General features: G+C 42.6%; 2 protein-coding genes and 1 long non-coding RNA gene across 3 annotated transcripts; 2 read left to right on the top strand and 1 right to left on the bottom strand.

Annotated features, from left to right (window-relative positions):
* Positions 1-47,429: 47,429 nt before the first annotated feature.
* Positions 47,430-166,781, bottom strand: RGS14 (regulator of G protein signaling 14). Its single transcript, XM_075859375.1, has 16 exons — positions 166,662-166,781; positions 163,023-163,151; positions 126,565-126,586; positions 121,895-122,055; positions 117,630-117,722; positions 104,427-104,570; positions 100,386-100,550; positions 92,837-92,966; positions 88,869-88,978; positions 82,725-82,928; positions 74,709-74,785; positions 71,102-71,228; positions 60,382-60,463; positions 56,382-56,434; positions 55,115-55,283; positions 47,430-48,680 (listed from the first exon to the last, which is right to left on the bottom strand). Exons 1-16 carry the CDS (start codon positions 166,779-166,781, stop codon positions 48,268-48,270), a joined length of 2,199 nt encoding a protein of 732 aa, XP_075715490.1. The 3' UTR covers positions 47,430-48,267.
* Positions 166,782-219,880: 53,099 nt separating this feature from the next.
* Positions 219,881-262,911, top strand: LOC142751042 (uncharacterized). Its single transcript, XR_012882690.1, has 3 exons — positions 219,881-220,022; positions 238,420-238,510; positions 262,825-262,911. It is a non-coding gene; the product is annotated as an uncharacterized LOC142751042 (long non-coding RNA).
* A 2,219-nt stretch (positions 262,912-265,130) lies between these two features.
* On the top strand, positions 265,131-286,907 carry LOC142751041 (uncharacterized). The gene is made up of 10 exons (XM_075860010.1): positions 265,131-265,215; positions 274,525-274,725; positions 275,794-275,935; positions 276,833-276,899; positions 278,771-278,865; positions 282,006-282,160; positions 283,347-283,530; positions 284,287-284,399; positions 285,235-285,328; positions 285,815-286,907. The coding sequence occupies exons 2-10, from the start codon at positions 274,541-274,543 to the stop codon at positions 285,893-285,895; spliced, it is 1,116 nt and encodes a 371-aa protein (XP_075716125.1). The 5' UTR covers positions 265,131-265,215; positions 274,525-274,540; the 3' UTR covers positions 285,896-286,907.
* The last annotated feature ends 1,451 nt before the right edge of the window (positions 286,908-288,358 follow it).

Here is a 288,358-nt window from a genome sequence, read left to right as displayed (position 1 = left end):
TCCCTGAGTGCACTGCAGCGAGGCTGATTGAAATTCTCATTCATTGCCATTTGCCAAGCCAGTGTCCGTGTGTGAATACGCTTTTAGAAGGGGCTCATCCCCATTGCATCCAACTTGCAATACAGGCAGCCTTTGTAGTAGTGGTAGTAGTACTACAAGGCCCAGCATTCCCTGAGTGCACTGCAGCGAGGCTGATTGAAATTCTCATTCATTGCCATTTGCCAAGCCAGTGTCCGTGTGTGAATACGCTTTTAGAAGGGGCTCATCCCCATTGCATCCAACTTGCAATACAGGCAGCCTTTGTAGTAGTGGTAGTAGTACTACAAGGCCCAGCATTCCCTGAGTGCACTGCAGCGAGGCTGATTGAAATTCTCATTCATTGCCATTTTCCAAGCCAGTGTCCGTGTGTGAATACGCTTTTAAAAGGGGCTCATCCCTGGAATAACAATCCAACTTGCCATACAGGCAGCCTAGTAGTACTACAAGGCCCAGCATTCCCTGAGTGCACTGCAGCGAGGCTGATTGAAATTCTCATTCATTGCCATTTGCCAAGCCAGTGTCCGTGTGTGAATACGCTTTTAAAAGGGGCTCATCCCTGGAATAACAATCCAACTTGCCATACAGGCAGCCTAGTAGTACTACAAGGCCCAGCATTCCCTGAGTGCACTGCAGCGAGGCTGATTGAAATTCTCATTCATTGCCATTTGCCAAGCCAGTGTCCGTGTGTGAATACGCTTTTAAAAGGGGCTCTGAAATGTCTGGGAAAAAAAAGGTTGTGAAAGGACGGGGTAGAGGAAGAAACACCCATGCCGTCTCCTCTTCCAGTCCAAATGTTGGATCTGTTGGTGCCAGACCCAGTAGCAGCATTTGTGGCACAAGACATGTGCCCAGTTCCACTAGTAGCAGCTGCCATGTGCCTGCTAGTAGTAGTATCAGCAAGCCAGACTTGTCCATCTCCTCCGGTGGGCGGGTTACTTTAGACAATACGGCCATTGTGGACTGGTTGGCTGGCTCGCGGTCATCTCAGCAGGAAGACTCTGACGATCTGGCTTCAAGCCAGGTTTCGTTGGATTCCAGATCCTCTACAGTTCCTTGGCACGGTGACAGTAGTAATATAGGTATTTCTAGCGTTTCCATTCCATCATCTATGTCTTCGCTCCCCCTTCCTAGCGGGAAGCCATCTTTCCTGAGAGTCCTAAGAGACATCTCCTCGGGTGCGAAGGAAGATACTGAACAACATAGTGATGATGATGATTTGTTTTCCGCGAGTCAGCCAACGGAGTGTGTTGCGGCGGTGGTGGAGGTGGAAGCGGTGACCGAGACGCATAGCTGCGGTAGTGGGGGTGTTGGTGGTGGTAGCCGTGGTGGCAGACGCAGTAATGAGGGGGGGCATGGAGCCCGCCATGATGTCACATCACATTCACAACACAGTGACAGAAGTGGCGGGGATGATGAGGAAGGCTATGATGATGATGTTGTTTTAGACAGGACGTGGGAACCAGGTGACGAGGTGATGACGGCGTCAGAGGAGGAGGGTAGTAGTGGCGGCACTGGATGTGATAAACAGCCAAGCCGAGGTAGGGGCAGAAGTCAATCTGCAAAACGTTGCAGCGGTAGGGTCAGCTCAGGAGCCGGTGACGGCGACACAGATGCTGGTGTAGGTTCCCGAAAAAAGCCTGCCAGACAAGGGGCAAGCTCGGGTGGTTGTGGTGGTGGTGGTGGTGGTGGACGTGGTACTACCTCTTTACGGTACTCTGCCGTGTGGCAATTTTTCTGTACCTTCCCAGAGGAGGAAAACATGGCACAGTGCCGTATCTGCAAGCAGAAAGTAAGGCGTGGGCAGGGCAGCAATGTAGGAACTACTGCTCTACGTAAACACATGGAACGGCATCACAAGGCCATGTGGGACAATCAACATGCCCCACCATCATGTACATCTAATGAAGACCCCTCTTCCGCTGCTGCTGCTGCTCCGAGTCCCTGTCATCTAAGTAGTAGCCAGGCCTTATCCACCATGTCGTTGTCATCATCATCATCACTGTCATCTAGTGCTCCTCCTATGTCCCGTCAGTTATCCATTACGGAATCGTTGTCCAATAAGCAACAATATATACCCAGTCATCCACTTGTCGCGCGGCTTAATTCACACCTGGCAAAGTTGTTGGTGGTGCAGTCGCTGCCGTACCACCTGGTCGACTCCGCCGGCTTCAAGCAATTGATGGCGTGCGCTCAGCCTAGGTGGCGAATACCTAGCCGACATTACTTCTCCAAAACAGCTGTCCCTGCCTTGCACAAGCATGTGGAGGAAAAGGTGTCCAAGTCCTTGCAATTATCCGTGTGCAGCAGGGTACATGCCACCGTCGACACGTGGAGCAGCAACTATGGGCAGGGACAGTACATGTCTTTCACGGCCCACTGGGTCAATATTTTGCAGTCCGATGCACCACCGCAGCAATGCCAGGCATTACCACCTCCACGCTTGTATGTTTCTAGTTCAACTCCGGACACCAGGCGCCTACCATCCTTCTCCTCCTACTCCTCCTCCTCCTCCTTGCCTTCCTCCTTGGAGGTCTTCCCGTCCCCGACAGGACACAGCGTATCTTCCACTCCTCCTCCCTCCTCTTTTCATAGGTGCAAGGTGAAGCGCCACAACGCTGTCTTACACCTGCTGAGCCTGGGCGAGAAAAGCCACACAGGGCAGGAGCTGCTGCTGTGCATCAAGGAGGAAATCGCACGCTGGCTGTCTCCTCTGAAACTCACACTGGGCAATGTTGTCTCTGATAACGGCAAGAACGTTGTGGCTGCACTGCGTCTAGGTCACCTGACACACGCTCCTTGCATGGCACATGTGATCAATCTGGTCATAACACGCTTCTTAAAGTCATATGTTGGTTTGAAGGGTGTGCTGGCCATGTCCAGGAGGGTTTGCGTTCGCTTTAGACGTTCGTATGCATTTAAGCACGCCCTCCTGGACTTGCAGCGTCAAAACAATCTCCCAGAACACAGCCTGATTTGCGACGTTCCAACACGATGGAATTCCACCCTGCACATGTTGGACCGTCTGTACGAACAGCGGAAAGCCGTGAATGATTTCCTGATGCAGCAGACGGGCAGCGTTTGGAGCCAGTGTAATTTCGAGCTCAGGCACTGGCAGCTGGTTAGAGACGCATGTCGCGTTTTGAGGCCCTTTGAAGAGGCCACACGATTTGTGAGCCGTGACGCTAGCGGAATGAACGATGTTATGCCGCTGATATTCATTATGGAGCAAACGCTCACAGCGATGATTCAGCAAAGGATGGAGGAAGGATCACATCTGGCTATGGATGTTGAGGAGGAGGAGGAGGATGAGGAAACAGGACCTGAAGAGGAGCTGGATTTGGAGATGGAATCACAGGAAGGGATAGGGGACGAGGCAGCCGCACAACATGACAGTGATGGTGGTGATGACGAGTCTGACGACGACCTTGATGATGGACAACCATGGCAGTATGGGGCGGAGATGGAACCAACCGGGCCCTCTGAAACGCTGGCCAGGATGGCGAGCTGTATGCTTCGTTACTTGCGCGCTGACTGTCGTATTGTTAGCATGAAGCAAAGAGATGACTACTGGATAGCCACACTTTTAGACCCTCGGTATAAAGCCAGAATGGGGGAGTTTTTTGCGCCTTCCGAGAGGGAGGCAAAATTGGCTTATTATAGAGAGAAGCTATGCAGCCAGCTTGTCATGGCTTTCAAACGGCAGACACCCGCTGCAAGCATGTCTGACCGGGGGGCCACTCTCCGCTCCCCACTGTCTCATCGTTCCACCGCCTCTGGCAGAGCTACCTCTGCAATAGGCGGCAGCCATGGCAGCAGCGGCAGCAGCAGCAGCAGCCAATTCAGTTTGGAAAATATGATGACAACATTTTTACATCCAATACCCCGACCTGACACACATCGTAGCACTAGTCACCAAAGGGATGTTCACCATCTCCAGGTGCAGCACCTAAACAACCAGGTTCACTCGTACTTGGACTGTGCCCTTTCTCCGTCAGAAATGCTGATCCCAGACCCCATGGACTTCTGGGTCAGCAGATTGGATCATTGGCAAGAACTGGCCCAGTTTGCCATGGGTGTACTGTCTTGTCCACCCTCCAGTGTAGCGTCAGAGAGGGTATTCAGCGCAGCAGGGGGCTTCGTCACCCCTAAGCGAACAAGATTGTCCGCCAACAGCTTGGAAAATCTCACGTTTCTGAAAATGAATCAAGCGTGGATCGGTGAGGATTTTAAAACCCCTGTGCCTGATGCCACTGATTAGATCTTACATTGCTGCTGCTGCTGCCGCCTGCTACTGCCGCCTGCTACTATGGGATTCTGTCCTGTCCACTCTTTTTTTAATGTGCCGCTGTTGGTGCTGCAGCTGCTACTACTTCTACCACCAATCCACCCCAGTGCCGTCTGCTACAAGCAGGCCTGCCCCACCAGAGGGCTTTGTCCTGTGACTCTCCAGTCTCTTTTTTTAATGTGCTGCTACTACTGCTACTACTGCTTGCACCCTTGCTGTCTGTGTTGGCTAGTACCTCTACTACCACCAATACACCTACACTGCCATCTGCTACAAGCAGGCCTGAGGCCTGCCCCACTACAGGGCTTTGTCCTCCTGTGACTGTCCAGTCTCTTTTTTTAATGTGCTGCTACTACTGCTACTACTGCTTGCACCCTTGCTGTCTGTGTTGGCTACCTCGACTACTACCACCAATACACCTCCACTGCCGCCCGTCTGCTACAAGCAGGCCTGAGGCCTGCCCCACCACAGGGCTTTGTCCTCCTCTGACTGTCCAGTCTCTTTTTTTAATGTGCTGCTACTACTGCTACTACTGCTTGCACCCTTGCTGTCTGTGTTGGCTACCTCGACTACTACCACCAATACACCTCCACTGCCGCCCGTCTGCTACAAGCAGGCCTGAGGCCTGCCCCACCACAGGGCTTTGCCCTCCTCTGACTGTCCAGTCTCTTTTTTTAATGTGCTGCTACTACTGCTACTACTGCTTGCACCCTTGCTGTCTGTGTTGGCTACCTCGACTACTACCACCAATACACCTACACTGCCGCCCGTCTGCTACAAGCAGGCCTGAGGCCTGCCCCACCACAGGGCTTTGCCCTCCTCTGACTGTCCAGTCTCTTTTTTTAATGTGCTGCTACTACTGCTACTACTGCTTGCACCCTTGCTGTCTGTGTTGGCTACCTCGACTACTACCACCAATACACCTCCACTGCCGCCCGTCTGCTACAAGCAGGCCTGAGGCCTGCCCCACCACAGGGCTTTGCCCTCCTCTGACTGTCCAGTCTCTTTTTTTAATGTGCTGCTACTACTGCTACTACTGCTTGCACCCTTGCTGTCTGTGTTGGCTACCTCGACTACTACCACCAATACACCTCCACTGCCGCCCGTCTGCTACAAGCAGGCCTGAGGCCTGCCCCACCACAGGGCTTTGTCCTCCTGTGACTGTCCAGTCTCTTTTTTTTAATGTGCTGCTACTACTGCTACTACTGCTTGCACCCTTGCTGTCTGTGTTGGCTACCTCTAATACCACCAATACACCTACACTGCCGCCCGTCTGCTACAAGCAGGCCTACCCCACCACAGGGCTATGTCCTGTGACTGTCGTCCAGTCTCTTTTTTTAATGTGCTGCTGCTACTACCAGTCCTACCACCCTTGCTGTCTGTGTTGGCTAGTCTACCTCTACTACCACCAATACACCTCCACTGCCGTCTGCTACAAGCAGGCCTGAGGCCTGCCCCACCACAGGGCTTTGCCCTCCTCTGACTGTCCAGTCTCTTTTTTTAATGTGCTGCTACTACTGCTACTACTGCTTGCACCCTTGCTGTCTGTGTTGGCTACCTCGACTACTACCACCAATAAACCTCCACTGCCGCCCGTCTGCTACAAGCAGGCCTGCCCCACCACAGGGCTATGTCCTGTGACTGTCGTCCAGTCTCTTTTTTTAATGTGCTGCTGCTACTACCAGTCTACCACCCTTGCTGTCTGTGTTGGCTAGTCTACCTCTACTACCACCAATACACCTCCACTGCCGTCTGCTACAAGCAGGCCTGAGGCCTGCCCCACCACAGGGCTATGTCCTCCTGTGACTGTCCAGTCTCTTTTTTTAATGTGCTGCTACTACTGCTACTACTGCTTGCACCCTTGCTGTCTGTGTTGGCTACCTCGACTACTACCACCAATACACCTCCACTGCCGCCCGTCTGCTACAAGCAGGCCTGAGGCCTGCCCCACCACAGGGCTTTGCCCTCCTCTGACTGTCCAGTCTCTTTTTTTAATGTGCTGCTACTACTGCTACTACTGCTTGCACCCTTGCTGTCTGTGTTGGCTACCTCGACTACTACCACCAATACACCTCCACTGCCGCCCGTCTGCTACAAGCAGGCCTGAGGCCTGCCCCACCACAGGGCTTTGTCCTCCTCTGACTGTCCAGTCTCTTTTTTTAATGTGCTGCTACTACTGCTACTACTGCTTGCACCCTTGCTGTCTGTGTTGGCTACCTCGACTACTACCACCAATAAACCTCCACTGCCGCCCGTCTGCTACAAGCAGGCCTGCCCCACCACAGGGCTATGTCCTGTGACTGTCGTCCAGTCTCTTTTTTTAATGTGCTGCTGCTACTACCAGTCTACCACCCTTGCTGTCTGTGTTGGCTAGTCTACCTCTACTACCACCAATACACCTCCACTGCCGTCTGCTACAAGCAGGCCTGAGGCCTGCCCCACCACAGGGCTATGTCCTCCTGTGACTGTCCAGTCTCTTTTTTTAATGTGCTGCTACTACTGCTACTACTGCTTGCACCCTTGCTGTCTGTGTTGGCTACCTCGACTACTACCACCAATACACCTCCACTGCCGCCCGTCTGCTACAAGCAGGCCTGAGGCCTGCCCCACCACAGGGCTTTGCCCTCCTCTGACTGTCCAGTCTCTTTTTTTAATGTGCTGCTACTACTGCTACTACTGCTTGCACCCTTGCTGTCTGTGTTGGCTACCTCGACTACTACCACCAATACACCTCCACTGCCGCCCGTCTGCTACAAGCAGGCCTGAGGCCTGCCCCACCACAGGGCTTTGTCCTCCTCTGACTGTCCAGTCTCTTTTTTTAATGTGCTGCTACTACTGCTACTACTGCTTGCACCCTTGCTGTCTGTGTTGGCTACCTCGACTACTACCACCAATACACCTCCACTGCCGCCCGTCTGCTACAAGCAGGCCTGAGGCCTGCCCCACCACAGGGCTTTGTCCTCCTGTGACTGTCCAGTCTCTTTTTTTTAATGTGCTGCTACTACTGCTACTACTGCTTGCACCCTTGCTGTCTGTGTTGGCTACCTCTAATACCACCAATACACCTACACTGCCGCCCGTCTGCTACAAGCAGGCCTACCCCACCACAGGGCTATGTCCTGTGACTGTCGTCCAGTCTCTTTTTTTAATGTGCTGCTGCTACTACCAGTCCTACCACCCTTGCTGTCTGTGTTGGCTAGTCTACCTCTACTACCACCAATACACCTCCACTGCCGTCTGCTACAAGCAGGCCTGAGGCCTGCCCCACCACAGGGCTTTGCCCTCCTCTGACTGTCCAGTCTCTTTTTTTAATGTGCTGCTACTACTGCTACTACTGCTTGCACCCTTGCTGTCTGTGTTGGCTACCTCGACTACTACCACCAATAAACCTCCACTGCCGCCCGTCTGCTACAAGCAGGCCTGCCCCACCACAGGGCTATGTCCTGTGACTGTCGTCCAGTCTCTTTTTTTAATGTGCTGCTGCTACTACCAGTCTACCACCCTTGCTGTCTGTGTTGGCTAGTCTACCTCTACTACCACCAATACACCTCCACTGCCGTCTGCTACAAGCAGGCCTGAGGCCTGCCCCACCACAGGGCTATGTCCTCCTGTGACTGTCCAGTCTCTTTTTTTAATGTGCTGTTACTACTGCTACTACTGCTTGCACCCTTGCTGTCTGTGTTGGCTACCTCGACTACTACCACCAATAAACCTCCACTGCCGCCCGTCTGCTACAAGCAGGCCTGCCCCACCACAGGGCTTTGTCCTGTGACTGTCGTCCAGTGTCTTTTAATGTGCTGCTACTACTCACCCTTGCCAATAAAAAGGGTCAATTTTTGGAGGGCTTGTGAAAAGCCATTGCTTGTTGCTTTTACATCCATGTATGGAAGAACCCCGGCAGGCATCTGCCAATAAAAAGGGTCAATTTTTGGAGGGCTTGTGAAAAGCCATTGCTTGTTGCTTTAATGCTTTTACATCCATGTATGGAAGAACCCCGGCAGGCATCTGCCAATAAAAAGGGTCAATTTTTGGAGGGCTTGTGAAAAGCCATTGCTTGTTGCTTTAATGCTTTTACATCCATGTATGGAAGAACCCCGGCAGGCATCTGCCAATAAAAAGGGTCAATTTTTGGAGGGCTTGTCAAAAGCCATTGCTTGTTGCTTTAATGCTTTTACATCCATGTATGGAAGAACCCCGGCAGGCATCTGCCAATAAAAAGGGTCAATTTTTGGAGGGCTTGTGAAAAGCCATTGCTTGTTGCTTTAATGCTTTTACATCAATGTATGGAAGAACCCCGGCAGGCATCTGCCAATAAAAAGGGTCAATTTTTGGAGGGCTTGTGAAAAGCCATTGCTTGTTGCTTTAATGCTTTTACATCCATGTATGGAAGAACCCCGGCAGGCATCTGCCAATAAAAAGGGTCAATTTTTGGAGAGCTTGTGAAAAGCCATTGCTTGTTGCTTTAATGCTTTTACATCCATGTATGGAAGAACCCCGGCAGGCATCTGCCAATAAAAAGGGTCAATTTTTGGAGGGCTTGTGAAAAGCCATTGCTTGTTGCTTTAATGCTTTTACATCAATGTATGGAAGAACCCCGGCAGGCATCTGCCAATAAAAAGGGTCAATTTTTGGAGGGCTTGTCAAAAGCCATTGCTTGTTGCTTTAATGCTATTACATCCATGTATGGACGAACCCCGGCAGGCATCTGCCAATAAAAAGGGTCAATTTTTGGAGGGCTTGTGAAAAGCCATTGCTTGTTGCTTTAATGCTTTTACATCCATGTATGGAAGAACCCCGGCAGGCATCTGCCAATAAAAAGGGTCAATTTTTGGAGGGCTTGTGAAAAGCCATTGCTTGTTGCTTTAATGCTTTTACATCCATGTATGGAAGAACCCCGGCAGGCATCTGCCAATAAAAAGGGTCAATTTTTGGAGGGCTTGTGAAAAGCCATTGCTTGTTGCTTTAATGCTTTTACATCAATGTATGGAAGAACCCCGGCAGGCATCTGCCAATAAAAAGGGTCAATTTTTGGAGGGCTTGTCAAAAGCCATTGCTTGTTGCTTTAATGCTATTACATCCATGTATGGACGAACCCCGGCAGGCATCTGCCAATAAAAAGGGTCAATTTTTGGAGGGCTTGTGAAAAGCCATTGCTTGTTGCTTTAATGCTTTTACATCCATGTATGGAAGAACCCCGGCAGGCATCTGCCAATAAAAAGGGTCAATTTTTGGAGGGCTTGTGAAAAGCCATTGCTTGTTGCTTTAATGCTTTTACATCCATGTATGGAAGAACCCCGGCAGGCATCTGCCAATAAAAAGGGTCAATTTTTGGAGGGCTTGTGAAAAGCCATTGATTGTTGCTTTTACATCAATGTATGGAAGAACCCCGGCAGGCATCTGCCAATAAAAAGGGTCAATTTTTGGAGGGCTTGTGAAAAGCCATTGCTTGTTGCTTTTACATCCATGTATGGAAGAACCTCGGCAGGCATCTGCCAATAAAAAGGGTCAATTTTTGGAGGGCTTGTGAAAAGCCATTGCTTGTTGCTTTTACATCCATGTATGGATGAACCCCGGCAGGCATCTGCCAATAAAAAGGGTCAATTTTTGGAGGGCTTGTCAAAAGCCATTGCTTCTTCTTTTACCACCTTATATGTATGAACCCTGGCAGGCATCAGCCGCCTAAAATGGTAAATTTTTGTACCTTTTTTAACAATGCATTAAGCATACAACATGCACAAGTGCAGTGGTTTCTGTTAGTTATCTCCGTGTCCCATCCGTTTTCCTAGAGCCATACATGTTGGCGTAACTTTGACACCAACTTTGCATTAAAGACAGCTCAAAAGTACTTGGATACACTCATGGGTGACCTAAGAGTGTTATACAGGGCTTCTAGGGCTTTAAAACAGTGTTATACACGATTTTTAGGGGCTTTCTTGTATTACAGGTTCGGTCAGAACTAGTTCGGTCCGAATCGAACTTTTGCACGAAATTCGGCGAACTTGCCGAACCGAACTTTTCATAAGTTCGCTCATCTCTACTCATGGACTAAGTATATTTCATCAGATCCGTCCTCTAACGCTGGGCTATAAACTGAGTTATAATAGTAATGTGTAATATTAATGTTTAGTTGCATACGTCCAGGGCCGGCCCTAGGATAGATGGTGCCCTGTGTGAAATGATCATTCGGCGCCCCACCCCATCACTAAAAAAAAAATGCCCCATAATGAAATTATAATGCCCCTTTAGTGCCCCCATACAGTATAATAATAATATTTAATAATATATTACAACCCCTTCAAGGACACAGTATTTTGTCCTCTAATTGTGCCCACAGTATTATGCCACCTGTAGTACCCCTACACAGTATAATGTCCGCTTAGTGGCCCCCACACAGTATAGTGCCCCCCTGTAGATTTTGCCATATAGCCTCCCTGTAGACAGTGGGATACTCCCCTACCTCCTTTTTGTAGATCGTGCCATAGAGCCCCCCCCTCCCCCTTGTAGACAGTGCCCCCAAACAAAAACAAAAATTGCACTCACCTAGGCCCCGTTCCCATGACGAAATGAGCTGCTCCACAGCGTGATCCTGTAGCCTAGTACAGAGTTTCCCAACCTTTTCGGACTCGTGGCAGCACTGGAAAAATAAAGTTTCCTCAGGGCACCCCTACCAAAATTATTTCGAGAAAGACAGAAAACGGCTAAGAACAAGCACTACACTGGTAGGGTATGTTCACACACGTTTAAAAAATCTGCCTCAAAATTTCTTCAGGAACTGACAGCGTTGTGTGACCATTTTTTTGTGTTTTTTCTTAAAGGGAAGGTGTCATGAATTTTTTTTTTATCATATTGCTTTTAATATGATATTAACATAAATTTTATTTATTTGTGTTCTCATGTTCTACTGTTTACTTTGTTCTTACTTTTACTTCTCTATGGGGGCTGCCATTTTTTTTTCATCTCTGTATGTGTCGATTAACGACACATACAGAGATGGAATACGGCACATACAACCCCATAGAGAATGCGAACGGGAGCCATTCCATTCTCTGAAGCATATGCTGGCTGTGTGGGAACGGCGCATGCGCCACTCCCACACAGACCAAAACGAAGCTCGTTCTTAGAGCGAAATCCGGCGCCATTTTCATGTGGACCGGAAGCCGCTGCCGGACAGTAAGATGACAACTTCCGGCCGCGTCTTCCGGCCATATGTTCAAGGAAGCGAAGGCGCAAGGAATAGGAGCGGAGGCGGTGGCGGCAGGAGCAGGTAATTTATGTTCGTGTATGTGATGTGTGTATTATGTTCGTGTATGTTCGCGTTATACTGTCGTCTGAGCACTGTATCTAATCCTCCTACACTGTGCAATCGCTCAGAAAATGGCGGCACACAGTGTAGGAGGTTTGAAGATTCAAACCCCTCCTTCTCCTCGCACTAACCAGAATAAGGGAGGGGGGATTGTGTGAGGACACTAGAGAGAGTGTGTCTACCCCAAATTTGCAGCATAAAGCAATGAGGTTGCTTTACCACATTGACCATGCTGCAATTTTAGGAACTGCTCCCTCTAGTGCTCAGCACATGGAAATGTTATAAATTAGAATCTAATTTATAATATTTCCTGACTTGGGAAAAAATTAAAAAAATTCAAACAACGTGTAATCACTTAAATAATAATTGTTTAACTAAAAAAATGTTTCTAGCGACACATTCACTTTAAGCCGTTGAAGCGAAGGCAAAAGACGCAGGAAAAAAGCTCCAAACGGGAGCTACAGGTATTTTCTGCCTCCTGTTAATTTCAATTGGAGGTCAGAGGCGGAAACCACTTGAAGACCATCAGCCCCCCACTCACAGTAAAATGACCAAATGACCATCATCCCACCACTCACAGTAAAATGACCATCAGCCCACCACTCACAGATTCCCCCTGTAGGTAGCGCCACACAGCCCCTTGTGGGTAGCGCCACACAGCCCCCTTGTAGGTAGCACCACACAGCCCCTTGTATGTAGCGCCAGACAGCCCCCTTGTAGGTAGCGCCAGACAGCCCCCTTGTAAGTAGCGCCACACAGCCCCCTTGTAGATAGCACCACACAGCCCCCTGTAAAGAGCGCCACACTGCCCCCTGTAGAGTGCGCCACACAGCCCCATGTAGGGAGTGCCGAACAGCCCCCTGCTATGGAGTGTCGCGCAGCCCCCTGGTAGGGAGTGCTGCACAGACCCCTGGTAGGGAGTGCTGCACAGTCCCCTGGTGGGGAGTGCCGCACAGCCCCCAGGTAGGGAGTGCCACACAGCCTACAGCCCCCTGATTAATCCTTTTAGCTAGATGAAATAAAAGTTATATCTTAGTTTATTTCCACACATTTATTTGATAGCAGGGAAAGCTGGGTATTTTGTGTGCTTCTGCACAGTTGTCCTTTTTTGTAGGTAGTGCCACACAGCCCACAGCCCCCTTGTAGATAGCAACCCCCCTCCAGTATAGATAGCACCACTGTAGCTCCCTGAAGGAGCGCTCCTTGATGTCTCTGCCCTTATATGAACAGTGACATCAGGGGAAACTCCTGAAGCGGAATCCCCGTCCACATCGTTGCCGACGCTGTGACCATCGATTCCACACCAGGAGAAGCTCCTTTCGTCTGTGTCCATGATGTCATTGGCTTCTCCTGGAGTGGAATCCCTGGTCACAGCCCTGGGTGCAGTTAGCGAGTGGCACCTGACCCGCTGGTAGTTGCAATGGCGCGGGGATACACACACCCGCTGGCGCCCCTCTTGCAGTGTGGCGGCTGGCGCCCTGTGTGACCGCACTTGTCGAATGTATCTAAGGCCGGCCAGGCATGCGCCATAAGTCTGGAGCATATAATGAACCGCACTATTGGATCTCCGTGACAAGGAGGAAAAAAGTAACTTCCTATATATATATTGCAACAGAGTTTTTTGCAGGAGGAAAATTCTGCCTCAAAATTCAGTTTGGGATTTTGAGGCAGATTTTGTCCTTCCTGGACGTCGTTTGCCGCGATTTTAGCCGCATTTTTCGCCTGCAGGCATTGAGTGCTACGGGCAAAAAACTATGCGAAATGAGCTCTCTCTGCCTCCCATTGATGGCATAAATGCGCGAAGATAGGGCATGTCCCTTCTTTCTCCCGCAAAAACCGCCCCCGTCTCCCATTGAAATCAATGGGAGGCATTTTCGGCCGGTTTTTGATGAGTTTTGCGGTGCGGTTTCCGCTCCAAAAAGCTCGTCAAAATACTCTGTGTGAACAGGCCGTCAGGGTCTGTTCACATGGCCTATTTTCGGCAGTTTTTGGGGCCGTAAACGCCCGAAAAATGGCTGAGAAATCGGAAGCAGAACGCCTCCAAACATTTGCCCATTGATTTCAATGGAAAAACGGCGTTCTGTTCCGACGGAGCGTTTTTCGCGGCGTTTTTTTTACACTTCTTGGGTCGTTTTTTGAGCCATTTTCCATAGACACTAGTGAAAAAAGCTCCAAAAACGTCCGTAAAAAACGCTGCGAGAAAACGCCACGAAAATCGCAAGTGGCACAAAAAACTTCTGAAAATCAGGAGCTGTTTTCTCTCTAAAACAGCTCCGTATTTTGAGACGTTTTTGACTCTGCGTGTGAACATACCTTTAGGCCTAGTTCACACAGTGCTTTTTGCAGGCAGAAAAAATCCTGAAGGAATTTTGAGGCAGATTTTGACCTGCCTGCGTATTTTTGACACGGTTGTCGCTGCAGGTTTGACTCGGAAATTAGCGCTGCAGGTTTTTTCTGCCTCCCATTGATTTTAATAGGAGGTCAGAATGGGAACAGCCGCAACAAAGGACATGCCGCTCTTTTTTGCCCCGAGCAGCTAAAAGTCGCCCGTGCCAAAAAAAGCATCTGCCTCCCATTGAAATCAATGGTGGGCGTTTTTGGACGTTTTTTGGCACTGATTCCGAAAAAACTGTGTGAACTGGGCCTTAAGAAGTAATAACAGTTAGGGTATGTTCACACGCTGAGTCAAAAACGTTCAAAAATACGGAGCTGTTTTCAAGCCACGTTTTTTAAGCCACTCGCGATTTTCGCATAGTTTTTTACGGTCATTTTTGGAGCTGTTTTCAATAGAGTCTATGAAAAACAGCTCCAAAAACGTCCCAAGAAGTGACCTGCATTTCTTTATCTCGGCCGTTTTTTTACGCGGCCGTTTTTCCATTTTCCTGCCATTTTTCGGGCATTTACGGCCCGAAAAACGGCCGAAAGTAAGCCGTGTGAACATACCCCCAAAGTTGTGTTTCTTCTAATTCAAGTGGAGGATTCTTTTGAATCATAATCCTGGTGAAAGGTTTGAAATTTCACAATTTTTTTCCTGATCTGTACTGTAGTCTGTACAAATAGGTACGCTGAAAAAAAAATATTTACATTCAGTAGGACTGGAGATAAATCATACTATTTTCCCAGTGCTATGCATCCTCAGAGAAAACAATTTCCATAGCCCACCGCATATGGCTGGTTTATGCCATCACAACCCACTATCCTAGGACAGCAGAATAGCCTCCCTCCCGTTGTTTGTATTAGAAAAGGTTTTCACTACCTTTTGTTTTTTCCCCTTAATTTTTGTAATAACTTTGTGTTTGCTTATAGGTGAATACCTGTGCAGGTTCAAACAGCCAATAGAATAGTGGAATAGGGCTAGCCAGTTAGCCCAACATAATGTAGGCGCAGAAGTAATGGAGAGAGCGCATGACAAGGTGGTTTGGGTATAGCTATAGTTAGAGGCTAAGTTGGAAGGGGGTTAAAGGGTTAAAGGGAAAGTGTCACAGAATTATTATTTTTTTATATGTTATTGCTTTTAGTATGTCATTAAAATAAGTTTTTGTGTTGTACTTTTTTCTTTTTTCTTTCTTTTACTTCTTTATGGGGGCTGCCATTTTTTTTTCATCTCTGTATGTGTCGATTAACGACACATACAGAGATGGAATACGGCACATACATCCCCATAGAGAATGCGAACGGGAGCCGTTCCATTCACTATAGCGTACGCCGTCTGTGTGGGAACGGCGCATGCGCCGCTCCCACACAGACCAAAAGGAAGGTCTTTGGCAGAGCGACATCCGGCACCATTTTCATGTGGACCGGAAGCCGCGGCCAGACAGTAAGGTGACTACTTCCGGTCGCGGCTTCCGTCCATATGTTCAGAAGCAAGGATTAGGAGCGGAGGGAGCGGAGGCAGCATCGGCATCGACAGCGGCGGTGGCAGGAGCAGGTAAGTTATGTTTGTGAATGTGATGTGTGTGTGTATGTTCGTATTATACTGTCTGATTACCACTGTATCTAATCCTCCTACATTGTGCATTCGCTCAAAAAATGCCGGCACACAGTGTAGGAGGTTTGAACATTCAACCCCCTCCTTTCTCCTGGCACTAGCCAGGAGAAAGGAGGGGGGATTGTTTGAGGACACTAGAGCGAGTGTGTCTTCTCCAATTTTGCAGCATAAAGCAATGAGGTTGCTTTACCACACGCCAATGCTGCAATTTTGGGAATTGCTCCCTCTAGTGACCAGCACATGGAAATGTTATAAATTAGAATCTAATTTATATTTCCTGACTTGTGAAAAAATTAAAAAAATTAGAACAATGTGTAATCATTTATATACTAACAGTTTAACTGAAAAAAAAAATAATAACTTTGTAGCGCCACATTTAAGCAGAAGGGGGTTGGCATAAGGGTGGATCTTTAAGTTGAGGGAGGAGTATGGTGTATATAAGCCCTGGTGGGATAGAGGCAGCCCTCTTTCCTGCTGGGCAACAGAAGAAGGAATTTTCAGTGTAGTTTAGTGTAGTGCAGTGTAGTGTGCTTAACTTACCTTCAGCTTGAATACTTGATTGAGTCCATGATGGCCAGGATTCGAGGTGCGGCACTGCTGCATGGGCCTGGCTGGCAGGAGCACCACTTTGCTGGGGCGTTCTAGGCTTCCGGAGCGGCTTTCCCCTGAGGTAACTCCTCAGTCCCGTCGGTGCCGTGGGAGCCCCACCAGGGACCCTCCTTCTTCGTCTCCTAAGCGGGCGCCAGGCTTGTTGTTTAGGATCTCAGGGAGGAATCCCGCCAGACAGGCGGGATTGGAGGTGGCAGGAGGAGTGGGGCCGCGGCCATCTTTCCACCTTTTATCTAAAACGGACAGACCAGAAGTGGCGGAGGGGCACCGGAAGTGATGGCACTCTCCAGCGCTGATGTTCCGGGCTCTGGAGGTGCTCAGCAGACGGAGTTAGGGGCTGCACGAGTGGCCTGCTGGGAGCTGCGGGCGGGCTCTTTGGAGAGGATGTCGTCGCCTCCTGCTGGAGCATGGAGGCGTGCTGCAGGGACCGGTAGTGCCCGGTCCGGGAGTTGTCTCAATGTATCGGCCCTTGCGGTGAGGGGGGGTCGACGGCCATCTTGCCCACCTGGCGTGACTCAGGACTTGTTGTCGAGAGCTGCAGAGGATTCGGATGATAACCTTGCGGATACAGATGGTCCTGGGAGAGTGGACTGTTTGTCTCCTTATGCCATGCCAGAAGCGGGTGGCGGCGCCTTAGATGGGCAAGTGTCGACTGGGCCTCGTGCTACTTCAGCCAGGACATCTGCCAGCTGCGGGTCGAGGGTGGTGCTGGATCATCACCCCCCTGGAACGCCGCGATTGGAGGAGAGACCGTCTGGATCCATGGAGAAGGCCGCTGGGAGGTCACCTCAGGGACGGCCGGGTGAGTCTACCACTACTTCTGTTCTGTGAATGGGTGGGGATGGTGTGGGGGGAATGTTTTCTGTGTGTAATATACTGTTGTTTTTTAAGGGTATGCAGGAATCTTTTAGTAAAGGTATGGGGGACATAGGTCAGTCCCCGGCGAGGGTGTGGTGTGCTGCTAGTGAGGTGTGTGGCGGTGCATCTGCGTCAGGGATTGCAGTTGCTAGTGTGGTAGAGCCTGGTGCGGGGGCTGTGGTAGATGTGGATAAGTCTGTGGATGGGGGGCTGGTACGTCCAAGAAGGTGGTGGATTGCGTGCGTTTGACTGACGCGACGAGAGGTGAGGTGTATGTGTGCTTTGAAGGCCCGCTTGCGGTGCATTTGAAATTAGAGATTAGAGAGAAGATATGGAAGGATGAATATGAGGAAATTTTTGCTTTGTTGCCATTGGAAAAGTTTAATCTGGACCGGTGGAAACCGGATGAGAGTAAAAAGGAGGAAGAGGAGCGGTGTCGTTATCGGTTGATTCCTCGTACATTTGCGTATTGGCTTCAGGCCTTCGCTTTTTAGATAGCGTGGTGGGCGAACAGGCGCTGCAAAATTGCTCAGCGCTGTTTTGTTACATGGATTCGGTTGTGTGGCGTACATGCTGTATGGGGTTAACGCATGGTTGAGGTACGACAAACAATTTTGTCAGCGGAAGGCAGTGTAGCCTTCCTTGAGATGGGATCACAAGTATATTAGTCTTTGGATGTGGTTAATGTCGGCTCCGAAGCAGGGGCATCAGCCCTTTCGTGACACAGCCGCCGGCGGTCAGGGGTCAGCAACGGGGCATCCGGCTTCATCCGGGAAATTATGTTGCTGGCAGTTCAACGAGGACCATTGTAAATTTGGCTCAGATTGCAGGTACAAGCACGAGTGCTCCGTTTGCGGAGGCGCCCATGGTTTGTCCAGATGCTTCAGGAAGCATAAGGGCAAACTGGGAGATGCTGAGCAGAAGAGGGACGACGCCGGTGATGGTGGAAAGGATGCTGCCGTTTTTAAAAGCGTACCCAAATAAGAAGGTGGCGGATTTATTTTTTGAGGGTTTTGCAGAGGGTTTTCGGATACCTTGTAATTCTACAGTCCGGGAGGGGGTGTCACGCAATTTGCCGTCTGCTTTGGCGCGGCCCGAGATAGTTACAGAAAAATATATGAAAGAGGTGGCTATGGGTGGCATGGCTGGCCCGTTTTCCTCCCCCCCCCCCTGTTCCTGGTTTCGGGTTTCCCCTCTGGGTCTGGTTCCAAAGAAGGAGGTTAACAAATTCCGCCTTATACATCACCTGTCTTATCCTGAAGGGGAGTCAGTAAACGATTGCATTGACCCTAATCTTTGCCCAGTTAGTTATACTTCTTTTGATGCTGCGGTCGTTTGGGATCACAAGTACGGGAAGGGCTCTCTTTTGGCAAAAAACGACATTGAAGCCGCATTTCGTTTGTTGCTAGTGCACCCAGAGAGTTTTTGTTTGTTGGGTTGTTGTTGAGATGTTTAGCAAGTTTTTGGAATGGGTGGTTCGGCGGGAGACTTTTTGTACATCGGTCCTCCAGCTACATATGTGTGTGCGGGGTTGCTTCATGCTATGGAACGGGTGGCGAGCAGGGGCGTAACTAGGAAAGACTGGGCCCCATAGCAAACTTTTGACTGGGGCCCCCCCCCTCCCCTGGGTGTCACACAACCCCCCCCCTTGTAGATAGTGCCTTTTTTACAAACCCCCCCTTTTGATAACGCCATACAGCCCCCCTGTAGATAACGCCATACAGCCCCCTTTGTGGATATCTACAGAGGTGGCTGTATGGCGCTATCTACAGAGGGGGCTGTATGGCGCTATCTACAGAGGGGGCTGTATGGCGTTATCTACAGAGGGGGCCGTATGGCGTTATCTACAGAGGGGGCCGTATGGCGTTATCTAGAGGGGGTACTGTATGGCGTTATCTACGGGGGGCTGTATGGCGTTCCCTACAGAGGGGGCTGTCTGGCGTTATCTACAGGGGGGGGGTCTGTAGGGAACGCCATACAGCCCCCCCTGTAGGGAATGCCATACAGCCCCCCCTGTAGGGAATGCCATACAGCCCCCCCCTGTAGGGAACGCCATACAGCGTCGCCCCTGTAGGGAACGCCATACAGCGTCACCCCCCCTGTAGGGAACGCCATACAGCGTCGCCCCCCCTGTAGGGAACGCCATACAGCGTCGCCCCCCCTGTAGGGAACGCCATACAGCGTCGCCCCCCCTGTAGGGAACGCCATACAGCGTCGCCCCCCCTGTAGGGAACGCCATACAGCGTCGCCCCCCCTGTAGGGAACGCCATACAGCGTCGCCCCCCCTGTAGGGAACGCCATACAGCGTCGCCCCCCCTGTAGGGAACGCCATACAGCGTCGCCCCCCCTGTAGGGAACGCCATACAGCGTCGTCGTCCCCGTAGGGAACGCCATAGAGCGTCCCCCCCTGTAGAGAACGCCATACAGCGTTGCGTCCCCCCCTGTAGAGAACGCCATACAGCGTTGCGTCCCCCCCCTGTAGGGAACGCCATACAGCGTCCCCCCCCTTGTAGGGAACGCCATACAGCGTCCCCCCTCCCAAAAAAATGCGACCTACAGTGTGTCCTAATAAAAGACATGTATCCCCTATCCACAGGATAGGGGATACATGTGTGATAGCTTGCAGCGATAGGGAGAACGGGGGACTGAAAGTCCCCCAAGTTCTCCATGACTAACCTCTGACTTCCGGCGTCTGTGTCGGCAGCTCACTAAAAATGAAAGGAGCGCTGGTCACGCATGTGCACAAGCGGGACCGGCGCTCCATTCATTTCTCCGGAGCTGCCGACACAGACCCCGGAAGTCCGAGGTTTGTGATGGAGAACTGCAGGAGACTTTCAGTCCCCCGTTCTCCCTATCGCTGCAGGCGATCACACATGTATCCCCTGTCCTGTGAATAGGGGATACATGTCTTTTGTTTGATGGCAGAGCGGGGAGATACCTCCCTGCTCTGCCGTACTGTTCAGTAGCGTCCCGCTGTATCAGCCATAGCGGCTGCTAGCGGAGCCTGCGGCCATGGTGGGGGCCCGTGCCGGCGGGCGACACGGGCCCCCTCATGCCGCGGGCCCCGTAGCAGCTGCTACTGCTGCTACGGCGGTAGTTACGCCACTGGTGGCGAGTGACTTTGGTGTGCCGCTGGTGCCCGAGAAAACTGAGGGACATACGATGGTCATCAAGTTTCTGGGGATAATTATTATGGAATGTCGTTTGCCTGAGGATAAATTGCTGGAATTGAGAGATTTGGGGGCGCGTGCGTTATGTATGAAGAAGATTCAGTGACGGGACTTGCAGTCCTTGTTGGAACGTTTGAATTATGCATGATGGATTATGCCAATGGGGCTGTTTTTTTTTAGGCGGTTGGCTAGGTTCATTCTCCCCATCACTTCGTTAGGTTTCCCTGTGAGTTGAAAGCGGATTTGTTGGTGTGGGGGGAATTTTTGCAAAGCTACAACGGTCTGTCCGTTCTTATGGATAGGCCAGTGTCTAGTGTGGATTTGGAACTCTTTATGGATGTGTCAGGTGCTTGTGGTTTTGGGGCATATTTCCAGGGGCAGTGGTGCGCGGGTGTCTGGCCTAGTGCATGGCAAGAATGTGGGTTTGTCCGTAATTTGGCTTTTCTAGAACTGTTCCCAATAGTGGTGGCTGCAGAAATCTGGGGTGATTGTCTGAGAGATAGGAGAGTGCGTTTTGTGTGTGATAATTTGGGAGTGGTTCAGGCCATCAATGCGCAAACAGCAAATTCCCCTCCAGTTGTGCGATTATTGCGCCATTTAGATTTGAGGGGGCTAGTGTTAAATTCAGATTTTGTAGCAGTTCATGTTCCAGGGGTGCTCAATTCTGTGGCTGATTCACTTTCTCGTCAACAGTGGGACAGGTTTCGTCTGCTGGCACCTGGGGCGGAAACTCACGGCATTGCTTGCCCGGAGCATCTTTAGACGGTCAGTTAGTGGGGCTACGTGGAAGGGGTACAGTGTGGTTTGGCAGGTTTGGGGAGTGCGCAGGTGAGTATTGATGCCGGGGATCGCTTGGCATGCTTGTTGTACTTTATAGGTAATACTTATAGCGAGGGGGTGTCTGCTTCGGAGGTGTCTAGGCGACTGTCGACACTAGCTTTTTGGTTTAGACTCCGAGGGGAGGAGGACGTGACTAAGTATTTTTTGTTAGGCAGGCGATGAAGGGTTTTCGGACGGGTTCCATGTCTAGGGATTATAGGAAACCGGTATCTTTTGATCTCTTGGAATCTTTTTGTGGGCATTTGCAGGCTGTTTGTGTGTTGGGGTTTGAAGTTCGATTGTTTACGCTGGCTTTTTCGTTAGCTTTCTTTGGGGTGTTTCAGATATCGGAGTTGGTGGCGGCAAGTAAGCGGGTGTCTGGGGGTTTATTGTTCATAGATGTTGAATTGAAAGGGTCCTCCATGTCATGCTTGCTCCGCAGATCAAAGACAGACCAAGCGGGGAAAGGTTTTTTGGTGCACCTACAGGCGTTACCAGGGTCTAGGGTGTGCCTGATTCGCTGTTTTCAAGATTCTGTGGCAGTTAGGCCTGAGGGGCCAGTATCTTTGTTGGGTTCACGTGGATAGTCTGTCGCTGTCTAAATATCCTGTTGTCTGGGGGGGTTGGATCGAAATATAGCTCTCATTTGTTTCTAATTGTCGCAGCTACTGAAGCGGCTAGGTGGGGTTTATCCCTGGCTATGGTCAAAAATATAGGTAGGTGGGAGTCAGACAGATATAGGATTTATGTCCGTCTCATTTGCTTTAGGGCGGTTGGGGAAAGTTATGTTGCAGGTGTGGTTTGATTTGCATTACCTTACCCTTGTTATGTATTTCATTTTCGGTGCTTGGTGTGGATAATGGGGCACTCATAAGTGCACTGGGGAGGTGTTCGGGCTCATGTTCGCCCGGCTGGATGCCAGTTGGGCTTTGCCCAGTCTGACATTTAGGTGAGATGGTTGGGTTTGAGGGGCATGCTTTGGTGCAGGCTGTTGCCAGATCTTCAGTTTTATTCAGGTTTGGATAGGACACCTGATATTTTGGTAATTCGCCTTGGCGGGAATTATTTGGGGAAAAGGTCATCCAGGGATTTGATGTAAGGATGTTAAGCTGAACCTTTTGCTTTTGTGGACCTCATTTCCTGGTCTGATTATTGGATGGTCCGACATTGTTGCTAGCAGGGTGTCGAGACAAGCGCGTTCGGTGCAGAGTCTGATCCGAGCAAGGGCAAAGGTGAACAAAGTTGTGTAAAAATTTGTCACTCGCAATGGTCGTGTGGTGGTGCACCATAGGGAGTTGGAGTGGGCCGAGTTCAGCTTTCTTCGGTCTGACGGGGTGCATTTAAATGATGTGGGGATGGAAATGTGGACTCTGGGCATTCGGGACGGTTTGGAAAAAGTCCTGCAGTTGTCGAGGGATTTTCATGTGTAAGGTGTCACACATGAATGTCGTGGCAGTAGGAGGAGGGGTCTTTGAAGGCACACAATGGGAAGAAGGAGAACAACATATAAGATTGTTGTAAAATAACTCGGGGCATTTAACCCTGGGTAGTATTGTAACGGCTGTGAGTGGTTACCCAACTTGTATTATACATTCCCGATGGGCAGGGTCCCCAGGAAGGGTAGGTCTTGGAGAAGGTTGGTGCCCTCGGGTCAGGTGTAGTGCGGCTGTAGGGCAATAAGTTCCCGACCTGACAAGGAAAGGATGTTGTTAGAATATAATGCTTGAAGTGCCTTCAAGGATTCTTTAACAGGATGTTAATTTATAAAATGTTTGTTATATTATGGTTATGCTATTTGATTGCATTTGAATATTTTGTGTATTTAATAAATGGCTGCTGTGGCCTTTACATCAATTTCAAGTTGTGGTCCCTTATTGGGTTACTGGTGGTGGGAGGTCATAGATAGCAAAACATCAAACATACCTTAAGTCATGTACAGGGCCCACTCTTCTCATGGACCCACAGCAGCAGTTGAATATGCTTCCTCTATAATATGTATGACCTGGTTTGATGCTTAAAGGGGGTTACCCCACTTAATTTCCCATATGTACAATGTGATCATTATTGTAAAAGGGGTAAAAGTGGGTAAAGAGATGTGATCAGAAGATTCTCTGGTCTCTATTGTTAGAGCAGGAGTGTGGCTTCTGTATCTACTCAATTGCAGCATTATAATAGTACCTTAATGTGCAGAACAGGATTGCAGCTGGCTACGTACTACTATGTTGCAGGATAACAACAAGTTAAAGGCTATGTACACCTCTGAAATAATGTATTTTTTTTAAATAAAATTTTGCAAGGGATATTGTAAAAGGACTGGTGCAATAGTGGTGTTCCCTGGGCTAGTGTCACCCACTATTGCTACCTCCTTTATCTTGGGATCACTAGGGTTATGCCTAGCTCCCCTACCTTTTTCCTTGTATTAACGCTAACTATCTGCATTTGCCCTTAAGTTTGTGTGTACGCAGTATTTCACGACACAATATTATAATAAAAGCAATATTTATTATACAAATCACACTTTGATAATAATACACAAAATACACAGAACACAGTAAATATTCACAGTATAGTATCAGTATACCCCAATATACATAACAAGTTAATAAGTATTGAGTATACTCACACTATACGTGGCACAGTATAGGAAATCAACAGTACTATACTACAGCCCCACCTACTTACACATAAATATATATTCACTATACACCGCATTCTAAATTATTATACAAATGTTATTTTTCGCTGATTTTCCTAAATAGTCGATGCAAATGACAGTCAGTATAATCTTCAAGCCATCAACCGTTGGAGTATAATGCAAATTTTATTGAACAAATCTCCTAATGATAACAGATTTTTTTTTAGAAGTAAAAAACTCAAAATACACTGTTTCAAATTATTATGCACAACAGAGATCAAAACATTTTAAAGGTTGTAAACAGTACTAAAATGGTCATTTGTTGAATTTGCAGCATCAGGAGGTCATATTTACACAAATCAAAAGCTCTTTCAATCAACAAAAACTTAACAGGCCAAGTTACATGTTAACATAGGACCCCTTCTTTGATATCACCTTCACAATTCTTGCATCCATTAAATTTGTGAGTATTTGGACAGTTTCTGCTTGAATATCTTTGTAGGATGTCAGAATAGCCTCCCAAATCTTCTGTTTTGATGTGAACTGCCTTCCACCCTCATAGATATTTTGCTTGAGGATGCTCCAAAGGTTCTCAATAGGGTTGAGGTCAGGGCAACATGGGGGCCACACCATGAGTTTCTCTCCTTTTATGCCCATAGCAGCCAATGACACAGAGGTATTCTTTGCAGCATGAGATGGTGCATTGTCATGCATGAAGATAATTTTGCTACGGAAGGCACGGTTCTTCTTTTTGCACCACGGAAGAAAGTGGTCAGTCATAAACTCTACGTACTTTGCAGAGGTCATTTTCACACTGTCAGGGACCCTAAAGGGGCCTACCAGCTCTCTTCCCATGATTCCAGCCCAAAACATGACTCCGCCACCTCCTTGCTGACGTCGCAGCCTTGTTGGGACATGGTGACCATTCACCAACCATCCACTACTCCATCCATCTGGACCATCCAGGGTTGCACGTCACTCACCAGTAAACAACACGGTTTGAAAATTAGTCTTCATGTATTTCTGATCCCACTGCAACCGTATCTGCTTATGAGAATTGTTTAGGGGTGGCTGAATAATAGCTTTATGCACACTTGCAAACCTCTGGAGGATCCTACACCTTGACGTTCGCGGGACTCCAGAGGCACCAGCGGCTTTAAATACCTGTTTGCTGCTTTGCAATAGCAGCTGCTCTCCTAATCCTATTAATTTGTCTGGCAGAAACCTTCCTCATTATGACTTTATCTGAACTAACCCGTCTGTGCTCTGAATCAGCCACAAATCTTTTTACAGTACGATGATCACGCTTAAGTTTTCTTGAAATATCCAATGTTTTCATACCTTGTCCATGGTATTGCACCATTTCACGCTTTTCGGCAGCAGAGAGATCCTTTTTCTTTCCCATATTGCTTGAAACCTGTGGCCTGCTTAATAATGTGGAACGTCCTAAGTTATTTTCCTTTGATTGGGCACACCTGGAAAACTAATTATCACAGGTGTCTGAGATTGATTACAATGATCCAAAGAGCCCTAAGACACAACACCATCCATGAGTTTAATTGTAAAACTAATAATTAAATGTTTATGACACTTAAATCCAATGTGCATAATAATTTGGAACACGGTGTATAGCATCAGCACACCTTATTACATATTGTAGCATCCATGGCCGCGAACTGTCGGGTTTACTCACCCCCAGGTGGCCGCAGCCATAGATCTGTGATCTGTGATCTTCCCAGGAGATGCCAGCGCTCACTTCTGCTCAGGTCCGCTGTGTCCCATAGGGTGCATGCGCACGCTCGTGCCCGGCCTTAAAGGGCCAGGGCGCGCACATGGGAATCATCATCATCAATTATCCCATAATTCCTCTGGACTGTAAGAAGGGCCCTGCCCCTCTGCTGATTGCCTGAGCATTGTTAGTACTCCCATGTCAGTCTTGCAAATGGTCCCTTCGTGTTATCCTGTTCCCGTTCATTCCTGTGCCCTGCTACCTGTATCCTGTCCTGTGTCCTTTTTCCTGAGCCTGTCAGTGTTGGAGTCGTGTACTACTGCGCCTGCTGTCATCTGCCATGTCCAGTGTTATCTGCCACGTCCAGTGTCATCTACCACATCGAGTGTCATCCTCCACGTGTGGCGCAACCTGCTGCACCCACCTTCCTCCATGCTAAAGCCTCGGTCACCATCTGGACTATTCAGGTCCCCCAGTGCGGGACTTTGTATTGCTTGGGTGCTCTATTGTTTGGCCAGCTGCCTCCCCGCTGCGGCGGTGCAGCCTAGTGGGTCCACATACTCACAGACCGTGACACATAATAACTTAATATGTACTAAGTACACTAATACTACACGTGCCACAGTACCAGTGCAATATATTACAATACTATACTAAAACCCACCCACTTAACGAATATACATACAAGTTACAGTGCACTCATGCTTCTGTGACCCTCTCTTCTACCTGGCTCTAACTGTCCCTGTTACTAGTGGGTTAAATACCAGGGGAAATCTGTAGACTAGGGAAGGAAAATGGTTACCAGGGGAAGTAGGGGTTATGGGGAGAAGGGTATGAGAGGAGAGAGAGAGAGAGGGGGATACTTAGCGGTGCATGGGTCCTTGGTATGGGTGCAGGGAGACAGGTGGTCTGTTGGTCTGTGGTAGTACAGGAACAAGAAAGCGAAGTGTCGGACGTTTTTTCTTTTTAAACCCTCCTGTGCACTTCTGTATGACATCACATACTAATGCACGTGTAGGGGGGGCAGGCCTTGGGAAACTTCCTGTGTCGTGAGATACAATACAGGATTTGTTCACTGTTTATGCCCCCCCCCCCAGAGTGTAAGAGGCAAGGGAAACAAAAGAAATCTGTAGCCAACTGTCTCAAGATCCATATCTACATCCATATACACGTATATAGATATAGATACATTAAACACTTCCCTTTACAATCCCCCTGTTGTCGGTAACACGACAATGACATTTGTGGAAGTGTTTGTCAGTCCGTATTTGCACTCTCAACCTCACTTGTTACTGGTAATGGTCTTAGATGGAATGAAGTGTAATTTTGGATTCAGGTACTCCGGACATCACTTATCCCCTCAAGGACACCTTCCTGCCAGTCCTCAAACTTAATAGTCCATATAATCAAACTCACAGTCCATAGAACTGCAAAGCCCATAGAACGAACCTCAAAGTCCATAAAACTAAGCTGATAGTCCATAGAAACTCAAAGTCTATAACAAAACTCAAAGTCCTGGATCTTCGTCTTTCTTGGATATTGATCTTTCTTTATGAATCTATTCCTCTTTAGTGGCATCAGCAGGTCTTTCTAGCAGCCGAACCTATTTAGTGTGCCGACCCGTGTAATGCTACTTATTCCCTCACACGGTCAGCCTTGGAATGGCTTAGTCCTGCCTTTCGACAACCTTCCTTCAACACAGTTCGTTAGTCGACCCCCAAGTTCATGCTTTTACACCTGACCTAATTAACTTGGTCGTCAAGTCCTTTCACCCATCAGTACTATCACAGGGTGGATGAGCAGGTTGAAGAACAAAGTTGGTTTGGGGCGTAGCCAAACAGGCTCTCCCACCAGGACTCCTCTGAGTCTCTTTACAGGGCATGCACAATCCCGGTAGTCTTGTCATGCTTTACTGGGAAGGAGGCTCGATTCTCAGACTCCTTAAGCTTTTCCACGATATCCTCTTTTTCACTGAAGTCTAGCAGGTTCAGTTTGGTGCCAAACTCAAGAGGGACCATCTGTAGTCTTACAGGAGCATCTGGGCGGATATCGAGCCTCTACTCAGGGGTGACTGGAGTTCTTCCGTTCTGCTACATCAATACTTGGGACAATACAAAAAAGTTACAATGCCCCTTGGAGGAGTATTCCTATTCCGGTACAATTAGTCGCACAGATGGTGTAGTAGACATATTGCACTCGGTAGCAACACCAATACCCTTGACACATGTCTTAAGGAGGGCATTGGGTTAAACTTCATATCACAGGACCCCTCGGTATCTCAACACTGGTGTCTAAGCACCCGGTCCTAACTACCTTGGCAGAGGATCGCATCCTCCTTCTTTCTTTCAACATCCATCTGTACAGACAAAATACAATGTTAAATACTTTTGTGTCAAAGAAGACAAAATTTTAGTAGGTATGATACCTTTATTGGCTAACTATAAAAATTATATATGCAAGCTTTCAGAGCACACAGGCTCCTTCGTCAGGCAAGTTTACAAATGAATGACTTAGAAAAAAAGCACAACATTTAAGATGTTACACAAAGATGAATCAAAATAAAAACCTTAGAAAAACAATAATAAATAACTAGGCTCGCTGTTCTCAATTCTATCCTGTATCAAGCCTTAAATATAAATGTGTTATTTGTCCAAACTTCAAGTTCTAGGCGCACAGTATAACACAACACCTCAACACTTCACCGTGTACGTATGTTACCTGACCACGCCACTCCGCCTATCTTAGTTCACGTTTTAACACGATTTTATTGCACAAAACAGAATTAAATTGAAAACAATTTAGTCCTTGGCTCGCCATGTGTAAAAGGACTGGTGCAATAGTGGGGTTCAATGGGCTAGTGTCACCCACTATTACTACCTCCTTTATCTTAGGGTCACTAGGGTTATGCTTAGCTCCCCTACCTTTTTCCTTGCATTAACGCTAACTATCTGCTTTGCACCTAAGTGTGTGTGTACGCAGTATTTCACGAAACAATATTATAATAAAAGCAATATTTATTATACAAATCGCACTTAGATAATAAACACAATATACACAGAACACAGTAAATATTCACAGTATAATATCTGTATACCCCAATACACATAATAAGTTAATATGTATTGAGTATACTCACACTATATGTGGCACAGTATAAAAAATTAACAGTACTATACTACACCCCCACCCACCTATCTAAACATAAATATATATTCACTATATAGCATCAGCACACCCCAATACATATAATAAGTTAATATGTACTAAGTACACTAATACTACACGTGCCACAGTACCAGTACAATACATTACAATACTATACTAAAACCCACCCACTTAACTAGCATACATACAAGTTACAGTGCACTCATGCCTCTGTGACCCACCTCCACCTGACTCTAACTGTCCCTGTTACTAGTGGGTTAAATACCAGGGCAAATCTGTAGACCAGGGAAAGAAAAGGTTTACCAGGGGAAGTAGGGGTTATGGGTAGAAGGGTAGGAGAGGGGAGAGAGAGGGGGGACACATCACATACTCATGCACGTATAGGGGGAAGGGGAGGGGGCAGGTTTTGGGAAACTTCCTGTGTCGTGGGATACAATACAGGATTTATTGACTGTTTATGGCTTCGCCGGGTAATTATAGATCAGTAAGCTTAACATCAATTGTGGGGAAAATGTTTGAGGGGCTATTGAGGGACTATATACAGAATTATGTGACAATAAATAGTATTATAAGTGACAGCCAGCACGGTTTTACAATGGGGACAGAAGCTGTCAAACCAACCTGATTTGTTTTTATGAAGAGGTAAGCAGAAGCCTAGACAGAGGGGCCGCTGTGGATATAGTGTTTTTGGACTTTGCAAAGGCATTTGACACTGTCCCCCATAGACGTCTAATGGGTAAATTAAGGACTATAGGTTTAGAAAGTATAGTTTGTAATTGGATTGAGAATTGGCTCAAGGACCGTATCCAGAGAGTTGTGGTCAATGATTCCTACTCTGAATGGTCCCCAGTTATAAGTGGTGTACCCCAGGGTTCAGTGCTGGGACCACTATTATTCAACTTATTTATTAATGATATAGAGGATGGGATTAATAGCACTATTTCTATTTTTGCAGATGACACCAAGCTATGCAATATAGTTCAGACTATGGAAGATGTTTGTGAATTGCAGGCAGATTTAAACAAACTAAGTGTTTGGGCGTCCACTTGGCAAATGAAGTTTAATGTAGATAAATGTAAAGTTATGCACCTGGGTACGAACAACCTGCATGGATCATATGTCCTAGGGGGAGCTACACTGGGGGAGTCACTTGATGAGAAGGATCTGGGTGTAATTGTAAATCATAAACTAAATAACAGCATGCAGTGTCAATCAGCTGCTTCAAAGGCCAGCAAAATATTGTTGTGTATCAAAAGAGGCATGGACTCGCGGGACAGGGATGTAATATTACCACTTTACAAAGCATTAGTGAGGCCTCATCTAGAATATGCAGTCCAGTTCTGGGCTCCAGTTCATAGAAAGGATGCCCTTGAGTTGGAAAAAATACAAAGAAGAGCAACGAAGCTAATAAGCGGCATGGAGAATCTCAGTTATGAGGAAAGATTAAAAGAACTAAACCTATTTAGCCTTGAGAAAAGACGACTAAGGGGGGACATGATTAACTTATATAAATATATGAATGGCACATACAAAAAATATGGTGAAATCCTGTTCCATGTAAAACCCCCTCAAAAAACAAGGGGGCACTCCCTCCGTCTGGAAAAAGAAAGGTTCAACCTGCAGAGGCGACTAGCCTTCTTTACTGTGAGAACGGTGAATTTATGGAATAGCCTACTGCAGGCGCTGGTCACAGCAGGGACAGTAGATGGCTTTAAAAAAGGCTTAGATAATTTCCTAGAACAAAAAAATATTAGCTCCTATGTGTAGAAATTTTTTACTTCCCCTTTCCCATCCCACTTCCCCTTTCCCATCCCTTGGTTGAACTTGATGGACATGTGTCTTTTTTCAACCGTACCAACTATGTAACTATGTAACCATGTACAAATTATCATGCTTCACCTTTCTCAGATTTCATTTCTTTTCACCTGTAATAGTCACTTATTGCAGTCAATAAAAAAGACTTTGTAATGATGTTTCCATTATTCCTGGAATCTCAGATTGTTCAAGAGACCAGAGATAATAACTAAAATGTTCAGCTGAGTATAGCGTTGGGGGCCGATGTTCGCCACTATCCGGCTTCTCCTAGAGGCAGCCAGCATGTTACCTGTGCTCCTCCCCCTCTTCTTCGAGGATGCCGGCATGTACTGCTCCTGTCCACTGCTCGCTTTCGTAGGGTGTGCGCACCCTGGTGTCCTTTTAACGAGCCAGCACGCGCACCATTAGAATCTTCCCCAGCCTATCACTGTGCACCCTGTCCTATATAAGTCTGTCCTGCCCTTCTTCCTGTGCCTGAGCGTTGTTGTTGTCTTCCAATTGTTGTTAGTTTAAGCAAATGGTCCCTTAGTTGTATCCTGTTCCCAGTGTTCCCATATCCGGTAACTGTGTCTGTTCCTGAGCTGAAGTTTAGTGTTGAAGTTGTGTTTGTTCCATCTGCCACGTCCAGTGTCATCTACCACGTCCAATGTCATCTGCCACGCCAAGCGTCATCTGCAACGCCAAGCGTCATTTGTGCCACAAATCATCTGTGCCAAAGCATATGCTACATCTCGTGTCTGTCAGAACTCTCATACAGGTACTATTGTGCTAAGATTTTCCATTGACTGTTGTTTGGCCAGCTGCTACTCTGCTAGTGCAGAGTGGCCTAGTGGGTCCACATACCCAAGAATCGTGACACTGAGTACAATGCAACATCGGCTGTGATCTACTTTTCTCAGAGTGGTTAACAGCTGAATGGATACAGCGCTAGTCTGAACACTTCAACCCCTTTGTTTCAGCGATCGGTGGGGGTCTCGGGACCTGAATCCAATATCGAATAATAAGCATGTCAGTCAATGGATCAAATCGATTGAGCATGGGTAGAGTATCTTTTAGATGCTTTTTGAAATAAAACAACAGAATAATTTTTAATGCAGATGTCAGTTGGCATGTGTGCTCAGTCATGTGACATTTACCCAAAGTGGTGGTAAAAATGTTAAAATTACAGATGGAGGGCCTCCTTTATCACAACCGTCTGAAAGAAAAATTGACTTATTTACCCATAGCAACCAATCACTGTGCATTTTTCTATTTTTCAAAAGCAGTGTAAGATATGAAACGTGAGCTCTGATTGGTTGTTATGGGCAACAAGGGCAATTTTCCTGTTGGACAATTTTGATAAATGAGGGTAATTAATGTAATGGGGATTAAATAAAAAATGTTTTATATATATATATATATATATATATATATATATATATATATAAACGAGGAAATAGACGCAGCACTCCAAAATTAGTTCCAAAGATAGTGGTTTATTCACCCATTTACAGAAATAGCTACGTTTCAGTCCTCTCAGCAGGACCTTTGTCAAGCAATGGTGATATGTGTCAATCAGGGTTTTATACCCTCCAATTGTGAATACATCATTAGTGATCATTACATCAGAGTTGTAAAAAGCATACAAAAAAATGCATTTAAAGTACATTCAAATTGTGCATATGTTACATACATATATCATACATATATCAAATAAAGTGCACAGTGAAAATACATCATATAAAACTTAAAAAATCGTCAATTGTCAGAAAAGCTCATGAATATTCATAAGGAGGAGGAAACAGGAGCCACTCACCAATCGCGTAATCCTGGACACATATTGGGAATAATATCCCTATTCACAGACTAATTGAAAGGCATCTATCAGAGGCAGCAGCGCTAACCAATGGAATCAAAGCATCAACTGTTGTCATGGCATCCATGTTACTCAGCCAATGCTCGCTTAGCATGAGCCGGTGCCTAGGCAACGCTGTCAAAACACTATGTGTTATATACGCAAGGTGCGCAAACCTCCAATAGAGACAAAAACCACAATTTATTTGTTTTTTTCATTTATTCAAGTCCAGCGATAATTAAGACCGGGTCATTGCCATCTTGTCCACTTATATCGTGGTACATCAAGCAAGCTCCATGAGAGCTACAGGTATATATATTCCCCTCCTCCGTGCAGAAGCCACCTTGAGCAAACATAACGGTCTATTATATATCATATAAAGGAAATTTTTTCATATATTTACAACCAAGTGGGATGTCAAGTATGGGAGTCACAACTACTCGACACTATCGTTCTATTCAGGAACAAGGCTACTGCTGTCAACGGTAGATACCCGACAATTTCATTATAAAAAACAAAAAACAAATGTTATTATATATATATACTGGATTGTCCAATTATCTTGAATGGTGGATGGCTCATCCTGTATTTATTCATATTTCAATTCTGTATCAAGAGATGACAAAATGACGAAATATTAAAATTGATTATCAATCATATCACATCCTATGTGAGAAAAAGAAATGGCAGAATTAAGGGGGAATACAAGGCAAGCTAACCCCATTATAATGTATAAATCCTTACATATATCATTAAAGCATATGTCTGGATATTTGGAACTCTACATTGAGTCCCTTAGGTCTCAATGTGTCCAAATTAAAAATCCATTGCAATTCACGTTTTTTTAGCATCATGAGTCTATCACCACCTTGTTTTGGCAATGGAACATGGTCCAGGATCATGAATCGTAGATCACGTTCATTATGACCTTTTTCCACAAAATGTTTTGAAACAGGCAGATCCAGTTTTCCCTTTCGAATTGTATACCTGTGATTATTCAGGCGTGTCTTCATATCACATATTGTTTCACCAACATATAATAAATTGCATGGACACCAAAGGACATGAACTACCCAATCGGTATTACAAGTTAAGAAATATCGAATTTTATATTTATATTTAGTATGGGGATGTATAAATTCCTCTCCTTTCTTCATTAGAGAGCAATTGATACATCCCAAACATGGAAAACTACCCATCTTTGGAGGTTTTAAAAATGTCTGTCGAGTTTTTACAGTAGTAGATTTAATGTCAGTTTTTACTAATCTATCTTTAAGATTAGTTGGACGTCTGTATGACATAAGAGGACTTACATCAAATTCTCCAATACCTCTATGTCCATCTCTGACTATCGACCAATATTTTCTAATAATGTTACCTATCTGAGGGCTTAAATCATTGTATGTTGACACAAATGGAATTCTTTCAAGATTCTTTTTTGTACGATTACCAAACAGGGCATCATGCCTTGTGTATTTTGGAATCCTGAACTTTTGTTTATTAACCACACTCTGTGGATAGCCCCTTGATAAAAAATTGCTGATCATGATGTCAAGAGCAGGGTCTAACTTTTCATCCTGATCAACAATTCGTCTTACTCGTAACATTTGACTAAATGGCAAAGAGTCAATAATTCTCCTAGGATGGCAACTATCGTATCGTAACAATGTATTACGATCAGTAGATTTTATGAATAGTTCTGTATGTAATCCATTATCTTGAACAATGACCCTAGTATCCAAGAATTGTATGGTTTCCCTCGAAAAAACCAACGTAAATTTGATCCCTGGAACTATACCGTCAAGGAAATGGTGAAAGTCTAATAATTGGGTTTCTGTACCCAGCCAAATGAGGAAAATATTGTCGATGTATCTCCACCACCTTAGCACTTTGCTGAAGTGGTGCAATACATAGACTGACACCTCCTCCATATTGGTGACAAAAATGTTGGCATAGGTGGGTGCAACGTTGGATCCCATTGCAGTTCCAACCTTTTGCATATAAAATGCATCCAAAAACCAAAAATAGTTGTTAGTCAATATCAATGTAAGCAATTTTATAATGAAATCTCTACTGTCAATAGATAAATTAGATTCAGATAGCATCTGTTTAACAGCTCCTATCGCCCTATCATGGTCTATTGAGGTGTATAAACTGATTATATCAAAAGCAGCAAGTATAGCGCCAGATGGTATATGTAATCCCTGAATTTTTTTCACAAAATCAGATGTATCCTGAATATAAGATCTTGCCCCTATAGCAAACTGTCTAAGTACCTTGTCCAGAAATATGGAGCTATTACTACAAATCTAATCTCTACCCGACACAATCGGTCGGCCAGGGGGGTCAGTCAGTGATTTGTGAATTTTAGGCAACAAATATAGTATTGGAGTAACTGGAGATTGTATAATCAAAACATTTTTTCATTTTGTATCTATTAACCCTTTGCTAAACCTATCTTCCAAGAGTGTAGCTATTTTGTTTCCTATATCCCACTTGGGATCATGTATCAATAATGTGTACGTTGCCCCATCATTTAGTTGCCTAAGAGCTTCCTTAATGTATTTTGGGGTATCCATAATCACGACCGCACCACCCTTATCAGCCGACTTGATGGTGAGGTCCTGATTCTGGATTAACCCCCTCAACGCTGACATCTCTGCATTGGTCATGTTTGGATGTCCAAGTTTTTCCGATTGCTGTTTAAACCTGAGTATCTCTATATCTTTCTTTATCAATTCTGTGAAGGCATCAATAGTGTGTGAAACTACAGGTGGATTGAAATCACTACCACTAGACAAGTTATATGCTTTTAAACATAATTCAGGAGTTGCATGTGGAGTAATAACCGGTGTATCTTGATGCATATCAAACAATACTTTGAGTTTTAATCTCCTAATAAATTGCATATTATCCATTTCTAGTTGAAACCAATCTATTTTCTGGCTGGGGCAAAAACCAAGTCCCTTACTTAACACCTGTAACTCAGTGGTATTCAAATTGTATGAAGATATATTTACCACTATTTCGTGTCCTTTTTCCTGGATATTGTGGGCTTCTGGCTCGATCCTTTGTTGAGCTTGGACAAAGCAAAAACGAACACCGCGCCACATGTGCGGATCAATATGCAATAAATGAGCAAAAATGCACATAAATGCTCACCTCAGAGGTTGCAAATTACTGGCTTGTAATTGCAAGTAGAAGCTGCTGCCAATCCTAAAGCAAAACTCCCATGGAGATGCCAATAAATAGTATGAAAATTGTAAAAAATGGGATAGCGGCGCTGCTTTGTGAATTGAATAATAATTTAATGAACAATAATACAAAGGATGCTACGCGTTTCGACGCCGGACTGGCGTCTTCATCAGGCATGTCACAAAGACGATAAATAAGCACATATATATATACACACACACACACACACACACACACACACACACACACACACAGAGTTGATGACAGCTTGATTGGGCCAATTCAGACCAGCCTCCTGGTCAAAAAACCGCCAAAACGGCAGGTCAGGGTTCAACAGCAGCACATTGATAAATAGTTTAAAACAACTTAATAAATAGAATAAATAGTCTCAAATAGGTGGCTAACATGATCTAAAAGGATGGACAGTTAATAAATAGAGAAATTGGGACAGTCAGAACCATAACGAGAGACAAGACTTTCATATCGTTCATACAATAAAAAAATAAATGTGTGCACAAAGGATTAATACATGATAACACTATATAATAACAGGGGTAAATGAGATATTGTGACAGAAACATACACCTAAACGGTGACATAGTACATGTAGAGGGAAACAACGGGCGTTGTCAAGGAGATCATAAATACTACGATAGCAGACAGGGTAAAAATACCAGTGGAACGCATGATGGACCGCAAAACGCGAATAAAATGCTCGAACAGCCGGAGAAATGGGGAGGTTTAGCCAAAGCAACAATACCTTATATTTGTATTTATACTTAAAATTTAAAAGACCGTTAATATATAGTTTTAAACACATAACGACCGCTAATAGCTACGGTGGCCGGGACGGTTCAAATAAAAAATGGAACGCACTATCTCCCAGCGCTGAACGAATGATACAAGGATGAGACATATAGGTGAGTGGAAACATACCATAATTAGTCAAATAATTGTACAGATAAGGGTGTCATAAGTAGATTAAGGTCTGCATGGTAACAGAATACACCGTATGGACTATGATAAAAATAAAATAGAATAATTTACCTGAAGGTGAGGCAACTGTTACATCAATAGATTAAAAAATGGATATAATGTCCCCAATTTATATATCCAAAAGTTTAAACTTTTGGATATATAAATTGGGGACATTATATCCCAATGGTCTCAATGACATTACAGAGTCTGCATTGGACTAATGGCACTATTTATTTGTTTATATATTTATTTGTTTATTTATCCATCTATTTATTAACCCCTTAATGACCGCCGATACGTCTTTTTACGGCGGTCATTAGTGGGCTTTATTCTAGAGAATAAAGTAAACAGAGCAGGGAGCCGTGAAATCTCCCTGCTCTCAGCTGCCAGAGGCAGCTGAGGGCTGGGGGCGTCCCTGCTCTGCCGGGTGAGATCGATATTAGTATCGATCTCACCCGTTTAACCCTTCAGATGCGGGGCACAATAGCGAGCACCGCATCTGAATGGTTTTGGAGAGAGGGAGGGAGCTCCCTCTCATCTCACTGACACCCGGCGATAAAATCGCCGAGTGTCTGTGTCTTCTATGGCAGCCGGGGGTCTAATAAAGACCCCCAGGTCTGCCTGGAGCGAATGCCTGCTAGATCATGCCGCAGGCATGACCTAGCAGATGCCTGTCCGTTTTAAACGGACAGGCAGTAATACACTGCAATACAAAAGTATTGCAGTGTATTATAATAGCGATCGGAGGATAGGGAAGTCCCCTAGTGGGACTAGTAAAAAAGTTTAATAAAGTTAATAAAAAAAAAAAAGTGAAACAAAAAAAATGAAAAACCCACTTTTTCCCCTTACAAAATGCTTTACTATTAAAAAAACTACAATAAAGCAAAAAAGTTACACATATTTGGTATCGCCGCGTCCGTAACGACCCCGACTATAAAGCTGTTACATTATTTAACCTGCACTGTGAACGCCGTAAAAAAGAAAATAAAAAACAATGGAAAAATTGCTGTTTTCTGTTAATCCTGACTTTAAAAAAATGTGATAAAAAGTGATCAAAAAGTCGCATCTACTCTCAAATGGTACCAATAAAAACTGCAAGTCGTCCCGCAAAAAACAAGACCTTATACAGCTATGCCGACGCAAAAATAAAAAAGTTACAGCTCTTCGAATGTGACAATGGAAAAATTTAAAAAATGGCTTGGACATTAGGGCCCAGAATGCAAGCAGGGGGAAGGGGTTAATTCTGTTCTATGTATTATGAGTGTTGTGAATATTATTATCACTAACAACATTATTTTCCCCCTTTCTTCCATATGTTTCATTTTGAAATGTCAATAATATATATATCTATTTTTGAATCTATTGATGTAACAGTTGCCTCACCTTCAGGTAAATTATTCTATTTTATTTTTATCATAGTCCATACGGTGTATTCTGTTACCATGCAGACCTTAATCTACTTATGACACCCTTATCTGTACAATTATTTGACTAATTATGGTATGTTTCCACTCACCTATATGTCTCATCCTTGTATCATTCGTTCAGCGCTGGGAGATAGTGCGTTCCATTTTTTATTTGAACTGTCCCGGCCACCGTAGCTATTAGCGGTCGTTATGACTATTCTTCCGATCTTCCTGACCTATTATCTATGTGTTTAAAACTATATATTAACGGTCTTTTAAATTTTAAGTATAAATACAAATATAAGTTATTGTTGCTTTGGCTAAACCTCCCCGTTTCTCCGGCTGTTCGAGCATTTTATTCGCGTTTTGCGGTCCATCATGCGTTCCACTGGTATTTTTACCCTGTCTGCTATCGTAGTATTTATGATCTCCTTGACAACGCCCATTGTTTCCCTCTACATGTACTATGTCACTGTTTATGTGTATGTTTCTGTCACAATATCTCATTTACCCCTGTTATTATATAGTGTTATCATGTATTAATCCTTTGTGCACACATTCATTTTTTATTGTATCAACGATATGAAAGTCTTGTCTCTCGTTATGGTTCTGACTGTCCCAATTTCTCTATTTATTAACTGTCCATCCTTTTAGATCATGTTAGCCACCTATTTGAGACTATTTATTCTATTTATTAAGTTGTTTTAAACTATTTATCAATGTGCTGCTGTTGAACCCTGACCTGCCGTTTTGGCGGTTTTTTGACCAGGAGGCTGGTCTGAATTGGCCCAATCAAGCTGTCATCAACCCTGTGTGTGTGTGTGTGTGTGTGTGTGTGTGTGTGTGTGTGTGTGTATATGTGCTTATTTATCGTCTTTGGGACATGCCTGATGAAGACGCCAGTCCGGCGTCGAAACGCGTAGCATCCTTTGTATTATTGTTCATTAAATTATTATTCAATTCACAAAGCAGCGCCGTTATCCCGTTTTTTACAATTTTCATACTACTTTGTTGAGCTTGGAGAACCTTGTTCTTCCTTCCTCTGTTACGCTTGCAGCCCCCTCTCCTAGTTGGTGCATTTCTGTATCCATGTTCCCTTCTGATTCTAAAAAATCAGCTTCCTTTTGTTGCTTGATATAGGTATCTTTGGATCTTTTTTGTTGTTGTTTGGAAGTAGAACTATAACCATCCTGAGTTGTCATCCAGGTATACACTTTTCCCATAGCATAAATTTCCAAATCTCTATGCCATTTGTTTCTCTTCATTTCCTCCGCTACTGCTTTAAATTTTGACAAATAAATTCGTTGTTTCTCAACAAATTTATCAAATTCCTCCTCAGATAAAGTGGCCTTTAGTGTGTTTTCCACATCCATTAATTTTGTATTATTGAGTAAATCCTTTTGTAAAAATTCCAGAGTGAGTAGAATAATATCCAGAGAAAATTTGTTTGAGATTTGTTCATATCTCAACCGAAAGTCGCTATCCTGTGAAAACATATTGGGTCTGGTTTGCGTCCGCATGCCTCTGGGTATATGTTGATTCCTATAATACTGTCCCAAGGTGGCCAGATGTAACTTCCAAACAACAACAAAAAAGATACAAAGATACCTATATCAAGCAACAAAAGGAAGCTGATTTTTTAGAATCAGAAGGGAACATGGATACAGAAATGCACCAACTAGGAGAGGGGGCTGCCAGCGTAACAGAGGAAGGAAGAACAAGGTTCTCCAAGCTCAACAAAGGATCGAGCCAGAAGCCTACAATATCCAGTAAAAAGGACACGAAATAGTGGTAAATATATCTTCATACAATTTGAATACCACTGAGTTACAGGTGTTGAGCAAGGGACTTGGTTTTTGTCCCAGCCAGAAAATGGATTGGTTTCAACTAGAAATGGATATTATGCAATTTATTAGGAGATTAAAACTCAAAGTATGGTTTGATATGCATCAAGATACACCGGTTATTACTCCACATGCAACTCCTGAATTATGTTTAAAAGCATATAACTTGTCTAATGGTAGTGATTTCAATCCACCTGTAGTTTCACACACTATTGATGCCTTCACAGAATTGATAAAGAAAGATATAGAGATACTCAGGTTTAAACAGCAATCGGAAAAACTTGGACATCCAAACATGACCAATGCAGAGATGTCAGCGTTGAGGGGGTTAATCCAGAATCAGGACCTCACCATCAAGTCAGCTGATAAGGGTGGTGCGCTCGTGATTATGGATACCCCAAAATACATTAAGGAAGCTCTTAGGCAACTAAATGATGGGGCAACGTACACATTATTGACACATGATCCCAAGTGGGATATAGCAAACAAAATAGCTACACTCTTGGAAGATAGGTTTAGCAAAGGGTTAATAGATACAAAATTTAAAAAAAATTTGATTATACAATCTCCAGAAACTCCAATACTATATTTGTTGCCTAAAATTCACAAATCACTGACTGACCCCCCTGGCCGACCGATTGTGTCGGGTAGAGATTAGATTTGTAGTAATATCTCCATATTTCTGGACAAGGTACTTAGACAGTTTGCTATAGGGCAAGATCTTATATTCAGGATACATCTGATTTTTTAAAAAAAATTCAGGGATTACATGTACCATCTGGCGCTATACTTGCTTCTTTTGATATAATCAGGTTATACACCTCAATAGACCATGATAGGGGGATAGGAGCTGTTAAACAGATGCTATCTGAATCTAATTTATCTATTGACAGTAGAGATTTCATTATAGAATTGCTTACATTGATATTGACTAACAACTATTTTTGGTTTTTGGATGCATTTTATATGCAAAAGGTTGGAACTGCAATGGGATCCAACGTTGCACCCACCTATGCCAACATTTTTGTCTCCAATATGGAGGAGGTGTCAGTCTATGTATCCCACCACTTCAGCAAAGTGCTGAGGTGGTGGAGATACATCGACGATATCTTTCTCATTTGGCTGGGTACAGAAACCCAATTATTAGACTTTCACCATTTCCTTGACGGTATAGTTCCAGGGATCAAATTTACATTGGTTTTTTTGAGGGAAACCATACAATTCTTGGATACTAGGGTCATTGTTCAAGATAATGGATTACATACAGAACTATATATAAAATCTACTGATCGTAATACATTGTTACGATACGATAGTTGCCATCCTAGGATAATTATTGACTCTTTGCCATTTAGTCAAATGTTACGAGTAAGACGAATTGTTGATCAGGATGAAAAGTTTGACCCTGCTCTTGACATCATGATCAGCAATTTTTTATCAAGGGGCTATCCACAGAGTGTGGTTAATAAACAAAAGTCCAGGTTTCAAAAATACACAAGGCATGATGCCCTGTTTGGTAATCGTACAAAAAAGAATCTTGAAAGAATTCCATTTGTGTCGACATACAATGATGATTTAAGCCCTCAGATAGGGAACATTATTAGAAAATATTGGTCGATAGTCAGAGATGGACATAGAGGTATTGGAGAATTTGATGTAAGTCCTCTTATGTCATACAGACGTCCAACTAATCTTAAAGATAGATTAGTAAAAACTGACATTAAATCTACTACTGTAAAAACTCGACAGACATTTTTAAAACCTCCAAAGATGGGTAGTTTTCCATGTTTGGGATGTATCAATTGCTCTCTAATGAAGAAAGGAGAGGAATTTATACATCCCCATACTAAATATAAATATAAAATTCGATATTTCTTAACTTGTAATACCGATTGGGTAGTTTATGTCCTTTGGTGTCCATGCAATTTATCATATGTGATATGAAGACACGCCTGAATAATCACAGGTATACAATTCGAAAGGGAAAACTGGATCTGCCTGTTTCAAAACATTTTGTGGAAAAAGGTCATAATGAACGTGATCTACGATTCATGATCCTGGACCATGTTCCATTGCCAAAACGAGGTGGTGATAGACTCATGATGCTAAAAAAACGTGAATTGCAATGGATTTTTAATTTGGACACAATGTAGATTTCCAAATATCCAGACATATGCTTTAATGATATATGTAAGGATTTATACATTATAATGGGGTTAGCTTGCCTTGTATTCCCCTTTAATTCTGCCATTTCTTTTTCTCACATAGGATGTGATATGATTGATAATAAATTTTAATATTTCGTCATTTTGTCATTTCTTGATACAGAATTGAAATATTAATAAATACAGGATGAGCCATCCACCATTCAAGATAATTGGACAATCCAGTATATATATATATATATATATATAATAACATTTGTTTTTTGTTTTTTATAATGAAATTGTCGGGTATCTACCGTTGACAGCAGTAGCCTTGTTCCTGAATAGAACGATAGTGTCGAGTAGTTGTGACTCCCATACTGACATCCCACTTGGTTATAAATATATGAAAAAATGTCCTTTATATGATATATAATAGACCGTTATGTTTGCTCAAGGTGGCTTCTGCACGGAGGAGGGGAATATATATACCTGTAGCTCTCATGGAGCTTGCTTGATGTACCACGATATACGTGGACAAGATGGCAATGACCCGGTCTTAATTATCGCTGGACTTGAATAAATGAAAAAAACAAATAAATTGTGGTTTTTGTCTCTATTGGAGGTTTGCGCACTTTGCGTATATAACACATAGTGTTTTGACAGAGTTGCCTAGGCACCGGCTCATGCTAAGCGAGCATTGGCTGAGTAACATGGATGCCATGACAACAGTTGATGCTTTGATTCCATTGGTTAGCGCTGCTGCCTCTGATAGATGCCTTTCAATTAGTCTGTGAATAGGGATATTATTCCCAATATGTGTCCAGGATTACGCGATTGGTGAGTGGCTCCTGTTTCCTCCTCCTTATGAATATTCATGAGCTTTTCTGACAGTTGACGATTTTTTAAGTTTTATATGATGTATTTTCACTGTGTACTTTATTTGATATATGTATGATATATGTATGTAACATATGCACAATTTGAATGTACTTTCAATGCCTTTTTTGTATGCTTTTTACAACTCTAATGTAATGATCACTAATGATGTATTCACAAGTGGAGGGTATAAAACCCTGATTGACACATATCACCATTGCTTGACAAAGGTCCTGCTGAGAGGACTGAAACGTAGCTATTTCTGTACATGGGTGAATAAACCACTATCTTTGGAACTACTTTTGGAGTGCTGCGTCTATTTCCTCGTTTGTGTATCCAATTCAGGACCGTGTGGATGACGGTCAAGGACGCATAGCACCGTGATACTTGAATTCTCTGAAGTGCTGCTTTTTCTACCATATATATATATATATATATATATATATATATATATAATTACCGTTCTCAAGCTTGAGAAAGGTTCCGGTTGAACCAAAACGTTGCTGTCTTGAGGTGAATAAATCCACCCTGTTTTCATCTACCTTGAAGTCCTGGTGCTGTTACTGCGTTCTATGGTTTCTCTCTATCTAAAGTGGGGAATTGAATCATCCTCTGGTGACGAGCACATGGCCTGATTTTCTGGATTTGTTGGAGTGCTGTGTTCATCTGTATCTGGACTATATATATATATATATATATATATATATATATATATATATATATATATATATACACCTTAAGCTCTATTCACATTTGTGTTATGATCTTTATTGCAGTAATTTTTTATGCGAGAATAGCACAGCCTGTATCGATATTCTGGTAATCAGAAATACTTGAACCCGGACAGAAACCTGACGACCCTATTATAATGCAATGGGTTCCATTACAATTTGTTGTTTTCCGGAATAGCTGTCATGGCTCCATTATCAACGGAAGCCATGATACTGGTATAAGTCTTAACTTTTCAATGCTGTTTTATCCATTCTTGTACAGTAGCTGATTTTATAATTCTGAAGGTTGACCAGTAAACCTGCAGAATTACTCCTCTCAAACATGTGACTGCTTGAGGATTATTTATTAACCTCTCCCACTGGACAGACTCACAACTGTGCAGGAGAACTGTCAGAAGACAGCCAGAAGTAAGCAATGATGCGGAAGGTGCTACTGTTGCCTTGAAGCACTGGGGTCCTGTCTTCTAATCCAATTAATGAGAACATCTGTATGTGGGTTTTTCTCTGGATTCTCCACACACAAAAACCATACTTATAGATGAACGGGCTACCTATGATATTGGCACAAGTGTGTTTATCATAGAAAAATTAGATTGATGTGAGTGACAACAATCTCTGAGCAGCGCTGCCGAATATGTTGACACTATATAAGCAACGGTAAATAATTTAATAAAATAGTGACCAATTGGGACAATGAGGTCCAACGTTGGATAATCCTGATATAGACGCTTTGTAGATATATCAAAATGAACCTTCACGATAAAGGAATTGTAAAGGAACAGGAAAAACATGGCTGCATTCTTCCAAAAATAGTGCCACACATGGGTTGTATCAGCTATTGCAGCTCAGCTCCATTAAAGTGAATGGGGCTGAGCTGCAATACCACATACAACCTATAGACAGGTATGCCGCTGTTTTTGGAAGAGAGCAGCCTTGTTTTTCTAATGCTGTATAATCCCTTTAAGGCTTAAATTTTTGCATGCAATTGTCCTCACATATACTTATAAGTAAAGGCACGTTAACATTTGCATTTGTCATAGAAAATTGTTTTCAGGATGTGTCTGTATAGCAATTTGATGTCTTTCTTTATGCAGATTTCACACTGATGTCCTTTGAGTGTATCAGAAACCAAAATTGGATCCTGCTGCGGTTAAATATAAATCCAAACCATATCTATCCCCAAAACAGGAAAGAATCTCTTTGACTTTCATATGTTTTATTTTAGTCTTGCTGTTCAGTTCAGTTTTCACATGTTCAAACCGCAGGATTTCCAAGTTAAAATGCTGTTGTGGGAGTTAGTCACAGATGCTTTTTTTGTTCATTTTTATTACTATTTATTATGCTATCATTATTTATTTTATTATTAAACACTTGTCTGATCTGAACTAGCCAAAATACTTTGTTGTTATCAGCTTCTATGGGAACAAAAATTAATAGTAGGTAATCCTTCCATATTTAAAAATATAAAAGGTTTACATTATATTATAATTTTTTTTATTTGCTTTATTTTCTGATTGTATTTTTTTATTCTTCTTTATTTTTTTTTAAGTGTGTGTATGGGCAGGAGGGGTGGAGTGGAGCAGCGATCTTGCCTTTGTCACTCTGAGCTGTGAACAGAGGCTTCAAAGATTTAATTTACAAGAAATCGTACTCAGAAATCACCCTAGTGAGTTATACAGAAAATTGTTGTGGGCATGCTCTGTGACATCTACAGAGGTGTCAGTCTTTACGGTGAGGTTCCAGAGCTATTCCCATCACACGTTGTCAATGGTGTGATATATGTGTGCTTTAATCCTGCTCTCTGAAGATAATGCTGATTCTGCCCCCAATGCACACAGCACTAGGGAACAAGAGTTTTCTACAAAATAAGAAGCGTTAGCTTATTGGGGATGCTTAGTGGCCAGTGTGAAAGCGGAAATATTTTTAAATAGAAATGTCAACTTCTAAAAAAACTCACCAGAAATGCTTAAAAATATGTTTAACATAAAAACTTGATTTAATCAATAAATAATTGTTTGATGATTCCCTTTAAGCTTGATATTATTCAATCAGGAAGTGTGCACAAAAATAAAGGTGACAAGTCTTCTTTAGGGTATGTTCAGATACAGCAGATGTTTTCCTGCAGTGAAATCCACATGTTACATGCCTATTTTGCCATACATTTGCAGTGGATTGTGCTGTGGATTTCACCTACTATGTTTTATTAATATTTTTTTTCTGTTACTTATATACCGCCAACATATTCCACAGCGCTGTACATAGACCGGTCCTCTTTTACTGTCCCCATCAGGGCTCACAATATAAATTCCCTACCAGTATGTTTTAGGGGTGTGGGAGGAAACCAGAGTGCCCGGAGGAAACCCACGCAAACACGGGGAGAACATACAAACTCCATGCAGATGTTGTCCTTGGCTGGATTTAAACCCAGGACCCCAGCACTGCAAGGCAAGGGCGCTAACCACTGAGCCACCATGCTGCCCCTGAGCCACGATGCTGCCCTTTGTACATTGTGAAAATCTGTGACAAAACCGCAAATTATTAGATATAAAACTTTGAATTTGAGGGCATGTTGCAAAGAGGATAAATCTGCTACATGTGAATGGTGATATTCCAATATTAACATAATATCTGAAAATTATAGTAACAAATCAGAAAATAATTTTTACAATAATGGGGTTATGTGAGGACCAAAAATTATTAGTAGTGTCCTCACTGCAGTATGTGAGTACACTCGCTAATATACATTCCGGTCCCCCATCGCGCTGATTCTGAGATTTGTATAGATTTTTATAGCGCTGCCGGGGAACCGGAAGTCTAGTTGCACAGACTTCTTTGATGACAATATGACTCTTTGTTATGTGACCGTCCCCGTTGAACTCTATGTACTCGCTGTACTACTGCTACTGCTTGTGCATAGAGTACAGCGGGGCCGGTCACATGACGAAAAGTCGTGTCGTAATCAAAGAAGGCTGCGTAACTAGACTTCCGGTCCATCACTGTAAAAATCTATGAAAATCTCATCACCAGTGTACTCACATACTGCAGTCAGTACACTGCTAATAATTTTAGATCCCCACATAACCACTTTAAAGGACGGGTGTCGCGAAAAAAATATTTTTTATATCAATTTGCTTTTAGTGTTTTATTAAAAAATGTTTTATTTATTTGTGTGTTTGTGTTTTACTTTTTTTTATTTTTGCACTTTTTCTTGTCTATGGGGGCTGCCATTTTTTTTTCAACTCTGTATGTGTCGATTAACGACACATACAGACATGGAATACGGCACATACAGCCCCATAGAGAATGCGAACGGGACCCCTTTCCATTCACTATGCTGTACGCCGTCTGTGTGGGAACAGCGCATGCGCCGCTCCCGCACAGTCCAAATGGAAGGTCTTCGGCTGAGCGACGTCCGGCGCCATTTTATTGTGGACCGGAAGCCGCGGCCGGACAGTAAGATTACTACTTCCGTTCGCGGGTTCCGGACTTGTGTTCTAATGCAAGCACTTGGAGCGGAGGGAGCAGACGGAGCAGACGGACCGGAGGGAGCGGTGGCGGCAGGAGCAGGTAAGTTATTTCTGTGTATGTACGTGTTTTACTGTGTGTTTACTACTGTATGTAAACCTACTACACTGTGTGTTAGCTCAAAAAATGGCGACACACAGTGTAGGAGGTTTGACCGTTCAATCCCCTCCTTTCTCCCGGCACTAGCCAGGATAAAGGAGGGGGGATTCTGTGAGCTCACTAGAGCGAGTGTGTATTCTCAAATTTTGCAGCATAAAGCAATGTGGTTGCTTTACCACATGCCAATGCTGCAATTTTGGCAATTGCTCCATCTAGTGACCAGCACTGGGAAATGTTATAAATTAGAATCTAATTTATAATATTTCCTGACTCGTGAAAAAATTAAAAAAATTAGAACAATGTTTAATCATTTATACACTAACTGTTTAACTAAAAAAAAAATACAAAAAATTAAAAAAAATTCTAGCGACACATTCCCTTTAAATCAGGAAATTTCTGTCTATTTTATTGAGGTTTCTCCAAAGATAGGGATTTCTTTACAACTGACTGGAGTGGACCTATCCTTGTGAAATAAGCATTTGTTAACTTTTTAAGCCTGAAAAGTAATGGAGGAATGAAAAAACAAGTGTCTTAGTTGCAGTTATTTTTCCAGTAAATGGAAATAAAGTGACAAAGTGGTCACAAGGCCAGAAATACATTAATACCATCATACCAATGACACCATTGGCTCTTCAAGGTTCTTCATAATGATGATTTGACATTAGCCACGAGGAATTAAGCAATGCCAAGAGTAGCTGCCTTTATAGAAAATAACACAGCACAAGGTATTTGCATATATGGAATGGATGGCAATGCAGACCTGCTGTTTATTTGTTGTTTTAGTCTTGTTAATAGAAAAAAATTATTGGTGGTGTGCTAAGACAAGCCCAGAGGTGTAACTTGTGAATCCTGGGATACAATGCGAAAAAAAACCTGTAGCAGGGCCTACCTACAGTACCATGTGCCATTTAATAATGGTGTCTGTCTTGCACCTAACAGCCACATCAGGAACGAGGGCCCAGGTGCGACTGTTTCCTCGGCACCCCTTATAGCTGCACCCCTGGACAAGCTACACACAGTCAGCATCTAGAAAGGCCGGACCCGGACTGAAAGCCACAGGGGTAGACCACGATGACCAGGGTTGTAGGAAGAGGAGGAATTTAGTTTAAGGGGTGGAGCAATGGGGGGGCTTATCCTCCTGGTGGGCAGTTGGCACCAGTACCAGCGCAGTCTTTTGAGAGTGGATTAATATAATAAATAGAAGAAATGCTTTCTAGTTAAAGCACAGTGTTCTTCTCCTCTGTACATGTTTCCTCATTGCTGACCGTTTGTAGAGAGTTTACATTGTCAGCCATTTCGGTCATAGCTGTGTCACGGCTGTCATTGGAAATGCAAGTAGAGGCATATGTATTCTCTATGTGAATAGATGGGCAGCACGCTGCTCCTTGCGATGGCAAAGTGCTTCCAGTGGAAATGTTTTGTTCACTGCAGTCATCAGTAGAAATATTTAGACACGGTACAGCAGTCTCCATCACTGTGGCATTGTCCTGGCAGGTTGTCTGGCAGTGATCACATTTCTCATTTGTTGGCAGTTTCAGAAACTCGGGTAGAACAAGGTCCTCTTTACAGAGCAGCCCACGTTGGTCATCTGCCCGGGTACTCTGGACTCTGTTCAGCATTTCTACCAATCCTATGAATGGGACATAATGCAATAGTTTTTTGTTCAAGTAACAGATAAACTTTTTTCAAGTAACGTGAATACAGAAAATCGAAACAATAAAACAGGTGATCATTTCTTATGGAAAAATGGCAAAATTCAGTTCAGTTAACATCATGTTTTTTGCCATCCGTCAGCGGTATACATTAGGCGGACTCCAAACGTATACCTCCGATGGAAGGCTGTAAGGGCACGGCCAGACGTGGCGGAATTCCTCCGCAACTGTCCGCATCAATGCCGCACAGAATCTGCGTTGCAGATTCTGCAGCGGATCTGCACAAAATTGATGCGGACTGGCCGCTGCGGACTGCAGGAAAAGTGCTTCTCTTCTCCCTATTCAGTGCAGGATAGAGAGAAGGGACAGCACTTTCCCTAGTGAAAGTCAAAGAAATTCATACTTACCGCCCGTTGTCTTGGTGACGCGTCCCTCTTTCGGCATCCGGCCCGACCTCCCTGGATGACGCTCCAGTCCATGTGACCGCTGCAGCCTGTGCTTGGCCTGTGATTGGCTGCAGCCGTCACTTACACTGAAACGTCATCCTGGGAGGCCGGACTGGAGACAGACGCAGGGAGTTCTCGGTAAGTATGAACTTATATTTTTTTTTACAGATACATGTATATTGAGATCGGTAGTCACTGTCCCGGGTGCAGAAACAGTTACTGCCGATCGCGTAACTCTTTCAGCACCCTGGACAGTGACTATTTACAGACGTCTCCTAGCAACGCTCCCATCATTACGGGAGCCCCATTGACTTCCTCAGTCTGGCTGTAGACCTAGAAATACATAGGTCCAGCCAGAATGAAGAAATGTCATGGTAGTAAAAACAATACGCTCCGCAGCACACATAAGATCTGCGGACTTCATTGCGGAATTTTGACTCTCCATTGAAGTCAATGGAGAAATTCCGCCATGGGGCGCAACCAGTCCGCCACTGCTCCGCAACAGACAGAGCATGCTGCGGACACCAAATTCCGCTCCGCAGCCTATGCTCCGCAGCGGAATTTTACGCCTAGTCTAAACGAACACTGCTAAATTAAAGTGTAAGTCAATGGACAAACGGCACCGCTGCGGATTAACGCTGCGGAGTGTCCGCAGCGGAATTTCAGTGAAATTCCGCCACGTGTGAACCCGCCCTAAGTTATCCCACTGTATAGGCATACAGTAGGATACGTTACGTAAACCCCGTGGCATAGCGCAACCTGAGGCATAGCGCTTCATATATGAACAGTGATCTCAACAGATTTACAATGCCGGCGTTCCCGGCCAGAGCATCGGAAGCGCTCTGGCCGAGGACTCCGGCCTTGGGGAAGCCCCTGATATCAATGTTCATGTATGTTCATTTATGCTCTGGCCGGGGATTTTGGCAGTGGAGAAGCTACTGATGTCACTACCTATATATGGACAGTGAAGTCAGGAGATTTTTAATACCGGAGTCCCTGACCTTTGCGCCAGAAGCACTCTGCCTATGGACTTTGGTCCTGGGAAAGCCCTTGACGTCACTGTCCATATATATTGGAGGCTTCCAGATGTATGTCTTACATATACCTGTGACAAATGCCATATATTGGTTTAATGTTTTAAAGCAAAAAAAGAACCATAGATTGGCGCTGCTGTTAGGTAATAATTCCAAGTCCAGGGAATTGGTATAATAATAAAGGTTAATTAGATAAAGGCTACGCGTTTCAACGCTGAACTAGTGTCTTCATCAGACACTAGTTCAGCGTTGAAACGCGTAGCCTTTATTTAATAAACCTTTCTTATTATAATACCAATTCCCTGGACTTGGAATTATTACCTAACAGCAGCGCCAATCTATGGTTTTTTTCTGCTTTTAAACATTGAACCACTGTACCTGGCAGAAACAGTCCCTGTTTGCCAGTTTGGACCTTTGCTGCTGCTGACCATTTGGAATCTTATACCTTGCTGACATCAGCGTTGTGCCTGAATAAGCACAACCACTATTGGTGAGTTCATTACGTGTCTCACTTTTAAAAATATCCCTCCCTGGGTGATTTGCAGCATGTGGCTCCATGCATCTTCTTTTTTCTCTTTTAAATGCCATACATTGGCATACGTCACCCATAGGTTGAAAAACATATACCGTATACGCTTCTTTGCGGGATCCCTTAGGATGGAACTAGTGTAGTCCACAACGCTATTCCATCCTTCAAATAAAGGCAGACTTTAGGTCTCCGTCAGGCTAATGGAGACCTATGAACATATTTATTGTGTGCGTCGGGAGCTTTCCTGATGTACACGATAAACGTAGGGTGACAACGTGGTGTGAAGGGGACTTCCTAGTCCAGTAAAATTCCTTCAATCTGACATCATTGAAACATTGATGGATTTATTAACAGATGTTTATCGAAAGTATATGAAACTCACTTGAAAGGGCAGATAACCTACAGAATGAAAACCTCCATAAACAGGTTAAACACAAAATGATGATTTATACTGTATCATTGCTTTTTAATCAGAGAAATTTCCCAATTGGTTCTCTGCTTCTATTTTTGTGAAACTCCACATTATAGTGCAGATTTGTCCTGGGAACAAATGCCGGATTATAAGACTTTCGAGATTACTGGATGCAGAATTCATGGAATTTCACTCAACCCAACAATTCCTGCAGTTAAACTAATCCTTTTACAGTATGTCCAGATTTGATATTCCAGACATCAGATTACAATTACTTTTTTTTTCACCGGTAACTGCATATCTAGTTATGGTAACTCCAAATCAATTGGACTGTTTATGTGTGATAACTCTTTAGAGACGGTAACTTGTTCACAAGTGATGGAAGGCACAGTAGGTAACACCTACTGTGCTTCAATGAATTTTATGGCCCCATGATGATTGGATTTATATTATATAACTGGGTATAAGAATTTAAGAGATCTTTAGGCTGTAAACTGTATGGGTAGAGCTCTTTGCTATATCCTGTTATATTTGAAACTACTTATGCATTGATAACTGTATGTGTATTATGCTTTTACCGTGGCATTATTTGCAAAGCTGTAACAGAAATCCAGTTTATTTTAATTTACCACTACTATATGTTCCATAACTTAGGCCTCATGCACACGAACGTATTTTGTCCTCCCGTAAATGCTGGCGTAAATACGGGTCCTTGGTCATACGTATTCGACCCGTATTGCACCAGTATTTACGGACCCTTGCCCGTAAATACGGGTCCGGTGTCACCCGTATTCCACCCGTATTTACGGGCAGGTTTTCGCTGCAAAATTACACTGCAGTAATCGGCAGCCCTTCTCTCTATCAGTGCAGGATAGAGAGAAGGGACAGCCCTTTCCGCAGAAAAAGTAAAAGAAATTCATACTTACCCGGCCGTTGTCTTGGTGAAACGTCCCTCTCTTGACATCCAGTCCGACCTCCCTGGATGACGCGGCAGTCCATGTGACTGCTGCAGCCTGTGATTGGCCTGTGATTGGCTGCAGCGGTCACAAGGGCTGAAACGTCATCCCAGGAGGCCGGACTGCAGGAAGAAGCAGGGAGTTCTGGGTAAGTATGAATGTCTTTTTTTTCTTTACATGTTGATCTATATTGTGATCGGAAGTCACTGTCCAGGGTGCTGAAACAGTTACTGCCGATCGTTTAACTCTTTCAGCACCCTGGACAGTGACTATTTACTGACGTCGCCTAGCAACGCTACCGTAATTACGGGGGCACACACGTAGTCACCCGTAATTACGGGAGCCCCATAGACTTCTATGGGCCTGCCCGTGCCGTAATTACGGCCTAAAATAGGACATGTTCTATATTTTTCAACGGCACGGGCACCTTCCGGTAAGCATACGGGGAGGTACCCGTGGCCAATAGAAGTCCATGGGCCCGTAAAAACGTGCTGTAATTACGGCCCATAATTCCGGGCGATTTTACGTTCGTGTGCATGGGGCCTTAGATGGTTAAAAACCTTCATCGACACATTGAAACAGTATAGATTCACCAAAAAATATGATTATTCTCATAGTAAAGAAGTTAACGAGAATCTGTCTACTCTGACATGTCGTTTTAGTAAATACTTGCATTTCGGATAAATTGACAGTTCTGGGGCATCTGTTTTAGAACTCTGCATTGTGCCATTCTGTTATTACTCCTGGCAGTATATGAATAAATTGACAACTGGGTGTTACCATTCCCTTTGTCAAACAGGGGTGTTCCTAGACAGTCTGACATTGTCCAATCAGGGCTGACAATGTTAGGCCTCATTTACACGAGCGTAATATACGCGCGTGCGACGCGCGTGCTTTTCACGCGTGTCGTACGCACCTATATTACTCTATGGGGCAGTTTAGACGATGCGTGAATTTTGCGCAGCGTGAGTGCGTTGCGTAAAACTCACGACATGTTCTATAATCGTGCGTTTTTCACGCAACACGCACCCATTGAAGTCAATGGGTGCGTGAAAACAACGCATGCCACACGGACGCTACTGCGTTGCATGCGCGAAAATCACGCAAGAGCTGTCAAAAGGATGAATGTAAACAGAAAAGCACCACGTGCTTTTCTGTTTACAAACATTCAAACGGAGTGTCAAATTAGAGATGAGCGCACCGAACTTCACCGGGTTCGGCCGAACTCGTTTTGACCGAACCCGGCAAAAAATGTTCGGGTACGCGACGTCAGGAGACAGTCACTGCCCACGGTGCTGAAAGACTTAAACTGTTTCAGCACCATGGACAGTGACTTTCGATCACAATATACATATACGTGTTAAAAAAAACAGAAGTTCGGACTTACCGATAAGTCCCGGCTCCTTCCTCCAGTCCGACCTCCCGGGATGACAATTCAGGCCAAGTGACAGCTGCAGCCAATCACAGGCCAAGCACAGGCTGCAGCCAATCACAGGCTGCAGCGGTCTCATGGACTGCCGCGTCATCCTGGGAGGTGGGGCCGGATGACAAGAGAGGGACGCGTCACCAAGGCAACGGCCGGGAGACCGGACTGGAGGAAGCAGGCAGTTCATGGTAAGTTTGAACGTCTTTTTTTATTCACAGGTTGCTGTATATTGTGATCGGCATTCACTGTCGAGGGTGCTGAAAGAGTTACTGCCGATCAGTTAGCTCTTTCAGCACCTTGGACAGTGACGGGCGTCGACTAGCCTCATCTCTATGATGGCGGCTGCGCGAAAATCACGCAGCCGCGCATCATACACGGATGACACACGGAGCTGTCAAATGCCTTTTGCGCGCGCAAAACGCAGCGTTTTTTGCGCACGCAAAACGCACACGCTCGTGTAAATCAGGCCTTAGACTGTAAGGACAAAATGTGCCCCAGCATTGTTATTTAATTGGGATTACAATTACTGTATTTACTTAAAACAGACATATCAGGGGAGCTAACAGCATAGTGGTTGAAAAAGGCACATGCATAGGGGTTTAATCTGGTCTGGAGTCTAAAGAATGTTTGGTCCTGGTCTGAATAAATTTAGGGGTCTGGGATCTGAATTAATTTTGGGGTCTGGTCTGGGGATTTGATGCCTTCTAAACCCTCATCTTGCATTTTCTACTTATGTAACTGATGGTGTGTTATACCCATAGGTTAAAGGGCCCACTCAGATACAAGAACATTGTTCCATTTTGTGGGGAATAACAACTTGGTGGCCTTCTGCACTTTAGCACTACTATGCACTACTATGTGGGTTCTCTGATAACGGTACAGTATGGATAACATACTGCCATATAAGTGTTACTACTTATGCTACTGTTTCACTTTCCTGTCACCAGGTGGTGGGGGCCCATCTCATTTTGTTTTGGGGACATATGAATTCTAGTTATGCCCCACGTCGTACCAATGTCCCAGCATGCTCTGATCATTTACTTGGTCATGCTGTGAGTTGTAGCTTCACAAGAGTTGTGATACCTATTCTGTGAAACTACAACTCCTATTGAAGTCTGATGATAATAATGCTTGGAGTTGTACTTACACAGAAATTGTGCTTTTTGCTGCCACTGGGCTAGCAAATGTGCCCTCATCCTAACTTTCACTGGGATTTGGTAAATGTTTGGGGGAATTTTAAAAAAGTTTGCTATGGGGCCTGACATGTCCTCTATAAGTAAGTGCATATCTTGAATATGTGAGCAATAAACAATTGACAGGTGAAATAAATCATTCTGGTCTATACTATTGCTCTCCACAAACCTTCTACCTAGTGAAACGGCATCAGGGACTCCTATCCTGTTCACATGTGGAACGAATACACTCGCGTGACCCTACTGACAGGACAGTAGCAAATGCACCTTCTGCAGCCGCCTGTTGCTATGACACATTAAGCGCGTTCAATACCTTATGTTTACGTTAAAGCTGCATTTGTGCATGCATATTAGTTTGCCTTGTACTACAAAACAATATACTATTGCAAACCAGCGAACAGTAACTTTGTGCATACCTTCAATATCCTGGTTATGCCGAAAAATCTTCTTTGTGTCTGGTATTATTCCACTACGTCTGTGCGCTAGTGACGTATGATGATCATTATTTGCCTCTTTCTGTGTCCAGTGATGAAGGTCTAACCTTGGCACACGCGTTTCAGCAGGTTTTTCTTTTACAGGTACTTTCTGTATGACGTATTATGATGGTTACTAATGTTCCTGCAGTACAGCAGCTACTAATGCGCAAAATATTGAAATACAAACCATTATCCCATGCCCTCCATAAACCATCTTTACATGGACTCAAAGTGAAAAGCTACCACTATTTTTGGCTTGGAATAAAACCATGCTACAGTACATTAAATATTTTTTTTTACATATATGTCCAAGTACCATATACCATACTATATTCTGGGTACTGTATCTCTGTTGTGGTCTAAGGGTGCATTGACCTTTATGTTGTCATACTAATTCTATGACGATATCTGATACTTCAGATTAAAGAGGACTTCCAACCAAAATGTAAATTTGGCCAAATATAAGTTAACCAATTAAGGACCACCATATATATATGGCGCTGGCTTAGGTTTTCTTCCCGAGCGTTTTGCCATGGACCCTGAAGAGAAGACGTAAGTGGTTTTCACTGCTGTTGTTTTGTCTATGCTCACGTACACGGCGCTCAGCTATTGGTCCTAGTAATAATGTGACTGGTCACATGATTGCCCGGATGTCGGTAGAAGACAGCTCCCGCTGAGTCTAACTAGACCCAGAAGACCCTGTACAGTGACAATAGTCACTATTTCAGGGTTGATGCCCTCTGTAACTGGGGCTCAGCCCCAGAAACAACGGAAATTATAGTTTAAATATAATAAAATAATAAAGTCCTCCAAAGGTCTTGTCTGACCTTTGAGGGACAGGCCATAATAATCAAAAAATTAAAGTAAAAAAAAAAATTTAAAAAAAAGTGTAAAAAAGCATATTTTCGTAAAAAAAATGTCAAACTATAAGCCTAAAAATGATTAAAAAAAAGCGCAAAAATTATGTGTATAAAAATATAACAAAAGAAACCTGTATTTGTCAAGAAGAAAAAAAATCGCTAAAATCACGTCGCTAGCCCAACACATAGAAAATATATAGCCGTTAAACTAGCGCATGTTAAAAATGTCTAAACGGTGCCTGGTCCTTGACTGGTTGGTTAGCCTGAAGTTAGAGCAGTAGTGAAAGGTTGATACTTATGTTTCTTCTGGTATAGCTAAGTTCTAGGACTTTTTATATAACACTCACCTTAGTCTGCGGCTCTGCTGTATTACCTCTAGTGTTTGTGACATCTTTCATATCTGCATGTACAAAAACAAAATATTCTAATTGCTTTTTTTCCAACAACGTTGCAGTCCTATACTATAGAAACAGTTACTTCAAAATATTTTTTCCTGTAGATTTCTTAAAATAGTCTAGAAAACGAATTGTAATTGCGGCTTAAAACCATCCATTTTTTAGAACGCAATGCATGTTTTTTTAATACATAGCATGCTGTCTCCTGGCTTTTCTGTGGTATTCCTTATTGACTTCTCTGGGGAAAACTGTGTGTAAAAACTGTAATTGCATTACCACAATTGTGGTTTCCCATAGATAAAGTTCTAGGAATATTTTCATGAACTGTTTCAGTACTACAGCGGTAAAACATATCATTAGTACATAGATTTCTGATGTGGTTACAGTTCTGTACAGGTATGTGTGAATGTATGGTAAGAAGAGAAACCTTTATGAGAACACAACGTTTTATCATTTGGGCATAGAGGTGCTTTAAATATATTAGAAGTCACCTTGGAGTTTGGTGACTTGTCTAAAAGTAAGACTGCAATTTCTCATTGATGGCTTCTATAATGCTTATAGTAGTCAGTTCTGATGTCATCAGTATTCAATAAGAAACCTAATGGCCAAACAATATTAAGAGCATAGCAATAATAATAATAATGATGATGATGAATACCTTTATGAATACCAGAAGCCTTTCAACACTGTGCAGGTATATTTAATTCCACTAGTTCCTAAGGGTGAGGCCACATGTAGCGGATGATGTGCGTCCATTTTATGGTTAAAACCGCAACTGCCAGGGTTGGACTGGACTACGAGAATGCAAGGATCCTTCGGTGGACCCAGGCTCTGACATAATAGGCAGAATTTATTAAGACAGAACGGCCGGAGCTGAGCCCCGGTCGTAAGAGGAGGCCACATGACCGGGGGAAACAAGAAGAGGAGGAGCTTGTGACACGAGGCCGGACAGGCGGCGCTCTGGTTTGAGCGCCAGTCTGTCCGGAAACACAGTGACGAGCAGTTGTCCCACCCTCCCTCCCTCTTTGTTGTGTTGTGGGTTATGTTTTTAGGTGTTCATGTTGTTTGGTCAGTCGTCATGGCAGCGTATGGCGGGTTTTGGTGATGGTCCCTCCCAGATTATACATGGTGGGGGATCTGGCTTATATGGGCTCCTGCTGGGTGGGGTCCCTGGGAGCAAAATGAAAATGCTTCAGCCATCTGCGGTTTGCATGGTGCCCCTGAGCCTGTAGGAGGACGGCTGGGGGTAAAAAATACATATATGGGCAAAATGGTGCCAGATCCTTCTTATTAGCTCCAAGGACCTTCCCAATTTTCCGTATGAGGGTGTATGGTTTTTCACGTGAATGATGTTTGTATGGGGGGTTTGCGTGGAATGGCTTTGAAGTTATGGTTATTTTTTTGGTATTTGTTACTGGTATATATTATTGTGTTGTTTTTCTATTTCCTGGTAATAAAATGGCTGCTGTGGCCAATTCATTCCAGCTCTAAGTCTCAGTGTCATTATTTGGTGAAAGAAAGGTAAAGTGTATCTTAGGGGAGTTGGGAATGTCACACGCAGTTAATGTTTTAAATATTACAGAACCGTACTCTGCTTATCCCACGGTCATAGTGTTTCATACGCCAGCCTTAATATAAAGTACACCAGAGTAAAATGTGCCTAATTTATTAAGAGACGCACATCTCCTAATAAATGATGCGCATCTCTGACTGTCCGTGCACCAGAAAGGGAAAGCTTGTAGTTGGTGTAGATTTCCGCTATCGTTTCTCACAGTTTAGGGTGTAAATTATAGTAAATGTGTCGGGGCAAGGATGGCCCATCCGATTCCGTGAAGCACCGCACAATTTTTAAATGAAAGGATGCAAAAATTTTGGGCCAAAACAACCAAAACATTTTTGGGCAAGGTGTAACATATCTAATAAATTCCCCTCAATAAGTTTAACCTTTAGTGTGGGTAAAATATTTAAAGGTTTAAAGTGATGCCACCATGGAGCATCTCATATCAGCATAGGTTTATCAGGGATCAGTTCTGTCAAACTAATCTTGTCAGCTCCAATGTGGAGGTAAGTTCTAGACTGGACCAAGCTGAATCATTAAAGAGGCTCTGTCACCAGATTCTCAAATCCCTATCTCCTATTGCATGTGATCGGCGCTGCAATGTAGATAACAGTAACGTTTTTTGTTTTTTTTTAAACGTTCATTTTTGGCCAAGTTATGAGCTATTTTATATATATGCAAATGAGGTTTGAAATGGACAACTGGGCGTTTTTTTTTCGTTATGTCCAACTGGGCGTGTATTGTGTTTTTAACTGGGCGTGTTTACAAGTATGACGCTGACCAATCAGTGACCAGTCAGCATCATACACTCCTCTACATTCATTTACACAGCAGCGATGTGCAGCCACATACACAGAGATTAACGTTAATCAAGTGTCCTGATAATGAATACACATGATCATCCAGCCTGGACGTCATGTGTATTCAGAATCCTGACACTTCTGACTCTTTTCTGTGAAATTTCCAGCAAGGGAAACGAAATCTCGTAATCTCGTAACGCCCAAAAAAAACGTTACTGTTATCTATATTGCAGCGCCGATCACATGCAATAGGAGATAGGGATTTGAGAATCTGGTGACAAAGCCTCTTTAAATGTCATATATCTTGATTTTTCCAAACATTTGATACTGTGCAGCATAAAAGGTTGGTATATAAAATGAGAATGTGTGGACTTGGGGAAAATGTGTGTAAGTGGGTAAATAAAGGTGCTTTTACATAGCCTGAAACTGGCCATCAATGATACAGCACGTCGATCAGCGCTCGTTTGCTCCATTCACAATGAGCAACGATTGTTAATGTATGGGAGCGAACGGTCATTACTACAGGGAAATGTGCTGCTGACTAGTGACCAAAAAGCCGCATAAAAGAACTGATAAGGTGTTGATCAAGCGTTTGCTTCTTCATCGGCTGATCGTTGCCCTGTTTATACAATGCTATGATCGGAAACGAGTGTTCGTATATAGAGGGGTTGCGCAGTAAAAGTATATTTTTGCAGATGGTACTAAATTGTATAAAGAAATTTAAAAAAAAGAAGGGGAGTATTCTGTCACAAATGGATGTGAAGAAGTTGGAGGCTTGGTTAGAGAAGTGGAAACTGAGGTTTAAATGTAAGGTTATGCACTTGGGAAGGGTAAATACATGTCACCATTACATGCTATATGGGAAAACACTGGGTAAAATTGTCATGGAAAAGGATTTAGGAATTTAAGTTGACAGTAAACTTAACTGTAGCAACCAGTGTCAGGCAGCTGCTGCCGAGGCAAATAAGATCATAGATAGTATTAAAAGGGACAGAGATTAACATGACAAACATAGTTCTACCACTTTATAAAGCACTAGTTAGAACCCAGATGGAATATTGTGTACAGTTTTGGGCACCAGTGCACAAGAAAGACATAATAGAGTTTGAGCGGGTTCAAAGGCAGGCAACCAAAGTACTGAATGGAATGGTTGGACTACAGTACCCACAAATATTATCACAATTCGGGTTATTTATATCTATAAGAAGGACTTTTCTACACAAATATAGCACTAGACAACCCCATTTATGCTGACTTTGGAGCCAATCGACTTGCCACTATGGTCTATTATTGAGTTGATTCACAAATAACCTACACGACCTTATTGACATTTCCTGTGTATGCAAAGATAGCAACAGATATGACAATTACATTTAAAGTGGACATGCATATGTTCTATCGAGATGAATGGGGGGGTCTTCAGAATCCTTTCCTATGGTGGGTCAAAGGAACCCCAGTCCGACTGCAAAATACTGTGGTTTTGCGGTGGGATTTCGTAATAGGTTTTCAACATATTTTAACATGGCAAACCCTACATTGCAGACCGGCCGTTATGTGTGGCCTCAAATGACAACAGTAAGGTAAATGCTCTTACCTGTATTAACTTGCAAAATAAGAGTCTGTCCTGCCACCTGACTGACAGACGCAGCTTGGTCTATAGATTGTGAATCCCCCATCTGTTTTAAAAAAAAAAAAAAATGTTACAAGCATTTATTTACACATTCGGATTAGATTGATAAAAAGAAGAAAATATAAAATAATCCTGATTTTTTTTGTCTTTGTGTTTTGTACTTGATAACTGAAATTATAATGTGAAGAAAGTATGCCCAGAAAGATAAACTCCAGCAGGGAGATACAATGGTTATTTATATAGCCCCAATTTATAGGGCACTCATTCTTATTTCTCAATCTCATACACATTAGGGCCAATTTAAGAGTAAGTCAGTTTAGGCTATGTTTACACTTGTGATGTGGCTTCTGTTTATAATGGAAGACACAAAACTCTCTTGGAACCGTCTTATGGCGTATACCACCAGCACCCGACTGCATGCAGCGTTATTCTTCCCGTCAAAATTGCCAGGGCTGCCGAAGGGGGCTCCAAAGGGAACCTCTGACGGCAGTGTGAATATAGCCTAAGCTATGTTTTAAAGTGCAGAAACTATGATATGATGCAACCAGTAACCACGTCACACCACAAAAAAGCAAAATGGAGCTAGAAGTCCAAAGACAAAGTCCCAGGAAGAAGCTGTTCAGGCGAAACCCAGGGTCGGGTCCATGTGAGGCATGCTGCTTGCATTGTTATGAAAAAGCACTGTTTTTATTATGTTTGTGAGCATAATTTAAACCCTTGTTTTAACTGTTCATCTGAATTTGCGAAGTTACACTATGTTTGGGCCATTTTAAGCTTTGTTGCAGTGAGAGGCTACAGTGTGGAGCGGAATCTTTCGGGAGACTGAGTTGTTTTTTAATCTGAACGCTTCAAACACTGAAAGGAGGTTTGGCCTGAAAAATATATTTTTCTTCACTGCTAGAGTAAGATGACTCACACCTTTACTACAAGCTGGAGTTGAAGGGAGGACAACCCCTAAGGTGGATCGTTTTGCGGTGTATTAGTGGAGTGTGAGCGGAGGACCTCTTTTGCTTATGTTTCGAAGTAGAAGTTAGAACTAGATGTTTAGAGCGCTTCCACTATAACTGTGCAGGAAAAAAAAACTATGACACTCAAGCTGATCATAAACATTAGGTTCATGGTGGCAGATCTCACCAAATCGAATTTGTATGGGGCTTCCGACTTTCTCACAATGTTAGTTGTTGGGAGAAGGAATTGTTCAAGTCAGGGCCAGCATCCGCAACTGGCAAGGTTGGGCAGATGCCAGACCCCACAGGAGGCCCCACTGTTGTTCTTTGCCCTAAATTACAGGACAGTATGGGAAACTACCCAGGATACTTCAGTATTCTGACATACTGTGTAGTTTCTCCTACACAGGACATTGGTGAAAGGGCCCACCAAGTATATTGGTGAAGTGGCCCGCCCTGCACACTATCAGGGCTTTTATTCAGCCTCTTCTTTTACCAGGTCTCTGCTGGGTTTCAAACTCAGGACCTGCTGTATGGGACGCAGAAACACCAACAGTAAACCACAGGCTGCACTGTTATATTTGAGAGGAATTTGTTTGCCAAAAAAACTCATAATTCTTCTTCACAAGCATAATGTACTAGTATATTACTATAAATGTCTATATATTAGTACATTATAGGTAGAAAATAACGTGAAAAATATAATACAGTTTTTTTCAGAAGTTACTAAAAAATAACGGTGCAAAAACAATTACCATATTTTAATCACAAAATAGTAAATAACATGGACAAATCTGGTATCCTTTAATTCAGTGAACACAGTTTATTTTGCTGCATTTAACCTATAATAAAAGTTAATACAAAATGAAATATTTACTGATGTGTATGGCAAAATGGTGCCTAAAAATAATACAGCTCGTCTTGCGAAAAACAAGACCTCATACAGCTATTTTGACATAAAAATAAAAGTAATGGCTCCTATGGCTATGAATATGGGAAGGCAAATACAAAAAAAACAAAAACTTTTGGCTCTCTGAACAAGTATAGCACTTATATTTTCCGTAAGTTTAAAGTTTAAATTACAAACATTGTACAGCTGCCTTTTATTCTTAGGCTATGTTCAAAAGTGGCATTTTTTTTGTGTGCTCTTAATAGGAAAATATATATGTGTTATTTTTTACCAAAAAACAGATCCAAAAAAAACAGAAAAACCATACCACATTATTGTAGTATAATATACTAGGTTGATTAAAGAAGTTGAGACATAAGGTAGCCCCTGTGACTCTACGTAAACATGGAGCCGGTCCTGGCTTGAGTTCCTGGCAGCGGCTTGACTCCCTTTCCTCAGTAAAATGAATACTAATACTCAGCCGAACCAAACATGCATATTTATGAGGAGATCGGGGAGATAACTATTAAGCAGACAGCTATCTTATGTGACTTATATAACTAGCTTCAATATGGACAGTCATTACCATACTGAGAGAAGCCAGGGAGATAACGGTTAGGGAGATTTTTGTGCAAAGTTAATTGGTAAATAAATATATGCAAATACTGTAGCTTCATAGTTTTTTTTAACATCTGTTTCCAGCAAACATTGCCTGAAAGTCTTACAATCTGGATGAAATATTCTTGTGAGATTTGAAATAACATGTCTACTAATTTACCATGTATAGAAAACCTGAAAAGATGAATCCATTATACTAGGTCAGTATATACTAGTGATTGTAACCACCTTATCTTATTCATCTCCCCAAAAGACTATACAGTAGGTTACTTTACATAAATGTAATCCAGTCCTACATCTGCAATCAATTTAATTTATTTTCTTCTAGTTTTAGAATTACACAATAGAATACCACAAGAAAGCCATGTATGGTCTAAGAAATCTACACAATAAACCACAATGAAGCCATGAAGTCTACTGATCCTCAGAATCGGCTGTGAGCCCATGTTTCAGTTATCAATATAGCATGCATGATTAATCCAGTATGGTCACTGGTATTATATACAGTATACAGTGTGATACAACATATCCATTTTAAGTACAGTTATGGGCATAAAAGACCAGTTCCTTTAGAATTATTTAATATGAAATAAACATCTTAAAGGACTTATCTACTTTGGAAAACGCATTCCCATGATGTGAATCCCCATTAGATAGCATTTTTCTTGAAATGAAATTAAATTAATGCCCCTCATGCCCACTGTTTTCAACCAACTCCCTGCCTGTGTAAGAGCAGCACTGAACCCGTCCCTCGGCCTTAGCTAATGCAGCCTTAGCTAGTACACCAGTTGTTTGTGTTCATGAAAACATGTTATGATAAAATTAGACTTGCTCATATATATGATAAAAGGCCTGCATAAAAACTTCCTTACTAAAAATGTAAATCAGAAAAATTAATACAGACAGCACCTTTTTAGTTTGAGGGTACTCCAAAGTCAAGCTGATCAAAGGAGGGATAATAGGTTGTATCTCTGGGAAATCTGATATTTTTGTTAGCCATACACAGGGAGGTTTCAAGTAACCATGGAACCATATAGCAAAGCTTGGAAGGTGGCCCGATCAGTAATGACCATCAATCAGCAGGAATTAAGTTCAAGAATGAAAAAGGTTGTGATAATCATGATCATTGTCCTATTCATTGTGTTTTTTCCTAGTTTTCTTGGTCTTTCATGACTCTATTCTCCGCTATCCACTGCTTCCACTCCATTTCCTTATTTGAACATAAAAACATAAGAAAAACTTTTTAGTGGAAGAATTTTTTGTCTGACAGCTATTTTACCCAACTCCCCATTTCACAGCGACGTACACGCCATAGTGGCAGACTATGTACATGCTTTGGGGCTCCAATAAAAAAGAGGGCATAGTTTGGCTGCATCCCCTCTCCACAGGCCATACAATTTAAGAAAACAAGTGTGGGGGGGGGGGGGGGATTCACCAAATCATCAGGTAAAGTAGATGTGGGCAAACAAGCAGCAAGTCCTCCTTTCTCAGGTGGTTAGAGGTGTGGTGGTGTTCACCAGTACCAGAAAGGGTCCCATGTCTACAAAGATCCTTTCAGCTCAGCCACAAGGTCATGTTATTTTTTTTTAAGGGACGGAAACTTTATGGGTTAGTCCGGCTGGTCCCCTCGACAGTGGGGTGTCAGCAGATTTTAACAGCATCTAACAACAAAAATCTAACATCTATGGCTATTTTTTATAACTGAGGAAACTTGTAACAGGGTCTTCCAGAAGAACAGTCGGCACACTAGAAGTAGTTAACTTGAACTTTACTGATATGTCATGTACAGTTTTATCCAACAGATAACAGCTTACATTGCCGAGCTGTCTAGGACCAGACTTGAATACGTAACGTGGCAAAATAGTTGGGAACCAGTGAGCACTTCACCACCTCAGTACCTGTCATGGCATCAGCGTTGTCGCCCCTCTAGGACACTACGATGCAATAACCAGTTTTTGGGGCAATATCCAGTTTTTGGAGCAATAACACAGTCCATGGATGTTAATACGCAATTGTCTAATTCAACTTATACATGGAGGCAGTGTAACGTAGAAATGCAGTACAGTCACTCCTTACAATGTCTCTTGGCACTTATCTCTCTCTCTCTCTCCAGACACGTGACTTATTGCTCTTGGTGGAGAACAGTGGTAGAACTGCAGCTGGTTTTCTATTGTGTTCTAAGAACATTTTTACAGAACTGTGTATTTTCTAAAACTGCGTTTTGAGAGGGGGATATTTAGTAAGTGCAACTGCAGTCACGTGATTTGTGTTACAGATACCCTAATATGAAGAGTCCTTTTCTGGACTTTCCCTTTAACGTCAAATATATATACACTGTGGCACAAAATAAATATGTTTTAAATTTATTAAAACCGCCACATTACTTCAGTCACAGCAGATTTAGCGAGGAGGATTCATTTATCAGGATATTAGCACAGAGTAATGCTAAGACACTGAATGACCTTCTTCATCAAGACATAACTGATCTGACAAGATAATGAAACACTGACTCATTTCCGATTCATGCAATTTGTGTGACATGTGCTGGCTACATTTCCTTTTGTGTAATATGCCTGTGTGCCATAATGACTTTTCTTAACTATCTGACAAAGAAAGGGGAAATTATAATAGCTATGATAATAATAATAAAAAAAAAAAAAGGTATAGGTAGTTTCTTCATACTGTTAATATTGACTAAAAAAACACATTGGAAATAATACTTTAATGTTAAGAAATCAATTTCACACGTGTAATAATTAGAATTTTTTAAGTATGAGATCCAGTTACAATTCATGGTTTCTTACGGTTTCATCAACTGGATTCGACAACTTAATACTTGGAAAGGTACATAAGCAGATACAACTGTATGCTACCATTTACCATCCATCCCACAAAGTGACCATGGGTGGTTTACACGGTAGATTTAATGGACATTAACGAGCCCGTCAATGATAATAACACGTCCATCAGCACTCATTTTCTCCATTTACATGGGGCAACGATCGTAAGTATGGGGACGAACAATCGTGCAATGATCAGAAATGAGTGTTCCCACGAGCGCTCGTTCAGCCGATCATCTGTCCGTGTAAAAGGGCCTTATATAAGAAGATACAGTCTGAAGTACAAAAGTATTTGCACTTCAAACATTTACAGCATGCCCAGAAATGTCTGATAGATGGGGATCTTATCTCTGGGACCCAAATCCATTTAGAAAATAATGGTTCCTTGACTCCCATTTGGCAACCTATTGCTTGGCTGTTTCCGTAGCTCCCGTAGCCATGCAGCTATCTCTCCATTTTGTTTCCTCCTGTAAGCAGCCGGCACCAGTTGTTTTGGTTTGTCAAATGGCAGTCAGAGGATCCCCACCTATCTCATATTTATGCTGATATGTTTTTATCTTTGTGTTTACCAATATGTTTCCTTTAACCCCTTAACGGCGAGCGTCGGATATATCCTTTACAAGCGGGTGCTAGCTCCCACATCGTGACAAATACAACTGTCACTTGGATCTCATAGGAACTGCTACTGTACCCTTGAGATCATGGGAAGGAGCATGGCTGTTATGCACAGTCAGGCTCCTGCCGCAACTGCCAGGATCAGCGATTCATTTTGATCCTGCCAGTTTAACCCCTTACATGCTGCTGCACAACTGGAACACAGGGACTCAATTGCAGGGCACCAATGGGTTACCACCGCAAGCATAGCAACCCATTGAATAAAGATAGTTTATTATCTATACTGCATGGCGAATGGCGTTTTTTATAAACAGTCAATGAATTATATGCCCCCCAAAAGCTTACCAATACAAACTACAACTTATCCCGCAAAAAGCAAGTCATCATATAGAAAAATAAAAAAGTTATGGACATCAGAATGTGCCGAAACATGCATTCCTTTCCGATATTTTTTTAATAAAATCTAATCAATAAATTATATGTACACTGAAATAGTGTTAATGAAAAAGACAACTCGTGCCACAAATAAACAAGTCCTCATACACCAACATAGATGAAAATTAAAAGGTTATGCTTAAGGTGAGGATTAAAAAAAAAATACTTTGGTCGTTAAGGGGTTAAAAAAAAGCACGGTTTCCTGAAACTATACCCAGAATTCTCAGCTTTACTCTGGGAACAAAACTGATCCAATTAAGTAAACTATAGGTTTACCGATAGTGGATAAATAACAATATAAATGTATTCTTATCAAAATCCATTTACAAGTGGTAGTGTTCTTTCTGACAATGTCTGCTCATAAGCAACCCTCTGTATTCTGCAATGACACATTTACTTGAGTTAGCTCTTTATTCCGACAAGTTTCTGTTGCTTTTTGAAGATCAGAATAGTGAAGCATGCTGCACTATTCTATCCAGCAACCCCTTAACGCCATGTGACCTACTATTACGTCACCGGCGTTGGCCTGTTAACGCAAACTGACATACTATTACGTCATCGCATTAACAGGCTACTGTGTCCGCAGACACATCTGCAGACACGGTTTTAAAGCAGTGATAGCTTAACGCTATCACTGCTGCAAGGCCAGGACCGGTGCTAGCCTCCGATCTGGCCGATTAAACCTTTAGATGCAGCGCTCAAAAGCGAGCACTGCATCTATGTGGTTACTAGCATATCGGAACCTTGCGATACAAACGTGGGGTTCCGATGGCCACTTTGGCAACTGGAGGCTGAATGTCCTCCTGTCTGCCAAGTATGAAGGCCTGTTAGGCCCCTCCCAGAGATGGGGCCTGAAAGGCCTACGATCGCAAAAAGAATATGGCGCAGGCTCAAAAGCTGAGGATGTCAGCTGTATGGTAGAGATGACACCCTGCTGTAACTAGCTAGTTCCGCTCCCTGCCATTAACCACTTAGATGCCGCGATCAAAAGCGATCATGGCATCTTAGTGATTGTAAACCATCAGCATCGTCGCGATGCTGATGGTTGCTATGGCAACCGGAGGCCTAACAATGGCCTCCTGGTATGCCACCTACGGAAGCCAATTAGGCCCCACCCAGAGGAGGAGCCTAATAGGCTAGCTGTCAGTGAATGACTGACAGCTCTAATGCAATGCACTATGTGGGTAGTGCAATGCATTAGAATAAAGATCAGAAGTGCAGGCCTTCAAGTCCCCTAGTGGGACAAAATAAAAAGTTTAAAAAGTTAATACAAATGTTGTACAAATGTATAAAAATAAACGTTATAAGTTTAAAAAACAAAAACTGCCTTTTCTCCTATAATAAGTGTGTTATTATAGGAAAATAATTAAAACGTTTAAAAAAAAGTACACATATTTGGTATCACCGCGTCCGTAACGACCCAAACTGTAAAACTGTATAGTGTTATTTTTCCTGCATGGTTAACATCGCAAAAACAATTAAAAAAAAAACAATGCCAGAATCACTATTTTTTGGTCACTACCCCTTCCAAAACATAGAATAATAAGTGATCAAAAAGTTGCATGTACCAATAAAAACTACAACCCGTCTCGCAAAAAATAAGCCCTTACACAGCATTTTTGCCTGAAAAATATGAGTGACACAAAAAATAAATAAAAATTAAAAAAGTGATTTTATTGTGCGAACGCTGCAAAACATAAAGAAAAATCTATATACAGATGGTATCACCGTAATCATATTAACTCGCAGAATACAGTAAAATTTTAATTTGTAGCCCTTGGTGAACACTGTAAAAAAAAAAAGAATAGGAAATATTGTCAGAGTTGCTGGTTCTTGGTCACCTTGTTTGTCAAAAAATGGAATAAAAAGTGATAAAAAAAAATTGCATGTACCCCAATTTAGTACCAATGAAAACTACAGATTGCCCCCCAACAAATAAGCCCTCACACAGCTCGGCTAAAATATTAAAAAGTTCTGGCTCTCAGAATATGATGACGCAAAATGTCAAAAGTATGTTCCAAAAGCAGATAAGATCGGGCACCATTTATCAGTGCGACACTGGCCACACATCTGAGAAATATTATTTATTTACCCCATTATTGTACCCTCTTATTATGCCCTGATGTACTCCGCAGAGCTTACATATGCCCCCACATCATAAACTGAAATACCACCAATACCACAAAGCCAAATGGCTCTCCCTCCCTTCTGAGCCCTACAGTGTACCCAAACAGCAGTTTACATCCACATATATGTCATCGCCATACCCGGGAGAACGCGCTTTGCAGTTTACGGGGTGTGTGTTTTCGGCGGCACAAACTGGGTACATCATATTGTGCACTAAAATGGATTATCAGCGGAAAATTGCAATTTTCACTTTGCACCATCTGCTGCATATTAATTACTAATGAAAGAGCACCGGTGGGGGAAAAATGCTCACTGCACCCCTTAAAATGCCTTAAGGGCTGTTGTTTCCAAAATAAGGGTCATATCTAAGGGGATTGTTTTACTATTTGACCCCAGAGCCCTGCAATTGTGGGTCAATGCTGTGAAAATCACCAAAATAGACCTCAAATGCGCATGGTGCGCTTCACTTCTGAGCCCTGTCATATGTCCAGGCAAATGATAAATGTCTTGAGGGGTGTAGCTTCTAAAATGGGGTCACTTCTTGGGGGCTTCCACTATACTCTGGTACCTTAGGGTTTCGCAAATGCGACATGGCGCCCAAAAACCAATGCAGCAAAATCTGCATGCCAAATAGCGGTGTAGTTTACCAAATGGCGTCTTTTTGGGGGTGTTTCTACTGTTTTGGCCCCACAAGACCTCTTCAAACCGGACATGGTGCCTAAATATATTCTAATAAAAAGAAGGCCCCAAAATCCACTAGGTGTTCCTTTGCTTCTGAGGCCTGTGTTTCAGTCCATTACCACACTAGGGCCACACGTGGGATATTTCTAAAAACTGCAGAATCTGGGAAATAAAAATAGTTGTGTTTCTCTGGTAAAACCTTCTGTGTTGCAGAAAAAAAAAGGTTTAAAAAGGAATTTCTGGAAAAAAAATGGAATTTGTAAATTTCACCTCTACATTGCTTTAATTCTTGTGAAATGCCTAAACGGTTAAGAAACACTTATAAATGCTGTTTTCAATACTTTGAGGGGTGCAGTTTTAAAATGGGGAGATTTATGTATTGTAAGGGCCTCTCAAAGCCACTACACAACTGAACTGGTCCCTGTATACATAGCCTTTTAAAATTTTCTTGAAAATGTGAGAAATTTCTGCTAAAGTTCTAAGCCTTGTAAAGAAAAATAGAAGGATGTTCAAAAAGCGATGCCAATCTAAAGTAGACATATGGGAAATGTTAATTAGAAATTATTTTGTGTGGTATAACTATCTGTCTTAGGCCGGATTTACACGAGCATGTGCGTTTTGCGTGCGAAAAAAACGCTGCGTTTTGCACGCAAAAGTTCACTTGACAGCTCCGGGTGTCATCATCATATGGTGCGCGGCTGCGTGATTTTCGCGCAGCCGCCATCATTATGACACTCTGTTTGTAGGTTTGTAAACAGAAAAGCATGTGGTGCTTTTCTGTTTTCATTCAAAGTTTTCCTGCTATTACGCGAATCACGCGCGTCACACGGAAGTGCTTCCGTGTGCTGCGCGTGATTTTCACGCACCCATTGACTTCAATGGGTGCGTGATGCGCGAACAACGCACAAATATAGGACATGTCGTGCGTTTCACCCACTGCGTGAAAATCACTGACAGTCTGCACGGCCCCATAGACTAACATAGGTCCGTGCGAGGCGCGTGAAAATCACGCGCGTTGCACGGACGTATTACACGTTTGTCTAAATAAGCCCTTACAAGCAGATACATTTACATTTAGAAAAATGCAATAATGAATGTATCAACCAAATTTTACCAGTAACATAAAGTCCAATGTGTCAGGAGAAAACAATCTCATAATCGCTTGGATAGGTAAAAGCATTTCAAAGTTATTACCACATAAAGTGACACATGTCAAATTTGAAAAATCGGGCTGCGTCCAGAACGTGCCAAGTAGTCCACATCCTTAAGGGGTTAAAAAATCAAATTGTTGGTGGAAACCTGACGGCCAAAAATGAATCATAATTCATCATAGCTGATTATGACTAATCCGTCAAATGAGTCATAATGGATCCGTCATAGATCGAACAATTGAAACCATGATGCCAGTGTGAACAGAGTCTATTGAGTAATAGCAGAGAATATGAATTCCACAGAGCTAGAAGGTTCCAGCTTTCAAAAGGAGCATTTAATGTGATAAAAATAAAATTAGGCAATATAAATCCATCACTTACTTTATACAGAACAGCATCTTGGTTACCCAATCCATACTTCTTCAAAGCTGACTGTAAAGCTTCATATATGGTCTTTGTGGGTTTTGATAAAATACGCAAACTTTTATTCATTGATTCAATCTGTAAACTGAGAATGTGCCAAAAAACAATTGTCTATTTAAAGCACAAATAATTTTAACCATAAAAAATATGAAAATAACTAATAACTTGGATCTGACAGGAAATATATGAAGACACAATGGTTCATATAAATTTCAGTTTTTACAAAACTTTATCTCCACCTTTGATTTACCTAAATAACCAGAAAATGGACTTTTGATGTAAGATGTTGTTACATATTGCTACTTGGAAACTGTCAGCAAGCTGCTGCCAGTGGATCTATAGTTTTGTTTAATACTTAGAGCACATAATTGTGCATTGGTGGGAATGGGTTGTGTGTCAGATTGGCTTATTAACATCTTAGTACCCCTGCATACCTTCTTTCAGGTCGAGCATCAGGGTCCTTTACACCGACCAATTTGGCCGTAACAACGAACACCGATCAACCAGACAGCTCGTTGATCGGCGCTCGTTTGCTCCTTTCACGAGGATCTTTGATCAGTAATGTATGGGGACAAGCGATTGTTACTATGATTGCTCGTCTACATGAATTACCATCCATCATGTCGGCAGGACATCTCCCAGTCATATTATATTTTCTGCTGCATAAACAGTACGATCAGCCGATGAACGAGCGCTCCCTCGTTCATTGGCTGATCGCTGCCCTGTTAACACAGGGCAATGAACAGGAATGATCGTTCATATGAACGCTCATTTGCCCTATCATTAGCCCTTGTAGAAGTGCCTTCAGTGTGCATTAGGTATCCATGTTTAATCAGCCAATTGGGAAGATCCTGTTGTCGGGTGACTTTTTTACTCATAAAGATTCAAGTGCAACTTCTTCACAGATATCTGAGGGCAACTTGCAAACTTCCGGCAGTGCTTGGTTTTCAGCATTTATGAATATCCCTAGCTCCTTTCCTATGATCTGTTTGTTCATTTGTTAAGATAGGATGTTTCTGGCTACCTGTGTGCCTGCCGACTTTGTCTCCAGTGTATGAAATGGCCTGTTGACCTCTCTTCAGCTCTGTGATTTTGTCCCTGATGTGTTACTGACCTCCGCTTATACAACCCGCTTCTGTTTTTTTTCTATTCTTTGCTGCAACCTCCAGTACGCTACATCTGTCTGCACCATCACAGCTGCTGCCTGCTTGTCTGCTATAATTCTGCTATTTGCTGGCTTTTAGCTACAGCGATTCTTTTAAATGTATTACCAAACATCAGTCATTGTCAAGTTATTTAGATGAACTGCTGTAGGTACTCACGCAAGCCATAATTAGATCCATCAACAGCAGAAAATTTGCATGTTGACTGTTTTCACGTAGCAAATAGGTTTTTAAAGGAACAATAAAGTAATACAGGTTTCACACTTGATGACTAACTATTTAATGTTCGGTGGAACCCACTTTAAGAACATAAATTTACTTGCAACACATTCAAATATGCCACATAATAAAAAAACCAAGGGGATTTAAAAAAATTACTGGGTATCAAACAAAAAGAATTTGGAGATATGATGAGAGGTATGCAGGGGGGTCCATCGATTGCATTTATTAGAAAGAAAATCCCGGTTAAGGAGGATAGGAAAGGTATAAAAAATATAATTAAAAAAATGGAAAAGAGATCTGGATACACATATCTCGGAGGAAGAAGTAGAAGAACGTCTGGTAAAAGGATGGGCCCGGGTTAGGAGGGCAAAGTCATTAGAAAATGTAAGAGAGATGTAGTGGAAGGTAGGGGCTAGACTTTATCATGCATTTAACGTGCCTTACGAAAACGATATACCTAATTATACACGACAATGCCCAAAATGCGGGGAGATTGATCCATTGTTTCTGGATATGGCCGGCAATCAGAAGGTTGTGGGTTTGGGCAGTAAAATATATTAGCTATGTACTAAATAAAGAGGTAAAACTAGATGAATGGATGTGTTTGGTACAGTTTAACCCGGGTGAAAAAGATAACTATATTTCTGATCTAATTTACTTAATGACACTTTCAGTGAAAAAAAGTTATTCCATCTGAGTGGGTATCAATGCACATTCCGTCATTTCTGCAGGTTAAGAGATTATGGAAGAAAATATTATATTGGCAGTGGATCGACACAGATAAATTAAAAAGAGAGAAAAATCCAGCTGGATGGGAAACAAAATGGGAGGCAATTGTTAATAGAATATTATCTAGAGCAGAGTTTAAAGAGATGTACATAAATTATAATAAAAAGGAAGTAAAGAGGATGAGCACGGATCATGGATAGGTTGGGGAGGGGGGTAAAGTATATTTGAAATATCCTTTTTGTCAATATACTGTAAATGTATGTTTATACAAAATTCCACCTGCGAGTGGATAATGTTTTTTTTATATAGATGAAAAAAGAAATAAAGCATTTAAAAAAAAAAAAAAGAACATAAATTTACTTCACTGGATTCAAAAAATAATAATAATTAGCATTTAAATTATAGAAGCTTCAATGAGTCTCCATATTTCCACTTACATCAAAAGATCATATACAATAAACCACTCAGGACTACTTGAATTTAGAGTTCTGTGTTCTTCTATATTCTACATTAACCCCCTCTTCTCTTCAGGTGATGATTAACTAGATTAGGCTGAAATTATGCACAATGATCTCTATTTACGTTCATAAATAAAGGAAATAATACTTTCTGACCATCGTAGATCTTTTCTATTAGACAGAAAATTAAAATGACCTGCTTAAAGGCTATGTAAACCTTCAAAAGGTTTTGGGTTTTTTTTTGAATAAAAATTACACTCAGTGTGTTTTGGGCAACTTTCAAATTAGTTTTTATTGAAAATTTGAATAAATTTTTTTTTTTCGTTTTTGAGATGCAGCTGTGTTGTATCCTGTATACAGAGCAGCGATATTGTTCACTAAGACCTAAATCCATCAGGTCCGCGGGACGGACAGGTTCAGTGTCCGCGGAATCCACCTGTAAACTATCACATCTAAGATATGAACTTAGATGTGATCGATAGCAGCTCGTCAGTCCCGCGAACCTGGCGAATTCATGTCTTAGCAAACGATGCAGCTGCCCTGATACAGAATACAAAGAAGCTGTATCTCAAAGAGTAAAAATAACTTTGAATAAAAACTAATTTAAATGTTGCACAAAGCACAATTTTCCAAAATCACTTTTAAAGGTTTGAATAGCCTTTAAACCTTTTGTCTATCAATTATTGTTACTACCATTACTTGCTATGTAAATATAATAGACAGAGTGGATCCCCAAGCAAGTTTGTTTTTGCTAAAATTAAAATAATAAAAAATGTTTCAATTGTATTAAAATTATACCACATTAGTCCGATCAGGGAAGACGTGTTTTTTGTGTAAACCCAAGCAAATCTGTCTGTGTCTATTAGGAAAACGCAAGTAGTGTATCATTGTCATCGGTTCTGTGATAGAAATTACTGTTGCTCTTGTAAAGACGGTAAGTAAAAGGTTTTTTTATTATCCAAAACATGGTACAAGAAAGGAAAACCAACTCACTCGAAACTGATCCTATTTTCCAGCTTCACTTCCTGGTCAATAAGGACGGTGCACTCCTGATCAAGGGCCAGCGCCTTCTACAAGAACAAACCAGATATTGCCCAGTAAAAAGAATGCTGCAATGCTATATATCATCATCTCTACAAGAAGCAGCAAGTACATTATAATGAAACATTTTCAAAAGCCCACCTCTTCTGGAAGACCACCCCTAAATCCAGTTTTCTCGTGAGAGATTTCCCTGTCAGGTTACCACCATTCTACAGGAATATTGGCCCATCCTCCATGCTTATCCACTTAAGTGGAGCTATTTCAGACACCCCAAGCATCACGTATTGTAGAGGGAACAACCTTCACAAATTTTGGTCCACAGTCTCTATTCTAGACAATCTATTCCACTAAGTACTTAGCTCCAATCCAAGATGCTCTTACTGTCCCCTTATGCCTACCATCAAGAATTTTTGTAATCCCTTCAATAGAAAAATCTTACGAAATTGGGCAATTTATCAATTGTCAGAGTAGTGGAGTGATCTATTTGGCAAGGTGCCGATGCCCTTTTTTGTAATTATTACTATAGGATTTTTAGCCTTAGTTTTTTTCTGCCATTCACCTTTAGATGATATTTAAATCCAATTCATTAAAATTATATTTAATACAATTATATTGAAAAACAAAATAAAATTATTCATTCCTTGTCCACCTGGACTTAGCATCGAACCACTGTTCTGTGACGGAAAATCCTCCTTCCTTCCCTTTTAACTTTCCCTCTATAATCAGCTCTATCCCCTCCTAAGCTTGGCTATCTAAATGTACCTCGGTCTCTCTTGGTGTCGTAGGCATACCTAACATTGCTTCAAGGTATCTTTAATTGCTGTCCAACTATTGGCAATGGCAGAAATACATGAGTTTTAGTGGTTGACTTAGAACACTCATTTAATCAGTCTATATGTTGCAGTAATATCGCTAAAAATAGCTTCTAGAGACTAAGTCCCTGGGTATGCGCAGTATATCTGCTTTCTGAACATCTAATTGCCTTAACATGCACACTTAGTCAAATCTGACACTTAGATATTGAACAGACCTTTACAAAAGATGTACACATTGATTTGTGGGTTCCTAAGCACTAAGTCCCTGGGCATGCGCTATGCACTTATCTCCAAATATCTAAGTGTCCTGAAGTGTATTTGGATCTATTCTGCACTTGGACGCTGAACATGTCTTTAGCACTCATGAGCACGCGCAGGCGACGGTTCTCTGATTGGACTGTGGAGACTTTCATTTGGATGGCTCATATGTCCATCATACTGATCCTCTAGATGAATTTCTATTGGCTAACCATGAAGGACATGCGTACCCACACGTTATTTGAAGGTTATAAATAGGGGAAGTTTGGAGCACGCGGTCATTAGCCCGGTCATTAGCCCCAAAAAGTATCCGAAGACGCTACATAGCGAAACATGCCGGGGGGTTGACGTTTTTTTAATGCAATGCTCTGCAGATAGATAGATAGATAGATAGATAGATAGATAGATAGATAGATAGATAGATAGATAGATAGATAGATAGATAGATAGATAGATAGATAGACTAAAGACAAGACTACTAGACAGTGTAGGCACAGCGTACTGCACCAGCTGGCTTAGGCACACATAGATACAAACTTGCTATCAACACAGTATAATCAGGCATCGCGCCTTATAGGTTACTCACCGTCCGTTTTGCATTGACCATTTTAATAATTTGTGATTCGTTAATGTTGCTTTAACTCCTTAATGACCAGCCTATTTTAAACCTTAATGACCAAGCCATTTTTTACGTTTTTCCATCGTCGCATTCCAAGAGCTATAACTTTTTTATTTTTGCGTCGACATAGCTGTATAAGGTCTTGTTTTTTGCGGGACAAGTTGTATATTTTAATAGCACCATTTTGAGGTACATATTATTTATTGATTAACTTTTATTAACTTTTTTTGGGGGGAAATAGAAAAAAAACTGACATTTTGCCACTCTTTTTCACGTCTTAAATCTACGCCATTTACCGTGTGGTATAAATAACACAATAACTTTATTCAGCGGGTTGTTATGATTGCAACGATACCAAATTTGTATAGTTTTTGTATGTTTTACTACTTTTACACAGTAAAAACTCATTTTTTTTCAAAATTATTTGTTTTTGTGTCTCCATATTTGAAGAGCCATAACTTTTTTATTGTTCTGCCGATGCAGTTGTAAGAGGGCTTTTTTTTTTGCGGAAAGACTTGTTGTTTTTATTGGTACCATTTTGGAGTCAATGCGACTTTTTGATCACATTTTATCACATTTTTTTTAAGTCAGGGTTCACAGAAAACAGCAATTTTTAGCATAGTTTTTTATTTCATTTTTTCACCGTGCGGGTTAAATAATGTAATAAATTTATAGACGGGGTCGTTACGGAAGCGGCGATACCAAATATGCGTAACTTTTTTTTACTTTATTTTGGTTTTTTAATAGTAAAGCATTTTGTAAGGGGAAAAAGTGGGTTTTTTAATTATTTTTCAAAAAAATTTTTTATTAACTTTATTCAACTATTTTTTTACTTTTTTTACTAGTCCCACTAGGGGACTTTAATATGTCACTCTCCGATCGCTATTATAATACACTGCAATACTTTTGTATTGCAGTGTATTACTGCCTGTCCGTTTAAAACGGACAGGCATCTGCTAGGTCATGCGTCCGGCACGACCTAGCAGGCATTCGCTAAAGGCCGACCTGGGGGCCTTTATTATTTATTATTTATTTATTATTTAATATTATTTATTATTCCCATTATACCTGCGTGACAATTTATTGGATAGCTTTGCAAGTTACCGTTTCCTTTTATAACCATATTATACCTCAACAAATGCCATACACTGAATGGGCACTTTACTAGAGACACCAGCCCTTTCATGAATGCAGCTTCACTGTATGGAAATTAGCCATGTGACCCGGAGTGCAGAATAAAATCAAGTGAGCAAGTTGTCCATGGATCAGTTTCAGTGTGAATCCACATTAGAATGTGAAAATCGAGCAATTTCAAACCAGGCATGGTCATCGGTGCTAGACTAGCCAGGGCAAGTATTTCAAAAACAGGCAAGTTTGTGAGGTTTCCTCTTGCAATAGTGTCAAGAGTATACTGAGAATGGTTTAACCGAGACAAAAAATCCAGCGAAATGGATCCTGTGGATGTAAACAACTCGTCGACAAAAGAAGTCCGAGGAGGATGTCAAGAATCATTCTGACGAACAGACGATGCAGAATCAAGAAAATTGCAGCCAAACACAATTCTGGGGCTCTAACTAACATGTCTGAACACGCACTTATGGGCCATAACTGCAGACAACCAGTTTGAGTGACATTGCTGTCTAATAGAAACAGAGAGGCAAGACTCCAGTGGGCAAAAGATTGCAAAAATTAGATCTCTGAGCAGTGAAAAAACATAGACTGGTCAGATGAATCCAGATTTCTGTTGAAAAACACTGTAGGAGGGTTCAGAATTTGGCGAAAGCAGCACCAATAAGTGAACCCTTCCTGTCAGGAGTCAACATTTCAGACTGGTGGAGGTGGAATAATAGTGTGGAGAATGTTTTCTTGGCACACCCTGTGTCCTCCAATATCTGTGGATGGATGTTTGAACAGTAGAACTTACCTAAGCATTGTGGACGACCAAGTTCATCCCTTCATGCCAGCTGTTTACCCTATGGCAGAAGGACACTTTAGGGGCAACTGCGAGAAGCTATCCAGTCCACATGGCCCCATATTCCTGCAGAACAATTTCAACTCCTAGTGGAATCTGTGTTACGAAGAATTGCTGCTGTTATGAAGGCCAAAGGAGGTCCAACGTGCTATTAGATGGGTATCTCTAATAAAGTGGCCATCCATGTGGCACGTCCTTGTGCCACTATTTCCTGACTAAGGCTTAAATCCAATAAAAATGGTGTCATTTTCATGCATGTGAAATTGTTGAACAAAGGACATATTTTATATATGCAGCCGTTTTCTGCAGTCAGGGTGGGTTTCATCACAGTCTGTTGGTTGTGGCAGCAGCATGTGAATAAAGAAAGTTGTGTCATTCAAATTGTACAAAAGTCATGTGACTTGCAGCTTGGCTTATGTAGCCATCTTGCTGTAGTGTACGCTTGCAATAACTGATGTAAAAACGGCTCATTTAGAAATGTGATTTGGGTTATATAATAGAGGACTATGGAAGTACATAAACTTTTGACTACCTTTGGGTAACGGTGTAGGCAAGTAAGAAGGATTTATATACAACACTATATTCAATATTTCTTTTAGCTCAACACGTGAAAAACACATATGTTACACGTTCAATGTAAAGTGGTTTTCGTGCTATTATGTTTTGCACTAGTAATGGCTAGATTATAGGATGGAGAAAATGAGTAATTTCCCTCTAACTGCCCCCTCATGTGACAGTGTGCAATGTCTAGTAGGCTGTATGAAGTCCAGCGTTAAACCTTCTGTGGAGAGGACAGAGATACAGCATACCTCCCAACCGTCCCGGGACAGTACCGGATTCTGGGGCGGTGTCGCGCTGTCCCGGTCTACAGGTGGTGTGTCCCAGTTTCAAACAGACGCGATGCAGTGACGTAATTACACCTCTCTGCGCCGAGCCATTCATAGCACAGAGAAAAGCCGCAGAGGGATCTCCTCCACTCGTTGTGGGAACAGGGCTAGGTAAGTATTTATTTTATTATTCATTTTATTTGGCACTATGCATCATTATACTGTATGGGGGACCTGCTAAGGGGGCATTATACTCTATGAAGTCGCCTGCTAAGGAGGCATTATTCTGTATGGGGGCATATGCTAAGGGGGCATTAAACTATATTGGGGCACCTGCTAATGGGGCATTACACTGTATGGGGTCAGCTAAGGGGCAGTTATACTGTATGGGGGCAGCTATGGTGGAATTATACTCTATGGGGGCAGCTATGGGGGCATTTTATTGTATGGGGCAACTACTGTATGGGGCCATTATACTGTATGGGGGCATATGATACTTACATATATTCAATTGTAACTCTGTTAATACCTTATGTGCTGTTAGTTTTATAATTGATTATGGTTATCTTGAAGCTAAACAGTATCAATTATGGCCTTTTTTGCCTTTATTGTACTATGCAAAGATCAAATATGCCATCTAGTGGTGAGTTTATGTATGCCACAATCCCTCTATAGCTACCATGCCCAAAACAAAGTTATTAATGGTGAGAAGGCAGGTGTATATTTGCTTGTCAAAATTACATTTTATAGATTTTAGTGTAAGATAATATGTTAATATATACATTTATGTTTTAAGTTTATATGTACAGTTCTTATGTAGCTCAAAATCATTTTTATGTAGATATAAATATAAAGTCCTTAAAGGAACAGTGTCATGGCAAATAATTTTTTTATATGTTAAAGATGTTAGTGCTTTAATAAAAACGTTTTTATTCATTTGTGTGTTTGTGTTTTACTTTTTCTTATTTTTACACTTTTTCTTCCCTATGGGGGCTGCCATTTTTTGTTCCATTTCTGTGTGTGTCGATTAACGACACACACAGACATGGAATACGGCAGCCACAGTCCCATAGGGACTGCGAACGGCTCCCGTCCCATTGACTGCCGTGTACGGCGTCTGTGTGGGAACTGCGCATGCGCCGCTCCCACACAGTCCTATTCGAAATTGGCGCCGTCCGGCGCCATTTTCCTGTGGACCGGAAGTCGCGGCCGGACAGTAATATTACTACTTCCGGTCGCGGCTTCCGGACTTGTGCACATGGAACAGCGGCAGCAAACGGAGCGGACGGGCCGGAGGGAGCCGCGGCGGCAGGAGCAGGTAAGAGATTTCAATGTATGTTCGTGTTTGTGTGTGTTTACTACTGTATGTAAACCTACTACGCTGTGTGTTAGCTCAAAAACTGGCGACACACAGTGTAGGAGGTTACACCGTTCAAACCCCTCGTTTATCCCGGCACTAGCCAGGATAAAGGAGGGGGGGATGCTGAGAGCTCACTAGAGCGAGAGCTTTTAACCCAATGTTGCAATGCTGCAATTTTGGGAAATAGCTCCATCTAGTGACCAAAAATGGGTAGTATTATAAATTAGAAATAATTTATAATATTTCCTGACTCGTGAAAAAAATAAAAAAAATTTGAACAATGTTTAATCACCCACACACTAAATGTTTAATTAAAAAAAAAAAAACATGTTTTTCGGGCAACACCATGCCTTTAAGTCGTTCCCTTCTATTCAGCCTGGATTATTTCATTAGTGGTAAATCTGACTATATTATAACATTCCTGCGCAGAGTTGCCATTCAAAGTGGCAATTCCTGTAGGATCTATATTGGTCACTACTTTTATTATCTTCCACTTTTTTTAGAATACAACTAAGACATGTCTAAAGTTGTGCCTCACTTATCAAAATTGGTCTTGTTTACTATAGCAACTAATAAGAGCTTAGCTTTCATTTTGTAAATTGCTTTGAAAAAACGAAAGCAGCATTGTGATTGGCTGCTATGAGCAGCAATCCCCGTTTTCCTCTTAGACAGCTTTAATAAATCTCCCACAATATTCTGATACAGTAATCTGAGCCGAGAAATTACCCAATAATAATTCTCATCAATCATTGAATTATTGTTTGGGATAAGGGGTGACTATTGTCGTATCGTTTGGTAAAATAAATTTTCTAAGTCATTTGGTCCAGATGCTAAATTCTTATTCTTGTCATTGAAGAAAATACGGAGTGGTTACGTGTATTTGAAGCACGACCAATTTTTGAAAACGACTTTTCCTAGAGCATGTGAAATCAGGTTCATAGTGCCACTTTCCGATCCTTAGAATCGAGGAAAAGGAAGGATGTCTTTTGTCTGTTCGACAATTGACTGACCTTGCATGTGCACATTGTTATGACTTTATTACCTAACATCAACTCTTGGAATGTTGGTGGCATTATTGTTACCATAGTCTTCCGAGAATTGTCCTTGTCCAAATATTTCTTAGCTCATTCATTTTACGTCTATGGCCATAAAAATATGACAGTCAGTTGGTTCAACTTGAGGGAAATATGGTGGTTGCACATATGCCGGACAAATTGGATTAACCTCCCAAGTTTCTTATCTCCCCCTACCTGCTCAGACGACACAAGACCTCACCTCGGTCCCTATGCTCCCAGTCCTCACTCTGTTCTTATCTGGTGTCCCTACTCTACGTACTGCTGATGGGGGGAGTGGATATATTCCACTCTTGTCATATGTGATTATTTGGGAGAGGGAGTTACAGCTCTCCTCTTATGAGAGTTGGTTTAGGGCCTTTGCCCTGGTGGACATCTTCTTTATCTTGCAGGCTACAACAGAAGAACTACAAGATACTATCCAGCTGGTATAGAACCCCTATGGCCCTATATTACATTTATCAAGATTGTCCAGACCCTTGTTTGTGATGTTGGAAGGAGGCGGGCACTATGTCCCATATACGGTGGGTTAATAATCTAGTGAAACCTCTAACAATGACCTATATGGCCAGACATGCGGATCTCAGGTGAGGTGTACGCTAGACATTGCTCTTTCCTCCATTCCACCTGGTTCTCACTTATCTCAGAATAAAGGTCCTTTTTCGCTCCTTTCTCCAGGCCGCACATCTGGTCGTACCCAGGTATTGGAAATCCAACGAGATGCGGGAATGGCTGGACACATTTGAGGAAATATGTTGTATGGAGGAACTGATGGCCAAGGATTCTGGTTTAGGAGAATAATTACTTGAAGATCTGCCTTAAGTGTATTCCTGTCATGTACATACCCCCCATCATGTTTTCTGTCATGGCAAAAAAAAAAAAATATTTGATGACCTTATTGCCGTTACATGCCTTAATGGAAATCGGTATATCACTTGACATTCTGGTTGGACTCTTAAAATTACATTGATGAACAATTTCCTGTTGTTATTAATAAAAGTTATTGAACCGTATCATCTTATATGGACTACACTATACAAATACCTGCTCATTTCCAGCAAGATACACTTTAACATCTAAAGAGTTATATCCTCGCTTCTCACAGACTCCAGTCAGTATTTCTCGTATGGTGTGTCCTGGTTTGATAGCTGTGAGTGAGGCGGTGCCATCTGGGAGGTAAACACAGCAGTATTTGATGGGCTTGTAGTCTGCGTCGCATTCTGTACTGCACAGGCTGCCGCTGTCATGCTGAAAAGAAAGGGAATAGAATTCACAATAAAATCACTCAAGACGTGGGTAATCCTGCACACATTTTATCCTTGTATTAAGAGGTAGCATATCAAGGACCTTTAAATGGCCTTGAGAAGAAAAAATGGACTACTTAGGAGTCGTCTCAAACAGCTGAATGTTTCAGGCCAAGGAGGACAGTAGGTGAAATGAAAGTGAACTAAAGAACACATCCTATTCTCTGTTTACACCCAATCTAGAGCAACCCCTCACTGCTGTTGGTTTTTTTGGGCTAAAATGCAGCGATTACAATGCATTCAGAAAGTCTTCAGACCCTTTCAATTTTTTTCACATTTTGTTATGTTGAGGCCTTGTGCTAAAATGCCCAAAAAAAAATTAAGGTTTTTTTTCCCCATCATTCGGCACTCAATACCCCATAATGACAAAGTGGAAACAGAATGTTAGTAATCTTTGCTAATTTATTGAAAAGAAAAAAACGAAAATATTGCATTGACATAAGTATACTCAGTACTTAGTTGAAGCACCTTTGGCAGTGATAACAGCCTCCGGTCTTCATAGGTATGATGCCACAAGGTTTGCACACCTAGATTTGGGGATTTTCTGCCATTCTTCCCTGCAGATCCTCTCAAGCTCTGTCAGGTTGGACGGGCACCGTCGGTGGACAGATATTTTTTGTCTCTCCACAGATGTTCAATTGGGTTCAATTCAATGCTCTGGCTGGGCCACTCATGGACATTCATAGAGTTATCCCCAAGCCACTCCTGTGCAGGGCCGGCCTTAGGCGCGCTATGCGAAAAAAAAAATTGGCGCCCCACCACATCATAAAAAAAAATGCCCCATAAGAGTATAATGCTCCCACACAGTATATTGTCCCACACACCGTATAATGAACCCAATACAGTATAATGTCCCCCAAGTGTCCCCACAAAGTAGGAATAATGCCTTAGAGACCCGAGGAGTGAGTTTTGGTTGGTTTTGGCTCACCACTCACCAACGGGCACTCCTTCTCTGCTTCGCCCCCTGAGTCTGACATACATTGTATTGTACTTCAGTTTCAGTGCAGCATTAGCAGCCGGAGCAGAGAAGAAGCGCCCGGGCCGGAAGGCAGCTGCAGAGTCGCCGGGCCCGGGAGCCAGGACCGGTTTTAGACAAAGTGTGGCCCTGGGAAAAAATTAAAAGTGGGGCCGCAAATGCTGAATTATTGTATCATTGTAATGCAGTAAATTCAGAAGACGGTGTGCAGAGAACTGCATCACTGATTTCTAGCGTGCCCAGGAGTGTTGCAAGCCCCAAAGCATATGTCCTCCCTCTCACACAAACAAAATAAATATGTATATATATATATATATATATATATATATATATATATATATATATATATATATATATATATACTGTTACTGAATAATACCGCCGCACCATAACCACATAGTGACTGAATAATATCCCCATACTGTTACTGAATAATACCCCCATACTATTACTGAATAATACCGCCACACCACAACCACATAGTGACTGAATAATATCCCCATACTGTTACTGAATAATACCCCCATACTATTACTGAATAATACCGCCACACCACAACCACATAGTGACTGAATAATACCCCATACTGTTACTGAATAATACTGCCACACTATAACCATAAAGTGACTGAATAATACCCCAATACTGTTACTAAATAATAACTGCACACCATAACCACATAGTGACTGAATAATACTCCCATACTGTACTGAATAATACCGCCACACCATAACCACATAGTGACTGAATAATACCCACCATACTGTTACTGACTAAAAACCACTATACAAAGACCAACATTACGACCATATAGTGACCATATAGCGGTAGATGTCAGTTATACACAAGAGCTCTGCAGACAATATAAGTGATCACAGCACATTTATATCTAGTGACTCAAAGGTGATGTTTTCTCTGATTAGAGTCATTCACTTTCCCTTTTTTTCTCCATCTGGTCCACTCTGATGACATATTCTAGCCACGACTCGTCTCTGCAGAATTGACACACAGACATGTTGGTTTCTTGCTTTTCCAGCACCTTCCCCACCTATACCCAACCCTCTAAGCAAACTCGTAATCCACACTGCCACAGATGGTAATAATAATCGCTTAGTGCTCGACACAATAAAAGTGCCCCATCAGTAACCGTGCCCCATTTGCGCCCCCACACAGTAATAATGCCCCCTTTGTGCCCCGTCGATAGTGCCACTGCATCCCTTGTAGATAGCGGCACACACACAGCCCCTGTAGATAGCGCCACACACAGCCCCCTCTTGTAGATCATGCCTCACAGCACTCTCTTTGTAGATAGTGCCACACAACTCCCCTGTGGGGATAGTGCCACACAGCCCTCCTTGCAGATAGTGCCACCCATTTGTAGATAGTGCCATACAGCCCCCCTAGATAATGCCAAACAGCCCTCCTCCTGTAATGCCATACAGCCGCCCCTCTGTATAGTGCCACACAGCCCTCCCCTGTATAGAGCCACACAGCCCTCCCCCTGTATAGTGCCACGCAGCCCTCCCCCATATAGTGCCACACAGCCCCTCCCCTGTATAGTGCCACACAGCCCTCCCCCTGTATAGTGCCACACAGCCCTCCCCTGTAGAGTGCCACACAGCCCTCCCCCTGTATTGTGCCACACAGCTTAACCCCCCCTGTATAGTGCCACACACCCCCTTGTAAATAATACCACACAGCAACCCCCCTGTATTGTGCTACACAGCCCACCCCCTGTATTGTGCCACACAGCCCCATCCTGTATAGCGCCACACACCCTCCCTTATAGATAATACCACACAGCCCTCTTGTAGGTAGTGCCAGTCAGCCCTCCCCCTGTATAGTGCCACACAGCAATCACCCCCAAAAAACAAATTTACTTACCCAGCCCCATACCCGCGATGGATGGAGCGCTCACCGGCCTCCAGACAGGACGCATGCGCAGACCAGCGTGATGCAATGACGTCATCACACCGGCCTGGGGCAGGGACAGAGTGTGTCTTATAGGCTGTAGGCCTAACATGGCCTGCAGCCTATACTATTCTCTTGTACCTGCATCCAGAGGACACAGATACAAGTGAATGTGGCAGTCGCTAGCACCGGGTCCCCAGTGCTATCGACGCGAATCGGGCCGCTCGGCCCATAAATGTTATGGGCCAGGCTGGGGGGTGCACTTATGCTGCAGGCCCCGTAGCAGTCGCTATAGAAACATAAGGGGAGGGGAGCCAGCGCAGCGCCACCTTCCACTTGCTGGGGTGATGCGCCCTGTGCCAGCCCTGCTCCTGTGTTGTCTTGGCTGTATGCTTAGGGTCATTGTCTTGTTAGAAAGTGAACCTTCAGCCCAGTCTGAGATCCAGAGCACTCTGGATCAGGTTTTTATTAAAAATATCTCGGTACTTCGCTCCATTCATCTTTCCCTCAACCCTGACTAGTCTCCATGTCCCAGCCGCTAAACAACACCCCCACAGCATGATGCTGCAACCACCATGCTTCACTGTAGGGATGGTATTGGGCAGGTGATGAGCAGTTCCGGTTTCCTCCAGACATGATGCTTAGAATTGAGGCCAAAAAGTTCAATCTTGATTTCATTAGACCACAGAATCTTGTTTCTCACAGTCTGAGAGTCCTTTAGGTGTTTTTTTGCAAACTCCAGGCGGGCTTTCACGTGTCTTTTACTGAGGAGAGGCTTCTTTCTGGCCACTCTGCCATAAATCCCAAATTGGTGGAGTGCTGCAGTGAAGGTTGACCCTCTGGAAGTTTCTCCCATCTGCACACAGGACATTTGGAGCTCAGCCAGATTGACCATTGGGTTCTTGGTCACCTCTTTTACCAAGGCCCTTCTCCCCGATTACTTAGTTTGGTGGGGAGGCCAGCTCTAGGAAGAGTCCTGGTTGCTCCAAACTTCTTCCATTTAAAGCGTAACTAAACGTTTGATCACCTTTTTATTTTCTAGCAGCATGTGTAATATAAATATATTTTGTAATCTACTTTATTCATGAATTTGGGCTCCTTTTTGTGTTATAGGTGTTTTAAATGGCCACTGACACTTTTCTACCACATTATATTTCTTGTATTTCTCCTGTTGCTAGCAGAAATCCGTACACTGTGTGAATGTATCGGTGTATGAATCCTGCATCCTGTGAGTACGGGTGGGTGGTGGCCCGATCCTGACGTCAGATGTGCACGCCCCCATCGGGATGTCAGGAAGGTCTCTCTGCCTCCATACAGTACACAGTTCTCTAGCAGCAGAGCGCATGGAAGAGACGGTGTGCACTGGTCTATGTGAATCTCCTTCTGTCTCAGGACACTAATCTGAGCTGCTAATTAGCATCAGATAAGACTAGGACTGCTCCGTCCGTAACATCACACACAGTAAAACATGCCCCTAGACACGCCCCTAGCAACCGGCCAGAATCAGGAAGTGTGAGAAAATAGATGTAGACGGTTTCACAAGAAAAAAAGCTGCAAGAAAGGTACTTTGAAGTGAAAAAAAAATTGCTAGGAGTAATGTATTCACATAGAGGGACATAATAGCAGTTGAAATATTTTTTTTTGCGAAAGTTTAGCTACGCTTTAAGAATAATGGAGGCCACTGCGCTCTTGGGAACTTTCAGTGCAGCAGAAATGTTTTTGTACCCTTCTCCAGATCTGTGCCTCCACAAAATCCTGTCTGTGAGCTCTACAGGCAGTTCTTACTCCTCATGGTTTCGGGTTTTGCTCTGATATGCATTGTCAGCTGTGAGGCCTTATATAGACATGGGGTGTGTCTTTCCAAATCATGTCCAATCAAATGAATTTACCACAGGTGGACTCCAATAAAGGCGTAGAAACATTTCAAAGATTATCTAGAGAAATGGGAGGCCCCCAGAGCTAAATTTCAAGTGTCATACCAGAGGATCTGAATACTTATGTCCAATGCGAAATTTGGGGTTTTTAATTTTTAATAAATTTTCAAAGATTTCGAAAATTCGGTTTTCACTGTCATTATAGGGTACTGAGTGCAGAATAATGGGGGAAAACGTGATTTTTTTTTTTTTTTTAGCACAAGGCCTTAACATACCAAATTTGAAAAAAGTGAAAGGGTCTGAAGACTTTCTGAATGCATTTTAAATGTTAGTTGAAAATCTGTAGTTAAATCTGAGAACATCTTCACACATATTGTTTTGTTTGCAGCATTTTAGTGGTGTTTGGTGTCAGTAGCTTTTTTACCAGGAAAAATGCATGTACAAAATGACACTAAATAAAACGGCACTAAAAACGCTTGTAAAAAACGTCATTAGAAAACATTTTGAACTGCAGGTGTTTTTTTTACATGCAATTTAAAACACTACAAGAAATGCGCTGTGTGATGGAGGCCTATTAAAAAAACAAATAAAGTTGCGGTATCTTCTGTACAGTATGTCTTCATTTGTTTTCAGTAAAACAGAATAACAGAGAAAAGATAAAACTTGAGTGAGTTGAGTTGAGTGATGAGCAGAGAGGGGAGTCAGGAGTGGAATCAGGAAGACCAAATTGTCTTAAGAGGGTTGTCCATTTTTTTTTTCTCCACAAACAGCATCGCTCTTGTCCATGGGCTGTATCTGAATTGCAGTTCATTCCCATTTAAGTCAATGTGCTGCAATACCAGACACAGCCCATGGGCAAGAGTGGCATTGTTTCTGAATAAAAAAACAGACATATTTTCTAATCCTTGACAACCCCCTTAATCCAGGCACCCTTATCCAGAAGGTTACTTAATAGCTTGTCATTTATCATTATCCATAAGAGTTTTGTCCATAAATAGGACCTGTAACCAAAATAGATCCAGATAGATCTAGATAAGACTGGATCTATTTTCTTGTACTTGAAAAAAATTAGCTATAATAGAACTGATGAATAGGGAGAGTTTATCTATTGTATGTCAGGTACCTCAGATTTGCCAGAGAAGGAGGATATGATGCTTAGATCTAGGCTGTTTGCAGAGTTCAGAGATCCTTCAGACTCACGTCTCGTTGAGAGTCCATTGCTGTCAAAGGCATCTAATCAAATAAATGCAAAAGACCATGAATTCTGAGTGCTAAGAACTAAGAGACTTAATAATAATCAGTAACACTAATGCTGGCCATATACGAGATAACAGCTATTTCTCCCAACACCCCATAAACATGCACACTCGGCTGAGTGTATTTCAATGACGAGAGAGGAATGAGCCTATTCTCATGAATATCGAGGACCACTGAGCGCACAATGCAGTTCTTGATATTCATAAACTATGGAATAGCTGCAGTTTATGAATAGTGGCATATAAATCTGGTGACATTCCTGGTGATTCCCTTTTACGGAAAGTTCTGTGAATTTGCAAGTAAATTTTTTTTTTTAATCCTTAATAGAAAGTAGGAGTTTTAGGAACCATATAAAGCACATATCAATAACTAATTTACATTAAAGTGGCCTTCTGTGCTACCCTATCTGAAGGCAGTATAAACTAGGATAGAGGGAGATATGCTGAGCTTGGCGATATATAGATTTTTTGCTTAAACAGGCTCTGTCACCAGATTATAAGTGCCCCATCTCCTACATAATCTGATCGGCGCTGTAATGTAGATAACAACAGTGTTTTTTATTTTGAAAAACTATCATTTTTGAGCAAGTTATGAGCAATTTTAGATTTATGCTAATTAGTTTCTTAATAGACAACTGGGCGTTTTTTACCTTTTCACCAAGTGGGCGTTGTAAAGAGAAGTGTGACCAATCAGTGTCATACACTTCTCTCCATTCATGTCCATATTCACTGCACAGCGTGATCTCGCGAGATCATGCTGTGCTGTCACATACACCCGCATTAACTTTACTGAACTGTCTTGAGAGTGAATAGACATTGCCTCCAGCCAGGACGTGATGTCTATTCACACTCCTGACTTCTTCGGTAAAGTTTGTGTGGGACTAATTCACACAGCACAGCGTGATCTCGCGAGATCACGCTGTGCCTGTCACTCACAGAAACTTACTGAACATAACTTGACTTACTGAAGCAAAATACTGACCAAAATACTGCCGTGTGAAAGTGGCCTCAGAGAAAGCATGTGAGTCCTGCTTCCGCCGCCCACAGGTGAATTGACAGCTTTTCTTATATGAATTTGCACACATGAAGAGCAGTCAATCACTGTGTGTGGGAGGGAAGAAGAAGGACTCACCGGCTATCTCTGAGTCCTGGCAGAATTTAAAATACTGAATCAAATCATAGATAACTCTATATCCACAGATCAGAGTCTCAACCTTTATCATATGCTGCTTGATAGGTCAATATAGGTAACATGACAATTCTATACTTTTTATTAGCACCAACCCAGAGAGGTATTTTGGTTACGAATGTTGTTTCCCCACATCATTTTGGTAAGGTGTCAGGGTTTTAAGATTGTACGCATTCACCTACCCAAAGATTGTGGAAAAATGGATATTGTAGTAATAAAACAAGTTGAAGTTTAATCGACTGTTAATACTTGTGACTTATCACCTTAGCAAGCACTGCTTTCATGATATATCATTTAATAAATTATTTAATTTTATTATGATGAAATCTCCTGCAGAAAAGGTTAATTGTTTAACTGTGTAAATAGGTTTTTTTTGCCTATATATTGCAGCATAGGCTATTATTAAAGAATAATGTAGAGGCTCTTCTGTATGCCTTGTGCCATTTATGGGTTGTCTGCCATTTTGTTTCCTTTTTGCCCTTCTGATGTAATTTCTGTAATGCACCCTACATTTTCCATGATGCTTCTGGCTTTGAAGAGACTCAGTGTATTCCTATGTTATGCAACTTCAACCTGTCTCCTACTAGTGATAGGTTTCTCCATGTCAGTTTTTACACAGGAGACAATGAGAAGCTGCATCTCATAGACATACACTGGAGTCTCTACACACTGCACAAACAGATAGTATAGGAAAGAGAGTTCTATAGCTCTGTAGCTACTGTATGGACTCACCTATTACATCACTGCACTCCAAGTCGCTTAGATAGGGAAGAAATAATCTCTTCAGCAGCACTATATGCATGGGGGACATACAGAGGAACAAGGAGGGGGGGATGGGTGGTGAGGGGAGGGGCCTCAGACCTGCCAGGAGAAATGTGATAGGTGATAATCCTGTTGTTCTCAGGAAGTCAGCCACACAGGGCAGAGTCACCTCCTGCTTACACATGAAAGCATGGTCTATTTTGGTGGTCAGGCTGAGATTACATGACACAGCTGGCCGTAATAAAAGGGTTCAAAAAGTATGGATGCAACTGAACTGTGATGAAACAAATGGCACTGCTAAAACACTGCTGGTGAGTTCGCATATGTGTAAAAAAAAAAAATTGCGGATAGCTTCTTTAAGCTATTAGAAGGTTTTACCCTTTAAAACTTTATAATTATGTAGTTCTCAAGCAGTAACAATTATTATGGTACTAAATGAGTAAACTGTAATATTATTTTATTATATCTGTTCTCAGCAGAGCTACTATATTAAGAACTTTGTGTGCCTCAACTTTGTGTGCCTCTGTACAGCACCTAGTGGAAAATCGGATTTTAAAAGGCCATGATTTTTCTTTTTCAGTCAGATTTATACGGAGGCCCCAGGGGTTATATAGTAGGGCCTCATAAACTTTTATGGGTGCTGTATTTCATACTACAACTTGGAGATTGTACAGAGCCATAATACGATAGTGTGCAAGAGCCCTTATAGTCATGATTTCATTACCATTTTCCAAAATTTGGTATAATCTTTAAATTGAGAATTGTTTTTTTTCATTGGGCTATAGTAATACCTGGATTATCTGGAATATATACACAAAAGCTACTCCTCAAATTCAAACAAGAATTGCAGTAAGGGAATATTGTGTAGGTTCCACTCATGCCGCCAGAGCAGCACTAACCCGTTAACTCGTGCTGAACAATACCTCGACAGGTGTTCTGTTGTTTCTTGGCATCAAGGCATTAACAGCAGATTCTTTAAGTCTTTAAATAGTAACACGTACCCTTGCCAGTACACGCCCCATTGACAGTTCAGGGGGATATTTAAATATCGGGCGCCAATTATAACGGCACCGATATCTAAGTAACGGAAGTAAAAAAAAATTTTTAAGTGCCCCAGGGTTTGTGCAGCCCTGCCCATTACATTCTGCATTCAGCTGCACATGTATGGAGAGGTGAAAGGTTCTCTTTAAGTAGGTGGCACGTGTCAAAGTAACATGCCCATAAATGCCAGGACACAAGGTTTCCCAGAAAAAAATTGCCCAGAGCATCACATTGACTCCACCAGCTTGCCTTCTTCCCATAGTGCTCATATGCCCATTGTAGGCACATTTACATGTGGGCATGTTTTAGTTTGGTGCACCTTGACCAGTCTGCAGCTATGCAGACACAAGTGGTGCAAGCTGACATGAGCTGTGTGTTCTATCCGTTTTGGAGATGCTCGGATCCAGTCCTCTAGCCATCCTAATTTGGCCATTGTCATAGTTGCTCAGAACCTTACACTTGCCCATTTTTCCTGCTTCCAACTCCACTTCAAGAACTGACTGTTCGCTTGTATGAACGGTGTACGCATGTATGTACGTGTTTATATATATATATATATATATATATATATTTACACTCATATTAGGTGCACAGCGCAGTCAGTTACTCTCTTTGTTACATGGCAGGGTTCAAACACATGTTTTAGTTGCTGGAAAGTTTATTTGAAAACTTTGTATGTTATGTTTGCTCTTTATTGCAATGCTCTGTATCTTATACCACCAAGATTGATGATTGGTGAGTGTACACCAATTTGTACCAAATATTTTTGCAAGTCATATTAGCATACTTTTTCACAGTTATGAAGTAAATACAATGTTAAATATATGAATACATTATTTTCACCTCTAACATTTCCTTTTCGATCCTTTCTTTTGAAGGACCTATTGTGTGCTCTGGAACCATCTGTTAAATTGTCTAATCCAGATGCCTCAACACCAAGGGGTAATGACTGACCAGGTCTCAGTTTCTTTTTCTTAAAAAAAAAGGATGAAATGATTATTAAAGCGTACCTCCAATGGCATGGCCTAGAAATATTTTTTTGCACAGCTAAATAGAGCCATTCACTACAATTCCAACGATACTTATATTATGCAGATAGCTTCTTCCTAACCTGAGATACAGCCGTTATACATGTCAGAGACTAAATGTAAAATCTTCTCTTGCTGCATATTGAAATGGGCGGGCATTTCCTGATTGTGACATCAGCTAAGGGAATTGAAGCCAGAGCTTGTGGGCTTATATCCCAGGATGCTTTGCTTTTAACTCATGCACGAGCTAATCAGCTCAGCTAATTAGGTCACCGAATTTCCTGCTGCAATCACTCCCCAGCGTATAGTATCTATACAGACATCTTCTTCAAGGCAAGAGTAAAGACAGACAAGTGCTGCAATCACTGGATCCCTGCATCATGCTAATATATAGCATGATGCCATATTATAGCAAACAAAACACACCGGTGGGCACTGCACATATATTGCCACATACCCTATTCAACTTCAATGGAAAAGACAAAAAACACACACAAGGGTATGTATATGGCAAAAAGTCTATAGACACTAGGTGTATCACAAAAAATATAAATTTTATTTATAACATTTACACCACATAAACATAGTTAAAAATATTTCAAAAGCAAATGCATGCTAGAGCTGGTCTCCTGGGGGATGCCACCCTGATAAGCAACAAGTATAAAAAAACAAAACAAGAAAAGAACCTGCCTACAAACTCCTCCAAAATGTATAATAGTATGGATCTGAGTAAACCAAATATTGCATCAAACCATAAGGTATACAGACATGAGGTGTACAAATCCTACCAGATCATAGAATATTCAAAAGGAGGAGAAAGGAGGGGTCTGGATGCCCCACGCGTATCACCACAACGTGACTTTCCCAGTGGCTATATTTTAGCATCGTGTGTGTGTGTGTGTGTGTGTGTGTGTGTGTGTGTGTGTGTGTGTGTGTGTGTGTATATACGTACACACACACACATACACACACACTTTCCCGCGGCAGACATTTTTTGGATTTTCACTTGCGTTTTTTCCTCCCCACATTCCAAAAGCCATAACTTTTTAATTTTTCCATCAATATTGCTCTATGAGGGCTTGTTTTTTTGTGTGACAAGTTGTAGATTTTCACTGCACCATTTAGGGTATGTTCACACGGCTAATTTTCAGCTGTTTTTCTGTCCGTAAAAGGATGAAAAATCGGATTCAGAACGCCTCCAAACATCTGCCCATTGATTTCAATGGGTAGACAGCGTTCTGTGCCATTTGAAAAATGGCCGCGTAAAAAAACGGCCGTGAAAAAGAAGTGCATGTCACTTCTTGAGCCGTTTTTGGAGCCGTTTTTCATAGACTCTTTAGAAAAACATCTCCAAGAACGGCTGTAAAAAACGCAGTGAAAAACGTGAGTGGCTTAAAAAACGTCTGAAAATCAGGAGCTGTTTTCCCTTGAAAACAGCTCCGTATTTTCAGAAGTTTTTGGTTAAGCGTGTGAACATACCCTTATTTTACCATATAATGTAGTTGGAAACTGGAATAAAAATATTTGTGTGGTAAAATAGGAAAAAAACTGTGATTCCTCAATCTTTTGGCTCGTTTTGTTTTTACAGCATTCACTGTGCGGTAAAAACAGTGCAATAAATTCATTCTGCGGGTCAAAACGATTACAGTGATACCAAATTTATAACATTTTCTTCATGTTTTACTACTTTTACCAGGAAAAAACTGATTGTTCAAAATAAAATTTGTCTTTTGTCACCACATTCTGACAGGCATAACTTTTTTATTTTTCCGTCGATTGAGCAGTGTGATGGCTTATTTTTGCGGGGCAAAATGACGATTCTATTGGTACAATTTTGGGGTACATGAGACTTTTTGATCACTTTTTATTCAATTTTTTTGTGGGAGATGAAGTGACCAAACAACAGCGATTCTGGCTTTATTATTTATTTATTTTTTACAGTGTTCACCGTGCGTACTAAATTATGATATATTGTAATATTTCAGACTTTTACGGACGCATTGATACCAGTTATGTTAATTTTTTATGAATTTTTTACATTGTGCTTGAACGTAAAATGGGAAAACGGGTTTTTTTTTGAACATTTAATTTTATTTTTATATTTTTTTTATTTATTAAAGTTATTTTACTGTTTTTTGCTTGTCCCCCTAGGAGACTTAAACCAGCGATCGTTAGATCGTTTGCACGATATACTGCAATACTAATGAATTGCAGTATATCTTGATACTGGCAGTCTCACGATTAAACATGTTAAACGAGCGGGATTGCACTGATATGACAGCTGTAACACCCAGCCGATACGCTTGCTCTATGGAGATGGCTCAACCTGTGAACAGGCTTCATGTAACCCCATCCTGCGTTCCCCCCCATATATATGGCGGATGTCGGGAAGGGTATATATATATATATATATATATATATATATATATATATATGTATATATATATATATATATATACATACACACACACACTCGTACGTTTTTATGTGTTACTAATCTTATGTTTTGTTTTTTGTGTTTGATTTTTTTACAGGTTCGGTTGTTGGACTACTTTGATGAAAGCGTTTTATTTTTAACAAAATGGTTAAGAATGGTTAATGTTTAAAATGATTAATGGGTTGTGGGGGGGTTTATTTCAATAAAATATTTTTTCTGTGTGTCTGTTTTTTTAAAAACTTTATTACTACAGCCTTAGTAATGGTTGTTATCTGATTGCCAGTGTCCATTACTAAGAGGGGCTTAGTGTTAGCCGGTGGAAAGGCTAACACTAACCCCTCCATTATTACCTCAGTACCTACCACCACCAGGGGTAGCAGGAAGATCCAGGTACAATCCAGTACCCGACCATCTATAGTGATGGACGTGCACTGGGGCGGCCGCAAGCTGGTATTATTAAACCGAGAATGCCCAAAAATGTGGGCCTTCCCACACTGTTAATGCTAGCCTGCTGCTGCTATGTTGTATCTGGCTAGCTATGAGAAATGGGGGAGACCCCATGTCGTTTAAAAAAAAATAAAAATACTGAAAAAAACGATGTGGTGTCCCCGCCATTTTTCATAACCAGCCAGATACAACATAGCAGCAGCAGCAGCAGCTTGGCATTACCAGGTTGGGAAGGACCATGTTGTTTGGACCTTCCCAGCCCAATAATACCAGCCTGTGGCCGCCCCAGTGCCCGATGATCACTTCAGACGGTCGGGTACTGGATTGTACATGACTCTTCCTGGTACCCCCTGGTGGCAGTGGGTACCAGGGAAATAACTGGGGGATTAGTGTTAGCATTTTCACCGGCTAACACGAAGTCCTGCCTTAGTAATGAACGCTGTCAATCAGACAGCGGCCATTGCTAAGGCAGTGGTTATAAAGTATTAAAAAAAAACACAGACACCTAGAAAAAATATTTTATTGAACTAAAACACGCAACCCTCGTTATCCATTTTATATTAAAAATAAAGAAATAAGCCGTCATCGAAGAAGTCTTTGAATCCGAAATAAAAAAAACACAAATAAAAGATTTGTAATAAAAAAAGGATGGAAAAACTTAATAGAATACGCTAATCCTTCCTGAGGGATCCCATAAACAAAACGTATACCACACGGTATATGTTTTTTTTAACATGAGAGGCTATGGGTGACGGATGCCACTGTATAGCATCCGTCACAGGTATACGTTAAATGTATAGTGATGTCAGGGGTTTCCTCAGAGTCGGAATCCCCAGGCAGTGCGCTAGTAGAGACTGTGCCCCAGGACTCCGGCCCTGGGAAAGCTCCTGGTGTCACTGTCCATAGATGTCAGGGGCTTCCCCAGAGACGGAGTCCTGAAAAAGAGCCACTTCTACAGCTCTTCCTGGGATTCCTTCCTCCTCCTGACATCACTGTCCATATATGGACAGCGATGTCAGGGGCAACCCCAGAGCCGCTGTCACATCTGTGACTCTTGCTCTGCTCCTGACATCACTGTGACATCAGGGGTTTACCCGGAGCTGTAGTCTCAGAGCTAGTATAGGCGCTGCACCGGGACTTTGGCTCTGGGGTAGCCTCTGACATCATTGTCCATATATGGACATTGATGTCAGGGGCTTCCCCAGAGCCGGAGTCTCGGAGCAAATAGCGCTCTGCCCGGGACTTCTGCTCTAAGGTTGCCCCTGACATCACTGTCCATATATAGACAGTGATGTTAGGAGCAGAGCAGGAGTCCCAGGCAGAGTGCTAGTAGTGCTCTCCCTGGGACTATGGTTCTGGGGTTGCCCCTGACAACACTGTCCATATATAGACAGTGTTGACAAGAGTAGAGCAGTGTCCCAGGCAGAGTGCTAGAAGCGTTCTGCCCGTGACTCTGGCTCTGGGGTTGCCCCTGACATCACTATCCATATATGGACAGTGATGTTAGGAGCAGAGCAGGAGTCCCAGGCAGAGCCCAGGACTCCGGCTCCGGTGTTGTCCCTGACATCACTGTCTATATATGGACGGTGATGTTAGAGGCTTCCACATTGCCGGAGTCCCGAAACAGAGCTGCTTCAAGCGCTCTGTCTGGGACTCCTCTTCTCCTCCTGACATCATTGTCCATATATGGAAAGTTATTTTAGGTGCAGGGCAGATGTACCAGGCAGAGCCCGGGACTCTGGCTCTGGGGTTGGCCCTGACATCACTGTCCATATATAGACAGTGATGTTAGGAGAAGAACAGGAGTCCCAGGCAGAGCGCTTGAAGCGGCTCTGTTTCGGGATTCTGGCAATGGGGAAGTCCCTGACAACACTGTCCATATATGGACCGTGATGTTAGGAGCAGAGCAGGAGTCCCAGGAAGAGCCCGGGACACCGGCTCTGGAGTTGCCCCTGACATCACTGTCTATATATGGACAGTGATGTTAGAGGATTCCACAGAGCCAGTGTACCGGAGCAGAGCCTCTGCTAGCGCTCTGCCCGGGACTTCAGCTCTGCCCCGGACATCACTGTCTATATATGGACAGTGATGTTAGAGGCTTCCACAGAGCCAGTGTACCGGAGAAAAACCTCTACTAATGCTCTGCCCAGGACTTCAGCTCTGCTCCAGACATCGCTGTCTATATATGGACAGTGATGTTAGAGGCTTCCACTGAGTCATTGTACCGGTGCAGAGCCTCTACTAGCGCTCTGCCCGGTACTCCGGCTCTGGGGTTACCCCTGACATCAAAACTGAGCCTCTACTAGCACTCTGCCTGGGACTTCAGGTCTGCTCCAGGCATCACTGCCTATATATGGACAGTGATGTTAGAGGCTTCCACAGATCCAGTGTACCGGAGCAGAGCCTCTACTAGCACTCTGCCCGGGACTTAAGCTCTAACCTACTAGCTCTCTGCCCGGGACTTCAGCTCTGCTCCGGACATCACTTATCCATATATGGACAGTGATGTCAGGAGCAGTGCTGTGAATAGGGCTTAGAATGAGGAGGATCGGGGGCGCGCACATCAAGACCACGCTGATGTGCGCGCCTACCCCTCAGTCTCTGTTCTGCATAGAATCTATAGCTAGCGTCTGATGTGGCTGGCTACGGATTCCAATTGACAACGAGCAGGGACTGGCGAAGTAGAAGAGATGGACGAACAGCAAGACAGGGAAGAAGACTAGAGCATAGCAGACTAAGGCTTGTAGTAAGGTAATTATAATATATTGAAAAGTTTTTATTATGTTAAACGGAACACAAAAAAAAGTTTTTTTCTCTTTACAGGTACGCTTTAAAAAAATATATATATATTTTTTTGTCTTTGAAAAGGATTTATCATAATCCAAAACTGACCATGAATGAAATATGTCATTGTAACACCCAGTTAACCCTCAGCTTGCCTTGTGAAAAATAATTTACTTATTGCAAAGTATGTGAATTTGTATTTATTTCTATAAAGGAAACTTTAAGGTGATGATATTATTTTGGACCTGTTGGTTCTCTGAACTTTATTGTACATTCCTCATAAATTAACAGTCTTTTCTTACAACTCTGCTTTATGTCATTCCTCTGTTATTCCTCATGGAAATGTATGAATAATTTGACCTCTGGGCGCTACCATACCCTTGTAACCTCGGTGTATATCTACATACTCTGACTCTGTCAGAACTAATTGGATAGTGTCAGATTTTGTAAGGATACATCCTTTTGACAAGTGAAATGGTAATGCCCAATTGTTAATTTATGTATACATTTCCAAGTGGAATAGCACAATGCAGAGTTCTAAAAAAAATATGTTCCAGCATTGTTATTGTCATGGGGAATACGAGTATTTACCCAAACAAACATGTCAGGGGAGCTGATAGGTCATCTTTAAGGTTCCCAATCAGCATCTCCAGAGTGCTGTCAGCAATGCTGATTGGCTGAGTGCAACTGACAGACATGGCTCTCCTCATCATCATATGTCCTAGGGGAGCTACACTGGGGGAGTCACTTGTTGAGAAGGATCTGGGTGTACTTGTAAATCATAAACTGAATAACAGCATGCAATGTCAATCAGCTGCTTCAAAGGCCAGCAAGATATTGTCGTGTATTAAAAGAGGCATGGACTCACGAGACAGGGATGCAATATTACAACTTTACAAAGCATTAGTGAGGTCTCATCTAGAATATGCAGTTCAGTTCTGGGCTCCAGTTCATAGAAAGGATGCCCTGGAGTTGGAAAAAATACAAAGAAGAGCAACAAAGCTAATAAGGGGCATGGAGAATCTAAGTTATGAGGAAAGATTAAAAGAACTAAACCTATTTAGCCTTGAAAAGAGATGACTAAGGGGTTGACATGATTAACTTATATAAATATATGAATGGCACATACAAAAAATATGGTGAAATCCTGTTCCATGTAAAACCCCCTCAAAAATCAAGGGGGCACTCCCTCCGTCTGGAAAAAAAAAGTTCAATCTGCAGAGGTGACAAGCCTTCTTTACTGTGTGAATTTATGGAATAGTCTACCGCAGGAGCTGGTCACAGCAGGGACAGTAGATGGCTTTAAAAAAGGCTCAGATCATTTCCTAGAACAAAACAATATTAGCTCCTATGTGTAGAAATGTTTTACTTCCCCTTTCCCATCCCTTGGTTGAATTTGATGGACATGTGTCTTTTTTCAACCGTACAAACTATGTAACTATGTAACCACAGGATATGCCATAATTGTCCTATAGATGCTGGTCCCTCTGGGACCCACACCTATCTTAAGAATGGAGCACTTAGACCACTGTCTTACCTTTTTTCGCTGTCGCTATGCTCCGGCCACTGACTTACTAGGTGCGTTTTGCTACGCTGTTTCCGGGACTCCCATACAAGTGAATGGTTTTTACAGAAATAGCAATACCGGTAAAATACACCAATATTTTTTTTAATGACCAAAAAAACTGTAGATTACCTTTACTGTCCCAGAGGTGAGAGCAGCACAGCCTGAGTTCAGACTGGTTGGTGAGAAAATAAGGTTTGGCAAAGGGCGTCCTTCTACCTCTGATAACATGCACTCTTGATACAAGAGGGACTTAACAAAGCGAGCGTAGCTGTCAAACTTCATCAAATTGAAGATCTATTGTTAAAAAACATAATCAGCAAGTGAGGTTTTTTTCTGTTATTACATTTATGCAGAAATTAAACATATAATACAAAAGGTACAATTTTAAATGTGAAGTTAACAAAGAGATAAGGTTCCCAATGGTTCTTAATTCTGATGGAGATTTTACCTTTCTGCTTTTGAATAGTGAGGAGAGGAAACGGCAAATCTTCCTAGTTATTAGTAAGTACATACCTGTATACCGTAACTAGGCCGATTGGTCATTCAGAAATATGAGAAATCTCTGTTCCAATGGTCACTTTTGGAAGTGAAGATGGAAAAAAACACAAACAACTTTTGGAGCAACAGAATCTCACAGTTTGTGCAGTGTAAATTCTCAACAACTTAGCAGGACCACCTCATCTACATATAAGCCGAGAGGTGCGTTATAGATGAGACAGGGTGCCCTGTAGTCTTAGTCAATTGGCAGTACTTCCTCCACACAGAGCTGTCACCAAGACCTAAAACCTTCTCACTTGCCACTGAGAGCATTCCATGCAGGATGCTGCTTAGTGGCACAATTAATGTTTATTATACCATCTCAGGGGCAAACACAGTATTTTTAAAGGGGGCTTGATGCCCATAATGGAGACAACAAAATTCCCCCGATTATATGGACTTTGCTAATTTTCTACATAAATTACAGAATATACTTTTACATGGGGTGTTTCGGGGTTAGTAATAGTATTCCTATTAAACTCCTGGTGGTCAACTGGTGTTTACCGGTTAATACCTAATACCGCTGATGGTCTAAGGTGCAGAAAGGGTTAACATTGAAATACATTATACATGGTGGTTATGGGTTAGGGGTTGTTTGATGTCAGCAAATGAATGCTTCTTTTTTTTATAACTAAAAGTTAAAGAGGCTCTGTCACCACATTGTAAGTGCCCTATCTTGACAATAATGTAATTGGCGCTGTAATGTAGATTACAGCAGTGTTTTTTATTTAGAAAAACTATAATTTTTGACAGAGTTATGACTTATATTAGCTTTATTCTAATGACTTTCTTAATGGACAACTAGCTGTGTTTTACTTTTTGACCAAGTGGGCGTTGTGGAGAGAAGTGTATGACGCTGACCAATCAGTGACCAATCAGCGTCATACACTTCTCTCCATTCATGTACACAGCACATACTCATCTAGCTAGATCACTATGTGCAGCCACATACACACACATTATCTTGTGAGATTACACTGTAAATTGTCATTTAAAACGAGATTACGCTTGCCTTGCTGTAAATCTCACACAAACGTTACCGAAGTGTCGGGACTGTGAATAGACATCCTGTCCTGGCTGGAAGCGGTGTCTATTAACTCTCAAGACACTTCAGTAACGTTAATTTGTGTGTATGTGACTGCACATTATGATCTAGCAAGATCACACTATGCTAATTACATGAATGGAGAGAAGTGTATGACGTTGATTGGTCACTGATTGGTCAGCGTCATACACTTCTCTCCACAACGCCCACTTGGTCAAAAAGTAAAACACGCCCAGTTGTCCATTAAGAAAGTCATTAGTATAAAGCTAATATAGGTCATAACTGTCAAAAATTATCGTTTTTAGAAATAAAAAACACTGCTGTAATCTACATTACAGCGTTGATCACATTATGTGCAAGATAGGGCATTTATAATCTGGTGACAGAGCTTTGACAGAGTTTGTCTATCAGAGCTGTGTCTTCTAACGATGCCTGCACCTGGGTGTCATCACATAACCATGGACAGAATTGTATCCACTGGAGTGAACAATTAATGTTTCTACTGAATAGCAAAAAGCAGAGATCTAGAAAACCAGAAGGAATTATTACAGAAAGTATATTTTATATAACTTTTAGTTACACAAAAAAATAAGTATTCAATTTGCTGAAACCGAACAACCCCTTTAATATCTAATATCTCTGGTGGTCTATGGTACTTTAGTAGTTAACATTTAACCATTTATTGTAATTATGTTATTATAAAATATTATTATGTTGTTTAGGATGCTGAAGGGGTTAGTGGTGGGCTTGGTCAGGAAAGTGCATCTATAATTTAATAAATAGGTCCAGAATTCTTATAAAGGTCGGGGCTCTGTTTTTTTTCTCCAAATCCCTTGGTTCCCTTAAGGGCTTGTCCACACGTAGCAGAATTGCTGCGTATTTTCTGTCCAGAATTGCAGACAGAAAATACGCAGCTGAATACAGTAACAGCAAAGTGGGTTTGATTAAACCAATCTCAACTGCAGCATGTCAATTCCTGCTGCGGAAAGTGGACTGATTTGCTGCGTTTTTAATAGCAGATTTCACCATCTCCCAACATTGAGAATAACGCAGAAAAATCCACACCATTTTCTGCAGTGAAAAACGCAAAAAATGGTGCGGTTTTTCCACAGCGGAAATCCTGCTAGTTTCTTCAGAAATTTTCTGCAGCAATTCCGTTACATGTGGACAAGCCCTTACACTTCCTTGGTGTAACATAAGGTTCTATCTTCCTGCAGCTACCACTAGGGGTAGGGGCATAGGGATTTTTTTTCAGCTTTCTCATTGAACTAATAAATTCATATGCAGTGGGGCAGAAACAATTTCAGCCTTTAACTGGAAATTTTCTTCCTGAACTGCCAGGCATATTCTACATACAAAGTCATGCACTCTGGGCTAATTTGAGAAAATGAATTGAAATCAAGATGTTCTGTATACGTGGAATGCCAAAAAAAACCTTTACAGTCATGACCAAAAGTTTTGAAACTGTCCTAAATTTTGGTTTTCACAGTTTGCTGCTTCAGTTTTTATGGTGGCAATTTGCATTAACTCTAGATTGTTATGAAGATTGATCAGATTAATTGCAATTAATTGAAAAGTCATTCCTTGCCAAGGAAATTAACTTAATCACAAAACCCCATTTCCATTGCATTTCAGCACTGCCACATAATGAACTGCTAACATCATTTCAGTGATCTTGTTAGCTCAGTAGAAAGCGTTACGGAAGACAAGGCAGCTGATATCGCTCTGTCATGCTGATTGAATTATAAGAGCAGATTAGTTGTTTTAAAAAGGGGATGGTGCTTGAAATCATTGTCTTCTTCTGTTAACCATGGTTACCTCCAAGGAAACACGTGCAGTGTCATTATTGCTTTGCATTAAAACGGCTTTATAGGCAAGGACATTGCTGCTTGTAAGATTGCCCCTAAATCAACCATCAAGAACTTCAAGGAGAGAGGTTCAATTGCTGTGAAGAGGGTTTCAGGGCACCCAAGAAAGTCCAGCAAGTGCCAGGACCGTCTCCTAAAGAGGATTCAGCTAAAGGATCTGTTCAACAAAAGTGTAGAGCTAGCTCAAAATATTGAAATTTTGGGTCCATTGCCAGGAAACTCCCCAGATCTCAATCCCTTTGAGAACTTGCGATCAATCCTCAAAAAGCGAGTGGACAAACAAAAACAAAGAAATTCTGATGAACACCAAGCTCTGATTAGACAAGAATGGGTTGTCATCAGCCAGGATTTGGCCCAGAAGCTGATATCCAGCATGCCAGGGTAAATTGCAGAAGTCTTGAAAAAGAAGGGTCAACACTGTAAATATTGAGTCTTTGCATAAACTTGATGTATTTGTCAATACAATTTTAAAAACTTATGAAATGCTTATAATTATACTTCAGTATATCATAGAAACATCTGACTAAATTATCTAAAAACACTGAAGCAGCAAACTTTGTGAAAACCAAAATTTGTGTCAGTCTCAAGACTTTTGGCCAGGACTGTACATGTAAAAAAAAGACTTTAAATAAAAACAAAAATAATCTGTCATAAAAGATTCTCCGCCTGTCAAAAAGTAAGTCTATGTTTGAGCCAGATAAACCCAGACACTGTTGTTACCTGCAGCTGTTGAACTTTGAAAAGCTCAGGAGTTGGTTTCTCCAGCATCTTCTCTGTAATAAGTGCCTGCTGATCCACATTGACTGGACACAAAGACGTACTTGAGAGATATTCATTATATATCCGACGGGACTCCTGCAGAAGCTTCAAAACAATGGGTGGAATTGATTGATTTAATCTTAACCCTTCATGTGATATGTAATGTGAGACCACAAGGCTCCGCCATTCCCACTAAAGTGAAATAATATAACAGACACTCACAAACGCAGATAATTATAAGGCCATGAAATCAACAAAATCTCCACGAGGCTATAAGCCAAACTCAAATTTCACCCGTATGTCGAGCATGGCCCAGAGTAATCCATGCAGAACAAAACTAGCTTGGGCTTATACTCTACGGCAGATTTTGTTGATGTCATGACTTTGAATTATCTGCGAGTATCCTGTGAGTATAATAAATCTGACAGTTGTACAGTTCTTGACGGTATTAGGATATGTGAATCTGATCGATTGGGGCGACATCTTTGAGAATCTTAGGTGACCATTTCATGACTGAAGGATACTTTCTAACCTACTGAATTTCTGATGAGAACTGACTTGTGATCCATTCCATTGAATATCACATTGCCCCTATTCTATGTGCCCCTTAACACCTTTTATATTTATTTTCATTGAATAGTTGAAGTGGACTCTTTACTGATGGTGCTGCTTATATTGGAATTCTGACTTAGATTCTCAGTCTATGTTTCATACAACTGAACTTTAACTTGACCTAAACCATAAATATTCAAATATGACTTAAAGGGGTTTTCCCATGAAGCACATTTGTCAGGATATGTCATAAATGTCAGATCGATGCGGGTCCCACCTCTGAAATCCAGACCTATCTCTAGAACAGATCCCCTAAACCCTGTTCTAGCTTTTTGTGCTCACGCTGCCTCCCGGCCACAAACTGATTACATCGTCGGACGTTACGCATCTATCTCACATTTATGACATATCCTGTGGATATGTCATAAATGTCCTTCATGTGAAAACCCTTTTAAATAGATCAGATCTATGGAAACAATATGGTTAGACTCAATGAGCAATACTTGCTCAGAGTAAACATGACCCCTAATTTCTAATTCAAGAGGCCCAAAAAAGCATATCACATCTGTTAATAGGAAAAAAAAAAAAGGCTGCCATATACTTATTATTTAACACCTTTATTTAAGCAAAAGCTCAAATCCATTGAGAACGTTAATACAATCCTACTCTAACCGTGCATAAAATTATACTTTTTTATTTATTTAATTTTAATTTCTTTATTATATTATTTTTAAATGTTTAAAAACACGTGTTGGCTTCTTACTCATTGATATAGTTTATTTTCCTTTTTATATTTCCCTTCTATAGTATAGGAATAGTAATAAGCTCTATGATTTATTTCCTTTTGTATTACACTTCTTGGATGTATGAATAGTGTGAAACTCTGAATCTCTACTATCCTAACTCTTTATCTATAGCTTCCACCTATGTCTATAATATACTGTATCTTTAACTTTATGTCCCTCCGCATAGGGCACAGGATATGCCGACCGTTCTCTCCGTGTCATTGAAAAAAAGGACTCCAATCAGGATTTTGCCTTCACATGCTCTTATCATAGGTGATGTAGTTAAAGGTTCCTTTGCGCTTGCTCTCACACTATTTAAGCTTCAGTAGAAGCAAATACGCATGTTCCCATACTTAATCACTATTTTGGTTTCAGGACATGCCCCCATAATTAATCATTATTTTGGTTTCTGGACATGCTCCCATAGTTAATCATTATTTTGGTTTCAGGACATGCTCCCATACTTAAAGAGGCTCTGTCACCACATTATAAGTGTCCTATCTCCTACATAAGGAGATCGCCGCTATAATGTAGGTGACAGCAGTGCTTTTTCTTTAAAAAAAATTATCTGTTTTCACCACTTTATTAGCGATTTTTACTCATTAGCATAAATCTAAAATCGCTAATAAAGTGGTGAAAACAGATCGTTTTTTTTTTATAAAAAGCATTACTGTCACCTACATTACAGCGCCAATCTCCTTATGTAGGAGATACTGCACTTATAATGTGGTGACAGAGCCTCTTTAATCATTATTTTGGTTTCAGGACATGCTCCCATACAGTTTAAGGACATGCTCCCATACTTAATCATTATATTGATTTCAGGACATGCTCCCATACTTAATCATTATTTTGGTTTCAGGACATGCTCACATACATAATCATTATTTTGGTTTCAGGACATCATACATTTTACACAGTAGAGAATCATGCGCACTAAAACTGATGTCCTAATGATTACGTTTTGGAACATGTCCTGAAAGTTATAGTGTGGATAGTAGAGATACAGAGTTTAATACTATTTATACATCCAAGAAAGGTAATACAAAAGGAAATAAGAAGGACATTCCTACCTAGCAGAAATCTATACATGAACAATCAGCAGGTCATAGACAGTTTACAGTCCTCATTGTCCCCTATCTCTTTCCTCTCCTGTCCCAATCTGGCTGCACTTCGAATTTCCAGACACAGACTTGACACACTACGCAATCTTGCTTTCTTCAGCATGCTCGAGATGTGCCGAATGACTGGAGAAAATTGCATGTCAGCAGATTTTCTCCATTACATATTCATGCTCAAAACGTACAACTCTGTCTTTTATTATGCTAAACAAGCCTATTCCCTTCTCATCTCCACATTATCTAATAATCCAAAATGACTCTTTGATACTTGTCACTGCCTCCTTAGTCCTAAAGTGCAGACGCCGATGACAGATCTCAGCAGGGGCCTAACTAGGAAACACTGGGCCCCATAGCAAACTTTTGACTGGGCCCCCTTCCCCTGGGTGCCACACACAGCCCACCCTTGTAGATAGTGACCCTATAAATAGTGCCATACAGCCCACTCCTGTAGACCGTGCTATACAGCCCACCCTGTAAAGAGTGCTATACAGCCCCCCCCTGTAGACAGTGCTATACAGTGCCCCATGTTGACAGGTTTATACAGCCCTACCTGTAGACAGGGCTATACTTTAAAGTATCACAAAGAGGGGCAATCGATGCAGCACGTAGCAGCAATTTTTTTCTTTTAAGTCACGCCTCTAATCCCACTCAATCCCCGCCCATTCACACCCGGTTCAGCCCACACAGTATCATGCTTCCATAGTACCCCCCACACAGTATAATGCCCCCATACAGTATAATGCCCACAAAGATGCCCCATACAGTATAATGCCCACAGGTACCCCTACTGCATAATGCCCACACAGATGACCCCATAAAGTATAATGCCCACACAGATGCCCCATACAGTATAATGCCCACACAGATACACCCATGCAGTACAATACCCAAACAAATTCCCCCATACAGCATAATGCCCCATAGCTGCCCTGATGCAGCATAACACCCCCATAGCTGCCCCCACAGTATAATGTCCCCCATAACTGTCCCCACACAGTACAATGCTCTCCATAGCTGCCCCACACAGTATAATGCCTCCCATAGCTGCCCCCACAGTATATTACCCCCATAGCAGCCCCCACAGTATAGTGCCCCCATAGAAGCCAACACAGTATAATGCCCCACGCAGTATAATGCCCCCCCCATAGCTGCCACACACAGTATAATGCCCCCTCATAGCTCCCCCACATTATAATGCCCCCATAGCTGCTCCCACAGTATAATGCCACCCATAGCTGTCTCCACAGTATAATACCCCCATAGCTGCCCCCACAGTATAATGCCCCCGCAGTATAATGCCTCCCAAAGAAGGACGCAGACACTATTGGATGTGGTGTCGCTACCACTGTAGCAGCCATAGTGGCTGCTAGCGGTGCCTCCGGGAATGGGGGGGGCATGCCGGCTGGCGGCACGGCCTCCCTCCTGCCGCGGGCCTCATAGGAGCTGCTATGGCTGCTACAGGGGTAGTTACGCCACTAGATCTCAGTGCTGAAGACCTGGCCAGTTATTTTAAAGATAAAATTGACAACATGCGGCATGATATTATCTCCCAGTCCCCTAGCAGCATCTAGCCACTACCTTCCCACACTCCCTCTTCTTCACTTTCAGCATTTGACCTAATAACAGAAGAAGAAGTCTCTAGGCTCCTCTCTTCTTTTCAACCTACTACATGCATTAGTGATCCTATTCCCTCACACCTCGTTCAGTCTCTCTCCCTGGCTTCACTAGTCACCTGACTAAAATATTTAACCTCTGTCTTTCTTCTGGAATCTTTTCCTACTCTTTTAAACCTGCTGTTATAACCCTATTACGGATAAAAAAACGTCTCTTGACCCATCCGGTACTGCTAACTACCAACCTGTATCTAATCTACCATTCATCCCTAAACTCCTGGAACGCTTGCTCTACTCTTGTCTAATCCACTATCTCTTTTCTAACTCTGTTCTTGACCCCTTACAGTCTAGTTTCCGCACTCTACATTCTATAGAAACTGCCCTTACTAAAGTCTCAAATGATCTTATGACGGCTAAATCTAACGGTAAATACTCTCTACTGATTCTTCTGGATCTCTCTGCAGCCTTTTACACTGTAGACCACCAACTCCTACTCAATATGCTCCACCCTATTGGCCTTAAGGATCGTGCTCTCTGTTGGTTTTCTTTCTACCTCTCTGACTGCTTGCTCAGTGTATAATTTGGTAGTTCTTCTTCTTCTTTTAACTCAGGACTTTCTTCGACTTCTCATATTCAATCACTTGCACGCTCCTGTCACCTTCACCTCAATAACATCTCCAGAATCCACCCTTTCCTTACTGTGGAAACAGCCAAAACTCTCATTGTCGCTCTGATTCACTCTCGTCTTGACAACTGTAACTCATTACTAATCGGTCTTCCACTCACTAAACTCTCCCCTCTCCAATCTATTCCTAATTCAGCAGCCAGGCTCATCTTTCTGACCACCTGCTACACCAATGCATCTAGCCTGTGCCAGTCACTGCATTGGTTGCCCATTCCCTTTAGAATAAAATTCTAACTTTTCACTCAAACACACAAAGCTCTCCACAGCGCAGCCCCTTTTTTACATTTCCTCCCTCATGTCTGTCTACCTCCCTACCCGTGCTCTATGTTCTGCCAATGACCTTAGATTAATATCCTCCATAATCTGAACCTTCCACTTCCGTGTACAACATTTTTCTCGTGTTGCACCAGTGCTCCAGAATGCGCTACCTGAGACAATCAGATTAGTTCCCAACATTCACAGTTTTAAGTGCGCCCTAAAACAGATCTTTTTAGAAAGGACTATAACATTCCCTAATCTAACTCCTTTCCTTGGCTCCACTATTACATTTGTCATCAGAACCTGACCCCCTCATTCAGCAGTATCCACCAAACCCCTTGCACCCTAATACACTTTATATCTGTCATACATAGATACTGGCTGATGACTGGCTCATGCAGCTATATGTGTACTACCCTACTTTTTATATTTTGTGTCACCACTTTAAGAAATAAAATAATATAAGAAATTAAAATGAAATAAATGAAAAAGTATAATCCTATACACTATTAGGGTAGGGTCCCGTTAGTGGGCTTAATATAGTTGAGCCTTTGCGTAAATAAATTTATATGAAACGTTACAGATTTTTACAGAAAGCAGACATTGGGGTACATGTATCAAAACTGATGCAAAGGAAATGTGAAATAGTTGCCCATAGCTTGTGTCAAAAAAGGGGGACGGGCCCCACTAAAATCTAGATGAATATCAAAAGAAGGGTGCTGCAAATGTGCAAAAGCGCAATTTAACTGATAGTAAAGCAACACATTATGGAACAGCGCACAACAAAAAATTCACAACAATATATCTTTACTTATATGTTAAGAAAAACACACAAACTAAAAGCACCGAAAACCAGACAAAGAACCGCTACATGTTTGTTAAAGCACAGGACCAACTGCAGCACCAACCTATGATAGGGTAGAATCACTGTATACAAAACATAGTGTCATGACAATTCTAATAATATTCAAATGAAATAGAGGAGACACAAAAGTGTATGTCCTAAAATAAGCACCTAGCCTGATGTTACTGGTAATTATCATTAAATTGGAATTACTAGTAACATCAGTCTAGGTATTTATTTTAGGACATACTGTATACATTTGTGTCACCTTTATTTCATTTATATACTGTATTATTATAATTGTCATGACACTATGTTTTGTTTACAGTGATTCTACCCAATCATCGGTTGGTGCTGCAGTTGGTCCTGTGCTTTAACTCATATGGACCGGTTCTTTGTCTTGTTTTCAATGCTTTTATTTTGTGTTTTTGTACCATAAAAATAAAGATATTTTTGTGAATTTTTGGGTGTGCGCTGTTCCATAATGTGTTGCTTTACTCTCAAGAGATTTACCCATAGAAACCAATCAGATTGCTTCTTTTCATTTTAAAAAGGTCCTCTAAAAAATTAGACATAGAATCGTATTGGTAGTGATGGGCAACTGCTCCACTTTTTCTTTGCACCAATTTAGATAAATCTCCCTAACTTTTCTTAACTGTTCAGAGTATCTACAATACAGAAAGAAATTATTAATAAAGTAGAAATACATCACAGCACAGTTAAGTCAAGACTAACGCCAGGAAGCTCAAAACATCAGCTGTGGTCAAAATGTCAATACTAACACACGACTAGGAAACCTTTCATGTTGTATTAGGTAATTCACAGGCAAACCACATACTTATCCACAGAAATAAAATAAAATATCTACAACCCAGCACTGACTTCATATGTAGTGGTAGGGATTGTTATAAACAATATATGCTAAAAGAATAAATTACTCAAAAGACACTTGAAGACTTTTTGTGGTCGCCATTCTGGAAACTAATGATAGTGTCTACAAGTTTCTTTTTTTTTTTTACCCAATTATTTGTCATTTCCTTGTGTTATTTGACAGAAGCAGATAATATTTTTCTATACTACGGAATATCTGGATTACCACAAACACTATCGTTTTACCATACAGCATTCGGCAGATTGCGGCTGAAAGAATTATTTTCTGACAAAACAGATATGACATCACAAGCCGGGATGGGAAAAGAAACATCAAGAAAGAAGAAGACGACAAACTGGACCCCACAACCTGGATACAATCAAACTCTGGATTACTACATAGACTGCTTCAGAAAAAAAGTTAAATCTGAGATCTTGGACCAACAACACAAAGTAACACACAATCTCAGCATGGAGGAAAGGAATGCAACAAAATCACTAAAATCCAACAGAGACATCATCATCAAACCAGCTGATAAAGGAGGCGCTGTAGTGATTCTGAATACATCCGATTATATCCAGGAGGCACACAGACAACTCTCAGACAGAAAATACTACACCCTGCTTAATGAAGACCCCACCAAACAATACACAGTAGAACTTGTCCGTATCATCAATAATTTCAACGCTGTATCAGACAGTTTAATGGACCTTATACCGGACAATCCCAGAATGGGAACATTCTACATGTTACCTAAAATACATAAAGAAGGCAATCCAGGGAGACCAATCATTTCAGGTGTTGGGACTTTAACTGAGAATATTTCTGGCTGGGTGGAAAATCTTCTAAAGCCCTTGGTGAGGTGCACACCCAGTTATGTTCAGGACACCACAGACGTCCTCTGCAAACTCTCAGCCCTAGGTCCACTACCAGAGGGAACAATATTGGCAACTATGGATGTGGAATCTTTATATTCTAACATCCCCCATGAGGATGGCATAGCCGCATGCCAACACTTTCTTCAAAAGAACAATCTAGCGACAGAGCCAGCCCTACAACTCATCAGGTTCGTACTCCATCACAATTATTTTTTATTTGACAAAGACATATATCTGCAATGTATGGGAAGCGCTATGGGTAGCAAAATGTCACCACAATATGCTAACCTGTTCATGGCCAAACTAGAGGAAGAGTTTTTATCAACCTGCGCAACTAAACCTCTAGCATATTTCCGGTACATTGATGACCTGTTGATAATCTGGACAGGCTCTGAACATGAACTGCTTTCTTTCCATAAAAACTTCAACAAGTTCCATCCTACCATCAAACTCACTCTCAACTACTCTACATCTCAAATACATTTTCTGGACATGACCATATACATGAGAGACAATACCATACAAACAACAATCTACCATAAATCTACAGGCCGTCCAGCATATCTGAGATGGAACAGCTTCCATCCGAGACACATAAAGAAATCCATCATCTACAGCCAGGCTCTGCGATACATACGGATCTGTTCAGACTGTGAAGACACAAAACACCTGCTATCACTGAGGAATACATTCTTACAACAGGGATACCATCCAAGGATTATAGATGATCAGATCTACAGAGCAACAAGAACTCCAAGGAGCAATCTTCTGGAGTACAAAAAGAAGGAAGACAACAGCAGGGTGCCCCTAGTGGTCATATACAACCCACAAATGAACATCTTGAGGAAAATTGCTGCTGATCTCCAACCTATATTTAACAAAGACAATAAACTGAAGGAAATATTCCCAGATTTACCACTCCTTGCCTACAAACAGCCACCAAACCTAAGGAATCTCCTGGTCAGAAGTGCCCTCTCACCACCATCAGAGACTGGCACTTTTCCTTGCAACAGTAGAAAATGCAAGACCTGTACCAACATCTGGTCATCAAACACCATCCAGATACCAAACACGCAGCAGGACTATAAAATCACTGGCACGTTCTCCTGTACATCCTCCAATGTAGTGTACATGATCCTGTGTACAAGGTGCATCAATAAAGGAATCTACATTGGAGAAACAATACAAAAACTACAAACCAGGATGAATCTTCACAGACATACAATAAAACAGGAGGTGGATACACCCGTGGGAAAACACTTCTCTGGACCAGACCACAGTTTGGCAGATTTAAAGGTACTCATTCTGAAGGGTCATTTTAAAAACAACAGAGAAAGAAAAATTTGGGAATTCAAGATGATGATAAAATTCCAGTCATTGACACAAGGCCTCAATCTAACACCTGGATTTATGAGCCACTACATGGACACACGTCACGTCCCCCATCAGACTGACTCCAGATGCCTTAACTCCTAAGTCATCACCCCTATAACCTCAGTTTTATTGCCCCGGCTTATCTTAATGATGTATCACCTCATGTACTAATTGTCTTTGTGTAACATCTAAATGTTGTGCTTTTTTCTAAGTCATTCATTTGTAAACTGCCTGAAGAAGGGGCCTCTGTGCTCTGAAAGCCGCATATAGAACTTTTATGGTTAGCCAATAAAGGTATCATACCTATTATACTTTTGTATTTTTTGACACAAAAGTATTTAACATTTCATACCATACAGCAATGAATCACTTTCCCTATACATCAACCAAGAATAGGGCTTGGTTAAGTATTTTTGCGATTACTTTGTCCTAACAATAGGGGGAAAATCTACATTATCTTAACATATGTTTCACCATTTAAAGAGGCTCTGTCACCAGATTATAAGTGCCCTATCTCTTACATAATGTGATCAGCGCTGTAATGTAGATCACAACAGTGGTTTTTATTTTGAAAAACGATCAATTTTGACGGAGTTATGACCTATTTTAGATTTATGCTAATGACTTTCTTAATGCCCAAGTGGGCGTGTTTTTACTTTTTGACTAAGTGGGTGTTGTGGAGAGAAGTGTATGACGCTGACCAATCAGCATCATACACTTCTCTCCATTCATGTACTCAGCACATAGTGATCTTACGAGATCACGATGTGCCGTCACTTACTCACACACTAACGTTACTGAAGTGCCTTGAGAGTGAATAGACATCGCTTCCAGCCAGGACGCTATGTCTATTCACAATCACGACACTTCGGTAACGTTTGTGTGTGACTTACAGCACAGCACATCGAGATCACGCCGTGCTGTCATTTACAGCGTGATCTCGTGAGATCATGCTTGCTGTCATTAAGTCCCACACAAACATTACTGAAGTGTCGGGATTGTGAATAGACATTGCGTCCTGGCTGGAAGCGATGTCTATTCACTCTCAAGGCACTTCAGTAACGTTAATGTGTGAGTAAGTGACAGCACATCGTGATCTCGCAAGATCACGATGTCGGAGTACATAAATGGAGAGAAGCGTATGACGCTGACTGGTCAGTGTCATACACTTCTCTTCACAACGCCCACTTGGTAAAAAAATGAAAACACGCCCAATTGGGAATTAAGAAAGTCATTAGCATACATCTAATATAGGTCATAACTCTATCAAAATTTATCGTTTTTCTAAATAAAAAACACTGCTGTGATCTACATTACGGCGCCGATCACATTATGTAGAAGATAGGGCACTTATAATGTGGTGACAGAGCCTCTTTAAGGTGTGTATCTCACAGGGAAAGGGATACAGGTGGGGCAATTGACCTCTAGTCTATACATTTTGTAACAGAGATGGGAAAGTGCACTATCTTTTGAGGGAACCGGTAGGAATGTGACAGAATGACAAACATTGGTTTAGGTTTTGGTCACTGAAGGTTAAATGGGTTGTTCACACATTTTATATTGATGGCCTATCCTTATTGGCTGTACCTGGGATTGCAGCTCAGTCTTATTCACTTGAATGGGACCAGAACTGCAATCCCAGGCACAGCCGTGTACGGTGCTGTGCCTGTAAACTGCTGCAGCAATGAACTCCGCAACCCCATAATTTAGCTGATCAGCAGGGGTGCCAGTAGTTCGACCCTCACCAATCTGATATTGATGGCCTATCCTAAGGATAGTCCATCAATATAAAATGCCTGGACAACTCCTTTGCTATGCGTACACTTTGCAGAAAGTGAGGGTTATTTGGTTCTCACTACATGTGTGTAAATACTGACTGTCTCCATGTTTCATTGATAAGGATTGCCAAGCGCTACATCACGTCAAGATAACGTTATTGAAGCATAATTGGGCTACTAACGTCTGCATCATAACATCACTCCGTGCTACCAGTTGGTGATCTATTATTTGAGTGGCATAGGGCAGTTAGCATCATTACTACTAGCACATTTGTTAAGACAATTTGGGGGAAAAAACAGTGTCTGTATTCTACCTTGTTTCCAAGACCCTCAGGAGAAAGTAACAGCTGGCTAAATTAAAAGGTCACATAGCTTCATACCTAGGAGAAGACACATGGCATGTGACACTTGGGTATACACTCCTCAGCACTATTTCTATGCTATTCATGGTATCTCCCACTACACACCCATGGTGCGGCCCTTTAATTTATTTTTGCTTTATTTTTATTTTTCATTAGCTGCTGCCCTTTGCTGAACATTTGCCTCACATTTTGTGATCCTCTGGGTAAAGGGGGAATCTTCCTCTGAAAACGTAGGGAGTCCACCGTGTGGTACAATCTGCGCCTCGCATCTGAGCCAGGACAGATGGGTGGGACTATTTCATGTCACAGCCAATCAGCGGCTGTACGCTTGTAATGTGTAATGCTGCAACCTAGCGGCCTTGACTTCCACGCATAGTGTTTACTACACCATGAGGAAAAGCAAACCAGATGCATTGGCCTCGCTCGGTCACCCCCTTCTTCATGCGGCTGCTGCTGCTGCTATCCGCATTGGCACTTCTCCCCTCCACTGTCTTATGAGGTCAGGGGCCTCTATTTGTGTGTGTAGACAAGTGTACAGCATAAATTTGAGTGCAAGATCGTGTGTGTGTGTGTGTGTGTGTGTGTGTGTGTGTGTATTTGACAGTATGTAGTGTGTGTGTGTGTGTATGAATATAGTATGTGCATGTCCGTATTTAGAGAACGTGCATATGTGTGTGTGCCTACTTGTAACAAGTTTGCCTGTGTGTGTGTGTGTGTGTGTGTGTGTGTGTGTGTGTGTCTGCCTGTATGTAGTAAGTGTGTGACTTGAGCACATGTATGTAGTAAGGGGGTACATGTAGTGAGTGTGCATAATGCATGCAGTGGTGTAACTATATGGGGCACAGTAGTCACAGTGACCAGGCCCAATGGCCTAGGGGCCCCCTGACCCCCTAACACATCAAGCCATTCAGGGCTGCACAAAAGGTTCTGATGCTGGCGATGGCTGGCATCAGGACCTTGTGTATAGCAGCACCCAGAAAAAGAGAAGTGAAACCTGCAGTAAGCATAAAGAGCGGTCTTGGATCTGAATGAATTTTGGGGTCTGATCTGGGGTCTAAATACATTTTTGGATCCGATATGGCGTCTGAATAAATTTAGGGGTCTAATCTGGGGTCCTTAAAGGCTATGTACACCTTTTTTAATAAAAATGTCTATCAGTGTGTCTCTAACACACAGGATCCAGCTGTTATTGATCACATCTAATGGACACGCAGGTTCAGGCCATCCCAGAAATAGCTGTGGCTCTAGTGCAGCCCAGGCACCGCTTCCATGTAATAGTAAGGGCTTATTCAGATGAATGTATAACACGTCCGTGCAACGCGCGTGATTTTCAAGTGCCTCGCACGGGTCTATGTTTGTCAATGGGGCCGTTCAGACAGTCCGTGAGTTTCACGCAGCGTATGTCCGCTGCGTAAAACTCACCACATGTCCTATATTTGTGCGTTTTATGCGCATCACGCACCCATTGAAGTCAATGGGTGCGTGAAAATCATGCACAGCACACGGAAGCACTTCCGTGTGACGTGCGTGATTTGCGCAACAGCAGTAAAAACTATGAATGAAAACAGAAAAGCACCACGTGCTTTTCTGTTTACAAACATACAGTGTCATAATGATGGCGGCTGTGCGAAACTCACGCAGCCGCGCATCATATGCTGCTGACACACGGAGCTGTTATGTACCTTTTGCGCGTGCAAAACGCACACGCTCGTGTGAATCCGCCCTAACTGTACAGATTACTGGCTCTGCTAAAGGAGAACATTGCCTTGTCTAAAGGGGACACTGCGGCTGTAATTGTTAAAAACGGGGACACCAAGGCACCAGATGTGGCAGAATTGCTGCTGACTTTTTGTTCGGATTACGCACTGTGAATTTGCAACAGTTTACAATATAATACATGTGAATGGGGTTTTTAAAAGTCACTCTAAAGTCAAACGGCTATATAGAAAACATTTATCCTCTCTTAATCGTGAATATTTATATGAAGTAGGAGCAGAAAATATGTAAAAAAAAAATATTAAAAGAAAATGACCACAGTATTACCTGCTCAGTTTCATCTGCAGGAATGGTTTGATACTTTTCACAAGACTTCCAGAAATCTATATTCTCAGCGCTGAATTCTTTCTTTAGAAATTCCTGCAGAAAAATATGAGATGTGTATAATTGGAGACGCCACATTAGGAAAAAGCCGAACAGAAACTAAGCGGCTGAGCGCTCGACACAAGCGCCTCTGCCACTTAGTTTTAGCAATTGGTGGGGGTCTCAGTGCTCAGACCCTCACCATTCAAAACTTCTGATATATCAAGGGGAGAGAAAAGACATGGACCGCACATCCACTGTATACAATGATCATTTGCGGCTAGGCAAAATATATAAATATGAACGAGAGGTTCTTTGTAACATTTTGATCAAATTGTATGCAAGCCCACTTGCCACTTCACGGCGACCTCTGAAAGTGGGTCCCTACTCTAACGGTTGCAGCACCGCATGGCGGCTACCGCCACCGCAGCGCCGCTCCTGCAGAGGGAGCAACCCAGGGGCCCAAAAGCACCCATGCCTTCAGACCATGCCAAGCCTCCTTGGCTCTGGGCCACGTCCCCCCACAAGTGCAGCACTACAGCAACAGACACCACCACACAGCACCACAACATGTGAACAGATGGAATGAGCTCACCTTGCCATGCGCCCCCAGTGGCCGACTGAGAGTACAAGCAGGAGCAGGAACACTTATGAGGTCATTCCTAAATTAAAATCAGCTGGGCCAGAAGTGTGGAGTGCTGGTACCAAGTAAAACAAAACAACAGAGGGGATAGACTCTGTATAATATCAAGGGGAGAGAAAAGACATGGACCGCACATCCACTGTATACAATGATCATTTGCGGCTATGTCTTTTCTCTCCCCTTTGATATGATACAGAGTCTATCCCCTCTGTTGTTTTGTTTTACTTGGTACCAGCACTCCACACTTTTGGCCCAGCTGATTTTAATTTAGGAATGACCTCATAAGTGTTCCTGCTCCTGCTTGTACTCTCAGTCGGCCACTGGGGGCGCATGGCAAGGTGAGCTCATTCCATCTGTTCACATGTGGTGCTGTGTGGTGGTGTCTGTTGCTGTAGTGCTGCACTTGTGGGGGGACGTGGCCCAGAGCCAAGGAGGCTTGGCATGGTCTAAAGGCATGGGTGCTTTTGGGCCCCTGGGTTGCTCCCTCTGCAGGAGCGGCGCTGCGGTGGCGGTAGCCGCCATGCGGTGCTGCAACCGTTAGAGTAGGGACCCACTTTCAGAGGTCGCCGTGAAGTGGCAAGTGGGCTTGCATACAATTTGATCAAAATGTTACAAAGAACCTCTCGTTCATATTCATATATTTTGCCTAGCCGCAATTGATCATTGTATACAGTGGATGTGCGGTCCATGTCTTTTCTCTCCCCTTTGATATGATACAGAGTCTATCCCCTCTGTTGTTTTGTTTTACTTGGTACCAGCACTCCACACTTTTGGCCCAGCTGATTTTAATTTAGGAATGACCTCATAAGTGTTCCTGCTCCTGCTTGTACTCTCAGTCGGCCACTGGGGGCGCATGGCAAGGTGAGCTCATTCCATCTGTTCACATGTTGTGGTGCTGTGTGGTGGTGTCTGTTGCTGTAGTGCTGCACTTGTGGGGGGACGTGGCCCAGAGCCAAGGAGGCTTGGCATGGTCTGAAGGCATGGGTGCTTTTGGGCCCCTGGGTTGCTCCCTCTGCAGGAGCGGCGCTGCGGTGGCGGTAGCCGCCATGCGGTGCTGCAACCGTTAGAGTAGGGACCCACTTTCAGAGGTCGCCGTGAAGTGGCAAGTGGGCTTGCATACAATTTGATCAAAATGTTACAAAGAACCTCTCGTTCATATTCATATATTTTGCCTAGCCGCAATTGATAATTGTATACAGTGGATGTGCGGTCCATGTCTTTTCTCTCCCCTTTGATATTCAAAACTTCTGACATGTCACTATGACATGTCAGAAGTTTGTCGAACGTTTAGTTACCCTTTAAACCATCCTCTAAATACTCTGTGGAAAAACTACAATGTATACCTATGGGAAAAATATTCTGCAATGCAAACAGATTTCTCTAGTTTGTGCGGTGCAGAATATTTTTCCCATAGGCACAGATTGCAGTTTACCGCCATGCATGAGAACTTCCTAAGGGGAACGTAAAACACATATATTACTCTCCAAAATACACTTGAAATAAGCCTGCAAACAGTTTCTTACTGATTTCAATGGGAAATACATTGTGTAGTCACATGAGGCGTCTTTTTTTACGCTGCTGAATATATAAAATGCCTCGTAAAAATAGGCCTCGTAAAAAAGAAGTGACATGTCACTTCAAGTGTTTTACAAGTTGATGTTCCATTGACACTACAAAAAAAGCCCTTGAAAAGATGTCTCAAAATATGCTTCAAAATTAGTTTGGAAAACGCTCGGAAAATCAAAAACACTTTGAAAATCACCTCCAAAAATGCCTACAAGCTGTTTTCTTTTGAAATAAGCTTTGTATTTTTCTGCCTCAAACATATTCAGTGTGATTATAGGCTAAGGCCTAGAGTCTATGGAGGGATGCGTGAAGCGTGAAAAAATAGGACATGTCCTATTTTCTCACGGACCCTTCACACGGTCCGTTGAAACAACAGCCGTGTGAACGGCCACATTGAATTATATAGGTCCGTGTGACGGCCGTTGTGTCAACGGCCGTCACACGGACGTTTAACACGCTCGTGTAAATAAGGCTTAATAATTTCCTGTGCAGGGAAAATCAGTGATGGAGCTGCAGCACTTAACTAGTCCTGGAGCCCATTCTTTCGAAGGATAGTGAAGATCCCGTCAGAAAGACCCCATCGTTCAGTAAGTGATGAGATATCCTACTATAGTGGAAAAACCCCATTTAATTCAATAAATATCACAAGTCTCTGCTCAATAAATATATGTGTATCAGTAAATACTGTTAAAAAGATGAATAATGTTATTTTTCATTTGTAACACTAAATCCACACCTACTCATACAAGGCTAGGGCTCCATTGTACGTTTTGGGTGTGTGACGGTAAAATCATGTAACCACAACCACTGTACTACTTCAATGTTTCCATATGGGGAAAAAGTCACACAATTGGAAGAATTCTTATAAGGTTGGAATTCTTGTCATGGTTGCCACTCTAAAACAACTATTTTCCCCCACATTGAGGTGATATAACCAGCGATTTTACTGTGACCAATTCAATCACAAAACATTGTCACGGTCCAATCCTAAAAATACCAACTATTAGAGGATTCATTATTATTTTATGGGGTGGTTTGAAAAACTTAGATTATATACAATGAAATATGTATTATTAGAATAGACATTTGCATAAAGAATTAATAATAATCACTTCCATGTGTACATAAAGCAATGCATTACGCTTATGTGGCACACGGTTTGATTATTTGTATTCCATTTTGGCCCAAACAAACTTAAAGGCTATGTACACCTTTGAAATCGTTTCATATATATATATATATATATATATGTATATATATATATATATATACATATATATATATATACGTCTATATGTCTATCAGTGTGATTGGTGCAAGTTTCAAAATACTTTTTCATAAAAATTACTTTTACTTTTTGAGATACAGCTGCTTTGTTTTCTCTATACAGAGCAGCTGTGTCTTGCACTGAGACCTAAATCCGTCAGGTCAACAGTACTGACACCGTGAAATTACGGAGCTGTTATACGCCTGAATACGGTTCCTGATTTTCAGACGTGTTTTAACAACTCGCGTTTTTCGCGACGTATTTTACGGACGTTATTGGAGCTGTTTTTACGCACCGTCTTTTGACAGCAACGCGTAAAATTACACCTCGTGGGAACAGAACATCGTAGAACCCATTGAAAGCAATTGGCAGATGTTTGTAGGCGTAATGGAGCCGTTTTTTCAGGCGTAATTCGAGGCATAAAACGGCCGAATTACGTCTGAAAACACTGCATGTGAATATACCCATACAGGTTTCAGTGCTAGATACAGCTGCTCTGTATACAGGATACAAAGAAGTTGTATCTCAAAAAGTAAAAGTAATTTTTAATAAAAAAGTAATTAGGAAGTTGCACCAAACACACTGATTGAAATAATGTATTTATTTTTTTAAATAAAAATATCCAAGGTGTACATAGACTTTAAAATCTTATTTTCTATTATCAAACCTATTTTGCCCTTTTTAAAGAAAAATTTTATGAAATATTTCAATTTTTTTCTCCGCTTTCAGTTTGTGACATGTTCCTAAACCTACCGTAAAATAGTCAACCCCAAGTGGATCTTGGAGAAGCCTTTCAAATGAAACTGCCCAGCTGGCAACTGATCGTTCTGATCCAAATCTAGTAGACTGAACACTAGGCAAACTGTTGAGACTCTGGTCACTGCCTCGTCCATCTAGATCAGCGTTGTTTAACTCTATAAGATAATGGATTAGCAAACAACTTTTAATATTTATGATTATGTATTAGTTTAAATAACTTTCACCATTTCACTTACCTTTATGATACTTAGGATGACTGTGAAATAAAGCGTACTTCCAAAAACCAACAACACACCTAAGGGATGATGGAAACATGGTCCTACTAATGATCAAATGCCTCTCATAAGTATTGTTGGATGTGATGGAAACAAACATGAGTTCCCGTACAATGTACATGCCGTTGAAGAAGAAGCGAAGGGACATCCGACATGACTGTAATTTGACTGGAGCCCTGTTTACCTCTTCTTATCTCCAAAACACTGTCAGGACAATTTCCCAACACAACAATCGTTTCTGTGTTTAGTGGCAGAAATTGCTGTTAGATGCATACAAATTTGCCCTTAGGCCTCCTTCACACTCCTTTGTGAAGCATTTTTGCATAGCGGTTTTTTCTTGCAAGTGCTTTTGGTGGTGTTTTTTTTATATTGTTACATTTGAATCATCCATTTTTTCAGAAAAACGCCACCAACACTAAAAATGCTATTGTATGTAATGTGTTTCATATTTTTGCACTAAAGACTTTAAAGGGGTTATGCGGGAACCAACAATTATTAGCAGTGTACTGACTGCAGTATGTGAGTACACTGGCTGATATACATTCAGGTCCCCCGTCCCTTTGATTCTGAGATTTTCATTGCTTTTTATAGCGCTGCCAGGGACCGGAAGTCTAGCTGCACAGCCTTCTTTGATGTCAATACGATTCTTTGTCACGTGACCGACCCCGCTTTATTCTATGTACTCGCTGTACTACTACTACTACTGGTACATAGAGTAATACGGGGCCAGTCACATGACGAAGAGTCGTATCGTTATCAAAGAAGGCTGCGTAACTATACTCCCGGTCTTCCAGCAACGCTTTAAAAAGCTATGAAAATCTCAGAATCAGCGCAACGGGGGACCGGAATGTATGTTAGCGAGTGTACTCACATACTGCAGTCAGTACACTGCTAATCATTTTTGGTTCTAGCTTATAACCCCTTTAATGTAACACCTGACCGCACAAAAAAAATGGTAAAAAAAACAAACTGACAGACATGCCTTTTAGAAAAAGCATTCATCATTGTTCCACAAGTTTCTAATTTAATTAGAGTGTCAATTCCTCCCCATCTCAAGATCTATGTTTGCTGTCAGTGAAGGGACACATTCTTGATTGCATTCTGAGGCTTAAAACCCTGTTTGTTCCTAGTTATGCTCACATAACTGCATTTGTTATAATGTTTCAGAGTGGGTAAGAGATCTCAGACTAGAGTTCAGAGCAGCAGAAAAGAAATTGTGTTGCTGTGTTTAGTTTACAAAGGATTGACTAGAACAGTGATTCACAAATTTATTAATATCCAGAAATCTCGAAAAAAAAAATGTTTCCACTATCAGGGAAACCCTATTTCTACTATATACCTAAGGGCTTGTTTAGACGAACGTGTAATACATCCGTGCAACGAGCGTGATTTTCACGCGCCTCGCACGGACCTATGTTAGTCTATGGGGCAGTGCAGACAGTCCGTGATTTTTGGGCAGCGTGAGTCCGCTGCGAAAAACTCACGACATGTCCTATATTTGTGCGTTGTTCGCGCATCACGCACCCATTGAAAATCACGCATTCCACACGGAAGCACTTCAGTGGGACGAGCGTGATTCGCGCAGCAGCTGTCAAACTATGAATGAAAACAGAAAAGCACCACGTGCTTTTCTGTTTACAAACATACAAACGGAGTGTCATAATGATGGCGGCTGCGTGAAAATCACGCATACGGGGATGACACACGGAGCTGTTAAGTGCCTTTTGCGCATGCAAAACGCCGCGTTTTTTGCGTGCGCAAAACGCACACGCTCGTGTAAACCCGGCCTAACTCAAAGAAGCTTGGTGTAGGTGCAGGTAAAACATTCAATATTCTGGTCAAGGTTGGATAACTGTTTTGTCTGCGCCTTGTGCCAAATATCTATGAGCAGGCTGAAATAAGTTTGCTTCCCCTACTGTAAGGCCTTGTACACACAGTGCAGATTTGATGCAGAATTTGCAAATATTTTTTAAACAAAAACAAGGAACTGAACCTAAACAGAAGAAATAGATAAAGGAAAACCTTAAGGCCGGGTTCCCACGTAAACGCTGTTAAATTCCCGCAACAAAATTGTGTCTGGAAATTCCGCAGCATTTACAGTAGCAGCAAGTGAATACGATTTTGAAAATCTCATGCCCACGCTGTGGAAAAAAAATGCAGCGTAAAAGTTAATAAATTGACCTGCGGTGCGGAATTTGATTTTCTGTTGCGGGTTTTCCTCATTGGATTCAATGGGGGTGCAAAACCCACAACAGAAAGCCAAGTGTTTTGACTTTTGCAGCGTAATCGCAGCGATTACGCTGCAAAAATCACAACTCTGGATAGAAAATAATCATAATTACCCAGAATGCTCTCTTCCTTCCTGCAGTCCGGCCTCCTGACCTTCATACCATGTGATCGCTGCAGCCAATAACAGGCTGCAGTGTCACATGGCCTGCAAAGTCATCGTAGGAGGCCAGACTGTGCGCAGAAAAGAAGGAGGGGGTAAGTATCGATGTATTTTTTCAAGCGCTGCGGAAGATCCGTCCTAAGAACCGCACCATAATGTGGTGCGAATTTTCGTACGGAAGGAGCGGCGGGTTCCAGGTCGGATACGCTGCACAGTTTTTACACAGCGTATATCTGACCCGTGGGAACTCGACCTAAAGTGTCTCCTCTTCTGAATCCAATTCTGCTTTTGACTTAAAAAATGCATGCAAAATCGGCATCAAATCTGCACCATGTGACCAAGGCCTTAAAGTGACAATCCCTAAATAGGTTCCAAGCCAGGAACTCCATGGTTCTAGAGAGCCCATGATAGGAAACAATAGACTAGACCGATATACTCTAAGAAACTCTCAGCTGCATAAATAGGTTAGAATGGGTTTTCAGTCTCTGACTTCAGGCAAGAAAATGTCTATTCACAGACAGCAGGCAGAGATATAGGAGATGGTGATGCATAAATACCCAAAGCATTTTATACAGTTGCATAACTTTTTTTTGCCAAAAATGATTGGTTATTTACATAGTTATTAGTATCAGTGGAGAAAAGCTGCAGGGATGTGCCGCTTCAGCAGCTGTTTTTTTACTCTCGACCCTAAATTGTCCTGCCCACCTCCCACCCATGAAAAGAGAACAAATCTAGCAATAGGTACATACTAGGGAATTGTTCATATTGCTTTTCGAATATACAGTTTTTTTGAAAATAGTTTCCAATACCGTAAAAAAAAACATTTCAGCTATGCTGCAGGTATTTTCAGATATATGTGGCAAAATGCGATTGGGAAATAGTATACTGCAGTAGAATATTAGACTATATACAGCATAACATAGCCACAGACATGCACTTGCCGTTATGTTATATATGTACATATATATATATATATATATATATATATATATATATATATTATGTTATGTTTGGACGCCTTTGATTTTTGTGCAGATTTTCAGTGGGGACCAAAAATCAGGAACAAAAGCGGGACAATGAAAAGTGAATAGGGTTTTCCAAAACCCTATTTACACCTAGCAAAAAAAAAATCAGCACAGATTTCAGAGCATCCTAGGGATTTTCAAATCCGCGTCATTCCCTATATGTCGCAGATTTTTACTGCAGATTGTACACTTTGCAATGCAAAGGGTGACATTCACTGCAAATATGCCGATTTTTGTCACGGATTCACTGCAGACTTGCCACAGATTGACAACTTTATTGTTTTTATATAGAATAGGTTTAAACTGTTCATTTTACTAATGCTTTGATCAATGCATAATCCACATATTTTAAAAACGGATAATTTAGGGTGTATTCACACGGTGTGGTTTTGCCGTTTGTTGTTTTATTTTTACAACGCGGGTTAAAATCACACTGCAATAACGTGTGTTTTTACTGGGATTTAGCTTGGTTGTGCAGTTAGCGTGAAAAACTCTGCAAAACGCGATAGCGCGTTTTTTAGCCATTTGGCAAAAAACATAGCTAAACTGCACCATGTGAATACACTCTTAGGCCAGCTTCACACGAACGAGTGCAAACTCGGATGTGAAAAACTGCAGTTTTTCACGTCCGAGTTGCACCCGTGCGGGTCCCGTTTTCACTGATCCCCATAGACTTGAATCTAGCGAGGGATCTGTGAAAACGGAAGAAAATAGGACATGTTCTATTTTTCAACTGACCATTCACAAGGTCCATTGAACAACGGCCATGTGAACGGCTCCATTGAAATACATGCGTCCGTATGACAGCCGTTGTTTAAACGACCATCACATACATGTATACTACGTTCGTCCGAATTCGCCCTTATAGTAGGCCAAATAATGCACATATGCCTTTAGAATACAAGATCATGGTAGCTTGGAATCTGTGCCGCTTCTCTTGAGTTTTTCCTTATTGCATTATTTTAGGTGACTCACCTCCATCAGATACGGCCAACACCTGAAAAAGAATAATACAATTGTAATTGCTATTGTACTTATATTACATACATATATAATAATTACATTTGTTAATAGCCAGTTAACACTAAAGGACATGAGCAAATAATGGGTTAGATTGCAACGTTAGAGATAGATCACACGATAATCACTGCGAACATAAAAATAATAATTGGTCAATTTGACATTGTGATATGTAATCATGAATCGTTGAATTGATAGCAGATATGTAACATTGGTAAATAGCGACCCAAAGATAATTTTTTTTATGATTATGGAGACAATAACGCTGTGTGTAAATATCGCCATTTAATTGATTACAATAATTGTATTGCTGATCGCTAAAACTATATCAGCTGGTGTAAATGGACCTTAAGGCCGGGTTCCCATGTAGAGTAAACACTGCGGAATATCCGCAACGAAATTCTGTGCAGAAATTCCACAGCATTTACAGTAGCAGCAAAGTAGATGAGATTTAGAAAAAGCCCATGCTGCAGAAAAAAACTCAGCGTAAACGTTAATAAATTGACCTGCGGTGCGGAATTAAATTCTGCAGCATGTCAATTTATGCAGCGTGCTTTGCTCAGTACCACATTTAGGTTCATTCTTCTGCTGCTGATCAGGTCCTTCACATCAGCGCCAATACTGGGACTAGGCTGTTTCTAACAGCTTCTGGTCCGGATGACATCACTGGGGTCTGTTTAACCAATTATATCACAAACTTTCCTGGAGTCTTGGATGTATAAAATCCTCTCCCTCCTCCATCTCCTGCCAGAATCAGATCTGAGGAGAGAGATGCCATACCTCCCAACTTTCCAGTATGACAAAGAGGAACAACCAATGGGTCAAGGGCTTCCCCAACCACAGCGCTTAAGGTAGCGCTGTGCCCGGGGAATCCTCAGGCGAGCAAAGGGGCTCCCTCTGCTTCTCAGCTCTGAACTATTCTGAAGCAGGGAGCTGATAGTTCCCTGCTTCTGAATTGGGTTCAACTGTACCTACGTCCTGAGGACGCAGATACAGTTGACAGCGGGACATACCCCCGGCCGCCCGGAATCTGGGACTGTCCCGCCTGGACGGTTGGGAGGTATGGAGACGCTCTTACACAGTATAGACATACATGTGTTTTTGACCCTTTCTATCTGCCAATGTAAATGGCACTGTCCCTACAGTTTTACATGCTCTGTTTGATGCCACTGAATGATCCTGCACAATTCACATTTACATATGGGTAATATAGTTGTGTTAATATATGGGAAAGAGTTAATCTGGAGGGAGGTTTCTTTGTGAGGTCAGAAATTACATGTATTATTATCTATTATTTTGTTGCTTTTTTGGCAATCTGCTAATGAACAGTTTTATGTCTGTTTATAGATGAAAAGTCAGCTGATACACTGCATGGGCAATTGTATTGGGACACACCTATTAAGCATTGAATTCAGGTGTTTCATTCAGTGCCATTGCCACAGGTATATAAAATCCAGCACATAGCCATGCAGACGTCTCTACAAATCATTGTGAAAGAATGGGTTGTTCTAAAGAGCTCACTGAATTCCAGCATGGTACTCTAATAGGACGCCACTGTTGTAACAAGTCAGTTTGTGAAAATTTTTCCCCCCCTAGATATTCCACGATTAACTGTGAGTGGTATTATTGCAAAGTGGAAGCATTTAGGAACCACACCATCTCAGTCATGATGTAGCAGACCACATAAAGTTACAGAGCGGGGTCATCGAGTGCTGAGTACATAAAAGTCGCCAACGTTCTGCTGACTCAATAACTGCACACAGGGGCCTAACTAGGAAATACTAGGCCCCATAGCAAACTTTTAACAGGGCCCCCCTCCCCAGGGTGCCACACAACCCCCCCCCCTTGTAGATAGTGTCTCCCTGTAGATTCTGCCATACAGCGCCCCCTGTAGATAGTGCCATACAGCCCCCTCTAGATAGCACCGCACACAGCCCCCTGTAGCTAGTGCCATACAGCCCCCCTGTAGATAGCGGCATACAGCCCCCTATAGATAGCACCATACAGCCCCCCTGTATATATCATCATACAGCCCCCTGTAAATATCGCCATACAGCCCCCCGTAGATAGCGCCATACAGCCCCCCTGTAGATCGCGCCAAACAGCCCCCCCTGTAGACAGCCCCATACAGCCCCAATGTAGATAGCGCCATACACCCCCTGTAGATAGCACCATGCAACCCCCATGTAGATAGCGCCATAAAGCCCCCCTGCAGATAGCGCCATACAGCCCCCCTATAGATAGTGCCATACAGCCCCCCTGTAGATAGCGCCATACAGCCCCAACCCCCCTGTAGCCTATTGGTTGTCCCACAAAACACATGTATCCCCTATCCACAGGATAGGGGATACATGTGTGATCTCTGGGGGTCCGACCGCTGGGACCCCTAGCGATAAGGAAATTGTGGGACCGAATGTCCCCCAAAGTGCTCCATGAGAAACCATCCGGGGTCTTTGTCTGGCAGCCCCGTTCTCCTTATCGCTGGGGGTCCCAGCAGTCGGACACCCAGCTATCACACATGTATCCCCTATCCCCTATGTGTTTTGTGGGACAACCCCTTTAATGGCAGAGCGGGGAGATACCTCCCTCCTCTGCTATAGTGTTCAGTGGCGTAGAAACCGCTGTAACAGCCAAAACATCTGCTAGTGGAGCCTCCGGCCATGGGGGGGGGGACCGTGACGGCAGGCGGCACAGGCCCCCTCATGCCACGGGCCCCGTTACACCACTCCCCCTGTAGATAGCGCCACACAGCCCCCTGTAGATAGTGCCATACAGCCCCCCTGTAGATAGTGCCATACAGCCCCCTGTAGATAGTGCCATACAGCCCCCCTGTAGATAGTGCCATACATACCCCCTGTAGATAGTGCCATACAGCCCCCCTGTAGATAGTGCCATACAGCCCCCCTGTAGATAGTGCCATACAGCCCCCTGTAGATAGTGCCATACAGCCCCCCTGTAGATAGCGCCATACAGCTCCCCCTGTAGATAGCGCCATACAGCCCCCCGTAGATAGTGCCATACAGCCCCCCTGTAGATAGTGGCATACATACCCCCTGTAGATAGTGCCATGCAGCCCCCCTGTAGATAGTGCCATACAGCCCCCCTGTAGATAGTGCCATACAGCCCCCCTGTAGATAGCGCCATACAGCTCCCCCTGTAGATAGCGCCATACAGCCCCCCTGTATGTAGCGCCATACAGCCCCCCCTGTAGATAGTGCCCTACAGCCTCCACCCTGTAGTCAGTGCCATACAGCCCCCCTGTAGTTAGTGCCATACAGCCCCCTGTAGTTAATGCCATACAGCCCCCCTGTAGTTAGCGCCATACAGCCCCCCTGTAGTTAGCGCCATACAGCCCCCTTGTAGTTAGCGCCATACAGCCCCCCTGTAGATACGCAATACAGCCCCTCTGTAGGTAGCGCCATATAGCCCCCCTGTAGATAGCACCATACAGCTCCCCCTGTAGATTGGGCCATACAGCCCCCTATAGATAACCCCATACAGCCCCCCCCCCCCCCGCCGTAGATAGCACCATATAACCCCCCCTTTAGATAATGCCATACAGCCCCCCTGTAGATAACGCCATACAGCCCCCCCTGTACATAGCGCCATACAGCCCCAACCCCCCCTGTAGCCTATGGGTTGTCCCACAAAACACATGTATCCCCTATCCACAGCATAGGGGATACATGTGTGATTTCTGGGGGTCAGACCACTGGGACCCCTGGCGATAAGGAGAATGTGGGACCGAATAGCCCCCGAAGTGCTCCATGAGAAACCTTGGACATCCGGGGTCTTTGTCTGGCAGCCCCATTCTCCTTATCTCTGGGGGTCCCAGCGGTCAGACACCCAGCTATCACACATGTATCCCCTATCCCCTATGTGTTTTGTGGAACAACCCCTTTAATGGCAGAGCGGGGAGATACCTCCCTGCTCTGCCATAGTGTTCAGTGGCGTAGCTACCGCTGTAACAGCCAAAACGTCTGCTAGTGGAGCCTCCGGCCATGGGGGGGGGACCGTGACGGCAGGCGTCACAGGCCCCCTCATACGACGGGCCCCGTAGCAGCTGCTACTGCTGCTACAGCGGTAGTTACGCCACTGCCCCTGTAGATAGCGCCACACAGCCCCCCTGTAGATAGCGCCATACAGCTCCCCCTGTAGATAGCGCCATACAGCTCCCCCTGTAGATAGCGCCATACAGCCCCCTGTAGATAGCGCTATACAGCCCCCCTGTAGATAGCGCCATACAGCCCCCCTGTAGATAGCGCCATACAGCCCCCCTGTAGATAGCGCCATACAGCCCCCCTGTAGATAGCACCATACAGCCCCCTGTAGATAGCGCCATACAGCCCCCCCTGTAGATAGCGCCATACAGCCCCCCCTGTAGATAGCGCCATACAGCCCCGCTGTAGATAGCGGCATACAGCTCCCCCTGTACATAGCGCCATACAGCCCCCCCTGTAGATAGCGCCATACAGCTCCCCCTGTAGATCGCGCCATACAACCCCCTGTAGTTAGCGCCATACAGCCCCCCCTGTAGATAGTGCTATACAGCCTCCTCCCTGTAGATAGCGCCATACAGCCCCCTGTAGATAGCGCTATACAGCCCCCCTGTAGATAGCGCCATACAGCCCCCCTGTAGATAGCGCCATACAGCCCCCCTGTAGATAGCACCATACAGCCCCCTCTAGATAGCGCCATACAGCCCCCCCTGTAGATAGCGCCATACAGCCCCCCTGTAAATAGCGCCATACAGCTCCCCCTGTAGATAGCGCCATACAGCCCCCCCAGTAGATCGCGCCATACAGCCCCCCTGTAGTTAGCGCCATACAGCCCCCCTGTAGATAGTGCTATACAGCCTCCTCCCTGTAGATAGCGCCATACAGCCCCCTGTAGATAGCGCTATACAGCCCCCCTGTAGATAGCGCCATACAGCCCCCCTGTAGATAGCGCCATACAGCCCCCCTGTAGATAGCACCATACAGCCCCCTGTAGATAGCGCCATACAGCCCCCCCTGTAGATAGCGCCATACAGCCCCCCTGTAGATAGCGCCATACAGCCCCGCTGTAGATAGCGCCATACAGCTCCCCCTGTAGATAGCGCCTTACAGCTCCCCCTGTAGATAGCGCCATACAGCTCCCCCTGTAGATAGCGACATAGAGCCCCCCCTGTAGATCACGCCATACAGCTCCCCCTGTAGTTGGCGCCATACAGACCCCCTGTAGATAGTGCCATACAGCCTCCTCCCTGTAGATAGCGCCATACAGCCCCCCTGTAGTTTCAAGGGAAAACAGCTCCTGATTTTCAGACGTTTTTTAATCAAAGTCGCGTTTGTCGCGGCGTGTATAATGGCCGTTTTTGGAGCTGTTTTTCTATAGAATCTATGAAAAACGGCTCCAAAAACGTTGCAAGAAGTGACATGCACTTATTTTTTGAATAACGGCCGCGAAAAAAACGCCCCGTCGGAACAGAACGTCATTTTTCCCATTGAAATCAATGAGCAGATGTTTGGAGGGATTCTGCTTACGATTTTTCAGCCGTTTTCAGGATGTTTACGCCCCGAAAAACGGCTGAAAACACTCCGTGTGAACATTCCCTAATCGTACCCTAATCGTTGTCGGCAGCACACGCTGCCGACATGATAATAACGTATTGGGACGAGCGATCGGAGTAACGAGCGCTGATCAATGATCTCTTTGACTATTATCAATACCTATTGTCAAAGGGCAGTTATAAAGCCTCGTCACATCCGTGTTGGGGTCCCGTTCTGACGTTCCGTCTGAGCTTTCTGTCAGAACGAGACCCTGAAAAGACACAAACTGACACAAATGGAAACCAGAGGTTTCCGTTTCCATCACCATTGATTTAAATGGTGACGGATCCGGTGCCCATGGTTTCCGTTTGTCTCTGTTGTGCACCGGACCCGTCGTTTTGCCGGAAGCAATAGCGTAGTACCTCTGGATTGTTACTGGAAGGGCACATATTATCTTTTGTCTGATCTGAATTTATGGATTTATAGAATTGGACCTAGAATGATTCTTTTAAAATGAATATATTAAAAGTTACGTTTTAATGAGTTTGCATTTTCAGTGAATGTTTTGTTTTGTTGCGAACTGAATATATCTGGTTCAGATCACATATATGATACTAAAATGAAATAGTTGTTGCGGTATAGCAACATCATGCATTAGACAGTGTACATATATTAGACAATTCATTTTTGGGACAAATACTTAATGAAACAACATAGTGATTTTTTTTATTTTTTTATTTTCATTTTAACCTGTATAAGACCTACATCTTTTCCAATTTGGAACAATAAGAAAACTGTGCGTCCCCTTTGTGTAGCCTTAGGATAGACCATCAATCTTTGACAAGTATGGGTCCAACCTCTGGGATGAACAGCACAATTAAAGAGCACACACTTGACTGGGACTGAGCTGCAGTACCATGCACAGCTGCCTTATGGACAATCTTACATACCTGTGTAAACAATAAAGTGGGTACTCCTACATCGTGCTGATCGGTGGGGTCTTGCTAAGGTTGAACCTCTATCGGTCAAACATTGATGATCTATCGTACCATTGCACCATCACTGTGCTGTAATAGTACAGTGGTTCTAACCTCACGCTAACCTCGACATACATGGCACAGGGTAGAAAGTGGTTAAAAGCACTGACAGCAGGTGAGTTTGATAGGTAAAATCGAGTAGAGAGGATCCCTTTTATAATCAATTTCAAGGAAAGTTCAGTTAGATGCATTGGGAATCTCACACAAGCGTCAAACACCCAAACCCATCAGGGTTCTCGTGAACCAAGTGTTCTGTAATCATCTAGAAATGTGAGGCTCTAACACAAAACATATAGTCATACTTGTTTATATAATCATTTACAATCATTTGATCTGCAAGGAATGTTGTAAATAGAAACTTTGTTGTTTTTTTTAAATCAAACCCCACAAGACTCGCTCAAGTCACAATGTCGTTTCGCTCTATATTCTTCTACTCTTATTCTTCATAGAAAAATATTTATTGAATTCATGTTTCCGTTAATCTCCCAGTGATTCTAACTACATTTTGCTCATCAGTAAGTTTACATTGGCAAATAATGTAGTCTTATAGAAAAAGGAAAACGGACGTTCCCGTCAAAGAAATCTATTAAGTTCAAAATGCATCCATCATGGGTTTGTCAGAAACTGAAGTCCTGATGCAGATATGAACAATACCTAATGCATTCCAGTGCAATGCTAACCAGCACGTTCCTCTTCACCCTCAAGTCTGCAGTGAGGAGAATTCTTTATGGAATGGCGGCCAAGTATGCACAATGCTGCCTTATATAACTCTATGAGAGATACGGAAACAGTCGTGCACTCTCACTCAGCTGTTTAATATTTCCCATTGAGTTTCATACTCCATGCTCTATACAAACACCTACCCACAGAAGACATGCTGGTGAGGAGGAATAGGGGGCTTCGGACCCATGTACCAGTGATCGGTGGGTGTCCAAGCAATCTATAATTTATAATCTGTTCTGTGTGTAGGTGATAAATGTTGTTTGTGGGAATACTCCTCAAATATAATACCTTGAGTCTTACGCATTTCATGCTACAAGGATCTTTTACATCTTTGTAAGATCTTGTTTTGCTAATGTTATCCAACAAAACTCAACGCAAAGTGTGGTGGTTTCTTAATCTAAAGCGCTGCCTCCTATAAGATCAGTTAGTCGCTATGTAGTTAGATAGAGCAATAAAAATGACAAGACATTTGTGTGCTGATGTATTGCAGCCTTTGGTGCGCACAGCTGTACTGCAGTCTATTTATATTGGGCTGTAATATTTACTGGAAAATAAACGGACCAGACTGAATGGCATAAACACTGCGCTGAGAGAGTAACAAGAATATTTATTAAAAATAACTAACGTTCTATACAAACTGCAACTCTTAACTTTAACCCACTTCTCTTAAAATGAATTATTCAGCTTGGTGCAAGCATGAATTCATTACCATGTACTGAGCTTCTTGTGAGGAAACAATAACCGAGGTGAAGTCAGCAGACATCTCTTCATCTGGTGGTGTCCGTATCTGGCTAGGCCCGTCATTATAAACCGTAAGAGTGAAGCACTTACCAATCTGCCCTTAGGAACCTCCAGAAATTTCATTTTCCCCGGCATCCCCTCATACACTCTTTGCAATGTTTGTCATTTCTGAAAAGACGGTGGGGCTGGATAAAAAATGGCACCACCCAGCCTTATCAACACCAAGCATCCTCAAAAGCCATACTACCTCTTTCCACCAAAGCCACAGGAAGCGTTGCTGCAGAAACTAAACCACAACAGGAAGCTGAGTTCTCAGATGAAGAAAAGCTTTTCTCACTAGGATGTATACAGATGTCTTCAATTAACCAGGAGGTCCACACACCATGTCACTACTCACCTTCTCTCCTTCTAAGGTGACCACAATTCACGGAAATCAGTAACTTCCCAAAGGCTCAATATTGTAGTAATTACACGTATATTCCTAAACATACTGTAGTACTGCTGGTAATTCATAGTCCTAACTCACTCTTACATAATAGAAGGGTACATTTACATTGTTTGTAACCCCCACCTACCATGTGCCATTTATAACACTGGTGTCTTATGTGGCAGAGGGTCCTGTGGGCTCGATCAGGCACCAGGACCTGGATGCAACTGTCAATTCTGCCCCCCCCTATATTATTATAATGAGATCATATAATGGTATAACAACATATTCTTCCCTATTAAGCACAAATGAACAGAATTAATATTATTTTTGGAATATTTGCTGGAAAAGAGAACAGAGGACAACCAGAATCAAGTAGGATGCATACAATCATATAAATGTGCCCTATTGATATGATAGCTTGAGTAAAAATAAAGTTGTTGTATGGGCCTAAATATACAGTGAAGGAAATAAGTATTTGATCCCTTGCTGATTTTGTAAGTTTGCCCACTGTCAAAGACATGAACAGTCTAGAATTTTTAGGCTAGGTTAATTTTACCAGTGAGAGATAGATTATGTTTTAAAAAAAAAACAGAAAATCACATTGTTAAAATTATATATATTTATTTGCATTGTGCACAGATAAATAAGTATTTGATCCCTTTGGCAAACAAGACTTAATACTTGGTGGCAAAACCCTTGATGGCAAGCACAGCAGTCAGACGTTTTTTGTAGTTGATGATGAGGTTTGCACACATGTTAGATGGAATTTTAGCCCACTCCTCTTTGCAGATCATCTGTAAATCATTAAGATTTCGAGGCTGTCGCTTGGCAACTCGGATCTTCAGCTCCCTCCATAAGTTTTCGATGGGATTAAGGTCTGGAGACTGGCTAGGCCACTCCATGACCTTAATGTGCTTCTTTTTGAGCAACTCCTTTGTTGCCTTGGCTGTATGTTTCGGGTCATTGTCGTGCTGGAAGACCCAGCCACGAGCCATTTTTAATGTCCTGGTGGAGGGAAGGAGGTTGTCAATCAGGATTTCACGGTACATGGCTCCATCCATTCTCCCATTGATGCGGTGAAGTAGTCCTGTGCCCTTAGCAGAGAAACACCCCCAAAACATAATGTTTCCACCTCCATGCTTGACAGTGGGGACGGTGTTCTTTTGGGTCATAGGCAGCATTTCTCTTCCTCCAAACACGGCGAGTTGAGTTAATGCCAAAGAGCTCAATTTTAGTCTCATCTGACCACAGCACCTTCTCCTAATCACTCTCAGAATTATCCAGATGTTCATTTGCAAACTTCAGACGAGCCTGTACATGTGCCTTCTTGAGCAGGGGGACCTTGCGGGCACTGCAGAATTTTAATCCATTACGGCGTAATGTGTTACCAATGGTTTTCTTGGTGACTGTGGTCCCAGCTGCCTTGAGATCATTAACAAGTTCCCCCCGTGTAGTTTTCTGCTGAGCTCTCACCTTCCTCAGGATCAAGGATACCCCACGAGGTGAGATTTTGCATGGAGCCCCAGATCGATGTCCATTGACAGTCATTTTGTATGTCTTCCATTTTCTTACTATTGCACCAACAGTTGTCTCCTTCTCACCCAGCGTCATACTTATGGTTTTGTAGCCCATTCCAGCCTTGTGCAGGTCTATGATCTTGTCCCTGACATCCTTAGAAAGCTCTTTGGTCTTGCCCATGTTGTAGAGGTTAGAGTCAGACTGATTAATTGAGTCTGTGGACAGGAGTCTTTTATACAGGTGACCATTTAAGACAGTTGTCTTTAATGCAGGCACCAAGTTGATTTGGAGCGTGTAACTGGTCTGGAGGAGGCTGAACTCTTAATGGTTGGTAGGGGATCAAATACTTATTTCTCTGTGCACAATGCAAATAAATATATATCATTTTGACTATGTGAATTTCTGTTTTTTTTTAAATATAATCTATCTCTCACTGGTAAAATTAACCTAGCCTAAAAATTCTAGACTGTTCATGTCTTTGACAGTGTGCAAACTTACAAAATCAGCAAGGGATCAAATACTTATTTCCTTCACTGTAGATGGGGTATGTCATCGATGCTGGTTGAACTACTGTGTATGTGTTCAGTGGCGATGGTCGGACAATTTATCATTATAAGGGCTTATTCAGACGAACGTATAAAATGTCCGTGCTACACGCGTGATTTTCACATGCGTCGGACGGACCTATGTTAGTCAATGGGGCTGTTCAGACTGTCCGTGATTTTCACGCAGCGTATATCCGCTGCGTAAAACTCACGACATGTCCTATAGTTGCCCGTTTTTCGCCCATCACGCACCCATTGAAGTCAATGGGTGCGTGAAAACCGCGCAAGGCACACAGACGCACTTCCGTGTGCCGCGCGTGATGCGCGCTACAGTAAAAACTATGAATGAAAACAGAAAACCAGAGTGTCATAATGATGGCGGCTGCGCAAAAATCACGCAGCCACGCATCATATGTTGCTGACACACGGAGCTTTTATGGTCCTTTAGCGCGCGCAAAAGGCAGCGTTTTTTGGGCGCGCAAAACGCACACGCTTGTCTGACTCTGGCCTAACAGAAATAATTCATTCTTAACTGCATGGATGTTTGCTCTGTTAATGTTCAATTAACCCCACAATGACCAGGCCTGAAATGGCCTTAATGACCAGCTAAATTTCTTTTGTTTTTGCCTGTCAGCATTTCAGCAGCCATAACTATTTTATTTTGACGTGAGGCTCTGCTTTATGCTGCAGAAATTATTTTTTTTCAACGCAGTTTGGGGGTACTTATAAATGACTGTGTAATTTATATGATTTGAGTGAATAAAAAGTATTAATAAAAAGTGAAATAATAAGTGTTTTTCGCATTTTTTTTTTTGCTTATTCTTTTATACTGTTCACGTTTTACACTAAATAACCTGGTTAATGAATTCCTCAAGTTATTAGGTGTAAAAACCTATTACGTGTAGGTTTTTTATTTTTATGTATGGTATTCACAACAAAATGAATTTTATTCCAAATAATCACTTTTAATATTTATTTTTGCTAACTTTTTTTTATTAAATAGTGTTTCTATTAAAAAAAAACTTTAACCCTAGGAAGGGATTACTATTTTACAACTTTTTTTATACTTCTAATGTATGCTAATACATTATCTTCTGTGTCACTATGAGGGTATGTTCACACAGCCTATTTTCGGCCGTTTTTCAGGGCGTAAACGCCCGAAAAACGGCCGAAAAATCGGAAGCAAAACACCTCCAAACATCTGGCCATTCATTTTAATGGGAAAAATGGTGTTCTGTTCCGACGGGCCATGAAAAAGAAACGGCCGCAAAAAAGAAGTGCAGGTCACTTCTTGGGAAGTTTTTCGAGCCGTTTTTCATAGACTCTACAGAAAACAGCTCCAAAAACAGCAGTAAACAAAGCCTCGAAAATCGCGAGTGGCTTAAAAAACATCTGAAAATCAGGAGCTGTTTTCCCTTGAAAACAGCTCCGTATTTTCAGACGTTTTGGAGTTTGCGTGTGAACATAACCTGACACAGACTGCTGTTAGGACAATACATATTGTGCCCTAATAGCGGGTTTATAAAACAGACAGCCGTGGGGTCCGAGGGCCGACTGTAGAGGGTTCCCCCAGTCTTCGATCGCTTCACCGGGAAACCAGGTGATACGCTCGAAGGGGGAGTCCCTTTTGATCAAAGGGACTCCAATCCGGGCCATACTCAGGAGGCTTCTCTAAGACCAGTAGTTGTTAGAACCAGCTTGTTCCTAGAGAATGAGCAATCACTGGAGCGCTCATTAACCTCTTCTACAGTGACACCAAAAGACAGCGCTGTAGGTGGGGACTTGCACCGCCAGCTGTCAAAGACAAAGCGGTCATCAAAGAGTAGAAGAGGTTTTTGGGTTTAATGTAAATTCATCTAAATCATTATATATGAATTGTTCTGCAAGTTTTTAACCCCTAACCGCAAGAAGCATTAGATCCTGGCTATTCTACCCCTCAGATGTATTATGATGTTCTACAGCAGCTGATGTGTGTATTGTGATGTTCTTCAGCAGCTGGGGTATGTATTATAATGTTCTACATTAGTTGAGGTGTGTATTATGATATTCTGCAGCAGCTGAGGAGTGTATTATGAGGACTGCGACATCTAGGGAATTTAAAAGAAGCCCCTCGGCATCCCTGCCAGTAGCATGGTTTAATAGATTACCTGCATTACCGATGCTCTGGTTGGGCATTCCGCTCCTACAGGGAGCCCCTGATGTCACTATGGACAGTTATGTCAGGGGCTCCTCTTGGAGCGGAATCCCCGGCCACAGTGTGGCTGATGCTCTGGCTGGGGATTCCGATCCTAGAGGGAGTCCCAATGGCGCTTTCTACAGAAGAGAGAACGCTATATAGAGGTGGGGTGGCGCCATCTTCAAGGGGTGTGTGGTGCTATCTACATGGGCACTGTGTGTGGCACTATCTACATGGGCACTGTGGCACTTTCTATATGGGCACTGGCAATGTATGGGGCATCTGTGAAGGCATTATACTGTATGGGAGCATATCTGTGGTCATAATACTGTATGGAGGGAATTATACTGTATGGGACAGCTATGGGGCATTATACTGTATGGGGCAGCTATGGGGCATTACACTGTGTGAAGACAGCTTTGGGGGCATTATGCTGCATGGTGCAGCTATGGGGCATTATACTGTATGGGGGCAGCTGTGTGGGTATTATACTGTATGGTGGCATTTGTGTGGTCATTATACAGTATGGGGGCAGCTATGGGGGAATTATACTGTATAGGGCAGCTATGGGGCATTATACTGTATGGGGACATCTGTGTGGACATTATACTGTATGGGGGCATTTGTGTGGTCATTATACAGTATGGGGCAGCTATGGGGGCATTATACTGTATAGGGCAGCTATGGGGCATTATACTGTATGGGGACATCTGTGTGGACATTATACTGTATGGGGGCATTTGTGTTGGCTTTATACTGTATGCGTGCATCTATGGGCGCATTATACTGTATTGTGGCAGCTATGGGGGCCTTATACTGTATGGTGGCATCTAGGGGGCATTATACTGTGTGGGGGCAGCTATTTGGCATTATACTGTGTGGGAGTCACTATGAGGGCACGAGACTATGTGGGCTGAACCATGGGCAGGAATTGGGCGGGATTAGAGGCGTGGCTCATCGGTTGTCCTTTTTGCTACTTGATAGCTGGGAGGTATGTAGGGGTAAGGCCCCCAAACCTTAAAGTATGTCCACACGTGGCATACAGTGCCGCACCTGCCATGAGGCCAGGTGAGCCGACGGCCTCAGGCGGCACCACCTACCCAAACGGGGGGGCGGCATTTTTAGCCCGGGACGGACTGGACCGGGGGGAGGGGCCATGCAGACGCACATAGCAGACGTGCCGAACGCCTGTAACAGTCCTCCTCCTCTCTGACGCTGTACACAGCACATGCAGCCAGAGAGGAGCAAGTCAGCAGGAGGAGTGACGAGCGACGAGAAGCACGAGGTAAGTTCCTGCCTTGCTGGGACCGGGACCCGTGACGTGAGTATACTGCCCCCCCCCTTGCAGTATACTCCTGGCTTTGTAGCTTTCCTGTGCTTAATTAGCGTGGGAAAGCTACAAGCAGGGCTGTGACTGGTGAGTCTCACAGTCACTCCCAGTGCACACTGCATGCGGCAGCCAGTCTGACTGTGAGTCCTCTGACCAGTCACCACCCACACGCAGCAGAGAGACAGGATAGACCGATAGTGCCTGTCGTTGAATAAACCATCAACTACTACAGTTTCACAGGCCTTGACTTTGATGGCTTCTATAGTGTAGTGGTTAGCATGTCTGCCTTACATATGGAAGGTTGCTGGTTCAAATCCCAGCTGGGGTTTTTTTTTTTTTTTTTATATTATTAATATCTTGTATTGGGCTTTGTTCACACTAGCATTAATATACGTTTACCTCTCTTCCGTCAGAGGAAGAGAGGATCGATACGTTAAACGGAAAGCAACGGCTCCATTAGAATTACCATTGCTTTCAATGGTAATTATTTTGTATCAGTTGCTTTCCGTTTGTCTCCGTTCGCTAGGTTTCCGTTCTTTTGAACGGAAATAAAAGTTCTGCAGACTGCACTTTTGTTTCCTTTAAAAAAAACGGAAACTTAGTGAACGGAGACAAACGGAAAGCAACTGATACAAAAGAATTACCATTGAAAGCAATGGTAATTCTAATGGAACCGTTGCTTTCCGTTTAACGTATCGATCCTCTCTTCCTCTGACGGAAGAGAGGTAAACGTATATTAATGCTAGTGTGAAAGAAGCCTTAGGGCCTGTTCACATCAGCTTTGGCTTTCCGTTCTGGGGTTCCGTCGGAGGTAACCCCGCAACGGAAAGTCAAACTGAAACCACAGCTTCCGTTTCCGTCACCATTAGCGCAGTCGACTGCGCTATTAATTCCGTCACAAAAACGGAAACCTGCCGGAATGGTGACGAACGGAAACCATTAGCAATGTTTCCGTCACCATTGATTTCAATGGTGACTGAAACGGAAGCTGTGGTTTCAGTTTGACTTTCCGTTGCGGGGTTCACCCGACGGAAACCTCCCACGGAACCCCGGAACGGAAAGCCAACGCTGATGTGAACAGGCCCTAATCCTTCCCCATAAACCTGCCCCCGCTAATTAAAATAAATATATTATATAATGTATATAGCGCAGTATCCTGTATCTGTCAGGTCAGCGGGACTGACTGATTCAGGGTCAGCGAGTCCTGCAGGATCGAGCTGTTCCCGATCACATCTAAGTTCATAACTTAGATGTGATCACTAATAGGCGACCTAATGCATTCAGGTCTCAGCGCTATATACAGCTGCTCTGTATACAGGATACAAAGCAGCTGTATCTCAAAAAGTACAAATCATTTTCAATAAAAAGTAATTAAAACTTGCACCAATCGCATTAATAGATATCTTTATATATCACAGTGACATGTCCGAAGTTTTCATCGGTGGGGGACCGAGCACTGAGGCCCCCACCGATCGCTAAAACGAAGCAGCAGAAGTGCTCGGGTGAGCGCTGTGCCGCTTCATTTATGATCGACTTTCAGCTGAGTGAGCGGTGTAAAATACTCCTGGACTTTCTATTGAGCCCGTACACTGCTCCAAGGAAAGCCAAACAGAATTGAAGCGGCACACCGCTCACCCGAGCACTTCTGCTGCTTCGTTTTAGCGACTAGTAGGGGGTCTCAGTGTTCAGACCCCACTGATCAAAACTTCTGACATGTCAAAAGTTTTTTAAAAAGTTGTTACACTTTAAAGAGAACCTTTCACCTGCCCACAGATTTGCATTTGAGTGCAGCATGTAATGGTCAGGGCTGCACAAACTCTGGGGCACTTTATATATTTTTTCCTACCCTCTTTCCTTACTTAGATATCTGTGCTGTAATATTTGGCGCCCGATATATAAATAACCCCATGAACTGCCAATGGGGCGGTAATTGGCAAGCTGGCGTGTAACATCGCTGTGACACTGCCCAATCTGCTACGGACAATGTCAACTGCAAGAGCTGGAGAGAGGAGATCATGTGCGCACGCACACGCTCTCACTCTTCAGCTCTCGGCAGGCAAGTACAAGACTGTGATCTCAGGTGAGAGATCAGTCTTGTCGTCCTTGTCTGCCGAGAGCTAAAGAGTGAGAGCGTGCGTGCGCGCACAGCTCCGATGCCATGGAACAGAAGAAGAAGAATTCACACTCTTCTTCTCCTCTTGTGTTCCTTAGTGGTGGCGGAGCTGCGTGCACGCGCTCTCTCTCCAGCTCTTGCTGTAACGCTGACCGTAGCTGATTGGACAGTGTCATGGCGATGTTACACGCCCCCTTGCCAATTACCTCCCCATTGACAGTTCATGGAGTTATTTAAATATCGGGCGCCAAATATTACAGCACTGATATCGAAATAACAAAGGAGGCTAGGAAATTTTTTTAAAGTGCCCCAGAGTTTGTGCAGCCCTCCCCATTACATGCTGCACTCAGCTGTACATGTATGGGGAGGTGAAAGGTTCTCTTTAAAAGAAAGGTGTTAGAATTATTATTTTTTATTTGATATGTTTTATTTTATGGGCCTGATTTTTCTAATTATTTTAATATGTTTCCGAAGGTAGCTATTTATTCATATGTTTGTACGTCTGCGGGGGCAGCCAACTTTATTTTTATTTTTCATACTGCTAATTTTTGTTTTGCAGGTTCCGCTGGACCATTTGGACTACTTCGTAGATTCGTTGGACTACTTCGCTGATTTAAGCTTTATTTCTTTTTTTTTAATAAAATGGTTAAAGTGGATTGTGTGGAAGAGTTGTCATTTCAATAAAATAAATTTCTTTATGTCTCTGTTTTTGAATACTTCATTACCGCCTTAGTAATGGCTGCTGTCTGATTGAGAGCGTCCATTACTAAGAAGGGGCTTAGTGTTAGCCAGTAATAAGGCTATCACTAACCCCTATTATTACCCCGGTACCCACCGCCACCAGGAGTACTGGGAAGAGCTGGGTACGATCCAGCACCCGACCGTCTGAAGAGAAGGGCGGGTACTGGCGTAGCTGAAGGCTGGTACTATCAGGCTCGGAATGGCCAAAAACCATGGCCCTTCCCACCCTGGTAATGCTAGGCTGCTGCTGCTTTATTGTATCTGGCTGGTTATGAAAAATGGAGGGGATCTCACGTAATTTTTTTTCTATTATTTTTTTTTTCTAAAAGATGTGGGGTTCCCGCTATTTTTCACAACCAGCCAGATACAATAAAGCAGCTGCAGCCTAGCATCACCAGCGTGGGAAGGGCCACGTTTTTTATCCCTTCCCAGCCTGGTAAAACCAGCCTGTAACCGCCCTGCTGCCTTACCGTCGCTTCAGATGGTCGGGTACTGGATCGTACTCCCCTCGCGGCAGTGAGAATCGGGGTAATAATAGGGGTTAGTGATAGCCTTTTTACTGGCTAACATGAAGCCCCTTCTTAGTAATGGACGCTCTCAATCAGACAACAGCCATTACCAAGGCCATAATAAAGTATTAAAAAAAACTGACATAAGAAAAACTTTTATTGAAATCTAAACTCCCCCATGCAACCCTCTTTCACCATTTTATTTTTTTTTAAAAAGTAGATCATCGGAGTAGTCCAATGAATCTACGACGTAGTCCAAACGCTCCAGCGGAACCTACCAAAAAAAAGCAGTATCAAAATTTTAAAAACTTAAATTTGCCACAATAGTCACTCGATATAACTATACTGTAATCACTTATATGGTCTGCAGATATCTTGTGTATAACTGGCATCTACCTCTATAAGGTCACTGTATGGTGGTAATATTGGTCTATATATAGTGTGATTTATTCACTAACAGTATGGTGGTTTTTTTCTGACACTATGTTGTAGTAATATGTGATCATGGTTTGGTAGTTTTATTCAGTAACCGTATGGAGGTATTATTCAGTAACAGTATGGAAGTATTATTCAGTAATAGTATAAAGGTATTATTCAGTAACAGTATGGAGGTATTATTCAGTAACAGTATGGGGGCATTATTCAGTAGCAGTATGGGGGTATTATTCAGTAACAGTATGGGGGTATTATTCAAGAACAGTATGGGGGTATTATTCAGTAACAGTATGGGGATATTATTCAGTAACAGTATGGAGGTATCATTCAGTAACAGTATGGGGGTATTATTCAGTAACAGTATGGGGGTATTATTCAGTAACAGTATGGAGGTATTATTCAGTAACAGTATGGGGGTATTATTCAGTAACAGTATGGGGGTATTATTCAGTAACAATATGGGGGTATTATTCAGTAACAGTATAGAGATATTATTCAGTAACTGTATGGAGGTATTATTCAGTAACAGTATGGGGGCATTATTCAGTAACTGTATGGAGGTATTATTCAGTAACAGTATGGGGGCATTATTCAGTAACAATATGGAGGTATTATTCAGTAACAGTATGGGGGTATTATTCAGTAACAGTATGGGGTATTATTCAGTAACAGTATGGGGGTATTATTCAGTAACTGTATGGGGGTATTATTCAGTAACAGTATGGGGGTATTATTCAGTAACAGTATGGGGTATTATTCAGTAACAGTATGGGGGTATTATTCAATAACTGTATTGGGTATTATTCAGTAACAGTATGGGGGTATTATTCAGTAACTGTATGGGGTATTATTCAGTAACAGTATGTGGGTATTATTCAGTAACAGTATGGGGTATTATTCAGTAACAGTATGGGGTATTATTCAGTAACAGTATGGGGGTATTATTCAATAACTGTATTGGGTATTATTCAGTAACAGTATGGGGGTATTATTCAGTAACAGTATGGGGTATTATTCAGTAACAATATGGAGGTATTATTCAGTAACAGTATGGGGGTATTATTCAGTAACAGTATGGGGGTATTATTGGTAATGTTGGTCTTACAATCTATGTACATTACTGTGGTGGGGGCTGTGGGGAAGTGTGAGTGTGGCAGTAGATGATCAGGCTAAGAGACAGTCTGCAGAGTGGCATGTGATGTACTTTGACATGTAGGTGATACTTACGTGTAGGATGTGGGCCCATAACTTGTGTACAGCCCAGGGCCAAAGATCATATTAATCCACCACTGGCATCAAGCCAGCACAGGCAGACCACTACAATACAGCAGGTAGAGCAAAGAAACCAGCCCAGGACGTGCCGCTTCAAAACAGCGCTAAGCGCGATCCGTCCTGGACTGGCCTGAATGTAATAGCAGAGAGTGACGCCACAAATGAGACTGGCTGCCGAGGAGAGATATGGGGCAGTGCAGGGCAGACTGTACTATTTGCACTGCACTGATTGGCAGTAAGAATAATTCTTTAAATATTTTCCATACTTCAAACAGCACTTTAAGGCTGTGTTCACACTGAGTTTTTGCAGGAGGAAAATTCTGCCTCAAAATTCTGTTTGGGATTTCGAGGCAAATTTTGTCCTTCCTGCACGTCGTTTGCCGCGATTTTCACCGCGTTTTTCGCTCGCGGCCATTGAGTGCTACGGGCAAAAAACTCAGCGAAATACCCTTTCTCTGCCTCCCATTGATGTCAATGGGAGGTCAGAGGCGTAAACGCGCGAAGATAGGGCATGTCCCTTCTTAGTCGCAGAAAGTTCTACAATTAATCTGTCGCGTGTGTAAACGTAACCTAAGGCCAGCATCACACACAGTTTTGATGCAGTTTTTGTGGTAGTTTTTGTCTCAGTTTCTTTAGTCAAAGCCAAAAGTGTATCAATAAGGAACTAAATGTCTAAAGAAAAGACTGTTGCATCTTCTTCTTTTGCATCCACTCCTGTGTTTCGCTCAAAAACATGAGCTAAAAATGGCATCAAAACTGTGTGTGTGATCGTGGCCTAAGGGTATGTTCACACGGCCTATTTACGGACGTAAATCGGGCGTTTTTGCCCCGAATTACGCCCGAAAATAGCGCCTCAATAGCGCTGACAAACATCTGCCCATTGAAAGCAATGGGCAGACGTTTGTCTGTTCACACGAGGCGTATATTTACGCGCCGCTGTCAAATGACGGCGCGTAAATAGACGCCCGCGTCAAAGAAGTGACCTGTCACTTCTTTGGCCGTAATTGGAGCCGCTATTCATTGACTCCAATGAATAGCAGCGCTAATTACGGCCGTAATTGACGCGGCGTTCAAGCGCCTGCACATGCCGGTACGGCTGAAATTACGGGGATGTTTTCAGGCTGAAACATCGCCGTAATTTCAGCCGTTACGGACCCCCGCCGTGTGAACATACCCTAAGGCTGGAATCAGACATGCACTTTTTGTGGCAGTTTTTGATGTTGTTTTTGTTAAATGAAAGACAGGAGTGGATACAATAGAGAGGAGACAAATTAGTCTTTCCTTTATACTTTTCCTTCTTTTTGGATCCATTCCTGGGTTGAGCATTAAAAACTGCACAAAAAACTTCATTTGTGATTCGAGCCTTAGGGTATGTCCAAACGGGACGAATATACTTTTTAACAACTACAAGCAAAGTAAAATAACAAAATTTTATTGGCCTATTTAAGCAAAAGACACACTACATAGAAATTAAAAGTTCATGTTCACTGCTGATATTAACCAGCATAGTGCAATGTGTGTCAGTAACGAGATACAAAGTGTCAGCGGCTGCAGTACGCTGCACTGAGACCAGAGTCAGAGTCAGTATCAGAGATCAGCAGTAACAATTTTTAACATTTCAAAGAAGCCCCCCCACATGTTTCACTGCAGATGCAGCGTCTTCAGGGGTATCGGGGCTAATGACGGCGCGCCGCGGAATTCTCAGGGCTATATGCACGGTGGATCAGTTTCAGCTGTCACTTCATTAATGTGAGTGGCCAATAGAAATTGAATTGGAGGATCGAGCCTCCACAACAGTAATAGACAAGCGATGGGACGAATAGCAAGCTCGGCATATGAGGACCAATAGGCCGTAGTATAGTGGCGCATGCGCAGTGGTCCACTTGGAGGACATAGAATCTCACAGTCAGTGGTATAAAGGCACGTGCGCAGTGGTCCACTTTGAAGAGACAGAATCTCACAGTCAGGAGGGGATTCCCGCTGGAGCGCATGCGCGAAAATCGGCATGTAAATACCGAAGGAGACGGAACGAACTCCAAGGGCTATGGTACAGGTAAGTGTGACCATCCATTTTAGTAATGATGTCTAATTTCAATTTGCAAGCTGTATATCGAGATCGCAATACATATCGTATTTGTAATAAAATTACCATGCTCATGTCGAAAAACACATAAATGTAGTGTACGTGTCAATAAGCAAAGAGTTATACGGTAGAGAAGTAAGAATGATGAAAAGAGGTAGATCGATACCAATAACTGCCATTGTAGCAATATTAAAGATCATTCAAATATTAATTGTCAGCATGTCACCAGAAAGGAGAACACATTTGTAATGGTTAACCACCAATTGGTGATCATACTCAATTAATGCCGTATTTATAGTAATACAATAGCAAAAACCATAATAGGTACGGAAAACGAATTATCCAAAGGATCAAAGAAACGCCACAAAGGTAAACCCCTCATTTAAACCACCTGGACTGAGGGTGCCCAGCCGATGGATCCAGCGGGCCTCCTCCTGTAGCGCAGCCTGCGATCCAAATTGCCAGCTCTAGGGCCCAATTTGATCTGGGTAATGCCCCAGAATTGTAGAGAGCGAATATTGCCCCCATGCATGAACCGAATATGTCTGGACAGCATATGTATTCTCCACTGACAACATCTCACTACATCAATTTGATATATATACGGCTTTTAAAGAGCTCCAAAAATACATGAGATCTTGCTGGGAAATTGCCAGCCTTGAGACCTACATACAGCAGAACATTGTTTATAGGGGGCTCCGTATCAACATCACCCCCAATTCCTATTGTAACGACACAGAATTTATCAAGGGCTGAGAAGAGCTGCTTACAGACCGTTCTTTAAGACTACTACAATATATTCTTGACTTTGAGAAACGGGATTTTAATCAAACATCCACTCAATTGGAGAAGGAAATTGGGGACATTCAGAGATTTAACACTTTAAGTCAATTTAACAATTGTGAAATCCAACTACAAAAAAATATTGAAAAACTACAAGCAGAGATAAAAGAGAGGAAGCATCGAAAGTACATCAGAGACCGTAGTGATTTTGACACCGATCAGGCATATACCTATAAGACACAGTCACGCCCTGCTTTCAAGCGTGTAAACGCTTTTACAGACTTTTCAAATGCCGAAATCTCGGGCACTGACAAATCGACACATTCTGCCAGTTTAAGGGGGGATTCACACGAATGTGTATTTGGTCCGTGCGGGCCGCGTGGTTTTCACGAGCCACGCACAGACCAATACAAGTCTATGGGGCAGTACAGACAGTCCGTGCTTTTTGCGCAGCGTTTGTCAGCTGCGCAAAAAGCGCGACATGTTCAATATCTCCGCGTATTTCGCGTATCACGCACCCATTGAAGTTAATGGGTGCGTGAAAACCACGCAGGTCGCACGGAAGCACTTCCGTGCGAACCGACTGAAACAGCGCACCAGCTGTCAAAAGCATGAATGTAAACAGAAAAGCACCACGTGCTTTTCTGTTTCCAAACATCCAAATGGAGTGTCTTTGAGATGAGCGAACCCGGACAATCGAACCGAACTTCACCGGGTTCAGCCGAACTCGTTTTGGCCGAATCCGGCAAAAAAAATTCCGGTACGCGACGTCAGGAGATAGTCACTGTCCAGGGTGCTGAAAGAGTTAAACAGTTTCAGCACCATGGACAGTGACTACCGATCCCAATAAACATGAACCTGTAAAAAAAAACGAAGTTCTGACTTACCGATAACTCCCGGCTTCTTCCTCCAGTCTGACCTCCCGGGATGACAATTCAGTCCAAGTGACAGCTCCAGCCAATCACAGGCCAAGCACAGGCTGCAGTGGTCACATGGACTGCCGCGTCATCCAGGGAGGTGGGGCCCGATGGTGGGGCCCGATGTCAAGAGAGGCGCGTCACCAAGGACGCGTCACCAAGGCAACGGCCGGGAAGTTCTCGGTAAGTACGAACTTTTTCTTTTTTTTTTAACAGGTTGCTGTATATTGTGTTCGGCATTCACTGTCGAGGGTGCTGAAAGAGTTACTGCCGATCAGTTAGCTCTTTCAGCACCTTGGACAGTGACGGGCGTCGACTAGCCTCATCTCTATGATGGCGGCTGCGCGAAAATCACGCAGCCGCGCATCATACACGGATGACACACGCAGCTGTCAAATGGTTTTTGCGCGCGCAAAACGCTGCGTTGTTTGCGCGCGCAAAAACGCAACGTTCGTCTGAATCTGCCCTAAGACTGGGCACTAAACGTAAAATAAAAAATAATAGATCCAGCTCCTCTAAAAGGAGCACCGTACAGACTAGATCTAACACGAAATGCCAGACGAATTCCATTTCTACCATCACTTCCAATTCCTTACCATCAGCTTTCTCTGCAGTATCAGCATCTACCATCCCCAATGTACCATTGATCCCTCGAATGATTGGAATTGCTTCCAGCCAAAATCCTACTACCACCAGATGTCCCACGGGTGTTACCGGCGGCACAGGTGGACCTCCCAACACTTTCCCTTTTTTAGGGCCACCGAATTCTCGGTGGAACCTGAGTTAATGACACCACAAGTGATCCCCTCCATACTCCAATTTTATTATACAATTTCACATTTCAGAATGTAGCATAAAAAGAAAACAATCCTAAATATTAAAGCAAATGCTTTCAAGCACCAACTACCAGGGGCGTAGCTATGGGGGGCAGGCGTGGCATGTCCCCCAAGGCGTAAGTAAGAGTTAAGGGGGTGGCGCCAGTGCCGCACCGTCCATGACAGAGGCCTGCCATTGAAACCAGCTGCAGCCACCCCTGCCTGCACTATAGGTGATGAATGGCCAGGTACATTGCGTGCCGGGCCACTTGGCGCCTACTTGCGATTACTTCTTTGCGCCGCTTGCATCCTTGAAAGGCGCTGATTGACAGGGCAAGTTATAGTGCGCGGCCAATCAGCGCCTTTCATAGACGCAAGCGGCACGATAATTGGCAGAATGACTTGCAGAATTACTTGCCCTGTCAATCAGCACCTTTCAACAATGTGTCATTCAACCCCAGCAGACCTGCTTAGAAGTGAGCAGGTCTGAATTGCCACCAGACGGCACGGGAACGGGATTAAGGTGAGTATGTAAAGTTTTTTTTTTTTTTTTTATCCTAATAAAAATGTGAGTGACATTATCTACAGGGGGGGGGGCTCTATCTACAGGGGTCAGCTCTATCTACAGTGGGGGCTATATACAGGGGTGGGCTATATGTGGAGCACTATAGGGGGAGCTATATGTGAGGCAGTATATACAGGGGTGGGCTATATGTGCAGCACTATTTATAGGGGAGATATAAGCAGGGTACTATATACAGGGGTGGGCTATATGTTGGACACTATATACAGGGGTGGCCTATATCTACAGGGGGGGCTATATACAGGGGTGGGCTATATATGGAGCACTATAGGGGGAGCTATATGTGAGCCACTATATACAGGGATGGGCTATATGTGGAGCTCTATTTTCCGGGGTGAGATATATGTAGAGCACTATCTACATGGTTGTGGTATATGTTGCACACTATATACAGGGGTGGGCTATATGTGGAGCACTATCTACAGGGTGCTATTTGTGGGACACTATCTACAGGGTGGCTACATGTGGGGCACTATTTTCAGAGGGGGCTATATCTGCGGCACTATATGCAGGGGGGCTTTATGTAGGGCACTATCTATAGGGGTGGCTATATGTGGGCACTCTCTACAGGGGTGGCTTTATATGGGACACTATCTACAGGGGCCTTTTGGAGGTCACTATCGGTGTGTGTGGGACACAGTATATGGTGCTATTATAAATGTGCAGTGGATGGTGCTATTATAATCAGGGACAGTATATGGTGCTATTATAATTAGAGGTGCAGTGTATGGCGCTATTATAATCAGGGACACAGTGTATGGTGCTATTATAATTAGAGGTACAGTGTATGGTGCTATTATATTTAGGGGCACAGTGTCTGGCACCATGATAACTTTCTCTTTGTTTATAGGTGCAGAAATGTTTGAAAAGTGAGAAGCTAAAGACATCTGAGTTGCAAACTGCAGAAATGAGCCGTGGCTGGGAGAAGTCGTTACAGAGGTCTGGACCATATGGAGAAGAGAAGAGAAAAAGAACAACTAGAATCCGAGATTGTCACCTGTGAGTCACTTAATGTAAATGTTTATTCTGCCTCTAATCAGCACTGTAGTCACTGTATGATCTGCAGCGAGATGATGAGCGGTATGATTTTTTTTGTGAAACAGCATCTCCCAGCATATCCTTACCATTGTTTGGGCAATGCTGGGAGCTGTATACAATTCAGTGCAAACCTATACGGCAGGGGTTGATTTTGAAATCGAGTTTTATTTGTGCTGGTGTTGTATTTATGTACTGAGCTTTGTTCTGGTGCTGTATATATGTGCTAAGCTTTGCTCTGGTACTGTATATATGTATTGAGCTTGGTTCTGGTACTTTATATATGTATTGATGTTGGTTCTGGCACTGTATATATGTACTGAGCTTTGTTCCGGCACTGTATATATGTACTGATCTTGATTCTGATGCTGTATATATACACTGAGCTTGGTTCTGGTGCTGTATATATGTACTGAGCTTGGTTCTGGTGTTGTACATATGTAATGAGTTTTGTTCTGGTGTTGTATATATGTAAGCAGCTTTGTTCTGGTGCTGTATATATGTAATGAGCTTAGTTCTGGTTTTGTACATATGTAATGAGCTTGGTTCTGGTGTTGTATATAGAAGTATATTGCTTGTAAAATGTGCAAATGGCTTTATGATCGAATTACATTAAAAAAAAAGTAGGGAAAAAAATGACACCAAATTAATTGTTAGAGAAAACAAATCTGGCGAGGGGGAAGGAGATGTCGGGAATGAGGTTCGGGTGGGAGCCAAACTGAATATTTGCCCAGGTTGCTGGAGAACCTAGCTACACCTGTGCCAACTACTCTGAGGTCATAAGGATGGGCAGCCTTAAGACCTTTAAAATATTAAAGTGCGTAGTCCACTTGTAAGCTTAATATTATATGTAAGTCACTGTTTTTTTTAAAATGTGCCCCATTACGGCCTTGCTATGATCAGTGACCCCTGAAATCCTGTCTAATCTTAAACCTTTCAGTCATTTTTTAATTTTCATTTTTCACTCCCCGTCTTCCAAGAGTCAAACTTTTTTATTTTTCCATCAAAAGAGTGGTGTGAGGGCTTATTTTTTGTGGAAGGTGTTGTCGTTTCTATTGGCACCATTTAAAGTACCATATAATGTACTGGGAAACTGAAAAAAAAAATCTTCGCAGGCAGAAATTGGAAAAAATTGTGATTCCTCCATACTTTTTTTGGTTTCGTTTTTACGGCTTTCACTGTGCAGAAAAAGGACAACTTAACTTTAGTCTGCGGCTCAATATGATTACGGTGATACCAAATTGATATAGGTTGTTTTTATATTTTACTACTTTTACAAAGAAAAAACTATTTGTTAAAAAAAAAATTTTTGTTTCACCACATTCAGAGAGCCATTTTTTTTAATTTATTTATTTTCGTTTATTGAGCTGTGAGGGCTTATTTTTTGCGGGACGAGCTGTCATTTTTATTGGTACCATTTTTTAGTACATACAACTTTTTGTTCACTTTTTATTACTTTTTTGCAACGATAAGTTGACCAAAATAAAGCGATTGTGGCGTTTTACATTTTTACGCCATTTAGCGTGCGAGTTATATAATGGTTGTAATGTTGTAATAGTTCAGACTTTTACAGACGCAGCAATACCAATTTTGTTTGCTTTTTTTATTCTTTACATTAATTTAGAGGAAAAATGAGAGAAGGTTTTTTAACTTTTAACTTTTTTTTTACACAATCTATTAGTTCTCCTAGGGGAACTGAACCAGTGATCGTTGGATCGATGGTACAATACACTTCAATACTAATGTATTGCAGTATATTGTAATTTTTACAGCCTTCTGTTAACCCTGCCGCAGGCAGGGCTTAAAAGAGGCAGAGTGAAGGCGGTCCTGTGGGCCTTCATAACAACAATCGGCACCCCACAATCGCATTGTGGGAGTGCCAATGAGCTGTCTGAGAAGGCCACCCCCTCTTTTTAACGCCTCAGATGCCACGGTCGCGATTGACTGCAGAATTTGAGGGGTTAAACGGCCAATGAGAGTGCAATCGCTGTTCCTGGCTGCTAGTCCCGGGTGTCAGCTGTAAAACACAGCTGATACCCGCAGCGCATGGAGCGCGGGAGCGCGCTCCATACATTCAGCCCTGGACTACGACATGCGACATTACGACAATGTAATAACATTGTGGAGCACGAAGGGTTTAATCTGCTGCTTTAGGGTATGTTCACACGGCCAAATTTCAGACGTATACGAGGCGTATAATGCCTCGTTTTACGTCTGAAAATAGGGCTGCAATACGTCGGCAAACATCTGCCCATTCATTTGAATGGGTTTGCCGACGTACTGTGCAGACGACCTGTTATTTACGAGTCGTCGTTTGACAGCTGTCAAACGACGACCCGTAAATTTACTGCCTCGGCAAAGAAGTGCAGGGCACTTCTTTGCCACGTAATTTGAGCCGTTCTTCATTGAAATCAATGAAGCACGGCTCAAGGTTTACGAGCGTCTCAGATGCCTCGTAAATTACGAGGAGGAGCTTTTACGTGTGAAACGAGGCAGCTGTTAACAGTCTGTCTTTTCACACGTAACTGCCTCTCAGCGTGTGAACATACCCTTAACCCTTTGCTCTGATTTGCAGTGTAGGGAGTTAGTCACAGTCATCAATTATACATTTATTACCTATCCTGTGTATAGGTAATGCGATGAAAAAATTGTCCCAATTAGAAAGCCGGTGGATTTATAAGTTGGGTAGCTTAGCTCCACATGGCCATAATGAGAGTTTCAACTTTAATGCCTTTCTGTAACATTGATCGCCTTTTTATAAATTGGGTTGAGGTGCGTAGGTAATTTATGCATGTTTTTAATTCACTCTCTTTTGTTGAAGCCTTTTCTTTTTAGAGATACAAGTTTTGTATGACTGGCTTAACATTATAAACAGTATTGTGGTATGCAGATGTTCAAAAAATATATGAAGAATTTGATGGACTGATAGAAGAAATACTAATCGAAAAGGACCACAGTGATGAACCTATACATGATTTATGCAAAAATATTTGTCTAACTATGAGAGGAAAAGAGGAGTCGCAAAGGGTGAAAGGAGAAGAAGGGGAGGAGGTAATGGGGCTTTGTTTTAGAAATAGAATGCTAATTTATGATTCTATTCTGAATCTGTTTTTTATGGTGTTTTTTGCATTTTGATATGAATGTCAATAGTAATGGGAGATCTATCTTATTGTAACTTATGGCACTTAGGCACTTTCTGCTCAACTAATTTATATATAAATCTATATATGAAGTCTATCTATGTATTAAGCTTATTTTGTATGAAGTTTTTTCTGTCACTTTTGCACTTTATGCACTCATTATATTGTACACGTGGTTTCAATTATTAACTTTTTTGTGTGTTCAAAATATGAAATCTGTTTTTTAATTACTTGCACAGGTTTGCATTATTATGAATTATAGCGACATTTAGCTCATAATACATAATATTGTTTATTTGATACATATATGTATTCCTCACTGTTCATTCACTCTGTTTTTACCTCATTCTCGTATCACATTACCATCACTATATGGTACCTATCTATATATGTTCCACAAATCCCCCTTTTTTCTGCAAAGAAATATGTAGATGGACACGTACGCGGGATGTCCATACCACCTCGGGCTGATCCAGACAGTCCGGGTTGGATGGTAACTCGGGCACGCTCCATATCGGGAACTGATTTTCCCAATTTTTATTCTGAGGGGGTTACGCTCCTCTTCCTCCCAGTTTCTTTCTTTTTTATCTATTCTATTTCTATTATTATTCTTATTCTCTTTCTAATTTTTACATATCCCCCTGCCATTGCAGTTAAAATATACTTTATTCTCTACTCCTTCTTTTCTCTAAATCTAAGCCACCTCCAACATGGCTTACGATAGGGAAGGCACACGTAGTTGCGCAAGCACGAACATATTGATGTTTCATAAATTCTTGCCACCTCCAACATGGCCTACAGAACATAAATCATGCGCAGAGCGCAAACCTTAACACATAGGCTCTCATGCCTTAACATAATTTCTGTCTGTATTTCCCCCGGATGTTTGGCACGGTTAGCGGAAATTATATATGGTGATGACCATTTGACTTGTTGCATAGGTCGTAGCGTTTTAGTTTCGGTATTCTTTTGCCCTATCAGTCTGGTTCATCCATTGATTGTTGTTTTAAATCATTACTCCATTGGCAAACCCATCCTATTTAACCCCTTAAGGACATGGACTAGTTTGCACGTTCAGGACGCAGCTCCAGTTTTCAAATCTGGCATGTGTCACTTTATGTGTTAATAACTTCGGAATGCTTTTACCTATCCAAGCGATTCTGAGACTGTTTTCTCGTGACACATTATACTTTAAGTTAGTGGTAAAATTTTGTCGATACATTCTGTATTTTATTGTGAAAAACATCAAAATTTAGCAAAAAACTGCAAAAATTAGCATTTTTCTAAATTTAAATGTATCTTCTTGTAAGACAGATAGTAATACCACACAAACTAAATGCTAATTAACATTTCCCACATGTCTACTTTCGATTGCCTTCGTTTTTTGTACATCCTTTTATTTTTCTAGGACGTTACACAGCTTAGAACTTTAGCAGAAATTTCTCACATTTTCAAGAAAATTTCAAAAGGGCTATTTTTACAGGGACGAGTTCAGTTGTGAAGTAGTTTTGAGGGGCGCATACAATGCAAACCCCCATAAGTCACCCCATTTTAAAAACTGAACCCCCTAAAATTATTCAAAACAGCATTTAGAAAGTTTATTAACCCTTTAGGCTATTCACAAAAATTACACCAAAGTAGGGATGAAATTTACCAATTTCATTTTTTTTTGCAGAAATTCATTTTTAATCCTTTTTTTTTCTGTAACACAGAAGGTTTTACCAGAAAAATGCAACTCAATATTTATTGCCAGGATTCTGTAGATTTTAGAAATATCCTACATGTGGCTCTAGTGTGCTAATTCACTGAAACACAGACCTCCGAAGCAGAGAACCTAGAGGATTTGGAGCCTCATTTTTATTAGAACATATTTTAGGCACCATGTCAGGTTTGAAGAGGTCTTGTGATGCCAAAACAGTGGAAACACCCCCAAAAAGACACCATTTGCAAACTACACCCCTCAAGGAATTTATCAAGGTGTATAGTGGGCATTTTGACCCACGTTTTTTTGCTGACTTTAGTGGAATTAGGCCGTGAAAATTAAAATCTACATTTTTTCTAATAAAGGCATTAGGGAGAAAAGCACCCCAGCATTTGAAAAGCAATTTCTCCTGATTACGGCAATACCCCATAAGTGGTCATAAACTGCTGCTTGAACACACGGCAGGAGTCAAAAGCGAAGGGTCAACATTTGGAGCTCAAATTTAGCTGGAATAGTTTTTGGGTGCCATGTCACATTTGCAAAGTGCCTGTGGGACCAAAACCCCCCAAAAGTGACCCTATTTTGAAAACTACACCCCTTAAAGAATTTATCTAGGGGTATAGTAAGCATTTAGATCCCACTGGTCTTTTGCAAAATTTATTGGAATTAGGCCGTAAAAATGAATATCAGCATTTTTTTCCACTAAAAATTAGAATTTTTTCATTTTCACAAGGGATAAAGAGGAAAAAGCTGCACAACATTTATAAAGCAGAGTACGGCAATACCCAACATGTGGTTGTAAACTGCTGTTTAGACAGACGGCAGGGCTCAGAAAGGCAGGACCGCTATTTGGCATGCAGATTTTGCTGGATTGGTTTTTGGGTGCCATGTCGCATTTCAAAACCCTGAGGTACCAGAGTACAGTGGAAGCCCCCAAGAAGTGACCCCATTTTGGAAACTACACCCCTCAAGGTATTTAACATTTGCCTGGACATATGACAGATCTCCGAAGTGAAGAGGAACATGTGCATTTGAGGTCGATTTTGGTGATTTTCACAGCATTGGCCCACAATTGCAGGGCTCTGAGGTCAAATAGCAAAACAAACCCCCAAGTAGTGACCCCTATTTTGGAAGCAACACCCCTTAAGGTATTTTATGGGGTATAGTGAGCATTTTGCCCCCACAAGTGTTTTTCCAGTAGTAATTAATGCGCAGCAGATGGTGGTGAAAATAGCAATTTTCCGCTGATATGCCATTTTAGTGCGCAATATGTTGTGCCCTGTTTGTGCCACCGAAGACACACATCTCGTAAACTGCTAAGCTGGTTCCCCTGGGTAGGGCGATGCAATATATGTGGCCGTAAACTGCTGTTTGGGCACACTGTAGGGCTCAGTAGGGAGGGAGCACCATTTGGCTTTTGGAGCGCAGATTTTGCTTGGCAGTTGTTCTGTTTGGAAGTTTTACTGGTATTTCAGTTTATACTGTGGGGGTATATGTAATCTGTGCGGAGTACATCAGGGCATAATAAGAGTGTATAATAATGCGGTAAATAAATAATATTTCAGAGATATGTCGCACTGATAAATGGTGCCCGATCGTGTGAATAAGGTCTTAAGTCAGTTACTGATACTTATGCATAATACCTCTGCTGATTTTTGCAATATTATTCTGTATTTATGTGAATGTATCTTGTTTAGTACTAATATTTTAACATTACTATGGGTCCATTCCTTAGTGGTACACAAATGAGATTATGTATATATTATATATAATAAAAGTCTTTGGAAACAGCAGGCAGTAGATATTGGATACATAGAAGCGTTGTATGCATTCTGTTGATAGCATCTTTTTTACTCATTGTATGTCTCACCTTGCTTTTTAAATTATTTCCCAATAAAATATATTATGTTTTAATTCTAATTGAAGTTATTCATGGTATATATGCTCCTACTTTTTTTTCGAGTCAGTTGAAATTTGATATCTGCGGGAATTCTAGCCGTCTTTCTATAAAGATGGCCAAATATAGGAATACCTATCCTGTATGTATGTAAAAAAAATTGTGAGACAACCCCTTTAAAGTTGGAGGACTTTAAATTGCCTAAATCTACAGCGGACCCACATTGTAGTGAATATGATTTTTTTTTTGTAAAAACCAAAGAGGAACATATTCCTGTGATCTGGCACATTAAAAAACAAATAGATCAGTTTCCTTAACTTCCGTTTAAAAAACAGGAACTGTCTGATGCAACTCACACCAGACTGTAATATCACGACCATATAGCATAGCAACTCAATGTGTTTACATATCTTATTATTTCCAACATTAATTACTGAGAGATGCTGCGATGATTATCTTCTAGTATCAGTTTTACACATATGTGATCATGTGAACCTTGACTGGCTGAACAAGACCTACTGAATACCCTCCACTTGTCCACACCTAACGGAATTGCTGCAGAAAATTTCTGCAGCAATTCTGCAGAAACTAGCAGAAATTCTGCTTTGGAAAAACCGCACCATTTCCTGTATTTTTTCATGCGGATTATGCGCAATATGGTGCGGATTTTGCTGCGTTTTTCTCAATGCTGAGAGATGGTGATATCTCCTCTGAAAAACGCAGCAATTCAGTCCACTTTCCGCAACAGGAATTGACATGCCGCGGTACGAACAATGCGCACCGCAGGTGAATCTCTGCTCAGAAATTTTACGCAGCGCGTGGATGAAATTTGGTAAATCTCACCCACTTTGCTGCCACTGTATTCTGCTGGGTATTTTCCGTCCGCAATTCCAGACGGAAAATACGCAGCTATTCCGCTACGTGTGGACAGGCCTTATGACACTTCTTGACTCCCATGGCTTTGCTGCAAGGACAATTTTCACACAATTGACAAAAAAATCATATTATAACCCCATACCCATATACTTTCTGAAAGTAGACACCTAGTACATTGTGAAACTGCCACCCAGCACTTTGTAATCATGGGCGCCTTTATGCAATTTTGCATCAAAATGTAAAGTTTCGTAAAAAATGCATAAAAATCCATGATGAAGCAAAAAAACTTCTAAAAAGAAAAGCTCAAGATGTGCAAAGTTCATACATGCCACTTATGCCTATGTCTTCATGCAGAGATCTTCACTAAATCATCATAACTGAGGAGGCCAAAAATCCTGATGCCGGTAAAAATCGGAGTCAGTAAATGGTCTGATTAGTTGCAGAGGGTGATTGTATATGTAACTTCTCGCAAATCACATGACAGCATGACGTAAGGTGTGTGCTGTACTTACCCTTCCAAATGCTGTTCCACCAAACACTGAGCTCGCTACTGGAAACACACTGATGGCGGGTAGTGCGATCACCTATCCGTCCTGTCAGCCTCCCAGCTCACACACTTACCACGGCTCTGACGGCTCCCAGCGACATTTTGACTTTTATGGTTTAATGCTCAGGAGACTTTGATACTGTACACCGCATCCCCTGCCTTTTCCTCTGAACCCCACTGGCAGCGGTCTGTGCTGCCTGCTACAGTCCTTCCTCTTTTGACCTCTGTGGCCAAAGGCCTATGTCGCATGCTCGGGCTCCCCTGCCTCTGATCCTTGCTGATAACCGTTGAAGCCACCATCTTCTCTGCTATTGACTCTTGTTGCTTGTATTTGATGCTGGACTCTTCCCCTACTTTACTTGTAATCTAATAAATGGTGCTGCATGCTTCAGCAATATTTTTGTCGCTCTCCATATACTGCTGCCAACAACAGTTTACTCTGCAGCAGCGATCCTGGGTCATTACTACAGATGAGGGTCTAGATACCTCAAATAAAAGTTCTGAAATCAGCAAATTCCCTGGTAAAATAATAATAGTTCCTTCAACTCCATCTCTCTTGCACCACCCTCAACTATAAGAAACCAAGGGATGTACTGTTTCTTTATTTTCTTACATTAGCTGCCCTCCCCGTGTAACAGTGAAAGGCGTGAAATAGAAAAAAAAGGCTGAAGGGCCTTCAAGGCTCGGTGAGAGTGATAATACTCCTGCATTCTGGTATCTTACATGCATTTGTACTTACACGCCAATTTAGTAGCATTTCTGTATAGCATCATTGCCATGGAGTAGTACTTGTTGAGAATATTTAGAGCCTTTTCATATCTCAAGTGTATAAGTTATAAGCCATAGTATCTGCTACAATATTCAGGTACGTTGCCTGAAGATAGGGCATACATGGACCCAAACTTAACCCCAGGGGGGCTATCACCACTAAAAGACCATCCAATGAGTAAAACTGAAAGTAAGATGGATAAATTCTGGAACCTGCCCTAAGACCTGACTGGCCTAGAAAATTCTCATTGCTGATGTTACTCAAGAATCATTTACTGCTGAAGCCACAGGCTCCAGATTTTCTGTCTTGAATATTGAGGAAACAGGAGGGGACCCTGGTAATAAGGCTGGGGATCACAAGAGGAAGTGTGTTGGCCGAGATATTCGGCAGCCGTAAAAAAAAACAACTGCTTCTCTCAAGCCGTTAACAACCCAAATGGGAGCGGTGCATACTGACATCTCACTGTTAGGGCTTATTCAGACGAACGTATAAAACGTCCGTGCAACGCACGTGATTTTCACGCGCCTCACACGGACCTATTTTAGTCAATGGGGCCGTTCAGACAGTCCGTGATTTTCACGCAGCGTATGTCTGCTGCGTAAAACTCACGACGTGTCCTATATTTGTACGTTTTTCGCGCATCACGCACCCATTAAAGTCAATGGGTGCGTGAAAATCACACGCAGCACACGGAGGCACTTCCGTGTGACGCGCGTGATTCGCGCAACAGCAGTAAAAAGTATGAATGAAAGCAGAAAAGCACCACGTGCTTTTCTGTTTACAAGCATACAAACAGAGTGTCATAATGATGGCGGCTGTGCGAAAATCACGCAGCCATGCATCATATGCTGCTGACACACGGAGCTGTTATGTACCTTTTGCGCGCGCAAAACGCACGCGCTCGTGTGAATCCAGCCTTACGGGAGGATTTAAATAAATTACGGGTCAGACTGGCAGATTCAGAGGAAAGAACCAGGATTTAATACTTAGGAAGGCCAGGGATAACATGAATCTCTTATTTAATGGGGCCAGTGTTTCTTTCTATCTGGACTTTTCTAAGGAAGAGTAGTAGTTTAAAGAGATTAAGAAAAGACTGATTTGGGCAAAGATGAAGTGCTCCTTGATGTACCCAGCGAAGCTGCGCATTATACGCAAAGACAGTTTGAGGTATATTTTATCACCCGATGTAGTGGCAGAATGACTAGACTCTGAAGGGCTATAAAGTTGTAAGGCTCGGTATTCGAGGAGGATAATGTATTTGGGGATTTTCTCCTGTTCTAATATGGTAAAGTTAGGTAGGGGAGTAGTGTAGTTTGATTGAGACCAGCGAGATAGAGCTTATATCAGAGGTCCGGAAGGGGTTAAAAGGGAGAGCGAGGACTAAGGTCCAGAAGGAAGGGAAAGATGTGTTTGTTTTTTGTTTTTTTTTATATAACTCTAGGTAGAATGCAATATATGTAACTGCTCATATTCTCACCCCTGTAGTAGGTAAAAAAAAGAACACCCCTAAATTTGAAAATCAGAGAGTACATATCGTCTCTCATCGGTAATAAGGAAAGGTTTCTGTATCTCAGCTGCTGGGGTAGCTGGAGGCTATACATGGGGAGAGATGACAGTAACCGACTCTGGCTGTAATCTATCTCTCTGCGGTTAGTTACAGCTTCCCTCATCCCACCCCTCTCTTACAGTGACACAAAACCAGAAAATAAAACTTTTCTTGCTGCTCCCCGACTTGGAACGAGTATTGCTCCCTGAATATTGCACCTAGGAGTTTGAGCCTGGTATCATTTGAAAGCTAAGATATTACATACGTCTTTGGCAAGGGTTAATGACTTTTTCACAAGTAAACATGGAAATGTCACCCAAGATATTACATACGTCTTTGGCAAGGGTTAATGACTTTTTTACAAGTAAACATGGAAATGTCACCCATGAAGAGATATGGTCAAAACAAGCAGCAAATAAGGAGGACCCCCAGGATATAGGAATTCAAGGTCACTCTGAGAATTCCAGTAATTGTTGCATAACATGTTAAGACTAAGGATCTCAAGACTTTATGTCATAAGTCAAATATTTGAAACTGATGCCTTCAACCTTTTTACTTTGCGGAGGGCAGAGCTGTCACATCTTGGCATCCAGTCAAGGCTTTTAAAGTGTTTTCTCACCTCCCTCTTCTGCAGTGAGCGGTTGATGTAGAACGATTTAGAAGCTCTGAATTTATTCCTTAGCGTTGACAGACGGCTATTTGTGTTTCTGACCTCCCAGAAAGAGAACTCGAAAAACTGGAGGGAACGCTAAGAATGAAAAAAAAGAGACACGTTTAGAGATATACAATTATAAATGAGAGAAGTCAAGTTCAGTGGAGAATAATTATATTATTCATCTACATCTTCAAAACATTTTTTAAAAACGTCTTATTATATTAAGTCAATTTTAGCCTTTCCAAGGAGCTCTACATGTCATGAAACAAAGCTAAACAAATCTATCCCCAGTAGAAACAGAATTTCGAGTCCTAGCAGTAATGGTGGCAGCCCAGGAGAAATATCTGTCTTCACACCCTTGTAGCGTAGCTGCATAATGACAAATGATTCTGACTGGCTAATATGAGATTCTTCTATCTACATACATAACTTGGCCATAAATAAATCCTGCTGCTTGAATAATGAAAAACTTTACGAAATCTGGAAACTTAATTCATTGGCTGATCACTTGATGCTCGAATGTCGTCTTCAATTCTTATTGGAAAATGACAGTCCACCACACCTAGTATATTTTCTGTTTCAGTATCTCCGCTTCACTATAATGGATAGTGACGGCCCATGTGTGGCCATCTCTCTGCTGGAAATGGAATATTAGACACCCCAATTTTTGAGATAGGTGGAGATCCCCGTGGTCAGATTCCCCAACATCAGATTTTTATGGCATATCCTATCAATTTGCTATAAATGTCTAAGATGGGAAACACTCCTTTACTTCAATATTGGGCTACAGATGCAACCATCGTTATCTTGACTATTAACTCATTAAATACACGGGGCGGACGTCCGCTATGTAGCTACTCCTGCATCCAATATGGGTATGTTATGTCCCTAGACATGTATTTGCATTATTCATGTTATTATCTTCCCTCATCTCTATACTGACCATTTACAGGCTACATTGCTCTTATTACTGTATACCATTTGTGTTAACATAGTACTTTTTGTACTTATATAAGTATACCTTATTTTGGTCTGTATAGTTCCTTTGGGGGCTGTTTTTGTCATTTGCTCTTCATCTTTGGAGTAGCACAGCGTATGGTCTTTTTATCTGTTGGTCTGTGGATTTTTTATTATGTATATTTAGCTTTTATTGTTTAACCTAATAAAGATTTTTTTTCAATTTCCCATACTCCTTGTTGTTGTGGCATCTATCTCTTATATGTTTGCCATTAAATACACAGTAGCAAGAAACTTAAACCTGACTTTTTCAATGACTTTTCAATGGCTTTTGTTGTGTGAAATCACGTTGCAGCAAGTTATCAGTCAAGATTTGATGTGCAAAGTGATGGAAATCCGTGCTCAATAGGCAAGTATTTAGTGTGCTTTTTGCTGATTATTACCGTTGGATGTATTACACATGGATTTAACTCATAGGTGACATTGTAAAGACATTATTGGCTGAATTCCTTTCCATATAATTTTGGTTTTACTTATTAAAAAATAAAATGTGCAGCTGCTCTATGCCTTGGATCACATTAGATGACATTTCTTTCTTCATTTAAATTGGTTTTCTGTAAGGTGCAGGGCGACGGGCGACAATCTGGCTGAGATAGTGGCTGCAGTTAACTCTTTACATGGAATAATTCAGCAAACAAACTATAAGGCCCTATTCACACAGAGTTTTTTTGCAGGTGGAAAAATCTGCCTCAAAATTTCTTCAGGAATTTTAGGCAGATTTTAACCTGCCGGCAGAACATTTGCCGCATTTTTCGCTGCGTATTTGGCCATGGCCATTGAGCGCCAAGGGCAAAAAGCGCAGAGAAAAGCGCTTTCTCTGCCTCCCATTGATGTCAATGGGAGGTCAGGGGCAGAAACGCCCGAAGATATGGCTTGTCGCTTCTTTGCTCGCAGGAAAAAAACTCCTCCGCCTCCCATTGAAATCAATGGCAGGCGATTTTGGACATTTTTTGGCGCTGTTTCCGACGTGGTTTCCGCGTCAAAAACGGCGCCAATATACTACGTGTGAACTAGTCCAAACAGTGCAACAACAATTGAATGCATTTGATTAACTTCTGAATGGTGCTTTAGCAGTCTTTACATTACTTGCAACAATGACAGCACCAGGTTATACACGGGGCAATGTTCAGGCAAGCGAGCGTTTATATGATTGCTCATTTCCAATCAAGCAAATGCTTGTTCTTCGGCTCATCTGCTCGTTTATGCGGACAAAAAAATGGTAAACATTTGGGAGATGTGCTGGCAAGATGATGAAAATCCATGGGGACGGACCATGGTACTACAATCGTTCTTCCCCATACATTACCAATCATTGCTACCTGTAAAAAGAGCAAAAGAGACTCAATCAATGAGCTGTCTTATTGATGGGCGCTCGTTTTCATAGCCCATATCGGGTCACATAAAAGGACCTTTACTGGGACAGTCCGACTGTATGGCAAAGGATTGGGACAGATTCTATAAAAGCTGATGTCTGTGTTTCCCTCTATGTTAGTTGCTCTGTACACCGCAGGAGCACTTTCTTGTTAGTCTGGTTGCTGTAGATTAGAAAAGTCTAGATATAAAAGTGGTTGTCTACTTTCAGACTCATTTTTATATTTTCTGGCACCCTCCAAGTAGTTAATCTCATACTGTAAGTTTACTAACACTGGACCAGCCATTGATAAATGCTTGGAGCCACAGCGTTTAAGCTTATACAGGGAAAATAAATTATAATACTGTAGATTGTCCATATCCATAGAGAGCTTAGAGGCCCTTTACTAAGTAAATATGCTTGAAAAGCACTTAACTATCCACTTCAGTCATTTTAGATGTTAGTTATGGTTACATAGCCAAATTAGTAGGAGAGGATCTTAGATCCGTCAATCAGCTGTACTCTGTCTGCAATCCTGGCAGTAAGTGTTTTATTTCCCTACAGTGCCACCGCAGGGGAAATTGAGCATTACACAGAGTCCATTCAAATCAGTAGGTTGGCTGTGTAAAGCAGGACAGGTCTTCCAGAGCAAGAAAGGCTCTTTATAACCGCTCTCCACTCTGGCAAAGAGATGAGGATTCTAAAATAAGGACACCTAAGCTCATAGGTTCCTAACATTGTCTATATAAATGGGTTTTCTAAACTGGACAACCGTTTTAACTTAAAGTGCATCTGCCACCACCTTTTTGCTGGCCTTTGTGTCGATAACCTCGCATTACTGACGCTGATTGACAGATTTCTCCCATTACTATGTATAATAAGAAAACTGTTGAACTGTTGAAGTTATCGGTGCCTCATGAATACACTCGATACTTCCTAGCAGCTTGATGTGAGCGTTGCACTGATTGATATCTAAGTTTTACAAAAAGTACGCCTCACCTACACATAACACTTATAACAGCGAAGGCAGCAAAAAGTGGTGACAGATGCTCTTTAAAGCAGATTTGTCATCAGACTATGTTGCTCAATGTAAAAGCAGCATAGTATGGGGAAAGGTCCGCTCTCTGATGAGCCTAAATGGCATAAAAATTATTGACCTGTTTGGCTAATAGGAGGATACAGTGGACTCATAGGTATGAGTCCAGTGTATTCATTAGGCTAAGCGCTCCCCCTACCTCCCTCATGCTCGTCACATTGATTAACAGGCTGCTGTTTATGCAGATACACAGCTGCCAGCAGTCAACAACCACCGAGAGCAGGGGGACAGGTGGAGGTGGAGGAAGCGATCCCTTCATGAATACACTGGACTTATGAATACCCCTCATGCAGCAGAAAAAATCAGGACGGAATAGTGAATGCGCAGCAAATTTTAGAATATACAGCATGTTAATTTTTTGCATGGATTCCGCACGGAAAAGCCACAAATTAGCCAAATTTAACTACAATGAGGCTAATCCGTGTGTAGATCAGCTAGCACTTCTGTTGCAGAAAAACAATGACAGCTTCGGAATTCTGCCGTGTATTCTTTGAAAATCCTGAACCGGCTCAGCCTAAGGGCATGTTCACACGTGGCGGATTTCCTCCGCAACTGTCCGCATCAATGCCGCACAGAATCTGCGTTGCAGATTCTGCTGCGGATCTGCACAAAATGTGCAGTAAATTGATGCGGACTAGCTGCTGCGGACTGCGGTAAAAGTACTTCCCTTCTCCTTATCAGTGCAGGATAGAGAGAAGGGACAGCACTTTCCCTAGTGAAAGTCAAAGAAATTCATACTTACCGGCCGTTGTCTTGGTGACGCGTCCCTCCTTCGGCATCCAGCCCGACCTCCCTGGATGACGCGGCAGTCCATGTGACCGCTGCAGCCTGTTATTGGCCTGTGATTGGCTGCAGCCGTCACTTAGACTGAAACGTCATCCTGGGAGGCCGGACTGGAGACAGAAGCAGGGAGTTCTCGGTAAGTATGAACTTATATTTTTTTACAGGTTGCTGTATATTGTGATCGGTAGTCACTATCCAGGGTGCAGAAACAGTTACTGCCGATCGCTTAACTCTTTCAGCACCCTGGACAGTGACTATTTACAGACGTCTCCTAGCAACGCTCCCGTCATTACGGGAGCCCCATTGACTTCCTCAGTCTGGCTGTAGACCTAGAAATACATAGGTCCAGCCAGAATGAAGAAATGTCATGGCAAAAAAGCAAGACGTATCCGCAGCACACATAACATGTGCATGACAGCTGCGGACTTCATTGCGGAACTTAGAATCTCCATTGAAGTCAATGGAGAAATTCCGCCATGAGTCCGCCACTGCTCCGCAACAGACAGAGCATGCTGCGGACACCAAATTCCGCTCCGCAGCCTATGCTCCGCAGCGGAATGTTACGCATCGTCTAAACGAACACTTCTAAATAGAAGTGGAAGTCAATGCAGAAACGGCTCCGCTGCGGATTAACGCTGCGGAGTGTCCGCAGCGGAATTTAAGTGAAATTCCGCCACGTGTGAACCCAGCCTAATAGTAGAAATGATGGAATATGTTAGCGGTGTATTTTACATAATAAATACAGTAGATAAACTGGTAGAATAAAATGAAAAACATATTGTAGCACTCTCTTGAACAGGTAATATGGAAGCTGTTATGGGAAAATACTTTGGCCTACATTTATTAGTTAATTTACATTACAATTTGGCAGAAATTGCACAGGTTAAATGGAAGGTGTCATGAATTATTATTTTTTTATTATATTGCTTTTAATAAAATCTAAACAAAATTTTTATTTATTAGTGTTGTGACTTTAAACTTTTTACTGTGTTCTTACTTTTACTTCTCTATGGGGCTGACATTTTTTTTTTTCATCTCTGTATGTGTCGATTAACAACACATACAGAGATGGAATACGGCACATACAACCCCATAGAGAATTCGAACGGGAGCCGTTCCATGCTCAGAAGCGTACGCAGTCTGTATGGGAACAGCGCATGCGCCACTCCCACACAGACCAAAACGAAGCTCGTTTGTAGAGCGAAATCCGGCACCATTTTCATGTGGAACGGAAGCTGCTGCTGAACAGTTAGATGACGACTTCCGGCCATATGTTCAACGAAGCGAAGGCGCAACGAGCATAGACCAGCGGAGACGGCAGGAGCAGGTAATTTATGTTCGTGTATGTGATGTGTGTATTATGTTCGTGTATGTTCGTGTGATGCTGTCTGCTGAGCCCTGTATCTAATCCTCCTACACTGTGCAGTCGCTCAGAAAATGGCGGCACACAGTTTAGGAGGATTGAAGATTCAACCCCCTCCTTCTCCTGGCACTAGCCAGAATAAGGGGGGGGATTGTGTGAGGACACTAGAGGAGAGTGTGTCCACCCAAAATTTGCAGCATAAATCAATGAGCTTACTTTACCACAGTGACCATGCTGCAATTTTGGGAACTGCTCCCTCTAGTGACCAGCACATGGAAATGTTAGAAATTAGAATCTAATTTATATTTCCTGAGTTGTGAAAAAATTCCAAAAATGAAAACAATGTGTAATCACTCAAATACTAATTGTTTAACTGAAAAATAAAAATAAAAAATTCTAGCGACACATTAGACTAAAAAAAAGTTGTGTCTAAAATTGTGCCAAATGTGAATATACATTTTGAATTTCACCCATCATGGTCAATTTGCATTTTTTGCCAATATATTAGGAAAATAGTAGGTGGCACAGGTTTTGCAATAATTTACTGAAAATCGCAGCAAAAACTGCAAATTGACCGCAACATGTGAACACAGCGTGGCCAAGCTGTAAATATACTCAGGCTCATTTATCACTGGTAATGATTAAAGAATTTGTAGTGCAAATGCCCATAGCAAACATAAAAAGACATTCAAACAGTCAAGCAATTCCACATGCACCAGATGTGGTAAGAGGCATGCACCTTTTAATAAATTAGTCGCAATTCTCACCAACAACCCTTATTATTAATACATGTCGGCCATTGACTGCATTTGTTTGGTGCCTCTAACAAGATATTGTTATATCTGAGTAAGTCATATGTGGAATTTCTAGTAAGTGAAATATCCTTCTGGTCATGAACCAACTTACTTAACTATGTTTACATGACATTGATTACTTCATAGAATATTTTACAAATGACTCAATGACATACGGTCAGATACTCGCTGCTACCAAGGCATATTTAGCAGCAGTAGGAACTTTTGATATGTACCTTATGTACAGGCTTGTTTCCTGACTTAGGGCTATAATATATTTAATAAAATATTTTTAGCAGCGAGCTGCCTCTTTCTTACTTCATGTGACAGGTAAACACAGTGCAGGCAGATTGTCCAATATTTGTTCAGGAAAGTTGTCATAACAACCCTTCTTCCATATCTCACGTCAGTGCATGACACCAAGGCCCTTAGTCATATCTTAGTGACGGTCCGTGATTATCTGTGCTCATGGAAACCAATCTTCATTGAAAGGACATTGCTATACTACAAGAAGAACATGGCAGGTTGTATCTACAAATGTATTGAAACATAGATCGCAAACATCAAAAAAAACGGTGAAAAATCTCTTCCATGTCTTTAAATATAGATCAATACCTAAAGGCCCTTTTACACAGGCCGGTGATGGGGGGAAACAGAATGCTCATTCCCATGCATCGGCCTGGGTAAAAGGGCCCAGTGATCAACAAACGAGAAAATACTCATTTGTTGGCTGATCTCATCTTTTAAACGGAACTAAAAATCCTCTTTGTCGTCAGCAAATCTCCCCGTTTAACTACCAACAATGATGCAAATTGTATGGGGAGGACCGATCTCCTTCATCCCTATAAAGTACAATGATTGCTCCATGTAAATGACGCCAAACGAGCGCCGATCTGCGTGCTATGTTGATCGGTGTTTGATTTTTTCGAGATATCATCAGTATAAAAAACAAAACACTACCCCTTTAATGTATTATCTTGTGAAAAAAATAATAATATACCAACTGGTATTAATTTATAAAACTATATTATTGTACTCTTAAGTTGAGGCAGTATGCTATGTATCAAGTCGATATTAATTTAGCTATTACAGTATAATGTCACTATGTCTAAATTCTTAAAGGGAACCTGTCAGCTCCTTTTTGTCTACCAAACTGGTCTTAGCCTTTAGTAGGTCATGTAAAACGATGTGCCTACATACCTTTTGTTTGGTTCATATTACCATGTTTGTACAGATTAACGACTTTATTACCATATGCAAATGTCTCAGCAAGTGTCACCTACAGCTCTTGCACATGACCGAGATCGGGCCGTGAAAAAAGGTCCGTGTGTCTGCCGGATTTCCCAGCCCGACCACGGGACAGTTGAATGGGACTCCTGGCATCATAGACATTTATGATGCTAGAAGTCCCTGCCTCCCCACGGAACTGCTGTTCTGTACTGAAAAAAATGATACAGTACGGAAAAACAGTTCTGTGGGGATGCAATGCAGAGACTCCTAGCATTAGAAATGTCTATGATGCCAGGACTTCCGTTCACCTATACCATTGTCGGGCAGGAAAATCCAGCCGACGAGCGGACAGTTTTTTTTCACGGCCCAAACTCAGTTGTGTGCAAGAGCTGTTAGGCAGATTGTTTCCCCGCAAGTGTTCCTGTTCCCGCTATTTTATCCTGCTCAACCATAATGACTCAAACAATAAATATGACATTTAAACCGCAAGGTGAAGGCCGTAAAAAAACAACTAAAAAAATAATGGCGGAAAAATAAAAAAGTTATGGCTCTTGGAAAGCGACGATGCAAAAACAAAGAATTTTAGTACAAAAGTGATTTTATTGTGCAAAAGTGGTAAAACATAAAAACCTATACATATGTGGTATCACCGTAATCGTACCAACCTATAGACAAAAGGTAACATGTTATTTACGCCGTATGGTGAACAGCGTAAATGTAAAACTCATAGAACAATGGGAGAATTTCTGGGTTTTTTACCTATCTAAAAAGTCCCCAAACATATATGCTGATGGAAAAATGAAAAAGTTATAGCTCTTTAAATGCGACGATGGAAAAAACTAAAAACAATTGTTTGCCTAAAATAGGCTTGTCACTAAGGGGTTAAGAAATGAAAACAGGCTTCTGGATATTTTATCAAATTAAAAAAGAAACAGTACTCACCTGTCAAATTCCGCGCTGGTCTTTGTTTACTTTTCCTGCAGCGGTCACGTGCTTTACATCCACATGACCACTGCACGTCGCTGCTGAGTGCAGTTATTAGCTTCAGTGGTCATGTGAATCTACAGCACGTCATCACTGCTTTAAAAGCAAACAAAGACCAGCAGGGGATTTAACAGGGGAGTAGTGATTATTTTTTATTTTCTACATATCCAGCAGCCTATTTCATTTCTTAAAGTTTCAGAAAACCCCTTCAAACCCTGTTTTACACACTGTATGTACAGCGCCTTGGAATTAATGTTGCTTAAAAGATGATAGATAGATAGATAGATAGATAGATAGATAGATAGATAGATAGATATTAATCCAGATAAACATTAAGGGTATGTGCACAAGACAACGTCAAATACGTCTGAAATTACAGAGCTGTTTTCAGGAGAAAACAGCTCCTGAATTTCAGACGTTTTTACAAGTGCACGCGTTTTTCGCGGCGTCTTTGAAAAACGGCTCCAATTACGTCCCAAGAAGTGCCCTGCACTTCTTTGACTTGGGCGTAATCTTACGCGCCGTCTTCTTACGCGACAGCTCGTCTGCACAGAACATCGTAAGAGCCATTGCAAGCAATGGGCAGATGTTTGCCGAGGTATTGGAGCCGTCTTTTCAGGCGTAATTCGAGGCGTAAAACGCCTCCATTACGTCTGAAAAGAGGTCGTGTGCATATAAGTCGTGTGCATAAGTCATTATGTACAGCCAGACAGCATGTGTGAGTGGCGGGCTGATGGTCATTTTCTGTGAGCGGCGGGCTGATGGTCATTCTACCGTGAATGGGGGGCTGATGGTCCTCAAGTGGTTTCCACCTCTGACCTCCAATTGAAATTAATAGGAGGCAGAAAATACATGTGGTGCTCGTTTGGGGTACTTTTTTGCCGGCATCTTTTGCATTAGCTTAAACGGCTTGAAAAAACGCTAGCGTGAAAAAGAAGTGTCATGCACTTTCTTCAGGCGTTTCTGTCTCTGACCACTTTTGGCAGAGAAAGTGCTTTTCGCTGCATGCTTTTTCCTCAATGGCCGCGGCCGAAAAAAATGTGGCAAAGAGAGCGCCGGCTGCTCAAAATCTGCCTGAAAATTCCTAAAAACTCCTTGTGAACATACCCTTATAATGGTTTTGCTTTTTTAGTTATTAGGGTTACTAATTATTTTCTTTGTGTGTGTGTGTGTGTGTGTGTGTGTGTGTGTGTGTGTGTGTGTGTGAGAGTGTGTGTGTGTGTGTGTGTGTGTGTGTGTGTGTGTGTGGTTTTTTTCACAGGTTCGGTCATTGGACTACGTCGGATTCGAGGACTACTTCGATGACAGCGTTTTTATTTTCAATAAATTGGTTAACGAGGGTTGTGGGGGGGTTTATTTCAATAAAATATTTTTTCTGTGTGTCTGTTTTTTTTTTTTACTTTATTACTACTGGCTTAGTAATGGCGGCTGTCTGATAGGCAGAGTCCATTACTAAGCCGGGGCTTAGTGTTAGCCGGTGAAGAGGCTAACACTAACTCCCTATTATTACCCTGGTACCCACCGCCACCAGGGTTGTCGGGAAGAGCCAGGTACTATCCAGTACCCGACCATCTGAAGTGATGGTCGGGCACTGGGGCGACTGCAGGCTGGTATTATTAGGCTGGGAGCGCCCTAAAACAGTGAGCCTTCCCACCCTGGCATGCTAGGCTGCGGCTGCTTTATTGTATATGGCTGGTTATGAAAAGTACCCTACGTCGGTTTTTATTTTTTTAATTAAAATAATTGAAAAGAACAACATGGGTCCCCTCATTTTTCATTACCAGCTAGATACAATAAAGCAGCCGCAGCCTAGAATTATGAGGGTGGGAAAGCCCATTGTTTTTGGACTTTCCCAGCCTAATAATACCAGCCTGCTGCCCCAGTGCCCGACCATCACTTCGGATCTCGGGTACTGGATTCACCGGCTAACACTGAGCCCCGCCTTAGTAATGGACGCTGTCGATCAGCTTCTATGCAGGTACTCCAGTTCTAAAGACTTACATTGACTATGTTTAGGCCACCTGCTACTCTGCCACAGCAGAGCGGCCTAGTGGGTCCACATACCCCCAGAGTCATGACAGTACGCTCAGGCCATGGATCCCGCTGGTCAACCTTGGACGACAGTCCAGGTGATGCAAACAGACATGCGTGACCACCGGGCACACCAGGATCAGCTCCTACAGGCAGTAAATTTGATATTCACCAGTTTGGATCATCCTACTGCATCTCCTCTGGCTGCTTCCGCTGTCCCACTACCTGTTATCCTTCTGCCTGCCCTGGGTCTACAATTTCGCTGCCTCTACCGCCTCGCTACGATGGGGATCCTAAGGCCTGTAGAGGCTTTATCAATCAATGTACGATCCACTTTAAGTTACGTGCCCATCTCTTCCCCTCTGATGAGGCCAAGTAGCATTTATTATGTCTCTCCTTGCTGGCAAAGTCCTGGCATGGGCGTATCCCATAGAACGAGAGGGCCCGGAATTCTCTGATCTACTACTGTTTCTAGAGATGTTTCCGTATGGTGCTCAAGGAACCAGGTCGAGCATCCTCTGCAGCTGCCTCGCTGCTGACCCTCAATCAAAGGGAGTCAACTGTAGGGGAATACGCTATATCCTTCCGTATGCTGACGATGGAGCTGGCTTGGAATAATGAGGCCTTGGTGGTGACTTTCTGGCAGGGTCATGCTCCTCATATTAAGGATGAACTGGCAACTCGAAAACTTCCTGCTATCTTGGATGGCCTAATACTTCTGGCAGCCCGTCGTGAAAGGAGATCTTGTCGACTGGCACCAAAATTTCAAAGGCCACTACTGCCCTGTCCTGCTGCACCTCCGGATGAGACTAAGCAGGTGGATAGGTTTCTGATTGTTCGACCAGGAACAGCAACGCAGACGATCGACTCGATTATGTCTGTACTGTGGCCACAAGGGACATTTCGTGCGCCAATGCCCTCAAAAGCCGGGAAACTCCAGCACCTAGGCTTGATTGGAGAGAACATCCTAGATGAATCCCCTCAACCACTAAATTCTCTCCAAAACTGTCTATTCCCATGTCAATTGTCACCAGTGAAGGATCGCACAGTATGCCTGCTTACTTGGATTCCGGAGCGGCTGAAAATTTTATCCAGCAGGACCTGGTAGACCATCTTCACTTGGCCACTGTCCTTCTGGAGAAACCACTTGCAGTCGCTTCAGTTGGTAAAAAAAAAATCCTGCCGGACCCTATTCTGTCTATTACTAAGCCACTAAGACAACAGATATGAGTTCTTCATTCGGAGCTACTTGCCTTCTACGTCTTAAAGGGTAACTAAACGTTTGACAAACTTCTGACATGTCCGAGCACTGAGACCCCCACCGATCACTAAAACAAAGTTGCAGAAGTGCTCGTGTGAGTGCTCAGCCGCTTTGTGTCTGTTCGGCTTTTTCTGGGAATCAATGTATCGAAGTATGAACTCAATAGAAAGTCTATGAGCATGTAATCTGATATATCGGCTTTCCAGAAAAAGCCGAACAGAAATGAAGCGGCTGAGCGCTCACACGAACACTTCTGCCACTTCGTTTTAGCGATCGGTGGAGGTCTCAGTGCTCAGTCCCCCACCAATCAAAACTTCTGACATGTTGCTATGACATGTCAGAAGTTTGTCAAACATTTAGTTACCCTTTAACTAAAGCTATTATCCCTCTCCTGCTTTTATCCCTCTCCTGCCCAGTCCTTGATTGGAATTCCGGAGAGGTCCTCGAGTTTGGACCTTGACCTGCCTCAGGTTCGCTGCCGCTGCCTGCCGTAGGTTTGTCCCATCCTTTCTCCACTTCCTCAGTCGCTCTCAGTATTGCCTCTACAGTATGCCAGCTACGCTGATGTCTTCAGCAAGAAGGAGGCAGAGGTTCTTCCTCCTCATCATCCATATGACTGCCCTCTAGAGTTGCTCCCTGAAGCCTCACTCCCTTGTGGATGGGTCTACCCACTTTCCTTGCCTGAAACCCAGGCCATGTTGGAGTATGTCAAGGATAACCTGGTGAGAGTGTTCATCAGGAAGTCTCCCTCAAAGGCCGGATCCGGATTCTTCTTCGTGGAGAAAAAGGATGGGTCACTCGGACCGTGCATTGATTACCGTGGGTTAAATCAAGTCACAGTAAAAAACAAGTACCCCTTACCGCTTATCTCCAAGCTCTTCGACAGGATTCGTGGAGCCAAGGTTTTTACTAAGCTGGATCTACGCAGGGCCTATAACCTGATTCGTATACCTAAGGGTGACGAATGGAAAACCGCATTTAAAACCCGAGATGGTCACTGCAAGTATCTTGTCATGCCTAGGAAAAATGGGTTTGGATCCAGCACAGAAGATTGGATAAAATGGAAGGAAATTTTCCGAGTTTAATGGGCCAGTACGTTTGGCAAGTTAAAATCAGGAATGAGGAGCACAGCGTGACATCCTGATAGTGTAAGGAAGAGAGTGATAGTGGTAAATGAAAAGCCTACGCGTTTCAGATGCTGCGAGCGTCCTTAATCATGGCTGAAGCCATGATTAAGGACGCTTGCAGCGTCTGAAACGCGTAGGCTTTTCATTTACCACTATCACTCTCTTCCTTACACTATCAGGATGTCACGCTGTGCTCCTCATTCCTGATTTTAACTTGCCAAACGTACTGGCCCATTAAACTCGGAAAATTTCCTTCCATTTTATCCAATCTTCTGTGCTGGATCCAAACCCATTTTTCCTAGTCTCGTCTACCTACCGTGTGCCGACACGAGGATCCGTGCACGATCATCTCAAAACTACATTTGCAACGAAGGTGAGCTGGAGGTGTTTCTCTTTCTATTTTTTGTGTATCTTGTCATGCCCTTTGGACTGTGTAATGCTCCAGCAGTATTACAAGAATTTATGAATGACATCTTCCGTGATCTTCTATATGTCTGTGTTGTGGTGTATCTGGACGACATCTAGTCACCCGATCTGATGATGCATCGGAAGCATGTATGCAGCGTCTTGTTGCTGTTAAGGTGGAATAAATTATATGCGACACTCGCGAGAAGTACGTATTTGAAAAGAGGTCCTTACCCTTCCTGAGCTATATTGTCTCTGATCGTGGGCTTCAAATGGATCCGGAAAAGGAGAAGTCCGTCTTGCTGTGGCCACGTCCTCAGGGTCTTCGAGCTATACAGAGGTTTCTTGGATTTGCTAATTTTTACCATCAGTTCATCCCAAATTTCTTGTCCCTTACCGCTCCCATCTCAGCTCTTAATAGAAAGGGAGTGAACGCTAAGAACTGGGCCCCTGAGGCAGAGTCAGCATTTTCCATCCTCAAGAGCACCTTCACGTCTCTGCTTCTGTTCTTCATCATCCTGATTTAACGCAACAGTTTTCCGTGGAGGTTGATGCCTCTTCCATTGGTGCTGGAGAACTCCTGTTCCAAAAGAATTCTAAGGGTAAGGCAGTATCTTGCGGATTTTTTTCCAAACTCTTCTCCCCTGCTTATCACAACTACTCCATTTGGGATCGAGAATTGCTCTCTGTCAAATTGGCCTTGCAAGAATGGAGACACCTACTAGAGGGGTCTGCCCACCCCATCATTATCTACACCGATCACAAAAATCTTACATATCTGTAGTCTGCACAGTGACTGAACCCTCATCAAGCTAGCTGGTCCCTGTTCTTCACCAGATTTTGATTTCTTCTCCACTTCCGCCATGTGGACAAAAACATTAAGGCCAATGCCCTGTCTCGGTCATTTGAAACTGAAGACTCAGAAGAGAAAGCTCAACATATTATTGATCCTTCTGGGATTATTGCTGTAAATCCTCTGCAGATCAAGGACATTCCTCCTGGAAAGATATTTGTCCGCCCTGCTGACAGGAAAATTATTCTCCGCTGGGGGTATAATTCCAAACTGGCTGGGAATTCTGGTACCCGCAAGGCTCAGGATTTTATTGCTTGTCATTATTGGTGGCCCTCGCTAACTAGAGATGTCTTTGACTTTGTTTTCTCCATTGCTAATTGTGCCGTAAACAAGTCCTCTCATTCTAAACCTGCTAGTCTACTCCAACCTCTGCCGGTCCCTGATGCTTCCTGGCAACATTGCTATGGACTTTATCACTGACTTTCCCCCTTCTGCTGGATATACTACGATCTGGGTAGTAGTGGATCGTTTGTCTAAAATGACACATGTTATTCCTTTAACGGGCCGACCCTCAGCTCCTCGTATGGCAGATCTGTTCATCCAACACATCTTTCGTCTACATAGACTGCCTCTTCATATTGTTTCTGACTGGGGTGTACAGTTCACGTCTAAATTCTGGAGAGACCTGTGTAATCTTTTGGATGTGAAGCTGGACTTCTCTTCTGCCTATCACCTACAGTCTAACGGTCAAGTGGAAACAATCAACCAAATACTAGAGAATTATCTCCGTCATGTCTCTGTTCAACATGAAACTTGGGTACAGCTTCAGCCTTGGGTGGAATTCTCTTACAATACCCACACAAGTGAGTCTACTGCTTTCTCTCCATTCTATATTGTATAAAGTTAGCACCCACGAGTTCCTCTCCCAGTACCAACTATGTCTCAATTGCTTACAGCCAATTCTTCATTTGTGACTTTTCTTCACATCTGGCAGCAAACCAAGTTCCCGATTCTTCAGGCAGTGGATTGCTTGAAAGCATATTCCGATAAGAAGAGGCTTCCTTCTCAGATTCACCCCGGAGTCAAGGTCTGTCTTTCTTCAAGGAACATTTGTCTGAAGATCTCTTCCCACAAATTCGCTCTCAGTTTCTTCGGCCCCTTCAAGGTGTTGCAGCAAATAAACCTTGTGTCCTATAAGCTTAGGCTGCATCCTACTCTCAAAATCCCCAACTCTTTCCATGTGTTCCTCTTAAAGCCTGTGGTCCTGAACGCTACAGCAAATCCTCTGGTTGTACAGATGCTCCCAGCAGTTCTTCTTAAGTCTTCAAGGTGAAGGAAATCCTGGACTGCAAAAGGGTAGGAGGAAAGACTTTTTATCTGGTGGACTGAAAAGCGTTTGGTCCTGAGGAGAGGTCTTGGGAGTCAGAAAAGTACATCAATGCCCCAGCTCTCATCAATAAGTTCTGCTTACGCTCTGGACCTAAGAATAGGGGGCGTAAGGGGCACGTCCTACTTACCGGCAGCCGCAACCGCAGTACACTTTCTCCATGCTGGCGTCTCCTTCCTCAGAGACGCCGGCAATGTGTCTGCAGCTCCCCTCTGTGCCACACCAAGTTTCATCTGTCATGCCAAGTGTCATCTGTCACACCAAGTGTCATCTGTGCCAAAGAGTCTGCTATGCCATAGTGTATGCTATGCCGTGTATCTGTCAGAACTTCTATAAGGGTGCTCCAGTTCTAAAGACTTACATTGACTGTGTTTTGGCCAGCTGCTACTCCGCTACCACGGAGCGGCCTAGTTAGTCCACATACCCCCAGAGTCGTGACAATAGGTCAGTAACAAATATTTGTAACAATAATTATTGCTTGCTGGGGCTAAACAGGCGGTATAAAGGCAACACCATTTTAGGCTCTGTGTACATCTGTGTCCGAGGTTCTGTTTGGAGCCTCCGTTGCAGATCCCGTCATTTGAAGGGAACAATGGCAAAGCATGCAACGCTATGTTTCCCGTCAAATCTCAGACACCACGTCGGAACCCAATGGACCCATTATAAGACAATGGAGTCCGTAGAGCACCATTGGAATCTGTTGTACAAAGGATTCAGCATTATATCCTGTTTCCATTAAAAACTGAACCAGGATGCAGATGTGTACAGAGCATTACTTGTTTCCTGCAGTCCCTGGCCATGTAAGATAACCAGGTGAGATACAGAACAGACTTTGCCACAGTCAGGTATGGATGAAGCACACTCCATCAAAAACAAGTATCGGCATATGGTAAAATCCAAAGCAATGGTAGGCTCATCTATCAGTATTTATCAATAGGGATACTAGTACAGATGTAATAAGTCTTCTATTCAACCATACATATAGGAACTATATTGTTTCTACTACCCATCTTAACGGCAAATGCTACTTTTGTAATAAATTTATAACATTCAATAGTTAAAATTAAATAAGAAGTTAAGTAACTTTGCAAATACATTGCTTTACGTATCTTGTGCTGTTTCTGATTTAGATGATACTTTCTTCTCTATTCATATCTAAACCTAAATTTAGAATTCTGCTGGTTCCTTTTTACCAGAGAGCTGTGTAACACGGGCGATCAGATGATGATAATACAGTTAAACAGGATCTGTCACCAATTTTAGTAAGTAACTAACATTACTTTATGATATATCCCCGTGTGAGTATTTAGGTAAAGGATATCTTTCCTTTCCTATATTTGTGACTCTTTTTGCATCTTTCAGTAACTCTCACTTTGATTTGTGGATTCGGCACTGAATATCTGCAACAAATTACATTGCCATAGTGTAGATTTTAAAATTTACAGCATGCCTATTATTTCACCCTAAATATTCATCAGAAGTAGCCCGTGTGATGTAGGTTCCCCAGGCAGAGATAACAGCGGAGGTCTACAGCTGCTTCAAAGTTATTGGGGGATATAGAGCCGTTGTGCAGGTGGCGCCTGAGGTACCCGGCCAGAGAGTTTCCGATTGTAATGCTCCTGACATCACTGTTTTTATGTGGACAGTGAAGTCAGGGGCTTCTCTGGGGCTAGAGTCCCTAGCCAGATTGCTTCTGACACTCTGGCCAGGGAATCCGGCATTACAAAGTCACTCTCAGGACCGTGGTCCCCGGCCAGAGCGCTTCCAATGAGCTGCCCGGGTACTCCGGCATCACAAAGCTCCTGACATCAATTTCCCCATGTACCATGTTTACAGTAGCGCTGTGCCAGTGTATTCGGGTAACAAATCCCACTGTATGCTTATACAGTGGGATACACTGCAGCTTTCCATCGGAGGTATACAACTTATACCTGCCACATGAGGGAAAAAATGCAGTGTGAAAGTGTAATAAAAAAGGTATACCAACATAAACCTGCCTGCTAGATGCCAAAATGACACTCTTTTGGCACCCATCAGGTCTATAGGGGTCTATGAATATATTCAGCGTACGTACACACCAAACAGAGCCATACTAGAAGAAAATCCCAGTCACATAGTGCAGAATATATATTTATCATATGATTCTATAATGATTGCTCCAAAGACATAAAGAAGTAGCATTTTGTTGACTGATAATCTTTAGGCTAACCTAAGCTCTTAGGTCACATGTCTGACAGCAAAGTTCAGATAATCTGATGTCTGTTTCCAAGGGTGACCAACAGAATTTTGAAAGCAGCTTTGTATGTACATAGGGGAAAACGCGTGAAAATCTAAATCAGTACAAAAACAGTATAGTGAAATGTTTACAAAATTATTCACATTTTTATGTAGAAGTTCCGCTTAAAGTAAAATCCCACTAATGTTCTTAATGGAGTTCTATATTAATGAATAAATAGCAAACAACAAAATTGTTTTTCCTGACAGTGTTGGGTAAGACTTATGGGGCCTCTTTTTTGCAGATTGGATGGGGTGAGCTGTCTGCAGCAATGCACTGCCGTTAGAGGGCAAAATCAAACCGTGTCAGGCTCCGCCCTGTCAAGCAGCTGGAGTATATTCCGCATGAAGTTTACCTGACTACAGGGCAGGCCATGACATTGCCCTCCCTTTTTCCCACAGCTGTGTATATTAGAATATATTAGAAAGTTGGTACATATTTAGCGTCCTGTTTTAAGCGCTATTCACATAGCCCGGAGACCCCTTTAACACTGTCACGTTACTAGGATGGTTTTAAAATGTGCAAATACACAAATAATTCATAAATGTGGATTGGAAAAAACAGATAGAACTGTGCTACATAAAAAGTATCATGCATTCCATGCAGTAACAAAAAATATAGTGGCACCAACAAATGATGGACACATGTTCAAACTGCATTCAATCTCTAATAGCAGACTAAACGAAACTATGAATTATAGGAGGCTGGCCAGTAAGCAAAAGGTAAGAGCAGGGAAAATACATGTCATAAATATAGTATACCTTTCTCTCTGGTTCTGAGAACATCCTGGGAATGATCCTTACAGGAGCCGGAGGAACATCAGGACATGAGCTGATACAAGTACAAACAGGGTGAGACTTTTGAACTATGGAAAAAAATCCCCACAGATGCTGACGTCTGTAAGAAGCGTGCAAGCTCCCGCTCTGTCAGGAAAGTAAACAACGCTGTGATAATGGAAAGAAAGTACATTGGACCAAAACAAGCAGCCGGTATGCAGCAGAGCCTGCGGAGTGTGCAGGGTCTGCAGCTAATCTCCATTTTTCTGCTCAGCCAGTAAAAAAATCTAAATTGTAATAATTTAATAAATAAAAATCTATAACACAGAATATCTCACGCATTCCAAATGTTTTTGTTTTTTTTACAAGTCAAAGCGGATGTTTAGTATTTAAGAAATGTTTCAGAAACAGCACCGCTCTTGTCCTTAGGATGAGTCTGGTATTGCAGCTCAGTCCCATTCACTTGATAGGGGTGGACTGCAATACCAGACACAGCCCGTGAACAAGGGTGGGGCTATTTCTGGGGAAAAGCAGACCCTTTTTTTAAAAACCTGGACAAAATAAAGTTTATACTATTGTAGAAATGGTACAGGGTCTGGCAACATAAGGCTTCTAAGTAGATGTACTAATTGTACTAAAAATATTTGTCAAGGGTAGCAGAATAGTTTGATGCAGTTTTATATATTTATATATAGGCAAAGAGTTAAAATGTGTAATTTACCTTTCATTAAGATTATATGTACAAGCAGTAGCTGTAGTACAGCGATTACATGGAGTACAGCAGGGCCGGTCACATGATGGAGAGTGGTGTCTTAATGAGGAAGACTGTCCAACTAGACTTCTGTACCCCCGCCAGTGCTATAAAAATCTATGAGAATCTCATAATCAGCGACGGGGATCGGGATGTATATTAGCAAGTGTACTTGTATACTGCAGTGAGTACACTGCTAATACTTTTCGGTCCCCACATAACCCCTTTTTAAAGTTAAAGGAGTTTTCCCATCAGAGACATTTATGAGACAGGATATGTCATAAATATCAGATAGATGCAGGTCCCACCTCTGGGACCCATACCTATCTCTAGAACGGGGCCCCCTAAACCCTGTTCTTCTGTGTTGTGGTTAAATCATGTGATTTCCAACCATGAATTACGGAAACAGCGTAGCTGGTTGAGTTACGCTGTTTGCGTAAGTTCCATTGAACTGAATGGTAGTTACAGAAACAGCGTAGGACCCTCATCTATCTGACATTTATGACATATCCTGTGGATATGAAGAAAAATAGAAGGTTTTGAAGCAGCACAAATCCCGAGTCTGGTGTGGTGCACGCTGTCAAGCCAGGCAAACCCACTCCGGCATAATGCAAATTCAAAGACAAATAGTAGGATAACAGCACACGTCTCCAGATCTTCAATGTGGTTTTATTGTCAAAACATCCACGACAAACAGGCAACGTTCCGACTCATAGTGAGTGTAGGCTTGACAAAGATCCTACACTCACTATGGGTCGAAACGTTGCCTGTTTGTCGTGGATGTTTTGACAATAAAACCACTTTGAAGATCTGGAGACGTGTGCTGTTATCCTACTATTTGTCTTGGAATATCCTGTGGATATGTCATAAATGTATCTGATGGGAAAACCATGGGGATGTATGTGCCGTATTCCATCTCTGTATGTGTCGTTAAAATGGCAGCCCCCATAGAGAAGTGAAAGAAAGAAAAAAGAAAAAAGTACAACACAAAAACACAAATAAATAAAATTTATTTTAATGACATACTAAAAGCAATAACATATAAAAAAAAAATCATTCGTGACTCCTTCCCTTTAAGATATTTGTGAGGCTCAAATCTTATTTACCTTATGGTGGAATTAAAGAACTTTTTCAGCCAAATAATTTTATTACATATCAATAAGATATGCTTTGAAAGTATAATTTTCAGATAAATAGATAATATAGATTTGCATCTGACGAGAGTTGTAAGTACACAACAAATAAGCAACAAGGTAATTTAGAAGCCCATACCCTATGATTTCACAGCGTTCCGTTTTGTGAAGGACATGACTGTTGGGGCGGAGGACAGAATTACTTTCTTTTGAAAAGCTGGCAAGTGTCTAGAAAGTGGTTCCTATAGTGACAGCAGCAGGAAGCAATACAAATATCCCAAACACAAGTTGTGCTGCATGGACGCAGCATAAGCTTTTCCTACAGGCCTGGAAAAGGAGCACAGGGACCACGACACTTCTCATGCAGGTAATGACATCTGTGCCTGGCTCTAAACTGGCATAAACACATGGAAAACTGGCACTTGCTCCATAACTGGGTATTATCGTGCTGGCACTGTTCGTTTCCCATTAGAAAGGGATGTGGTTAGGCAGTCGCATGTAATGTAACATATTTCTCACATTTTGTATGCATGTGAATGACCTTGATAGACCTGTTATAGTCTCTTCATTCACTGGAGGCAGCTTTATTCTCTTAGTATTGTCACATTTTGTGAAATATGGCACAAAACAGCAACAGTTTTAAACATTGAGAGAGATTTACTAAGTGAATTCTGTCGCAGAATGCACACCAAAAGTTTAGGTATATGGTATGCACCGAATTCATTTTTTTTTTTTTTCCGCAAATTATTGGTGTACATGTATGCCAGGTATGAGGTCTCAGGACAATAATGCTAAATCTACCCCAGTGTTCCAATATGTAGATGTGATACATGATATATGTCCTGCTCCGTTCTTTATGTACTTGCTGGGTGTGCTTTTACAACTAGTACTGTAAAAAAAAGTTAGTGTGAAAATTGTTTTTCAAAAACTCAAAGATTAGCGCTTTCTGTCATATGATCATCTAAACATAACTTTTCTCTACAGCTCTTGTGCGCCCCCTGCCTCAAACATGATGTCTGACTGCTATCAGTTTGTTATTGACTAGGATATAAAAATGCCTGCAGGGATTTATTTACATACCTCTTTTATAATATAGATTACATTTTTAGTTATTATAGATAAAATGAGCAGAAATCTTACTTTTGTCCCCTATAAGTGTAAATATATTATTCTGATATAAAACACACACATAGATTCCTTCTTTAGTGTTCTTTAGATAGCGCCACACACAGCCCCCCTGTATATAGCATCACACACAGTCCCCCTATAGATAGCACCACTCAGCCCCCCTGTAGATAGCACCACTCACACCCCCTGTAGATCGTGCCACACACAGAAAAATTTAGTGAGCGGTGGGATCGTGGAAGGTGCACGGCCGCGCACCTTCTAGGGAATACTGTGGGGATGTTTATTTTTTTATTCTTTACCCACTTAATTACCATCACTAAGCCTTTTTACGGTGGTTTTAAAAGGGCATTAATATATTAAAAAACTGTGCTAGAAAAATGGCCACAAAAGCGATCATGCAGCCATGGCACCTGCTCAATGGATGCAATGGCACTGTTTGCTGGTAAACTGGTCACTTGTCCAAGATGCCGGGTCTGACTATACCTAGCTCAGCCTTATGCTGAAAGTTATCACATAATCAAGGTTGTTTTCCCCAGTAACTGCAACTGCTATGACGGACAGCAGACAATGGTGGCAAAATATATAGTTTCAATTCTGGGGTGTTTTATAGATTAAAAAAAACTGGAACATCTTTTCTTAGAACTCGAGAAATGGAATGGGAGCAGCACTCAAAAAACGGGAAATTTATTCACCATATATCAATCACCACAGTCTACTATTGTGAGGAGGGGTCGCTCCTCTGAAGCTTTGCACCGGCCGTGAGGCTCATCCGCTTCCATGCTACTCCATTTTTTGCATTTATCGCGGGGGGGGGGGGCATTCCTACACAGACTGACACTGTCCAATCAGTGCTGACACAGCGAGACTGTGTAGGGACACTTATAACAGGTAGGATTGGGTTTAGGATAATTATTGTCTCGCAGAGGAAATTGCACAGCAAGAACTTCCGACGACACAGGTATAAGATGCTGAACAGAATTTTACTCCAAGAGAGGCACAATCTTCATGGTTACAATATTTGGTACATAAGCATGATGGTTTCACTAATAAATAAGAACTATACTTGGCATAAGAGAGCAGGTCTTGGTTTTTTTTATTGTAATAAAAAAGTGTGTGGCTGTATCTACAGGGGGGTTTTATCTACAGGGAGGGCTTTATCTACAAGGGGGACTTTATCTACGGAGGGGGGACTTTGTCTACACGGGGGGGCCTTTATCTACGGGGGGACTTTATCTACGGGGGGACTTTATCTACAGGGGGGCTTTATCTACACGCGGTGGGCTTTATCTACGGGGGGTGTCTATCTACAGGGGGGTTATATACTGGGGTGGGCTATCTATGGAGCATCATATACAGGGGTGGGCTCTAGCTACAGGGGGCTATATACAGGGGTGGGCGATCTATGGAGCACTATATACAGGGGTGGGCTATATCTACAGGGGGGCTTGGTAGATGGCGCCCTACCTGACAATCCAATCTGGCAGCTCTCGCCCTGCCCATCTCTCCAATCTGGCAGCTCTCGCCATGCCTGGCTATCGAACAGCGGCTCATCTCTGCTGTGCAAATCCACCAACTTTGTACTGACTTCTTTCTCACTCTTCTGCTTATCCCACTTGCATCACTCTTTCTGTCTCCATCCTCAATCACTCACCAACTGTCACTATAAAAAAAATCTTTATTATTTTATGTTAAGACTAGGCTCCTCCCATTTTTTTTTAAAGGGTCCGCTCGCCACAACTGATCTCTGACGCTAATGTGCCTTCACAGAGTCCCGTCTGTACAAAATATATAGTGCTCCATGAAAAGTAACCTTTTCTCCTAATACAAATACAGTTGCATTACATAACATTAGGGTCTTAACTTATATACATAAGTGGGTTCAGGGCACACCCTACAATTCCCCCTGATTTTAACAAATGCCATCCTCAGCAGCATTGCGCCACAGCCAAGAAAATTGACTTAGGTAACTTGGAGGGAGTCTGAATAAAAGAGTGCATCTGGATGTCTGGCTGCGGCTGTACAATCATGGTGTACTCAACTGCAACATTGCAATATAGAACCTGTGAATGCCTCACTCCTTCTGAAGCAGCAGTGGTGCCTTGCACGGGCGGAATCTCAGCTCTAGCCGCTGGTGACTCTATATAGTCTTATTCCCAAGTTGGACTTGGTAGTGGAGAAGACGGCCATTTAGTCCAGTAACCTGTCTGGGTATAGGGGTTTTCCATCTCATTCAGTCTGGTTACATCAGCCACCCATTTTCCTCAGCTGATACTGCCGACTACGCCAAAATGTAACAGGTGGGAGGGGGTTTTGTGTGGTTACTATCCCGCAGTGGAAATTGCACAGCAAGAACTTCAGACGACACAGGTATAAGATGCTGAACAGAACTTTAGACCAACAGAGGCACAATCTTCACGGTTACAATATTTGGTACATAAGCTCGATGGTTTGACTAATAAATAGGCTCTATACTTGCCAGTTTCTGATTTAACTGGTGAGAATGGAACATCATGTTGGCTAATGGTTCAGTCTCAAGTTAAACTTTTGTTGCAGGTACGTAGGTAGTGCAATGTATTAGAAAAAAATAAATCTGACAGTTGGACCTTCAAGTCCCCTAGTGGGACTTGAGAAATAGTGTAAAAAAAAGTATTTAAAAAAGTGTAAAAAAAAAAGTGAAAAAAATAAACGTTTAGAAACATAATAAAAGTTTCAAGTAATAAAATAAAACACAATTGCCCTTTTTCGATTATCAAGTCCTTTATTACTGAAAAAAATAAGTAAACCATACGTATTTGGTATCGCCGCGACCGTAACAACCTGAGGTATCAAAATATTATATTATTTATTTATTGCAGCATAAAAAAAAAACCTGAAAAACAATACTAAAGTTTCTGTTTTTTGGTCACTTTGCCCTACAAATATTGGAATAAAAAGTGATCAAAAAGTCGCACATATCCAAAAATGCTACCAATAAAAACTATAGATCGTCTCGCAAAAAACAAGCCCTCTTACAGCTCCGTCGACAAAAAAGTTAAGTAATTTTATTGTGCAAAATTATGTAAAACATAAAAAAGTGCTATAAATTAGGTATCGCCTAAATCGTACTGACCCGCAGAATAAAGTTAACATGTAATTTATAACCCGTGGTGAAAGCTGTATAAATTATTATTTTTTTTTAAAAAAACTATGCCAGAATTGCGTTTTTTTTGGACACCTGGCCTCCCATAAAATAGGATAAGGTGATCAAAAAGTCCCATGTACCCCAAAATGCTACCAATAATAACTACAGCTCGCCCCGCAAAATTAAAGCCCTCATACCACTACGTCTATGAAAAAATAAAATTAGTTATGGCTCCAATAAGTCAGGAAATAAAAAATATGCAGTTGTGCCGGCCCGAGGGGAACAGTTCTTCTGTTTCAAGAGGCGATTTATCAAGGCCCTAAAATTAGGGAACCAGGAAGGGTAGGGCCCAAACATATCTGCTAGAAGCGACGGTGCCCGTATTATACCAAGACAACGCTTTCCCAGCAAAATTCCCCAAACTGCAAAGGTGCGGAGTGTGGACCAAAAGGGGCATAAGAAAGGACGCCATATATCAGTGCGACACCGGCCTGTGCAGAAAGGATTGCTTCACAGCGTAACACACATCTATGGATCATTTTATTTGTTTTTTACCCCATTATTATACCACCTGTCTATGCCCTTGATGTACTCTGCCCAGCTCACATGTACCCCCACATTATAAACGGAAACACCAGCAATACTCAAACAAAACTACTACCAAGCAAAATCTGTCCTTCAAGAGCCAAATGGCGCTCCCTCTGAACCCTACAGCGTGCCCAAACAGCAGTTTACTTCTACATATATGGCATCGCCATACCCGGGAGAACCCTTTTAACAATTTTTGGTGTGTGTGTCTCCAGTGGCATAAGCTGGGCATGACAAATTTGCCACTGAAATGGCATATCTAGTGACAAATATAAATTTTTAATTTGCACAATCCGCAGCGCATTCATTTATGGAAAAGACCTGTGGGGTGAAAATGCTCACTACACCCCTTAATAAATGCCTTGAGGGGTGTAGTTTCCAAATGGGGTTACTTCTCAGGGGTTTCTTTTATTATTTCACATCAGAGCCCTGCAATTGTGAACCAATACTTTGTAAATCGCCAAATTAGGCCTCAATTTTACATGGTACTCTTTCACTCCTGAGCCTGGTCGAATGTCCAGGCAAAAGATTAGGGCCAAATGTAGGGTGATTCTAAAACCAGGAAACACCGCATAATATTTAGAGAGCTGTCTTGTTATGGTGGCAAAAGTTGGGCACCACATATTGGCATATCTATGGAAAAAATCCCATTTTCACTCTGCAACATCGAGTGCACACTAATTTCTACAAAACACATGCAGGGTTAACATGTTTACTACACCCCTAGGTAAATGCATTGAGGGGTGTAGTTTCCAAAATGTGGTCACTTCTGGGGGGTTTCCACTGTTTTGAGCCCACAGGCGCCCAGAAACCGATCCAGCAAAATCTGCACTCCAAATGGCGCTCCTTCCCTTCTGAGCCCTGCCGTGTGCCCAAAAAGCCGTTTATGACCACATATGGGGTATTGCCGTACTCGGGAGAAATTGCTTTAAAAATGTTGGGTTCTGTTTTTTTCCTTTATTTGTTGAGAAAATGAAAAATTTCGCGCTAAAGCTACGTCTTATTGAAGAAAAAGGATTGTTTTTATTTTCACTGCCCAATTCTAATACATTCTATGAAACATCTGTGGGGTCAAAATGTTTACTACACCCCTAGAGGAATTCCTCAAGGGGTGTCGTTTCCTAAATGGAGTAACTTTTTGGGTGTTTTCATTGTTTTGTCCCCTCAGGGGCTTTGTAAATGTGACAAGGCCTCCGCAAACCATTCCTGCTAAATGTGAACTCCAAAAGCCAAATGGCACTCTATCCCTTCTAAGCCCTGCCATGTGTCCAAACAGCCGTTTATTACCACATGTGCGGTATTGTTTTACTCGGGAGAAATTGATTTACAAATTTTACAGTGCTTTTTCTCCTTCAGTCCTTGTGAAAATTAGAAAAAATTACCTAAATCTACAATTTAGACTGTCATTTTCAGGGCCTACTTCCAATAATACCCCTAGATAATTTCCTCAATAGGTGTAGTTTCCAAAATGGGGTCACTTGTGGGGGGTTTCCGCTGTTTTATCCCCTCAGGGGCTTTGCAATTTTGACATGGCCTCCGGAAACCATTCCTACTAAATTTGAGCTCCAAAAGCCAAATAGCGCTCTTTCCCTTCTAAGCCCTGCCGTGTCTCCAAACAGCCGTTTATGACCACATATGGGGTATTGTTTTACTCGGAAGAAATCGCTTTAGAAATTTTGCGGTGCTTTTTCTACTTGTGGAAATTAGAAAAAAAATCGCTAAAGCTACATTTTCTTTGAAAAAATTTAGATTTTCATTTTCACGGCATAATTCCAATAATTTCTGTAAAAAACCTGTGTTGTCAAAATGTTCAGACGGTGTGTGTGGCCATTCATCAATTTCGGTCTGTGCTGACTTTGCACTCAGACAGCTGATCGCAGTCTACCTACTGCTATTCTCCATGCTAGATTGACTACATGCGGCACTGCTCACGATCACGCCGAGTCTGTCATCCTAACAGGTTTCTTCCCCGCTGGGCTTTATTTGCAGCCTGCTGAAGGAACCTTTAAGCAGGGAACTTTATATGGACCTGTGACTATTTTTTGTGCCTGTATATTGCCACATTGCTAGTATCCTTGAAGGGTTTGAAGGTTATACCCATAGCCCTCTATTACCCATTGCTATTTAAGAGATATGCTACTCTGTTAATCTAGGCAGCCATTTACCAGCAATAACACATGTTATACAACATTTCTTATTTAATTTTTGGTGGATTACACCTGGTATATAAGTGTCCTGACGGGTTATGGGGTATATCCATAACCCTTTAACATCTATTATCATTTTAGAGATACGCCATTTTCACATCCTAGGCAGCCATTCACTGGCAATAACAGATATTACATAACATCTCTTAATAGACTATTGGTGAATGATACCTGGCATATTAGGTCAGGTTCACCTACCCAGGATATTGGCAATTTGCCTTACATTGCTTGAAGTCTTCCAATAATACCTATACGGAGTATGTTCATCATAAGACATTTACTTGTCTCTAGTGTCAAGTGAGGGGTCATTGGCACTGAATATTTATTATCTAACATTGCTCTTTTTAATCGTATTATCAATAAAACTTTTTTATTTTTCACATTCTATTTGATCACACTCCTTTCCCATCATCCCTTCCCTGGCTGTTACCATATACATTATTATATTGGTGGTGTACACCTAGTGTGATTTCATTGCTCTAATTATTCATTAAACTGTAGGAGAGCATACATCTATTAGATATCTCAGAAACGACGTAGTACAGAGAGCAGGGAGAAAAACATGGTTGCTGGGCTGAGAAACCAAAAGTTTAAATATTTCAGAAAGTACGTGGATTTCGCTATAAATAAATAAAAAGAGATAGTACATCGGGATCTAACTGTTATCTGACAGAATTATAGGTGGGAACTGGAGTACAACTTTAAGTCTTTGGGAGTTATGGAAAGCATTGGGACCCGCACCTATGAGGCATTTATGGCATATATTGCCATAATGTGAAGAAATAAATTGGTCCAATACTTGCCCTGCATATAGTTATAATATTGTTTTTTGTGCCAGTAAACTAGGTCAGAATCACACCCAAATATTCAAGGTCAAGGTCAGGAAGTCTTATATATCTTTATGTGTTCTTCAAATACTTACATTGAATGTTTCTAAACACTTTAACAGTGAACATGAGCCAGTGCTGAGATATCCGCAGCGAATATATCCCGGGATCACCACTCATAGCACCATGGCGATGCAGAAACATTTTAATGTTAGAGACTGTCACCAAAGATCCATAACAGCACTTGGGTTCCACACAGCAAGAAGGGAGTTTCTCACAGGCTTTGAAGGTAAGGAAAATTTGTAGCCAGTAGGTTGGCACCCAAAACAGTACAAGGGTTAATGAATCGAATATCATATGGCAGTGAAATGGCATAACTACATAATAAAAAGGCTATACGAAACATGCAAAAGGAGGGGAGACACAAAAGTAAAAAAAATTCTGAGAGACTTCTGAGAGATTTCAGCGGGTGTCGGCTGTGTAATACTGCCAAAACTTCACTGCAATGGCCAGAATCAAAGATCATTTTGATTCCGTCCGTTTAATCTCTTAGATGCCACGGTCAATTGCGACCGTCAAATCTAAGGCATTAGAAACGGGGGATGGCCCCCTTTGACGTTCCACCGGCCAAGGTTTGTCATGGCAACCTAATGAAGGCCCTCAGGTCTGCCAAAATTGTACTCCTATTTGTACTCCTATGAAACCCGGCCTCCGTTTTGATTCCGACCTTTGCAGTGAGGTTTCGGCTGTATTACACAGCCGACACACGCTGAGTATGGAGCGAACTCAGCCTGTGAGCCCGCTCCATACTTCCCCTTAACAGCTGCCATGTACATGGCATGTCTTGAAGGGGTTAAAGAAATAGAGAAGCTATCATTATATGGCTATGTCGATGAAAAACATAAAAAGGTGATGGCTTTTGGAAGGCGGAAGAAAAAAATAAAATGAAAAAACGAAAATTGGCCGTGTCATTAAGGAGTTAATGAATATCTGATGGACCCATTTTAAGGACAAGCAGATCATAATGAATTCATCATGTCCTTAAAAAAACGCAGACCATGGCACCAGTATGAATAGACCGTATGTGATTGTCGCTCATAGCAGGCATGTTAAATGAAGGCTAGTCCAAGATTTGCTATGGTGTCACATGATTACTTACAGGGCCACCATTGGTCTAAACAATTCAGCGTTCCCAATCTCTTTAAGTGCATGAGACTATTCATCAGTCCACAAATGGTGTCTACTTATTTCAAGTTTACTTGCACAGTACTGACCAACTTGCACCCCATTTCCAGATGGAACGATAAAGTGGTGGGACGTGGATAGTGGACGTCTGTCTCAGTCAGCAGCGGAACACTCAGGGATGGTCACCCACCTCTTATACTGGACAGAGACAAAGCTAGTCTTCTCATCATCAAATGATGGTACTCTGATTGTCTGGACTTCTGGAGCAGTTGTGTTAGATAGGATCAGGGTAGGTCAAATGTTTGCCCTTTCTGAATTGTTGTATGGAAAAATTTCTAATGTAGGCATATTAGAACATAAAAATACAGTTCATGCAAGACATGTAATATACCGCCTCCCTGAAAAAGCTTGGGTTGGCATGAGTAAGAAGGGAACACATATTATAGACTCTCCTAGCTGCCAGTTGACAGTGCCAGTGGAAAAAAGCTCTCCTCCAGAAGGAAGAAAACTGTTTCTCTAGTGCCACCTATACATAGCTACCCTGTAGGTCAATGCCTTACACTTTAAGGCCAGGATAACACACACAGTTTTGAGTGCCATTTTGGCTAAAAACATTTAGCCAAACACAGGAGTAGACACAAAAGAAAGGAAATGCATCAGTCTGTTCTTTATACGTTTCCTTCCTTTTGAACTCACTTATGGCTTTGGCTTAAAAAACTGCACTAAAAACTGCATGAAAACTCTTTGTGTGATCCTGGTCTAAACAGCCTTAACTGGTTGAAGACAGAGGATGAGAATATTCGTCTTGAGCGACGGGTGCTTGCCGCATTAGGATTCTCGCCCTGTGTGACACACAGTGTGTCCGCACGATCAGGAGTGGGGCAAAGGCTGTAATACACAGCGGCAGCCCCGCTCTAACGGGAGAGAGAAGAGAAACCTCTTCTCTCTGTCGTTAACCCCTTGAATGCAGCGATCAAAACTGACCGCAGCATTCAAAGTCAAAGTGACAAGGGAGGACTCCCCTAGGATCGCTTCACAGGAAATCCCTGTGACATGATTGAGGCCCATACCCAGGTGTGAACCTAGCCCCTTTGCTGCCTGAGGGGAACTATAGAAAGGTGCCCCCCCCCCCAAATATATCCAAGTAGCCCATGCCGAACATTCTGACTTTCTGCTGAATTCATCGGCCCACCGCGGATGGCATGATGCAGTCACATAATCGCGCTAGGCTGCTGACGTCAATAGCGTCTTCTTGAACTGTTGTAGACCGCAGGCCTACGAGAGAAAACGGTGGGGCAGGGAGCCAACAGCCCAGGGCTGGATGGCAAATTTTAGCGTGGAGGCAAGCACACAGCACTTGCCTAAGAGTAGCGGCCCATTTTGGGGGCACTGTTCAATTGCTGAGTTTGCCCTCCCTAACACCACCCCTATAGAACTGCTACATGTCAATGGAAAAATCTTCCACCTGAGGAAAAAATGCTTCCCAATGGTGGAGTCTGAAAAGAAAGCTTCACCTGGGCCTGGGACCTGTAACTCCGCCATGTGGAAATATTTTTCCCTCTGGTGAATGACTTTTCAGTTGACAGGTAGCAGACTTACATGATGGGGAATTATTTTTCTTTGACCTCTAGTTTCTAGTGCATTGCAGGGGAGAAGGAAAGTGTATACTTTTTTATTTTTCATACACTTTTTTTTTTCCAGTTGGTTCCAATGGGCCGTTTGGACTACACCGTAGATTTATTGGACTACTTTCACGATCTATGTTTTTTTATTTATTTTTTTAAATAAAATGGTGAAAGTGGGTTGTGTGAGGGAGTTTTATTTCAATTAAAAAAAAATCTTATGTCCATCTGTTTTTTTAATACATTATTACCGCCAGTGTAATGGCCGTTATCTGATTGACAGCATCCATTACTAAGGCTGGGTCTTACTGTTAACCAGTAAAAAGGCTAGCACCAACTTCCCATTATTACCCCAATACCCAACGCCGCCAGGTGTACCGGGAAGAGCCGGGTACGATCCAATACCTGAACATCTGAAGTGACGACCGGGCACCTTCAGATGGTTGGGTCCTGGATCATACCTGGCTCTTCCTGGTACCCCTGATAGCGGTGGGTACTGGGGTAATAATGGGAGGTTGGTGCTAGCCTTTTTATTGGCTAACACTAAGCCCCAGCCTTAGTAATGGATGCTTTCCGACAGCGGCTATTACGAAGACGGTATTAAAGTATAAATAAAAGACATAAATTTTTTTTTTAATTAAAATAAAAACTCCAACACATAACCCTTTGACCATTTTATGAAAAAAAAAATGTAGATCATCGAAGTAATCCAACGAATCTACGACGTTGTCCAAATGGTCCAGCGGAACCTGCAAAACAACACATAACCAGTATGAAAAATAAAAATACTTATACTCACCTACTGCAGTCTTCTGTCTTCTTTCTTCTCCCCTGCGCTGTAATAGAAACTAGAGGTCAATGAACTGTAGTTCCTATTGTGGCACACAGGAACTAGAGATCCGGCAGAAATATTAATCGTTAATAATTCTGACGCATCTGGGAGGTCCCGTGCACCAGAAAATGCTAATGAATGGACTCCTAAAGTGACAAAAGAGTCCCTGTATTAGCTACGTGACCGGGGTTACTAGCAGTCACATTGAAGTATTAGGTAAGCCCTTATTCACACAACAGGGTTTCCCGGCCGGGTCACGGCCTTTCGTAAAACGGCCGTCACACGGCTGCAGTAGGAACAATAGACCCCTAATGGGGCTATTCACACGACCGATTTTTTGACGGCCCGGGAAACCTGGCCGTCAAAAAATGGGACATGCCTTATTTTCGGCCGTTTACCCGGCCGCCCGGCTATAGAAGTCTATGTGGCCGGGTAATACACGGCCATCACCGGAATGTGTCCCGAGTGACAGCCATGTCTTCTGTCGCTCGTGCTCTCTCCTTCTCCTTCTCACAGTGCAGAATGCATGTGAGGAGAAGGAGGGTCTTTTTTTGCTCCCTGTAGGAGTCGGAATCCCCAATCTGCGGCCGGGGATTGGGGATTCCGTTACAGGAGAAGTGAGTGACTACACTGTCCAAATATGGACACAGTGACGTCACTCACTTCTGACACGGAATCCCCGACCCTGTGGCCGGGGATTCCGCTACAGAAGAAGTGAGTGACCAAACTGTCCATATATGGACACAGTGACGTCACTCACTTCTGAAGCGGAATCCCGGACCCTGTGGCCGGGAATTCCTCTCCAGGAGAAGTCAGTGACTACACTGTCCATTTATGGACATTGAAGTCAATGACTTATCCTGGAAGGGGGGGGGATGGGTGCAACCTACAGCGGGCTGTGTGGGATTACCTACAGGGGACTTGGTGACATTACATACAGGGTGCTGGGTGGCATTACCTACAGGGGGCTGGGTGGCATTACCTGCAGGGGGCTGGGTGGCATTACCTGCAGGGGGCTGGGTGGCATTACATACAGGGGGTTGGGTGGCATTACCTGAAGAGGGCTGGGTGGCATTACCTGCAGAAGGCTGGGTGGCATTACATACAGGGGGCAGGGTGCATTATCTGCCGGGGGCTGGGTGGCATTACCTGCAGAGGGCTATGTGGCATTACATACAGGGGGCTGGGTGGCATTACATTCAGGGGGCCGGGTGGCATTACCTGCAGGTGGCTGGGTGGCATTACCTGCAGGGGGCTGGGTGGCATTACCTATGGGGGGCTGGGTGGCATTACCTACCAGACGGGCTGTGACATTATCTACAGAGGGAAGTGTGTGGCAACAAATTTAAATGAAATAAAAAAAAACGGATACAAAACGGGTCAAAATCGGCCGTTAAAAACGGCAACAGGGCCCGGAACGGAATCGGAACGGATGCAAAATGGCTGGGAAAAACAGCCGTTTTTATCGGCCAACACTCGGACCCTGTCGTGTGAATAAGGCCTAAGGCCTCATTCACACGACAGGGTCCGAGTGTCGGCTGGGAAAATCGTCCGTGTTTGGCCGATTTTCCCGTCCGGTTTGCATCCGGTTTGCATCCGTTCCGATTCTGTTCCAGGCCGTGTTGCCGTTTTTACCGGCCGATTTGGACCCGATTTGCATCTGTTTTTTTCCCTGTCCGTTTTAAAATCGGATGAATTTAATTTAAATTTGTTGCCACACACAGCCCCCTGTAGGTAATGCCACCCAGACCCCTGTAGGTAATGCCACCCAGCCCCCTGCAGGTAATGCCGCCCTGCCCCCTATAGGTAATGCCACCCTGCCCTCTGTAGGTAATGCCACCCTGGCCCTTGTAGGTAATGCCACCCTGCCCCTTGTAGGTAATGCCACACTGCCCCTTGTAGGTAATGCCACCCAGCTCCCTGTTGGTAATACCACCCTGCCCCTTGTAGGTAATGCCACCCTGCCCCTGGTAGGTAATGCCACCCTGCCCTTGTAGGTAATGCCACCCTGCCCCTTGTAGGTAATGCCACCCAGCTCCATGTTGGTAATGCCATCCTGCCCCTTGTAGGTAATGCCACCCTGCCCCTTGTAGATAATGCCACCCAGCTCCCTGTTGGTAATGCCACCCTGCCCCTTGTAGGTAATGCCACCCTGCCCCTTGTAGGTAATGCCACCCTGCCCCTTGTAGGTAATGCCACCCTGCCCCTTGTAGGTAATGCCACCCTGCCCCCTGTAGGTAATGCCACCCAGCCCCCTTTAGGTGATGCCACCAGCCCCCTGTAGGTGATGCCACACAGCCCCCTGTAGGTTGCAACCATCCCCCCCACATTCCAGGAGAAGTCACTGACTTCAATGTCCATATATGGACAGTGTAGTCACTGACTTCTCCTGGAGAGGAATTCCCTGCCACAGGTCGGGAATTCCGCTTCAGAAGTGAGTGACATCACTGTGTCCATATATGGACAGTGTAGTCACTCACTTCTCCTGTAGCGGAATCCCCGGCCATAGAGTCGGGAATTCCGCTGCAGAAGTGAGTGACATCGCTGTGTCCATATATGGACCGTGTAGTCACTCACTTCTCCTGTAGCGGAATCCCCGGCCATAGAGTCGGGGATTCCGCTGCAGAAGTGAGTGACTTCACTATGTCCATATATGGACAGTGTAGTCACGCACTTCTCCTGTAGCGGAATCCCCGTCCATAGAGTCGGGGATTCCGCTGCAGAAGTGAGTGACATCGCTGTGTCCATATATGGACAGTGTAGTCACGCACTTCTCCTGTAGCGGAATCCCCAAAAAGAGCAAAAAAGACCCTCCTCTTCCTCACATGCACTCTGCGCTGTGAGGAGGAGGAGAGAGTGCGTGAGCGACGGTAGACCCGGCCATCACTCGGGACACATTCCGGTGATGGCCGTGTATTACCCGGCCCCATAGACTTCTATGGGAGCCGGGTGGCCGGGTACCCGGCCGAAAATAGGGCATGTCCCATTTTTTGACGGCCGGTTTTCCCGGCCCGTCAAAAAATCTGTCGTGTGAATAGCCCCATTAGGGGTCTATTGTTCCTAATGCAGCCGGGTGCCGGCCGATTTATGAACGGCCGGCAAACCGGCCGGGAAACCCTGTCGTGTGAATTCCGCCTAAGGCTATATTCACATGACAGTGAAAAAAAATGTCCATTAAAAACTGATCAACTGTCGTTTGCATCAGTGTCTCCAAATTTTCATCCATTTCCAGTCCGTCTGTCCGTTTTTAATGGCCGTTTTGCATCAGTTTTTCATGGCCGTTAAAAAAAACTAATGAATTTCATTGGTCAGGCTTTTTTTGTCCCAACCCCCTGAAAACACCCAAAAGAAGGTCACATGTTCACCTAGACACTATTTACAGCCTCCCTGTATATGATGCCACACACGTCCCTGTATATGATGCCAAACAGACCCCCTGTATATGATGCCACACAGCCCCCCTGTATATGATTCCACACAGCCCCCCAGTATATGATGCCACACAGCCACCTGTATATGATGCCACACAGCCCCGTATTTGATGCCACACAGCCCCCCTGTATATGATACCACACAGCCTCCCTGTATATGATGCCACACAGCCCCCCTGTATATGATGCCACACAGCCCCCCATGTGGGATATTTATAAAAACTTCAGAATCTGGACAATAAATATTGAGTCGCGTTTCTCTGGTAAAACCTTCTGTGTTACAGGGAAAAAAATGGATTCAAAATGTATTTCTGAAAAAAAAAATGAAATTTGTAAATTTCACCTCTACTTTGCTTTAATTCCTGTGAAACACCACAAGGGTTAAGAAACTTTCTAAATGCTGTTTTGAATACTTTGAGGGTGCAGTTTTTAAAATGGGGTGATTTATGAGGGTTTGTATTGTATGGGCCTCTCAAAGCCACTTCAGAACTGAACTGGCCCCTGTAAAAATAGCCTTTTGAAATTTTCTTGAAAATGTGAGAAATTGCTACTAAAGTTCTAAACCTTGTAACGTCATAGAAAAATAAGAGGATGTTCAAAAAACAATGCAAACATAAAGTAGACATATGGGAAATGTTAACTAGTGACTATTTTGTGTGGTATTACTATCCGTTTTACAAGCAGATCCATTTACATTTAGAAAAATGCACATTTTTTCACATTTTCTCTAAATTTTGGTGTTTTAAACTAATAAATATTGAATTTATCGACCAAATTTTTCAACTAACATCAAGTACAATATGTCACAAGAAAACAATCTCAGAATCACTTGGATAGGTAAAAACATTCCCAAGTTATTACCACATAAAGTGACACATGTCAGATTTAAAAAAAAATCGGCAGTGCCACAAGGCCAAGACAGGCTGTGGGGTTAATGATCCAAGTGTTGTACTGCAAACAGGGCAGAGGCTCCTGTTCCAGCCAGTTGTCTTTCAGACAGGAGTATGAGGAGAAGGTGGGGGAAATGTCTGATCTCCTGGGATACATAGAGAATAATTCTTTATAATGTATATTTCCCAGTTTAGACTGCCATATGAGACAAAATAGGAACAAAGAAAGGGGTGGATTTTGAAGTGGGATTTCTGTATTATATTTTTAATGTTTTATGAATTTTATGTTTAGTTTTTCCTTGAAGGCTGCTTACACCCTTGCAATCATTTTTTTTTTTTTTTTTTTGCTCCTTCGATGCATTGGAGAAATAAAAAAAAATTGCTTTCAAAATTGGACATACCCTTAAAATTGAACAAAGAATGTCTGGCACGCAAAACAGAAAAATAATCATGGAAAATAATAATTACAGATAAGGAACAAAATATGAAATAATAAACCTATCAAGAAGACAATAGACCTAAATAGATGGATGCAACCCAAATTAGTATTGCATATCTAAGATAACAAAACAGTTAGGCCTTGTTCACACAACAGAATTATAACGCTGACTCTGACGCGTTTTCCGCAGCATGAATTCCATTAGTAACAGGGCTCCCATTAAGCAGGTAGAAAAGCAAAAATCACTGGAAAAAAAAGTCATGGCACTTTTTGACGAGGTTTCCGCACCATATTATTCCGCAAAAACAGTGTTCGAAATCACAAGTAGATTATTCCCATTGGTTAGTCTTTTATTAATTCACTTTACACCAGTTTTCTGTCAGAGAAAGTTGCTATTTGCTCAAAAACTCGCTTTAGGTGGAAAAAATTTGCAATGTTTTATTTTTATGAAACCTCTGACACTTTTTTAGAAAGGAGGACTGGCCGTGGCGAAAATTACAGCATAAATCTATGCCAGCTCATAGCTGGCATAGTTCTGACTTTCTGGAGCACAGATAGCCAGAGATGCGACTCATTTCTTATGAGGCATGTGTCACTTAACCCCTTCGCGCTCAGGTCAGTACTATTACGTCGCGCTAAGTACATCGTTCGCGCTCAGGTCAGTAATAGTACTGACCTGAGTAAACACGGCGCCATTTAATCCCGGCGCGTGCTTGAGCTGTGATAACTGCTGTTTCTGACAGCACGCTATCACAGCTTAGTGTGCAGGGACCGATCGCGGTGGTCCCCGCCGATTAACCCCTTAGAAGCCGCGTTCAATAGCGATCGCGGCTTCTTAGGGGTTAAGCTGCCATCGCCGGCCTGCTACACGATAGCGGGCCGTGATGGCTACTATGGCAACCAGAATCCTAACAATGGACTCTGGCTACGCCATCGACGGAAGCCTAGTGGGTCCCGACAAAGTCAGGACCCACTATGCTTGCTGTCAGCGAACAGCTGACAGCTCTAATACACTGCACTACGTATGTAGTGCAGTGTATTAGAATAGCGATCAGAGCCTCCTGCCCTCATGTCCCCTAGTGGGACAAAGTAAAAAAAGTGTGAAAAAGTAAAAAAAAGTTGTGTAAAAATAAGAGAATAAAAGATTTAAAAGTAATAAAAGTAAAAGTCCCCCTTTTTCCCTTATCAGTTCTTTATTATTAATAAAAATATATAAATAAACAAATAAACTATACATAATTGGTATCGCCGCGTCCGTAATGTCCTGAACTACAAAACGATGTCGTTATTTATCCCGCGCGGTGAACGCCGTAAGAGAAAATAATAATAAACCGTACCACAATCACAATTGTTTGGTCACTTCACCTCCCAAAAAATGGAATAAAAAGAGATCTAAAAGTCGCATGTACCTAAAAATGGTCCTGATCGAAACTGCAGTTCGTTCCGCAAAAAATAAGTCCTCGCTCGACTTTCCTGATGAAATAATAAAACAGTTATGGCTCTTAGAATATGGTAACACAAAAAATAAATTATATTTTACAAAATGTATTTTATTGTGCAAACGCCATAAGACATAAAATAAAACTATAAACATCTGGTATCGCCGTAATCGTATCGCCCCGCAGAATAAAGTGAATATGTCACTTATAGCGCACGGTGAACGCTGTAAAAAAATTTGAATAAAAAACAATAGTAAAATTGCTGTTTTTTTAGTCATCACGCCACCTAAAATTAGAATAAAAACTGATCAAAAAGTCTCATGCACCCCAAGAAAACTACAATGGATTCCTCAAGGTCTCTAGTTTCCAAAAAGGGGTCACTTTTGGGGGGTTTCCACTGTTTTAGCACCACAAGACCTCTTCAAACCGGACATGGTGCCTAATAAATTAAATTAAATTAATTAAATGTCACCTCTACTTTGCTCTAAATTCCTGTGAAACACCTAAAGGGTTAATAAACTTTTTAAATGCTGTTGTGAATACTTTGAGGGGTCTAGTTTCTGAAATGGGGTGTTTGATAAGGGTGTCTAATATATGGGCCCCTCAAAGCAACTTCAGAACTGAGCTGGAAACTAAAAAATGAAATAAAAATGAGGCAATACTTCGCTTCTTACATTATACTCATAATGAGCCGTGCCCACCCCGAGATGACCCCAGTTTTGACCGTTTGTATAAACGGAGACCCCTATTAGACCATTTCAGTGCCCGGTTTTCCCAGCATTCACCCCCGAGAAGTGTATTTCTATAGATGAATCCCTGGTACATTTGAAAGGGGGGCTTCAATTCCGCGAGTACCTGCCGGGTAAGAAGGCAAGGTATGGCGTGAAGATGTATAAGCTGTGCGAGAGTGCATCAGGGTATACCTACAAATTTAGGATATATAAAGGGAAGGACACCAGTACTCAGCCCCCAGAATGCCCCCCCTTACTGGGAGTTAATACAAAAATTGTGTGGGATTTGGTGCACCCACTGCTGGACCAGGGTTACCACCTCTACCTGGATAATTTTTATACCAGTGTCCTACTCTTCAACTGCCTCGCTTCCAGAAGTCCTGCGGCATGCGGCACTGCTAGAAGAAATCTGAGAGGCCTCCCTAAGACTCTGCTTGGGCAAACACTCAGAAGGGGTGAGAGCAGGGCACAATCTAGCAGCAACATATTGTGTGTCAAGTACAAGACCAGGGAGATGCCACACCAGTACCCATGTACCTGTACGAGGTACCAGTACAGGGACCCCCAAACTAGACTGCATCCTGGACTACAATAGGTACATGGGAGGGGTGGACTTGTCAGATCAAGTCCTGAAGCCTTACAGTACTTCTGGAAGCGGGGCCACAGGCATCGTACCAGGGCAACACTTTTTAGGAGAAGTTCCCCAAACTGGCAAGAAGGGAAAAAGTCAAAAGAGGTGCAGAGTCTGCTATAAGAGGGGGATAAGGAAGGACACAATATATCAATGTGACGCGTGTCCCGAAAAACCAGAGCTCTGTATGAAAGAGTGTTTTAAAATTTATCATCCATCCCTTTATTTTTAATTTACCCCAGTTTTACGCGCTCTGATCCACTTCGCACAGCTTACGCCTCCTCATCTTTCCCCTCTGAGCCCTGCTGTGTGCCCAGGCAGCTGATAACAGCCACATGTAGGGTATTGCCGTACCCAGGAGAGCCCACATTACAGTTTATGAGGTGTATATCTCCGGTGGCGCATGCTGGGCACAATATATCGGACACTGAATTGGCATATATGTATAGAAAATTGCAAATTTCACTCTGCACCAACTGCTGCACATTATCTTTTACACAATACCTGTGGGGTCAAAATGCTCACTACACCTCTAGATGAATGCCTTAAGGGGTGTAGATTTTAAAACAGGGTCACTTCTTGGGGGTTTCAACTGTACTGGTACCTTAGGGGCTTCTGCGTACAAGACTTAGCACCAGAAAAGCTCCAGTAGGCCAAATGGTGGTCCTTTCCTTCTGAGCCCTGCCGTGTGCCCAGGCAGCTAATAACAGCCACATGTAGGGTATTGCCGTACCCGGGAGAGCCCACATTACAGTTTATGGGGTGTATGTCTCCGGTGGCACATGCTGGGCACAATATATCGGACACTGACATAGCATATATATAGAAAATTGCAAATCTCACTCTGCACCATCTGCTGCGCATTATCTTTTACACAATACCTGTGGGGTCAAAATGCTCACTACACCTCTAGATGAATTCCTTAAGGGGTGTCGTTTTTAAAACGGGGTCACTTCTCGGGGGTTTCAACTGTACTGATACCTCAGGGGCTTCTGCACACACGACTTAGCACCAGAAAATTCCCAGTAGGCCACATGGTGGTCCTTTCCTTCTGAGCCCTCCCATGGGCCCAAACAGCAGTTTATCACCACAAATAAAGTATTGCCACACTCAGGACAAATTGGGCAACAAAATGCGGTATTTTATTCCTTGTGAAAATAAGAAATTTTGAGCCAAAACTTCCTCTTATTGGAAAAAATAAAAAATTGTTTAATTCACAGCCCAATTCAAATAAATTCTGTGAAAAAACTGTGGGGTCTAAATGGTCACAACACCCATAAATAAATTCTTTGAGGTTGTAGTTTCCAAAATGGGGTGACTTCTGGTGGGTTTCCATTGCTTTGATACCTTTGGGGCTCTGCAAATGCGACATGGCACCCGAAAACCAATCCAGCAAAATCTGGGCTACAAAGAACACATAGCGCTCCTTTCCTTCTGAGGCCTCCCATGGGCCCAAACGGCAGTTTATCACCACAAATGGGGTATTGCCGCACTCAGGACAAATTGGGCAACAAATTGGGGTATTTTATTCCTTGTGAAAATAAGAAATTTTGAGCCAAAACTACCTCTTATTGGAAAAAATTACATTTTTTTGAATTCACAGCCCAATTCAAATAAATTCTGTGAAAAAACTGTGGAGTCTAAATGGTCACAACACCCATAAATGAATTCCTTGAGGGGTTTTGTTTCCAAAATGGGGTCACTTTTGGTGGGTTTCCATTGCTTTGATACCTCTGAGGCTCTGCAAATGCGACATGGCACCCGAAAACCAATCCAGCAAAATCTGGACTCCTAAGAACACATAGCGCTCCTTTCCTTCTGAGGCCTCCCATGAGCCCAAACAGCAGTTTATCACCACAAATGGGGTATTGCCGCACTCAGGACAAATTGGGCAACAAAATGGGGCATTTTGTTCCCTGTGAAAATAAGAAATTCTGATCAAAAATGACATCTTATTGGAAAAATTGTCATTCTTTTAATTTCACAGCCCAATTCAACTACGCGCTGTGAAAAAACTACGGGGTCAAAATGGTAACAATAACCATAAATTAATTCCTTGAGGGGTGCAGTTTCCAAAATGGGGTCAGTTTTGGGGGATTCCTACTGTTTTGGCACCTCAACACCTTTCCAAACCTGGCATGCTGCCTAAAATATATGCTAATAAAAAAGAAGCACCAAAATGCACTAGGTGCTTCTTTGCTTCTAGGGCTTGTGTTTTAGTCCAAGAGCGCACTAGAGCCACATGTGGGACATTTCTAAAAACTGAAGAATCTGGACAATACATATTTAGTAGTGTTTCTCTGGTAAAACCTTCTTTGTTACAGAAAAAAATAGAATAAAATTGAAATTCAGAAAGAAAAATGAAATTTGCAAATTTCACCTCCACTTTGCTTTAATTCCTGTGAAATGCCTGAAGGGTTAAAAAACTTTCTAAATGCTGTTTTGAATACTTTGAGGGGTCTAGTTTTTAAAATGGGGTGCTTTATGGGGGTTTCTAATACATAGGCCCCTCAAAGCCTCTTCAGAACTGAACAGGTACCTTAAAAAAAAGGCTTTTGAAATTTTCTTAAAAATATGAGAAATTGCTGTTTATGTTCTAAGCCTTGTAACGTCCAAGAAAAATAAAATAATGTTCAAAAAACTATGCCAATCTAAAGTAGACATATGGGAAATGTGAACTAGTAACTATTTTGGGTGGTATAACCGTCTGTTTTTCAAGCAGATGCATTTAAATTCTGAAAAATGCTATTTTTTCTAAATTTTCTCTAAATTTTGCAATTTTTCTCAAATAAAGACTGAATATATCGACCAAATTTTACCACAAACATGAAGCCCAAAGTGTCACGAGAAAACAATCTCGGAATCGCTTGGATAGGTTTAAGCATTCCGACGTTATTACCACATAAATTGAAATATGTCAGATTTGAAAAATGGGCTCTGAGCCTTAAGGCCCAAACTAGGCTGCGTCCTTAAGGGGTTAATAAATCAGGTGCATCTTACTCCTGCGTGTTTCAGACTATGACTGGTATATGAAACACCATTCTTAATAAATTCCCCCATCGAGTGCTGAATATTACCAAGCCTTGCAGGAAATCTGTGGTAGCAGCTGTAAGGAAAAGTATTTCTGTCACGATCCGTGGGTATGTGGACCCACTAGGCCGCACCGCCGTGGCGGAGTAGCAGCTGGCCGAACAACGGTCCTAGTACAAGAGTACCCTTGATAGTCCAGACAGTAACGGAGGCTCGTCACAGATGAACTTGCAGACACCAGACATGGTGTATAACAGCAGGCGTGACAGGTGGCACAACACGACTCCAACACTCATTAAGCACAAGAACAAATATGCCACGGGATACAGGATACAGGTAGCACGGCACGGGAACAACGGGAACAGGATAACACTAAGGGACCATTTGCTAAGATTAATATGGGTAAACACAACAACGCTCACAATGAGAGAAAGGGCAGAGCCCTTTTTATAGTCCAGGGTGATCATGGGCTAATTGCAGATTTTACTCGTGTGTGCACTGGCCCTTTAAGGCCAGACGCGAGCACGGGCGCGCACCCTACGAGAACCAGTGCAGCGGTGCGGAAGTGAGTGCCGGTGTCTTTCAGGAGGGAGATGCCGCCCAGGACCCACTCGCCCATAGCCACGGCCGTCGTGTGGCAGGTAAGAACGACGGTCCGTGGCTGTGGACGTTACAATTCCAAAATTATGCATGAATAAGAAAAATATAACTACTGCCTAATTTAGTTTAAAGGATCTAACCCATTATCTGAGCATGAAAGACCAAAGGGGGTTTTAGACTGGGCAATTATCGGGCAAACAGGGCAGCGATCAGCAGATGAACGAGCAAACTCTCGTTCATCCGCTGATCATATCGTTTTAAAAAAGTTAAATATTATCATTGTCGGCAACACATCTCCCTGTGTAAACAGGGAGACGCGCTGCCGACATGATAATAATGTATGGGGACGAGCGATCGGAGTAAAGACTGCTTGTCCCCATACTAGCTCCATGTGACAGGAGCAAACGAGAGCCGATCAATTAGCTGTCTCGTTGATGGGCGCTCACTGCATCGGCCAAAATTGGCCGATGTAATAGGGCCTTAAGTGATATAAAGTACTGATAGCAAAAAAAAAAAAAGGCTTGTTCATGTAGTAATAATGAGCAAGTATAAATAAAATATTATTTATCAAACCTTGATGGACGACAAGCTTCTGCAGAGCACGACCATTTACAATCTTTTCAGCGTCAGACAATAAAAAAAATGGTTTCAAACATACATAGCCTTTAAAAAGGTAATTCTTTGAAGTATGAAGAAATTTATCCCTATAACAACAAGACTTCTGACCTGAGCAATAGTAGAAGATAGAGATGGCTCAACGTAAACCGATCCACATAGTTAATATTAATAAATTGTTTTATTGTCATATGCTTGTATCCATCAGCTTGGAAGTCCCATCTTCAGCATTGCAATAAATCTCAGACGGCATCTCTTGGTGTGTGGGTTCAAGAAGCATTTCTCTGTTTATCCTCTGGATGAACAAAAAATCTGTGGACATGTTATAAACTTAAAGAAGAGTTCTTCTGACTATCAACATACTGATATTGTATCATGTGTTGTGTCCTTAGATAGTCAAATCTATACAGTGGGGTATGTATGAAATATGAAAAATACATTATAAATGCTTAAAGTACACTTTTCACCTACTTAGTATGCAATGTATTAGGAAGGGGCTCATTAATTCGACTGTAAAAGCTACAGCAACATCTACTTTACTCATGTTCTTACATTTAAATAAAGCTGCATTTATGCCTTAGGCAATTGTATATATGTATTAGATGTAGGGTAGCCAGAAATTATGTTTCTAGCTTGTATATTTTAGATCTTTTTCATTCCCTCTTCTTGGAGTGATGTAAGCGCTGTTCTCTAAGCTCTTAGCCAATCACATATCTCTCCCCTACTTTTCCCTCTCCCCCTCTCACAGCATGCAGTCTCACATACACTGAAGCAGGGATACTGCAGCCACATTCCCTTCCTCCCTGTCCCTTTCCTGTTTTACACTAGACAGATTTTTGGACACTGAAAAGGTTTTTGAAATTACGTACATAACCTGCAGGCAGTTAAAGGTGGACAGGCTGTTTCTGTATTCCCCTGTACCTGTACTTTTATAATGCTAGGTCCGCTTTAAGCAGTTTTAAGCTGGTCTTACTTCGCCTGAATCTAATACCCAATATGATGAATGTGGTAAAAGCGATGAATGTAAAGGAGGATATCGAGTGTTTGTGACAATCAGAAGTCCTCTACATTGTACTAGCCAATTTTTCAACCTGATAAAAAAATCTACTTGGGATGACCAGATCATTTTTGACTAAAACATCACTGTGTCCTTAAGGCCCAAAATAAATTCTTAAGGAGCTAATGTGTAGTTAGAGTCGGTCTTATATTTAAGGCTGGGTTCACACGACCTATTTTCAGACGTAAACGAGGCGTATTATGCCTCGTTTTACGTCTGAAAATAAGGCTACAATACGTCGGCAAACATCTGCCCATTCATTTGAATGGGTTTGCCGATGTACTGTGCCGACGACCTGTAATTTACGCTTCATCGTTTGACAGCTGTCAAACGACGACGCGTAAAAATACAGCCTCGGCAAAAGAAGTGCAGGGCACTTCATTGGACGTTTTTGGAGCCGTTTTCTCATAGACTCCAATGAAAACAGATCCAAAAACGGACGTAAAAAACGCCACGAAAACGGCGCGAAAAACGTGAGTTGCTCAAAAAACGTCTGAAAATCAGGGGCTGTTTTCCCTTGAAAACAACTCCGTATTTTCAGACGTTTTTGGTCACTAGGTGTGCACATAGCCTTAAAGTCATGTCACAGAGACTTTGGGGGTTTTGGAAAATCAACCTGTCTTTATCAGACAGGAATGCAGGTATGTTGTACAGTGGTTATTTACATGTTATCAAATCAGGTAACTGATATTTATTACAATCTTAACACATTGCTATTACTTTTATTCAGCTATGACAGAAAGTTCTTGATATTTGACACCTATCAAACTCCAGACAAGACATGTCTCAGAGCTGTGCACTGTAATCCCCGTGCCCATGATGCTGGTATCACCCACCTTCTTCTTGTCCGTGAACGTGAGAGCACAAGGTATGAATGCTGGTCTGCAAACTGCCAAAAAGCTATATCGGACTCTGTTATGTAATAAGGAATATTTTACAACTGTCTGTAATGCTGAATTTTCTTTTGCCTTAAGATTTACTAAAAATGTACTAATGAAAAACAACACTTAAAGCATTAAATCGCTTTCGGTAAACGTATGAGAACATACAAGCTCTGTTGTTCATTATCACTAGTGTATAGCCAGTTTTAGTTCCATTCATAGGCTGCAGCCAGAAAAAAACAGTAAACAGCCGTCTAAAATCTCTAATGTATAGCTAGCTTATGTCCTATTCATAGGCTAAAGGCTACGGTCAGCATGCAGCAGTGTCACGAAGGGTCTGTGGACCCACTGGGTGCAGGTGAGAGTCTATAGTTCTATAGGTACCTGTGGCAACTCAGACAGCAGCAGGGCAGGCTCGGCTGGGACTAGCAGGCAGGCAGACGTCAGAAAGCGCTGTATGACCCTCAAGCCTTGAGGACGTGGCCATTCCAGAGCAGACTTTACCCTCTCAGGATCCATCTCGAGACCTCGATTCGAGATGATGTAGCCCAGGAAGGGTAGCGCATCCCTGTCAAAACGCACTTCTCCAGCTTGGCGTACAGACGATTCTCCTTTAATCGTAGCAGAACTTGACGGACATGTCTCTGGTGCGTTATAGGATCTGGAGAAAAAAATCAAGATGTCATCGAGTTAAACTACTACACAAACAAAGAGGAGGTCACGAAAAATGTTATTCACAAACTCCTGGAAGACCGCGGGAGCATTACACAGGCCGAAAGGCATTACTAGATACTCATAGCGTCCAACACGGGTGTTAAATGCAGTCTTCCATCCATCACCCTTGGACTAGGTTGTAAGCCCCACGCAGGTCTAATTTAGAAAAACACCTGGCACCACGTATACGATCAAGCAGTTCAGAGATCAGTGGCAATGGATATTTATTCTTTACCGTGATCTGGTTGAGACCTCTGTAGTCAATACAAGGACGAAGAGAGCCATCTTTCATTTTGACAAAGAACAAACTGGCTCCTGCCGGGGAGGAAGACTTCCGTATGAAGCCCCTCTCCAAGTTCTCCTTCACATAGGCCGAAATGGACATAGTCTCTGGCAAGGAGAGAGGATATACCCTACCACGGGGAAGTGATGCACCAGGAATCAGTTCAATAGGGCAGTCATACGCCCGATGTGGAGGCAGTCTCCGCCTCCCTCTTGCTGAAGACGTCCGAAAATGCAGCATAATGACTCGGCAATCCTGCCAATGACCGAGGTAGCGAAGGCTGAGCCAAACGAATCTGCACCAGGCAACGACCTTGACACTCAGGGCCCCATTTGAGAACCTCTCTAGAATTCCAGTCCAGGACTGGGGCATGCAGTCGGAGCCAAGGCAGGCCCAGCAACACAGGGTTAACAGCTTTGGACAGGACATAGAAAGACAGAAGCTCGGAGTGAAGGGCTCCCACTTGGAGCGTCAGCGGCTTGGTCACAGCTATAACAGGATCTGGCAGAGGTAGTCCATTCACTGAGGCAACTGTCAACGGGTTCTCCAGAGGGGTGGTAGGCAATTGCAGAAGGTCCACCAGAGCTCTGCGGATTAAATTAGCAGCGGATCCAGAGTGCAGATACGCAGAGACCTGATGCATTTTCTCGCCGGACACTATGGACACAGGCAGTGGCGGATTAAGTAGACCATGGGCCCTGGGCTGTTACCCAAACTTGGGCCCCCCTTCCGCACCGCCGCCGTGCCACGCCGTAACTATTTTTAACACTACCTTTTTGGGCAAGCATTAACAAATGAGTGTTATGATTCCCCTTGTCACGGGGCTGTGTCCCTACATACTGACAGTATCACACTGTGCAGGGACACGTCCTCCTGACAAGGGGAATTGTCTATCAGTCCTGGACTGTAGAAAGACTTTGTGAAATACAAGGATTTCATATAATAAACATGTCAGGAGAGGTGACAGATTCTCTGTAAATCTAGTGACTCACAGGTGACGACGTCTTAGATGCTAGTAGTTTTTTTTCCTCTTTTCTTCTCCATCCGATCCAGAGCTCATGACGACTTCTCCTGGCCATGACTCATTTCTGCAGCCCCTAAATATAATATCACCATGCACTGCGCCCCTGACTATAATTGTGTCACACACTGTAAAGTAAAGCACCACATACACAGTGCACCCTTTAGATAGCGCCAACCCCCCATGTAGATAGCACCCCACACACACCCCCCTGTACATAGCGCCACACACACACACACACACACACACACACACACAAAACACACGTGTAGATAGCGCCACACACACACATCCCCCTGTAGATAGCGCCACACACACATTCCCCTGTAGATAGCGCCACACACACATACCCCTGCAGCCCTGGGATGACATTTTATCCCATATGACTGCTGCAGCCTGTGATTAGCTGCAGCGGTCACATGGGGTGAAACGTCATCCCAGGAGGCCGGCCTAGACGAAGAAACAGAATTCTGGGCAAGTATGAGATTTTTATTTTTTCTAAATTGCGTTTTTACATAACATCTGCTATCTGTTGTGGGTTTTACCTCCCCATTGAATTAAATGGGGAAAACCCGAAACAAATAAGCAGTATTTACGCAAATACAATTGACATGCTGCGGAATAAAAAAAACGCACCGCAGGTCAATTTCTGAGCTTTTTTTTTCCGCTTATCATTTACGCAGCGTGTGGTGTGAATTGTTCACATCTAATCTACTCTGCTGCTACGGTTTTAGGGATTGTCCACACTTAACGGAATTGCTGCAAATTTTCTGCCCAGAAAATACGCAGAATACAGTAGTGGCAAAGTGAGTGAGATTTACCAAATCTCATCCAGACGCTGCGTAAAATTTCCGAGCAGAAATTCTGTCCCGTGGTGCGTATTTTTCATGCCGCATCATGTCAATTCCTGCTGCGGATAGTGGACTGAATTACTGCGTTTTTCAGAGGAGACGTCACAATCCCGCAACAATGTGAAAAACGCAGCAAAATACGCACCATTTTCTCCAGTAAAAACCGCAGGAAATGGTGCTTTTTTTTCTGCAGTGGAATTTCTGCTAGTATCTGCGGCATTGCTGCAGAAACATATATATTATATACATACACACACACACACTATATATACATACACTATATATATATATACACACACTATATATACATATACTATATATACATACACATATACACACACTATACATACATACACACACACACTATACATACATGCACTATATATACATACATACACACACTATATATACATACACACACACACTATACATCACAGACACACGAATATGCACATTATACACATATAAAGTACACATTGTAAACACACATGCACTTACCTTTTATGCAGGATATTTGTGAAGGGCGTTCAGCAGCTTGATGGCCCGACACAGTGCCGCAGACAGTCTCCCCCCCCCTCCGTCATGTCCCGACTAGTAACTGCAGAAGCAGGAGCAGGAGGAGAGGTGTGTAGAGCAGAGAAGGGGGGCTGGAGGGGGAGCTTCTAAAGCAGCACAGGGAGAGATTGCAGCACAGACTACGGCTGCTAATAGCTGGGAGTCGGGCAGAAACTCACCTCGCCTCATTACAGGTGCGGCCCTGACACCGGGGCCCCTTCCTGTGCTAGCGACGCCACCAGGCATGAGGGGGTCCGTGCGGTCATGTGCGGTTCGGGTGGCCATGGGCCCCCTGGGAGCCTTGGGCCCCGGGCAGCCGCCCCGAACCGCCCTAATGATGATCCGCCACTGGACACAGGTATGGACAATTTAGACGACGGAAGTCCAACTTTACCCAAGGTTGTCAGTCCTAGCAACCCTAGGTTTTGGGATCTTTGGGGACACAGGCGCACAAGATGGCCATCGAGACCGCAATAAAGACAGAGTCCAGATGTGCATCTGTGTTGCTTCTCCTGGATGGATAACTTATACTGGTCCATTAACACAGACTCTTTAGGAGGATCGACATCTGAGAACAGAAGAGGTTGCTGCAAAGTAGGAGCCAAACTGGAGCGGGCTCCCTCCTGTTGAACCTCTTGGAGGCGTTCCCGGATCCGTATATCAATCCAGGCCGACAGAAGGATGAGGTCGTCCAGGGTAGACGGCAGATCTCGGACGGCAAGTTCGTCCTTAATTCTGGAAGCCAGTCCATGCCAGAATGCCGCCACCAAAGCCTCATCGTTCCATAACAATTCTCCCGCCAGGGTGCGGAAGTGGATGGCGTACTCACTCATGGAGGTGTCTCCTTGGCGTAGGTCAATCAAAGATGCTGCTGCAGATGAGACTTGTCAAGGCTCCGCAAAAAGTCCAGAGGAAGGCTTGGGAGTCAAGGATCTCTGAGCCTTGTCTCTCCCAGATAGGGTTCACCCATGCAAGAGCCTTGCCGGTGAGGAGACAAATGATGAAAGCGACCCTTGCGCCATCGGATGAAAATGTCTTACTATACAGGCTGAAGTGGATCTGGCACTGGTTCAAAAATCCACGACAGGTACTTGCTTCTCCATTATAGCGGTCAGGAAGTGGCAAAGAAACACGCGGGTCAGCACTACCAAGAGGTGTAGTAGGAGGAACAGCAGCTTGTGCCTTCTGCCGACGTGCAAGGATGTTCAACGCCTGGAGGAGTTGGTCCTGTCGAGACCGGAGGTCCAGCATATCTGCTCGCATCTCCTGTGACGTCGTCGTGGTCTTGAATTGACCAGCGGGGTCCATGGCCTGAGCGTACTCTCACGAAGGGTCTGTGGACCCACTGGGCCATACTGCCTTGACGGTAAGGCCGCTGGCCAACAGGGAGCAGGTGAGAGTCTATAGTTCTATAGGTACCTGTGGCAGCTCAGACAGCAGCAGGGCAGGCTCGGCTGGGACTAGGTAGCAGGTGGACGTCTGGCGAGGTGAAGCAGGTCAGACGTGGATGCAGCACGGCAAGACTTTGTCATAGCTCAGTGCTAGACCAGGAATGTATGGAATGCTAGGAACAGGAACTGGAACAGGTACAGGGACTGGCACAGGTAACGCACTAGGAGGCCATCACATAGACAAACTAGGGAACACAACAATGTTCGAACTAGGGGGCTGGACCCCTCTTATAGTCCAGGTACTCACGGGTCAAAGTTCATCCACAAGAGCGGGCACGAGCGTGCGCTCGCACCCTACGGGATCCAGTTGAGGTGAGTGGACGCGAGCGCTGGCGTCTCCTGAGGAGGAGGCTGGGGCCAGCGCTTGCCGACTCATGGCTGCGGCTGTCAGGAGGGGAATGGAGCGGACAGCCCGCAGCCACGGACATTACAAGCAGTCAATAGACTCCCACAGTCTATGTCTTCATTTATAGATTATAGGCTGCAGTCAGCAGCGGTAAAAGAGCATGGTGTAGTCTTTTAAGGGTATTCATAGAAGCCCTAATTTTTAGTATTGGTATTATACTGTAAGTAAATTCAATTGGCCTCATTCACATCTGTCTTCCCATTATTCTGCTCCGTCAGAGGAGCAGAACAACGAAAATGCCGGAAGCACCGATTTCGTTATTCAACAGACACCATCAGTGCCCGACAGAACTGATTGATTTCAACGGGTTCTGTTTGGTTTCCGTCAGTGTCTGTGCTTTTACTAGAAACAATAGCACAGCACGCTTCGATATTGTTTCCGGTATTTTCAGCGGGATCTGTGATGGAGGCCCCTACCTAAGCCTCCAGCATAGATGTGAACCAGGCCTTACTTCTGCCTCTTGTGATGTTGAACGATGTGAAACCGTTGTAACATTATTAGACTGAATGGATATAGTAAGTTACAGTAAATAAAGTTGATTTTGAAGATGTAAAGTCCTCTTGACATTTATTCCAATTTTATATATAGGGCGCTATGTCTAAAGGGAGGATGGTAACTTTATATAAAATCTTTTTAAATGTACTGTATATATCAAACATACTTGTGCAGATGACTCTTAATGGTTTGAGTTAGTATTGTGCTATGTTTTCTGCTTTGTACAAACCTTTTTATTTTTTTTATTTTTTTATAAACATATTTTTTATTGAAAAAATAGAAAATACACAGTAGGATATTGAACCATAAGGTTCATCAGAGATGTTACAGAATAGGAATGTACAAAATGTATCAGGAACAGTAGCTAAAACAAAATTCCATAGCAGTACACATCCGCAAGTTTACAAAAATAAACCATTATACATTCCAATAATACATACATGTGTATATAAAGAAGAGTAAGGACATGCTGAGGTTTATTATAAAAAGAAAGAAAGAAAGAAAGAAAGAAAGAAAGAAAGAAAGAAAGAAAGAAAGAAAGAAAGAAAGAAAGAAAGAAAGAAAGAAAGAAAGAAAGAAAGAAAAAGCCAAACAAAAACAAACCTTAACAAAAACAAAACTCACCAGTTATAAATGAGATGGGAGAAAGACAGAGATACAGGCATGTACAATTAGGTATGAAGAGCGTCCATAAAGTACCTAGAGGACTGCCATTTGTCCCAAGATAAGCCCTGAGAGAATTGATACCCATGTACAGTAGAAACCGTTCTTTCCATAATGCAAGTTGTATTGACATATTGAATTACTTCAGACATGGTAGGAGTGGCGGTCTGCTTCCAATATTTAGCTATCAGAATCTTTGCAGAGGTCAAAACATGAAATATGATTGTTCTATCATGAGTATGAGGGTATGTTCACACGGCGGGGGTCCGTAACGGCTGAAATTACGGGGATGTTTCAGCCTGAAAACATCCCCGTAATTTCAGCCGTACCGGCATGTGCAGGCGCTTGAACGCCGCGTCAATTACGGCCGTAATTAGCGCTGCTATTCATTGGAGTCAATGAATAACGGCTCCAATTACGGCCAAAGAAGTGACAGGTCACTTCTTCTACGCGGGCGTATATTTACGCGCCGTCATTTGACAGCGGCGCGTAAATATACGCCTCGTGTGAACAGACAAACGTCTGCCCATTGCTTTCAATGGGCAGATGTTTGTCAGCGCTATTGAGGCGCTATTTTCAGACGTAATTCGGGGCAAAAACGCACGAATTACGTCCGTAAATAGGCCGTGTGAACATACCCTGAAAGTCAGCGACTCCAATATTAAGTAACGCTAATGCCGGACTACAAACGAAGGAATACTGTAAAACAGTAGTCAAGAGTTTGTCTATTTTGTCCCAAAACAATCTTAAAAGAGGGCACTCCCAAAATACGTGATAAAGTGTTCCCTTGGAAACACAGCATCTCCAACAAATATTGGACGAGTTTGGATAGATCAAAGCTAAACAATAAGGCGTAAAATACCATCTATATAACAATTTCCTCGTAGCTTCCAAGTGTTGAGTGGATTTAGACAGCTTAGCTGCCAAAAGATAAGTAGATTCCCAATCCACAGACCCTGGAGTAAGATGTAAATCTCTTTCCCAGTGTGACAGAAATGCTAGAGTTTTAGTCTGTAGAAGCTCTGAAATAGCGATATACGCCTTAGAAACACCCTTCATAGTCTTACTATAGTGATGGAAATATAGTTCATAAGGCGTTTTAGGGGGATTATCTCTAATATGAATACTTGAGATAAAGTGCCGAATTCTCAAATACTTGTAAAAGTCGACCTGTGGTATAGAGTATTTATTTGAGACCTCTGCAAAGGACAACAAGAGACTACCACTCCCAATATCCGACAATTTCCCAATGCCTTGCGTTCCCCAATTAGAAAGGTCTAAATCAGGAATCAACTGCGTAAGAATTTGCAGGGACATATCAAGAGAGCTTTTTGGACCACAATCAGCTTCCAAGACATCAAGGCGGCTTTAACAGTCAATAAATGAGGGGGACGAGTTTGTAACTTAAGGGAAGAAGCCCAAAGATAAGCTTCAAGTGAGCTATATTGACCACAATCACGTTCGATATTTACCCAATGCTTGGAATGTCGAGGATTTAGCCACTGCCGAAGTTGATCTAAAATAGTAGCATGTTTAAATATATAAACTCAACAGGTCAAATCACAGGTTAGGTGCCACTGACAAGTGTCTGAGCACCTCCAATATATGGTTATATCGTAGCAAAGCTTCATTACATCATAGAAAAATTAGAGAAACAGAAGCCATGACGCCACAATTTGTTTGAAAATAGTTGCAAAATTTTATTAGAACATACAACATAAAGTGAGATGAATATAAAACTTAAAAGGATCTAAAATTTCAGTGTGGTTGCTAAAGGTCAGTTGAATCACGGATAACTTGCATAAGAAAGTTCTTAGTAGTTATATATACCTCAAGTAAAAACCAAGACTTGATATCTATATTGTATCATATAAGCGTCCATGCCCTGAGGGGCGCTACTACATCAGGCTACAGTGTGGTGCCATTAGACCATTTATCTTCATGGGTAAGCTCGCACATACACCTGTCATTTGAAGCAGACTTTCGTCTGTTTCAAGATTACTTCACATGTTGGGATTCTTTTTCCCCTCTACATCTACCTTGAATTTGAACTTCTTGACCTGTTTTCCTTTATGGCGTATTCCATGCAACCTTCTGACTCTGGCCACTTAGGAGCATATGGTTTTGTATAAACCCTCTGCTTCCCTTAACCAATTTTTTCATAAATTAGGATGCATGGACGCTTATATGATACAAGTCTTGGTTTTTACTTGAGGTATACATAACTACTAAGAACTTTCTTATGCAAGTTATCCGTGATTCAACTGACCTCTAGCAACCACACTGACATTTTAGATCCTTTTAAGTTTTATATTCATGTCACTTTATGTTGTATGTTCTAATAAAATTTTGTAACTATTTTCAAACAAATTGTGGCGTCATGGCTTCTGTTTCTCTAATTTTTCTAAAATAGTAGCATGGTAGTAAGCCACCATATTAGGTAGACCAAGCCCTCCTTTCTCAATAGGGAGGCACAATATAGGATGAGCAACTCTAGCTCTATGCTTTTTCCACCCATATTTGGACAATAGGCTCTGTAGTCAAGTCAGATATGAAACAGGTACAGGGATAGGAAGATTCCTGAAAATATATAAAATTTTTGGCAAAACCATCATTTTTATAGCTGCAATACGGCCAATGCAAGAAACTTCAAACTTCAAATAATCTTCAAGCTCTCTTTCCAAACGGGTAAGTAACGGGAGGTAATTAGAAGCGTATAAATGTGACACAGGGTACCTCAATATAATACCTAAATATGAAAGGCCCTGGGAGGACCATACAAATGAATATTGATTTTGTAAAGTCTGTACAGTTTCTGGCGGCAGAACCATATCCATAATCAGGGATTTACTCCCATTAAGCTTGTAATATGATACAGAACTAAAATGGTGCAACACCTTTACCACTTGAGGAAGGGAATTAAGTGGATCAGATAACACGATAAGCACGTCATCAGCAAATAGACTTATTTTATGCGTGGAATTACCAATACTAATGCCTTGAATAAGTGGCGACGAACGTATAGTTTCTGCCAGGGGTTCCATAATTAATGTAAAAATTAACGGGGACAGGGGACAGCCCTGGCGCGTACCATTAGATATCTCAAAAGGTGTAGATTGATATCCCGAAGTTAAAACAGTAGCCGAGGGTGTAGAGTATAACTCCATAATAATATCCCACGCCGCTCCGATGATACCAAATTTAGCCAGTACAGCATCTAGATAACCCCAATGCACGCGGTCGAATGCCTTCTCCGCATCCAATGATAGGAGCAGAGAGGGCATACGACGGCGCCCCACTCAGTCCACGATATTAATAAAACGTCGAGTGCCATCAACCTGGTCTTGATAAACCAAGTTCGGTAAAATATTAGACAAATGAGATGCCAAAATCTCAGAGTATAATTTTAAGTCCGTATTAAGCAAACTAATGGGCCTGAAATTCTGTGGTCTATCTGCTGCTTTGCCCGGTTTAGGTAAAGCAACAATGGTGGCCCGTAGCATTTCGGAAGGGATGTGCCCGGTAGAATGTATATGATTGAAAAGCTGTAGGATATGAGGCGCTAGAATTCTATTGTATTTCTTATAATAATCATTAGTAAGGCCATCAGGGCCAGGGGATTTTTGCGACTTTAGTGTTAGTATGGCATCATTAATTTCTGATAAAAGAAAAGGATTAGCCAAAGTTTCCAATTGTAACGGTGTGACCGTCGGTAAGGACACAGAGGCCAAAAAATCAGCAATGGCATTCGGGGATGGTTGAGTAGTGGAAGAGTCTGCATTTAAATTATAAAGGGAAGAATAATATTGCGCAATAGAATTCGCAATGTCCTGAGGATTAAACAAATAAAGTATTATTTTGGTCATAAAGGTAGGGAATTTGTACAAACCTTTTTAATGGTTTTAAATTAGATAATTGTAAAATTGAGGCAGTAGAGTGTAAGAATACTTGTATTGTGGGATGACCAGATGTCATGCTTCTTCATAGCGATCAATGATTTGTATGTATTTGTCTCTTTCCTTTTTTTCCTGCTAAAGATGGATCCAATAACACCCACAATACACAGAGGCATAACTCATTGTCCCCTATACAAAATCTGTTACCCCCCACCTACTATGTGCCATTTATAATACTGGTATCTTCTTATGTGGCAGAGGGGCCTTTGAGTTCTGCAGGCACCATGGCCCAGTTGCGACTGCTACCTCCACACCTGCTATAGATACGTCCATGTATATATAAGTCCTCATAGCACACCTCCACCTAAAACTTAAAAATAAAGCTTTGACTGGAGCCTTGCTCAACATCCCTTGACCAGGGGTGTTTGCTGAAGTTCATGTATGTCTCCAGCTTTACTATAATGTTATTCTTTCCTTTAATGAAAAGTATCATATCCAAATTGTTATAATAACACCCGGTAACCTGGTAATGACTAATAATAATAAATATTACCTAACAGTTAGCTTAGAAATCTATCAGAACATTAAAGCTTAGGTACACAAGATTTTTATCTTTGTGTTTCATTTTTGACAGGTTTTTGACAGGATCTTTTGATCGAACTGTTGGTGTTTGGTCACAAGATGGTCAGCTGATCCAGAGGCTTCAACAGTTTACGGGTGAAATCACTGGCATGTGTTATGTTCCGTCTTTAAAAACAGTGTGGATCTCCAGTGGTAATAGTCAGCCACTAATTCTGGACCCACGATCTGGGGATGTTGTAAGTAATAGTGGGCCTCAGTTATCAACACTGTCAAACTGAAAAACTGGTCTTATTGCCCTTAGCAACCAATCGCAGTGCAACTTTACTTTCTTAAACTGCTCTGGTAAAATAAAAACTGCACTGTGATTGGTTATTGTTGACAACAAAGCCAGTTTTTCTGTTTGACAGTTTTGGCTAATGAGGCCCATGTTTTTTTTTCTTCTCTTTTTTATACATTATAATGATATGTAAACCCAATATCAATACATTACTGTAAATAGATATGTTGGACACTTTGGCTCAGTTCACATTGCATTTAGTGGCTATATTCATCATATGTGCCGCATGCAAAATGCTTACATATGTCACAGTATACCATATAGAGGTATATGTCATCCATGGGCCCTCATGCAAAAAAAACATAACCGGTATAGGTTTTTTGCAGTGGTCCACTCTATGTTGCATCACTTAATATAGAGATCCAAACTGTCTCTAGAATGCATAGTGCCGACTGTAAAATTTGGTGGAGAGGGGATAATGGTATGGGATGGTTTTTCAGAGTTTGGCCTTGATCTCTTATTTTCTAGTGAAGAGTAAAGGTAATGCTACAGCATACAAAGACATTTTCTACAATTTTATTCTTCCAAATTTGTGGCAAGAGTTTGGTGAAGGCCCTTTCCTGTTCCAGCATGACTGTGGCACACTAAACTATATCAGGTCCATAACGACATTGCATGATGAGTTTGGTGCGGAGGAACGAGTGGCCAGACTTTCCCACCCAACATCAGTGCCTGATCTCACAAATGTTCTTTTGGCTGAATATGCACAAATTCCAAAAGACAAACTCAATAATGTTGTGAATAGCCTTCCTAGAAGAGTCCAGGCTGTTATAACCACAAAATGGAGTCCAACTCCATAGTAATACCCATGGTTTTGAAATGTGATGTTTAACAAGCTCATATAGGTGCGTGCGTGAGTGCGTGTGTGTGTGTGTGTGTGTGTGTGTGTGTGTGTGTGTGTGTGTGTGTGTTTGTGTGTGTATAGATATATGCACTATATCGACAAAAGTATTGGGACAACGAACATTACACTTACAGGAGCTTTTATGACATCCCATTCTAAACCCATAGGCATTAATATGGAGTTGTTCCCCCATTGCAGTTAAAACTGCTTCTACTCTTCTGGGAAGGCTTTTGTGTGTCTGTGGGAATTTTTGCCTATTCATCCAGAAGAGCATTTGTAAGGTCAGACACAAAGGTTGGACGAGAGGGCCTGGCTTACAATCTCCGTTCTAGTTTACCCCAAAGGTGTTTGATGGGATTGAGGTCAGAGCTCTGTGCGGGCCAGTCAAGTTCTTCCACACCAAACTCGCCTAACTATGCCTTTATGTACCTTGCTTTGTGCACTAGGGCACAGTCATTCTGGAATTTAAAAAAAAGGCCTTCCCTACACGGTTCCCTCAAATTTGAAAGCATACACTTGTCCAAAATGTTTTAGTATGCTGAAGCATTAAGATTTACCTTAACTGGAACTAAGGGGCCTGTAAAAAAACAACCCCATAGCATTATTTTTTCTCCACCAACCCCACAGTTGGCACAATGCAGTCAGGCAGTTAATGTTCTCGCCAAACCCAGACTCGTCCATCAGATTGCCGGATAGAGAAGGGAGATTTGTCACTCCACAGAACACGTTCTCACTGCTCCAGAGTCCAGTAGCGACATGCTTCCCACAACTGCATCAGATGCTTGGCATTGTTCTAGATGATGTAAGACTTGCATGCAGCTGCTTGGCCATTCCATGAAGTTACCAGCGCACAGTTTTTCTGCTGATGTTAATGCCAGAGGAGGTTTGAAACTCTGCAGTTATTCAGGCAGCAAAGCAGTGTCAATTTTTATGTGACCCTGCTCTGTAACTTTATGTGGATGTTGTGGTTACTAAACACTTCCACTTTGCAATAATACCACTCATAATTGATCGTGGAATATCTAGGACGGTAGAAATTTCATGAACTGACTTGTTACAACCGTGGAAGGGATAAAAAGAAGAAAGGACGGGTATTTTCCAGGCGCTGCCGATCGGAGTATCCAGGGGTGAACCTAGCCCCCTTGCTGCCTGAGACGAACTATAGAAAGGCGCCCTCCCCCCCCCCCCCCCCCCACAAATCTATCCAAGTAACCACAGCCGGACGTTCTGACTTTCTGCTGAGTTCAGTGGCCCAGCGCGGATGGCATGATGCAGTGACGTAATCGCGCTAGGCCGCTGACGTCAATAGCGTGCTCTTGGACTGTTGTAGACCGCAGGCGTAAACCAGGCTGTGGTCTACGAGAGAAAACGGTGGGGCGGGGAGCCAACGGCCCAGGGCTGGCTAGCACATTTTAGCCTGGAGGCAAGTACACAGCACTTTCCCAAGAGTAGCGGCCCATTTTGGAGGCATTGTGAAATTGCTGAGTTTGTCCTCCCTAACACCACCGCTATAGAACTGCTACATGTCAATGAAAAAATCTTCCACCACAGGAAAAAATGTTTCCCAATGGTGGAATAAAAGAAAGCTTCACCCAAGCCTGGGACCTGGTACTTTGCCATGTGGATAAAATTTCCCTCTGGCGAAAGACTTTTCAGTTGACAGGTAGCAGAGTCTGAAGGGGAATTATTTTTAATTTTTTTACCTCTAGATTCTAGTGCATTGCAGGGGAGAAGGAAAGTGTATATTTTTTTATTTTTCATACTTTTTTTTTCCCCGGTTGGTTCCAATGGACCGTTTGGACTACGCCGTAGATTTATTTGACTACTTTGATGATCTATGTTTTTGTTTTGTTTTTTAAATAAAATGGTGAAAGTGGGTTGTGTGAGGGAGTTTTTATTTAAATTAAAAAGTGTTTCTTATGTCCATGTGTTTTTTTTAATACATTATTACCGCCAGTGTAATGGCCCCTATCTGATTGACAGCATCCATTACTAAGGCTGGGGCTTACTGTTAACCAGTAAAAATGCTAGCACCAAACTCCCATTATTACCCCGGTACCCAACGCCGCCAGGGGTACCGGGAAGAACCGGGTACTATCCTATACCTGAACATATGAAGCGACGGCCGGGCACCGTCATCCCTTCAGATGGTTTGGTCCTGGATCGTACCCTTCTCTTCCTGGTACCCCTGATAGCGGTGGGTACTGGGGTAATAATGGGAGGTTGGTGCTAGCATTTTTACTGGTTAACAGTAAGCCCCACCTTAGTAATGGATGCTGTCAGACAGCGGCTATTACGAAGACGGTAATAAAGTATAAAATAAAGACATACAATTTTTTTAATTTAAATAAAAACTCCATCACATAATCCTCTGACCATTTTATTTAAAAAAATGTAGATCATCAAAGTAATCCAACGAATCTACAACGTTGTCCAAATGGTCCAGCGGAACCTGCAAAACAAAAAACAAAACATAACCAGTATGAAAAATAATAATACTTCTACTCACCTACTGCAGTATTCTGTCTTCTGTCTTCTCCCCTGCGCTGCAATAGAAACTAGAGGTCAATGAACTGTAGTTCCTATTGTGGCGCCCGGGACCTATAGATCCGGTAGAAGTATTAATCGTTAATAATAATTCTGACGCATCTGGGAGGTCCCGTGCACCAGAAAATGCTAATGCAGGGACTCCTAAAGTGACAGAAGAGTCCCTGTATTAGCTATGTGACCGGGGTTACTAGCAGTCACATTGAAGTGTTAGGTAAGAGTGTGGGGCAGGAGGAGGCGGCAATTCAAATAAATTGACGGGTGGTCCTGCATTCCCCACAGGCAGGGCCTGGCAATTAATTTCAATTGACAGACAACTCCTGCGATGACTGCAGTGGCTGTCGCTCTTAGATAAAATGGCGCCCGTCTTCCCCCTAGAAGCGAGGGTCGCTGTGGGTCCCTGTGAACCGTACATGCCGCAGAGCACATTTCAAAGCTAAAATAGTTCCAGCAGGAGATAGGAAAGTAGGGATGGGAGCCGACCCTATGCCCCGAGTAGGGATGTCACGATACCAGAATTTGGACTTCGATACCGATACTTCGTTTAGTATTGCGATTTCGATACCAATTCGATACTTTGCCAACAGTAATAAAAAAATATATAGTTCTTCCATTTTCTGATTTGTGGTGTGATGATGAATTTAACCTCCACGTGCCTCACATTAATAGTAATTAACCCCATCATGTTTCTCAGTCATAATGGGTTAATGTGTAAGGTACATGATGGGGTTAATTACTATTGATGTGAGGCACATGGAGGTTAAATTCATCATCGCACCTCATGCCCCACAATAAGTGATAGAAAGCAGTTTTTATTTTATTTTTTTACAGCGTACACATCATAAATGATGCAAAAAAATTGTTGTGCAGGTTATTACGGCCGCGCCAATACCGATTATGTGTATATTTTATGTATTGAGACTTATTTTAATGTTTATTGTAAAAAAGGTGCATGTGTATTTTTGTTTTATTTAACATTACTTTATGTTTTTACTTTATTTTTTAAACCTTAATGTACTGGCATATATCTATATACTGATAGTACACAGGCATATATCTATATTACAGTACATTAGCCTGTGTACGTATAGTACACAGGCAGGCAGTTAGGACATACCTAAGTATGCCCTAACAACAGGAAATATGGTAGGACAGCCCTGGGGTCCTTCAATGGACCCTGGGCTGTCTGCCCATATATGGTATGTCCCTCAATCGCGTCACAGGAATTTCCTGTGACGCGATCCAAGGGACATCCCCCTTCTCATTTTCCCCTGAATGCTGCAGTCCGCTGTGATCGCAGCATTCACGGGAATGGCGGCAGAGACGAGAGGTTTCCCTGATCTCCACCAGCGGAGCTGCGGCTGTGTAATACAGTCATTGCCCCGCACGCGGTCAGTATGAGGTGATGCAGCCGGCTCTGCACTAATGAGCGGCGGCGCAGCACTGAACACAGAACATAGGGGTGTTTTGCAGTGCGCCCGCTATGTTCTGTCTTCCGTGCCGCTGCTCATTAGTGCAGTGCCGGCCGCATTGCATCATCCTGACAGCGCGCACTTGCTGTCAGGACTCAGGAGCGCGGCAATGACTATCACACGGCCGCAGCTCTGCTATCATACATTCATGTGTTACAATACTGAGCAGTGCAGCCGCACAGCTCAGTATCGAAATACATGAAATAACGGTATCGAACCGTTTGGGGATGCAGAGTATCGAAACAGTATCGAAGTTTCGATGCATCGTGCATCCCTAGCCTTGAGTGCACCATATAGCACCTGTGTATGTGTCATGCAGAAACACATATACAGATGCTAATAAAGATGGCTGCCCCCATCTTTATTAGTACAAATATATGAATAAATACAGTTATATTAGGGAACATTAAAATAGTTAGAAAAAATAGGCTCATAACTTACCTAAAGAGGCTCTGTCACCACATTATAAGTGCCCTATCTCCTACATAATGTAGGTGACAGTAATGCTTTTTATTTAAAAAAACGATCTATTTTCACAACGTTAGGAGCGATTTTGGTTTATGCTAATGAGTTGCTTAATGCCCAAGAGGGCGTATTTTTACTTTCGACCAAGTGGGCGTTGTACAGAGGAGTGTATGATGCTGACCAATCGGAATCATGCATTCCTCTCCATTCATTTACACAGCAGAATCGCGTTCTTACTTGAACATGATCTGCAGCCACATACACAGCGATTCTGCTTGATTAACATTAATCCAGTGTCCTGATAATGAATACACATGACCATCCAGCCTGGACGTCATGTGTATTCAGAATCCTGACACGTCTGAATCTTTTCTGTGAGATTTCCAGCACGGGAAACGAAATCTCGTTTACCTCCGTAATCTCGCGAGATTTCGTTTCCCGTGCTGGAAATCTCAAAGAAAAGAGTCAGAAGTGTCAGGATTCTGAGTACACATGACGTCCAGGCTGGAAGGTCATGTGTATTCATTATCAGGACACTGGATTAACGTTAATCAAGCAGAATCGCTGTGTATGTGGCTGCAGATCATGTTCTAGTAAGAACGCGATTCTGCTGTGTAAATGAATGGAGAGGAGGGCATGATGCCGATTGGTAAGCGTCATACACTCCTCTGTACAACGCCCACTTGGTCGAGAGTAAAAATACGCCCACTTGGGCATTAAGACACTCATTAGCATAAACCAAAATCGCTCCTAACGTTGTGAAAATAGATCGTTTTTTAAAATAAAAAGCATTACTGTCACCTACATTATAGCACCCATCTCCTTATGTAGGAGATAGGGCACTTATAATGTGGTGACAGAGCCTATTTAAGGGTATGTTCACACAGAGTTTTTTGCAGGCAGAAAATTCTGCCTCAAAATTCAGTTTGGAATTTTGAGGCAGATTTTGATCTGCCTGCACGCCGTTTCCCACGCTTTTCGCTCGTGCCCATTGAGCGCAACGGGTAAAAACGCTGTGAAATACACTTTCTCTGCCCCTATTGTCAATGGGAGGAAAGAGATGTAAACGCCCAAAGCAAGGGCATGCCGCTGCTTTTTCCCGCGAGATGGTTTTTCGGCTCGCGGGTAAAAAAACGCCTCTGCCTCCCATTGAAATCAATGGGAGTCATTTTCGACCATTTTTTGGCGCGGTTTCCGCGTCAAAAAACTCTTTGCGAACTGACCCTTAAAGTGTCATAGTAAAATTTCAGAAGTTTTGATCATTGGGGGTCTGAGCACTTAGCACTCCCCGATCGCTAAAACGAAACAGCAAAAGTGCTCAGGTGAGCGTTGTGCCGCTTCGTTTCTTATTGGCGTGTGTGTGTGTATATATATATATATATATATATATATATTGCGCGCACACACACACACACACATATATGTACATACATACATATGTTACACACACACACACACACACACACGCTATGGCCTCATGCACACGACCGCACTGGTTAGTTGTGCAGTGGTGTATCATTAGGATTCACAACAATTCACCATTATTGGCAAATCCGGACCGTAAAATTACTAGTCTTGAGTTTTTGCGGTCCGGATTTGCAGCCCCCATACGGATCATTGTAAACCACGGTCGTGTGCATAGGGCCATAGAAATGAATGGAGCCGCAATTTATCCGTAAATATGCGGATAAATTACAGCTGAGAAAAACCGGTCATGTGCATGAGGCCATACTGTACGTCCGTCCGTACGTACATACATACATACACACTCTGATACATACACAAATATATATATATATATATATATATATATAGACAAACACACACACACATACACACTAAACTACACAAATATACACATACAGTACGTACATTACACACTCGTGTGTGTATATATATGTATATATATATATATATATATATATATATACACACACACACAGACACACATACAGTACACACACAGTACACACAGTACATACATACAGCACATACTACACATACCTTTTGTAGACTCCAGAGAAAATCAGGAAGAGGTGGAGAGTCCATGGCAGGATTTCCCCTGAGCCTCCTCATGCCAGCAGCAGTGAAGACACGTGCTCGCTGCTCTCTCTGTCCAGACACTCAGCAGGATCACATTACAACAGGGACAGGAGAGTGGAGAGCAGCGGGGGAAGTCAGGGGGGGGTGTATTAAGGTGGCACAGGAGCGATATTCTCTTAAGGAGGCAGCACATCTTGCAGCTGTTAATAAGTGGTGGAAACGTCGGCCAGCAGCTCTGTAATGCCGCCTCCTCTAAGACCCTGCAGTGTGCCGCCTGAAGCCAGAGGCTCAACTTGCCTCATGGTAAGTGCGGCCCTGGGAGTATCATCCGTGATGAATGCGATCCATTTGTCTCATGGATGAAGACAAATGGATCGTATTCATCACGGATGATACACTGATCGGCAGCTCCTGGAAAATACCCGTCCTTTCTTCTTTTTATCCCTTCCATATCATTGAGACTTCCTGCTAAGTTCTCAAAGCGGGTCCTAGGCCGCAGTTGTACTTCATTACCACTATACCATCGAGGTATCCTGGATTCTGCTCCACTGGATGTTATGCTCCCAGCATAACCGCGAAAGGTTAGCATTATTTGCACCCTGTTCACACCTGTGTATACACAGTTTCATGCACTATAGTGCGCTTTGTTGTTTTTTCTGTCATTGTCTTGTTACAACCGTGGCATTCTATTACAGTGCCACGCTGGAATACAGTGAGCTCTTTAGAATGACCCATTCTATCACAAATGTTTGTAAAGGTGACTGCATGGCTAGATGATGGATTTTATAAACCTGTGGTACTGAGACCGAATGAAACACCTTAATTAAATAATTAAGAGGTGTGTCTTAATACTTTTGTCCACATAGTGTATATGCCAGTACATTAAAGTTAGAAAATAAAAATCTCAATTAAAAATCCCCCTATGGGATTAAAAGAAAAAGTAAACTTTTTTTTTTTTAAAAGTAATGTAAAATAAAATAAAAATCAGTAAAAAAAAAAATATACACAAATGCACATTTTTTTTTAATAATACATAAGGTAATTAACCCCTTCCCGCTATTGGGCGTGACTGTACGTCCTCATTTGCAGTGCATTTCCGCAATAGGGTGTACAGTCACGCCCTATAGATGAAGTGGGCACAGGAGCCATGCGCGCTTCATCTTCAGTGCGGGTGTCAGCTATAATATACAGCTGACATCCTGCTACATGTGGCTCCCTCTGTACCACACCAGCAAGCCCCCCCCCCCCCACGAGAGATCACGGGTGTCGATGGATGTTATGGCAACCAGGAAGCCTAGCAACGGCTTCCTGGTTGGCCAGATACGGAACCCTACTAGGTCCTGCCCAAGGCAGGACCTAAAAGGCTAGCAGATGAAGAATGACAGTTACAATACTCTGCAGTGTATTGTACAGGGGATCAGAAGATCAAATCTACAGGTCCCCAAGTAAGTGTAAGAGAAAAAGTGAAAAAAAAAGTACAAGAAAATGTTATAGAAAAATAAATAAATAAAAAGTTTTAACTAATAAAAACAATAATAGTCCTGTTTCCCTGATCAAGTCCATTATAATTGGAAAAAAATGAAAACATGAAAAAAACTATACATAATACATATCGCCGCGTACGGAACGGCTTGAACTATAAAAATATCACGTTATTTTTACCACACGGTAAATAAAAAACAATAATAGCATTTCATTTTTTGGTCACCCTGTCTCAAAAATAATGTAATAAAAAGTGATCAAAAAGTCGCAAGTACTCCAATAGAAACTACAGTTCGTCACACATAAAACAAGCCCTCCCACAGCGATATTAACTGAAAAATAAAAAAAGTTATGACTGTCTCAGAACATGGCGACACTAAAACTAAAATGATTTTTTTTAGAAAAGAGTATTTTTATTGTGGGAAAGTAGTTACTTAGTTACATAGTTACATAGTTACATAGTTCGTACGGTTGAAAAAAAGACACATGTCCATCAAGTTCAACCAAGGGATGGGAAAAGGGAAGTAAAACATTTCTACACTTAAGAGCTTATATTTTTTAGTTCTATGAAATTATCTAAGCCTTTTTTAAAGCCATCTACTGTCCCTGTTGTGACCAGCTCCTGCGGTAGACTATTCCATAGATTCACAGTTCTCACAGAAAAGAAGGCTTGTCGCCTCTGCAGGTTGAACCTTTTTTTCTCCAGACGGAGGGAGTGCCCCCTTGTTTTTTTTTTTTTTGAAAAACATTTTTTATTGGTTTTCATACAATCATAATACAATTCAAACATAACATTATATTTACATTCAGACAGATGTCTTCTTTAACTCACGCAGGAGCGTACACAGTGCAATATTTGAGATCTTGTCGTTCCTTGGGTTAACATCATTTTATTATACTCTGTCTCCCTTTCTTGAGAACATCAAAGACCTTATACCTTGGTAAGCTTAACCTTTATTATATCCCTGTCTCTTTGAACTCATAGCCCTACTGTCTTGGCCCTCACTTAAGCCCCTTCCTTTTCCACTATCTTCCCCTGATCTTTCATCTTTTCCTTTCCTCTATTCATTTCCTTCCATCAATGCATTTTCAAACTTCCCAGAGTACCTTTAATATCTTCTGTAAGATACCAAGAAGTATATCTGAAGTTCTCCATCAGTTCCCCTATCTCTCTTGCAGGCAACTGTTCTATAAATGGCCTCCATCGTTTGAAAAAACCTGAGGTTCTTTGTTTCTTATGTTTTGTCGTTTCTACTTTATCTGAATACATACAGACTCTCATTTGCTGAGTTACCTGGTGTATTGAGGGGATATTGCTTTCAATCCATCCTTTTAGCAGGCATCTTTTGGCTACAAGAAATATTATATGCATCAGAGGGGGAATATGCATCTGAATCTCTGTTACTTCTGCACTAGCTGCAGCCTTGTAGTGAAAGAGCAACAACATAGGGTCTGCCGGTATCTCTCTGTTCCATAGTAGCTGAACATAATCTAAAACTCTCCTCCAAAATTTTTGTATCTCTTGGCATGACCATATGCCATGGTATAAATCAGTATTCAATTGACTACATTTTGGACAAGCATGTATTCTGCTGGTATTAGCTATCGTTGCTGGAATATTGAAAGCATAAATTGCCGCATGCATTAGTTTAAAGTGTGATTCTCTCCACACCTCATTCACCACACATTTCCTCACTACCTTCCAGCCCTCCAAAAGAGGACTTTTAATGTCTTGCATGTTCAGGGTGCGTCTCCAGTATGCAAACTGGTCTCTCGGAGCTACTCGGATGTACAACTCTCTCATTGTTTTGTAAAGCATCGACAGTGACGTCCTATGTGTCTCATCTCCAATCACCTCATCAAATACATTATCTGTAGTTTCTGATTCCAAATTCCTTACCAGTTTTGTGCAGAACGATTTAACTTGTAAATACTGGAGGAAATGGCTCGAGGAAATTCCAAATTTCTCTACTAATTCCGGTAATGTGCATAATCTGGCCTCCGTAGCATGAAGTATACTGCCTACTGTCTCAATTCCCCTTTGTTTCCATGCTGTGAATAAAGAACTCGATTGCCCCGCTGGAAATTCTATGTGTGACCATAGTGGTAGGTATTTGGATAACTGAAATGACAGCCCCATCTTCTTCCTCACCTCCTTCCAGCACATTATAGTGTCTCTCAGTAGCACTGATCCCTTTACATGTCTAGGAAGCGATGTTAGTCTAGTATGTAGTAACGAGACGAGATCATGAGGTCCCGCCAGTGCCTCTTCCAATTCGTAATTTGAATAGTGACTAGAACGCTGCAGCCAGTCCGCCACATGTCTAAATAAGCTGGCTATATTGTATCCCCTTAAGTGTGGTATATTTATCCCGCCTTGCCAGTGATAGCCTTGTAATTTAGCCATTGCGATTCTGGGTCTTTTATTTGCCCAAATAAACTTTGATATTTTCGTATTAAAGTCCTTCACATCCTTATGTTTCAATAAAATGGGCAATGTCTGGAGTGGATACAGCATTCTTGCAAAAGATATCATCTTAACCAGATGACATCTACCAAATAGCGAAAGGGGCAAATTTGCCCATCTAATAAGTTCAGTAGTTATTTTCTGGAAGAGCGGTTTGTAATTGAGTTTATACAGAGTTTCTGCCGTTTGCCCTATCTTAATCCCTAGGTATGTTATGTGTGATGTCGCTACCTTAATACCTGTTTTTTGAATTTCTATGTTTTCCCTATGATTATGTTGTGATAATCTCAGCAACTCACACTTTGTCGGGTTAATCCTAAGCCCCGCAAAAGAACCATAGTGCCTAATCTGGTCAAAGACCTTCTGTAAGTGCAGAGTGGGTTTTGACATAAACAGGAGAATATCATCTGCAAATACTGCTGACTTCACTTCCTTATCCCCTATGTGTATCCCCGAGTATAACTCATCACCTTCTAAGATCTTGATAAGGGGTTCCAGCGCCAGATCAAATAGCAACGGCGATAAGGGGCATCCCTGCCGCGTACCCTTCTGTAATGCGAATGTCGACGACCTGAATCCCGGCGTACAGACTGCTGCAGTAGGTTCCGTATATAGCGCTCTCAGATACTGTCTAAAGTTCCCTTGTACATTAAACTTGTCCAGGACCATGTTTAGCCATCGCCATTCAACATTGTCAAAGGCTTTTTCTGCATCTATGACCACTAGAGCTGGTTGGTCGCATGACAATGGCCTAGTCTTAATCTCATCCATCACCCCCAGGACCTTTCTGATGTTAGTGACTGCAGCTCTACCCTTGATAAAGCCCACTTGTGATGTTCCCACCAACTGAGGCATCAAGACCGCCAATCTATTTGCCATTATCTTTGATATTAATTTAAGGTCCTGGTTTATTAGTGATATGGGTCTGTACGAACCCGGTTGCGAAAGATCTTTTCCTGGTTTGGGTAATACCTTTATGTACGCCATATTTGCCGCTGCTGGTATGTGGGTTCCCTGCATCAACGAGTTAAAATAGGATAATAATGTTGGTGTTATTTGTTCCATCATTATTTTGTAGAACTCTGCCGGATATCCATCTGGTCCCGGAGCTTTACCTCTTGGTAATCCCTTAATTGCCATTTGTAGCTCTTCCATAGTAATTGGCGTATTAAGACTGTCTAATTGATCTGTGCTCAACGTTGGCATATCTAATCTATCAAGCAACTGATCTCCTTGTGTAATGTTTGTCGTCTGTCCTTCTTTATATAATGTCTGATAATAGGATTTCAAAATGTCATTTATTTTCCTAGGATCCGTGTGCATCTGATCAGTATGATCTTTTAACTTTGTGATATGTGAGCGAGGCCGAAAACCCCTTGATAATCCTGCTAGCAACCTCCCTGCCTTATTTCCAAACCGAAAAAGTTCCGCCTCGTAAATTGATCTACCATATTTCTCTTTTTTGTCTAACCACTCCTCGAACAATCTCTTGGCTTCTACCCACTGTCTCTGTTTGTCTGGCTTCGGGTCTGCCTGAAAGCTGGAATATGCCCCCCTTAGACCATCACTGTATTCCTTATATTTCTGAAACGTTTGCTTCTTTTTGAATGCAGCATAAGCAATGATCCTCCCTCTCAGTACCGCCTTCGCTGTTTCCCAGTATAATGCATATTCTGTTCTGTGTGCCGCATTGTCCCCGTCGTATTCTAACCACCAACCTCTCAATAGCTCTTGGAATCCTTCCTCATTTGCTAGCACTGTCGGAAATCTCCAAATGAAATCCCCCCCTTTAGGGTATGTGTCAGTCAGCATTATGCTCATTGGAGCATGATCTGAGATAACCATATTTTTTATGTCCACCTGCTCCAATCTCTGTATCAAGTGTGAGCTCAAAAAAATATAGTCCAATCTGGACCATGATTTATGTTGTGATGAAAAGTAAGTGTACTCTCTACCATCTGGATTCATATGCCTCCAGCTATCCCCCAGCATTGTGGCCTGTGTAAAGTTCGGCAGGATGTCGTCTGTTGCAAGAGATTGTGCGAGGGGATTTCGTTGCCTGTCTTCAGCCGGATCCATTACCGAGTTAAAATCTCCCCCCACTATTTTCAGTACATTTGTGTCCGCCAGAATTTTATCTTGCATTTCTTGAAAGAACGCACGGTTGCTTGAATTGGGAGCGTATATGTCATATATGCTTATTTCCCCCGCCGGTGTGTCCAATAAGAGCTGTATCATGCGTCCCTCCGTGTCTGCATACTGTGAGCGTGTTGTGGATGTTAAGTTTTTATGTATTAGGATCATCACTCCGTTTTTTTTTTTAACTGCAGCTGACCCATAGACTTCCCCTACCCACCACTTTCTCATACGGAAAAAATCCTTATCTTCCAGATGCGTCTCTTGAAGCAGAGCTATATCAACTTTTAGTGAGTGCAAATGTCTCAATACCATGGCTCTCTTGTGGGGGGACAGCAATCCTTTAACGTTCCATGTTATTATTCTCATAAAACAACTAACAACATTGAGCTATGTTGACCAGGCAAATCTCTTAATCCCATTCCTAAAATCGACCAAGACCAGCAAATTGGGTTGATAATTTTACTACTAATTAGCTCCCTTGTGGCTGTTTTGTATATTATTAATCTTCTGTCTTTTGATGTAAAACCAAAACTTTTAACAATCCCATAACTTTCCCTTCTATCCCCAAGGGTCCCTTGCCTTCCCTCACCCATGACTTTCAAAACTTCACTTTTTTCTAACATAGTGCTTTCTCCCGCTTTCCTAACCAAATAGATCCTATCCTCCGACCAAATAACAACATTACATATCACATCCCCCAGGAGTCAATCCCACCCCCGGCATCCTTCATATTTGTGAATATTCAGATGAGCCATCTGTCATGCTCACCCATCTTCTACCCGTTTCACTTAAACAGGCCAATCTCCAAAGTCCCATCAAATTATAGTCCAGGTGTTTTATTTCACTACTCGTGGAGTCTGCGTCATTCTTTTTTCCCTTGGCGGTTGACTTTTCATTGACGGGGTTTGGGCTTGTGCTGGCGTCTCCTTCTCTGACGTTGATCTTGTCCCCTTCAGCGATAGATCCTCCTGCAACAAGTCCTTGAAAACTTCCTCAGCTTCTCGATGATCGGTGTAGATCTGCAAGGTTCCGCTTGGTGTTGTAACTTTTAATATCGCCGGATATTGGAGCTGGAATTTCAATCCCTTGTTATAAAAAGCGGTACATATCTTGCTGAATTGTTTGCGCTTTTTGGACACCTCAGCTGAATAGTCCCCAAATATCATGATTGGTACTCCATTTAGCTTCGCCGGTCCCTGCCGCATTTTATAGGCTCTTAGTAGGGCTTCTTTGTCAGAATAGTCCAGATATCTTACTATGACTTGTCTGGCTCTCTTTCCAGCTCCTACTTGTGACTGCTGCTGTTGTCGTTCTGGCCCCACTCGATGTGCTCTTTCAACCTTGCACGGCCCCCTTGTTTTTTGATGGGGTTTTACATGGAACAGGATTTCACCATATTTTTTGTATGTGCCATTCATATATTTATATAAGTTAATCATGTCCCCCCCTTAGTCGTCTTATTTCAAGGCTAAATAGGTTTAATTATTTTAATCTTTCCTCATAACTTAGATTCTCCATGCCCCTTATTAGCTTCATTGCTCTTTTTCTGGAGCCCAGAACTGAACTGCATATTCTAGATGAGGCCTCACTAATGCTTTGTAAAGTGGTAATATTATATTCCTGTCCCGCGAGTCTATGCTTCTTTTAATACACGACAATATTTTGCTGGCCTTTGAAGCAGCTGATTGACATTGCATGCTGTTATTTAGTTTATGATTAACAAGTACACCCAGATCCTTCTCAACAAGTGACTCCCCCAGTGTGGCTCCCCCTAGGACATATGATGCATGCAGGTTGTTCGTACCCAAGTGCATAACTTTAAATTTATCTACATTAAACCTAATTTGCCAAGTGGACGCCCAAACACTTAGTTTGTTTAAATCCGCTTGCAATTCACGAACATCTTCCATAGTCTGAACATTACTACATAGCTTGGTGTCATCTGCAAAAATAGAACTAGTGCTATTAATCCCATCGTCTATATCATTATTAAATAAGTTGAATAATAGTGGTCCCAGCACTGAACCCACTTATAACTGGGGACCATTAAGAGTAGGAATCATTGACCACAACTCTCTGGATACGGTCCTTGAGCCAATTCTCATTCCAATTACAAACTATACTTTCTAAACCTATAGTCCTTAATTTACCCATTAGACGTCTATGAGGGACAGTGTCAAATGCCTTTGCAAAGTCCAAAAACACTATATCCACAGCGGCCCCTCTGTCTAGGCTTCTGCTCACCTCTTTATAAAAACAAATCTGGTTGGTTTGACAGCTTCTGTCCTTAGTAAAACCGTGCTGCCTGTCACTTATAATACTATTTTTTGTCACATAATCCTGTTTATAGTCCCTCAATAACCCCTCAAACATTTTCCCCATGATGGATGTTAAGCTTACTGGTCTATAATTACCCGGGGAAGACCTAGAGCCCTTTTTGAAAATAGGCACCACATTTGCCCTGCGCCAGTCCCTTGGCACTATACCAGTCACTAGAGAATCTCTAAATATTATGAAGAGGGGGACAGAAATAACTGAACTAAGCTAAGAACTCTAGGGTGTAACCCATCTGGTTCCGGAGCCTTGTGTACATTTATTTTATTTAATTTAGCTTGGACCATATCTACATTCATCCAATTCAGTATATCAACTTATATATTAACAGCACTGGCAGCGGCTACATCAGCTACTCTTTCTTCTGTTGTATATACAGAGCTGAAGAACGCATTTAGTAACTCTGCCTTCTCTTGATCCCCTGTGACCAACTCCCCATTACCACTATATAGGGGTCCTACATGTTCAGACCTTGGCTTTTTTGCATTTATGTACTTGAAGAATTTGTGGGGATTTGTTTTACTATCCTTGGCCACCTGCCTTTCATTTTGTATTTTTGCAGATTTTATTACCTTTTTACAAATTTTATTAAGCTCTTAATAATTTACAAAGGCTGCAGCTGTACCCTCAGATTTGTATTTTTCAAATGCCCTTTTTTTGTCATGTATTGCCCTTTTTACAGAAGGTGTAAGTCATGTGGGATTTAATTTTAGTCGTTTATACTTGTTACCTAAATTTTGAACTGTAATTACCCAAAGTAGATTTTAAAATCTCCCATTTATCATATGTACCATTATTTGAAATTAGTTCTTCCCAGTCTATATCCTGAATTGAATTAGTAAAACGTAAAAAAAAAAAACTATATAAATTCGGTATCGATGTAATCGTATCGACCCGCAGAATAAAGTTAACATGTTGTTTATACTGCATGGTGAACACTGTAATAAAGAAAATACCAAAAAAAATTGCATGTATGCCAAAATGGAACCAATAAAAATGACAGCTCGTTCCACAAAATACTAGTCCTCACACAGCCCCGTCAACGGAAAAATAACTCGTTCTGACTCTCAAAACGCCATGATGCAAAATTATGCTAAATGACGGCCCAGACAAATTTTTTAGGTCCAGTAGTTAGTGTTTTACTAAATATACCACATCATCATTTGCTAGACCCCACAGGTGAACCCCGTAGATGCAGCAGAGATGAGGAAACTTTAGGGCCTTGTACTGCTTATAGGGCTAGTTAAGAAGTCAAAAATTAGGCAATACTGGAGCGCAGATATTTTGTATAAAATACCACACCAATGCATGGATTATTAATTTTATTATTCATTCACTCCATTATTACATCATCCTATTAAGCCCTGATGTACTCCGCCCAGCTTACACATACCATGATGGAGCTCCTTCTGGGCATGGCAGTGTGCCCAAATGGCAATTTATGAGCACATATGGGGTATTACTGCACTCTAGAGAACCCGCTTAACAATATATGGGGTGTGTGTCTCCAGTGGTACAAGCTAGGCACAACATATAGGGCACTGAAATGGCATATCTGTGGAAAATGGCAATTTTCAATCTGCAACATCTATTGTGTACTAATTTTTGCAAAACACTTGTGGGGTCAAAATGCTCACTCTACTTCTAGATGAATTTCTTGAGGAATCTAGTTTCCAAAATTGTGTAATTTTTCAGGGGTTTCCACTGTACTGGTACCTCAGCCCAATGCAAACTGGTGTCAAAAAACAAATCTTGTACAATCTCCACTCCCAATACCAAATGGCGCTCCTTCCATTTAGAGCCTTGCTGTGTGTCCAAATAGCAGTTTACGAACATATATGGGGTATTGCCTTAGTCGGGCAAAAATGCTTTACAAACATTGAGGTGCTTTTTTCCTACAGATCTTGTGAAAATGCAAACTTTTGAGCTAGAACTACATCCTTTTGGAAAAAAATGTTAATTTTTTTCATTTTCACATCCCAATTCTAATAAATTCAGCAAAAACCTGTGGGCTCAAAATGCTCATTACACACCTAAAAATGAGGCTCTGTCATTTAGTGCAAAAGTGGCTGCGATGGGAAGGGGTTAAATATATGCTACAAAACATAAAATAATATACGCATATTTTGTAAATGTACCCAAAAATGGCACCTATAATAAAGTACTACTAGTCCCGCAAAAAAAAAAAAAAGCCTCATACAGCTACGTCGACCAAAAACTACAAAGTTATGAGCACCAGAATGCAAAGAGGAGAAAATTAAGAAATTGTTCTGGTCCTCAGGGCAAAAATTGTCCAGTCCTTAAGGGGTTAAACAGAGTGAGGAATTGAAACAGAAAGTTTATTACATAGTCGCACTTTTCCTTCTACATTTCTACATGACTGGGTGACCCTTTATAAAAATGTGAATGTTATTACTATTCATACAGTCTACCGTCACAATCTTTTTCAATTATAATAAATAATTGTTCATAACATTCAACTTTTTTTTATTTCCTGTCTTAGATTTCCAATTTTGTGGATACTTTCCAAAGCCATGATGACAATCCACAAATAAAACAAATTATATGCCTTCCTGAGACAAGTCACGTGATTGGTGAGCTAGACATTGTTGAGGAAGTCATCGACATTGCTTGTATACTCAAAAATACTCCTCTGAGGTTTATTACCAAACTCAATTACAATAATATGATTCAAAAGGGCTGTAGGCTTGAGGTTAACCAATCAGAGGCAATGTGACAATTACTCCGATTCAGCCAATAGCATACAATGAGAATATTTCATATTTAAGCCAATCACAGGCATATATTACATTTCAAATGTATTATTATAATTCTTCATTAGATGCTGACATCATGTTTGCACCTGGAGACAAGCATACAATAGAATTATTATGAGCTTTTCTTTTTTATGGGGGGAGGTTTTTAGGGAGTTTCATTCCCATAAATCTTTATGCAGGGCCGTCATCAGGGCAGTACACCTGGTACTGAAGTCAGGGGCTCGGCCACAATGCTGCAAAAAAGGGGCCCACCGACTTCTAAGTAACTTTAAACATTTCTATCAGGGCCCCAGTCTTGGAGAAAGGAACGGACCCTTCAACTAGGGCCCGTTCCTTCCTCCGAGGTAACTAACGCTGGGACCTGCAGTTTATTACATCCGTGGTGCACCCGTGCGGGGCGCATTGTCACGGATCCCTCATAGACTGCAGTCTATGGAAGGATGCGTGACACGCAGGAAAATAGGACATGGCCTATTTTTTCACGGAACCCTTTACCCGCTCCGTTGAAACAACGGTCGTGTGAACGGCCACATTGAAATACATGAATACGTGTGTCACATGGACGAGATACACGCTCGTCTGAATGAGCCCTAAGTGCTCCTTACATCCTCGCTAGTGCTTCACATGCTCTTAAGGTGCCCTCCATATAGTGTTATCGCCCTATGTTTATCTTGTACGTCGGAAAAGCTCCCGATGTACACAATAAATGTGTTCATAGGGCCTCATTATGTCCTTTTGGTCTCCGTCAGGTTGGTATATGGAATAGCGTGGTAGGCTTTGCTATTCCATCCTGATAGATCCCACAAAAAAAACATATACCGCTCCTGACAACACTATATGGAGAGTAATGTCAGGAGCTTCCTAATTCCAGAGTCCCCAGGCAGAGCATCACAAGCACTCTGCCCGTGGACTTTGGCCCATGTAAAGCTCCTGACGTCTCTGCTTATTTATGGGCAGTGACTTCAGGAGTTTCCCCAGGGCCATTCCCCAGGCGACGTATCCCATTGTGTGCCATAAGGTGGGAAACGTTTTGGTTGAATTCAATAAAATCCAGGGTATCAAACGGTCACTGACTGCTTCATGGTTTCGTTCACTGTAACTTGATGTCAGTAACAAAATCAGCTACTGCGTATAGCGTACAAACGTGAGCGCCACACTTTCCGTTGCTCAACCCCGGTAATGGAGGGGGGGCCCAATCCTTTGGAAATTCCTGCTGGCGGGCCTGTCTTTATGTCTCGGCGTTCAGCCAGACTGCTAGCGTATCCAAGGCCATAAGGAGAATACACAGAGATAACATATTTCTTGCAGACTCGAACAGCAATATGGGGGGGGGGGAGTCATTACTGGTGAAATAGAATTTGGCCTGCTTGATAATTCACAATGTAATTTACTATAGAGAATATAAGCAAATTGACGATCCATCACAACATGAAAAGTAGCTGATTTAATGGGATGAAAAGAAATTAAATTAAAGGGTTTACTTAATTCTTACCACCCCCCATAATGCAACCAAAACATATTTTTTAATGAAATAATTAGAAAAATAGGTCATTATAGCACATTTAAGGACGCAGATACAGTTGAATCCAATGATCAAGCAGGGAGTTATCAGTTCGCTGCTCCACCATTCCCTATGTGACGCCAGCAGTGAGTGGCTTGGTGCAGACAGGCGCGATGCAGTGACATCATCGTGCCTGTCTGCGCCAAGCCACACAGCACAGACCAGAGGAGACCTGCAAAGGGATGTCCTCCATTCATCGTGGGAACAGGGCTTATTTTATTATTTTTATTTGGCAATATGAAGGCATTTTACTGGGTATAGAGGCATTATACTATGTGCGGGAAGCTATTGGAGAATTATACTGTGTGCTGCGCGGCTATGGTGCATTATACTGTGTGGGGGGCACTATGGGGCATTATACTGTGTGGGGCAGCAATTGGGGCATTTTACTGTGTGATGGGCACTATGGGGCATTATACAGTGTGTGGGAGGCACTATAAAGGAATTATATTGTGTGGGGGCGCTATGGGGTATTATACTGTGTGGAGGCACTATGGGGGCATTCCACAGTGTGGGGGGCAGCTATGTGTGAGACAGGCCTATTTGCGATTTTTTTTGTGTTCAATAAATATTTGTAAATTCAATCTGTCAGTGTTTTCAATTACATAACCTTTATCTTTATATACTGTTTAAATTAAGAACAAATATTGATACATACCTCCCGGACATTGGGACAGTCCCGGATTCCGGGCGGTGTTCCGCTGTCCTGGGCGGCCAGTGGTATGTCCCAGTGTCAACTGTTATGTCCCGGTGTCATACAGCTAAACTCAATGCTGAAGCATGGAACTGCTTCAGCATTAGTACAGAGCAGAGGAGCAGAGGGAGCTTCTCCACTCGTTAAGGATTCCCCGCGCACACTACTTTACGCTACTTTTGTAAAGGATCTGCCAGACACAGCTTCTGTGTCAACGTCCGTGGTTAATCAGTCTGCATCTGCTCCTAGGTCTGATAGGTTCTCCCACTCCTCAGCCTACCAGCCTATCACAGCCTGGCCAGACGGTTCTAGCTCCCGCCCTCGGTCTATTTATACCTTCATTTGCTTCTTGTCTTTGCCTGTGAGTGAATCTCTCTTGTTTCCTGGCTCTGCTGTTCCAGCTATTACTATTGACATCTGCTTCATATTGACCCTGGCTTTACTGACTACGCTCCTGCTCTGCGTTTGGTACCTCGTACACTCCTGGTTTGACTCGGCTCGTTCACTACTCTTGTTGCTCACGGTGTTGCCGTGGGCAACTGCCCCATTTCCCTTAGCTTCTGTGTACCCTTGTCTGTTTGTCTGTCATACACATATTGAGCGTAGAGACCGTCGCCCAGTTGTACGCCGTCGCCTAGGACGAGTCGTGCAAGTAGGCAGGGACTGAGTGGCGGGTAGATTAGGGCTCACCTGTCTATCTCCCTACCCCATCATTACATAATCACGGGCCCATATACCTTTTCTACCATGGTTCCTACACAACCATGGACCCCCTTGAGACCCTGGCTCAGCAAATGCAGGGTCTCTCCCTACAGGTCCAAGCCCTGGCTCAGAGGTGCAACCAGCGTGATGCTAACCAGGTAGTGCCCTCCACCTCACCTCTTGAACGCCATCTCAAGTTGCCTGACCGGTTCTCAGGGGACCGGAAGACTTTTTTCTCCTTTCGGGAGAGTTGTAAGCTCTATTTCCATCTAAGGCCCCACTCCTCAGGTTCTGAGAGCCAGCGTGTGGGTATACTTGTCTCCCGGCTCCAGGACGGCACCCAAGAATGGGCCTTCTCCTTGGCTCCTGACGCCCCTGAACTTTCCTCTGTTGGCCTTTTTTTATCTGCACTCGGGCTCATCTATGACAAGACTGACAAGACAGCCTTTGCCAAGAGTCAGCTGGTGACCTTACGTCAGGGTAAGAGACCCGTTGAAGAGTACTGTTCTGACTTTAGGAAGTGGTGTGTAGCTTCTCGCTGGAATGACCCTGCCTTGAGGTGCCAGTTTAGATTGGGTCTGTCGAGCGCCCTGAAAGACCTATTAGTTAGCTATCCCTCTTCTGACTCTCTAGATCAGGTTATGGCTTTAGCGGTACGTCTTGACCGACGTCTCAGAGAACGACGACTTGAATGTTTTTGTGCCTTCTCCTCTGGCTCCCCCATGATGGCTCCCGTGGTTCCGTTGCTTCGTTCTTCCACGGAAAACTCGGATGAACCAATGCAACTCGGGGCCTCCGTGTCTCCCCAACAACGTAGAGAGATCCGCAGGAAGAATGATCTCTGCTTCTACTGTGGGGATGATAAGCATCAAGTGAACAACTGTCCTAGGCGTAAGAATAAGCAGCCGGAAAACTTCCGCGCCTAAGTGACCATCGGGGAGGTCGCTTGGGCGCACAGGTATTTCCCGTAAATATGAAATCTAATAAGATCTTGCTTCCCATTCAGGTCTCTTTTGAGGGTATGTCTGCCACGGCAGTGCCTTCGTGGATTCAGGGTCTTCTGCTAATATCATGTCTGTGGAATTTGCTATGTCTCTAGCTATGCCATTGATTGATTTGCCTAAACCTGTCCCGGTAGTGGGTATCGACTCCACTCCACTTGCTAATGGTTATTTTATGCAGCATACCCCTGTTTTTGAACTCATTGTTGGCTCCATTCATTTGGAGCAGTGCTCTGTACTGGTGATGCAGGGATTATCATCCGATTTGGTTTTGGGGTAATGAATGCATGACGTCCTGTTTTTCTGTGAATTTTATTTCTCTCCCTGAGGAGGTGATGTTTTTTCTAAAAAGGCCTCCGAAGTGTTAACTCCTCATAGAGAATACGATTGCGCAATCGATTTGGTACCAGGAGCTAAGCTTCCTAAGGGTAGGATATTTAATCTCTCTTGTCCCGAACGTGAGGCCATGAGAGAATATATCCAGGAAAGCCTGGCCAAGGGTTACATTCGCCCCTCTACTTCTCCGGTAGGTGCTGGCTTCTTCTTCGTAGGGAAGAAGGATGGTGGTCTTAGGCCGTGCATCGATTACCGAAACTTGAATAAGGTCACTGTAAGGAACCAGTATCCCCTTCCTTTGATTCCTGATCTCTTCAATCAGGTTCAGGGGGCCCAATGGTTCTCTAAGTTTGATCTTCGGGGGGCTTATAACCTTATCCAAGTCAGAGAAGGAGATGAGTGGAAGACTGCGTTTAACACGCCCGAAGGTCATTTCGAATACCTCGTCATGCCCTTTGGGTTGTATTATGCTCCTGCGGTCTTCCAGAATTTCATAAATGAGATTTTAAGAGACTACCTGGGGGTATTTCTTGTAGTGTACCTTAATGACATACTTGTCTTTTCCAAGGACTAGTCCTCCCACATTGAGCATGTCAGGAAGGTGCTCCAGGCCCTTCGGGAAAACAAACTCTTTGCTAAATCCGAAAAATGTGTGTTTGGGGTTCAGGAGATACCATTTTTGGGTCAAATCCTCACTCCTAATGAATTCCGCATCGACCCTGCCAAGGTTAAGGCTATGGCTGAATGGGTCCAACCTGCCTCCCTGAAGGTGTTACAGTGCTTCCTGGGGTTTGCTAATCATTACAGGAGATTTATTGCTAACTTCTCGGTCATCACTAAGCCTCTTAGAGATCAAACTCACAAAGGTGCTGATCTCCTCCACTGGCCTCCGGAGGCGGTCCAGGCTTTTGAGATCCTTAAGAAGTGCTTTATCTCTGCCCCAGTGCTGATTCAGCCTAACCAAAAGGAGCCATTCATCGTGCAGGTTGACGCCTCCGAGGTGGGAGTGGGTGCTGTCTTGTCCCAGGGTACCAGGTCCCTCACCCATCTCCGTCCCTGTGCCTATTTCTCCAGGAAGTTCTCGCCCACTGAGAGTAACTATGACGTGGGCAACCGCAAACTCTTAGCCATTAAATGGTCATTTGAAGAGTGGCGCCACTTCTTGGAGGGGGCTAGGCACAAGGTAACGGTCCTTACCGACCACAAGAATCTGGTTTTCCTAGAATCTGCCCAGAGGCTAATGCCGAGTCAAGCTCGATGGGCGTTGTTTTTTACTAGATTCAACTTTGTGGTCACCTATAGGGCTGGGTCTAAAAATATTAAAGCTGATGCACTGTCGCATAGCTTCATGGCCAGCCCTCCTTCGGAGGAAGATCCTGCTTGTGTTTTGCCCCCAGGTATAATAATATCCTCTGTTGATTCTGACTTAGTCTCCGAAATTGCAGCTGATCAAGGTTCAGCTCCCGGGAACCTTCCTGAGAACAAGCTGTTTGGTCCCCTGCAATTCCGGCTAAGGGTACTCAGGGAAAATTATGACTCTGCAATATCTGGACATCCAGGCATCCTGGGTACCAAGCACCTCATTGCTAGAAACTATTGGTGGCCTGGGTTGCCTAAAGACGTTAAGGCCTACGTCGCCGCTTGTGAAATTTGTGCTAGGTCCAAGACTCCCAGGTCCCGACCAGCGGGCTTACTATGTTCTTTGCCCATTCCCCAGAGACTTTGGACCCATATCTCCATGGATTTTATCACCGATCTGCCTCCATCTCAAAGCAAGTCGGTGGTGTGGGTTGTAGTAGACCGCTTCAGTAAGATGTGCCACTTTGTGCCCCTCAAGAAACTACCCAATGCCAAGAAGTTAGCTACCTTGTTTGTCAAACACATCCTGCGTCTCCATGGGGTTCCTGTCAATATTGTTTCTGACAGAGGCGTACAATTTGTTTTATTGTTTTGGAGAGCTTTATGTAAGAAGTCGGAGATTGATCTGTCCTTCTCCTCGGCCTTCCATCCTGAAACTAATGTCCAAACTGAGAGGACTAATCAGTCTCTAGAACAATATTTAAGGTGTTATATCTCTGACTGTCAATATGATTGGGTCTCCTTCATTCCCCTCGCCAAATTTTCCCTTAATAACCGGGTCAGTAACTCGTCAGGGTCTCCCCCTTTTTCTGTAATTTTGGGTTTAATCCACGGTTCTCCTCCGTTTCACCTGGTGGTTCCAACAATCCCGAGGTAGATGTCGTTCATCGGGAACTGTGCACAGTCTGGGCCCAGGTTCAGAAGAACCAAGAGGCGTCCCAGAGCATACAAAAGACTCAGGCAGATAGAATACGTTCTGCTAACCCCTTGTTTGTGGTCGAGGATCTGGTGTGGCTGTCTTCAAAAAAATTGCGCCTTAAAGTTCCGTCCCAAAAATTTGCTCCCCGGTATATAGGGCCGTACAAGGTCATTGAGGTCCTTAACCCTGTCTCCTTCTAGCTGGATTTACCCCCGTCCTTTCAAATACACGACATGTTTCATGCCTCCCTCCTGAAACGCTGCTCCCCGTCCTTGGTTACCTCGAGGAAACCTTCGGTCCCTGTTCTCACCCCTGAAAGGGTAGAATTCGAGGTGGCCAAGATTGTGGACAGCAGGATGGTCCAATGCTCCCTCCAGTACCTGGTCCATTGGATAGGATATGGGCCTGAGGAGAGGACTTGGGTACCCGCCCGGGATGTGCACGCTGGGGTATTGCTCAGGAGGTTCCATCTTCGGTTCCCCAATAAGCCAGGTCCACCTATTAATGGTCCAGTGGCCCCTCATAAAAGGGGGGGTACTGTAAAGGATCTGCCAGACACAGCTTCTGTGTCGACGCCCGTCGTTAATCAGTCTGCATCTGCTCCTAGGTCTGATAGAGTGACTCGATCTGCTACCACTCAGGCTGGTAGGCTGAGGAGTGGGAGAACCTATCACAGCCTGGCCAGATGGTTCTAGCTCCCGCCCTCGGTCTATTTATACCTTCATTTGCTTCTTGTCTTTGCCTGTGATTCTCTCTTGTTTCCTGGCTCTGCTGTTCCAGCTATTACTAGTGACCTCTGCTTCATATTGACCCTGGCTTTACTGACTACGCTCCTGATCTGCGTTTGCTACCTCGTACACTCCTGGTTTGACTCGGCTCGTTCACTACTCTTGTTGCTCACGGTGTTGTCGTGTGCAACTGCCCCATTTCCCTTAGCTTCTGTGTACCCTTGTCTGTTTGTCTGTCGTGCACATATTGAGCGTAGGGACCGTCACCTAGGACGGGTCGTGCAAGTAGGCAGGGACTGAGTGGCGGGTAGATTAGGGCTCACCTGTGTGTCTCCCTGCCCCATCATTACAACTTTATGCTACTTTTACAATGATTTATGCTACTTTATATGGAAAGTGATGTCGGGCTTTCAACTATAGAGTCTCCGTCTAGAGCAACACAAGCTCGCTGTCCAGGGACTCCTGTCTTGGGAAAGACCTTGACGTTACTGTCCATATATGGACAGTGATTTCGGAGGCTCCTCTAGGAGTGGAATCCCCGGCAAGAGCGTTGCCGATGGTCTTGCCGGGGTTCCGCTCCTGGAGAATCCCCTGGAGCCACTATCTATATATGGATATTTTTTGACCTGTAGGTCAGATTTTGTCATTTATTGTTCTAATGTGCCCTTTTAAACTCCTGTATGTAGGTGAAACGACTACTGAGTGTAGGGTTAGACTGAATATCCATAAATCTAAGATTAATGCTTAATCAAATTACCGATACCCAGACATTTTTGTGAAGCTCAACATAGGGTTAATCAGCTTTGATTTTGGATCATTGACCATATACCACCACTTAGGAAAGGGGAAGACAGGGAGAAATTGCTTAGGAGATGAAAGGTTGAAAGGATCAGTTAATACATAACAGCCAAATGGGCTTAATTTTGACTATAGCCTAAAAGCGTTCGTATAAGGGTATGTTCACACGCTGAGTCAAAAACATCTGAAAATACGGAGCTGTTTTCAGGCGAAAACATCTCCTGATTTTCAGACGTTTTTGCAGCAACTCGCGTTATGCAGCGTTTTTTACGGCCATTTTTGGAGCTGTTTTTCAATGGAGTCACTGAAAAACGCCTACAAAAACGTCCCAAGAAGTGTACTGCACTTCTTTTGACAAGTCGTCATTTTACGCATCGTATTTTGACAGCGACGCGTAAAATAAAGGCTCGTGGGAACAGAACATCGTAACTCCCATTGAAAGCAATGGGCAGATGTTTGTATGCGTATTAGGGGCGTTTTTTTCAGGCATAATTCGAGGCGTAAAACGCCCGAATTACGTCTGAAACCACTGCGTGTGAACATACCCTAAGATGTAGGTCCTTGTTGGATGTCCAGTTTTCTGACCCCATATGGCAACCATTTTTTACCATTTCGTTTAGTGTTACTCATAGTAGTAAGGTGAAATGAGATTATATTTTAGAGGTTTATATGCACATATTGCACTTTATTTCTTGACAACTTTTGCATTGCATACATTTAATTTGATATTTCCTGTTCATGTAGGTCCATATATATTGCTATCTGCTTGTGATGTGAAGCTGAACATTCACCCAACTTGAGGGACACAATATCAGTTTTTCTTTTCTGACCATGTGAATAAAGAAGGTTGCAATTATTTGTCAGTGTCTTGTCAAGATCATTTTGTTCTGCCGTTTTAGATTTATTCTAGGGCAGTGTGAGTAAGGGCTTATTCAGACGACCGTCTAATACGTCCGTGCAGCGCGCGTGATTTTCACGCGCGTCGCACGGACCTATGTTAGTTAACGGGGCCGTTCAGACAGTCCGTGAGTTTCACGCAGCGTATGTCCTCTGCGTAAAACTCACGACATGTCCTATATTTGCCCGTTTTTCGTGCATCACGCACCCATTGAAGTCAATGGGTGCGTGAAAACCGCGCACGGCACACGGACGCACTTCCGTGTGCCGAGCGTGATGCGCGCTACAGTAGTCAAAACTATGAATGAAAACAGAAAAGCACCACGTGCTTTTCTGTTTACAGACATAAAAGCAGAGTGTCATAATGATGGCGGCTGCGCGAAAATGCTGCTGACACACAGAGCTTTTATGGACCTTTTGCGCTCGCAAAACGCCGTGTTTTTTGCGTGCGCAAAACGCACACACTCGTGTGAATCTGGCCTTAGTTGATGTGAGCCTAATTGCACAATGGTTAACCACAAGGTCTTTTTCTAATGGCTGGCCCCATTAATCTCTTAATGATCAGGTCTTTTTGCACATTAATAACCAAGGATTATTTTCTGTTTATTATTCGCTGTCTCATTCCAAGTGTCATAACTTTTTTTTTATTCCGTCGACATAGCCGTATAAGGGCTTGCTTTTTTGCAGGACAAGTTGTATTTTTTAATTGCACCATTTTTGGATGCATATAATATATTGATTAACTTTTATTAACTTTATTTTAGGAGAGAATTGAAAATAAACAGCTATTCCAGCATTGTTTTTCGCGTTATAAATTTACGCCGTTTACTATCGGCATAAATAACATGTTACCTTTATTCTATGGGTTGGCTCGATTACGGGGATACCAAATATGTGTAGGTTTTATATGTTTTACTACGTTTGCACAATAAAAACCTTTTTTAAAAAGATTACTTGTTTTTTTATCACCGCATTCCGAGAGCCATAACTTTTTTATTTTTTCGTCGATGTAGCCATATGTGGGCTTATTTTTTGCGGGACAAGGTGTCGTTTGTATTGGTACTATTTTGAGGTACATGGGACTTATTGATTAACTTATTGATTAACTTTTATTTTATTTTTCATGGGGGGAATGGGAGAAAAAAAGGAATTTTGACTTTTTTTTGGACGCCATTGACGCGGCAGTTTAATTAATGTCTTAACTTTATTGTTTGAGTCGTTGCGATCGCGGCAATACCATATATGTGTATGTGTTTTCTATTTGACACTTTTACTAAATAAAACTACTTTTTGGGGAAAAAAGTGGTTTTATTTTATTTTTACTGTATTCTTTTTTTTTCAGAAATTTTATTTAACTGTTCTACTTTTTTTTTTGTCCCACTTGGGGACTTCACTTTGCGATCTTCTGATCGCAGATATAATGCTTTGATATACTTGGTATACCAAAGCATTGTTACCTGTCAGTGTAAACCAGCTTGTCAGTACCCACAAGATCAGATTGGCGTATATATCCGTCGCTATGTTGGAACTAGCTCCTGCTTGTTAAGGGGTTAAGATAAATAGTATTGGTTGACCCCGTTAGGGTTAGCAGAGCCCTGTGTGATGTCACCATTAGGTTTATGATGTGTTAGGCTGGGTTCACACGTGGCGGAATTTCACTTGAATTCCGCTGCGGACACTCCGCAGCGTTAATCCGCAGCGGAGCCGTTTCTCCATTGACTTCCACTTAAATTTAGAAGTGTTCGTTTAGACGATGCGTAAAATTCCGCTGCGGAGCATAGACTGCGGAGCGGAATTTGGTGTCCGCAGCATGCTCTGTCTGTTGCGGAGCAGTGGCGGACTGGTTGCGGACTCATGGCGGAATTTCTCCATTGACTTCAATGGAGATTCTAAATTCCGCAATGAAGTCCGCAGCTGTCATGCACATGTTATGTGTGCTGCGGATGCGTCTTGCTTTTTTAAGATGACATTTCTTCATTCTGGCTGGACCTATGTATTTATAGGTCTACAGCCAGACTGAGGAAGTCAATGGGGCTCCCGGAATTACGGGAGCGTTGCTAGGAGACGTCAGTAAATAGTCACTGTCCAGGGTGCTGAAAGAGTTAAGCGATCGGCAGTAACTGTTTCTGCACCCTGGACAGTGACTACCGATCCCAATATACAGCAACCTGTAAAAAAATAGAAGTTCATACTTACCGAGAACTCCCTGCTTCTGTCTCCAGTCCAGCTTCCCAGGATGACGTTTCAGTCTAAGTGACGGCTGCAGCCAATCACAGGCTGCAGCGGTCACATGGACTGCCGCGTCATCCAGGGAGGTAGGGCTGGATGCCGAAAGAGGGACGCGTCACCAAGACAACGGCCGGTAAGTATGAAATTCGTTTACTTTCACTAGGGAAAGTGCTGTCCCTTCTCTCTATCCTGCACTGATAAGAGAGAAGGGAAGCACTTTTTCCGCAGTCCGCAGCAGCTAGTCCGCATCAATTTACTGCACATTTTGGGCAGATCCGCAGCCGTAATCCGCAACCCGGATTAGGTGCGGCATTGATGCGGACAGTTGCGGAGGAAATCCGCCACGTGGGGGCATGCCCTAATAGACACGCTATGACCTTTTGGGTTCGTATCTGGTGTACCATTAGCCTGCACGACGTGTGGTCTGGCTTGTGCAGTCGGGACATTGAAACCCTGGGGCCAATATACTTATTGGCCGCCGATAACCATTAGTACCTTGATTGTCTTTTAAAATTCCTGTTTGAGGATGGGCTGAACTATATAGGACACCTGATATATATGGTTGCCATTCTATATTCCCTCCCTCTAGATATTTGCAAATAGCAGCTCCATTCTGTGTAGTTTTTGTTGACATCTATTTTATGAACTCGCATGCACTGAAGTTTGTGACACGCTACTCTGCTCCCCTAGATGCTAGTTGTTTCCATGGACGCTATACCACTGCTCTGTGTTTTGACAGGTGGTCATGTGACTTCATCCACTCACATGTTTTAGATTGTGACACGCGCAGTCATTACCTTTAGGCCCTGTTCACATGGAGTTTTTTTGGCACATTTTTTGATGTGGAAACCGCGTCAGAAACCGCACCAAAAACGTCCTCTTTGATTTCAATGGGAGGCTGAGGTGTTTTTTTTCCGCGAGCGGAAAAACACGCTCGCGTGAAAAAGCGGCATGCCCCTTCCACGGGCGTTTTAGTCTCTGACCTTCCATTGACATGGCAGAGAAAGCTGCGTTTATTGCCTGCGGCGCTCGATGGCCATGGCTGAAAAACGCTGCGAAAAATACAGCAAAGAGAGCAACACAGCAAAGTGCAGGCAGGGCAAAATCTGCCTCAAAATTCCTGAAGGAATTTTGAGGTCCATTTTTCCGCCTGCAAAAATACTCAGTGTGAACAGGGATTTTGATACCGGTGCCAGCGTGTTACATGGTATACTAAGTGAACACATGGTCTTTCTTTTTCTCCTCTGTTCCTTCAGCTTGGATGAGTGCCAGATACTTTGCATATGTAAGCTACTTTAAATACTTGATTGCTTTGGTTAATGCTTATATTTGAGACGATGTGCTTGATACCATATTTTTTGGATCATATGCATTGCTTTATACTAAATGTTTGTTTGTAATCACTAACATTGACACTATTATTAATAATATGATGTATCTGCAAATGTAGTTAATTGTTCACTTTTATGTAAATTTTGAGTCTTAACTCCACCCATTGTGGGCTGTATAAATGTACTGGAACACCTGTGTATTACTGTTTGACAAAGGCTGCATTGAGCAGCTGAAATGTTGCATCCCTTGCACATATGAATGAATAAAATCATTTTTTGAGATTTCTACTCTGGAGTGCTACCTCTTCTCCTTGGTCTATATATGGATAGTGACGTTAGGGGCTACTCCTGGAGCAAAATCCCCTGCCAAAGAGTTGCTGACGCTCTGGTGCGGGATTCCAATCCTACAGGAACCTCTGGCGTCACTGTCCATATATAGATAGTGATGTCCGGGGCTCCTCCTGGAGCACAATCCCCAGCCACAGAGTGGCCGATGCTCTATCTGGGGATTCCGCTCCTAGAGGGAGCCCCTGACGTCACTGTCCATATATGAACAGTGACGTCAGGGGCTCCTCCAGCGGAATCCCTTGTCACAGCATGGCCGATCCTCTGGCCGGGGATTCCGCTCTTAGAGGAAGCCCCAATGGCAGTTTCTACAGGGGTTGTAGTGTTATCTACAGGGGAGGGGGTGGCGCTATATTCAAGGGGTGTGTGGCACTATCTACATGGGCACTGTAGAACTATATGAGCACTATCTACAGGGGACGCTGTGGCACTATCTACCTGGGCACTGTGTATGGCACTATCTAAATGGGCACTGTGGCACTATCTACATGGGCACTGGCACTAGGGACAGCTAAGGGGGCATTATACTGTATGGTGGTAGCTAAGGGGGCATTATATTGTATGGTGGCAGCTAAGCAGAATATTATACTGTATTGTGGCAGCTAAGGGGGCATTATACTGTATGTGGCAGCTATGGGGGTATTATACTTTATGGGGGCAGCTATAGGGTCATTATACTGTATGGGAAGCAATGGGAGCATTATACTGTATGGGGCATTATTCTGTATGGGGCAGCTATGGGGCATTATACTGTATGGGGCAGCTAAAGGCGCATCTTTCTGGGTATTATACTGTATGGCGAATATGTGTGGGCAGTATACTGTATGGGGCAATATACGATATGGGGGCATATGCGGGGGCAATATACTTCATGGGGGCAGCTATGGCACATTATACTGTATGGGGCCAACTAAGGGGGCATTATACAATATAGGGGCATCTGTATGGGTATCATACTGTATAGGGGTATCTGTGTGGGCATTATACTGTATGTGGCAATATACTGTATAGGGGCAGCTATGAGGGCATTATACTGTATGGGGCAGCTATGGGAGCATTATACTGTATGGGGCAACTATGGGGACATTATGCTGTATGGGGCAGCTATGGCACATTATACTGTATGGGAGAAGTTGTTTAGGCATTATACTATATGGGGGCATCTGTGTGGGCTTTATACCATATGAGCTATGGGGACATTATACTGTGGGGGATTCTATGGGGCCATTATACTGTGGGGAGGTATTATGGGAGCATGATGTACTGTGTGGGCCGAACCGGTGTATATGGACGGGGTTTGGTCAGGGTTAGTGGCATTGCTTAAAATAATAAAAAACTGCAGCTACGCGCGCCACATCGGTTGTCCCTCTTTGCGACACTTTTAAGTTGGGTTGTATGTTGATATGTCTACGTATGTTAAAAAATAAAAGTCTTGTATGGGATGTCCTTTTCACATGACTTTTTCACATGACTATTCAAAAAAGATACAAAAAATTCACAATACATAAATTGATTTAATCGTTTATTGCAGGACAATTTTACAAGTCTGCAGGCTTCAGCGCTGAAATCTAGCATTCCTTGTTAATTCAATGTCTGAACAGAGCGTTCTCTGGTACTTTGCATTCTGGGAAGTGTAGTATTTACACCAGGGTGGGCCTTACGGGTGTGCGACTGGTGCCATTGCACAGGACGCATCACTCCAGCAGGTGGAAGGGGGAGCTGCGCTGGCTCCCTTCCCCTGCTTGTTTCATAAGCGCCCGGGCCCGGTGACTTAGCAGCCGCCTTTCCGCCCACGTGCTTCTTCACTCAGTGGCGTCACTACCACTGTAGCAGCCATGGCGGCTGCTAGCGGCGACACAATACAGGCCCCAATGGCCGGCGACGCCACCATAGAAGAGCAGGGAGTTATATTCCTGCTCTGCTCTCTACTAGCGCCACTGTACCTCCCTGAAGGAGCGGAATCCCCGTGTGGCCGGGCATTCCACTCCTGGACAGAGCACTTGATGTCGACTCTGTGACTGGGGATTCCACTCCAGGAGAAGCCCTTGACGTCACAGTCCATAAATGGACAGAGACGTCGGGGGCTTCTCCTGGAGTGGAATCCCCGACGCTGTGAGCGGGGAGACCACTCCAGGCGAAACCAGTGATGTTAATGTCCATAAATGGACACAGACGACGTGGGCTTCTCCTGGAGTGGAATCCCCGGTCACAGAGTCGCAACTCTGTGGACAGGGATTCCGCTTTTGGAGTTGACCCTGATGTGACTGTCCATATATGGACAGAGACATCAAGCGAAGCACTCCTGGAGCGGAATCCCCGGGCACAGGGGGATTCCGCTTCTTCAGGGAGCTACAGTAGCGCCATCTACAGGAAGGGGGTGCTATCTACAAGGGGGCTGTGTGGCATCACCTACAAGGGCACTGTGTGGCACTACCTACTAGGGGGCTGTGTGGCACTACCTACCAGGGGGCTGTATGGCACTACCTACCAGGGGGCTGTGTGGCACTACCTACCAGGGGGCTCTGTGGCACTACATACTGGGGTGCTGTGTGGCACTACCTACAAGGAGCTGTGTGGAAATATCTACAGGGTGCTGTGTGGCACTATCTACAGTGGGCTGTGTGGCACTGCCTACAAGGGTGCTGTGTGGCATTACCTACAAGGGGGCTATGTGGCACTACCTACAGTGGGCTGTGTGGCACCACCTACAAGGGGGCTGGGTGGCACTATCTACAGGGGGAATCTGTGAGTGGCGGGCTGATGGTAATTTTAGTGAGAGTGGCGGGCTGATGGTCATTTTACTGAGTGAGGGGCTGATGGTCATTTTATTGTGAGTGCTGGGCTGATGATCATTTTACAGTGAGTGGGGGGCTGATGGTCATTTTACTGTGAGTGGCAGGATAATGGTCATTTTACTGTGAGTGGCAGGCTGATGGTCATTTTACTGTGAGTGGGGGGCTGATAGTCTTCAAGTGGTTTCCACCTCTGAGCTCCAATTGAAATTAATAGGAGGCAGAAAATACCTGCGGCGCTCGGTTGGTGCTTTTTTTCCTACGTCTTTTGCATTAGCTTCAATGGCTTAAAAAAAACGCAAAAAAAAAATTCAAACAACACTGTCAATTCAAAATCTTTGCCTTCTAAAACGCTGTGTGAACATACCCTAAGGGTATGTGCACACGATATCTGCATTTACGTCTGAAATGACGGAGTTGTTTTCAGGAGAAAACAGCTCCTGAATTTCAGACGTAATTGCTCGTACTCGCGTTTTGCGGGGCGTCCATTACGGACGTAATTTGGAGCTGTTCTTCATTGGATTCAATGAAAAACGGCTCCAATTACGTCCCAAGAAGTGTCCTGCACTTCTTTGACGAGGCTGTTATTTTACGCACCGTCTTTTGATAGCAACGCGTAAAATTACAGGTCGTCGGCACAGTACATCGGCAAACCCATTGAAATTAATGGGCAGATGCTTCCCGGCGTATTGGAGCTGTGTTTTCATTCGTAATTCGAGGCGTAAAACGCCTCCATTACACCTGAAAATAGGTCGTGTGAACCCAGCCTTAGGGATTTTCACGCGCGTCGCACGGACCTATATTAGTCTATGGGGCCGTGCAGACAGTTGCGTGGTTTTTACGCAGCGTGAGTCCACTGCGAAAAACTCACGACATATCCGTTCTTTGTGCGTATTTTGCGCATCACGCACCCATTGAAGTTAATGGGTGCGTGAAAAGCACGCGCACCACACGGAAGCACTTCCGTGGGACAAGCGTGATTCGCGCAACAGCTGTCAAACTATGAATGTTAACAGAAAAGCACCACGTGCTTTTCTGTTTACAAACATCCAAATGGAGTGTCATAATGATGGTGTCAGATTCGTATATCAGGGAAGCTCCTTTCTCCCTGTCATTTCACACCGAATAACCACCTCTGTAAATTGAAAGCTGAAGGCATGCCTGGAAAGAAGTGAACCAGTCAGAAATGTTTGCTACACAACTTTCCCTTCATCAGAAAAGAGGAGAACTGAACTTTATTCAGAACAAAGAAACAGACAGAGGAGACACATGCCCCTCCCTCGAGATCTGGGACTTGCTTAAGTCCCATTGGCTCCTCTGCTCTAAGTTTTCCTGTACATTCTTCTGCACACTCCTCTTTGCATTCCAGGGGGCGGTGTCTTCCATAGGCATGTTATGCAGGCTCTTTGTGCTCCATGAATCCAATCTCTTTGTGTAATATACTGAATATATATATATATGTAAGGATAATATTTTTCAAACAATATACATAGTAATGATCCCTGACAGTCCCCCCTAAAAATATTATTATTATTTTATCCCTGAGTCTTGCCTATCAACCTACCACTGACCACTCGAACCAGGCGGGTAGGGGTTTTGGATTTCTTCACCAGCTTGAGACGAGCTACTCCTTATAAGTAACCCCCCTTTGTACCTGGACTTCCAAGGTTTCTTAATGGTCCTAACTTTCCCTATTCTCCTCTGGATACAGGATGGTTGTCTTGATATAATCTACAAACCGCTGCTGGTTGTAATATATATATATATAATTAATCCGGTCGACATTTTTATTAACAGTAATAATTGTCGCACTGTCACTTACTGTCCTAATGGGACTTTACCCCTGCAGATATGACAGGTCATGGGCAGCACAGTGACCTTCACCTCACACCTTCACATAAAACTCCTCAGATTGTAATTTGCAGCACCGTGGCATATTTACACATATTATAATTATAAACCCCAGACATTATAAACAATAGGGCCTCAACTAATAATCATAATGCTATCACCAATCTCATGCTATCACCCTCAGGTTTCGGGTCCCATCAGTCCATTGCCAGTCCTGTACACCATCGTCTTCTTCTTCTCCTGTCTTCTGCTCTTCACTGACTGTCACCCTCAGGGTAACCCACACAATTGTGGAGTCAGACTACGTTGGTGTCCAGTGGGGGAGTTATTATTACCCCCTCCTAGCCACTTACTTATCAAAACACTTGATCCTGCTGACGGATTCACTCAGGTCTTTGGTCATTACTTTGATCTTTGCTGATGTCATCAGGACTTGGTTTGGTCCTTCTCATCTGTCCGACACCGTCTCCTTTAGTTTACGTCACCGGTCTGTACATAGCACCTCATGCTGTGAGCCTGGGGTGAGATCCCACGTAGGCGGATTAGTGGAGTTGTATTGTGACTATCACAAACCCTCCACATCTGTACTCTTCCTCTGGCAAGTTACTTGTCTGGGCGGCCGCTTAGAATTGTGATACTGCCGTCAGTTCATGATAAACGCGTTGTAGTGGCTCAGGCTGCGCCTGCCGCATCTCAGTGATGGAGTTCATCGTGTTAAAAGTCTTTTAGTTCATATTTACTGGCACTTGCTGGGGACCCCCAACTCTTGTCAATTGTTAAAATAAATACTAATCTGGTGATAACATCATCCGCTTACATTATAAACGTTGTTCTAAGTACATACAATAATGTCAGGCCCTTAAATGACATCAAACACCTTTATATATATATATATATATATATATATATATATATATATATATATATATATATATGGAAAAACATCTCTGTTACAATGGACAGTGCACCTAGAATATGTGTGATTACTGGGTACATTTCATTTGCACTTGGTGATACTCTTTCAGCAGGATTTGTACCTTGATCTCAGCTGATTGCCTAGATTGCCTAACTATGTAACTATGTAACATCTCCACCTCACAGAAATATACACAGATTCCACATGTTTATCTGACAAGTGTCTTAAACCTATTTTTCTTACTCTAATCTGGTTCGTTCTACCTGGGAAGGCCTCTCAAGGTCTGTTCTCTTCGTGGGAGGCGGGTATGATAAGGTTGGCACCGGTCTGCCAGGACTGTTCTGTAGGCAAATCAAACAGCTCTAACAGAATTTAGCAACAACAGCTGTAAAGCCTGGGACATACCAATTAGATCTTAATCAGATAATTAACTTGAAGAAAAAACATTAACAATGACAGATTTATGTTAAACGTTCACACTGGTCAGTAACTAAAACTGATACCTACAAACTGATTCCTCTTTTCTTTATATATATATCTATACATACACATATACACTGCACAGAATTCTCTGCTCTAAAATTTCCCTTTCACAACTAAAATTAAAATAAACAAATAAAAATGTTTTCGAATGGGAATATTCCGCTTCTGTACCTTTTATCTGACGCATGACTCTAATAGTCCAATGCTAAAGCTGGTCTAGAACTTTACATAAAACTTAACCTCAGTATTTAATATTCCCACAACACTTCTTAAATACAGTTATTAAACAAACTAACCTTGGGACAACGTCTAGAGAACTGCTGACATCTTATCATTGTACAAACACCAGGTCTACTTGGGATAAGCACTGTTCCCCTGTCACTTACACACAAGTTCTGCAGTGGGGGAAGATACCGGCCGGGCTTCAGACCCCCCTGAGAACAGGTCTACACACACGAGCACATTGTCATACACTTCTACCTCGGGTAGTTGTATGCTCTGCCTTCGCTGGGACGGGTAATCTGGCCGGGCTGCACTTTTTTACAGGTACCTTTGCTGTTTTACCTATGACATGCCGTGCGCACATCATGCCGGCTGCTACAAACCTAGTGGTGGCATTATTGTATCCAGGAACAAGCCAATTTACTGACACCTGGCCGCACATACTCTTGTTGTCAGTTCTGTCTTCTCTTGCTCTCTCAATTGGCTTACCCGATGATCCAATAAAGTTCCTACTACCAATGGGCCCCTAATTGTGTGCGATGCCAAAAGCGTACCTAGAGTGAGTGTAAATGTCGGCCGTCTTACCTTCTGCCAGGTTACAAGCCTCAGCGAGCACCTCCAGCTCTGCTCCTTGAGATGAACAAGAAGGTGAGAGTGGTTTCTGGGTAATTTACCTTGTGCCTCATATCCTGTCTTGTACATACTGTATGAAGTATTTCTACATTACAAATTTACATTAGAAACCCATGTCACATATAGATAGAACATCTCAAAGGGGTGGCGTCTTCATCTTCTAAAATAAAGCCAAATGTTATACACTTCTCCACACTCATCTGATAATCCAGAACACTTTGAGAATCTCACTTTTATCAGGTTCTGCAAATACTTGATTAATACAAAAACAAATAAAAAAAATTCCTAAAAACTTTACATCAAATTAACAATGTCCAGACAATTTTTGTTTTGCCTTCTCCCCCATCTAAATCCATAAAGACTCGTGTGGGTGACGTCACCTCTGCCTCCTGTGTAAATTTGCTGGAGGGGGATGGTCTCTTACACAATACCTCATATTGGGTGGAGACTACAGCACAGCTTACCCAGTGCCATATTCACCGTTCTGGAAAGATCTGGAACCATATACACAGAAAAACCTCAACATTTAGGTTACTCTCATACACATTTAATCTGGATTACTCATTGGGGTCTCATACACATTTTTAGATCTCCTGAAACCAAATTAATTAATTCAAAACAAACCAAAATTGTACCTGATCAGTCCCTTCACCATTCCCCCCTTTGTGGACTCTGCGAAAGTAATGTAGCAGAGTTCAAAACTACATCTCAACATGACACTAGTTTAACCCCCTGTAATGTACAACAGCCTGAAACAAAAATGAGTTTTTCCTGACGAAAATACATTTGATCTTTACAATGACATAACTCATGTGTGAAATAAAAAACAAAACAATTTTAGTTAGTTATTCAATAAAACAGAAAATATTATATCTGATAACATTAATTACTGCAAACCAATAAACTGTATATAAAAATAGGGAACGGTGGGGGCACATACATTTTCAAAACCCTGTGTCTCACAGTATCTATAGTTTAATACATCTGAATTAACATCAAAACACATGAAATCTGATCACATCATAACACATAAATATCGTAACTTTTATAAACAACAGCGCATGCGCAAAGATAAGAAATGTATTTAGGTTTGTAGACATTACTGATATATATATATCTCTCAGCAGTGGATATTGAAATCCCTTCGTCTCATCAGCCCTGCAGACTGCACCCAGTCAGCCCCCCCCCTCCTCCTCCCAAACACAGCACACTACAGGGAGGGAGGGGGGTCACACACTCATTTCTCACAGCTTCTAGTCTCACAATCTTAACACTTTCAATGCCGGCAAAACAACATACGTATCTGCAATCATTCATCACACCATTGTATAGGAATTATCTACGTTCAAAACACCATACACATAATCTGTAACAGTGTCCAATCTGTCGGCCTCCATCTTTATATTATGATGACGTGTTGTTTCATCAGTGAGCAGCGTCCTGCACACTAGAATGGAACTTCTGTAAATAGAAAAGACACTACAAATGACAAAATTAACCCCTTAATGACCAGCCTATTTTAGACCTTAATGACCAAGCCATTTTTTACGTTTTTCCATCGTCGCATTCCAAGAGCTATAACGTTTTTATTTTTGTGTCGACATAGCCGTATACGGTCTTGTTTTTTGCGGGACAAGTTGTACTTTTTAATAGCACCATTTTGGGGGACATATTATTTATTGATTAACTTTTATTAACTTTTTTTTGGGGGGGAATAGAAAAAAACCTGAAATTTCGCCACTCTTTTTCGCATCTTAAATCAACGGCGTTTACCGTGTGATATAAATAACACAATAACTTTATTCAGCGGGTTGTTACGATTGCATAGATACCAAATTTATATAGTTTTTGTATGTTTTACTACTTTTACCCAGTAAAAACACTTTTTTTTCAAAATTATTTGTTTTTGTGTCTCCATATTTGAAGAGCCGTAACGTTTTTATTTTTTCGCCGATGCGGTCGTATGAGGGCTTTTTTTTTGCGGGAAGACTTGTAGTTTTTAGTGGCCACATCAGGGGCAGGGTGGGGCAGCCTCTCCCATTGGAAACACAGTGCGCAGCTGTGAGGGGGGGTTTCCCACCCACAGTGAGGACACACTCAACATGAGGTACAGACGCCATTACCGGGCGTCGGCTGGTCCTTTTTTCTAATACATACAATACCTTTCTTATTCCTAACTTCCACTTCTGCAAATCCCTCTAAAGCACTTTCCATCAACTTACTACCTTCCAACTTCCCTTTGTTCTCCAGAATACCTTTTGCCCAATCTCCGGCTTGCAGCCGCCCTCCTCTATGCATTCCACACACTTCCATCAATTTCTTCATTTTACTCACATACTGCTTCCCTTCTCTTCACTAAATCGTATGCCTAACAGTCTATATTATACACGTAATTTATATAACAATTTTCGGTCAACGACTCCCAGGCCTCGCCGGAAATATTAAAATTCCTCAGTCTACAGCCTCCGGTCCGCCGAAATATAATTTTTATTTAGACTCTCCGGCCTCGCTGGAAATATTAACATTTCATAGTCTATAGCTCTCCGGTCTTGTTATATAATTTTATTTAGACTCTCCGGCCTCACTGGAAATATTAAAATTTCACAGTCTATAGCTCTCCGGTCTTGTTATATAATCCTTTATTTAAACTCTAATTACCCAGAGGATGGTTAGTCGGGCGCGACTAAGGTCTCACAGGTTTTCAACCTCACAGCGGAAAATATCACCTCTGTCGCCTGAGATAATCCAGGAAATCAACAAAAGGGTTCTACAGATCGCCACAAGACTGTCCACTAACACAGATAAGACGAAGATTTATAAAATCAATTTGCTTACCATGTTATTGCGGAGGTGATCAAATTCCTTCAGTGGGCAACTTTGTGTCCTTTGTTTCACCCTGTGATTGTCGATTGTCCGGATTTTGATATTTCCTCGAGTGAGGCCCCACGTTCTGGCGCCAAATGTCAGGTCCATATATCAGTGAAGCTCCTTTCTCCCTGTCATTTCACACCGAATAACCACCTCTGTAAATTGAAAGCTGAAGGCATGCCTGGAAAGAAGTGAACCAGTCAGAAATGTTTGCTACACAACTTTCCCTTCATCAGAAAAGAGGAGAACTGAACTTTATTCAGAACAAAGAAACAGACAGAGGAGACACATGCCCCTCCCTCAAGATGTGGGACTTGCTTAAGTCCCATTGGCTCCTCTGCTGTAAGTTTTCCTGTACATTCTTCTGCACACTACTCTTTGCATTCCAGGGGGCGGTGTCTTCCATAGGCGTGTTATGCAGGCTCTTTGTGCTCCATGAATCCAATCTCTTTGTGTAATATACTGAATATATATATATATATATATATGTAAGGATAATATTTTTCAAACAATATACATAGTAATGATCCCTGACAATGGCGGCTGCACGAAAATCACGCAGCCGCGCATCATACGGGGCTGACACACGGAGCTGTTAAGTGCTTTTTGCTCACGCAAAACGCTGCGTTTTTTGCGTGCGCAAAACGCACACGCTCGTGTGAATCTGGCCTGAGAGTGTAGTTCTTGTTTTCAGCCGTTTTCTGTCTTTCTCAAAACTATTTTTGGTAGGGGTGCTCTGAAAAGGTTGGGAAACTCTGTACTAGGCTACAGGATCATGCCGGCCTATGCAAGGATCCCGCGTGGAGCAGCTCAGTTCGTCGTGGGAACGGGGCCTAGGTGAGTACAATTTTTGTTTGTTTGGGGGCCCCGTCAACAAGGGGGGGATGGGGGGGTGTATGGCACTGTCTACATGGGGGTGGTGGGGGATAATGGCACTGTCTACAGGGAGGCTGTATTGAACAATCTTCAGGGCACACTATCTACAATGGGGGGCTGTGTGTGGTAGCCAGGGAGGGGGCATTATACTGTGTGGGGGCCACTAAGCAGACATTATACTGTGTAGGGCTACTACAGGGGAAAATATACTGTGTGTGGCCCTTAGGGGGCAAAATACTGTGTGGGCGCAATTAGAGGACAAAATACTGTGTCCTTGAAGGTGTTATCATATATTATGTTATTAAATATTATTATTATACTGTATGGGGGGCATTAAAGCGGCATTATACTGTGTGGGGAACTATATAGGGCATTATACTGTGGGGGGCAGTGTACTTTTTCATGGGGCATTTTTTTGATGATGGGGTGGGGCGCCAACAGATCATTTCGCACGAGGCGCTATCTATCCTAAGGCCGGCCCTGATTTACACCAGACAATGGCAGTAATCTGAAGTAGGAAAAATTAACGTGCATGTAGATTAGACCAGCATCTAAGATAAAAAATTATAATGGTTTATTTCCATGTGTAGGTTCAACCAGAAACCAAATGATTGTGTGGAAGTATCACAAGGCAGGCTGTGTCACAATATTGCATGCCAAGCACCCCCTGGAATGTCTTTCATATAGTAAGTGTGGACTTTCTAAAAATTATGTGAACGAGACTAAGGCCTCATGCACACGAATGCTTTTGCGGCCGTAATTCCCCCGAAAATCCACAGGAGATTTGCGGCCCCATTCATTCATATGGGGCCATGCACAGGACCGTGGTTTTGGGGGTCCGTGCATGGCCCTGGAGTCCGGACCGCAGAAAGAACGGGCATGCCTTATTACGGCCGTGTTCTGCGGTCCAGGCTCATTGAAAATAATGGCCGCAGCCAGGTGCACAGCCCGCGATTTGTGGGCGGCTCGCGGCTGTCACTTTCGTGGCCGGCCACCCGAAAATCACAGCCGTGCACATGGCTACGGTCATGTGCAGGAGGCCTTAGGGATCTTCTGGCTCATAAGATGTTTTGCAATAATAGTAATGGCAAGTTTTCCCTCATGTTTGTACTTCTTCAAAAGCTTTAGGCTAGTTCCATACACTGCGTTTTGCTGTGTTTTATGCAAATTAATGGCGTTTTTCATGGCGTTTTATTTGCGTTATTGTGGTGCGTCTTTTTGTGCAGCCAGATGTTATATTAAAGTCTATAGTAAAATATAAAAAGCACTACATACTGTACATTGCATTTTTTCTTGTGGTGTTTTTGATGCTTTTTTTGTGGTCCGTGGCATATTTTTCCATATGCAACATGCTCTGGTTATGGAGGGTTTTTTCCCCATAGGCTTCTCTATAGGGCTTAAAAAATGGTATGAGAGAAACGCATGTACAAAATAACACTAAATAAAAAACCCCACTAAAAACTACACTAAAAAATTAATAAAAAAACGTATGTTACATTTTTATAACGCTGGTGTATTAAAATGCATTTTTTTCATGCATTTTAAAATACCAGAAAATATCTTTGTGTGAAGGAAGCCTTAGGCCCGGATCACACACACAGTTTTGATGCAGTTTTGTGGCAGTTTTTTGAGCCCAACACAGAAGATGACTCTTACTTTTATATCGTTCCTTCCTTTTGGACCAACTTCTGGCTTTGGATAATAGAATTCAGCCAAAAACTGCCACAAAAAACTGCATCAAAACTGTGTGTGTGATCCTGGCCTTAGGCTGGAAACACACGTGCAGTATTTGTGGCAGTTCTTTGAGCCAAACAAAGGAATGCGTACCAAAGAGAAAAGACGTATTAGGCTGAATTCACACAAAACGTTTTACTGCGTTTTTGGTGCCATTTTTAATGGCGTTATTATTTAGCATTTTGTTTTGCTTTTTTTTAGTATGGCCAGATGTTACATTAAAGTGTATAGTAAAGTATCAAATGCACTACACACAACTGTGTTTTGGTTTGTGGCGTTATTGAGGCAATTTTGTGGTCAGTGGCGTTTTTTCCAAACTCAGCATGCTCTGGGTATGGCGTTTTTTCAGGTGTTTTTTCCCCATTGGCTACTCTATAGGACTTCAAAAACACAATAAAAAACACATGTACAAAATGACACTTAGGCCTCTTGTACACGGTCGTGCCCATAATCACTACCTGTGATTGCGGGCACGGCCGGCCGCCGACAGCCACCGGGATTTTGTCCCGTGCTCCCATACAAAGTATGGGAGCACGGTCTGTAAAAAGCAAAATATTGCACATGTCCTATGTTTTGCAATGGCTTTCTACGGTCCGGACACCATTCCGTAAATAAACGGGAAGGTGTCCGTGCTCAATAGAAGTGAATTGGTGATATAGAAGTGAAATTCTAAGGTCGTGTGTATGGGGCCTAAATGAAAACGCCACAAAAAATGCCACTGAAAACGCCATTTGAAAAATGCTAGCCTATTTAGAAGTGTTTTTTTATGAAGTTTAAAATACAAGAAATGTTCTGTGTGTGAAAGAGGCCTTTAGATTTTTCCTTCTTTTTGGATCCAGCCATGTATTTTGCTAAAAAAAAAACTGCCACAAAAACTGTAGTCTTACGCCTCCTGCACTCAATAGTGTATTTAAAATGAAACATGCGTTTTTTAAGGAATTTTTGTTGGCGTTTTCATTCGGTGTCATTTTGTACATTTACATTTAATGCACATTTATCAACTAAGCATGCCATAATGTCTGTTTTCTGTAACACCTCATTGATGGGATGACCATGCATGTGCAGTCATTCACCCATTATAGTGAATAAAATGTATGGAAATGACCATGCATACTCACTCAGTATTATTTCTTTCTAAACTTTTTATTTTTTCCAGCTGGAAAGAAATTATTGTTACTTTTCACTGGTGACAGCAGTGGCATTGTGGAAAAATGGAAAAGAAATGATCTGTCTCCCTTTACATACAGGTACATTCTACATACATGTCAATGTAAGATTCCAGCCATATACATATTGCTGTTGTTGGATGGACGGGGGCGGATTAAGAGTACCTTGGTCCCCGGGCACATTTTCAGGTCTGGGCCGCCCCCCCCCCCCCCCCAACTCCGGAGACGCTGTACTGTATATATTTGCAGATTTCTGTTTAGGCGGCCACAGACCTGGCACGGTTTTAATTTAGCTGTAAAAGCGGAATGAGCCATATAGAGGAAAGAAAGCAGAATACTTTGAGACACTGAAGTGGTCAGGAGCTTTATAACTTTTTTATTTTTACGTCAAAGGAGTGGTGTGTGAAGGATTATTTTTTTGCAGGAGGAATTATAGTTTTTATTGGCACCATGTAAAGTACCATATAATGGGTGAATTGGAAAAAACTGAGATTCCTCCATGGTTTTTTGGATTTAGTTTTTACTGTATATATTTACCTTCTCTTAAGGTAAAAGTAGATTTAACATATACTTTTACCTTAAGAGAAGGTAAATATATACAGACCCAGAACCAAGCTCAGCACATATATACAGCCCCAGAACCAAGCTCAGTACATATATACAGCACCAGAACCAAGTTCAGTACATATATACAGCACTAGAACCAAGCTCAGTACATATATACAGCCCCAGAACCAAGCTCAGTACATATATACAGCACCAGAACAAATACAGTTCAGTACAGAGATCATTTGCAAATTCAGTTAAACCCCTGCCATATAAATTTGTACATCATAAAACGAGGGTTAGTGTTAGCCTCTGTACCGGCTAGCACTAAGCCTCGCCTTAGTAATGGACGTTGTCAATCAGCCGGCGTCCATTACTAAGGCGGTAATAATAAAGTTTAAAAAACAAACAAAGACATATAAAAAATATTTTATTGAAATAAAAACCACCAGACAACCCTCATTAACCATTTTATTGATAATAAAAACTCAGTCATCGAAGTAGTCCTGGAATCCGACGTAGTCCAACGACCGAACCTGTAAAAAAACACAAACACAACAAAAACGATTAGTAACGTGTGGTAGGCTTAGATACAGGGCCCATCAGACAGGATCACACATCGGCCATGTATCTAAGCCTACCATGTGCTTATGTAAGATGCTTAGATCCAGGGCCCAACAGACAGGATCACACATGGGCCTTGTATCTAAGCCTACCATGTGATTGGCTTAGATACAGGGCCCAGCAGACAGCGTCACACAATCTGTGATCCTGTCTCATGGGCCCTCTAAGCCTGCATGGGCCCTCTAGGCTTAAAGGGTTTGTGCAGTCCCTAAACATTGATGGCCTATCCTCAGGATAGGCCATCAATAACTGATGGCTTGGGGTCCATCTCCCGGGACCCCCCAATCACCTGTTTTGAAGGGGCCGCAGCACTCGTACGAGAGCTGCTTCCCCTTCATTTCACTTACTCGCTCACACTGTGAATCGCCCACACGGATTCAGTGTGAGCAAGTGACCGGAATGAAGGGGAAGCACCAACTCTCGTACGAGCGCTGCGTCCCCTTCAAAACAGGTGATTGGCGGGGGTCCTGGGAGTCGGACCCCAAGCCATCAGCTTCAAGCAGAAGGGGTATCAAACTTACCCTGCTCTTCAGCCGCGGCGGATGTCCTGACTCAGGATGGTGGTGACGTCATGCGCTTCGCATCGGACACAGGAAGGTGAGTACTGTAGTTACTATAGTAACGGGCCGCGGCTCCCGTTACTATAGTAACTTTTTTATTGTGCAGTGCGTAGTGTAGTGTATAGCCACTGGTTGGGTGAGCGGTCCCAGTTCACTCCGGTTCTCTGAACCGGCTGTAATTTTAACAGCCGGTAAGGGAGAACCGGGGCGAACTGGGCCCCCTTCCAGCCTCGGGCCCCGGGCACTTGCCCATATTGCCCTCATTGTAATCCGCCCCTGTGGATGGATATGATCTTGTAGAATACTCACGTTGTTGCCGATCCAAAACTTTTTACATATTTTGGGTTTGGTGTTGGAATAAAGAATTCTATGAAACAAAAGCTATATAGATCACATGAACAAAGAAACTTTTCCAAGTACAGAAAATCACATATAAAATAGTTATATGAAATCATACATATAAATAGTAAGTGATAAAGCACTTCAATAGACATATAGTAAAAACCATACACTTCACAGCTGACAAAGCTGTGGTGAAACGCGTGTCGATGTACCCTGTATTTGGACCTTTTATACTTATAGAGGACCTGTGGTAATTTTTGTACATATCTATCCATGGGTTGGAGGGTTAGTGTTGACCCACTATATGACTACATACACTACCGTTCAAAAGTTTAGGGTCACTTAGAAATTTCCTTATTTTTGCAAGAAAAGCACAGTTTTTTTCAATGAAGATAACATTAAATTAATCAGAATTACACTCTATACATTGTTAATGTGCTAAATGACTATTCTAGCTGCAAACATCTGGTTTTTAATGCAATATCTACATAGGTGTATAGAGGCCCATTTCCAGCAACCATCACTCCAGTGTTCTAATGGTACATTGTGTTTGCTAACTGTGTTAGAAGGCTAATGGATGATTAGAAAACACTTGAAAACCCTTGTGCAATTATGTTAGCAGCGCTGTAAACAGTTTTGCTGTTTAGTGGCGCTATAAAACTGACCTTCCTTTGAGCTAGTTGAGAATCTGGAGCATTACATTTGTGGGTTCGATTAAACTCTCAAAATGGCTAGAAAAAGAGAGCTTTCATGTGAAACTCGACAGTCTATTCTTGTTCTTAGAAATGAAGGCTATTCCATGCGAGAAAATGCCAAGAAACTGAAGATTTCCTACAACGGTGTGTACTACTCCTTTCAGAGGACAGCACAAACAGGCTCTAACCAGAGTAGAAAGAGAAGTGGGATGCCCCGCTGCACAACTGAGCAACAAGACAAGTACATTAGAGTCTCTAGTTTGAGAAATAGACGCCTCACAGGTCCTCAACTGGCAGCTTCATTAAATAGTACCCGCAAAACGCCAGTGTCAACGTCTACAGTGAAGAGGCGACTCCGGGATGCTGGCCTTCAGGGCAGAGTGGCAAAGAAAAAGCCATATCTGAGACTGGCTAATAAAAGGAAAAGATTGATATGGGCAAAAGCACACAGACATTGGACAGGGGAAGATTGGAAAAAAGTGTTATGGACAGACGAATCGAAGTTTGAGGTGTTTGGATCACACAGAACATTTGTGAGACGCAGAACCACTGAAAAGATGCTGGAAGAGGGCCTGACGCCATCTGTCAAGCATGGTGGAGGTAATGTGATGGTCTGGGGTTGCTTTGGTGCTGGTAAAGTGGGAGATTTGTACATGGTAAAAGGGATTTTGAATAAGGAAGGCTATCACTCCATTTTGCAACGCCATGCCATACCCTGTGGACAGCGCTTGATTGGAGCCAATTTCATCCTACAACAGGACAATGACCCAAAGCACACCTCCAAATTATGCAAGAACTATTTATGGAAGAAGCAGGCAGCTGGTATTCTATCTGTAATGGAGTGGCCAGCGCAGTCACCAGATCTCAACCCCATAGAGCTGTTGTGGGAGCAGCTTGACCGTATGGTACGCAAGAAGTGCCCATCAAGCCAATCCAACTTGTGGGAGGGGTTTCTGGAAGCATGGGGTGAAATTTCTCCCGATTACCTCAGCAAATTAAAAGCTAGAATACCAATGGTCTGCAATGCTGTAATTGCTGCAAATGGAGCATTCTTTGACGAAAGCAAAGTTTGAAGGAGAAAATTATTATTTGAAATAAAAATCATTATTTCTAACCTTGTCAATGTCTTGACTATATTTTCTAGTCATTTCGCAACTCATTTGATAAATATAAGTGTGAGTTTTCATGGAAAACACAAAATTGTCTGGGTGACCCCAAACTTTTGAACGGTAGTGTAGGTATATAACACCCCCTATGAATTATTTATTTTACAGTACTCAAAGGCCTTGACACTGTCTATATATCCAGGCTACCCACTATGTTTGTTTTTATTTGTGACATGTATGGTTTTTACTAAATGTCTGTTGAAGTGCTTTGTCACTTACTATTTATATGTATGATTTAATAAAACTATTTCATATGTGATTTTCTGTATTTGAAAAACGTTCTTTGTTCGTGTGATCTATATAGGTTGCGCACAACATACCCTACTATAAGGGCTTTTGTTTAGGTTTCAATAGAGCACACTAGTGTTATGGCAGGAAGAAGGGGATAAGTGAGCCCTAATCTACCCACCGCCCTGTCCCTGCCTACTTGCAACGACCCGCCCTAGGCGACGGGGTACAACTGGGCGCCCGTCCCTACGCTGACTAAGTGCAAGGGAATACAAACAGGGAACAAGCAAGGGAAGGGGCAGTAGCCCACGGAACACCGTGGGGAAACCAGAGTGGACCACGAGCCAGTCAGAATTGGAATGTCACGAAGTATACGAACGCAGAGCAAGGAGCAGGAATCAAGCCGGGGTCAGAGCGAAGCAGGATAAGCGGAAGCTGTAGCAAGGCTGAAGCAAGGCAGTAGCAGGCTTAAGCAAGGCTGTAGCAAGGCCAGGAAACCAGGAAGAATCACAAGCAATGAGGAAGAGAAAACGGCAGGTATAAATGGACAGGGGGCGGAGCTAACTCAGACTGACCAGGCCACGATAGGCTCTCCCACTCCTGAGCCTGCCACCCTGATTGGTGGGAGCCGGAGTCAGTCTAAGAGGTCCGGCCTCAGGTGTCGATTGATTAATCCTGGGAGTATCCACAGACGTAGTGCCTGGCAGATCCTTTACACTACCCCCCCCTTCTATGAGGGGCCACCGGACCCTTACTAAGAGGACCTGGTTTAGTGGGGAAGAGAAGGTGGAACCTCCTGACCAATACCCCAGCGTGAACATCTCGAGCAGGTACCCAAGTCCTCTCCTCCGGCCCGTATCCTCTCTAATGGACCAGGTACTGGAGGGAGCCCTGGATCATCCTACTGTCCACAATCTTGGCCACCTCGAATTCCACCCCCTCAGGGGTGAGAATGGGAACAGGAGGTTTCCTCGAGGGGGACCCGGACGGGGAGCAGCGTTTAAGGAGGGAGGCATGAAAGACGTCGTGTATGTGAAAGGATGGGGGCAGCTCCAGACGGAAGGATACAGGGTTGAGGACTTCAATGACCTTATAAGGCCCAATAAATCGGGGAGCAAACTTCCTGGACGGGACCTTAAGGCGCAAGTTCCTAGACGACAACCACACCAGATCCCCGACGACAAACCGGGGGTTAGCAGAACGTCTTCTATCAGCCTGAATTTTTTGTACGCTCTGGGACGCCTCTAGGTTCTTCTGAACCTGGGCCCAGACTGTGCACAGTTCCCGATGAACGACCTCTACCTCGGGCTTATTGGAACTACCAGGAGAAACGGAGGAGAACCGTGGATTAAACCCGAAATTACAGAAAAACGGGGAGACCCCTGACGAGTTACTGACCCGGTTATTCAGGGAAAATTCGGCGAGGGGAATGAATGAGACCCAATCAAATTGACAGTCAGAGATGAAACACCTTAAATATTGTTCCAGGGATTGATTAGTCCTCTCCGTTTGGCCATTAGTTTCGGGATGGAAGGCGGAGGAGAAGGACAGATCAATCTCCAACTTTTTACAAAAGGCTCTCCAAAATAAAGAAACAAATTGTACCCCTCTGTCAGAAACGATATTGACTGGGACCCCATGGAGACGCAGAATGTGTTTAACAAACAAAGAAGCTAACGTCTTGGCATTAGGTAGTTTCTTAAGGGGCACAAAGTGGCACATCTTGCTGAAGCGGTCTACTACCACCCACACCACCGACTTGCCTTGAGATGGAGGCAAATCGGTGATAAAATCCATGGAGATATGGGTCCAAGGTCTCTGGGGAATGGGCAAAGAACGTAGTAAGCCCGCAGGTCGGGACCTAGGGGTCTTGGACCTAGCACAAACCTCACAAGCGGTGACGTAAGCCCTAACGTCTTTAGGCAACCCAGGCCACCAATAGTTTCTGGTAATGAGGTGTTTGGTACCCAAGATGCCAGGATGACCAGATAGTGCGGAGTCATGGTTTTCCCTAAGTACCCTTAGCCGGTATTGCAGGGGGACAAACAGCTTGTCCACAGGGAGGTTCCCGGGAGCTGAACCTTGATCAGCCGCAATATCAGAGACTAAATCAGAATCAGTGGCAGAAACGATTATACCAGGGGGTAAAATACAAGCAGGATCCTTCTCAGAAGGAGGATTGGCCATGAAACTACGTGACAGTGCATCAGCCTTAATATTTTTGGACCCAGCCCTATAGGTAACCAAAAAGTTAAATCTGGTAAAAAATAGCGCCCATCGAGCTTGTCTCGGATTAAGCCTCCGGGCAGATTCTAGGAAAACCAGATTCTTGTGGTCAGTAAGGACCGTTACCTGGTGTCTGGCCCCCTCCAGGAAGTGACGCCACTCTTCAAAAGCCCATTTAATGGCTAAAAGTTTGCGGTTGCCAATATCATAGTTACTCTCCGTGGGCGAAAACTTCCTGGAGAAGTAAGCACAGGGGCGGAGATGGGTGAGGGACCTGGTACCCTGGGACAAGATAGCCCCCACTCCCACCTCGGACGCGTCAACCTCCACGATAAATGGCTCCCTTTGGTTGGGCTGAACCAGCACACGGGCCGAGATAAAGCACTTCTTGAGGGTCTCAAAAGCCTGGACGGCCTCAGGAGTCCAGTGGAGGACATCAGCACCCTTGCGAGTGAGGTCCGTAAGAGGCTTAGCGACGACCGAGAAGTTGACAATAAATCTCCTGTAATAGTTAGCGAACCCCAAAAAACACTGTAGCGCCTTCAGGGAGGCAGGTTGGACCCATTCTGCCACAGCCTGAACCTTGGCAGGGTCCATGCGGAATTCATGAGGAGTGAGGATTTGACCCAAAAATGGTATCTCCTGTACCCCAAACACACATTTTTCGGTTTTCGCAAACAGATTATTCTCCCGGAGGACATGGAGCACCTTCCTGACATGCTCCACGTGGGAGGACCAGTCCTTGGAAAACACCAGTATGTCATCAAGGTACACTACAAGAAAATTTCCCAGGTAATCTCTCAGAATTTCATTAATAAAATTCTGGAAGACAGCAGGGGCATTACACAACCCAAAGGGCATGACCAGGTATTCGAAATGACCTTCGGGTGTGTTGAACGCAGTCTTCCACTCATCCCCCTCTTTGATGCGGATAAGGTTATACGCCCCCTGTAGATCAAACTTAGAGAACCATTGGGCCCCCTGAACCTGATTAAAAAGATCCGGAATCAAAGGAAGGGGATACTGGTTCCTTACAGTGACCTTATTCAAGTTACGATAGTCAATGCACGGCCTAAGACCACCATCCTTCTTCCCCACGAAGAAGAAGCCAGCACCTACAGGAGAAGTAGAGGGGCGAATGAAACCCTTGGCCAGGCATTCTTGGATATATTCCCTCATGGCTTCACGTTCAGGACATGAAAGATTAAATATCCTACCCTTAGGAAGCTTAGCTCCTGGTACCAAATCGATAGTGCAATCGTAATCTCTATGAGGGGGCAACACCTCGGAGGCCTCCTTAGAGAAAACATCAGCGAAGTCCTGAACAAACTCAGGTAGCGTGTTTACCTCCTCACGGGGAGAAATAGAGTTAACCGAAAGACATGACGTCAGGCATTCACTACCCCATTTGGTGAGATCCCCAGTATTCCAATCAAACGTGGGATTATCCACAGACGTAGTGCCTGGCAGATCCTTTACAACTAGGTTTACCAGGGATATGATTCGGAGGGCCTGCCACAGCTGTATAGTGCATGTCCACTTTTAATTGCATCATAGTTAATAACATAATAATGTTCCCTGCCCACATGTCATATCATCAATAATAAATATCAGATCATGTTTCATAGACACCAGTAGTCCGTCATCTGTTCCAGTTGAGGTTGTCTTTGCTGGACCATATTTAAATTAAAGGGTAACTAAACATTCAACAAACTGCTGACATCTCACATTGACACGTTAGAAGTTTTGATTGGTGGGGGTCCGAGCACTCCCCAACCAATCGCTAAAACGAAGCGGCAGAAGCGCTCGGGTGAGCGCTCAGCCGCTTTGTTTCTGTTCAGCTTTTTCCGGAAAGCCGATGTAGTGGAGTACGGGCCCACATACTTTCTAATGAGCCCGTAATCCGCTATATTGATTTCCGGAAAAAGCCGAACAGAAACAAAGGGGCTGTCAGAAGTTTGTTGAAAGTTTACCCCTTAATGCTATTTTTTGCACCAGCCCATTTATTTTACTATTTTTGGAGGTGCTGAGTAACTAAATTTTTCCTTCTTGATCTAGCTGATCAATTTATGGCATTGCTATTGCAACCATTAAAGGGGTTTTACTTTACTGCTCATATTGAGCTTAGCTCGGATGCAAGATATAATTTGTAATTTACTTACCTTAAGAATAGTGCCCCCGTTTCTAGATGCGGCCACACATCACGTGACCTGTGACGTAATCTTTGGGTCCCGCTCTAGTGGCATCCCGTATACCTATCCTATGGTGAAGGAGCCGTTAGACACTCAACCGGTATACGAGATGTCACTAGTGACGTGACATACAGGGGTCGGTCAATTCAGCTGCAGGGAACACGCATGCGCGGTCCCCACTTTACAGAACATCGCCTTACTTTGGTGTCTGGTGGAGATGCCTGGAGATGTAAACAAACAGTGCGCGATGGGGATGCAGATAGCGTCAGCAAAGTAATTATAATGCTAGGGTAGGAACATTTTTATTATACATTATAAGTACAAATGTAATTTCAGTATTTTGTTTTTTTGTTTTGTTTTTTCATGAACTCAGAAAATCCCTTTAACTCTGCTAAAGGCATCTGGTTAGCTGAAATTTATGTTGACATTTGAGTCGTTCTTCCATACTTCTCTATTTTTACAGCAAGTTGATATTAATATTTACTGACATGAGAAGTCAGGCATGCTTTTAGGAGCTGTTGACATGAGTATTACAACTGGCTTTTCATACAGATAGAGAAGCAAGCAGATATAATGTGATTATTCACGTGGAAAGAAAACTATTAGTAGGGTGTATATTATTGTTTGTTAGTTATGGCTTTATCTTGCTGTATTTTGAAATCGAAAAATACCTATAACTAAATTTGGACAAGCAGTTTAGACTATTTTGCAGACTATAAATAAAGGGAATGTGAATGTTAAATACATTTACATGTGATTTACATGCTATATATTTCCCTGTATTCTGACATTATGAGTATGCTTCTCAAAGCAAAGAGTCCTACAACATGGAGGACACCAGGCCGGAGAGGAGAGGACTGCGATGTCTTCTACAGAGACAAATAAAAGAGCAGAGCAAGAGGCCTACGTCCAGGATTCAACGACCAGGGACAGCGGGAATATTGAGAAAGGGGATAATATTTAATAATCAGAGACTGCTCACCACCCAGAAAAAGTTCTGTGGATATACAAAGTAAGAGTTTAATCTGCTGTGTGCTTATTATGTGCTGATTAATTCTTTATATAACTTTTATTATATCTTAAGCAATAATCATAGACATACCTACCAGGATAGTAGGTATCACAGCTGCTATGGGGATAAACAACTAAAGGAGCCCATCTCGCTTAGAGGTAAAGTGTAGTTAGTGATTGGTTTAAATGGGGGCATTTTTTATCTGTGCTGTGATATCACTGTGTGCATGTTTTGTATGCATTATTCCTGTGGCTATGAAATTATTGTGTGCTTTATTCCTGTTGCCTGTATAGTGACATCACTGTTTGTCGAATTCCTATACTGTAACTTTACTGAGTATATTAATTTATCGTGCATTGCAACCTCACTGTGTGAATTATTTCTATGCCGTGACATCACTGTGAGCATTATCTCTGTACTGTGATCAGTATGCACATTATTCCAGTAGTATGACATCAGTATGATTCCTATGATGGTCACAGAAAACAGGGAGCGCCCTGTCCAGTATAAGTAACTGTTAGGTATGCCCTAACAGATGCCTGTACATTTTAAACACACAGGCAATAACGTACTGTCATATAGACATATGACAAGACATTATGGTATTGTGCAGGCCATTGTGCAGGCAATAAGAACCGGCGCACTAGGAGCAGCTTCTCACCAGTACTGAACCTATATGGTGGATGTTCCGAGATAGGAATGAAAAGCTACCAGGTGACATCATAACACCTATGTAGAAGCAATATCTAGACACAGGAGCCTTTCTTTTAAAAGATTGCAATTACATTTTCTTGTATGCTATTTAAGAAAAATTGAATATATCATTGTGGGGCAATCCCTTTAAGGGATAAATAACGTGCATATGGGATATAATGGGATCATTCTTAACTTAGTATAGGAGTACCTTCTACTTGTATACTAATCATTGTAAGAACAAAATTCAAAGTAGGCCTATGGAAAGAGGTGTGGAGTGAAGAGAAGGAAACATGTCTGCAATACTTATATACAGATTCCAGTGACTGGATGACAAAAGAGAGTTCTCTATATTAACCGATCTATATTTTATAGGTCATTGTTCACTGATGAAATGGATCTACTGATCATGGCTACAGAAAGTGGGGACATATACTTGTGGGAATTTGATGACTCTGTTACAGGTCCATTTTATGAAGACAGTTTCTCTCTGGATGACGAACAGCGTCTCATAAAGGTAACTGTATCATTTTGATGTGCAAATTCAGATTAAAACTCAGGTAAAAATAAGTTAACTTTAGCACCCTCACCTTCAAATTTAAATTTATTGAGGTTTCATCATATGAGGATCCTGGAGTTCTCATGTTCGGCTGCTACCCACAGACTATTAGAGCCTACACATGGTGAGCACTGTTATAATATGCACATTGGTCAGTATAAATTCATACTTCATCATCTAGATATTAGAATCTCAGGACCCCAGATAAGTACGATTTTGTAGCAAAAGGGAGATTGGAAATCGAACATCACTCAACTGCATTACAGTATATAATTGTAATATTCTCATAGAATAAAGATGAATTTTACAGAACAAAGTTCAATCTGGTATGAACTGAACAATTAGATAAAGCTGCAAAGATATTAACATACTGTATGAAACATCCCAAAAAACGGTTTTCTTTTCCTGGTTAGCACAGTAAAATACATTCTGTGTCATACAAGGAATAAACTCATTTCAAGTTCTATTTAAGCAATTATTTAAGCATTAATTGTAATAAAAATGTAAACAATATAATATAAACAATAACAATAAATCAATATCATATATAAAATAACAATAAAAAAAACTATAACATATAAAATAACAATATATCACTACAACATAAAATAAGAATATATTAGTATAACATAAAATAACAATAATTCAATATAACATAAATAAAATTAAAATAAATTAATAAAATATATAAAACAAAATAAAAAATGACATTAAAGCATTATATCATAAAATAAATCAGTATAACATTAAAAAAAAGACATCAATATAACATATAACAATATATGATCATGTTCTGAAAATATAAAATTTGCTGTAAAACATTTTTTAGAATTATTATAATTTTTTCCCCCTCAGATTCCAGGAAATGAGGACCCTCTAAACACAGACAAAAGTGACATGTTAATAAACAAGCATCTGGCAGGTGAGTGACAACATGGTACAGAATAGCCCCTGGTTACAACAAAGAAGCCAAGTACAAATTGTTAACTCTTTAGCGTGCACTATAAGGGCACATTCAGACGTGGTTTAATTGCTGTGGAATTGCGCTGCCGACAGTCCGCAGTGGAATTCTCCAGCAGCTGTTTTTTTCATTTTTTCTATACATTTTTAGGAAAGTTAGTTCAGACGTTGCAGAAAATTACTTTCCGGAAATTAGGCTGCGGTGCAGAATTTTCCCTCCGCAGCATGCTCTTTCCATTGCGGAGAAGAAGCGGAATTTCACTGCGGATTTCAGCCTTTGCAATGCAAAAACTGAAATCTGTGGCAAGTCCGCTGTGATATCTGCAACGTCTGAATTACCTGTCAAATATGCAAATGTTGGTGCAGATTCATTGCATAATTGCCTCAAATCGGCACCAACATTTGCAGCGGAAAAACATTCCGCCACGTCTGAACGTGCCCTTAGACTATGTGCCCATGCAGTGGCTGGCTGTGGAGTAGTTGTGGATTTTCATAACACGTGCAGACTTTGCAGTGATTTCAGGTCACTACTCAGCAGATAAAATCCTCTCTATAAGCACATTGACTTAGCATATTGAAAAGAAAGTTCCATAGTAAGAAAAACATTCCTTTAAAGAGCATTTACACGTAAAATAAGAAAATCACCAATTAATAAGTCCTTGAGTTGTTCTTCCCCCAAGTTTATAAAACACTTGTTCAGCTGTCTTTCAAAACTGACAACAAGAAATGGATCGCATTGCAGCTGCTATAGGGGTTGTCACTATTTTCCTAGCTTCCTAGTTAAGACATGATCCGTGTAAATGAGCGCCGATCAATGAGACTGCCCGTTTATCGGCGCTCGTTTGCTCTTATCACACGTAGCAGTGAATGGATATGTATAGGGACAAGCGCTTGTTACTACAATCGCTCGTCCCTATACCATTTCATCATGTCGGCAGCACATGTCCCTGTTTACACAGGGACATGTGCTGCCGACAACGATGATTTTTAATTCTGCATAAAAGAGCAGCTCAGCCAATGAACGAGCTTGTTCATTGGCTGATCGTTGCCCTAATTATACCGGGCAATGATCGGGAACGATCGTTTATATGAACGCTCGTTTGCCTGATCATTGGCTTGTGTAATAGGGCTTTAAATGTGTCATCAACTTTGGGGACTTTATCAATATTAGTTTATGATATATTCCCTTGTGGAAATTTAGGTAAATTATATCATTTACTTTTTTAGTGTCGTTGCCATTTTCAGTATCTTTAATTTTCAAGTGAATTTTTCCAAAGGGTCGCAGGCATCCCAGTTGACTTTTATGTGACTTGGTAGTGTGTCTTTATTTACCCAATTTATCATTGTTTATTTCCAGGCGTTTAAAATCTGTCCTGGTTAAATATTTACAACTATCTATTAATGAAAGCATCTTTATTTAGTGAAAGTAATATCATTCAGGACAGCTGCTGTTACAGTGACTGGAAGAAAATCACACAATGCAGAATATATTTCTCCTATGATTCTACAATAATTGCTCCAAAGACATACAAAAAAAGCATTTGGCCAAGCTTTTGCATGCAAAGTATCAAAAAATGGATGACAATCTCTATACAAGCTGTAATGCCTGCATGTTCTTGTTGTCACAGAGCTGTAACTATTTTTTTTAAGTTAAAGTGGAAAAGCTCTTTAAGGAAAATATTGTGTAGAGTGGCGTTATTACAAATATAGTTTGCCAAATGATCGACTGTTGTTTTTTCATTCCTACATACAATATGTCAACTATTATGTTTTTATATTGTGAGTCCTCCAAGTTGTTATATTATTAATATTGTTTCCTGTTGTATGGTTCAGGTTTCACTTGCAAGAAGGTATTAGCTGGTCATTTTAAAGCAGTCACAGCCCTGGCCGTGGTTGGAAGGGAAAACAGCTCTTCCTCTGTGTATTTGGTGGGTATAGATCAGTGTATACAATTGGGGCCTATAACATGCTTTATTGCTCAAAAGAACTTTCAAGGCAAATACAGTAAGAGATATTATGCTACCTGCCACAACATGATTGTTTTATAGTAAATCTTTAGCGTTTTTGTAAAGCGCTTTTTAAAATACAGGCGCTTTTGTTGCATTTTTTGATGCCAAGAATTGACCTGACGCTTCTTTTTTGACACAACTTAAAGCATGCATTTTTTATGCATTTTTTGGCGCGTAAAACGCGTCAGAAACGCGTTAAGTACATGCCATATGAACAAACTCTAATTGTTATGCATATGTTAATAGAACATAAATACATTAAATGGGTTGTCTTTATTACATAATCCATTTTCAAATACTCCACTGGTGAATTCTGAGGCTCCCTGCTCAAGACACATCAATGAGTCAGGGCAGGGAGCGGCTTCAAAGAGTGCCTCTCACACTTGAGGACCCAGCATGTCCATGCACAGCCCATGCTTAAAGAGGTATTCCCATCTCAGACATATATGACATATCCATAGGATATACCACAAATGTCTGATAGATGCAGATCCCAGCTCTGGTGCCCACAGCTATCTCAAGGTCGGGGATCTCCCAACCCCATCTCCACTTGGTGAGACATCCGCTGGCCGCTACATCCATGCGGAGATTTAGTAGCAAAGTGGCCGGGTTTAGAGGAAAAGCCAAGCTCGTTGGGTTACGCTGTTTCCATAACTCGCATAGAAGTGGGAGTTAGGCTGGACGTACACGAACGAGTGCAAACTCAGACATGAAAAACTGATGTTTTTTCACGAACCCCTCATACACTTGAGTCTTTTAAACGATTCGTGAAAACGGACGAAAATAGGACATGTCCTGTTTCCCCACAGGCCCTTCGCACGGTTCGTTAAAACAATGGCTGTGTGAACGGCCCCATTGAAATACCTGCGTCCGTGTGACGAAAGTTTTTTACGGGACTTGGGAGCCAGCGACCATCTCGCCAGGTGGGGATGGGATTTGGGGACCTCCAAACTCAACACAAGCGCAGGTACCAAAGATGCCAACCGCATCTATCAGACATCAATGGCATATTTGAAGTAAGTGCCATATATGTCTGAGATGAGAATACCCCTTTAAAATCTCCTGTGATGGCGCTACAGTAAAATTAATCATTTGCTGCCAAATTTACTAACAGATTACAACTGATCACTGTGCAGGACACCCTGTGAGCAATCAATCAAGGGACCTTCTAACAAAAAGGGATTGTCCAAAGCAGACAACACCTTTTTTAAACCTTGTAATATATCTTTTTAGGTTAGAGTGGACTCATCCTCTCTTCCCAGCACCTCTAGTCCCATTTTCCCTCCTTGTAGTCTCTATATAAATGTTTAGAAACCTTCTCAGTCCTCAAAGAACCCACCCAGAGTAAATTGTAGATAGGGAGGGGGAAGAGGCGTTGCATCTGCAGATTTTCTCTTTACCTCTCTGCCTTAGCTGCTGCTTAATAGCTAGGAGATTACAAGCCTGCAAGAACAGACCTGCTGCTCATAACAGTGCCATACACTGTGTGCCCTGAGTATAGCGCTACTCACTATGCCCTTAAAAACTGTCCCAAACACTGTGCCCCCTGAATTGAATAATAATATTCACTGTGTCCCTAAATAATAATGTCCACTGTGCCCCTTAAATTCAATAATAATATACACTGTGCCGCCAGATTTTTTTTTAATAATATACACTGTGCCTCCTGAAATAATTAGCAATGTACACTGTGCCCCTTGACAACACTTATCTATTTGAGTTCTCATACTGTCATCCAGCTTTGTAGGTCCGGTCTCTTCTGGCCAGGCCTGGCTACTGGGGAACAAGCCAGGAGGTGTGATGATGTAATCCCGCCGCCTGTATCAAAAAGGAAGCACCGAGGGCTTCAGCGCCTGATAATTCAATTGTATCTAATGACGCCAAAACAATTAATTCCAAGGGGAACTGGATCAGAATCTCTCTTCTCCCTGGTTCCCCGAACTGGGTGCTATTTTAACAACCAATTTGAGAGAACCAGAGAAAACCAGCCAAATCCCATCCCTGAGTTACAGAGGTTATGCAGGACTTTTGGAAATCGGCAGCAGGGCAGGGTATGGTGTAAAGTAATAATCTGTCATATACTCACCACTGAAAGGGCCCCCGCTGCAAGGTGTGGCCCCATTTACTGCTGCTCTGGTTTCAGAAGCTCCGGCAGCAGTAATGTGCCGTTCATTAGCAACGTTTCGCTGGTCTCAGTGGTGATGCTGCCATGAATGGTACGTGATCACTGAGGCCAACGATTGGCTTGTGCTGAACGTAACCAATGAATGGCACGTGACCACTGCAGGAGTTTTGGGGACCAGATAACACTGTATGCATCTATCCTGTCACTCTTTGGGGAAGGGTCTATATTCCATAATTTCCTGGAGACTGTAATGATTTTTTACATTAATTTCACCTCCAATATACAGTAGAACACACACTTTGCTGTACTGTCTATACAGTAAAGAAGTGTGTGTCTCCAATATGGCCACCCCATGGAAGTTTTCATAAATAAAAAGTGCATATCTACAACGTTTAAAAAAAGACCAAACACATTATTTATGGTCTATATTCAGTACTTACATCTAATTAATGAAAGTAAAATCCCTATAAGTATCAGCCTATAGTGAGGTAGATGATGACATGATAAATGAAAAAGGGTTTCTAAATATTTTTAAATGTAAATGTTGCATGCAGTACAGTCTGCCAACCGTCCGTAAATTCCTGGACAGTCCGTAAAAATAAGGGTCTTTTTTCCAGAGTCCGTGATTTTTTTTGAAGTTGAGTGACTTTGTGCCATTATCATTGGTTTAGAGGTCACAGTACATTCTGAAAATATGTTCATATCACTATTCTACCCTATAGACATATATTACTTATAATCTTTATGATTCAATGTGGTTTTGAATAAGTTGTCCTCAAAAAAAAATATTTGAGGTTGGCAACCGTGAGTACAGAGGTTGCAGTAGGTAACTCAAAGTTGTGAAGAAGTACCTTTAAAGTTGTATTTTGCATATGTAAATGGCACATGAAGAATGCCATTGTGAGCATACAATGTATCTTCTTTTTTCCAGTAGTTGAGTGGTGGATGGGACCGAAGACTATGTGTATGGGATTTACTTACATGCACCCTCACTGAGACATTCTCCAGACCAGAATTGGATCACTGGAATGAACATAGAGAAACAGCTTGCGATGGTGTCATAATGGACATATGTTATTGTCCAAAGAGGTAGGTTAGGCCCGTTTCATACTACATTTTAAAGCCTAGGAAAAGCTCCCAGCGTATACATTAAATGTTGGCTGTTACGGATGCCTAACAGTGGTATCTGTCTCCAAAGACTAAAATGGTATATGTTAAACATATACATCGTGAACTCTCATGATCCTGTTCATGACATATACGGTAAACAGACAACATTATAGTCTATGGGTGATGGATGCCATTGTTAGGCATCCGTTTAACGTATCCATCATAAAAGGCTATTGATAAGCCCATGCTGCACTGTATATCTTAGACCTATAGCCTCTCTTGTTATAAAAATGTTTACTGCGCAGTATACTTTTGTTTGCGGGATCCCAAGAGATGGAAACGCGCGTTCTACTACGCTATTTCATCCTTCAAAAAAAAACAAAAAAAACCTATACTGACATAGTCCGACAGATAAAAATTTTGTGCCATCATACTAGCTGACCAGTTGCTGACTGTGTTTCACGGTCTGTTGTTTGAATATGAAAATGCATCCAATGCAAATGGCCCATTCATGTTGTGATATTTGGTAAAATTTTAAAGCCAAGAATCCATATGTTGGGCCCTTCCCACAATAAAAAGCGCTCAACATTGCAAAGATGAATTTCCAAAATGTTGAGACGTTTTGCAATTATTAATGAATATTAATACTTCCCAAACAGCCTTCGAGGGACATCTCATTGTGTATAGCCATCTTTAGTAACCGAATTGGAATGAGAATATATAGCTTATAAACTGAACAGAACAATAAAGTAGAGATCGTTTGACACATGTTGGCAGTGGTCATCTACTGACCAGAGTTAGACGCATGCTAGATATTACTAAAATAAACTTTGAGAAGCAAAAGATAAGCAGTTAAAATAGATGAGTTTTCGACTTAATATTACATTGTGCTATACTGATCCAGAGGAGAGTTGAAGAAACATCTCTTCGCCCTTTGACCCCTGAACCATCCTTCAGCTTATTCTTAAAGTTATATCAATCTTACAAACGGTGCCCAGAATTGTACCATTGAACTCATTATAGTTTCTCAGCAATATCTTCTCTTCCTTATAGCCCCTGTTTGGGAATAAAGGGTACTTTTGTGATGGAAAATTACATATAGACATCCAAGCTTTTCATGTCTGGAGTTAAAAACTTCTAAATGATTATGTTTTATATGTTCTAGGAGGGAGTTTGCCTATTCTTCTAGCGATGGAAACATTTATATCCGCCATTTTGGAGCTTTAAGTTCTGAGATGACCCTTGTAAATATTCTGAGAGGACACGAGGCAGAAGTCACCTCCATTGTCTGGCATCATCTCATTGACAAGTGGATTACAGGCTCTGAAGATGGGACTATTCGAATATGGGTAGAAAACATAGGTGTCACAGATACCCTACTGATCCCTACTTGCCACTTCACACATGGCACAAAGAGGACAATTCAACGTATAGATATAGATTTAAATATTTTCTAACAATATTTGAAAAAAATCAATAGCTTATCTAGGTGGGCACCACACGTAATGCAACAAAGTGCACGCCAGAATGTATCACACACCAAATTGAAATCCATAAGGAACGATGAAGGCTATGTTCCTATAGATCCATGTTGGTGTGCAGTCCACACGAGTATCTCCATTATCACAGCTTTATCAGGGGTGCAAAATAATATTAGAAATAAAGATATCATTTTGGTGCAAGATATTTTATACACAGTAGACTTTCTATTACTTTCAATGGAGAACACCCAAACAACATTTCCCAGTTTAAAACGCTCAGTTTTAATCCAGGATCATAGCAAATACTGACGGTATGTAAAATATTTCAGGTTCTGTCTTACAGACTGCTTTACTGTTAACCAATATGGCCTCATTCAACACATATTGCAGATTTGGTCAATAATATGCATCAGTATTTTGACATCTAGATATTTTAACACTCGTAGTAGAGCAAGCATAATGCGCGATAACTATAGCAGGTAGGCCCAATGCATACACACTATACAGACTCAGTTATAGATACTTTCTAGCTCCATTCTTGTTACTGCATTTTAATGGTAATTTTCTCATTCACACATGAACACTTTTTAATCTATCTGTTACCGCCATTTCTAATATCTGCAGAGTGAAGAGGGTGCACAATGTGAGAGAATCCTGCACACCAAGGGAGTGGTCATGTGTATTTGCGTTGATCAAATAAATGGGTGCATTGCTGCCGGGGTACATGACACAATAAGGTAACATTTCATCTTTCTCCTAATCCTCACATTAGTGTTTACTATAAATATAGATATAAAATCATACATAAACATGGTCTAATAATAAAGTTATAATGATAATAGCCACATCAATATAGTAGTGGTCCATGTATATGGCTTATTCTAGCCTTTCTACTGAGGCAAATTATCAAAAGGTGCTTCCTTCTATCCCGACCCCGGAGCTGGGAAAGAAGGACTGGTACATGCTTCAGAGAAATATGAGAGGTTTTTTTTATATGTTAGCCGCACAGCTGTATACTTTGGCCACCCTACTAAAATCCATCATTGCCCATCATATCAATATTGCATCTTAGCTCTGGTGCCGCTAGACATACAGACAATCCTGAATTGTGCCCAATAATATTGCGAGAACACAGTAGACTGTCCAAGGCTACAGCCACATAGTCCCTCCATAGTGATGTGGTGATCTCTAGGTTATGCCATCAATCTGTGATATGTGGGGTACGAACACTGTGACCAGGCCTGGGACAAGGGATAGGCAGAGTTGGAGGCTACTTCGGGCAACTCTGAAAGCTATCATGCTGATCTTAATTGCCCAAGGGTGGGTGGGCGCATTTTAAAACCCCAATAGTAGATTTTTGTTTTTCCCCTACCTGTAACCCTTCCTGATCATGAAGTTTAAGGTGTTTTTTTTTTTAGACCTAGTGATGCTCTCGTCCATTCACTGTTTTGCTGCTCAGAATAGGGCTGAGCTGTGAAGATGGAAATCTTCGTATATATGTGTTTCTTTATATTTATTTATTTCTTGCTTGGTCATAGCATTTCTGTACATATACAATTTTCTGTATTCCAGAGTTTATGATCCAGACACTCTACTTCAGGTCCAATGTAATTCAGGACACACAGATTTAATCCGTTCTATACTGCACATTCCAGAGATGAAGCAGGTAAAGTGTTAAAGTAAATTATTATTAAAAAAAATTCTGGTTTAAAGTGTAGCTAAACGTTTGACAAACTTCCTACATGTCATAGTGACATGTCAAAAGTTTGGGTTGGTGGGGGTCCGAGCACTGAGACCCCCACCAATCACTAGAAAGAAGCAGCTGAAGTGCTCGTGTGAGCGCTCAGCCGCTTCGTGTCTGTTCGACTTTTTCCGGAAATAAATGTATCGTTGTACGGACTCAGTAGAAAATCTATGAGTCTGTACTCCGATACATCGGTTTTTCGGAAAAAGCCAAACAAACACGAAGCGGCTCACACGAGCGCTTCAGCTGCTTCGTTCTAGCAATGGGTGGGGGTCCCAATGCTCGGACCCCCTCCAATCCAAACTTCTGACATGTCACTATCACATGTTGTCAAACGTTTAGCTACACTTTGAACAATTAGCCATGAGTAAGAAACATAGATGTTAATACCTGTCTCTGTCTTTTCAGTATGCTTCCGTTTCATGGGACAGGACGGTGAGACTGTGGAAGGCTTACTACAAGGCAAACAATCAATATAGTAGCAAATAGTAGTAAAGCTTAATCGTAAATGATTATTATATCCACCATTGTTTACAGTCCACAAAATACAAACGGTCTTGTGCATGTTGCCTCAAATTGCTCTAGAAAAGAGAAAGCTGCTCTGTGATTGGTTGCTATGGACAACAAGGCCAGTTTTCTGTTTGAAATTTTAGATAAATGAGACCCATTGTATTTCTACTACAGTAACTGTCAATAGAGCTAAATCAAATATATAAAGTTATTAAAGCGGCCAGGAAATAACCTATCGGTATTCTGATCCACGGGATATAGAACATTAAATACATAAAAAGCGAGAGAGAAGAGAATAGGAAACGAAATATTTTGAATAAATATCAGCCTTTTAATATTTGCTCATTGACAACTGATATTTATTTAATTACGGTAAAAACAAATTCTACTTCAATTTTTTTTCTGCTCTCTTTATATTTTATATTTAATGTTATATCTTCTCTGTGGATCATAGTACCAGATTTTATATGTATTGTTAGTAGCTATCAATACAATCGGATTATACACAATACCAGCAAAGAATTGAGATACTGTAGTTTTAACATAAGGGGGATTTACACTGGCAGATTATCTTGCAGACGAGTGTTCATAGAACGTTCGTTGCCGATAATTGCCCTGTGTAAACAGTGGAACGATCAGCAGATGAATGAGCAAACACTCGATCATCTGCTGGTCGTATTGTTTTAAAAAAAGTTAAATATTATCGTTGTCGGCAGCACATCTCCCTGTGTAAACGGGGAGATGCTCTGCCGAGATGATAATAATGTATGGGGACGTCCCCATCCATAGCTCCATGTGACAGACGCAAACGAGCGCCGATCAATGATGTCTCGTTGATCGGCGATCGGCTGCACCGGCCTCTTATCGACCGGTGTAAAAGGGTCTATAGACACCACTACCAGCCTGATATGTATTTTTAGCAATGATATCTCCATAATAGAATCATACGGATAACATCTATTTGAAAAAGAACGAAAAAAAATATTTTGTTTCATACCAAACTTAAAGTTTTATATATAAAAACTGAAGCTTTTTTATTTGTGTGCAAATGTTTTAATAAAAACTGTGTATTGTGTATACATTTGTATGGCTTTGTTTTTTTTTATTAATAAAATTACTTTTAGTAATCTTGGATTTCATTTAATTTAGTTTTCCAAGTAGGTTGTAAAACTAAAGCGGTATGAAAGACATCAAAATGGAGAGGCATGAAAACTAATAACATTTAGATAACAGACTATTTCACTTCATGTGCCAGTTTGAGTTATATGAATATTAACCCCTTAATACCAAAGGTATTTTAAACCTTAAAGGCATTGTCCACTACTAGACAACTGATAACCTATCCACCGGATAGGTCATCATTTCATGATCTGTGGAGGTCCAATACTCGGACCCCACACCATTAAGCCGACACCGCACCATTAAGCCGACCCCGCACCATTAAGCCGCTCTCGCTGCCACCGAGCACCAGACGCACATGCCAGAAGTAGTTGGCTCCGACCACTGAATAGCGGCCGAGCTGCAGTACTGCAGCTCTGCTCCTATTCAAGTGAATAGGAACAGAGCTGCAGTTCGGCAGCACAGCCGCTTAGCTATGTACGGAGCCAACTGCTTCCGGCTCTATACATTGCATAATGGGCCATAACATCCGGTGCCCGGAGGCAGCCGGCGCTGCTTAACGGTGCAGGGCCAGGGTGTTGGACCCGCACCGATGATATACTGATGACTTATCCGGTGGATAGGTCATCAGTTGTTCAGTAGTGGAAAACCCCTTTGATGACCAAGCAATTTTTTAAGTTATTCCATCGTCGCATTCAAAGAGCTATAACTTTTTTTAGTTTTCTGTCAACATAGCTGTATAAGGACTTGTTTTTTATGGGACAAGTTGTATTTTTAAATAGTATCATTTTGGGGTACTTATAATTTACTGATTAACTTTTATTAACTTTTTTGGTCGGGTAATAGAAAAATAAACTTAGAAAATGTCTCCACTTTTTTGTGTCTTAAATTTACGCCGTTTACCATGTGGTATAAATAACATTATTCAACGGGTCGTTACGATTGTGGCGATATCAAATTTATATCATTTTTTTTTATGTTTTACTACTTTTACACAGCAAAAACACTTTTTTTCTAAATTATTTGTTTTTGTGTCGCCATATTTTAACAGCCATAACTTTTTTTTTTATGCCGATGCAGCTGTATAAGGGCTTTTTATGCAGGACAACTTGTCGTTTTTATTGTTAGCATTTTGGAGTACATTCGACTTTTTGATCACTTTTTAGCAAATTTTTATGAAGGCAGGATGAACAGAAAACTGCATATTCTGGGATTGTTTTTCATTTCAATTTTTACAGCGTTCACCGTGCAGGTTAAATAATGCAATGATTTTATAGTTGGGGTCGTTATGGATGCTGCGATACCAAATATGTGTAACTTTTC

Source organism: Rhinoderma darwinii, chromosome 3, assembly GCF_050947455.1.
Source record: "Rhinoderma darwinii isolate aRhiDar2 chromosome 3, aRhiDar2.hap1, whole genome shotgun sequence".
Taxonomy (NCBI): Eukaryota; Metazoa; Chordata; class Amphibia; order Anura; family Rhinodermatidae; genus Rhinoderma; species Rhinoderma darwinii.
This window is presented reverse-complemented; position numbering and strand designations above follow the sequence as displayed.

Coding starts and splice junctions, on each gene's coding strand:
- RGS14 (XM_075859375.1), bottom strand. CDS start 166,781: ATGAAGGGATCGCTTCCTCCACCTCCACCTGTCCCCCTGCTCTCGGTG. Junction 117,723..121,894: donor TTGGGGTTGACTATTTTACG/GTAGGTTTAGGA, acceptor ATTTTTCTGCAG/GAATTTCTAAAGAAAGAATT. Junction 48,681..55,114: donor GCATAACCAGGATATTGAAG/GTATGCACAAAG, acceptor TCCCATTCATAG/GATTGGTAGAAATGCTGAAC.
- LOC142751041 (XM_075860010.1), top strand. CDS start 274,541: ATGGAGGACACCAGGCCGGAGAGGAGAGGACTGCGATGTCTTCTACAG. Junction 276,900..278,770: donor AATAAACAAGCATCTGGCAG/GTGAGTGACAAC, acceptor TGTATGGTTCAG/GTTTCACTTGCAAGAAGGTA. Junction 278,866..282,005: donor GCTCTTCCTCTGTGTATTTG/GTGGGTATAGAT, acceptor TTTTTCCAGTAG/TTGAGTGGTGGATGGGACCG.